Source organism: Prionailurus bengalensis, chromosome D4 (genome assembly GCF_016509475.1).
Source record: "Prionailurus bengalensis isolate Pbe53 chromosome D4, Fcat_Pben_1.1_paternal_pri, whole genome shotgun sequence".
Taxonomy (NCBI): Eukaryota; Metazoa; Chordata; class Mammalia; order Carnivora; family Felidae; genus Prionailurus; species Prionailurus bengalensis.
In genome coordinates, this window is record NC_057359.1 from 58,514,236 (window position 1) to 58,721,948 (window position 207,713).

At 49.9% G+C, this 207,713-nt stretch overlaps 1 protein-coding gene and 1 long non-coding RNA gene across 2 annotated transcripts; one reads left to right on the forward strand and one right to left on the reverse strand.

Moving 5' to 3' along the window:
- Positions 1–10,133: 10,133 nt before the first annotated feature.
- PAX5 (paired box 5) lies at positions 10,134–197,972 on the reverse strand. Its single transcript, XM_043565614.1, has 10 exons — positions 197,804–197,972; positions 184,288–184,453; positions 178,421–178,618; positions 170,742–170,806; positions 167,177–167,305; positions 134,291–134,466; positions 89,357–89,486; positions 50,438–50,539; positions 16,918–17,004; positions 10,134–10,683 (listed from the first exon to the last, which is right to left on the reverse strand). Exons 1-10 carry the CDS (start codon positions 197,847–197,849, stop codon positions 10,607–10,609), a joined length of 1,176 nt encoding a protein of 391 aa, XP_043421549.1. The 5' UTR covers positions 197,850–197,972; the 3' UTR covers positions 10,134–10,606.
- On the forward strand, positions 10,692–22,060 carry LOC122474632. Its single transcript, XR_006294960.1, has 2 exons — positions 10,692–15,051; positions 21,627–22,060. It is a non-coding gene; the product is annotated as an uncharacterized LOC122474632 (long non-coding RNA).
- Positions 197,973–207,713: the final 9,741 nt, after the last annotated feature.

The window sequence follows — 207,713 nt, forward strand, 5'->3', positions numbered from 1 at the left end:
GAAACACCATGTTTCCCACTTGATCTGGGCTGCAGATGTCATCCTGCAGGCAGCCAGCCTAGTGGAAAAACCACAGACCTGGGAGTGGGCAGGTGTGGGTGCAGGATACCTGAACCGTGTCTTTGGAGCACCTGTTCCTCCAGGTGTCCCTGGGGCCAGCACCCAGGCCTGGAGCCTCATATTGTCAGTCAGCCCAGTAGCAGCATAAGTATCCATTTCTTTATACCCTTGACACAACTGGGTATTTTACAACTGGGTATTTTAATTTTTTTAAATGTTTGTTTATTTTTGAGAGAGACAGACAGACAGACAGAATGTGAGTGGGGGAGGAGCAGAGAGAGGGAGACACAGAATCCAAAGCATCCAAAGCAGGCTCCAGGCTCTGAGCTGTCAGCACAGAGCCTGATGCGGGGCTCGAACTCGTCAACTGCGAGATCATGACCTGAGCCGAAGTCAGACGCCCAACCTACTGAGCCACCCAGGCACCCCAACAGAACTGGGTATTTTAAAAGAGATCTTTGTGAAGTTGAGTCATGTTGCTTTTAATCCCAGATTGCACATTTACTTATATTTAATATGTCTGCATTTGTGAGTGATCTATGTAAGCCTTTATCCATTTCTCCTTTGGGGATAGTAGTAGTTTTCATATCATTGCATACAAAATTTTCATTTATTAAGGGCATTGCACCTCTTCATGTTACTTAGGTTTATTTTTCCAAGTTATTTGTCCTTTTTTTGTTCATTTTTTGTGCATTTAAAGTTAAAAAAATTAAGTAGCCAAAATTCTATTTTTTCCATCTTTTTAAGCTTCCAAAGTCACATTTCATAAGGAAGTTTGAGATATATTCATCTATAAACCCTACTAGATTTATTTTAAATATTTAAAACGTAACTGGTTAGGGACCCCTGGCTGGCTCAGTCAGTAGGGTATGTGACTCTTGATCTCAGAGTCGTGAGTTTCAAGTCTATTTAAAGAAAAAAAAAAAAAAAGTAACCCTTCAATCCACCAGGGGCTTATTTGAGTGGAAGATGTGAGGTAAAGATCTTCCTAGGGCTTCAGTAGGTTCCTTGATAGTTCATTTCTGCATTCTACCTTTGTCTCAGTCTGCTCCAAGTCCTATAACAAAAATACCACAGATTATGTGGCTTAAACAACAAACACTTATTTCTTGCAGTGTGGGAGGCTGGGGATCCAAGATCAAGGCATCAGCAGATTTGGTATCTGGTGAGGGCCTCTTTCCTATGTCCATAAATGGTGGGAGGGATGAGGGAACTCTCCAGAGTCTCTTTAAAAGAGCACTAATCCCATTCATGAGGGCTCCACCCTCATGACCTAATGACCTCCAAAAGTTCTCTTCTAATACCATCATACTGGGGATTAAGTTTCAATATAGGAATTTTGCCTGGACACAAACGTTCAGTCTGCAGCAACCCTCCTCCTGAGTTGGTAGTGAGCCTGGCTCAAAGAAGCTTCCACCTAGAGTTTAACCTTTGGATGTAAAAATCTGGCTTCCTTACAAGTGAGGAAAGAGGTTGGCAAACTCACACTGGTCATTTAGAAAAAAATTTTGCACAGCACATGTATTCCTCACATCTTCAAAATAAATGCTATGAGATTTATACCCATTGTGCAGAAGAAAAAAACCAAGGCTCCTAGAAGTGAGGAGACTGCTCATACCAGCAAACTGACTCCCAAGATCTAGAGCTGAGACCCAGCCCAGGCACTTAGGAGCCTTTATCCTTCTGCCTTTTTCACAGCCCTGATGCAGCCTGATCCCTCCACGGATCACCTCTTTACCCAGCATCTAGCATGGTGGGAGCTTGGGGAACGAATGGGCCTAAGGCTTAAGTCTCACATGGCAGATCAGCCATCCCCCTCTCCTCCTCTTTGTGATGGTCACTGAGGCTGCTGAAGGCTGCCTGAGCGTACTCAAGGTTGGCATTTCCACCCTCCTAACTGGAGGCCTCGCCGTGGCCTCCTTTCTGCCGTCATGTGGGGACTGCACGTACCCGGGTTACTGCATATACTGGTGTCCCATAGCTGAGGCGGGCAGGCTTGAGGCCCCTCTGTCCCAGGGGAGCCAGGAACGAGGGCCATGGCATCAGAGACAGAGGGGCCTGCTCTGAAAGGGTCCAAGTTTCAGTTCCAAAATGCTGCCACTTGTCTTTGAAGCTCGAGCCCCTATGCCTCGAGCGCTGGGAAGAAAGGAGCTGGACCAGTGCTCCGCTGCACCAGCATCCTTCTCTCTCCCTCAGGAATCACCTTCGTCACCATCCATTGCCAAAATGAATGGAAGCTGCACAGCCGGCTTTATTAAATATGAATGAGTCACAGCCCACGGCCCCCACGCGGTCACTCACCCACTCCATCTCTGGCAATTACCGCGTTGCACACACTGTGCCAAGGGGCGCCGCGGTCCCTGCCTGCCCTTGCAGACTGACACCGCCCAGCAGGGGCAGGGCTCAGGTCTGCAGCTGCCCCTGATGGAAAGCCACTGCTGGGCTCCTATGCAGTCCAAATGCTCCGCTGTGAAGCTATAGGGACAGGGCACCTTCCGCAGAAGGATCGTGGACGCTTGGGCTCTGAGGTCTGGCTGGGGATAGCCTGTGACTTTGGAGCCCAAGGTCTCCTGGCATGACGGACTCCTAAGCTCTGTCTGCATGTCAAGGGTGTGTGGGTAACAGATATTTTAGATTTCAGGCAGTTTTAAGATCCAGCCTGGATCAAGGTTAAGAGCATGTGTGCAAGGGCACACGGTCACTGAGCACACATGCAGTGTGTGTTCACGTTTCCCGCATAGGAGCCCAGTAGATTGTTGAGTTTCATGTCACTGGGGTCCTTGTTAACCCCGTCCGCTGCTGTGTCCTCAGTGTTTGTTGAATGAATAAATGAGGCAGATGTTACCGACCATTTTGGAGCTACTGAAGTTGAGTTACGGAACTCACCAAGGTTCCACGGCTGTGGAATATCAGAGCTAGGTGTCAAATCCGGGGTTGGGCTCCACCCTGCCAAGTGGCTGGCGGCTTGCCTGGGAACCCCTGCCCTGCCCAGGCCACGGTCCGATGCCCCAACACAGCACTCTAGTTGCATAGATTTCTTTGACCCTGGTTTCATCAGGAGAGCCAGTAAAGTTCCCCACAGCCCCATGTGGCTTCATCAAAGGTTAAAAACAAATGCAAGTTGTACAAAGTTGTAAAAACAAATGAGATACAATTCTTTTCCTGAACTTAAAAAATTACTTTTATTTTAGGAACCAATAAAATTATGGCAAATATTTACAAATAATTATCTCACATAAAGGTTACATAAAATCAATCCTTCACAAGTAACAGTCACTCATGAAAAGACACACAGATATTGAAACTACGCCAATCTTATTGCAAGTTTCTCCAACTAATCTAAAAGAAAAGTGTTGCAGTCAACCATTTAACTTAGAATGAAACCACAAATTCCAAGTTTGACAAGAAAAAAAAAGGTAAAAAATGAAACCAAAATCCCACCCCTGTTTTCTCCCAAGTCCCACCCCAAGCCCCTGCCCTCCTCCCAACAAAAGAAAAATATGTCCAACATCTTTGGCAAATCGGCACTGCTGTAATTACATTCAAATATTATTACACACAAAAGCAACACACGTCACTAAGAAAAAAAAACCACCAATATTTCAAGTCAGGTATTTCTACTAGAAAAAAAGAATACAAAACATACACATTTTTAAGAAGCATTTTTTTTTCAATCTGTTGGAGACAGATCATCTCCTACTTTCAAAGGCAATTCAATTGTGGTTTTTTGTTTTTTTGTACTTTTTTTGTATTTTTTTTTTTTTTTTACAAGTAAGCGTCTATGCAGGCATCACAAACTTTGGCGGATATAGTAGATATGTATTTCTTTGATGCTGGAAGGTCAGTCCCTAAGACAAAGTCAACTGTCTCAAAGAATGAAAAGCTAAATCCATGTGTCTTCCTGGCAAAGAGTTCCATTTGCAATGTAATCTGCATTTATTTCTATAAATAGTCAATGTCCAAAGGCCACTAGAGGGTGAAGAACCGGGGCAGTGTCTTCCAGCAAGAGTCAGGGCAACACCCAAGTCAGATTTCCACCCTCCGCCCAGACTTAGAGGCCCAGCAGCTGGGGCCAAGGAGGGGGCCCTCAGTGCCCACAATACCCCACTCTGAGCTGGTGGCTTGGGGCCAAGGGATGGGCTGCTGCTAGGTCTGCTCACCATCTCTGACCAAAGGCGAGGAGAGCAGGCAAGAATTGGCATGAGGAGACTCAGCACGATCTCTGAGTTTCAAGTATGTCTGAGGTACAGGGGTGCGCGTGTGTATGTGCATGTACACGCTCACATGCACACATATGGAGGGGAAGGCCTGATCCGGAGGCTTTGAGCTTTGCAGGGCATTTCAAAAAGACTCAGGACTTATTTATTTTTAGCTTTATAGCAATTAATTGGCTATTGATTGGTTGGAATGTTCAACTCTCCATTTCCTCAAATACAATAAAATAGTTTCATTAAAATGTATTCATGCTTGAAAATAGGGAGCCATTAAATGGTTTCCTTTCTGTTCCACTCCAAGGGAAATGCACCGTTTGTAAATCAAAAATCCATCATCCAAAATCACTTGTTCTTAATGGTGCTTTTAGAGAAGAGAGACATGGTCGTAAGTATGGTGCTTTGGGGGATAAGGGTGGCCTGGTGGTCATAGTTGCAGGACTGGGTGGGCCCGCAGTTGGGACGGGTGAGGCTCAGCTTGGCCTCCTCCATCCAGGCCTCAGAGTCAGGGAAGGGGGCACAGAACTCCCGGTCTCGCCCTTCCCCTATTTCACACTTCCTTCTGCACGCCATGCTCAGAGCTGTCTAAAGCTGAAAGGTGGGATTCCTGCCCACAGGCCAAATACACTACCTGAGACTGACCCCATTTTAGAATTCATTAAGATTTCCTCAATAAATATATAAACAGCTGCATTTTCTCCTTATGCCACTCAGGGGTCTAAGATGTGGGAAGAGGAATATCTAGACTTACTGCACGGTGGTTACATTTGCCCCTAACTCAGAGATGGGCTAAATGGGACCCCTGGGAACACGTGGACTCAAACTCTAGATTGGCAGGGACATGATCCTGACGTCTCCTTTGATCCTGGGGTGGGGGTGGTCCAGGAACGGGACCCCAGTGTTGAGAAATTACAGTGAATGAAAGAAAGTCTGGTGCCTGCCTGCTCCTGGCAGCAGCCCATGTCAGAGACACTGCAGACCCCTCCTCAGGAGAGCGGGCAGGCTAGGGACTTGCTTCCAGTCCTCCCCACAGCCCCTCGGGACCTGGCCGCCACTCTGGAGGTGCAGCCATGAGCTGACAGTGGGGAAGTGCAGATCAACACCATGGCTCCACCATGAATATGCAAGAGGGAATCCTGAGGTAAGGGGACATCAGGGGACAAGGGGCTGAAGGGGCTGCTGGGAGGTGGGGCAGACTGCAGGCTAGGAGTCATGGCCTGACTGTCCAATTTTCCAATAATGTGTTTTGTTACCTTTTAAGAAATGCACTTGCCTTGGACCTCTCTGAGGCCAAAAGAAAGGAATAAATTCTCCAGGAGCACCGATGTGCGTGCCTGGAAACCATCAGAGACAGGCTCCTAGATGGGTGACAAGGCCAAGGCTGCAGAGCCAGGTTCTTAGTGGGGCCACCGAGGAGCTGGTCTAGCTGAGTGCTATGGGATCCACCCACACCAGCCTGGGCCTGGCCTCTCCAGGGACCTGGATTTTCTCTACCCTCGGGGCAGCTGTGTCTCAGACATATCTTGTTTCTAGGTATTTGTCAGGAGTGCTTGGTTTGTTTTTAAGATTTGCTCCCCATAGCTTGGAGCTAAATTCTAGCTGAAATGTCATCCAGAAGGGGGTAGCTGGTGTCAGAGGCTGCAAAAGGCAGGGCAAATTGCTCTGGGATGTGACTTCTCATAAAGGGATTTCACCCCTCAGTACCCTGTGGCCACATCTGGGGCTCTTCCCTGCACAGAGGAAACGCCCCAGCAGCACTGACCTCCTCTCAAAACCAACAATCCCTCCACCCCCCACCACCTCCAACTGTTCTACCGCACCCACCTTCAAAGCCCAAACGGCCTGCAAGAACCCAGGTAAGGAGGGAGGTGGAAAGGACTGGGGTGCCTGTTCCTGACAGCGACTGGCCAATCTGAACCGCATCTTCCATCTCTCTGGGCTCCCATCTCCCCCGAAATCTTCAATGAAGAGCAAGGAGGTGGAGAACAGGGGCGCCTGGGGGCTCAGTTGGTTAAGTGTCCACCTTTGGCTCAGGTCATGATCTCACCGTTTGTGGGTTTGAGGCTCTGCATCGGGCTCTCTGCTGTCAGCACAGAGCCTGCTTCAGATCCTCTGTCCCCCTCTCTCTCTGCCCCTCCCTTGCTCACTGTCTCTCTCTCTCAAAACAAATACACTTAAAAAAAAAAAGGAGGTGAAGAAGAAAGGGAGCACTGGACAAAAATTGAGGGCCACAGGGGCACCTGGGTGGTTTGGTCGATTAAGTGTCTGACTCTTGGTTTTGGCTCAGGTCATGATCTTGTGGTTCATGAGTTCGAGCCCCACACTGGGCTCTGTGCTGACAGTCACAAAGCTAGTTGCCAGTGAGTGGGTCAAATTTCGCCCATATTTTTTGGCCAGAAGAGCATTTTAAAAGCTTTCACACTTGAATGCCATTGAATGGGGTAAGCAACCGGGTTGTCTTAGGTCCCACCACCCCATGCTGCCTCATGCCCTGCCTGAGTGGCAAGATTACTCCACCTGCCTGACCTGGAAAGTAGCAGTTTGGGGCCCTTGAGATTGTGATCTGTGTTTCCCAGGCCTGTGAGTACCCTAATGGGCCTGCTAGGGGACTCCTACATATTGTCACAGCCAGGCCTAGAGTCTGAACCACAGCGGGATAGGTAAAGAAAAGAGTGAGGGACATCTCATAACATCTCACGACAGACATCTCATGCCACTGGAAACTTAGACCCCAGGGGTCAGATCTGGGCCCATGTCCAGGCCCTGCCAGGGCTGATGGTACAGTCCTGGACAAGATCCGATCCCACCGGAGTCTTGGGACACAGCAGGGAAGGAGTCAGACGAAACCTCAGAAGCACTGATGTGAGTGAATCTGGGCAAAGACTTTGTAGGTCTTGGTGTTAATGGAAATCAAGTCAGACCAGCAAAACTACCAGCCTGCAGGGCCTTTGGTCAGGCCAGCCTCTGGGTCCCTGTTCTTTCTTTCCTCATTGTGGGCCTAGGGGGTTTCTAAGGGATTGAAGGGTGTGTCTAAGTCATAGGCTCCCATGACAGGAGCGCAATTCTGTGGAGGGTGAACGGGGCCCGGAGATCTGAGAATTCACTTCAGCTCTTACCGTGCAAGCCCCAAATCTCAGTTTTTCCCATTTGTAAAATGGGCATTGTGATCTTTGCCCCAGAGAATGGTCAAGGATGGCAAAGCACCATACGAATGTCAGTTATGAAAAGGCTAACCCTAACTATGGCGCCTTGGGAAAGGGATGTTGGATTTGATATGTCATCAAATTTTCAAGGCTGCAGCTAGACTAATGGTATGAAACTTTTTCATAAAATTCACAAGGTCCTTTTCCAAAAGTCAGAGCTGGAACATAGGGCTGAAGGTCCCTAGGCCTCCAGCCACGATGCTGGTGAAAGCCCCGACCTTGTGTTTTTCATTCAGAATTCTCTGGCATTTACTCAACGGCTTGTGTCCTTCAGAACCGTTCTCTCTGAGCTCCCGGGCAGCTCAACCAGCGCGGGAACTCTGAGCTGGGGAGAGCAGGTACATGTGTGAGAACATGTGTGTGCGTCCATGTGCTCTTGTGCTTCTGCCTGGCAGCCCAGGAATCAAGTGCTTGTCTAATAAATACCAATGCGATCTGAAGACCAGCAGAGCTTCAGAGAGGAAAGGCATGGAGGGAGCTCATCACAGGGCAAGGAGAAAGAACAGTATGGGGCCAGATGGGCTTTAGTGTGCGCTTCAGGCTGTTGGTTCAGGGAAGGCTGACCTCCCAACAGCCTGAGACTGCAAGGAGCGACAAGGATCCAAAGATGAGGATGCAAGAGGTCAAAGGCCTGACCCCATTACTTCCTGAAGAAGGGAGGGAGGAAGGGAAGGAGGAAAGGAGAGGCCAGCTAACATACCTTCTCCTACCTTGTCTGGCAGGTAGAGGCTGGAGCTCGTTCATCCTGTTTTCAGAGGTGGGCTCTGCCCCAGCTGCCTCCCTTCTTGGCCCAGAAGGTTCCAAGGTGGTGGGTGTGCCTGCAGTGAGCTCACTGGCTCTACTTCTGCCCTGGGTGCTGGGCTCCCTCAGCAGTGCTAACAGCCCAGGACACTCCATCTGTGGCAGTGGACCCAGAGCAACCTCCCACTGCCCTCACTCTCAACTGCCCTCCCCAAGGATGGGAGGATCACCTTGTTCCTGGGGTCAGGGGGCTGAATGCCAGCTCCACCTCTGCCAGTCACTGCTTGGGGACTCCACCTTGTTGAGCCTCAGTTTCCTCTTCTGTCCTACCACCTTGTAGGATGTTGGGGAGAAAACACTTGGTGGTGGCCAGAGGAGGTCTGTTCTATCTCCCTGCATGGTCCCGGGCTTCCCCAAATGGGGCCTCAGTTTCTCCTAAGGGAAGTTGGACTAGGTCTTCCCCAAGGCTGATTCCCACGCCTCTGGGTGTTCTTATTTCCTATTTGGTCCAAATATTAGCAGGACTCGGGTGCCCACCCTGTATGGTTGCTCAGAAATGGAAGACACGCCCCAGATGACTGTGTTACAGCCCCAGCATCCTGGGAAAGAGGAAGGCAAGGAGAGAGCTGTAGGATGATCCTGCAGGTGACCCTGCTATACCAAGGCAGCTGAGGCTCAGAGAGGTGAACGTCTTGTCTGAGGTCCCACAGCAAGGAAAAGGTACGGCCAGGACAAGACCTCTCAGGCCCAATAACGTCAAGTTCAGGCTCTCTCCACCCCAGCTCTTTGCCAATTTGGTGATGTGCCAACATTGGGGACACTGTCACATGAGATGGCAACGTCCATTGTTCTCACTGTAATTCAGCCCAGATTCGGGTAGTGCCTCACCTTGCTGTTCTGAGTTGGCAAAAGAAACTATTCAAGAAATTGAGGCCCTGGGAGAAGAGATGGTGGCCCCTGGTACCCCTATTTCAAAACCACTCCCAGTTCAGACACCAGTTCCTCACTGCCTGTCCTAATCTTCCCAGAAGGCCTTCCTCTGTCCCCTGCATCCTCCCAGGTGGGTTTTTCTGATCTCACCAGCCCAGTGAGTTCTCCAAGCTCCCCTCTCCAGGCTCCTGGGGCCACTGGCCATGGCTCTGACCATCACAACCCCTTGCATCAATAGGTACATACCCACTGTGCAAGGTTAGGCATCTGCTCCCACCCCAGCACCTCTATTCCCAGCTGCATACTAGGCTCCACGAGGGTGGGGAGGGGTTGATCAGGAAGTTCTGGCTGACTTCTGTAGGTGTTTGTGGTCCTCAGTGCAGGAAAGTCCTTTTTGTTAATCATTGTCTACATGGCAGGGACAGGCTTGCCCAGAACCCACTCTCTGGCATCCTGGAGGGTGGGAGAAATGTCCACGGTGGGTGTCCGGTGTGATATGAACCTGGGAATTCCTCAGAAAACACGTCCCAGTTCAGTTCAGTGGTTCCAGAGGCTTGGGGTTCCCGCCTAGGACTATGGTCTCCTGGGTCCTGTCCAGCCCTAGCATTCAAAGTCCGCAATGCAGTCAGCACCTTGGACAGCATCTTACTTTAGAGTAGTAGCTGAAGACTCTCCCAGACAGTTCTCTTTGAGTCCTTTGATATGGAAAAGAGCTGCTCACACTGCATTGGGCCCAGGGAAATGAAGTCAGGAAGCCAGGGCATCTCTCCAGAGTGTGTTTCTCCTGAGGAGGGTTCTCAGGGGGGAAGCTTGAAGCATAACTAGCCCAATGAGACTCCTAGTCCAGACGTTAAAGAAGTAGCAATGAGCAAGAGGCTGGGCCCTGAGGTGGGCATCCTTAGTCTCAAGGAAAACTCCAAGCCCACCCTTGGGGGGCAGCCAGAACAGAGGGGATACTCTGCACACAGGTCTAAGATTTCCTGTGACACATCGGGAGTAGTGGATGCATAATAGGTGGGCTGTCTGCTCAGCTGGACCCTCAGGCCCACAAAAAAGCAAGAAGGTATTTACATGGGTGCTGTTGAAGCGACAAAAGCAAGCTCTCCTTCCCAGGCCTGGGGCAGGAAGACAGGTGGATGGTCAGACAGCTGGGGACTGGCAGGCTAGGCTGGGGCTACAGTTGTCTGAAGAATAGTCCGTTGGTTTGCAGAGACCCAGCTGCTGTTGGGAGAAGCTCACTGATTGCCTCTTAGAAATGGACGCATGTCTACAAGTCCAACAGCCTTACCATGGAACCCCAGAGTCCCTGGCAGGAAAAGGTTGGGAGGGAGTTTCAGGTGAGTGGGGGGTTGCTGGGGGATGGTCTCGTTGGGCCCCTCTGGCCATCTTCAGAGGGGCTGAGAGGCTATCGCCCTCAGTGATATGTGTTATAAGTGCTTGGCGCCTGCCTGGCTCCGAGGGTCAGTGACGGTCATAGGCAGTGGCGGCTGCAGGTGGGGCAGCCCCTCGGGCAGCGGCGCTGTAATAGTATGGGGAGCCTGCGAGAGACAGAAGAGAGCACAGAGTTCGAGGGTGACCTTGTGCCCCATACCTGGGGTCCCCTTTCCACCAGTGTCCCCCACCCCTGCCCCTTCCTCCCGCCCAGCCAGTCCAGGCCAGTCTGTCCCAGTCTGTTCCCCAAATTGCAAACCTGATCAGGGTTGCTTCCTGCTCACAAGATTTCAAGGCCTCCTCACCGCCTAGAGCTGGAGTGGGCAGACTGGGGCCCTCAGGTCAAATCCTCCCTGCCGCCTATTTCAGTAAACAATGTTTTACTGGAACTCAGCCTTGCCCATTTGTTCCCTGTGCTGTCTGCGGATGCTCTCATGCAACTACAGAAGAGCTGAATATTGCAACTGAGACCACACAGGCTGCAAAGCCTTAAACTATTTACCATCCAGCCCTTGACAGAACGAGTTTGCCAACTTTTGACCTAGAGGATGGAAAGTCATCACTTCTCAGTTTGCCCTGTGGATACGTCGGGACCTAGCTCCGCCGACCTCTCTGGATTTACCTCCTACAACCACTGCTTCCCACTCCACACTGCTCACACATCACACTCCGGTGAAATCAGGCTCTGCAGGCGTCTCACACAGACCCTAATGCTAATAGTAACTACCACTGGATGAGCATTTCTTCTGCCCCACACCGCAGTGTCCTTCACATGTGTTGTCTCACTTCAACCTACAGGGCAGGTGAGTCGGCCCATTTTATCATACTCTCTGCCCTTGTGCCTTTCCCCACCCTCTGCTTCCCGAATCCCCTTGCCCTGAGCTCACACTCTGCCGCAGCCTGGACCATGTGCTCTTATCACCTCTTCAGTTACTTCTTCCTCTGCCCGTGGATAGACAGCCCCACAAAGGCAGAGGCTGGACGCTGCTCTTCTTGGCATCTTTCTTTAGTCCCCAGTGTGTAACCTGGCATGTGACATGTGCTCACAGCCAGGTTTGTTGAGTCAGTGAACAACAGCACTGAGTAAACGAACAACAGTGAAGACCCCTGCCCGGTCATTCATTTATTTTCTGGCTCTACTGCAGCAAGGGGCAATGCTGCACAAATATCACACACAGACCAATGTTCAGAGTCAGGAGGGGGATTTGAGCTCCGAGAGAAGAGCTCTGGGGAATTCAAGATTATTCTGGCAGGGTCAGGCTTCCTGGAGGATGTGGGTTGGACTGGGTTTGGAGGACAGGAAGATATGGACATGGGAAGACTGAGGTATGTGAGTACGTGGGAGAAGGGCCAGGTGCTGCCCGTGACCTCCAGACAGAGCCAGTGTGAGGGCCAAGCTGGATTCCTCCCACTGTCTCTAGGCTTCATTCTGTGACTACATGCCTTAGACGAGGCCTCCAGGAGGCTTATTCTGTGCCCTGACTCCTCCCCAGGGATGAAAGAGTCTGAGGGGAGTCCAGCAGATTCTCAGAACCACAAAGTCTAGGCTATTGCCTCCTTCTACAGATGAGGAAACTAAGCTCAACAAACCAAAACCATGTGCCCAAAGTCACAGGACCTCTCAGTGCCACCGCCTGGCCTGGATTCAGGACACTTTCCACCACAGTGCAATTCATGGCCTACACAATGCTGGAGGCTGTGTTTATCCAAGTGGACAGCAGTAGGGGTCCTCGTTGCCATCGTAGATCAATACATCTCTTGGGGTGGGAATAGTGAGCTTCTTAATTCCCCAAGGGAACCGGCCCATATTTATTCTGAAATCTCAGCCAAATCCAAACCAATCTTGGCAATTCTCCCGGATACCATAACTGAGCACCAAGGCCTGGAGGTGGCTAGTCAGGCTCTATCACTCTTGGCTGAGTGACCTTGAACAAGTGGCTTCACTCCCTTGAGCGTCATTTTTGTCATCTGTAAAAGGGGGTCACAATGGAGCTATATGAGGGCACCATGAGAAAAGGCTGTGAGAGTGCCTTGGAAATAGGCACTTTTCTAAGCCCTTTATAGCCATTAACTCTTTCCATTTCCAAAACCATTCCATCAGGGAGGAACTAGTATTGTCCCCATGTAGTAGATGAGGGAACTGAGGCGCAGAGAAAATAAGCAGATTCCCCAAGATCACACAGCTAGTCTGTAATCAAGAGGGCAAGCCGGGGCGGGGAGGCACTCTAGCATGTGCCACAGTGGCCCTCCAAACCCAGTCCCAACTAGCAGATACACTACTTCCTCCCTTTGCCTCCCTGGGAGGCAATATGGCTCAGGCAGCAGTGACAACAGAGGAGGAGCAGGCAGTGCCTTGCTATGCTGTTCCAGAGGCAAAGACGCCAATCCCAGCCTACGTATTCCCAGAGATGCGTTTTCTGATGCCTCCTCTGTGACCTTCTTAGTTGGAGCCCTGACTCAGAGACACCTGTCAGCCGGCCTCCTCTGCTCTCTCTTCTGGGATGGGGACAGCATTAAGACAGTCACCCACAGAGCATCTGCAGTGCTAGCCCTGCCTGCTGCCTGAGCCCAAGCGAGAGGAACGTGTGTGTGTGCCTATGGTGGGGGCATCCCTGCACGCCTGGGCATGGCACGGGAGCAGGAAAACCACAGGAGCTGTCCTCGCAAATGGGCCTCGAGGGACAGGAAATGGAAGTAAGGCTTCTTGGGCGATCCTGGCTCAGCCCTCTGAGCTCCCCACTGGCCACCTCTCACCCTCGGCTCTGACTCACTCCCTTCTCGATGCCTAATCTCTTGGCCAGCCTGTCCTGCAAAATCAAAACTGCTTGCATTTACCATAAGAAATAAAAACAGCACCTTACAAAGCACTCTGTCTTTCTGGTGCCCATTAGACCTCCTTCTAGAATAAACTTGTCCTTTTCTTCTGTCATTTTTCCTCTCTAATTCTCATTATCATCAATTTACTTCTTGGCACAATCATTCCAGGCTCCTGCTCACTGTCTCATCCCCTTAGAGTGGCCACAGGCACACCCCATTCTAATCCTAATTGACCACCGCTTTCTTCCCCACGGCCTGCCTCTGTGCCTTCCCAGGCTGATCACCGTGCCCTGGCTGGGCCTTGTGTGGACAACCTACAGGCAGTTCCTGCAGAGGAGGCTCAGTGGGGAAGGAAGTTCACCTGAGCAGTCAGTGTGCAGCTTCATTAGGCAGCACTGTCCCTCCACTTTGGTGGTGTTTCTGTGAAGGGGGCTTCAACCAGGCTGGCCAAGGTTGGACAGTGTGGGCAAGGGTGTGAGTGCGCGTGCGTTTGCGTGTGTGTGTGTGTGTGTGTGTGTGTGTAGGGTCTCACCTGTTTCCACAGCTCCCATGGATCTAGCAGGAGCACCATGGAACCGCGGAACAAGTTTCCACACCCCTGGTGCCCTCCCCAGAAAGAGTCTAGCTCCCTGGCACAGTGGGATTCTTTCAGCTTAAAGCCCTGAAGACGCTCTGGGTAAAGGGAAATCTGGGAGATGTGAGTGGGCCTGGAGCTTATTTGCAAGACTATGGTAGAGGGAACCTGGCATCTCCCCCATCTTCAGGAAAGTGGGATCCCTGCTCATTCAGGGCTGTGGGCCTCAAGAGAGCATCATATCAGCTCCTTGCTTGCATGAAGCTGCCACTGGCAATCACCCTCACTTTACACCTGAGGCAGCTGAGGCCCAGACTGGTTGATGACCTGACCGTGATTCCCCAGGTCATAGAGCTGGATGGTGCAGGGGCCACCTCTCACGTCTGTAACTGTCCAACATTGTTTAAGCTTTTCCTGTATCTGCAGGGTCTCCTGTGGTATGAAGCCCGCCTCTTTGAGCTAGAAGTCAGAACTCATTCTCCCAGCTTCGTGTGCTGCTAGGGCACAGGTATATCACCTAGGCTTTGCCATTTAGACTCCCTTGCAAATGGTTTTGACTGGAAAGGGAGCAGCCCGAGGAGGCGAGTGGGCTGAGGGACTCGATCTGCTCGGATCGCCCAGCAGCCTGGCTAGTGCAGCAGCATAGAGCACAGGGCCAACTGGCAGCACCAGGAGGCTAGAGCGGCCCTGGGAGTGTGGCTGCGTGTTGTTCCTGGCTGTGTGTCCCGACCTGTGTCTCTTTGGTCCTCCTGGAGATTCTGGAAGCTCACGATATCCCTCAACAAATTGGTTTTCTGCTTAAACTAGCCAGAGTGGATTCTGTTGTTTGCAACTGAAATTCTGACAGGTGAATACAATAACATGGCTTTCAAAAATTGACCAGAGCTATTCTCATCACATACATAGTCTGTATTTAGGACCCGCAAAGCTTCCTATGGAGGAATGAGGCTGAAGTACCGTTGGGACATAACTGGTCAGGGGATGAGAGCGCCACATCACACACTGGTTACGAAAATAGGCTCTGGGCTCCGCATAACCTGAGTCTGAGACCTCATTCTGCAACCTGCATGCTGTGTGACCTCAGGTAAACTAATTAACCTTTCTGAGTCTCACTGTCTTCATATGTATGTGATGAGATAGTAGTATGTGCTCCCTTGGGCTGCTGAAATGATAAAATAATGTAACCCACATGAAGAGTTTTTGCCTGGTGTCCACACAATTAGCAGGTACTCACTTAGATGGACAGGATTTTGTTTCTTCTTCCTTCTCTCCATACTGGTTCTGGTCCCTCTCAAGGCACTAAGCACCTCCCAACACAGACACACTTGCCTGAGGCTCCCTCACCTCCAGCCTGGGAGTGACCTGACACAGAGTCTACATCCTTTCCATACCAGAAACACAGCCCGTGCCTGATAACTGGGGATGTGAACTGGATTTCACTTGAGCTTGAGCAGCTAAGGCCTCAGATGGGGTCTAGTCCCACCCTCCCCTTGCCATCCTCTTGGGCTCCAGACCCATCCCTCTGCCTCTACCCCTGCTAGAATCCTGGTTCAGGGAGACCATGGTTAGCCCTTGCCTCCTCAGCCTGAGGCTGAGACCCAGGTCTCTCAGGGGGTTTGTTTAAGGAAAAGCATTAGATAAGTGGAGACATGGCTCCATACTTAGAATTAATTTTTACCAAAACCCAAAAAGAAGTCTGAGACATAGTCCACAGATGAGCCCCTCTGGGAGGCCATAAAAAAGACCCTGGTCTTCTATGAGTGACATCGCCAGACATAGGGATCTGGAGTACTAACCGGCATTGTTCTTTATTGTACCCACAAGTTTTGCATAATATGCCAAAATGCTTTGGGCAGCCTGAGGCCCAAGTACATGAAAGGGTGGTCTATGTGTCTATGTCACGTGTCTGTCCTAATCACCTAATCACGATCGTGACTTCAAGGCCTCCTTCAAAGACCCATGACCTGGCAATTTGAGTCTGAAGGTACCAGGCCTTTGCTTTCTTGATGAAGTCTGTTTTCCAGTCCTAAAATAATTTAGGATCCAGGAATTAATAGGTTCTGACTTAAGCAGGCCTTAGTAAGCTGGACGGACAGACCTGGATGGTCTCTGAGGCTCTTCCTGACCTGTGTAGAATTCCTCAGCTGACTGCTGGGGCAGGATTAGTGTTGTCACTTGCAGGCTCATTGGCTAGCGCTGCCCCCACGTGGTGAGTGACATCTGTCAGCCCTGGGCCCTGGTTTCATGCTCCAGAAACTTGAGCTCCCATCATCACTCACCAGCTGGTTTCATGTAAGTTAATTTCAACAAAACAAAAGGCTCTCCTTGGCTTTTTGAGGGCTGAGTTACCCCTGCTTGATCTTTGGAGTGGCCAGATATCCTTGATGATGTACACAGATCAGGCTGGCCCCAGCAATGGATAATCTGGGCTCCAACTGAGCTCAGAATGGCATGACTTGGAAGGCCTTCAGCCACAGGGCAATCAGTTTCCAAATGGAGCTGGCTCTGCTGATGTCCATGGCAGACATCACTAATCAATCACTAAGCCTCAGAGTCCTTATCAAGATGAGTAGCCACTGCCAATCAATCCAAGTCGGCCTCCTCACTGCCTCTTACTTAGAAATTTCTCACTGGAATATTCAATGATTCTTAAGAAATATGTTACTCTTGGGCAGGCAATTTTTCTACATTCATTTCATTTCTTCAATGCCCTTTTTTCTGTTTCCCTTCTCTGCCATTTTCCCTTATCCACCAAAACCTCTGGGGGAGGGATAAGGGTACATGGTGGGCTGCAGTGTGTTTACTGTCTGAAGCTCCCATCACAACCCCCAGACTACCCACCCCCAATCAGTGACCAAAACTCAGGCTGTCAAGGACCCTGGCCCAAAGAGGAGTCCTAATGGGGCAGCTGATGACCCAGAGGCCCCATAGGGCCTCTACCAGTACTCACCGAGCAGCCCCGGGTTGGGGAACCTCCAGGAGTCGTTGTATGAGGGATACTGAGGGTGGCTGTAGGGGCTCCCGGAAAACTCACTCCCTGGATGTGGTGGGTGGGGAGAGAAACAGGAACCAAATGTCAAATCAGGTTTGGAAAATGCCAATGGCATGTGCCTCTTACGTAAACGGCAGGTATTTTTTGTAACCAATAAAGGCAAGTCTGGTCCACATCCTGACTCAGTGGACAACTATCATTGGTATTGTATTTCCCCCTATAACATTTTTCTCAGCAGTGGGAGTACATACTGTCCTCTAACATGTGTACCGTGAAACTACTATGAGCCAGGTGTTCCCTGGGGTTATTGGACCATTTTACAGGTGAAAGGGTCTCTCACAAATGACTTTGACCCAAGTTCAAAGCTCCAGGCTGCCTGGTTCTCAGCCCTGACTGAGGCACTCCAGTGCCCCAGTGTGGATTCGATTTCACTTCCCATGTGTTTCCCGAGTGGCTCTGAACTGAGAAGCCAAAGGTGACCTCAACTGTAGTCTGGCCCTCTGTGTGGTAAACCTAGAGGTGGCTGCTCCTTGGGCCTTGGTCTAATGGGGAGGATGAGACACAAACTCAGACCCAAAGCCAGGAGAAGGCAGATGGCACTTGACTGAGATGAAGGGACAAGCCAGAGGGCTGGGGAGCACAGAAGGGGGAGTGGGTGGGGGCCTTGCAGGCACTGGAAAGGTGTGCTCAGGCAGGAACTACAAGCTGGGCCGGGGGGCAGGGGGGTGGGCAGCGCTGGGGAAAAGGGCATAGCAGGCCTGGAGGACGGCTCACTCTCACCCAGCTGCTCATGGGGCAGGGGTTCTTGCATCCAGCCCTTCCCTGTGCTCTTTCTTCAGCCCCACAAGAGCCTGTTTACCACCAGCCAGTCATAGGAAAGGAGTTCAAAATCCCTGCCCTCAAACCTTGCTGTCCTGGCTCTGTAGCAGGAGGGCCCTGCATGTCTTGTCCCTGTGGCTGGGACTCCAGAGGGCCTGGTTTGGGCCTGATGCATAGCAGAGACCTCAATGCCTGGCCCAGGCTGTTGGTAGCTGGCCATTGACTGGCTTTTTAAGCCACTGGTTACAGAGTTGTGCACCCCTCCCTGGCAGTGGTGATGGGAGTTATACAGCCCCGTGAGACCACCCTGGGCCCAAACATGCTTCCATGGAGTCTTCTCAAGGACGCCAAAGGGCCAAAGGGCAGGGGCCTCCAGAAGGACCAACCAGAAGTCAGGACCTGGAGCACTGCTCTTTCCCCAGCAGCCAGGCCCAGATGTAGGGTCCCTGGGGGCTCCACCAGGTTGGGCAGGAACAATAAAGGAGGCCTGAGGGGCCAGCCGCTCCCACCCCTTGGGCCCAGCTAGCCTCCTCCCCATTTCTACAGGCAACCACAGGCAGAGCGTGCGACACACACACACACACACACACACACACACACACACACGCATGTGCTCCTCCTCAGGCCTCTCTGGGGGCCACTCCCAGCCTGACAGGCTGAGCCTTCCAATTCTCTGTTTTTTATGCCTCAGTGGTCAGCGTGTCAGGTTCCGGCGTAGGGAGGGAGAGCATGGTGACAGTGCTGGGCCGCAGCAGCCCAGCCTCCGCATATCCATCAGTGCCTCCTCCTCCTCCTAGGGGGCAGGGTGGGGGATCAGAGAGACCGAGCAGCCTGGAGAAGGGGGACAGCCACCCTCCCCTCAGGGCTCCGGGCTGCCCCATCAGAGGCACTTCCTGACAGCGTTGCGCCTGGGCCCAGGGCATCTGCTGGCAAAGGCTGTCTCTGCTTCTCCATCCAGCAGCATCATGCCTGCCGGCCAGCTCAGCTCCAAGGCCACCTCTTCCGGGAAGCCTCCTGGATCTCCAGCCCCCGGGAGTGCAGGTCTTGGGTTCATTCGGCCAGAGTTTACTGTGTCTGTGTTATCTGCCCTGCACCCCCCACCACCTCCACCCTGTCCCCAAATTGGCTCTCTGATACCTCTTTCTCTGGGAAGCTGCCTCTTCAGATGCACTCAGTTTCCCACAGCACTTACATGGGAGTTTCCTGTGATGCCGAAGTGTCTGCCCTGCAGGTCTGGGTGTGGTTCCTCTCTACACCTGTGTGCTGCCTCCCCCCGTACCCCGCCCCCTGCGTGACGCCCCAGCCACCGAAGACAGTCCGTGTTCCATGAATCACTGCTAACTCGCCTGCCTCTACCTGTAACACAATAGTCTTGCACATATGTCTGCACGACTCTCTCCCTCACTGCCTTCTAGGCTTTTTCAATTTTATCTCCAGACCACTGAATTTATTTTTTTTTAATTTTTTTTTAATGTTTGTTTATTTTTGATAGAGAGAGAAAGAGAAACAGAGCACAAGCGGGGGAGGAGCAGAGAGAGAGGGAGACACAGAATCTGAAACAGGCTCCAGGCTCTGAGCTGTCAGCACAGAAGCCGACGTGGGGCTCGAACTCACAAACAGTGAGATCATGACCTGAGCCGAAGCCGGACGCTCAACCGACTGAGCCACCCAGGCGCACCCAGACCGCCGAATTTAAAATGGTAACTCCTCCCACCTGATCCCTCTTTCCTGCTTTATTTTTTTTTCCCCCATAGAACTGATCACAATCCAACATATCTTGTTTTTTGTGCTTATCTTTTTAATTCTGCCTCCTCCAGTACGAGGTAAGCTCCATGGGGGCAGGAGTTTTGTCTGTCAAATTCATGTCTCCATCCCAATGTCTAGTACAGGGCCTGGCATCTAGCAGGCATTGAAAACTATTTTTTTTTAATGTTTATTTATTTTTGAGAGAAAGAGAGAGAGTGCAAGCAGGGGAGGGGCAGAAAGAGAGGGAGACACAGAATCCGAAGCCGGCTCCAGACTCTGAGCTGTCAGCACGGAGGCCGATGCCGGGCTTGAACCCACGAACTGTGAGATCATGACCTGAGCTGAAGTTGGACACTCAACCGACTGAGCCACCCAGGCACCCCTAAAATTTTTTTTAATGTTTACTTATATTATTTCTGAGAGAGAGAGAGACAGAACGTGAGTGGGGGAGGGACAGAGAGGGAGGCACAGAATCTGAAGCAGGCTCCAGGCTCCGAGCTGTCAGCACACAGCCCAACGCGGGGCTCGAACCCACAAACCGTGAGATCATGACCTAAGCTGAAGTTAGACACTTAACCGACTGAGCCACCCAGGTGCCCCTGAAAACTATTTGTTGAATGGCTGAATAGGTACTCCCTGGTCAACTAGGGACACAGATGGTGGCTCCCGTCTGTTATTAGTACTGACGGCCAGGATTCAGGCCAGTTTATCTGATCCACTGTCAGGTTCCACTCACCACACTATCCTGCTCCTCAGCAGAAGATGTGAACCCCGAGGGATCCCCTGCCGGTCTGTTGAGTAGGGGCACGGTGGGCATCCTCGGCAAGCCCTGCTCTGTGAGATGCCCTGGGAGAGTGAGCATTCTGGGGGAGGGGAGCTTGACCATCTTGGGGCATGAGGCTGACCTGTGGGCGTGGTCAGCCTCCCCCACTCATGCTCTGTCTCTGGGATGCTCCGAGGTGCCACTCAGAAAGCTAGTGTAGGGAGCCCTCGGCCCATGAGATGTGGGGAGGCCGGGTCCTCAACCACCCAGGAAGCTGCCCGTCTATAAACCTGGCCTCGCCTGGCCCCAAAGACGGCTGGGAAGCAGCACACTGCCTAGGTTCAAGCCCGCGTGCTACCACTGAACCCTCAAGTCAGTTTGGCACAGAGGCTGGGAGCAAGGGCTCTAGAGCCAAACTGCCTGGGTTTAAATCCCGAGTCAGCCCCTTCTGAACTCTGTGATCTTCAGCAGAGTTAAGATCATTCAGCCTCTTCATGCCTCAGTGTCCTCCCCAGTAAAGTAGGGGCAACTAACAGATGCCCCTGATCTGGTCATTGTAAAGACTGAATGAGTGCTACACAGAGTGCCTCGTGCACAGTAAATGCTCAGCAATGATGACCATGATCTGAGACCGGCCGCCAGAGCCTCCCTGGCAACCAAAATCTCATTTAACCCTCCTGACGATCCTGTGAAGCTCACAGGTGGGTGCAAATGTCTGCATTTTACATGTGAGGAGACGGAGCCTCAGGAAGGCGGGGGGCGGGGGCAGGCTCCCAAACTGGCGTCCTGCCTTCCAGCCCAGGACCCTCTGCCTACGTGACCTGCCCTCCCATTTTGGCCTCTGTCTCTCTTGTTTTCGAGGCCCTTGTCAGCTGAGTTTCATTTTCACTTCTCAGGAGCCATGTTGCAGAGAAGGAGGCCTTGTCCGTAGGGCTCACTGAGTCCCACCTGCTGCTGTCTTCTCCGGGTCTGGAGGCTCCAACCTCCTGCTTCATCTCCCTGCTTAAATTCACCACCGACACGACACCCCGGGAGCATTCACCTTCTTTCCTTTCAAACTTCACAACAGCATAGAAGAGGGAATCTTGCCCAACCAGGAGAAGGTCTGGGGAAAGCACGGGGGGTACTTTCTGGCATGCAGCGGGGAGCATGTGAGCCAGGATAGATAGGATGTTGAGATGCAGAGGGGAGGCAGGGCATCCCAGGCACAAGCAGAGGTCTGGGGTGGGTCTGGTCAGAGTGTGAACCTCTGCACGGCCAGGTCATCCTGAGGCCCCGGCGGAGGCAAGTCGCAGAGCAGAGCTGGTGGGGCAACAACGCTGTGCTTTTCTCCCATTAGAGCCGGTACCCGGGGAAGACCAGGCAGTGCCAGAATCTGGAGGACAGCGGGAGAAGGGGAGCCTGCGGTCAGGGAGACCAGCCAGGTGACGGCAGCCACAGTCCAAGCAAGCGGGAACAACCACATGGCTACAATAACCATAGGTACAAAATGATGCTCCTTGGGGCAGAAAACGGAAGTCCCCAGTTCTGGCTCATCCTTAGGACCCTCAGCTACCCTCCGGCTAGCTGGCCACAGACACAGATCACACAATAAGCACCTGCTCAGATGGTAGCTACCCTTGCAGTGAGCGTAGCTATCATGTATAAACATGTTGAATCACTAAGTTGTGCACCTGAAACAAATGTAACGTTGTGTGTCAGCTACACTCAAACACAAAAATGAATTGAAAAAAATAATAAAAACCTTCTCTTATGACTGCACAGCACAAAGGACAGCATGGGCCCCTTGTCTCATTCCACTAACTTACCCATGCTTTTGGCACTTCTCAAAAATACCACCCCCTTCAACTGGGAAACCTTTACTTTTTATGCATTAATAGAAAAGTCCCTATGAGGCGGAATGGGTGCCAGCTCATCTCATGTCCAGGTGGCCGTCATTCAGTGGCCAGTGACACCTCCATCTGGAAGACACACGGCACATGGGCCCTCCTCCGAGACAGCTCCTGGCCTGTCTGGAGGTGGTCACAGATAAGCCCCCAGGAACTCTCACCAACCAAACACATCATCATCTTCTCCATCTCGGACCTCCTGGGAGGGAGCAGTCCCAAGGGGAAACCAGGATGGCGTGAGAGCAGAGTTGGAGTCAGCACTGCAGGTTGGGCCCCTGATGCTTTGTGGGAGCAGAAAGTAGGCAGGGGTGAGGGAAGACGGGCCCACAGGTGGGTGTGGATATTCCTGTGGGAGGGCCAGGCTCTGTACTCAGCCCTTCCCTTACTGGCTGCGTGGCCTTGAGTAAGTGATCGGACCTCTCTGGGCAGAGTCTCCTCATCTTGAATATGGGCCTAAGAAAAGCACCTGTATCATAGGAATGGTGAGAGGGAAACAAGATAATGTTACTGGGAGAACGGAACTTCCCTCTACCCATACCTGGGAGTCTGAGGAAGCTGGGGAGAGAGGGAGGAGGAAGAGTCTCTTCTAAAAACTGAGAAGGCCCTGAAAGGAATTTTACAACATTCACTTGAATATGCAAAAGAAAGCCCATACTAGTTTAGGAGTGGAGTTTAGAGACCCAAATGCTGTGCATGAGAAAGGACCTGTATCATGGGAGGTTCTACTATTGAGAGGGATAAAGGGAATAGAGGATGTGTATATCCCATCACGTGTATGTGGAGGGTAGAAGGGTGAAGAACATTTAAGTGGGGGTCTAGATTCCCATTTTAAATCATCCGTATTGGGGGCTGGAACCCTTCCCCTCCCGCAGCCACTATCTCAAATACATTTAAGCCCGCCGCATATCCCAGTGCCTTTCACGACTAGGTTGGTGATTTCTCCGTACGTGGAAATCAAAGGAGGTGGCTGAGTCCTGTGGTTTGGTGGCCAGAGGGGTTGACACGAAGGACGTGGTCCAAAAGCAACATAGATCACAGAGCCCAAGAATTCTGTGATGTCAGGAGGCCTGAGCCATCGTGTGCAACAGTGAGCCGCCCCTGGAAATGTGGCAGAAGTCTAGGGGAGGACAGGACCTTTCCACGAGGCAGGGAATAAGGGTTCGAGTCAAGCTTACTTGGTCTCCAGGTGCCAGAGACACCAGCTGGCTGTTGTTGGCATTCTGCACTGGGTAAGGCAGTGGTGGGGCCCGAGGGGGCAACTGCCTGGGCAAATGCAGGGAGGTGGGACCAGGCAGATGGGACATGGTGGGACTCTGGGGCACCTGAAGCAGATTCCCCCCTCCTCGGCACTGTCAGCAGGACCAACGACAGAGGGCTGGCCCCTTTCAGGCTCCCACCCAGGGCCACACCCAAGGGTATGCTCCACCTTCATCTCTGCCCAGAGCTGTCTACCCTGGAGAAGACAACAAAAAAATGGCCTTTAGAGTCAGACAGACCCACGGTCCAGGCCAGACTCTGCCACCCACAGGCTGGGTGGCCTTGGGCACATGAATTTCTCTCCTGCGCTTCAGCTTTCTCATCTATAAAATGGAGGGAAAGAAAATCTCTATTTCTGAAGCTTGTGGAGATCGGCTGACTTAATGGTGACAGATCTTTGCACACCCTCCTGTGGGGAGGATCCGGTGCCTCCTCATCACTGATGGTAGAGAAAACAAATTCGGTTGTCCCTGCTCCCACCCCAAACCCTCTGACCACAGCCCCAACTGCTGAAAGAGGCCCCTGACACACATCAAAAGTCCTTCCAAAGCAGAATAAAGGTGAGGAATATATGTTCTTCCCTCAAAGACTCAGAAAGAAAGCAGAGGCTTGAGACATTTAGGATAAATGGTGGGCATCCCCCCAAACAATGCTGTCTTCCAAGTACAGAAGAACTAGCGATAAAAATCAATGAGGTAACTAGTAGCGAACATGTGTTTTCCCGGAGAGTCCAGAGCCAGGAACATTGTCAGCATCAGAGATGTTTTGTTTCTCCTTCGCTAAAAAGCTCAGAGACGGCAAGAAAGTCGAAGTTTCCTAAAATTCTCAGAAGTGACAGGTAACCGGCTCAGTGTAGCTCTTAATTAACCCAAAACGACACCTGCCAGATGATGGGGATTTGCAGAGCTCGCCGGGGGCCGACCCCATCTGCAGATGGTGGGCTCCCACCTCTGCTCGAGACCTTGGCTGGCTGTAATTAACATACGGAAAGTCTTTCAAAGTGACTTCGCGGCCAAGTTCTATTTCTGAAGGATTGAAACCGGGCTTTGAGAGAAAATCTTTGCAGAGGAGGAGGAGGAAGGAAAGACTTGAAAAGGACCGTGAGATTTCTCCAGCTCCTCCCCATGGTTTTGTAGAACCGCATGATGTGCCGTGGCTTGAGGGGCTTGAGGGTCAGTGGGTACTCGGTGCGTTGCTATCTATAGTCAGAGAGATGATAACTGCAGCATCCCACACGGGCACAAACTCTCAAATATATATATATACTCTATAATTGTATATACATTGTATTACTATCCTAGGTATTACATGTGTAACATACATGTGTATACACATAACATATATATATATACACACATATATACATGAATATAGACATGTACATACATACACATGTGTATACATGGATGTGCATGTTGTGCACACACACTGAAGTCTGGGGCTCTGTCAAAGCCTCCCTGAGTGATTTTGACCAAGCCGCTTCTCACCAAGCCTCAGTTTTCTCACCTGTAAAGAAAGTGTGTGCCGCAGAGATTTAAATAACTGACCCCAAAGGGTGTTCAGCACTAACACTTTCCCCTTTCCTACTCTCACTGCACCCACCCCCAGATGGGCCCCCTTGAAGGCCAAGGCTTCTCAACCTCCCTCTCTCCAGAGCAAGACCTTCGTGGACTCCCAACAGGGAAAGGAAAACCCGAGCCAACTCAGTAAAGGTCAGCCCTGTCAGCCCAGACAGCCTGGTACACAGAGCATCGATCCATTCCTGGGAAAAACCTCTTCTCCCACCAGCTCAAGCCAGCCACGAAGGCCTTCAGAAAAACAGAGAAGAGAAAAACCGAGAGAGAGGGCAAGCGTGAGAGAGTGAATGCTGAATGTGTCTCACTTCTGTTTCTCAAGAGAGCCGTGGGCTTTGCAATCAGACAGAGACTGGGCTGGAGACCAGGGCCGAGCCCTGGCTCTCTGCCACTGACTGGCCTTGAGGCAGCCGAGTGACCATTCTGAACCTCAGCTTGGTCCTCTGTTGTGCCGTTAGCTCGACTCCTGCTGTCTACCGCAAGAACCTGAATGCAAGGGCCCTTCGGGGAACTCAAGGGAAACAACCCCACTGTCGCATTACAGCACCTCCACCGTGGGCTACAGGGTGCACAGCAGACCCCACCAGCTGGCCGTCATCAGAGGCAGGAACTGGGGCCTTCTGGCCACGTGGGGCCAGTCAAAATATACTGATGGTCAGCCCAGTGTTTGAAAGGGGCAAGTGTGTCATCAGTCACAAGCAATTTACAACCACTGTCTTGTCCCCCAAGGCTGACTTCCCATCTTCCTGTAACCTGTCTGGGCCCCTGTAGACATTTTAATTTGAGACACTTGGCTATGCTATGGCACGTTTGGAGCAGTTCTGGGTCAGTTTTAATCTGCTCACCCGCTGTGGTATTATTCCAGAATTCCGTCTCCATGCCCTCATCTAAGCAAACAACGGGCAAGACAATGTTCAGTGTGCAAACTGCTCTTGCAGCCTCTCTAGGGCACAACACCTGATTTGTGTGCGTGGGTGGGGGGAGGCAAGGGAGTTCCCAGTCTCTGGGGCGCCTCACCCGGGAGTGCCCACAGGCAGCACAGTTGTGATGACAAAGCCGCAAGACGATGACCAGAAGCTCCATGGTGCCATTCAAGACCCTGTAGGGTCTGGTCCCAGTGAGCTTCTGAGCCACACCTCCCATTCCCCGCTTGCCCCAAAGACCAATCGCCAGTCCCCTGATGCTCCACGGGGCCCATCGCCATCCACTCATGCTGTGCCTTTCATCTGAAATACCACCTTCCTCTTCCTCTTCGTGTCTAATCTCCCAACTTGTCAAGACCCAGCTCAAATACTGCTTTCTCCAGGAAGCCTTTCTGGAGTGATCGTGCCAGCTGAGAGCATTCCCCCACTTTCCTCTGAATCCTCAGCCCCATGGTCCAGAGCACTTCCTGCCCAGACTTGGAGTAGTTGTGACCCTGTCTCCATTCGTCTGTTGGTGAGTCCAGCTCCTCCTCGAGGGCGTGAACCCAGACGATCACCAAGTGATCATCAGGACTAGCAGATCCTGGCAACCTTCCCTGCCCCCAGCACAGGGCCCCACCCACAGCATAAATGCACCGCTCCTTCCTTAGGCCAGCTCCTGTGGGTGTCAGACCTAACCGGGTCATGGAATCATGCTAGAAAAGCAGTAGTAAAACTCTGGTTCTTGATCTTTGGTAGAAGCATGAGACAGACAGAGGAAGGCAGCAAAACACACAAGGAAAGGGAAGTGGGCTACGTTTGTTGCAGGGGCCAGGGTGCAGGTCCCGTGGGGGAAAGGAGCCCCGGACGGGTGCTCTCCTGAGGGGCTGGGCTCCCACCAGGCCTGGCCAGGCCTCTCTGACACACAACAATGGCACTGAGTTTGGCTCCCTGCAGGAGGGTCTAAGAGAAGTGTGGTTCTTGCTATCATTTTGCTTTGGTGTTTTTAAAAGGCAAGAGCAAAACCCACTGGTAGTTAAGAGCTCAGAAAAGAGCAAGAACAAACTGCATTCCTTGGGGCTGCAGCTGGGCTGGATAACTAGGAAGGTTTTTTTCCTTACCACTCCCTTGGCCATCGGAAGATGCTCAGTCTGGAAACCTGAAGGCTTTCTTCGAGTGACCTTGCCAGAAGCCCCCATTCCATGACCTAAACTTCGAGGCTCCAGATTCCACAGAATTCAGCTGGCGTTAACACTGAATTGTATCCACTCCCCCACCCCAAATCCAGTTCACATATCTGTGATGGATGTCTAAAAAACTCATTACGATTTTGGTAAATCTATTCAACTCAGCACTGACAGTGGCCCTACTCCATTCAGAGCTCTGTGCTTAGCCCCCGGGAGGGTCTCATACTCCAGTTCTCAGGAACTCCTTGCAGCTAAGGGGTTCTTAGACCCTGAACTAGAAATTTGGGTACAAGAAAAGGGCAACGTGAGTTTAAAATCGGAGAGGAAGTTAGAATTTATTCTAGCTGGGGTATTCAGGAGGGCTTCCTGTAGGAAGTGGCTGAGAAGTGGGCCTCAGTGAACATTCATGCTTCATCATTTAGTAGGTTACCAAAACCTGTCTCTATGTACCTCCTGCCAGCCCTGGCTGCATTCAAAAGAGTCAAAGTGTGAGGCCTGCATCACCAGGGAAGGGAACCTGGGGGTGAGGTCAGTCTCCCAAACAGGAGGCCAGTTTAGCAGGACGCAGCGTGTCCTGGCATGGGACAAGCCACAGAGGCCCAACGAGGCAACTGCTAATGTAGCACACTGCCCAATAAACCCCAGATACTTTTGGGGCGCCTGGGTGCCTCAGGCAGTTAGTCCAACTTCAGCTCAGGTCGTGATCTCATGATTCATGCGTTCAAGCCCTGCATCAGGCTCCACACCGACCATGACAGCCTGCTTGGGATTCTCTCTCTCTCTCTTCCTCTCTCTCTGCCTCTCCCAGGCTCATGCACTTGCTCACTCTCTCTCTCAAAATAAATAAATAAACTTAAAAAAAAAAAAAAACCCAGAAACTCTTTAACTGCTTGGAAACACATCGCGATTTTAGGGTTTTTTTTTAAATTTTTTTTTTTTACGTTTATTTATTTTTGAGAGACAGAGAGAGACAGAGCACAAGTGGGAGAGGGGCGGAGAGAGAAGGAGACACAGAATCGGAAGCAGGCTCCAGGCTCTGAGCTGTCAGCACAGAGTCCAACACGGGGCTCAAACTCACGAACTGTGAGATCATGACCTGAGCCGAAGTTAGATGCTCAACTGAGTGAGCCCCTTTTATTTTTTTTTGTAATTAATTGTAAACAGCGGGCCTGATGTTCTGCACAGGCCCTGACAGCAGCAATGGCTGCCACACCGTGTTGGTAACAGAGGGGATGGGAAGACCGTGGGCTTGCAGCCAGCCAGTCCCTGTCAAAGCCCCTCGGCCACTTAGCTGAGTGGCTTGGAGAGGTCACTTTACCTCTCTGAACCTGACTTCCTCATTTGCTACATGGTATTACAACACTAAATAATACTGGTGCATGTCAAAGTCCTGTGGGAATCAAAAGCATTCTACAGATGTGAGGGGCTATTTAATGCTTAACTCAGTCTTCGGCACACAGCACATGCTCTGTGTGATTGTTGGAAAAATGGATGCACTCACGCTTATTTTCTTAATAAAAATTGTATTTCTAGGTAGATTCCTCATATTTCAACAAGTGCCCCAAATACTTGATTGCAGAGAAAGTCTTAATCTAGGAGTTAGGCCCCTGATCTCATTCTGTCTCTACCACAGTGTGACCCTGAACATGGCTCTTTCAGGTTCACCTAGCCTCAGTTTCCCCAAATGGACAATGGCGGGGTGGGAAGTAGACAAGACTGGGTTCCAATCTAAATACTTTTTCTTCCCAGAGTCCTTTGCTTGCTCAAATGATGAGTTTAACGCCGTGCCCTTTTAAAGTGTTCTATGAGGCCTTTTTGGGGGCAAATGGACAATTTCCACCAGGCTGTCTATAAAGCTGAAACGAGTCCCCAGCCCTTATTATCAGCTCCCAGACTCAAAAAATGGCTCAGGCCTCCTCCAGCTCAGAGGCCATCTAGCCTCTGGGCACATTCCCAGGGCCTTCAGGGACTCTACCTCTCAGCCCAACGTCAGCCCAAAGCTGACTTACTCTTCTGTGGTGTAGACCTTGGCCTGTCCCTCAGAGCAGCCAGGGGTCCTCCCCGGAAGAAATCACCTCCCCCTGGCTGGGCCCAGCTCCATGCAGAGGCCCGCGCATCCTGCCGCTGACTAATGAGAGGGAGGTGATGGTGTCATACCTTGCTGGGAAGTCACAGTGCTAGTCCCGACCTGAGCCGCCTGCCATCAAATTTTAATGCTGCTGCTGACATATTTATGGAAAGCCTCACCAAGTGTTTGCGAGGAGACCAGACAAGATTTACCTTCACAATTACTACCACGATGCGCAGGCTTTGCTGTGCCCTGGGAACTCAGTAGCACAGAGGCCCTGAGCACCACTGCGCCCGGAGGAATACACTCAATTCCACACACCTTTCCTACCCCCAGCACGCAGGGCCTGGGGCCTGGGGAGGCAGAGATGAATCAGACACGGTCCCTGCCCACCAAGAGCCCACAGTCTGCAGGAGGGGGAAACACACACATAAATTACATGGGTCCTGGGTGGTTGGGGACCAGTGCAGGGGTACAGGTAGAGACGCAGAGAGGCAGGCTAGGCTGAAGAGGGGGAAGGGAGTTACTTTGCTGTCAGAGGCAGGGTTAGGATTGAAGCCAGAGACCAGGGCTCTGAGGGGCCATTCAGCTGCTTCACCTCTCCTGGTGGCTTCCCAGGCTCTCTCTATCCCTCCCTCACTGCTGGCATCCAGACTCAGCAGCCCCATCCTTTGGTATCCGTGCCCCCCACTGCATCCTTGGGTGTCCTCTCCTGTGCCCAGAAGCGGGATGCAGCCTCCCAGCTCCTCACCCCTCCTCATTGTGTCAACCCCCCCACCTCTGTCTTTCAGTTGTATTGCTTCCCCAGAGCGGAGCTGCCCCGGGTGCAGGGATGATGTGCAGTGACCCAGGCCAGTGGTTCCCGAACCTGGCTGCCTGTTAGAATCATCTGGGGAGTTTTGAAAACCCCAGGTGACCAGGACATACCTCATCCCAGTTGAATCGGCCTCTCTGCGGTGGGGCCAGATATCAGGATTTACCCAAACTTCAGAGGTGACTGCAACATGCAGTGAGCAGGAGCACCAGTGGATAGCAACTTGAATGTAGCCACGTCAGCATCACTGGGGAGCTTGTTCAAATGCAGCATCCTGGGCCCTACTCTGGGCTTACTGGACCAGAATCTACTCTGGGAGATGATCCCCAGCTGGCCTTGTGCAGTCAAGTTCGAGAAGCACTGCCCCCCATGAAGGAGTCGCCCAACGGCCCCAGGGGCACACAGGTGTCTAGTCCCCAGGTCCTAAGGAGGCCAACCTCTAATTACACTACGAAGGGCTTGGCTGGTGTGGCTGAACTCCAAGCAGGTCATTGGGCAGCCATCACCACTACTCAGTGAGCTGATAAGGCACAGGTTCTGCGGGGGGAGCTGAGTCAGGACTGCCCCTCAGGCCAGTCTCACAACTCTAAGGACCAGGAGGGAGTCTCTTCTCTACCCCAAACTCAGTTCAGGCCTCAGTTTCCCCAGGAGTGTACTGAGTGGATCAGCCCTGAAGTTGGCTGTGCTGATGGAGATCTCTTCTTTCTTAAATTCAACCGACATGTTCATCTGTGTCCTCTATGACCAGCCCACAGACCTGGCTGAGAGGCGTCTTCTGGGGGGAACAAGCTAGGGGGGCAGGAGAAGAGGGGAGAGATCTTTGGGGGCTAAGGAAGGAAGAGTCGAGAAGCCTCCTAAGGGAGCAAATGCAGGGCTAGGTGGGGGAGCACCACAGATGTGCTGGGACATCCCGTCTGTGTTGACCTTGACGCAAGGCACACAGCAGCTCGTCCACTTATCCACTGACTTATTCCTCAGCTATTGACTGAGTACGTACTAAATACCTGGCACTGTTCCAGACACCGAGGATACAGCCATGAACAACACAGATAAAAGACCCTGCCCTCACAGAGCTCCCATTCTAGTACTACAAACAGACAATAAACAAAACAAATAAGTAAAACTACAGCATACAGCATGTGTTATGGGGAAAACATAAAGTGGTAAAATTTTAGATAGACCGGGTAGGGATGGCTTCACCAGAAAGGTGACTTTTGAATAACAAGCTGAAGGAAGTGAGAATTAGCTATGTGGATATCAGAGGGAAGAGCAAGTGCAAAGGCCCTGAGGCAGGAGCGCAGGCAGTGTGTTGGAAGGGCAGTGAGGAGGTCTGCATGGCGGGAGAGGAGAAGCGAAGGGGAGGAGGTAGAAGATGAGGTGAAGGAGGGAAGTGGGGAGGGAGAGATGATATAAGGATTTTGGCTTCTACTCTAAGACTCAGACTGTAATGGCTTACTCTGGCTGCCATGTTGGGAATGGACTAAAGGGGCAACATTGGCGGTGGGGAGGCCAGTAAGGAGGCTACTGCAAAGGTACTGAAAGACTGCCCTATCCACAGAGTGGTCCCTTCTGGCCACTTGGGGAAGAAGTGCCACGAGGCCAAGAAGGGCCAGGCTGTGTGGTCACGCAAGCAGATGGTCAGCTGGCCAAAGCCAAGGACACTCGGTGAATAAGACCAGATGTGGGCTGTTGGTGGAAGGAAAAGTACCTGGCTCTGTATGACCTCGGGCCAGCCCCTTCCACTCAGTCTCTAACAAAAGCGATAACCAACGGTACCCACAACCAAGGGGTTGTGACAAGGATTCCAGGAGAGTATGCACGTACCAGCCGTGGGTAAACTGAGAAAGGCTGTGGCGGCAGGAGGCATTCCTGCTGGGTCCTGCCACATACCAGGAACGCAGCAGAGCATCGCACCCCAATTCTCCACTAGGGGGAGCCTGGGCAATTCTTCCTAGAGCAGAAATGCAGTTTGCAGGCATCCATCCGTTCTCATTCAGGGAACTTAGGATGTCTCCAGGACGGCCTCTGGGGTGGGAGTGAGTGTGCCCCTGAACTGTCCTCATAGTGCCTGAGACCCTGTGGTTGGAAGGACTGGTTCTCTTCAAGAGCCCAATAGCAGCTATTGAGAGATTGGTGCATAACAGCCCTAAAGTTCCATCAGGCTCATGCCATGGGCCCCCAATAAACAAACCAAAGACTGGATGGAAAGAAAAATCCACATGGAAATGAAAGTCACAGCTGGCTGAAGGTGTTTGGTCTGAGGTACACAGGTTGGATGACCTGGCACATATTTGCATACTTTAGCTCATCCTGGCACATATTTGCATATTTGGGGGTTTTTTCTTAGTCCGCGTGTTATTAAATGTGGCTTCTAAACCTTTACTGAGCGTCTGCTCTGTCCCAGGCTCTGTGCTGAGCAGTGGGTGGTGCTGGGATGCGGCAGGGACTCAAGCTCAGGAGCCTGCTTCTGCCCCCCAGACAGCCAGGAGCCAGCTGGGGTTTTGGATTTCTCAGCATCTCTCTTACCTCTGTGTTTGTTTACCTGAAAGCTCAAAAGGCCCAGTGAGATTCCCTTAAAACAGACAAAGGGGCAGGCAGCCACGTAAGGATGAGTAGGTTGTTCACTGCATAAGAGCTACCAGCTGATGGACTGAAATCCGTCCCGCTGTCCACTCACCAAACCCTGCCATTTGGCATGGGGCTGCATCTGGCTGATGGCGAGCAAGGAGCAAGCTCTTGAGAAACAGCATGAGGGAACTTCAAGATAAGCCTTGTGGCTCCCCCTCTTTCTCCTGCAGTAGCTTCTTCATTCTGCTGTCACAGATCAGGAGGGGAACATAAGAATGGATACTGGGGATCCCAAAGACAGTCACACCCGGGCCCACCTGGTTCTCTTCCTTCACACGTTTATTTAGTACTGAGGATGTGCCAAACCCCGTAACAGCGTGATTCACCTGCAAGGTGGTGTCCTGGTGCTTTTCTCAGAAGTAGACCCGGCTCTCAGCGCCCTGCGCTTTCTCCTGTTAAAAGGGCTCTGGAGCAAGCAAGACTGGACTGTCCTGGCCCTGCCACTTGGGCAGGTTCCTCCGTATGAGCGGAGGCCTCAGCCTCCTCCTCTGTGAAAGAGGGTAAGATCAACACCCGCCCCGTGGGGTTCTTGTGAAGGGCAAGCAGGCTGGGAAGTGACCAGCACACGGAGGTTCTCACTACACGTCAGCTACTAATTACTAGACAGCAGGGCCTTCTCCCTCTCTCTTACCCTCACGACGCCCTGAGAGGAACACCATAAAGGTGTCCCCACTATAAAGATGCAGAGACTGAGGTCCAGAGAGGGGAAGGTGACTTGCCCCAAAGGCTGGTAAACCTGGAGGCAGGACTGAGGCCCAAGGGTGTGGAGTCCAGTCTAGGACACCCTGCCCAAAGCACACACCGTCTTAGCCACCCCCCCTCCCCCGCCCCAGTTCTTCAATATGGCTGAAGGAAGTCCATGCAGAATTTGCACAAAGCTGTTCCAGGTGTGGGGGAGGGGCAGTCCTACGTTAAGTCAGACCGGGAAGACAAAGAAGGGAGAGCAAGGCAGGATTTGAATTGGCTCCTTGTGGATGTGCACGTGGGGGAAGGGGCCCAGAGTCCCCACTCTCAGAACCCGTCAGCAGGGAGGGTCCCTGCGTCCCAACGGGGCCCTGAGTCAGGGGGCCACAGCTCCACCCTCCCTCTCTCCCATTGCCCCAGTCAAGCCCAGGCTGGTGGACCTGAGCGTTGGCCAGCCTCCCCCACCAGCCCACCTGCCTACTTGCCTCCTTCGGCCGGCAGGCACGGTGGCAGGCCCTGCCTGCTCCCTGGGGAGCCCGCCGCCAGGCCTGATGGCGCTGATGGAGGGAGGGAGGCCGCCAAGCTGTCAGTCTGGAGGTGCCCCTCGGAGCCCCTCCCGGCTGGAGCGAGGAGGGTGGGCCGGCGCTGGAGCCAGGCTGTCAGGGCCTTCACGGAGACGAGGCCGGAGAGGCGCTGCCTGACAGCTCGCCCACCGAATTAGGACCATTTGCATGCTAATTTCCAGCACTCTAACGGGCTGGCAGGCTGGCTGGGGTGTGTAGAGTGTGCAGAGAGAGGCGCCACGGCCTCCCTGCCCGCGATGGAACAATGCTTGACTGATCTAGCTGCGTTAACGAGCAAATTATGGTAATTTTGTTATTACAAATGCATAGAAATTTCCAAAGCGGGCAGCCATTCAGGGCAGCTCCCTGCTCCTCCCCACTCCTAAATACTGAGTCCCCTGTTTGTACACACGGGTCTGGCACCCACTTCAGGGTGAAGACTTCCAGGGACCAGGCTTCCCTCGGAGCCCTCCTGGGGAGGCCCAGGGTCAGCTGGCCACAGGCCAGAGCATCCCTTCCTGTCAGCAGGCGAGCCCTCGGCTCCTGCATCCCCCAAACCTCACCTTCCTATCCCCCCTCCCCCCCTCCCCAGGGTCCCTGCTTGGTCTCTGGGCCTAGTGATCCCACAAACTGCCACAATCAAGCTGGTTTCTTTCCATTCTGAGTAGGTAACATGGGTGATGTGCCCCACAAATGCTCCAAGGACTTGAGAAATTCAATTATTTCTGTGCCCACTCTGTGAACTGGGCTCAGCACCCAGGAAGAGCTGAGGGATTGTCTGATGAAGAAAGGAAGGCAGGAAGGAAGGAGGAAAAGGAGGGAGAAAAGGAAGATCAGAACTTACCCCACAGTTGAGGACCATTAAGAGACCCCACCCGCTCAGCTCGCTGGTGGTGTAATTAATCAAAGACCTCACCGGAGGAGTTTATTTGCCAACTGGCAACCCCTCTTGGCATTTATAATCGTCCACTGTCAAAAAAAAAAATCACAATTTGTCCCAGTTTTTCTGGTGATCTTCTTTTTGATTAAAAGTATGTTTTTGGAAGCATGCTCTGGAACCTATCCAGACAGAAACTGTTTCCAAGAAAGTGAGCTCTCTGCTCCAGCAGCGAAGCATGGGCAACTCCAGGTGCAGAGCTGGGCACAAAGCATGGGCTCGACGGTGGGACCCTGTCCAGCAGTCCACTCATGGGGGGGGGGGTGTGGAACAGCAGCCTCGCTCCCCGGCCTCTGCACGAGACCCACCTATTGTATAACAGGGATTTCAGGTTTGGGCCGATGCTATTGAAAGGTCAAGAAGCTGTCTCAAATCCATTTTGGAAGTCAGTGGGGAATAAAGCATCAATTACAGAGGAGCACGACACTGAGGAAGGTCTGCTCCAGGTGGCCAAGGAAGCCTGAGCCAGCCAGGACTCACAGGAGAGCGTCGGAGGTAGAGACCTAAATGCGAGCAGAGACTTTATAACCTCAGCTGGGGTCATGGCCAGATTTTTCTATTTGTCTGATTTTCTAATTGGGTCACAACTTCCAGAGGGAAACTGAACCCAGGAAAAGAAAACAATCATTTCTTTTTTGTCTAGCTGCTTGACTCCGGAGGAAAAGCAGAGAGCGGGAGGAGCCGGGTCCTGGCCTACAGGTCCCAGGCAGAAGAAGCTCTGATGGGGACAGGGACGGGGACGGGGACGGTCCGGATCCCAGGAGATGCTCTTGCAGCTGGCCAGGTCCCAGGCCGGGGAAAGAGGTGGGCTCAGGAAGAACACGACAAGGCGGGAGTAGGTAAGAGTCCTGCTTTGAGTTGTTCTAGAAGCCAGGTCATCCCGGGCCACCTCAGGAATACCAGGCTGCCTGAGGTCAAGAGACGAAATGCTTTCTTTTCATTGCTTCAGGGAAGCGCTGAAAGGTGGGGAGGGCATTAGTATTTCCCCAGTGGGAACCACTGGGCAGGCTGCTACCACGGCAAGGGCCAGCCTGGCTCTTCCTCTGATTTGCTGTGTGACCCTGAGCAAGTGCTTTTCCTTGACCTCGTCTGCACCCTGGCAGGCTGATTTCTAAGGGTGAGTCCAGCCCTGTCCGCTCATGACAGAGGGAGTTGTAGCTACAGAATGTGCTACGGTCCTCTGTGAGAACTGTACGTGCTAGAACAGACCCCTGCCCACACCACAGAAACACTCCCCGATCTAGACCTGTGCTAACTGCCTTCAGTGCTTTCCCTACATGCAGATGCCACCAAAGCCAAGGGCAGGGCCCCCACTGAGTCATTGTCTTTGCTGCTGCCCCCAGTAACCTGCTCCACACCCCACCACAAGATCCTAGGTAATGGCGGATGATACCTAGCTGGTCTCCAGGTTCTGTTCCCTTGCAGCCATTGTCCCAAGTGTCTCTGGCTTCTTCCTGGGGAGTTCTGTTTCCAGAAATCCCCTACCCAAAGCACTCTCAGAAAGTCTGCACATAGACAAAGCCCTGATGGAAAGTTCCAGGGGCTGTGGGGATTTGCTTCAGTCCAAGACTCCTGGGGACAGACATGGTACCTCCCCTTACCCAGATCTGCTCATGTGCACCCTTCTCTAAAAGCGATTTCTAACAGTGTTTCTGAGAGTCAAACACCAAATTGCAAAGTCCCCTTGTCATCTGGACTGGACCACGTGCTAGCTGTGTGACCGTATGCAAACCACTTTTCCTAAGCCTCAGTTTTCATCTCTGTGAAATGGGGCTACGAACCGTGCCCTCCTAACACTATGGTACGGATCCTTTGAGATGATGCACGAAAGAGGCTTGTAAATTGTAAAGATCCGTCCAGATGGTGATTCGTATTCTTCGCATTGTTGTGAACAAGACCTCAAAATGGCCACAACTGTCATGCATCCTGCTCTGGCAGGACAATGCCCAAGGCATTTGTGACCTGGGATTGCTCTTTAGACAAAAGGACATGATAACACAGTTGTCATTTTAGAATTTCCCTTCCTCCCTCTTTCATCTCTCTTGCTCTCTTTTCCGCTCCTTCCCTCTTTCTTTCTCTTTTTTTTCCAACCCTGGATCTAAGTCTCCCTGATCTGGGTCCTTTATGTGTGCCGTTGCACATAGACTCCTTATAAAGAAAATTCATTTGTTCAGGGTCACCGCGTGGTTTTTCATTAAAAACAAATTACCCGCATTCAGGGAGGACATCTGGGCTTCACGGGTCCCATTAATGACTATATTTCCAGCCTCCCTGGCCCGGTTGGGCTCCCCTTGCCTGTCACCCCGCGTTCCTGGCCCCGGGAGGACAATGAGAGTGACAGTCAAGTGAAAGGGAAAACATGAGGGATGAGGGCGAGAGGCGAGTCCCCTGAGAGGGGAAGGAGGGAAAAGTGAAAAAAATAAATAACTCAAACAGAGGGTAACAAGGGCCATTGTCTCGGCGTCTTCCAGCGAGAAGCCAGAGCAAATATTGGAAGAAAGAGTGGGGGCATGGAAGTCAAGCTGAAGCCCTGTTTAATTACACATATTTGGGCCCTAAGCCCCTGACTCTGGGTCGGACACGGTAGGGAGGGGCATGTGCCCAATTCAAATGAATTCCACCCATATCCATCGAGCGCCTACTGTGTTCAGGGACCACGTAGGTGGAGGATTCCAAGAGGAGCAACCAGGATATGAGAGCACTCAGTCACCACAGCTCTGACGAGGTAGACCATGGGCAGTGCCCTGGGGTATGCTCAAGGGAGAGATGAGGCCCAGGGGGGTGTGTGTGGGGAGGTGGTAGCAGGCTTCCTATAAGACAGAGCGTTAGATTTGGGGTCTAGGAGGACGGGTCAAACATGCACAGGGGAAGGTGGGGAGTAGAGGGAATGTACTGGAATCTGAAGTGTGGTTCCCTGGTGTCCCAGCTGGGAAGAGCCTCATCTGGACCATAAAAAGGTCTCTGGGTCAGGAAGGCCATCCACAGCCCTGACGGACCACCAGGAAAACCACGACTGTCTCCAGGGCCCAGAGCCCATTCCTTCTCACTCTCCATGGGCACCAGGAGCTGGGTGAACTTGAGACATGAATGCCAGTTTCCAGGCCCAGCCTCTCCCCTGTTGGCTGTGCACTCCTGGCAAGGCATGCTACCTCTCTGAACTCAGCTAGCATGCCTCTGAAGTGGGCCTAAACACTCCAACCTCACAAGGTGCTTTCAAACTGCAACTAGGGATAACAGATAGGGCTCCTTTTGTACCACCGCGCAGGCTGGCGGGAAGGCTTGCTGGTGGAAATTACATTATGGACGTAAGCAATTCGGCCTCATTAAGAAGTCTTTTGGAGGGCAGAAGCCAAGGCCTACTGGCTCTCCCTGAGCCCGAAGGCTCAGAGCACTGTCCAGAAGTTCTGGAGAGAACTTCTCTCTTCCGGAGAGAAGTCCCAGATGGAGTGACTCACAGACTTGGAGAGGGTGGTCAAGCTAGCTAAGGGCTGACAGCTGATGAGGTCTTGTAGCTGTGGGCTGCAGATTCCAGCAAATCAAAGGGAGGAAAACACAGATAACTCCCAACAGATTCAGTCTGGTTTGGGGGAAGGACTCTAGTATGTGTAGAGGCAGAGCATACCTTTTGTCCTTACCGTCCCCCACCTGCGACCCATTCATTTTCTCCCTCCTCACTCCACATTCCATTGGCTAACATACGCTTCATCCCCAGTGACAAGCCAAGCCAGAGACTCATCTCTTCCTAGATCCCTCTCCTGACCCAGGGTTAGCTACACCTCTAGCCTCTTTGGTTCTTTGATGCGGACAGTATTTCACAGTTTTAGCCAAACTCTGCAAAACCAGCTTCAGACATGCCCTCCCCACTCCAACCCTCCTACAGAAAAATTCTGGAGCCCTCCATGCCTGACATCCCCAGTCTAGGCTGTACCCCCCTTCTCTGTGCTCCCAGAGTCCCTGAGTTTACCTGTTACCACATTCGTCCCCCTAGACCCTTACTGACTTGCCCATCTGTGCTGTAGACTAAGAGCTTTTCATGGACAACGGTCATGGCTTTCACCTTTATATCCCTAGGCTCACGCTTGGGATGTGCAGATAGTCAATAAATGTTGGAAGGGAGGCAGAGAGGGATGGGGGAGGAAAGAAAGAAGGATGCATGGATGGATAGATGGATGGATGGATGGATGGATAGATGGCTGCTGGCACCAGCTCAACCTGATCAGCTCAAGGCCCCACCATTATTTTTTATGTTCAATATGGCTCAACAGGAAACCAGGGTGTCTCACGCCTCTTCTTCCCGACCACGTACCTTCCTATGGAAGCATGTCTCCAACCCACCTTACGGCACTTCACACATAAAGGTACCACAATGATGATAATTTCCAGTAAAAATAAGAAAGGCTTACTTTTATAATTCCGCCTTGGAAATTATTTGGCCACAGTCATTTATCTAATCTATGGGTGGCTACGATTTCTCAGCAATCAAGACACGGAGTAGGGAATTCTTGCAAAGTGAGAAAATCTAACTTAAAAATTATTTTCAAATGTCATGAAATTTTTATGAGCACTAAATGTAATAGTTAATGAAGTTAACATAATGTTATAAGTTGTAGAAACTAAATTTAACATTTATTAATGCCAGTTTCCCAGCTTCATTTTTGAGTTTCGGAGGCAAAAACAGTTTGGGTCAAGTCTCATATTATTGTACATTCCCGAAAAACTCTTAGGCTTTTAGGGGCGCCTGGGTGGCGCAGTCGGTTAAGCGTCCGACTTCAGCCAGGTCACGATCTCGCGGTCCGTAAGTTCGAGCCCCGTGTCGGGCTCTGTGCTGACAGCTCAGAGCCTGGAGCCTGTTTCCGATTCTGTGTCTCCCTCTCTCTCTGCCCCTCCCCCGTTCATGCTCTGTCTCTCTCTGTCCCAAAAATAAATAAACGTTGAAAAAAAATTAAAAAAAAAAAAAAAACTCTTAGGCTTTTAGTCCGGGACCTCTCAGGGACCCTGCCATCCCCTATTACTGTCCCGTGGAAGTCCCGGCTAGGATGTCAATCTCCTTCAGGAGTTTAAGTCTGATTGGGGCTAAGGTACACTCACAGATAATGTCATAAAAACTAAAAGGAAAGTTAGCTGGAAGAAGTGGGCTGGGCCCTGAGCTTCAAATGGCTAGACAGCTAGGGGGCTTGTCTGAGCCCTGGCCACCGTGGGGCGCTGGCTCCTGCATGGGGAGCCCTTCCAAGAGGCCTCTCCCTTGCCCACCCAGCTGAGCCAGGCCCAAAGCACCTTTTCCTCATTTGCCCCTAACCAGGACTCAACCATTTAACCAGAGAGAACTGTCACCCAGCCCTCTCGGCAGACCTTCGGGCAAGAAGTGATACTGGGAGGCAGTGGAACAGAGTGGCTTAAAATCCCAGGGGCTCGAGGCAGGCTGCGCTGCCACTTCCTGTGGGCCAGGTGCTCAGGATGACCCCCTGTCGCTGCTCTCCAAGGGCCTGTGCCTACGTGAGCGGCAGCCCTTGTCCAATCCTGAGGGTGTATCTCCTAGAATCTGACTCAGCCACCAGGATTTAGGAGGATGAAGTCCCCAGGCCCAGCGAGGCCGCCCATTCTCCTCAGGACACCCACACTCTAGGGCTGTGCACCTGCACTGTTTCTGCACCAGCCTGGGAACCCAATCTCTTAGGGCAGGAAATGCCACCCACTGCTCAGATGCCCTCCAAACACTCCATTTCTTCTAAAGCCAATCCTGATCGTATTCCCCGATTTCCTAAAAAGGCATCATAATCCAGTTTTTTGTTTGCTTGTTTGTTTAAAAAAACACATGAGGCACATGAGGGGGAAACTGGAAGTCAGGAGCCCAGACATATGGTGTCCTGTACTCATGACTGCCTCTCAATAACTGCCATCAGAAGGAGCAGAGTGGGGGTAAAGGTAACAAGTGCACGAGACAGAGTAGCCGCAGGAGGTGAGATGTCCCCAGCTCTTGCTCCAAGCTCCCAGTGCTGGACATTTCCTAGGCAGCCAGTGAGCTCCTGGCTCTGGGCAGGGCCCTCCTCCCTAGCTAGGATTCGACTTCTCACCTGTTCCTGTCATGGGCTATGTGAGAAAGGCCCGTGATGTGTTCCCTCCGCCTCCTCCCATGATCTCCAAAAGGACACTCTGTTGAGATGGAACGAGGGGCACCTGGGTGGCTCAGTCAGGCATCGGACTTTGGCTCAGGTCATGATCTCGCAGTATGTGAGTTCAAGCCCTGCGTCGGGCTGTGTCCTGACAGCTTAGAGCCTGGAGCCTGCTTCAGATTCTGTGTCTCCTTCTCTCTCTCTCTCCTGCCCCTCCCCCACCTGCACTCTGTCTCTGTCTCTGTCTCTCTCTCAAAACTAAATAAACATTAAAAAAGTTTTTTTTTTTAAAGATGGAACAAATCACGGTGGCCTTTGCTGCTTCTAAAATTTGCCCTAAAATTCTAGACTCTAAAGTCTGTAAGAACCCATCCCAGGTGTGGAGGCCCTGAAGGCTAGTCTTTGTGTTAGGGGAGGACCTTCCCTGTGGAGACAAGGATTCCCTGTGGGTGAATAGGATTGGCACATCCTGAGGCCCCCTTCCTTCAGCTCTACCCCTTGGAAGTCATTATCAAATGACACATGATAGCCCAGGGCCACCGCCTTGTCACATCACAGACCCAGTCCTGAGGGGGACTCGGAAGCATTTGCTGCCCACTTAGAACAGAGGTGGCGGTGCTCAGCCAGGCTTCCAGTCCAGCTGGGAGGTGATACCTGCAGGTAGGGATGTCACAGACTTAGAAGCCCTTGAATGGCCGACCAGAAAGGCCCTTAGAGAACATCTTATCTAATCTCCCCACCCACCGCCTCCCGTTTTAAGAGAGAGCCAAGGAAGCCCCAAGGCCATGTCCCAAGGTCACACCGTGAGTACTTGGAAGCTGGAATCAGAACCCAGATCTCTGAAATTCCAAAAAGACCTTCATGCTTCTGGCATGTTTTCCATCTGAGTCTTTGATTTTGCAATTCTTCTTTCCCCAATACAACAAAGACATCATTAGGCTCACATTGGGTCTCCCCCAATCCCAGCATCACTTCAACGCAGGGTTCCCAGGAGCTAGCTGGATAGACTGTCCAGATCAGACCACTCCAGACCCCTCAATGCTCCGTTCTGTGAGGGCACAGCCGCCTCACCCTGACTCCTATCCAGATCGGCCTGAGCAGAGCCTGCCATCTGTCAAGGCTGCTGGCTGCACTATGTCATGCACTCCAGGTTTCCAGGGGGTTGACGTTTGGGTGCTGGGAGAGGCCCTTCTTCATTCAGCTCGGCCTGTCCTTCCTGCTTGTCCCTGCCAGCACCCCAAAGTCTTGGTCACACCCAGCTCCTGCATGGATGCCCATGCTTTCTGGTCCGGCAGGTATCACGCACTCGTCCCCCACCCTACAACACCCTTTCAATTTCTCAGACTGCAAAATTACCTTTCAAGGTCCAGCCCAAGTGGCCTCCTCTGGGAAGCCTTCCCTGATTTCCCCCACCTGGCCCCATGGCCCCAGCAAATTCAGCAGCACCCTCCTTTGCATTTCCTCAGCACATTCCTACATTTTAGCTCCTGACACAGCATGCAGGGATGACTTTTTATATCTGTCTCCCCAACTAGTCTGTGAACTCCCCGAAGGCAGGGACTGTGTCTGCAACACCACACCTAGCCTAGACTGGCACTTCCAGGAAACGTTTGAAGAATGAACAAATGACTAGCCGGCTGTTGTTTCACACTGGTTGTGCCTGGTATTCCCCGCCCACCCTCCACCCCTCACCCTCCACCCCCCGTCAGTTCCTGGTGTGGTAGAGTGACTAGAGGCCACTAGAGGGCAGTAAAGAGTCAGGAAGGAGCAACAGGTGGGCGATGGGGAGCCCAAGGTGAGCTTTGAAAGGTGTGGAGGGAGCTTCAAAAGTACCCAGGCCACAGGACCACCAGAAGCCCGAGTGAGGGAGAAGTAAGAGCTAAGGCCCAAGGCCATTCATTCTCTGAGAAAACACTCTCCAAGCCTGATACTTAGGCCTGGAAGGCACTTGGGGGGCACTGGTCCAACCCCCCACCTTGATGCTCCAGTCCTTCCACCAGATCCTTGCTGGCTTCTGCTAGCCCCTTCTCTCCCAAACCTGCCCATGTGCCTATCTTCAGTTCTAATTCTGGGGAAAGGTCTTCATACAAGGCTGAAAAGGGATCCCTCTGGCTCCCATTCATGGTCCCAGCCATGACTTACAGAATTGTGCAGTGTATTCTACCCGTGGCCCACGTGCCAAATGAGGCCCAGAAAGTGGAAATGTCATGTCAGATCACACAGCGAGTTCCTGGCTGACTCTGGCCACCATCCAGGCTTTTGCCTCCCTGCCTGGTGCTGGGCCCTGCCTCCCCCAAACCTTGGCTTCCAGAGAGCAGGCCTGCCTAGCAGTGGAGGCTCAAAGTCAGGGAGGGGCTTGCTACAGATAGGGAAAAGAAGCCCTCCTCCCCTACTCTCCTGCCCCGTATGGCTGGTGTTTCGGTAACATTACCACCATCATTTCAAATGATTCTCGAAAACAGCAGGCAAGGCAGACTCAGGTCATGGGGCTTGTGCGTAGTGACATAGATAGTGGTGAAGCCACCCTCCTTCCATGGTAGTCCTCACTTTTCTTGGGGAACTCTCTCTCTGTCTCTCTCTGGGCCAGATCTTGGCCCTGGTATTCCTGACCTGCTTTGACACCCGCAGAGGACCCTGCCTGGATATCTGCTTGGCCTCTAAAAGTCGAAAACTTGAATCCTAATCTCGCTGGTCACCAGCATCCTCCTCCTCAACCAGCTCTCCTTCCTGCCAACTTTATTTACTCATTTACCGGGGTAGCTGTGCCATGCTCCACACACGTGAACCCACTCCAGCCACTGGGCTCAACCCTGCCCCACCCCCAATGCCCCCGCCCTCCTGCTCAGATGGCCAAGGATACACTTGTCACAGCCCAGCCTAAGGGCTCCCTTCAACAGGACACCTTTCTCAACTGAACCACCCCCAGGTGTCTTTCTGTTTTCTCCAAGCTGGCAGCATTCAGGGTCTGCCCCCACCCCTGCTTGACAACACTCTTGTCTGTGACTGGATTCTCTTTTGTTCTCCAACTGATCCATGGGCTCCATTGGGCCATGAACTCTGCTGGAGAGCCCTCAATCTGATGTCAGCCCGAGTCAGGCCAACTTTAGGCATGCTAGCTAGGTGTCTCCTCTCACTGCCACACCCAGCTCAGCCCCCTGTATAAACAACAAGCATCATCATCATCATCATCAACACTTGCATGGCACGTGATATGTACCAGGCAAAAATCCAATAACAGTGTTTACATGCATTACATCATTTAATGCTCACTCTTATTCCCATCACCCCATTTTACAGATGAGGAGGAAACCAGGGCACCAAGAAGTTATGTAACTTGCCCCAAGTCACACAGCTAGTGAGAAACAGGATGGTGATTCAAAACTAGGCAACCTGGGGGTGCCTGGGTGGCTCTAAGCCTCCGACTTGGGCTCAGGTCATGATCTCACGGTTCGTGAGTTCGAGCCCCGCATCGGGCTCTGTGCTTCACAGCTCAGAGCCTGGAGCCTGCTTCAGATTCTGTGTCTCCCTCTCTCTCTGCCTATCTCCTGCTCGCTCTCGCTCTCTCTCTCTCTCACAAATAAATAAACATTAAAAAAATTAAAAAAACAAACAAACAAACAATGGGCAGTCTGGCTCCAGAGTCCATGCTGTTAACCACACAGCCTCCCTGCTTCACCACGTGGCTGCCCCAGCATCTTTGGCTACAAATGCTCTGGCAGTGGGTTGAGCTCTCACTGGCAGCGCAGCCCAAAGCCCCCCCTTTGTATTTCAACTACTATTCCCTGAGTGCTACCATGGGTCAGGCACTCTGCCAGGAACTGGGACACAGCAGTGAACAAAATGACATAGCTTTGGGTACCACACACCCCCTGCAAACTGCACAGACCTGAGGGGAAAGCAGATGAGGAAGGAGTAAACCACTAATTAAATTCCTTCAACTGTGCTTAGTATGACGAATGAAAAGAACACGATGCTTTGTGACAGGAGTGATGGGGTTCCTGGTTTAGATGGTGTGGTAGGCAGAATGATGCCCCCCTCCCCCCCACCAAAGAGGTCTGCATCCTAATCCCTGGAACCTGGGAACATGGAAGGTTAGATAGCAAAGGAGGATGGCTAAATAGCTGGCTGAAGATCAGGGGAGTGCCCTGGATTATCCAGGTGGGTCCAATAAAATCCCACGAGTCCTTAGAAGTGGAAGAGGGAGGCTGGAGAGAGAAGCAGGAAGATGGCGTCACCATGAAGGTTCGGCTCAGCGTCGCCAGCTTTGAAGATGGGGCACTGTGGCCACGAGGCAAAGAGTGCAGGTAGCATCTGCACTCTGGAAAAGGCAAGGAAACGATTCTCCCCCAGAGCATCCTGGAGGAACACAGCCCTGCAGATGCCTTGACTTTCGCCCGTTGAGACCCACTTTGGACTTCTGACCTCCAGAACTGTAAGATGGTGAATGTATACATCATATTCTTTGTGGTACTCATTACACTAGAAACAGGAAAGTCATGTGCATTTGTTACGGGGAAGGCCCCTCCGAGGAGGTGAAATGCCCGGTCCAGTGACAGCGGCAGAGAGGGTTGAGAGGAAGCTGCACCTGCACCTCATCCCCTCGCCCCAGTCCACCAGGCACTATGCCTGCCCACCTCTCACTGTTGTGCTAGACCTCTGCACTGGCCTCAGGTTCCCGTTCCATCCACCCTCCCCTCCTTCCTCATGAAAATAAAAGGCATCAGCGAATTGGGCGATTTCACTGAAAAGCACCTAAGAAACACTGTACACCTATCCATGGCAAGGAGAGTGCCCAGGACGGGAGGAACCTGCCAGGCGCCTTCTAACACCTCCAATCGGCTTCTTGTCTATTGCAGCCCAAGGAAGGCAAACAGGACGTGGTCAGGATTTCTGGGCACTCTGGCCTATGGCTCCAAAATGGGGCCATACGTGGGGGCCATCCCTTACCGGTTCCTCTAAAAGCCCATTCCCTTGCTGCTGAGACTCACCGGAACCAAAGGGCAGCGAACACCCTTCTTTCTCACCTGGCCTAGAAAATTTAAGGGTTTCAAATGCCATGTCGATCGATATCTGTTAGGTTGTATAAATATCTCCAGGCAGGAATCAACTAGTTATACCCATCAGGACACTGTGGAATCTTTGGTGCAAAACTTTTGGCATTTGCTAGGACTTGATGAACAATAAAACTGAACTGTTTCCGTTCTAAGCTGATATGTGCCCTCTTTGCTTTATTCAACGTGGGGGATCAACAAAGGGCGGTACAGATTTTGCAGACCTGCAGAAACGGAATCTCCAAATACCAGGGAATATCAAGAAGCCCCGTTTTGCAGACATGGGGGTACCCCGAAGCCAGAAATGTCAGACGACACTCGGATGGCAGAAGCAGGATTGAAACAGAGTCCAAGCCCACAAGCTGGAATTTACAGAAAAATGCAATGCTGACTTTCTTCAGGGCCACGAGGTCAATTGCCCAAATGTACTCTGGAGGCAGTCCCTCCTCACTGTGTCCTAAAAGCAAACCTTCCACATGAAAGTCTTCCCTTAAAAAGAAGAGGTGGCAGCCAAATTTCCTAAAACCTAGAATGGAAAAAACAATTCAGAAGATTTCTGGGCTCCCTCTGGATTCACTGCTAGGCGAGGCAGGAGGACAGTTCCATAGAGTGAAACAGCCCGTTGCCATGTTACAGCCTCAGACAAAAGCAGGATAAACAATCTCCTATTTTTTTTTTTAATATTTATTTTGGGAGAGGAGGATTGGAGACAGTCCCAAGCAGGCTCTGAGCTGTCACAGCAGAGCCCAATGAGGGGCTCAAACTCACGAACCATGCGAGCATAAAGAGTCAGACGCTTAACCAATTGAGCCACTCAGTCACCTCTTCTCTCTCTCTCAATCTCTCTCCAAATGTTAAAAAAAAAAAATCTTCTAAAGCCTTGCTCAGTTTGGAGAAACAAACAGTACCGACACGCCCCTGGGGGCCTATGACATGGCACCAACTTCAGCACTGCCACAATCAAATGAATGCCTCCCAGATTCAGAAGTCCAAGAGATTACGAATTTGAAATCTGGACAAATACAAAGTTGAAATCCTCAGACAGGTTGTGGTGTATTCATGCCCTAATCCCTGGAACCTGTGAATGTTACTTACATGGACAAAAAGGAGGAGTGGGGGGTTCCCTTTGTAAATATGATTAAGGACTTTAAAATGGGAAGAGTACCCTGGGTTACCCAGTTAGGCCCTAAATGCAGTCACGCGTGTCCTTTCAAGGGAGAGGGAGATGTGAAGGTGGAGTGAGGTGGCCACAGGCCAAGGAGCACCAGGGCTCCAAGGAGCACCACATGAATGGATCCTTCCGTAAAGCCTCCAGAGGGAGCACAGCCCTGAGCTCCAAGACTGTGGGACCATCCATTTCTATTATTTTAAGCCAAGGTTTGCTGACTTGTCACAGGAACTGATACACGGTTTAGTATTAATTTTCTCTGCCTCCCTCCCTCAGCCACCACACACAAAAGGGCCTATTATGTGCCAGGGACTGTGAGGGGTACAGAAGACAAGAGGGCCTGGCCTTTATGAGCCCACCATCCAGTAGCATAGCTGACAAGGCCACAAATGTGCTGGGCTATGAGGCATAACTAAGCCAAGCATCCAGCATTATCCCCCAGGGGACGGCCACGCTGGAAGGTTTCATGGGGCAGGTGATGTTTCCACTTGGCTCTGAAGAGTAAAGCTGGATCCCGACAGGTGGAGGCAGGAAGTAGTCTAAACCAAGGTCAAAGAGTGACACTGACTAATAAGTATGTGAGGCATGCTAGGAACCAGTGGGAGGTCAAGGAGAGGACAGGCTGGGAGACTTGACCAGAAAGGCAGGTTGAGGACAGATTGTGTGATGCCTGAATGGCAGGCCCAAGGCCTACTCTCCTGTAAGGTGAGCTCTCTTTGTGCCAGCCCTGAGGGCAGTTCAGCAAACACCATGCATGTGAGCCAGCACCCATGAAGCCACTCAAAAAACGGATTTGGTGGGGTGCATGGGTGGCTCAGTCAGTTAAGCATCCAACTCTTGATTTTGGCTCAGGTCATGATCTCACAGTCGTAAGATTGAGCCTTACATTGGGCTCTATGCTGAGCATGGGACCTGCCTGGGATTCTCTCCCTCTCTCTCTCTCTCTGCTTCTACCCTGCTCCCACGTGTGTTCACCCCCTGCCTCTCTCTCTGTCTCTCAAAAAAAAAAAAAAAAAAAGGTTTGGCAATCATGTTGGAAACAGAGTTCCAAAGGCGTGCCATAGTTTGGACATTGAGGAAAAAGAACTAAGGATCGTGCCCACTGAGCGTGGAGTCCCAGCCCTGACACTGGGTCTGAAAATGAGTGAGTGCTGGGGGGTGTACGAGAAGAAAAAGCATAAGGAGAAGAAAGGGAGAGAGGAGGAGGCAGACCTGGGGCTTCCTGCCAGAATGTTTGTGTTCCTCCCTCCACATTGTGTACCCTCCCTCTGTGCCAGGAAACCACGCCAGCAGGCCAAGCCTCTGATGGTACCTGTCCAGCTGCTGCCAGCAGGTTTGGTTAGACTGTGCCTTTGCTCAGGCCTGTGACTCCTGCTGCTGCTCTTAATAGGTGAGGAACCACCATCGGTTCCCACTGGGGTCTCTGCCAGGTCCGTGCCCGTTTGGATCTTGAGCCTAGTAATTAGGTCTAGAGGAATCACAGGGGCCAGGGGGCAGCTCTGTTTGGATAGACTCAAGAAAGCTCATCTGCTTCTCTGAACTTGGCCTCTTTGAGGTCTGCAGTGGGGAGCCAGCGAGGCCGGCCGGGAGGCTTCAGCCTTACCTGCCAACGTGTCCTCAGGAGAGGGCCTGGGGCGGCTGCCTCCCCGTCTGCCATCAGTGAGAAGCTTGTGTTGAGGGAACCAGACCACACAGAGGAGCACGGGACAGAGGAACGAGTGCTGAACCGGGGGGCAAAGACCCAGACCCAAGCCCTCCCACCTGTAAGCTGTGCGGCCCTGGGCAGTTCCCTAACCGCTCTGAGTCTCCGCTTCCCCTTTTGGAAAATGGGGATTCGAGTCCTACCCAGCCCGCTTCACAGGGTTGGAACAATAAAGGGTTCCTGGGAAAGCATTTTGCCTTTTATAAAGTGCCACGTTAAGTATGAGGGGTCGTTAGCAGAGAGGACTTGGGCTCCATCTCCTGAGAGTGGGGCTGAGCAAGAGTTTGGGTCCCACCGCCTCTGTCTGCCTCATGCACAGCACTTCCCTATGCTCTGAGGGGCTGTGGGCCCCTCCTCACAGCAGAAAGACAGAGGCTTCTCGCAGGTGTGAACCTGGCAGGCCTCCCTGGCACTGGCAAGGCCCGGGGCAAGGGCCCACACAAAGGCCATTTCCCATATGTCTCATATTTAAAAGTCATAAATCAAGCTAACAAACCGTTAAATGAAATATGCTCTGTCCTCCTACCTTGTTAAATACACCTCTGTAGCAACCTGGAAGGCCAAGAGTGAATTCAGAACTCTGGGATTCCTTGGTATCCGTGCCAGGACCTGGCTGAGTGGAGAAGCCTGGCCAGGCGCTGATCTGCCCTGCCTCCCTTCCCACCCCTAGCCTCGCTCATCATCCTACGGGGCTTCGCACGCAGATGTGAACATTCGATCTCACATTCAACTTCTGTCCACATCCCCCACCAGTCCTCGGGCCCAGGGTGCACATGCCCACGACATGGGCTGGGGAAGAGGCTGGGAGAGGCATGGGGCTATTTGGGCCGGACCACTAGGGTGGGCTAGAAGGAGGGGCTCAGGCACCAGGTAAATGACTCAGAAAAAGAGACTTAAAAGAAGCGTCACAACATCCAACCCTGTCCTGATTTTTCCCCTGATTTTTTAAAACATTTTTCAAAAAACGATACTTTGGGTTTCTCTACTATGCTCATGCCCTTTAGTACACAGCCAGCCAGCACTGTGATGATGTGCTGTCCTTCCCCATACCTTTCTACAAGAGAAGGAGACGCGGTGGTCTCCTTTCCAATGTCTTTAAAGAAACTGACACATTGCTGGCCCGAGGGGATAAGGTTTCAGTGGCCACAGGGTATTCAGCTTAGAATCAAGTGACAAACCCATCAGCCAACATCCTGTCTGTGCTGAGCACATGGTCCTCAACCCCAAGGAGTCAGGCTGCTGGGAGCGCCTGGGGATGGGGTCTCCTGGTGTTTGAGTCATTTAAATTGGGTGGGGGAGGATGGAGGAGGATCCCTACTGAGCACTGACTGGGCAACCTTTGGCCAGGTCCTGCACCCTTCTGTTCAGGCTATCTGTGTGGCCAACAAGGGACTGTGTGAGTGACAGTCAAGGCTCCCCTTGCTTCTCCTGAGTTCACCGCTGGCCCCACCGAAGGCCCAGTTGCAGAGAAAGAGGCTGAGAGCGCAGACCTCTGCCTGATTTATTCAGGTCCACTTCTCAGAAGCGCAGAGGTCACCCAGGCTGTTTGGGGGGATGCCCCCCCACCGAAACCCCATCCGCTGCCTGCTGCGGAGACGCCGACAGTGCAAACTCACCAGGCACCATCCCTGTCAGCGTCGGTGCTGAGTAGCTGCCTTGTCCGGCGGGGGGGACGTGCGGAGGGTACCCGGGGAGGGTCGTGCTCGCCAAGTCACGGCCTGAGGAATCAAAGCAACAAATCACGGGGTGAGTGTCTCCGTGGCCAGCCGCTCATGTCCACAGCTCCTGGGACATCTGCACATTTGTCACGTCTGGGCGCTGAACGCCAGCGTGCGGCACCCCCCCCCCATCACTCATGCATGCACACACACACATGCACACACGCACACACGCACACACGCACACCCCTCCAGCCACCCTGGCTCCAATCAGCGGGAACCCGGGCCAGCTCTGCTGCTTCCCTGGGAAAATGGAGCTCAGGCCAGCTCATTTTGCAAGAGCTAGAGTAGCACTTGGACTTCTCCCCCTACACACCTTTGCTTCTGCTGTGCCTCAGCACGAAGCACCCTCTCCTCCAACCGCGGGCAACCCAACACCGCCCACCTTCAAAGCCCAGCTCAAACACCTCCCTCCTCCTCCTGCTCCTCCTCAGACCCCTGACTGAATTCCTCCTTCGGCCTCCAGCTAGTCAGTCACTTAACAAAGGTGCAGGAAATGTACTTCCTCACACCAGACACTGTTCCGGGCCCGGGACGTGGAGATTCAGGCCTCGGCTGTTGCAGGCAGACCCTCTGTGCTCCTCTCTCTTTGCAGGCTACCAGCTCCCAGGTAGCAGGGCATTCATGCACCACAGAGGTTGGAGCCTGGTGGGCCCTGAGTAAATGCAGAATGAATGGTGTGCAAATGTGCTGGATTTCACGCGATGCAGAAGAAACCGCAGGCAGCAGAACTCGGCGAGGGAGGTGCCACTGAGGTGCGCCTGCCACTTAGGGAAAAAGAGCCACAGCCCTTTCAGGCATTGCCAGTTACGTGAACGTGACAAGGTGTTCATGGGTAAGGCAGTACCCTGGATCTTGGGCGATCAGACTGTTCTGTGGTTATATGTGTTGGGCCCTGAGGACAAAACCCCAACCCTAGTGGGTTTAGTTGGGCCCTGAGGACAAAACCCCAACCCTAGTAGGTTGCTCCTGGAAAGAAGGAGATGCACTGGCCTTAGCCATCCCGGGAAGCAGGTGGGAAACGAGGTAGCCTTGGGACAAGGGAGGGAAAATGGACCCTTGACCTCCTCTGAATGTGGACACTGAAGACTGGGTGGGGGCTCCTGACCATGAAGAGCCAGACCAGGTACCAGGACCCTCCCCTGGGGCCCAGCAGGGTGGTGCAGGCTCTACCACAAGTAGATGGCTCTGAGTTCAGCCCCATTAGCAGGTGGCCCAAGGGGAGGGACCAAAGAATCACTCCAAACACTCCCCAAAGAAGCCAAGCCAGCACATGGTATGAGCCGTGAATGTTCCCCAGATAAACCAACAGCCTTTCTAGTGCCAGTCATTCAAAGACTGTCCGGCCAGCAGCCAGAGGCTGCCTCATTTCACAGGGTTCTGCTTACCTTCCAGAACCTTATGGAACACCAGGCATGTGGCTGCCCCTTTCCTCTGCTTGCCACCACCCTGGCTTTGGACTGGGCATCCTAGCTTGTGGCAAGCACTGCTCATGTCTCGTTGTATGAGGCATTGTAAGGGGAGCAACTGAACTGCACACATGACTCCCCACAAAAGCTGACATTAAACAGAAAACTGGGTGGGGCGCCTGGGTGGCGCAGTCGGTTAAGCGTCCAACTTCAGCCAGGTCACGATCTCGCGGTCCGGAGTTCGAGCCCTGCGTCGGGCTCTGGGCTGATGGCTCGGAGCCTGGAGCCTGTTTCCGATTCTGTGTCTCCCTCTCTCTCTGCCCCTCCCCCGTTCATGCTCTGTCTCTCTCTGTCCCAAAAATAAATAAACGTTGAAAAAAAAAATTAAAAAAAAAAAAAAAAGAAAACTGGAATTGGCAGAACTGACCGTTTGCAAAGTGATTTAAGGAGGTCCCCCCACCTACCCTCTTATACCTTCCCATCTCATCTTCCTCAAACCCATCACCCACAGCCCTCTATGGCAGCTCCTCTCTCTAGAGTGTAAGCTCCAGAGTCAAGTCGCTAAGGTCTTTGTGCGCTAAGGTCGGATGGCATAGGCCTGCAAAAATCTACTGTCTCATTAATCAAAAGAGGTTAGAAAGAAATATATGTTAAGTGAATGAAGGAAGAGGTCCTGTTGGAGCAGCAGAGCTCTCTGGAGCCTAGAAAAGTCCCTCCATTTGTGGTCAAGAATCAGTGAAGGGAGGGCCCTTGAAGCTCTTCTTGACCAACCCCTGTTGCCATTCTGCAGATGGAAAAGCTGAGACCCACGGTGGGTGGGGAGCAAATGGCTCAGGTTCCACAGGGAGCAGATGGCAGAGCAGGGACCTCAGCCCACATTTCCTAACATCAACCCAGGACCCTCCTCTACTTTAGGCAACATCGTGGTGGGGGTGGGAAGAGCACTCACACCCAACACAGAGCCCTCTCCACACTGTCACGGAGCCTTGGTGACCCGAGGGCTGCTGCAAAGGAAGAGGAGCGACCGTAAGTGTCAGACTAGTTGGTACAAGATCAAAATGCCAGGGGACAGACCGTGAGACATGTAGAGAAAGCAGCCATGGCTGGGCTGTTCCGATGGGTGTGGAGCTCTGGTCCCCAGCACCACCCCCAGGCTCATGCTCCCTGCCCCCGATGATGTCAACAAACCATAAACATTTACGTTGAAATTATGAATGCCAGTCTCTGGGGGCACCTGGGTGGTTCAGTCGGTTAAGCGTCCGACTTTGACTCAGGTCATGATCTTGCAATCGGTGGGTTCGAGCCCCACATCAGGCTCTGTGCTGACAGCTCAGAGCCTGGAGCCTACTTCGGATTCTGTGTGTGTCTCTCTCTCTGCCCCTCCCCCACTTGTGCTCTCTCTCAATAGTAAATAAACATTAAAAAAAAAATACATACATACATACATACCAGTCCCTGTTCTCAGTCTCTGAAATCATTAGCTCATTTAACCCTCAGCAACCCTAAAAGGTAAGGTGCTGATACTTCTCCCATTTCACTGGATAATGAGACAGAGAAAGGGCAAGTACTTTGTTCAAGGTTGCACAGTAAGGACAAGGATTTGAAGCCAAGTGGCCCAATGTCAGAGGTCACACGTTTAGCCACTCCACTTCACTGCCATGCACATACACCTGCTATGCTTCTGACCACGAGTCCAGAGGCTCCAGGTATCTCTCAGCTGGGACACCCAGGCTGAGCCTTGCCTTCGGCACACTGTCACCATTGCTTATTGGCTCTATCATGCAAAAGAAAATTCAGCTACACAGATTTTGTGGATATATGTGTAGGGATAGGAGCCAAGACCACATCAGAGGGAGGCCAAATCTGCCTCTTGAAAGACAGTGGGCGCTGGGGCGCCTGTGTGGCTCAGTCAGTTAAGCGTCTGACTTCGGCTCAGGTCATGATCTCACGGTTCATGAGTTCAAGTCCCACATCAGGTTCTCTGCTGTCAGCACAGAGCCCACTTTGGACCTTCTGTCCCCCCTCTCTCTCTGCACCTCTCCGGCTCGTGCTCCTTCTCTCAAAAATAAATAAACATAAAAAAAAAAAAAAGAGGGCATTATCCTGACAGGAGGCCTCCTGTGCAGGTAGTGCATGGGGGCCAAGCCTCATGAGGTCCACATCCCACCTGGTTGCCTGAGATTTGGGAAAGAGGGTCCTGGGCTGAGGATGGACTTGCCCAAGGACACTCAGCTGATTTCAGAAAAGGCTGGGACTAGATCGCAGCTCTCCTGCCTCCTGCGATTAGGTTCTTTCTTGAACAGAGGCTGTGCCTTTAGTCAGAACCCCAACAGTTTCTTCCACTCTTACACATGCTTTAAAACCTTGATCCCTAAAGCAGAAAATGCAGTGCCTCACCAAAGCACTTAACTCAAGAAGCCAGATAAAAAAGTAATAAAATGAACTGAAGGAAAGAAGGAGGAAGGAATCGATAAAGAAAAAGCAGAAAATAATGAATCAGGAAAGTGAAAAAAGCAGACACAACAATAAATGCAACCAAGAATTGTTATTTGAAAAGACCAATAAGATAGACAAACCCAGGGCAAGATCCAAAAAGGAAGACACAAACATCGAGATAAGGAATGAGAAGATACAACCATAGACGTGGAAGAGATGATATTTAAAAATATTTTTTAAATGCAAAAGATGCTCTACATTAATAAATGTGGAAATCTCAACAAAAAGTATATTTTTCTAGGAAAACATGAATTACCAAAATTAACTCAAGAAGTAGAAAACATGAACACCCCAACTGCCTTGGCAGAAACAGAAAAAGTTGTGTTTTTTAAAATTATTTTTTAATATAAGATGACTTATTCACTTAGCTTTCAGGCAAGTTTCTTGTTTGTTTTGTTTTGGGGAAGTTCTTTGAAACCTTCAAAGGACACATACTTTTGTTATTAAACTGTTCCAGGATATATAAAACCAAAGGAAATCTTCCCAATTCATTTTCCCAGCTAGCATAATCCTGCTATGAAAACTTAACAAAGGTGTACAAAAATGAAAAGTAAAGGGTAATGTCACAATTTATTAATATACATGCAAAAAATCTACTGTCTCGATAATCAAATAAGGTTAGAAAGAATAATATACCATGAACAAATAAGGTTTATTCCAGGTATGCAAGGATGATTCAGTATTAAAGCATTGGTTGGGAAATCATAGTAACACATCAAGAGTTGAAAAACATATGATTATATCAAAGCTGATGGAAAGCTTTTCTTATGTGGAAAAGGCATTGGCTAATAAATTCAATACTAATTCCTTCCAATACCTCTCGGTAAGTATACTTCTTTGATCTGGTATTGATCTTAAATCTTGAGTCAACATCATACTTAATTGGTGAAATACTTGAAACATTCTTTATTAAAATAAAAAAAACATGTCAAGGAAACCTGTTATCACTGAAAACTGTTCTGAAAGTTTTAGCCAGTACAAGAAGACAAGATAGAGACACAACGATAAGCACTGGGAGTAGGGGAAACACCAAAATTTCAGTAGCTGGGTATACCGTGAGCCTGGAAAGTCAGCTCATCTGAACCAGTGAAAAGGTTTGGCAAGGCAGCTGGGTAATGGATGTCTAGAATCAGACACTTAACCGACTGAGCCACCCAGGCGCCCCAGCGCCCTCTGTCTTTCAAGAGGCAGATTTGGCCTCTCTCTGATGTGGTCCTGGCTCCTATCCCTACACATATATCATCTTGAATGAATGGTAATCTCACACCAAAATGTAGGGAAAACATAATATGAAACTATTTTAGACCAGGTAAATTTAGTTTTATGAAAAACAGAAAAGAAACCCTTTGAAGTTCTTCCTACTAGAGGCACTGAGTGCTTCTTTGCCCTTTCAGTTTGGACTCAGTCACGTGCCTCGCCTTGGCCAATGACATGTTAGTAGACACTCAGCAAGCAGAAGCTTATATGCTTGTGTGGCTGCGTGTGCACCTGTGCACTTCTGCCATCGCCATGAGAATAGGCTCGGGCTAGCCTACCACAAATAGGAAGGGAACGTGTGGGCAGACCTGGACCCAGTCTACCACTGGAGCCAAGCCCAGCCTTGATCAGCCAACCCCCAGCCAACCTCCAGGTACATGAGCAAGAAGAAACGACTGTTGTTTTAAGCCCTGAACATTGGGGTGGAGTTTGCTAACCAGCAGTATTGTGGCAATACTTGATTGATACAAGACTTCGTAAATGTTAACTGTTCTTGTTTTCATCATTATTCTCTGCTTGAGAATACTCTGCCTGGGACTTTCTAAGGACATCTGTCTAAATCTGAGCAGAGGATGGACACCATCTGGTGAGAACCCACAGAGTAAATTTAACCCTCACATTTGCTTTGATGCCCAAGAGGACTCTCCTGGCACTGAGCTGGGCATGTCACCACAAGACCAGTCAACACAAGACAGCTAAGAGGCTACTGCTCTTTAGCTCTAATTCAAGCCTCTAGACTCAATGGAATACCAGAATTAATGCTTCTGAATTCAATATAAAACTTCAAAACACAGTTATATCATTTTTTTTGCCAAGGAAGAAATGGCTTCTATCATTTGCAATAGCACTGAATATTATTGATAGCATATAATATATTTGCAAATAATTGATCTGGGTTCTTAACATAACTGTTCCTATTAATGGCACATAAATACATCCTGGACAATTCATGTGTTGCTTCCTCTTCCCAGACAGAATAATCAAGACTTGGCCTTGTTCACTATCACCAAGGAGTCCATATGGATCTTTCATCAAGACAAAGGATGCTCTCTGAATTAATTTAAAATAACTCGTCTTTTTCAACCCTGAGGGAAGGAACCTACCCCTGTTATATGAACGAGGAAACTGAGGCTCAAAGATGAGTCTGACTGACCTACAGTCACAGAGTAAGGGGTAGAACAGCTCATGACACATGACTTCTAGTTAAATGCTATTTCTGAAGGATTACTCAGAATGTACCCCCTCAAGGAGACAAGCCTTCCTGGAGGTTAAAACAGTCTACAAAGTCTTCATAATTAAAAGTGTGATACCAGCACATGAATAGACAGAAAACCAATGGAACAGAACAGAAAGTCTAGAAACAGACCCAACTATTATATATGGAAATCTAACATATGACAAAGGCAAGGTCTCAAATCACTTGGAAAAATATGGGCTTTTTATTAAGTGGCATTAGGATGACTGGAGAGCCATTAAAAAAGAAAAAGATAAAATAGACTCTTCATACTATATACCAGAATAGACTCCATATGATTCTGAGATCTAAATGCAAAAACTAAAACTATGCAAATACTAAAAGAAAATATCGGTGAATTCCCCTCCTGTTTGTAGGGAAAGGCTTTCTAACCATGACTCAAAACCAGATGCACACACCAGCTACAAAAATTAACTCAAAATGGGTCAAAGACCAAAATGTAAGAGCTAAACCCATAGCACTCACAGAAGAAAACAGAGGCATACATCCTTATGGCCGTGGATTAGGCAATCGTTTCTTAGATATGACAAAGACAACAAAATAAAAATGAGCTCCACTGAACTTTATAAAAATTACAAACTTATGCGCTTCAAAGGACATCATCAAGAAAGTAAAAAGACCCAGAGAATGGGAGAAGAATATTCGCAAGTCCTATATCTGATAAAGGACTTGTTTCTAGAAAATACAAAGCATTCTTACAGCTCAATAATAAAGACAACCCAATTTAAAAATGGGCAAAGGATCTGAATAAAATAAGATATACAAATGGCCAGTAAATACACGAAGAGACATTCAACATCATTAGCTATCAACGAAATGCATACCAAAACCACAACGAGACACCACTTCATACTCACTAGGATGGCCATAATCAAAAAGGTTATGACAAGCATTGACCAAAGATGTGGAAAATTTGAACCATTATACACCTCTGGTGAGAATGTAAAACTGTGCAACCATTTGGAAAAGCCTGGCAGTTCCTCAAAACGTTAAATGTAGAGTTACCATGTGACCCAGCAATTCCACTCCTAGGTATATACCCACGAGATATAAAAAACTGTGTCTCTACAAAAATGTGTACATGAATGTGCAAAGCTGTATTATTCATAATAGCCAAAAAGTGGAATCGATAGCTACTATGCCTGTGTATCAAGAACCTGTAAGAATTAAAGGGAAAAAGCCAAAAATCCCATGGAAAATTGGGCAAAATTCAAGAACAGAAAACTCACCAGAATATATATATACCCGTATGTGCATTTACCCTTCCAACATGGAATCCTACTTCTAAGGATCTACTTTACACATACACACACCTTCAGCAATGCACAAATGCATATGCACAGGTTAGTCACTGCAACATTATCTGTAATTACAAAATACCAGAAACTATATCTAAAGGCCCGGACATAGAGAAATGAGTGAATAAACTGTGGTGCATATACACGATGGAGTACTGTGCAACTGTACAAAAGATGAGGTGGACCTGTGCCAGGCACAGCTGAAGCCCAGGAGTGAAACGCTGGCCTCCCCAGGTCAAAGTCCTTATGGAAGTTCAAGTTCAGGTTCTAAATGGCCAATGGAAAGCCTTGGAGGGACAATGGTAGGAAGAGAGAAGAGTAGATTACTAATCCTGGACGTGCATGAGTTTGGAATGCTCAAAATACAAAGAAGTGAAGGGAAGGTGTGAATTCTCAGGATGCATCTGCATCTGGGGGGAGGGTGAGACTAAGGCAGGCCTGGCCGACACTGTGGAGGAAGTGACCTCCAGAGGGCAGACCCATCCCCAGGGAGGAGATGCTCAAGCCAGCACTGAGGGTGTCTGGCTCGGGCTCGAATGGGCCATAAAGCCATCTGCCTTTCACACAGTCCCCCCAGGTGCCTCCAGAGCTGCATCTAGACTCCTGATTGGCAGCAGAGGGGGGCGGGGGAGGAAGGGGGTTGGAATTTGGAGTCACACAGGCCTAGGTTCAAATCTTAGCACCACCGGGGCACCTGGGTGGCTCGGTCGGTTAAGAATTCGACTTTGGCTCAGGTCATGATCTCATGGTTTGTGGGTTCGAGCCCCGCATCAGGCTCTGTGCTCTGGCTCAGAGCCTGGAGCCTGCTTCGGATTCTGTGTGTGTCTCTCTCTCCCTGCCCCTTCCCTGCTCGCTCGCTCTCTCTCTCTCTCTCAGAAATGAATCAACATTAAAAAAATGAATTTAAAAAAAATCTTAGCACCACCAATTACTAGCTGTGTGAACTTTGGCAAGTAATAATACAATCATTCGAACCTCGGTCTTCCTTTTATAATTAGAGAAAGAGAGTATCTATTGGGAGTGAAACAGTGGTCCTTGCTGTGAAAGCGTTAAACATGTCTGCAAATACTTTGCCACCCTTCTCATGGGACAGTGGGGTCTACATCCCCTTGCCTTGAATCTGGGCCACCTTGGTGACTGGTCAACCAAGAGAACAACAGCTTCCCTAGAGGTTCCTAGGAGTCAGGCCCTGGGCACCTGTATGTGCCTTATGTCAGTCAGCACTCACAACGATCCCAGAGGTGGGTGCTGTTATTATCCTCATTTTATAGATGAGGAAACAAAGCCTCCAAACAGTTGATGGGCCCTAAGTTCCCACAGCTGATAGTCATGAAAGCTAACATTTTTGTAGCACTTACTATAAACCAGGCCCTGTTCTAACACTAGGTGGTGTTCTAAACACTGTTCACTGTGCTTTTTAGATATCGACTCCTTTAATCCTCAAAAATTCTGTAAGATAAATTCTATTATTATGCCCATTTTATGGATGTGGAAATTAAAACAGAGAGATTAGTTACCTGTCCAAGGTCCCACAGCCAGTAAGAAATGGAGCCATATCCACGCCTAGGCATTCTGGCACCAGATTCCCTCACATTTGCTCCAAAATACGGGGCACTTGTGCTTTCCCTGCCTCCAGACTGGAGGTCCCCGAAAGCAAGAGCTGCTTGAGTCCCTCCTTCCGCTATCCTGGCCCAGCACATAACAGGTGCTCAGAAAATGTCTGGCAAGACGAAGTTAGTCAAATGACATTGGTTTCACCATCTGAAAGAAACTTTGGATATCTCACCAACAGCTCAGAAAGCCTTTCATCATGAACTCCACAGAATAACCAGGCCTAATGTATCTTTTCTTTTTTTTTTTTTTTTTGCTTGGATACAACTTTTTTTTTTTTATACAGCCCATTTCTAGGTAGGCTCTATGTACACTAATGGGGGGAAATGTGAATCCAATTAACTTCAAATTTAGCTCGTAATGAACTTATCTCATTTTGCTACCAGCTCGGTTCTCATCGTGTGGCAGTAATTAACCACTGGGGGTTGTCACTCCCAGACACATGACACGGAGATCCTCCCAGCCCCTTGCTTCAAACCCTTCCAGAATTCATTACCCTGACAGTATGAAAACCCTTCACTTTGAATACCACAGGGCACCAACCAAACTCCCCCTCTATCTACCTGACTGTGTGAGTGAGAGAAGGAAAGCCACTGAGAAGCGTGAATTATTGGGGACAAGATGGCACGTGAGAGCAGGATGCTGATAATGACTCGATGGCCAGAGAGGGTCCACCAGCCTTGACAGCCCTGGGCCAGGGGTCCTGCCAGAGGAGAGGGATCTCCACACACAAGCTATGAGGAATATGGTGGAGCTGGTCAAGAAAGGCAAAGTCCCAAACTGGCCGTGCCATTCACTGGGGACTCTGAACGCCCAGGAAACCTGCACACTCCAGACAGGGGCAACGGTAACTTGATGTGTGACCACAGGTCAGCTCCACCTCCTCTTGGGGCTCTGGCTAATTTTCAACAGAAGTTGAAACTCTAGTATTCTCTTCATCTGGAAATCTCCTGCCTTTGTGGATGTTGACATCAATCAAAATACACACCGAGGGCCAAAGAAAACCTGCCCAAGGGTCATGTTTAGCTCTCAGACTGCCACGTTTCAATGCTTACCCAACCTCCAGCCCTCGAGTCCTGTCTGAACCCCCCACCATCACCATTCCCACCAGCATCACCGGCTGCCAGGCCTTTCAAGGACTTAAGCCCTTCCTGGGTGTCCAGGTAACTGCCAAAGAGGTAACCATCTTGCAGCGTTGAACAGGCCAGAGCACAGAGTAAAAGCATTGCAAAAGTGATTTCTGGGAAACTGGGACATGAGCCCATGGGCTGCCTAAACCCCATGCCATCTGCCTTATTTCTCTGGTGACAGTCCCGACCTCCCAGCCATGCCGGCTTCAAAGACCCCCACCCCCCTGCTCCCTCATGTCCAGTCAGGCCCCAAGCCCCTCCTGACTCTCTATCCCCTCAGTCCCCTCTCCTCCGTGGCCCCAACCTGCCCTGTTCTTCCCTTTTCCCTGTTTCCTGGCAACCTCCCCCCAGGCCTCCCGCCTCAGCCCTGCTCCGGACTGCCTGTCAAGGCTCCTCTGCCAGCGCCCCACGTCCAGCCACAGAGCCACTTAGCTCACTCTGAAGGACACTTGGAATCACCGAGGAACTCAGGCAGTGAGGGCTCCGAAGCCAACGCTTCTGATTCTGTCTCAGTACAAACCATTAAACCAAATCTTGCAGACACTTCTACTTCTCCAACATTTTCCCAGAATACCCTTCCTCAGAGTCACAGAACCGTAAGAAACCTTTTTGTGTATTAAGAAACGTTATTTAAAACTCTAAAAAATGGTCATAAAGATGGGAAGTAGAGCCTTTCAATGTCACGGGCACTTTTTAACAGGCACACCCAAGGATCGAACCTCTAAGAGAATATGCCCGTGTTTGACAATTCTTTACTATTTGAACAGAGCTCAGACACGGGAAGCTACATGTGTATGTTTATGTGTAGATTTCTATCGAGTAGAAAAGATAAACCTAAAGGTTTGGGGGTTTTTTGTCCTGTAGGACATTAACCAATTTTGTGTCTAATCTAGCAATTTTATTCCAGCATTTTTTTTAAAATGCTGCTCTTGATAGAAGATATAAACCCCTGATCCTCAAATGCTCTTGAAACCACTTTTTACAGGTTCCCTTGTTAATTTACGAGCTGAATAAAACCTTCACATAGTCATTCTGTATTTGTACATGAGGCATCGTCTTAACTTTTTAAAGGAAAAAGTCAACTGCGCCGGAGTGACATGAGCTGAAGATCTTCAAACAACATCAAAGCAGATGACAGTACACAACTGCCACCTAAGGGGAGGGGGAGGGATCAGCCCAACACTGCGGATGCGGGGTACGGGAGGGGGTGCGTCCCGCTCCACACACCCCTGCGTATGAACACGCGGCGCGTTCGCCACCGGGCCTGCTTGCTCCAGCTGGCGTTTGAAATATGTGACAGTTTGAACAGGGCTGCTCTGAGGTCTCCCTTTGTTTGGACCTGCCATGAGTACGGGGTGCGCTGAGCCGGGGAGCGCAGAAGGGGGGTGTTTCACCTGGAGGGGAAAGGCCGTCCAAGGGCTGTAACAGCCCAACCCGGCCAGCAGGAATGGACATGCTGCACATCACAGAGGAGCCACGTACAGTCATTCTGGCCTCTCCGAGTAACAGGCTCATTAGCCATTGGATTAGGTGCTGTTATTTACTTAAATTTTTTTTAACGTTTATTTATTTTTGAGAGAGAGACAGACAGACAGAGCGCGAGCAGGGGAGGGGCAGAGAGAGAGGGAGACGGAGAATCTGAAGCAGGCTCCAGGCTCCGGGCTGTGAGCACGGAGCCGGACGCGGGGCTCAAACTCCCGGACTGCGAGATCATGACCTGAGCTGAAGTTGGCCGATTAACCCCCTGAGCCGCCCAGGCACCCCAGGTGGTGTTATTTACTAACCCTACATTTCTTTTCCCAAAAATTGCTTGATCCCTACTTTTCACTATTCCCGACTGGCCTTCCTCTAACCGCCCTGGCTGGAGATCTAATCTGGCTTTGTAGAGCAGGGAAGACAAGTTGGAGAATTCACTAGCCAGGGCGCTGCTTACTTTGCAGTCTCAATCCTCCCCATTCCTTCGTTTGAACCAACCCCATCTCCTTCCTGGAATCCCCATGAATTTCCAGACTCCACCACTGTGTTTCAGTTTTGAGAGGGTGTTTGCATAGTATCTGCCTGGGCATTTTAGAGCAGGCATTGGGGCTCGATCAATATTGCCATGTCGTTTACGACACGATCGGCCCCAAACTAGCAACTGTTGATCCAACGTGATAATCCTATGAAGGTGGGGTTCTAATGAGGCAAGGCTGCAAAACGGCTCTGCCGTGCTCATGGCTCTCGGCCCCCCTGCCAGGTTAGGCACGGCTCCAGGGACAAACGGAGGCCAGTATTTACAGCAGGAGGATGGTGAGGGCAACTGCAGGCCAGCTCCTGTCTTCATTTATTCATTTGTCCACGCATTCATTCGTGCGTTATCTGATACCTCCTAAGTTCTAAGCAGGTTCCTGAGTGCTCCAGAGGACCCTGGAGAGCACGATAATAGTAATAATAATATCCATAAAACAACTGTACTTTATCATTTATCCAGCTCTTACCATGTGTCAGGCACCATTCTAAGTGCTTGTATGCATTATCTCATTTAAGCATTACAGACACCCTGGGAGATAGAAACCTTTAAAATCCCCAACTGGCAAGTAAGACACCTAGCTGGAAAGGGGTAGGGCTGGATGTAAACTGAGGCCGTCTGATGCTAGAGTCTTGGACCTCTCCCACCCCCTCCCCACACTATTCTGCTTTAAGAGGTGAACTGCAAAATACAAAACACACCTCTCCTTTGACCAGCAATTCTGCTTCTGGAACTTTGCCGCTGGAAATGCACAGAAAGGTACACCAAGATTTACATGTAGTGGAAGGAAAAGAGATGGGGCGGGGAGTTGGGGAGGGGGGACTACCATAATGGCTGGGTTCGATAAATTATGATGTTTCCCTATGGTGGAATGTTACAGAGTTTTGAAAAAGGAGGTAGATCTGAATGTGTGGAAAGAGCTCCAAGACACATGACTGTGTGAATAAAACAAAGTACAGAAGAAATCTGTGTAAAGGATGATTCCACATGCGCTAGTAGAAAACAGATAAAAGTTATATGCTGATAGATGCATAAAAATGCTACTGAAGGGGCGCCTGGGTGGCGCAGTCGGTTAAGCGTCCGACTTCAGCCAGGTCACGATCTCACGGTCTGTGAGTTCGAGCCCCGCGTCGGGCTCTGGGCTGATGGCTCAGAGCCTGGAGCCTGTTTCCGATTCTGTGTCTCCCGCTCTCTCTGCCCCTCCCCCGTTCATGCTCTGTCTCTCTCTGTCCCAAAAATAAATAAACGTTAAAAAAAAAAAAAAATCATTAAAAAAAAAAAAATGCTACTGAAGTATACACAAGACACTTAACTTTGGGGTGAGGGGCTATGGATGCGAGGACTGAGGTTGGAGGAAGGAGATTTAGTTTTCATTTTATATTTTTTTGTGTGGTTTGAATATTTAACCATGTGCACATATGACTTTTTATTTGAAATTAACTTTTTGACTTAAAATTAACTTCTTCTTAGGAACCAGACACCGTCTGTGCCCCAGGGGCCCACTCACAGTCTCAGAGGAGAGATCATAATGAACCCAAGATGCACAAAGTACACAGATCCTCCCTGTCCTGTGCTCCCACCTCAGCAGGTCTCAGCCTAGAGCTGTCTCGGAAGGAATTTCTTCCCTTTGAGGACAGCATCATGATGGCAGGAGCACCTTGGCCAAGTCACATATTCACAGCTCATGGTCCCACCGGGCTCCCCTAAGCCAGCATCCAGCCCTCACATAAACAGTAAACACCGTGATGTCCCGCCATGCTGAAATGTGCCATCAGGCAATCTCAGCCCCGACAATCTGGCTGTGAGTAGCCAAGGTGGACACAAAGCCTGTCCCTAGAGTCCGTCTGGGCACCAGCTCTAGGGGGTCCAACCATTTGCACACAGTTCCAAAGAGCTCAGTGGCTTGGTTTCCCAGCCCCCAGCAGAATGAAAAGGGGGAGAGAGACTTCTAGAGCCAGGAAAACTGACATTAGAAGTGACAGGTGACAGGTGAACCAGCAAGGGTAGAGACAGGAAAACAATATAATTAGACACAGGCAGTCCAAACCTCAGCAGTCTGGGGTGCTCGGAGGAAGGACACGCGGCCTGCTCACAGATCTCCAGAGGCTTCGCCACCCCCTTGGGCGAGGTTCAGTAGTGCCAGTACTCAGAGATGAACCTGGGTGCTGTCACTGGGAAGGGTTAGCCTATGTCGCTCCAGCATGATCATGTGCATCTCTTAGCCAGGAAACTGGTATGACAAGTGTTTGGAGAGTTGGCCTGGGACCTATATAATCATATGGAGCAGATGGAGAAAAGCCCGATTGTCCAATTCAGTCTGGGATGTGTCCCCGGAGAACCCTTGTACAGTGCAGGGCAACAGAAAAGACCGCCAGGAGATTAGCTTGTTGATGGAGACCCACCAGGCCTCCAGGCCTGGTTACGGTACGTACGTGCCTACCCAAGCTTGATAGAAAATACTGAAAATGTACCTTTGCCTCATAATGTTTCAGAGTCATGGAGTCCCACGGCGGGGCTAACATGTGGAGGTGTCCCAGTCCTCCCCTGCCACACGCATTCCCGATTCAGGGCTAACGGTAATCTCATCACGGTTTCCCACCGCCAGGTTGCTAATGCAGAACACAGTTCCCAATTCTCATGGTAGGGAAAGTCTGTCTTCCTGAGAGTTGGATTCTACATAAACTAGATGACTGTTAAATGGCAAATAGATCGAAGGAGGTCAGGAAATACACGGAAATCATCGAGTCTCCCTGAGGTGACCTTCCAGACTGGGGGACATTACATCTCTGTAAAGGGGGCAGCGTGGAATAGTCGTTAGGGACAGGGGGCACAAGCCGGCAGTATTGATGCAGACCCTGGCTCCCTGCTTGCCGGCTGTGTGATCTTAGAGTTGCTAGCCTCTCTGTGTCTCCATTTTCTCATCCGTAAACAAACATCTGCCTCATAGAGTTGCTGAGCAGATTAAATTAACAAATGTATGTAAAGCCCCTCAATAATGCCACTCTCGTTCCACGGCTCACCCGAGAGTGCAACCAAGTCAGTCTCTGAAAGTGCGCTCTGCTCACATCAAGCGGCTGTCACGTATGCCATGGCTCCCCACTGCTGACACAGCCACGAGCCATCAGCTAAGAGCACAGGGTCCCGAGCTCTGCCTCTTGCCAGCTGTGTGACCTTGGGCAGATGCCCCAAGCTCCCTCTTCACATGTTGAAGGAAGGTGGAACAGCACCCCAACGGTTCCCCTCTGGTGGGGTGACTGTGCTCATCCAGCAAGCCCGATGCCTGGCCTCAAGCCCCTCACTGCCCACTCCCCACGCCATGTATACACTGCGCCTTCCTGTAGCCACCTTTCTTTGTGCCGCACTCCTGCCCACTGCTGCACCCACGTAAACCACCAGAGACCGAAACGTGAAAGGTGACGGGTAAAGAAGGAAATAGTACTTCACACGAAGGAGGAAAGCCTCAGAAGCGCTCACCCACCCACCGCTGTGTGTGCCCCCGGAATCACTGAACATGCATGATGTGGACAGATGGTAGAAGCTAACTCAGTTGAGCTCTATTTCCCAGACACTCTTCCAAGTGCTTTGTGCACATTATCTCATTTAATCATCAAACAATCCTACAAAGTAGAAAGCATCATTATTGTTGGTGTTGTTGCGAGGCTGAGCCTAGCGATTAAAAGCACAGACTCCAGGAACATGCTTCCTGGATCCAAATCCCGCTCTGTTCCTCACTGGTTGTTGTGTAACATTGGGCAAGATACACCTCTGTCTTCTCATCTGTACAATGGGGCTAATGATAACACCATCTCTTGAGACTGCTTGAAAGGACTAGAAGAGTCAGGACAAAAAGTGCTCCCAAATATCAGCTAAGTCTGTTATTACCTCCAGTACTCAGAGGAGGCAACCGAGGCTCAGAGAGGTGAATAAACTTGCCCAAGGTTGCACAGGTAGAAACTGGACCAGGTCGAGGTGGTGGGGGCAGGGTTAGAATCCCAGGCAGCCTGTGCCCTTAATCGCCAAGTTCCACATCAAGAATGGGTTTGAAATGAAGTCAAGCATGGTTGAGAGGGACCTACTGGATCTTCCTAAGGGTAAGGTCAGGGCTGAAGGATCAAGTTGAAAGCTCACTGAGGCACAGCCAGTGCCTTCAGGCAGGTCCTCTCCTCTCTCTGAACATTTTCATCTGTGAACCTGAGTCCCAATCCCAGACCAGCTACCTAGGAGATCAAACAATGTCGGAGATGTGAGGAATGCCTGTTACCAGGTTCTCTGTTTCACGTCTGGCTGACAGCCTGTTTATTTCAAGAAACGGTCAATGGGTGAATGTCTAAGCCAGAAAAGCCTCAGATAGGCTTCTGATCTCTTCTAAGGGACTGAAGCCCATCACAACTCCTAAACCAGTGCCTCAGCCGATCCACTTCTGGTCCAGAGGGTAACAGGATGGTGGATGTCACAGGGATCCAGGCCTGGAACTGAGAAAGCCCAACCAGACAAGCCTCCCGCCCCAGCAATTGTTTCCCCCAAACTAAACAGTGAGGCCACACATTAGAGGCAGGCTGGGCAGGTGCACTGCTTGTCAGGGAAAACCAAACCCACCCCGCAGAGGCACCTCCCAGGGTGCATGGCAAATTAATGTGCTGCAGAGAACACGCATTAAATTGCGCGGCTGGCGCTGCAGGCTGCAGAGACTGCAGCCCAGCCCTCCCTGGCCCTCCCTTCCCAGAGAGGCTGAATCAGGTGCCAGGGCTTCCGAGAGGCTCCACACAGCTCCGGCTCTTGCTCGCAAGCCATTGCCGGTTCTGGGATCATCCCTGCCCTGCCTCCTTCAGGGGCCACTGGGAGTCCTAAAGGGGATCGCAGAAGTGAGAGTGCTTCACATAACACGGAGAGGAAAGGGGCACTACTGAGTGGGATGCATTATGTGGGGACAAGTGCAGGAGTCAGTCAGGCCTGGGGTTCATTTGCTAGTCATTTGCCCTCTCAGTGCCCACAGCTGGGGAAACTGAAGCTATCCGAGTCCTGCCCAAGACCCCATAGATAGCAAAGAGCAGACCTGAGATTCCATTCCAGCAGCTGGACTATAGGCTTCCTGGAGGAGAAGGCACTGGAGCTGGGTCTCAGTGGGTACGGTTCCTCCAGTGGGGTTGGGATTGGGACTCAGGCTGAGTCGTGGTGAGTTAGGCAGTACCGGTATTGCCGTTGCACCTGTGGATGAACCTCGAGGAGCCGTGTGCTCGAGGCTGGGTCTGAGCTTCCTCAGGCGCAGGCAGAGGTTGGGGTGAGGTGGGCGGGCAGCCGGGGTGTAATATCAGAGGCCTGGGGTCCCCGAGGCGGGAACTGAGAACCAGGCTGAGCAAAGGACACACCCGTTCTGTGAGCTGATTTCACACTGGCTCAAGACCACTCTGGCGGTGGAGAGCACCAGAGCCCAAAGGACGCTACGGGTCAGCCAGTGCGGGGGTTCCAGCTGTGCTCCTCTGGTCCTCCTGGGGGATCTTCAGGGCCTCTGGGGCTCCCATTAATCAGTGAACCCTGCTTCCAACTGGTTCACATATAGGGCTTCCCATGAAGGTTTTATCTGAACAAAAGCCTTCTTGATAAAAATTTTAAAACTTAACAATTGTTGGGAAATCACAAATGGCCTACTCTGCAGGTGAGTGAAGAGGCCCCCTCAAGGGCCAGGCCTTGCCCAAAGAGCCACGCACAGCCAGGCCTGGGCCCTAGAACCACCATGGTCCCTGATCCAAATTTCGTTTTCTCATTCTGTATTCATTTCCCGCCTCTTCCCTCTCTCAGAACACCCCTCAAGCTCCAGAAACTGATTCTCAATTTTTTCCCTTCCAGTAGTCTAGGGCATGAATGTTCCTAATGAAGTAAACAGAACGCTCTCCTTGGTGAACGTGTCTAAAGACACGGGCATCTTCTTGAGCTCCACAGATGAGGCTGGGGTCAGCAGTGACACTGGAGCCCAGGACAGGGCTGAACTCTCCTGGGGGGAGCAGGTGCAGAGAGTGGACTGGGGCCCAAGGGGTGTGTGTGTGTGTGTGTGTGTGTGTGTGTTAGAGACAGAGAAAGAGATTTTGTCACATCTTTATATTTATTGACCTTTGTGGTCAGGAGCATGCAGGGGGAACACACACAGGAATCAGATTTCACAGGATATTCCACTGACTTCCTCCCTCTGGGCCACCAACAAATGATCATACCTGGCTGAGCCTCGCTTTCCAAATCTGCAAAATGGAATCATAACCCTTGCCCTGCCTCCGTGGGTTCCTGGGCTTTAGAGGAAGGAGAAAAGGAGGGAATGAGAAGAGGAGGAAGAGGAGGAAGAGGAAGGCAGAACCTTCTGGTGCAAAACAAAAAAAGAAAAAAAAAAGGAAACATTTGCAAGTGTAACCCAGCGTGCCATCAGCTTGAGTTTTAAAGTCGGACGGGTCAGTGCTAAGTCAGACGGGTCAGTGCTAAGTCAGACGGGTCAGTGCTTGCCACCTTGGCCGGGTCACCCAGGAGATGGAGCCTGGACTCATGGCCTCTCTCCCCACCCCAGTCCCAGTCCCCAGGTCAAGCTCCTTCAGGCTCCAGCCTTCCCCACCAAAATGAACCTCACCGGGGCAGGAGGACTCTGAGAATTAAAACACACAATCAAACAGCTTCTTGACGGGAAATGCTTTGGAAATTTTCGGCTCCATTTACTTCTCAATCTAATTTTGTCCTCGGATGCACATTATGCTCGAGATGGGATCTCATGTGGTTTGCCTGGCGCTCCGCACACCAGCAGGAGGCAGCCGGCGTCTCGATTGCTGCTCTCGTCTCTCGCCGCCCGTGAGCGGCATAATGAGGGCACCCAGCAGGCTCCAGAGTGGCCCTGGGCGAGAAGGCCCCGCCTGGACACCCCGGCACCCACGGCACCCACAGGCCCAGCCCCTCCCACCAACACTCCAGGGGGAAGGTTGGGGGGGCACAACAACCAAGTCGCAGCCCCTCTGTATCCACAGCCAACTCTGGCCACAGTTCAGACTCCCATGGCCACCGCACCCACAACTGTCTCCCTGCCTGGCCCCAGCCTCCCCCAACATGCCAGACCCTCTGCTCCCACCCTAAGGCTCCCCCATGGCCTCTGGATCAAATCCAAACTCCTTGCTACCCTCTGTTCCTACTGGAGTGGTGTAGCCTCCACCCCACCCCACCCCCACCCCTACTCAGGCCCCAAACAGCTTGTTTCTCCCCATCTCACCTCCACCCTTTGCAAATGTTGCCGCCCCACCCTGGCAGCATCTAGTAAAGTCCACCAAAGTCACCTCCTGCAGAAAACCTTCCCCGATGCCCCGCCCTGCCCACCCAAGGTCACACACTCCCTCCTTACTGCTCTCAAGAGCCCCTGGGCCCAGCTCCACATCACAGCACTGGTCAGACGGCCTAGGGCGGCTGTTTCCACACCTACTGAACCCTTCCCAGACAAGGGCCGTGTCCTATTCACGTTTCCCCGTGGTGCCAGCACAAAGCTCAGCACAGAGCTGAGGCCAAACGTATGTATACTGGTCCGTTCATTTGTTCATTTGCTCAGAAAACATTTTCCAAGCCACTCTTCTGGGCCCAACACGTCAGGTGCTAGGGATTTTGTGCCTTGTTTCTTAGGAACAGGAAGCTTTCTCTTCAAGCCTCAGAAGTGATACTTTTGATCCTCTTCCCCGAAGAGAAGCCACCATCCCAAACTCAGAAGCTACCCAAGTTCTAACCAAAGGAAATGCCTCCCAGCCACCCCAGGGTTGGGGCTGGGCCTCAGAGCCCTTGGGTCTTCCCTTTCCCTATTCCTTCCTCCCAGGCCAGCCACTTGCCAAAGGTCATTCAAGTCCAGAAAAAACAGCCCAACCCCACAGCCTCCCAGTCCAGCTGCCTCTCCTCACCAGGGCTTTCCTGGCACCCAGTACAATAATTTCTCCCTTTATGTCAGCGGTTTCTGGCCTGTCTGCAGATGGCCTTGAGTTTGAACTTAATGCCACCTCAAATCCTGTGGGAAGAGATGGACACATGTCAATAAATGACTCCAAGAACAAGGCCCTCCTAACTGCCATTGTCCCCCAATTCTTCAAGGTTTTTGGCCACCTGATACCACTGAACACCCCTCTTTTGAGAATTTTCTACCTGAAGAATTTAGTCTCAGGTACCTGGGTGGCTCAGTTGGTTAAGTGCCCAACTCTTGATTTCGGCTCTGGTCATGATCTCACCGTTTGTGAGATGGAGCCCGGGGAGACAGAGCCCCACACGGAGTGTGGAGCCGTTCGTTTATTCATTTTTGAGAGAGAGATCATGAGCGGAGCAGAGAGATAAGGAGGCAGAGGATCTGAAGTGGCCTCTGCACTGACAGCAGAGACCCAGATGCAAGGCTCGAACTCATGAACTGTGAGATCGTGACCCGAGCGGAAGTCGGATGCTCGAGGGACTGAGCCACGCAGGTGCCCTGAGCAATCCAGGTGCCCTGAGCATGGAGCCCGCTGAGGATTCTCTCTTTCCTTCTCCCTCTGCCCCTCTCCCGCTCCTGCTCTCTCTCTCTCTCTCTTAAAAAACAAATAAAAAGGTTTAGTCTCCTCAAGGCAGAAGCCAGAAGCCTGATCTCCCAGCCTTCTTTGCAGAGAGGGCACAGGCACCTTACTGGCTCTACCAAGTAGACACATGGTATGGGTTGTTAACTCAGAAGCTGGTGACACAAAGAAGCAGGAGCCCATGCGGTCCATCTGCTGAGGCCGAGGTTCCGGTGGTGACATCCAGTGTCCAGTGACAGCAGTGTGAGCCGAGTGCTCTGTGTCCACAGGCCAAGGTGCGGCATCTCGTCAGGCACAGTCCTGATGTGTGGGCTCCTGGCTGTGAGGCCTCTAAGCCTCTTAAGTGTCCTAATATCCTTTGGAAAATCCCTCTTCTGCTTAAGCAGCCAGAGAGAATTCTGTTGGTCTCAACTAAGAGCTGTGACTGCTACAGTCTCCAAGATGGAGGGCTTTGGTGGCCCGCTTTGTCCTTCATAAATCACCTCTTCCCAGGCTTCTCCATGGCTTCCTCTCTCCAGACATCAGTGTTTCCCCAGAGACTCTTCCTAGATCTCCACTCCTCTCTACGCTTCCTGTCTGCACATCTTCACTGGGTGACTCATCTCCTCCACGGGCATGATTTCCAAATCCTCATCCCCGGCACTGACCCCTCCCCCACTTCCCTCTGGGCGTTCCTGCCTGGGTGTCCCTGGGATACCACAAGGTCCACGTACCCAACCCAGCTCCTTTCCCCATTGTCTTTGCCTCAGCTGGTGCCTCCGTTATCCACACAGCCCCCCAGACTCCAACCAGGGAAGCCAACCTTGACTTCTGCAGCTCACCTGTCCCCGACATTTGACTACTGCCAATTCTACTCCTCAAAATGTTTTCTCCATTCTCAGCGCTGCTGCCTGGGTCCAGGTCCTCATCCTTCCTCTCCCGGACTTTTACAACCACCTTCAACGGGTTGGGCTTTCTTGCTCAGACTCGTCCTCATTTTGTCCGCCCTCTGTCAAGACCCCAGAGAGATTTCTTTGAAGATGCCACTCCCGACTTACAGCCCTCCGAGGCCCCCTGGCATCTGGAGGTTATGACCCCAGGTCACTGGTAGCCTCCCTGGTCCCACCCCTGCCCCGCGGCCAGCGGCACGTCTCACCACCTCCTGGAGCAGTTGCACTTCTGATGTCGTTTTTGCGTTTATCACGTTCTCTCTGCCTGGTATGCTTTTCCTTCCTGCCCTCGCAGCCTGGCTAATCCCTGCTTGTTCCAATCAACTCAAGTTTCACCTCCTATGGGAAGCCTTCCTTGGCCACCTCCCCGCACAACCTCAGGGAGGCAGAGGCAGCCATCCTCTTGCTCCTGCAACACCTACCACATTCTTCTCCTATTGTAGTTTTACCTTTAAAAAACATTTATTGAGCACTTACATGCATTATCTCACTTAATTCTCATAACAGCCCTACGAGGAAAGTGTTGTTCTCATTTTTACGTGAGGAAATTGAAGCTCAGAAAATAGAAGGGACCGGGATGCCTGGGTGGCTCAGTTGGTTAAGCGTCCAACTTTGGCTCAGGTCGCGATTTGTGGGTTCGAGCCCCGCGTTGAGCTCTGTGCTGACAGCTCGGAGCCTGGAGCCTGCTTCAGACTCTGTGTCTCCTCGTCTCTCTGCCCCTCCCCGATTCATGCTCTGTCTCTCTCTGTCTCTCAATAATAAATACACATTAAAAAAATTTTTTTTATTAAAAAAAAAAAGAAAATAGAAGGGACCGTCCCGAGATCAGCAGCTGGACAGGGGTGAGTCCAGGGCTCTCTGACTCTCTGCTCGGAGTGCCTAGCGGCCGTGTCCTGTTGCTTCACCCAGGGAGTTGCCCTCTGCATCTGCAACCTGGCCAAGCCACTTTGCCTTACTGAGCCTCAGTTTCGTCTTCTGTAACATGGGGATCAAGCCTCTCCCTTCCACCCTCCCAAGGATAGGAGTAAGACCTGAAAAATAGCAGATGTAAAATCACTCGGTAAACTATAAAGGGTGATACACCCTTTGCAGTAATGCAGGAAGGTATTAGCATACTTTTAGAATTTGCCCACCTTAGAATCAAAGCCCTGCCATCTCCTCCTTCCTTTAGGGTGGAGAGGACTCCCACTTTCCTCTCCGGCCCAGGTTGCCCCTGGGATATTTAAAGGCATCATCCAGCTGTTCCCATCCCCCCTCCCAAAACACAATTGTGACAGTCAAGCAAAGAAAGGCAAGGGGAAAAATCCATAAAGGCTCGGCAAAGCGGCGGCCGGTGGAATTCTCCAGCTCCTGACCACCAGTTAGTGACGTCAGGATTTATAACTGTATTAAATGGTGTGACAGGCAGCCTTGATATATCAGTTCCCCCTTCTTCCCAAATCACAGACAATAAAAGCTTTGGCAGTGAAAGTCATTCATCATCATAAAGACCTGAGACATCCCAGTCATCAATTTCACTCACATCCTTAATACACTGGAGAGAGTGCAGGAGTTGAGCACCTCGAAAGGGGTGGTGGGGGGAGGAAAAAAACATGAAGGAAGATTGAACAGGAATAATTACAAAGGTCAAAGAAGGGATTCCTCCGGGGTGGGGGGGGGGGGGCATGGGCTGGGCCAGTCCCTACCAGAGGTGTGCTCGGCCCACGGAGAAGCTGGGCAGTTGCTGGGCAAGTTCTAGGCAGTCTAGACCAGCATAGATCAGGCTTAGTGAGCCTGGGGAAGGGCCCAGCTAAAATGGGCTGCAGGACCCGAGGGGGACAGGGAGCCAGACCCTGGGCTCTGTGGCTCCAGGCTGGATTCTATGGGAATCTTTTACTCCATCAGTCTCATTAGTACAAAAGAGATTTAGAGATAATAATAAAACCACAGGTGTTTTTTTTTTTTTTTGTAACCTACCCCCTTATTGGCACAGATGGCTATTTGTGCCAGCTATGGTCTTCTTTTTGGCAACACCTTTTGACCAACTATACAGATTGACACTGCTGGTTATAAAAGATACTGTAATCCTATCAGGCCAACCGGGAAAGAGACACGTCAGACATGACCCCCACATGTGGCCCCGATCCACCCATTGATCTTGTTTGTGGTCTGTTCTCCAGATGAGGCTCTGCCTGACTCAGAGCTCTGCTAGCCACCAGCACCAGGTTGGTGAGAAGTGGTGTGGCACAGTGGTCAAATGTGTGGCTGCTGGAACGTGACGACGTGCATTTGAAACCTGGCTTCACCACTTAGGAGCTGTGCAACACTAAGCAAACTTCTGTGCCCAGTTTTTGCAGTAGTAAAATGAGGGTAATACTTCTTTCATGGGGTAGTTACGCAGACTAGACAAGTTAACGTACGTCAAGTGCTCAGAATGATTTCTGGTGCCTGGTGAGTGGGAGACAAGTATCATCACCCCTGCTGGTGACTCTGGCCTCCCCAGAGATGAGCTCTGGGGAAAAGGCCCTTACCCTCACGTGACCCCACCCTACACACCCACTCCCCAGAAGAGACTATCTGACCACCCTTCCCTTGAGGTGTGCTTGTGACACCTTCGCAGACCTGAGTTAAAAGACACTGACAAAAGGAAGCAGTGCGTTCGGAAAGGTAAACATATCTCTGGATGGGCAAGTTGGACAGACAACAGGTGCCTGTTAAGGATCCATGCCCAAACCAGCCTTACCAAACATGTATAGAAGACCTAGGGTGGGAGTAGAACTTCTACAGCCTCTTAGTTAATGAAAATAAGAACTAATTGAGATAAATTAGAGACAGATTTTTTCTGGGCTGTGAACACTGCGGGGGGGGGGGATCAGGGGGGAAGGTGGCAGACGAGAAGTTTATACATTTGAAGAAAAATAATAATCGCGATAATACATTACATTCAAATGTGCCTTATGCCTATCAAAGTGATTCTAGTGTGTGAATAATAATAATCTAGGGGGTTGATAACCTTGGTAATAACCTAGGAGAGTGGAGTTTGGGGCAATTAGTAACAATCAATCACGTAGACAACTCATTTGTTCATCCATCCGTCCATCCATTCAACAAATACTTCCTGAGTACCTACTATGTTCAAGTTCCATGCTAGGCTGTTCCGGGGAAGGCAGATATCATTCAGAACCTCAAAGTCTAAGGAGAAAGTTAGGCTGGTAACAAAGAGTGATAAATCAAGGCACAACATTATAACAGGTGGGCTGGTCCCCAGAGGCCAGGTGAGGTGGACATCACTCTGACTGTGGGGTAAACGAGAGGACTTCTTGGAGAAGGTGGCACCTGGGGACTACTCCCTGCAGACACTCCCTGAAGGCGTACAGGCCAAGACTGCCAGCAGGCCTGCTAACTCCTCGGTTCCTCAGTAGGTGTCACGAAAGCCTTTTACAGGCAAAGCCCTGCATCAACTCACATTTTCCTTCTTGACGGGAGACAGGACCTGAGCACCTGGCGCAGTCAAGGTGGCACGGGCTCCATGAAGTCCTAAGAAAGGGCACAGATCCTTACAGCTTATAGTTCGTGTGCACTTCACCACAGTGCTGCAAGAAGGGATGAGCCCAGATTATAATTCCCATCGGCAGATGTGAAAACTGAGACTCAGACAGGTGAAGGATGTTCCCAAAGTCACCAAGGAGCATGGCAGAGCTGGGATGAAGATCTGTGACCCTGACTCCAAGCCAACCCAGTGCTCATCCTTCACAGCACATTACTACTACCTCTGAGCAAATGACAAGCATTCTAAGCCAGAGGAACCAGCAGAAGCAAAAGGCTTCGAGTGAGACCAGGCATGGCTGAGTTGGACGGTAGTAAATAGATAAGCCTGGATAAAGGGTTCCATTGGACAGCTTCACAGATGAAGTAGACAGATGGCAGTGACCAGGCAGGCTGAGAAACAAGGAGAGGAAAGGGAAACAATTGCATTCTGGAAGGACGAAGGCTAAGTCTGGCACGGAGGAGAAGCACTAGGTAGAAAAGGAGTCAAGGGATATGGATTCCAGAGCTGTCTCACTTTGGAGACCCTGAGTTCTCAGTCCCCAGTGTTCCTATCTGCTCACCCAGGAAGTTGCACTAGATGATCTCCAAGGGCCCATCCAGGACCAAAATTCCAGTCTCTTGGCCCTGGGCACCTGGGGAAGGCACGATTGTCACAACAGTGGGTCAGATGGAGGAGACAGAGTGAGGACCAGCAGTGCTTACAGACATGGTGGGGACAGGTCAGACAGAAACAGAGCAAAAGAGGTACCTGATTCCCTCCCAGATGATGGGTCAGGCCAGGTATGAAGGGACGTGGAGTCTTCAAGGAGACCTTTATAGTGAGCTCAGGGGAGGTAAGGGTAGGTATGATGGACATCTCCCCCTCCACCAAATATGCCTACATCCTAATCTCTAGAACCTGTAACTATGTTACCTTACGAAGCAAAAGAAACTTCGCAGGGGTGATTAAATCAAGGGTTTTGAGACGTGGAGGAGATCCTGGATTTTCCAGGTGGGCTCAATGTAATCACCAAGGGTCTCTATACAGAGAGGTAGAAAGGTCGGAGTCACAGCGAGAAGAGGTGACAGCAGGAGCAGAGGTCAAAGGGGAAAAAAGATGCTACCCTGCTGGTTTTGAAAATGGGGTAAGGGGCCATGAGCCAAGGAATGCAGGCAACCTCTAGAAAAAGCTGGAAAAGGTTAAAAAAGAAAAAAGAAAAAAAAAAAAGATTCTCCCCTAGAGCCTCCAGAAGGTAATGCAGTTCCTTGATGCTAAGACTCTTGCCCCCCCAGAATGGTAAGAAAATAAATTTATGTTGGTTTAAGCCCCAAGCTTGTGGTAGTTACAGCAGCAAGTAAAAACTAACAGAGGAGACCAATGGAATATCCAGAAGAGGGAGCCATCAGGCCTGCTCAATGCGGGACACATGCCACCCTTAGTAAGGTCTTCCACCATCCTCTTGTCATGGCGGACCCCTGGGCTCTCTGGCTTCGGCTCCTTTCCTGAGCTCCAAAATTTTATTTTATCTTATTTTTAATCAAAAATTAGGGGCGCCTGGGTGGCTCAGTTAAGTGTTCGACTTCAGCTCAGGTCATGATCTTGCGGTTCATGGGTTTGAGCCCCATATCGGGCACTGTGCTGACAGAGCCTGGAGCCTGCTTCAGATTCTGTGTCTCCCTCTCTCTCTCTCTCTCTGCCCCTTTCTCTCTCTCTCTCAAAAATAAGTAAACATTAATTTTTTTTTTAATTTAAAATCAATACTTACACAGCATTTATTGTGCTCCAAGCCAGGGTTTTTGTGTGTGTGCCTTTGAAATATCAACTCATTTTATCCATATAATGAGTTTCTATCCCCATTTTATAGATGAGGAAACTGAGGCACACACAGACGCAAACAATTGAGCACCTGAGGTCACCACTTCATAAGTGGCAGAGCTGGGATCCAAAGATAGGCAGTCTGGCTTCAGAGTCTATATGAGAGATTGTGCAGTGTGATCAGCTTCTGCAGACCCCAGTGGCTGCTAGTTTAACTGTGCTGCCGTTAAATGTGAGAGAGCTCTGCTTGGATACCTCTGATGACGTGGAGCTTACTACCTACAGGAACCATACCGTACAGAAGTAAGGAGAAAACCAGCTTTGTTACTTACTGGTGTGTGAATTCAGGCAGTTTCTTTAGCTGTTAGTTGGGACAAAAATAGTACCTGTGTTCCACAGAATAAGGGATGAAATGAACCAAAGCACATAACAAATGCTCAATAAACATTAGCTATCATTGTTATTATCTCCTGAGGCAGCCTATTCCAGTTTCAGAGAGCTCTAACTATTAAAAGTTCTTCTTTGCACTCAACTAAAGCTTGCTTCCCTGTGGCTTTCCCTGATGTACTCCCAGCAACCACGCCTCTCCCCCTACAGCCCTGAGCACAGGGGAGGTAGCAGCCAGGCCCCAGGTCGGCTGTCGTAAGCCAACAGCCTGGGGGACAAGGTACCCTGCCTGCCCTCCTCCCTGGACGCTATCCTTCTCTGTCTGAAGCCCCAGTATTGAATACTGAGAGGGATTCCCCCTCCCTAGCCCTGAGAATATGGATTCTCTAGCTTGTATTGCTTGAGAAAAGTTAAGAACATTAGAGAGGATAGAAGTTCTGTCCCTATCGACATGTTGGGTATCCATAAAACGTGAAATACAATTTTCAAAAATTGAACAACAGTATGAGGAGTAAAAACCCATTTGTAGGAAATAAGCTACATATATATAATTTATATATATATATATATTTATATACATATATACATATATATATAAATATATATAAATTTATATAATTTATATATATATATAGAAAAGCTTCTGGAAGAACATATACCAAACCATCAACTCTGATGGCATCAGCAGAAGAGGTTAGGAATGGGGTGAGGGGATATGGTCATATGAAGCTATACACACTTTCACGCCATTTGGCTTTATTGTACCATGGGCACGTGTTGTGTTGTGACTAAAAAGGAATTAGGAAAGGGGGATTGCAAGAGAACAAGCCAAGCTTCAGAACAGAAAACAGAAGCCTGGAGTGCTTGGCTCTCCCAGAACAGCCTAGACATGGCCTTCTCCACAAAATGTCCCCAAAGCCCACAGTCAGGGACAGGCCATCATTCCCTCTTCAGTGCCCTCACATAGCATGGCTTCTCCCATGGGATCTCCCTTGTTTTTCTTGTTGGTTTTGTTTTGCTTTGTACGTGCAACCGCCTTTGCCTCCCCCATCAGACTGTAAGCATGTTGAGGGCAGGGACTCTATAACCCTCATGACTCAGGCTAGGCTACAGTCTGACAGGAAGGAGGAGTTGGTTTTGGTGAAGAGATAAGTGAGTGAGTGAATAATGAATGGCAGTAACCTGCAAATTGCCAGGCACTACAGTCTGGTATGCTTTCTCCTGCAGATAATGGCAAGGCGGTGGAGATCTCTGACCAGGAGAACAAGCTAATGAAATCGCTATTTTAGGAAGATGGATCACAGCAGGGTGGGCTGGGAAGCCGGAGGCCCAGAGACCTGCTCGAAGGCTATTTGGAAAGGTCGGCTTCGAAGCTGCTCGCAAGTGTAAAAATCTATGAGTGCATTACCAGGACGGCCATCCAGCTTTGTTTATTTTTATCCTACGAAATACAAGGTCAGAAACAACCAGAGTCCTTTCTGCTGAAATTATTTTTTTTAATTGACACTGCACTTTCCACAAATATTAATTCATTTATTCAACAAATAGTTCTTAGGAACACTATGCTAACCTGAAAGCAAATCATATTTTCCTTTGATGTGCATTTTAATTACAGAGATGCTTGAATTTCATTTTGGCTTTAAAATGATCAGAGCTTCAGCTTCTCTGAACCTCTGAGTATCCTTTTAAACACAAACATTCCAAAATTCCAGGTTTCTATAGAATCTACAACTCTAAGTCTATTTAGCAATCCCATACCAAATACTTTAAACCCCAATCGTATTCGCCTTGAATCTTTCTGGAATGCAAATAGCCTTGTATCTACGGGGAAGGTTCCAGTCTCAGATGCTGAGTTTTCTCTCTGGGTCGCGCTCCCCTGAAACACAACATCTCGTTTGGAGAGAGTGTGACATCACTGCACTGGGATGAAATTCCATGTTGTTGCACATTCTCGGGACCTTTGCACTCAGTCCTCCAGGCCTTCCCCACTGCATGGGTTACACGCTGAGCTGATATTTGGGGAAAGCCATTCCAGGCGGGCAGAACAGCCTGACCTAAGACCTGGAGTCGGAAACAGGCAAGGCCAGTTGGACACCTGTGGCCAGCCCTTTCTGACTTGACAGAAGGGTTTTCTGTCGGACAGAAGTAGGAGCAAGAGGAGACAAGGAAGGATGGGGCTGGAGCAAAGTCAAGAACTCGTAAATTCACAGGGGCTACAAACATGGTAAATTAGTGAGCTGTCCGGGAATCTGGGGCAAACAGAAGACTCACGTGTAGGCGGAGCCACTTCTCCGCTATACTGAGTGTAGTAGTATGGGGATGTGGACCGAAAGTGGACAAGTTTTTCAATTAAAAAAATTTTTTTGAACGTTTACTTATTTTTGAAAGATAGAGACGGAGCACAAGCAGGGAAGGGACAGAGAGAGAGGAAGCCACAGAATCTGAAGCAGGCTCCAGGCTCTGAGCTGTCAGCACAGAGCCCGACACGGGACTCGAACTCATGGACCGCGAGATCATGACTTGAGCTGAAGTCAGACGTTTAACCAAGTGAGCCACCCAGGTGCCTCAAGTTTTTCAACTTTTTAAAGAAAGGTTAGACATTTTAATCTTTATGTTAAATCTCCTGATTTTAAGGTGCTTTTAACAATTTTTTTTCAAAGTTTATTTTTGAGAGAGAGAGAAAGAGACAGAGACAGAGTGTGAGTGGTGGAGGGGCAGAGAGAGGGAGACACAGAATCCGAAGCAGGCTCCAGGCTCTGACCTGTCAGCACAGAGCCTGACTCAGGGCTTGAACCCATGGACCATAAGATCATGACCTGAGCCTAAGTGGGACACTTAACCGACTGAGCCAGCCAGGCACCCCAAGGCACTTTTAATTTAACGTTTTGATAGTCATATATTGACAACATTTGAAAAATTAAAAACGTAAATGGTATTCAGTAAAAAAGTCCTCTTCCCACATCCAGTTCACGGCTTCTGCCTAAACACGGTTATTAAGTTCCTGAGTATCCTTCCAGGGTTTCTTTATGCACGTGTGCACAAATACAAATGCATTCCCATTGTCCCTCTGTTCTTTACACAAAAGGTAGCATTCTGTACACAGCAGTCTTGCTTTTCTCATGAATAATGTATCTCAAAGCTCCTTCCCTATCAGGACATAGAGAGCTTCCTCATTCTTTCCTATAGCTGCACACGTTCCATTGTACGGATAAGCTACTCTTTACTTAAACAGTTCCCTACTGATGGACATTTGGGTTGTTCTCCTCCAATCTTTAAAATGTTAGTCTAAGTTGGTTTTTTTTTTAAGTTCAAAAGACACTATGCGGACCAAACAATCTTTGGGCTTCACAGTGGGTACATAGAACGCCAGTTGAGGGAGGTGCTGGGCAGTGGCTGGGTCTACGAGTTCATACCATGGATGTCCATCTGGACTTTGGAGACACTTCGGGCCTGGGTTGCTAACGGGAATGGAAATCACTTTCAGTGGAGAACAGCTGCAGGTACGTACTGTTTGAAGATTCTTTGCCTTTGAGGTAGCGAAATCATCATCACCAGAGGTGACCAATCCCTGATGTAGAACAGATCCTCGGGGGGCGGGGGTTGAAGGGATGGACTACTCAACCTCTGAAGTTCATTTCCACTGACTGCAAGAGTCCCCAAAGCCTGATTATGGGCTGAACCCAACTAACAGCAGAGAAAGAACCAAGAAATGGCCTCCTCCTTTCCACATCTCATTCACTCGTTCATTTTACAGCTAAAAGGCATTTACCGAGGCTGTATCTTGTTAGGAATACCTTGCCCCCAAACCTTCCCAAAGCCTCTCATCACTGGGATCTCAGATCAAATGCTCCACCCCCTGCCCCACTCACCAACCATCTCTTCAACCAGCTAGTTTCTTTAAAGCACATGCCATTACGAAATGAAACTGCACATTTTTCCCCCCTCTGTTTGCTGTGAATTGTCCAGCTTTTCCCAGCAAGCAAGCCCAGTGAGGGCAGGGACTGTCCACCAAGATCACCATCGTTCTCCCAGCTGGGCACAGAGTGAGTCCAGTGAACAGTAACTATTCACGTTACACTCTTTTCCTGCGCACACAACTTTGGCATCCCAGCATCTTCCACGGGATTCCGAGGAAAGCTCCATGGCTGAGCCTTTTGTTGTAAGATGTTATGCTGTACTGTAGCTTTAATTATATTTTTTGAAGCACCTTTGGCAAACTGGATACATAAGGAATTTCTCATATTTTAGTTTTTGTTATTTATTATGATTTCACTCTGAAGGAAGAGATACTTAGTTGAGCCTAGTTGAGCCTCAAAGGCTCATAAAAAACAGATCTAAGAAGTGTTCCCCATGGAAAGATGAACAAATGGCCATTCAGAGTGGCTTGGTGCTGGCCAGACATCTTGGTACAAGAGCTCCGAAACATACTAATAACTACCATCTGTTGAGCGTTTACTCATGCCAAGCACTGTGCTAAGGTTCCGCATGGACCATTCGTGTTATCCTCACAGGAAGCCTACAGTGAGTTCTGTTTGGGCCTCATTTATAGATGGAGAACTTGGGCATGGAGGCAGGTAACCTGCCCAAGGTCAACCAGCTAGAACACGGTGACACTGGGCTTCAAGCTAAGCAGTCTGGCTTTCCTGCTGACATTCTCAATTACATGCTAGAAGAGGCGCCCTCTGGAACTTTAAACTGGGATTTTGTTTGTTTGTTGTGTTTTGTTTTTTGTCCATCCCATCACATAACGGCAGCAGGCCACAAAGGTCAGGGCCCTGGGCGAGCCCTAGTTCCAGCTCTAACTCACTGGATGTGGCCCTGAGCAGGGCATCTCCCCTCTCTGGACCTAGGTCTCCCGAGCTGAGCTGTCGGGTGAGCAGCTGGACGGCACAACACTCCCACCCTGCCCATCTGCGGTCGCGATATTTGTCCTGAGAGAGGCTGGGAAGTGCCAACACTGGATCCTGGACCCGCCAGATTACCTTCTCCCTCACCTCCCCACACACACTCAGATGCCCCCGTGGTGGCTCTCAAACTCTCTCCCCCCACTGCCTCATTATATCCTTGCAACAGCCAAAAGAGGCATGCAGGGCAGGAACTGCCATCCCCTTTTCATTGATTGGAAAACTGAGGCTCAAGAGGACAATCTATTTGCCGAAGGACAGGACAATTAAGGGGGGAAAGTCCAGGCTTATGCCCATTCCTCTGACTCTTAATCTAGTGCTCTTTCCTCCAACCCTCAGCTGTTGCTCAGATGAAAAAGGCAGAAGAGGGTGGACTTTCTTGGGCTTCCAGGCTTGGGATATTGAGGCTCCAAACATTGAACCTGGGGGCACAGCAAATCAGAGCCGGTGGTCCTGGGGACTTGGTGGCATTCTGTCTGTCCTTGTAGGCGCCTATCTGCTGCCCCACTAGTGGTGTCTTTTACTTAGAGGGGACAGTGCCCAGGGGGAGCCTCATACCCCGACAGGTATCCACCACGCCAGTGTTGCCCAAACTTATTTGATGAGAAGCCTCCCTCAGTCTCCTCCCTCCATTCTAACTGCTGATGCAAAAAGATAGTCCTCAGGGGAAGAGGCCAGCAAGGACACAGGCTGGCCCCATTCCTTTGTTCTTTCAGGCAAGGGTCAGGGGGGCACAGTGGAGGGCAAGACTGCCAGGCCCTTTACCAGTAGGGGGGTGAGCAGGGGGCCTGGCACCCCAGCCGCTGTCCTCCCTGGCAGGTAGGCACAGTGGCTGCCCCATGGGCAGGCCTGTGGCCCAAGGACACACCTGCCGAGAATTAGTCCCAATCAGGATGGCCCCAAACTGCTGATGATGCAGGAGCAAGCTGGCCATGTCACTGGTTTGCAAATGGTGAGCCGCTTCTGAACCGCGGCCCGGGCTGGTAGAGCAGGAGTTTAAGTTAATATTTAATGTGGCATATAAACGATGGAGAGAAATCGACTCATTCTCTAATGAGACCTTCCCTGCACAGCATGGAGTGTAAGGGCCGAGATGGAGCAGGACGGAGGCCACCTCCTCCCCCGGCCCCGCACTCCAGGCTGGCACTGCCCAGCTAGAGTCCTGGGCTGGCTCACAGCCCAACTGAGCGCCAACTACGCTCTGGGCTTTGTGGGGAGGGGACAAGGTAAGGCGTGGGGCCGGAAGACTCAAGGTCTCCCTGAAGAGTTCAGAACTGTGTCAACACATCCATGAACACAAGGGAATAAAATTACTGCCATCCTAACAGCTCCTGGAGGCATTCCTTCAAGGTGTTCTAACACTTCTCAGTAGGGTCAGCAACTGCCCCCTAGAGGGTGCTCTGAAAACTTGTGGGGGCTTTTCTATAATTGAGAGGCATCCCTGCCTTGCAGAGGAAGAGTTCCCACAGCGACGTTTCCTTTCATCTTGCATTCTGTCATGTCCTGCCAAACAGGACAGGTGAAAAATCTGTTTATAATTATTTGAGTCTAGCACTGAACTTCATTTACATATAAATGTGAACTTGCAATCTCCATGGTCGTAATATACACTGAATTTTCTAGGAATGCAACTACTGTGTAAACCGAGAAAAGCTCATATCTTATTTTACTTGGAATTTTGCCAAGAGTTCCTCACCCAATTCATAAAATCAGGCTCGCAGTATGAGTAAATAGGAGTCCCTAAGTCTGCGTTCAGGGCCGTGGCATTCATAGTGATTCTGTGCATGGGGCAAGCCCCGAACTACTTCATTATTTCTTGCAGTTCAAACACGCAGGGTATTTGCTTATCAAAGTACATAGCATTTCATTATAAACAATTTCGCTTTCATTCTTCCTATATCTCATGATTAAGGCTTTATTTTGATTTAACTTGAAGTCAGATGTGATCTTAATTTCCGGAGAGTAAAGGGGCATTGTTAATATTTGCTATCCCAGGGCGCCCGGGTGGCACAGTCAGTTGAGTACCCGACTCTTGATATTGGCTCAGGTCATGATCCCCAAGGTTGTGGGATTGAGCCCTGCGTCAGGTACTGTGGAACCCGCTGGGGATTCTCTTTCTCTCTCCCTCTGCCTCTCTCCTCAGCTCATGCGTGCATACTCTCTCTCTCTCTCAAATAAATAAAATGAAAAAAAAAATACTTGCTATCCCAAGGGGATGCTAGGTGGGACTGGGAAGAGAACCCCAACAACACAATGCCCCATAAAGCAGGAGAAGAGCTGGAGATCTTCTAAAGAATCCTCATTACACAAGCCTCTGACCTGCCTGTGTGTGCCTCTGCCCCTGTGTGTATGTCCTTTGTATTTTTTCACACCAATGGGATCATACTTAACATAGTATTATACAAATTGCTTATTTATTTAAAAATTTATCTTGGAGGGGCGCCTGGGCGGCTCAGTCGGTTAAGCGGCCGACTTCGGCTCAGGTCATGATCTCACGGTCCATGAGTTCGAGCCCCACGTCGGGCTCTGTGCTCACAGCTCGGAGCCTGGAGCCTGCTTCAGATTCTGTCTCCCACTCTCTCTGACCCTCCCCCTTTCATACTCTGTCTCACCCTGTCTCAAAAATAAATAAAACATTTAAAAAAAATTTTAAAAATTTATCTTGGACCTTTATTCATTTTAGCACAGACAGCTCTACTTAATTATTTTTAATTGGTTTAATTGGTTTGCATAGTATTTTGTGTTATGAAGGAGCCATGATTTATTTAACCAGCTCCTATTGACAGACACTGCCTTGTGGCCATTTGTTTGCTGTTATAAATAATTCCATAATTATTATACAGATAAAGGTATCACTGTACATTCATGAATATATCTGTGACTTGATTATGAAAGTTCTGGGTTAGAGGGTAGGTAGGTGCACTTACATTTTTGATAGATATTGCCAAATTTCCTTCCAAAACAGGTTACACTGATTTGTAACAGTGGATGAAAATATTTGTTTCTCATACCTTCTCCAACACTTGCCCTCCAGAAACATTTCAATCTTCGGTAAGCTAATTGACTTTTTAAAGTGTCTCATGACTTTTAATTTGCAGTTTTAAAACTATGAGTCAGGTATGTACCTTTTCATGTGCTGTTGGACATCTGTATTTTTTCCAATGAATTTATCCAGTCTTGACCTGTTTTTCCTACTGATTTTTTTCTTATTCATTTCTAAAAGCCCTTTACGTATTAAGAAAATTAGCTTTTGTCATCGGTGTTCCACTTTTTTCCCCTAATTTTGTTGTCTTTTGAATGTTTTTACATACAGACAAAAGACTTACATTTTTAACAGTCATTTAGACCAGTTTTCTTTGTCTTTTATATTTGGAACAGATTTTAAAAGGCCTTCCCTGCTCTAAGATTCTAGAAAAGTATCCCTCATTTTTTTCTAGTTTATTATGGTTTCATTTTTTACATTGAAAGTGTAGATCAACTAGGAATTTATTTTGATATAAAAAGTGAGGTATGTATCCAACAAGCCTAGTTGTCCCAACATCATTAACTGAACGATTTATCTTTTTCTCTACCTATTTGAGATATTACATTTATAAATACCCATACCTATTTGGATCTATTTAAGGACTCTCTAGGCCATTATATGTGTCCATAACTTCAGTTTCATTACTAATAGTTTTAGGGGTGTTTGGCTGGCTTAGTCGGGAAAGCAAATGATTCATGATCTTGGGGTCGTGAGTTCAAGCCCCACACTGGGTGTAGAGATTACTTAGATAAATAAGTAAGTAAATAAATAAACTTAAAAAAACAAAAAATAGTTTTAAGTGCTGCTGCTTTATCATAATGTTTTTAAATAGGCTACAACTTTTGCTCATTTCCCTATTTCAGAATTTTTTAGCTATGCTTCAATGCTTATTTTTGCAGTATTTGGTATCATTTTGACATATTCCCCCCCAAAAATTCTGTTGCTATTTTGATTGGGATTCCTTTGAATTAGTAGATTACTTAGAAGAAACTGACAACTTTATGATATTGAGTCTTCCTCCCCAAGAACAAGTTATATCTCTCCATTTATTCTTTTATGTCCCTTGGTGGAGTTTAAAGTGAATTTTTCCTCAGCATTGGTTTTTTTGGTACTATTGTTAAAGGACTCTTCTATTATTTTTCTAGCTAGCTATTGTTTACTCACAAAAAAAGCTAATGATTATATTTATAATTAGAATACTTCCAATATTTCAACATCAAGCATACCGTTATGCGAAATCAAGCAAAATAAAGACATGGGTAAACTTTTTAAAAATAAACTAAATTTTACAGAATTTTAATAAAGTAAAATAGCTCAGAATTGCACATGATCACGATGTGGTCCTAGATACAGTAAGAGCTCTTCATTTAATGTAACCCTGACTTTCCCCTACAGCCTTCATCTGCCACTGCGTATCTTTCTTTCATAGCCCTATGTGGTCCTCCAGAGAAATATCCCTTCAGCAATGAACACCCAGGAAAACACACCTTTCTGGAAGGGCATGCAAAAGAGCTCACTATCTCTACTTTCTGTAGAACAAGGCAGAAAATATTTCTTCCAAAGTAGCCATCCACTACCTGAGTGCTTTTAAAATTCTACAGCAGGTAATTTCATGTGTTTTTAGGAAAGATGAAAGTGAAAAGCAACACAAGTAGAAACAATGGGTCAGAGACTAGAATTATCTCCAAAATTAATTGTTTTGTTTTTTTTTTTTAAAGATCAAGCATGATTCTGACTTGGGTCTGGAGTACAAACAAGTCTTTGGTCAAAGGTTTACCTGAAAACCCAATCCGCACCCAGACCCACTGCCTGGGTCAACTGAAACCTTCTGTGACATCAGGGGAGAGGACCTCATGGGACATCTGTGCTGTTAGTAAAGCCCCACTCTAACGGAGGCTCCCCACCCTCTATCCCTGTCCCAGTGCTGACACCTCCCCACCTGTGCTGGTTCAGCTGCCCCCAGAAGCTTGCCAAGATCTGCAAACAGGGCCTCCACTGCTTCTGTCTGAGCCCCACGAGCCTCAGTGCCAACCTATCAGCACAGGTCTCAGAGCTGGGTTCTCTCTGTCTCGGAACCTATGTGACGTCAAGCCCTCTCCCCTAAAACTCAAACCTGAGCACAATCCCCAGCTTCCCCGACACAACCATAGCCCGCCTGCACTTCTAAGAAGCCCTTGTCTCTGTTACTTCTTACCGTGTCCTGCCTACCAGCCTACAGGGACATCCTGCTACCCCCCACTGGACCCCAAGGCTCTGGCCCAAGTGCTCCCCTTGAGCCTCCTATTATCTGTCTGTATAGTATCTGAGACTGCTTCCTGCCTGCCAGCTCCGACAAACTTCCAGGGTCTGTCCCCTCATGTTATCCCACTGCTGCTGGAGCAGGAAGAGGTGTCTGCCTGACTCAGCCCTTGTGGTCCAGCCTTTTCTGCAGCAGCAAACCCAACAATGTGACCGGCCACCACGAGAAGGCTCTGAGAGGAATAACAGCAACATGTATTGGGTGCTTGCCGTGTGCTAAATAAGAGTCTAAACACTTTATATGTATTAATGAATTAATCCTCACAATAACACCATTCCCACTGTAGAGATTTTTTTAAAAACATAGCCCAGAATCCTTATACGTTTACCCAAGATTACACAGTTAGTCAATGGCAAGTTCAAATCCAGCAATGTGCCTCCAGGATCCAAACTCAATCTTTACACTGACGGCTAAAGAGGCTGGCCCTGGGCCTTCCAGAAAGGCAGCTACTTTGCATATGCCAAGCACCTTCAGCCTAAACCTCTTACCCTTCCTGACTCAGTCTCTGCCTGGAAACCCGAAATACCAATGCCAATCTGCCAGGAGTCTGCTCCTTCTCAAGTCCTACTAAGCAGGGTTGCCCTTCTCGTGAGAGGGATAAATCCCAGACCTCTGAACCTCCTGGCTGTAACCACAGGAGATCCCGAAGTCACCACGGCCCTTCTTGTCATGGGCCTTTCTTGCCACCTGTCCCAGCCCACAGCCCATTTGACACTCTCTCTCCGCTGGCTTTATCAGAGCAAATACAGCCATGATTCATCACAGCCGCAGCTCTGGGCCCCGGCAGTATCCTGCCTGACCAATTCCAGGGCCCCAGAACCTTACTAAAACAAAAATGGCCCGTCAAGTCCAGAAGCACCAAGCCACTCTTCCCCCCGCCCATGCAGGCACTCTCAGTCTCCCTCTGTCAGTCTCTCTCTCTCTCCCCCACCCCAGGTGCCCTCACCTGTCACAATGGGGTAGGACTGTGGCCCGGGCACGCTGCTCCCAATGTCGGTGGGAGTGGGGCTGGTCAGGTTGGCCTTCATGTCATCCAGCCCTCCAGCCAGCGAGGCCATAGCTGAGTACTCAGTGGTCTGAAAAAGGAAACAAAACAGAAATGTCTCAGCATCAAGACTCCAAAGCACCCCAGCCAAACGCCACCGCCACATTCTGGGCTTCAGCCACCTCGCTGGGCTAGCCCAGGCCAGTGCCAGGGCCCACGGGGGGCTCGCAAACCCCCCAGTGTTGAGAAGGCAGATTCAGCTCAATAGAGCAAGACAGGTATCCAGAGTCGACAGTTCTCCCCGGGTGAAGAGGGAGGTGGGCAGGAGTCAGGTGCAGCTCCACAAGAATTCAAACCTAGCTTCTTGTGGCCTGCAGGTTCCATTTGCCCAGCCCCAGTGGCCACCGACAATGTCTTGAATACAGGGAGGTAGATATCAGTAACTAAAAGCAAGGCGGAAATAACAGTCTTGTTGCCAAGAGGATAGAAAGAAAAGTTTCTGATTTCAATGCTCTTAAACCACAGATGCAGAATCACAGACACAAGGTTAAAAGGACTTTGAGACCTCATCCGTGCCAAACTCTCAATTCACAGATGACTAAACTGAGGCCCAAGGCAAAGAGGGCTTTGTTCATGGCCAGTGGGGCAGAATCCCAGTCCAGGGAGTAGTCCACCAGAAACTCTCACTCAAAATCCAATACATCAAACCAAATGAACCACAGTTTGGTAAGTGTGTTGAATTCCGGCAGCATGTAAACTATGTGCTGCAAGTTGTGAGGTGCACACATCTGATTTACCAAGTCCACAGCAGCCATGGGCACTTGGCCCAGGGTCATGCTCCTTCCTTTAAGCCATTTCATGAAATCAGAGCTTGTGATGAGTCATTTCCTTGACATCCTAGCCACTGTCAAATGGCCTCCAGAAGATGCCAACCTGGGCCTTCCCACTCAGAGACAGACCAAATTATAAGTGTGAGTTCCAGGTCTCTTCCTTCCACGCAACCCCCAGGCCTAGTTTCGGGTACAGAAAATATCTGCAAACGCCCAAGCCAAAGAATTTGGTTGTGTATGCCAAACTCTTGGCATGAGCAATTCCCTCCAGGACGCTGGCATCGCAATGGAGGGCACATCCTTGTCTGTCCAGGGTTACATCCTTGGCAGACAGGGACAGGGAAGGAAGCCGCCTTCTGAAAGGAGACACAGGCACCTTGAGGAGGATGCTGAGGACTGAGCCACAGGGAAGGGAACCAGGGGAGCCACTGAGCAAGTGGCAGGCAGAGGGGACTCAGACTCGGATACATTCCTGGTGCTTCTCTCTGCATCTGAACTAGAAAGTACTTCCTGGGCAGCTCAGCCTGGGGTGGTGGGCAACAGTGAGTCCACGAGGGTGCAGGCCCAAGCACCCTGCCGTGAGTTTCACCGAGGACAGCTCTGTCCAGAGCTCTGGGACTCTCAATCATCTCCAGCAGAGGCTAATTCGGAAACATGCAGAGAAGAGCACAGGCTTCTACAGGAGAAGGACATGATAGGGACACGCCTCCCCGACTATATCACTATAAAGCTGTAGTAATTAAGACAGGGTAGGATTGGCACAGGGACAGATAAATAGATCAATGAAACAGAAGCGAGTCCAGAAACTGATCTGTGCATAGATGGAACCTTGATATATGAGAGAGGTGATGTACAAATCAGCAGGGAAGGATGGACTCTAATAAACAGTGCGGGGGTAACTGGTTATCCATTCAGAAACAAGGGGGAAAAAAGAAATTGGATCTTTACTTTATACCAGACACAAAAATCAATTCCAGGTGGATTGGAGACCTAAATGGGAAAGGCAAAGGCATCTAACGTGGTCAGCTCTAGGTCCAGTCAAACATCCTTGGGAACAAACCTGCCCTTCAAGAGGAAACAAGTGGTTCTGGGATGCTCACCACAGGGTGGGTCCTAGTCATCCTGCCACCCTGATCCAATGCCTCCTCCTCCAGGAAGCCCTTCCTAACTACCATTTCTTAGGAGGCAGGAGCCCTGCCTTTGCCCCACTGGCCTCACCATGAGGTGTCAGGGCAGTAAGAACCATAATCTTCACAATCACGTCGAAGGCTCACATTTATTGATCAATTGCTCTGTGTCAGGAGCTTTACCTGAATCTTCCATTTAATCCTCACAGTAACTCCACGGAATAGATTCTATGTTATCCCCATTTTACAGATGACGAACTGAGACTTGTTATAGAAAGGAAGTAGATTGCCTAAAGTCACACGGCTTCTAGGTGCCAGAGCCAGGATTCCAAACTGGGTCGATCCGACTCCAAAGTCTTGACGGTTACGCTAATGATTCCCATACCGTAAATCCTGTCCTATAAACAGATGTGAAATCAATTTGCTAGTGCCAACGTTAAAAAAAAAAAAAAAAACACGAAATGAGAATGGACTAGAACAGAAAAATACCCAAGGTTCCCACACACAGAAAGAAGAAGCCCTGTTTTATAAATCTTTGTTTCACATAGAAGTGGAGATGAAAAGCTCTTTCTTGCTTTAGGTCAGGACCAGCAAAGTCTTCATTCTATGCAGCAAGGAGCTGTTGGGAAAAGGTCACTGTCTAGACTTCATTCTCCGTAGAAGGAGACTTGGTCATGGCATTAGCCATTAGGCATTTGCTGAAAAAGGACCTTGGAAGTAAAGCTCACTGGACAGCTCCTTCAGCGTATCGCCATGAGCAAAGACAGGAGGTCAAAACACTTCTGTAAGGCTCTCTTCTGAGATGGTGTCTTCTAGGGTTCCCGGGACCCTGGGGTAGGGGACAGGGCCCCTTCCTCTCTGTGTTACCAAGGGCGCTGGTGGAGGCCTGAGCATAATGAATGTTCAGTATTTATTGAGCCTTTCTTGTGCACAAGATGCATGTGAAGCCCAGACATGCTCTTTGACTTTCATCCACAAACCCCAAGGGAAAAGATATGTGGCCCCAGAAGCTTTATCGAAGGGGAGCAGGAACACAGAGACATTAATTGACCATGGAGCAGGAAGCGGCCAGGAAAGTGTTCTTGCCCAGGCTTTATTCAGCCTGGGTCTGAGCTGTCCCGAACCCTCAAGGCCGATAAGAGCTGAAGAAAGGTTCCGAGGGAAGAGGACAGGAGTGGTCTGAAACAGGGCACATGACAATAGCTGAAGGAAGTGAAACTAGAAGAGGCAAAGACGGAAAGGTAGTGCAGCTGGGATCCGCCTGCGAAGGGTTTGCACAGTGAACACATGGATGAACAAATGAATGAGTGACCTTTAGGCAGTCCAGGCAGCAATCTCAATGAAGAGTCAGCATCCCTGCGCCCCTCCCCACCCCACTGCCAGACCTACCCTTCCTAGATGCCAGGCTAGGGCAGCTGGGTCTGCAAGGGAGAGCCTTTATTTCCCCCAAGGAAGCAGAGCCCAACCTGAGTTTCAGAAAATTGCAAGAGGGTGGCCAATAGGGATATTTCTTCATTTCTTTGATGTCCCATTGGAAGGGTCTTTTTGCTATTTGATTTTGTTTTAGTCCATAAATTCATTGTCAGAGTTTGCCCGGTCACTGGGCGCCAGGGTGGCTCAGTCGGTTGAGCGTCTGACCCTTGGTTTTGGCTCAGGTCATGATCTCACAGTTCATGAGCTCGAGCCCCACGTCGGGCTCTGCTCTGACATCGCAGAGCCTGCTTGGGATTCTCTCTCTCCCTCTCTTTCTGCCCACCCCACCCCCCGGCTTGTTCTCTCTCTCAAAAATAAATAAACTAAAAAGCATTTTACAAAAAGTTTGCCCAGTCGCTTTGACAGTTGAGTTTGGATCACCTTTCCAAGACACCAAATCTTTAACTTGTGTTACACATGTGCTAGGAGGTCTCAAAATCCAGTCTCCCAACCACCACTGGCTGCCAGAAGGTAAAGTGAATGTCCCTAAAGAGTGGGGATTCTGGGGACAGGGGACTTAGAAACCGGCCCTCAGCAGCCCTTTGCCAACTGTCCCTCCTACCGCCACCACCTTGCAGGTCTTGCCCCCTGCCTAGTCTCTCCTCTTTGGTGGGATTCACAGTGCTCACCCTGCTCCTGTACGAGCCAGGGGATGCTGCCATTTAGGTTGGTGTGGACTTTTTCCCTAAGTCCTCGTCACTGCCTGTCCCTTTGAGCTGGTATGATTTTGAAAGGAAGCTGCACTCTCTCCAGTCTCCTGCTTCTTTGTTACAGTGGCTGCTCTACAGCCTGCCTCTGCCCGGAGGACTTGTCTCAGTCACTTACAGAACTCCTACACTGTCCACAAGACCCAGCTCAAATGTCACCTCCTCAGTGAGGCCATTCCTGGGCCCCACATGCTACAATGAAATCATGACTCCCTTGTCTATGCTTCCACACTTGATGGCATTTTCCACAAACCTCCATGATCACTTTTCGCCATGTTTAATGGCTGTTTGTCTATCTCTTTCTAGGTTGCCTTGAGAGCATGGAACATCCCTAGAGCCCCTGAAGTGCTTTTTGAATGAATGAGTGAATATATGATCCAGTAGCATGACATCAACCACAACACTCCAAAATTAACTGAGAAGTGTTTCAACAAGAACTCCAAGTGATATGTCAACCTTCCCCTGCCCCCCTCCCACCTCTCCCCTCATCAAGTCAGGTGACCAGAAAACAATGCCCTTGTCCACCCTTAAACGCTCTGGGGAAGTGCTTTCACTCATCTGTGATAACATATCACATATTCAACATTTGTTAGAGGAAATAGAAGCACCATACAAAAAAAAAAAAATTGTTAACCTCCGAAGACACTGCCACTGAATATTCAAAGTCCTTGCCAATCCCTCCTGCAATTCAGTACCCCAGAAGCCAGTTTTTTCTCCTGATAAATGGTTAACCTGCCTGTGGCTGAACAACAGGAACACTGGAAACCACTATATATCCCTTTTTGCATTGGCTGCCAGGAAGCTCAGTCTATTTCAGTGTTAAACCACCACAACCACATCATTGCTTGCACCTGGTGTTATGATCTTCCCTTTTTCACTACATAATTTCTGAACTTTCTTTTCAGCCTTAACTTACCAATTTAGATACATGTAATTGTTTATTTTTCAGGACACCTCAAGTCCTTTGTGAAAATGGAGGCTGGGAGTGGTAGAAAGAATGACAGAAAAAGAAAAAAAGGAAGATCAGGAGAGAAAAAGAGAAGAGAGAAGGCATTCTTGGTGCCTCTGGGAACAGTGACAATTTACTTCTATTTCTCATAGTTATTTGGGAAGCCAAGGGCTGAAGATGACTGAACAAGGGCAGTCACATGCGCGGAAGTGTGCTGGTGCGCCTACATTGGCAACATAGCTCTGCTCTCCTCCCCACCACTGACAGTCACAAGGCAACAGCTGCGTCCCACATTTCCAACTTCTCTGAGCTCTTAGGGTTCTTTCTTAGAGTATTATTTTGGGCTTCTGCTCCCTTCCCACCAGGGCCCCCTGGTGCCATCCTTGACTATGACCCAGAAAGATAAATGAACCGAAGTCGGCAATTCACAGACTGTCCACTCCAAGGCAACCAACTGGGATAAAACTCTCTGCCTGCTGCCACAGATTCTTGGGAGGGCTCAAGGTCAAGCCCGCCAGGGATGCACACCCTCCTCACAGCGGACACTGTGCTCCAGATGATGGAAAGTCTTACACACTCCCGTGTCTGAGCCAGACGGATACTCAGGGTCATCTTCCCCAACCTGGAAAAACTGAGGTTCGGGGAGGGGAGTGGACTTCCTCAGCTCATGTTTATCTGTATCACTCATAGCCTTTGACCCTGTGGTAGAAAGAACAGTGAACTAGGAGCAATAACACAGGGCTCTCCCCCCAGCGCTGCCTCTTTCTCACCTGTGTGACCTGAGGCAGGCCAGGCCAGCTCTCGGAGCCTCCTTGTCCTCATTAATAAAAGGAGATTTCAGTCGAACCCCTTGCTGCCTGCCTGCCAGGGCGAGCACGAGGATCTGAAGGATAAGGACAGGGACGGCACTTTGGAAACTAAGCACCACAAGGGATAAGGAATCCTAAAGGGGACTCCAGGAGGCACGTGCTCCCGGAACGTGGGTGCTGGGCGTCATTCGGGTCCCTAGGAAATTACCTGGAAAAGGACTGCCTGGGGCTGCACCAAGTATTGTCTCATCAGCACGGGGCACCACTGCCATAGCATGGAGGAGAGAAGAAACACAGACACGTGAGAAGGAGGGCAGCACGAAGAAGGGCAGGGCATGGGGACAAGGCTGCAGGGCTGGCTACCTCTGGTGGCTACCTCGGCCAGAGAGGCTTCCCCGTCACCTGCTGAGCTCCTCCAGGCTCGCTGCCGAGCTTCAGATGGCCTCGGCAGCTGGGCCAGTGCCAGGCCAACTGCTCCCAGCCTGTGGGACCACACACCTGCCCACCTACACACCTTCCCAGAGGAGGGCACAAGCTGGAGTGGGGGGGGTGTGTCCTCAGGGCCTGGCCCGATGACCTGAGATTGAGGAGGCAGAGGGGTCTGGATGCCTAAGGCAGCTGGGGTGGAGCCCGGCCCTGGGGGCAGGTGTCTCCCTTCCCGGGCCTCTGCCTCCCCAGCTGCCTGAGGATGTGCACGTGATCTCCACTCCCCCTGCCACCGCCGCCGATGCTCTTTGCCTCTATAACCGGCCACATGACAAGGTGTGGGTGCCCTGTTCAACAGATGAATTCCAAGGCAAGAAAAGAGTGATGGAGGGAATCCTATAGGTTAGAGAAGACTTGACATGTATCAGTAGGTCGCAGTGTGGACCCTGATTCCAACAAATAAACTGTAAAAAATACAGCTGTGAAAGAATTATTATGACATATTATGAAACTATTGTAAATGCAAACACAAACTGTGTATTTGAAATATTTGAGGACATTACAGATTTGCTAACTTTTTAGATGTGATCATGGAGCCATGGTTATTATGCTTGTTAAGGCCTCATCTTTTATTATTTATTTTCATTTTTTTTTTTTGATGTTTATTTTTGAGAGAGAGAGAAAGAGACAGAGCATGAGCAGGGGAGGGGCAGAGAGAGAGGGAGACACAGAATCTGAAGCAGGCTCCAGGCTCCGAGCTGTCAGCACAGAGCCAAACACGGGGCTCGTACTCACGAGCCATGAGATCATGACCTGAGCCAAAGTCGGACGCTTCACCGACTGAGCCACCCAGGCACCCCAGGCCTCATCTTTTAAAGTCATTCTAAAACATTTGCAGATAAAGTGAAACGATGTCTGGAGTTTGCTTCGAAATAAAACTAAGAGAGTTCACTGCAGTTACCCTGTGGTCTATGTACGCAATGGATAAATGTGGTCTCTCTATGCAGCGGAGTACTGTTCAGCAGTAAAAAGGAACGAGGCTCTGAGGCATGCGACGATACAGGTGAGCCTCAGAAGCATGCTACATGAAAGACGCCAGATGCTAAGTGGGACGTCCAGAACTGACAGAGCTACAGCCACAGAAAGCAGAGCAGGGGTCAGCTAGAGCTGGCGCGAGAACAGGGGTTGATTATGAATGCACACAAGGGATCTCCTTGGAGTGACAGGGTTGTTCTAAAACCGGGCTGTTGGTGTTGGTGACACAGCTCCATAAATTACTAAAAATCGCTGACTTGTATACTTCAACTGAGTGAATCTTATGATATAAAAATTCAAATTCAATAAAGCTGTTACAAAATAAAGCAGAGTGTGGGGAGAAGTGGGGATACCTATGGAACAGGTCTAGCCATGAGTCGAGAATCGTTGAATCCAGGGGCAGGATGCTTATAGGTTAATTAGACTATTTTGTCTACTTTTGAAATTCTCCATAATTAAAGTCAAAAACCCGAAATAGCACGTATTTGAGTCATGACCCCACTTGCCAGCACCCATCAGCTGTCCAACAAACACCTGCAGAATAATGAGAGCACCCCAGAGGATGAGGAAACGGCCAGGAATTTGCTCTCTTGAAGTCTGTTCCTTCTCCATCTTCAGGGACTCCAAGGTTCCAAACACAGGAAGCATAAGGCTTCCGGTGTGCCTGGCCCTTTCCAGCCTGCAAAGTCCCTGCAGGCCCATTACGTCCTTGGGAATCCTGGGGTGCAGGCAGACACAGGGATGGGGCTCAGAGAGGGGAGCCCAGGTGTGCCAGCTCCAAGCTCAGTGCTGGCCCGTTACCCCAGAAGCGGAGTTGGGATTAGAGAAGACTTTACTACCAGCCCTGAGGAGAAAGCTCACACACTTGCAGGGGGACATCCTCCTCTCTACAGTGCCCCACCTACAGGCTGAACTCCACTCCTCCAGCTAGGGAGAGAGCTCTGAGTCTGCAAGCATGGAGGAGGAAGGTTCCACACTTTTAAACCTGGGCACACAAAAACTGCACCTGCACAACATATGTTAAGGAATAGTTCTGTCTTGATTATAGTGGATCAGACCAACTGGCAGGGAGCCTGGACACCGGACACTGCCTTGGACTCCCGTTCGACCTGAGGCAGACCCCGCCCTAGCCCTACTCTAGGTCTCAGTGACTCCAGCTGTCAAATGAGGGAGATGGACCAGAACTGTCAGGGCCGCTCTGCCTTTGAGGCCTCCCCCAGGGTCTGTGCTCCACGCAGGTGTGGTCCTCACCGTGTGCATTGGGTTTCACCTTGATGTGGCTGAGGTCAGGCTTAGCCCACATTCTATGGGTCAGTGAAGGCGTCGCCCATTCTACCCAGGTCCCTGAATCCAGACGCCTGGCAGTCATCAGGGGAAGAATATGGCCTAGGAAGCCCACCAGCCCTGGATCCAGGAAGATGGGCCAAGTTCGTGCTATGTGGAACTAGGCCAGGCACGTTCTCGGTCCCTTTTCTCATGTGTTACATGAGGATATATGACCTTCCTCACAAGGTTGTGAGAAGGCACAAGGTAGGTGATAAGAGTGTCAAGGCCTTGAGGGCAGTCCTTTTTATCCTCATTTTTTGATTCCTCGGGGCCAGACGTGTAAACAAACGCTTGAAAAATGCCGAAGAGGGCAATAGGAGGAATCCCGTGTTGGGGGTACTGTTCTGTATCTTAAGTCTCTCAACACCACTATCCCGATGTGATATTGTACTATAGCTTTCCAAGATGTTACCACGGGGAAAGACTGGAAAAGGGTATACAGAATCCTTCTGTGTTATTTCTTATAAGTGCACGTGGACCTACAATAATCTCAAAATCAAAGTTTAATTTAAAAAAGAGTAAAAAATAAAAAACAAGGTTTTAGCATTCCATCCCCACTAAACCTAATAAAGATGAATTCAACTTCTGGGGCACCTGGGTGGTTCAGTAGGTTAAGCATCCGACTCTTGATTTCGGCTCAGGTCATGATCTCATGGTTCGTGGGTTTGAGCCCTGTGTCCGGCTCTGGGCTGACAGCACAGAGTTTGCTTGGGATTCTCCCTCCTGGTCTCTCTGCCCCTCCCCCACTCTCACGTGCACTCTCTCTCAAAATAAGCAAAGTTAAAAAAAATAAAGATGAATTAAACTTTTAAAAAATGTTTGCTATAAGCGAACATAAATGATGCTTTCAAGAGTACTCCATAACCTACACTGGTACAGTTAGTATTGACTGAGGGAAAGAACTGCCAAGGATTCTGAATGACCTGCCCCTTCCAGGAAGCTTTCCCCGATTTCCCCTCTTGTGTGTTCCTAGAACACCAAAGTGGTCATACCTCTGTCACCACCCTTATCACTTTGCATCATACACCTAATTGTTTAGGGCCCTCATGCCCCAACTAGAGTGTGAACTTCATGAGGATAGAACTATGTCTCCCTCATCTTAGTGACAACAGCTCCTGGCCCAGTGCCCAGCTCTGAACAGATGTGACATAAATGCCCGTGGAACCAAATGAACTGGGACAGGTACCCTGGCCCGGCTCTGCCGATAGTACCAGAGGTGCTTCCCAGGGTCACCGAGAGGATAAGTGATCTCAGGGTGCTTTTATTTATCAGAAAGTACTAGGGCATGGGTGAGACATGCCCTCTATTCATTTGGCTCTCCAGCTCTGTGCCCGTGCTTGCGCCACAATGGATTGCAGTGAAATCAAGGGGCTTCCAAGAAGAGACCTGCGAAATGTAACTGACTCATCTCTCCTTACTCTGTTTGCAGCCTGCCGGCACACCCCCCACGACCCACTCCCAGTGATGTGGAGTAGCAGGGAAAGCCCCAGGGAGGGGGTTGAAATGAGATACTGTAGTTTCTGTCCGAGAGAAACTTTCCCAGCAATGACTAACCGGGAGGTCCCCTATTTCCTCCCTGACCACTTAGAGAATTTTATGGGCCCCAGATCTCACGGCCCAAAGGAGCTCGGGAATTACGACAAAGGCTGATCTTTTATCTGATGCTTGAAACCCACTAGTGACGGAGAACTCACTGCTTCCTGAGGCAACCACTCCAAGGCCGCCCAGCTCAGCCTTGAGGAAGTGTTAAAACTGTCCCTTTAGGCCTCCGTACACTGGTCTTGGGGCTCCAGTCCCAACAAATGTCCTCTCGGGCCACGGGTGGCAGCGTCCCTCCCTCCTGGGTCCGATGCAGGGCTCACAGTCGTCCACTCCTCCTTCTGGACATGTTCTCTCTGCCTGGGGCATAAGAAGCTTCCTTCTGCTCTTCTGATGACCTCATCACCTGGCTGACTCACGCTGTTCTCAGTCAACTCAGGGCTCACTACAAGTTCATTAGAAATGGAAAGCGATTGTGTATATGATTTTTTTTAAGTGTTCCTTTTCTCCCGCCTCTAACCACTGTGCTATTTGCAACCAGAATGCTCTATGCTTATAAACTCTCTCTGGCTTCACGCTGCCTCCAGCTAATATTGAGCCGAACCATACCAGCCCCAATCCAAATTCCAACGGACCTTTCCAGCTTCGACTCCAATCCACCCGACTTCCAAAACAGCGTCCTCTACTCCAACCACACTGCACACACTAATCCCTCAAAGTCCAGGTCACTGCACCCAATACCTTTGCTCACAGGGTCTTCCCATCCCCACCCCAGTCTAAATCCTTGTCCTCTAAGGTCAAGATCAAATGGCATCTGCTTCTGATGCTTTCCTTAGGTTTTTGGTTGAAATAGATCATTTCCTTCTCTGAATTCCCAAGGCATTTTCCCTGTACTTCCTTTAGGACAATCATTCCATGCTACTTTATCCTAGTAATTTGGGACCCCATCTGCTTCCCCACTGAGATGCCTATAGGCAGCATTCTGGCCTGGTTTGAAGCTGGATCCCACCAGTAGCCAGAGGGAGTGCCCTCTCTGTCACTCAGATAGGACCTATCCTGAATGAAACTGAGCAAGAGAGGGAGAGAAGGGGCAAACGAATCTACGGCTCACCCTGAACCTTAAGAGTTCTGCCAGAAGAGGGGGAAGAGAAGGCCCTGGGCTCAGAGCATTCCAGCTCTTGCCTTCCCAAATGCAAGAAAAGAAATGACAAGGCTTGGAGCACTAAGCTCCACTTCTGGAATATGAGAGCCAGGATCCAGGGGTCAAGGCCTCCTAAGTAATAAGAAGATGTAGTGTAGGGGGAAGGGAGGAATGAAGGAAGGAAGGAAGGAAGGAAGGAAGGAAGGAAGGAAAGAAGAGAAGGAGGGAGGGAGGGAGGGAGGGAGAGAGGGGAATCATTCAGGGGAGGAAGGAAGAGGACACCTTGACCTGGGAGCCCCAGGTCCTGCTGAGGCTCTGCCTGTCTGTGTGATGAGCAGCTCCAGATCCTGACATGAAGAAGAGAGAGAGTTCCTAAATCAGAGCTCCATCTTTAGGCAGCCAAATCTCATGGACTTCTCCCAGGTGGTCCATGGCGGGGGGGGGGGGGGGGGGGTAGGGGGCAGAGCTCAATGTCCCACTCTGCTACAGGGCTAGGAAGGGAGCAGGGCAGAGAGACCCATTACCCCCCAAAGAAATGCAGGTCTATTGGCTAGCGAGGGCCCTGAACGGGGGCATGCAAAGGGAGCCCTCCCCCCATCCTAAAGTACCTGGTATGAGAGTGGAGGGGGCACCTCGAGATGCTCATAGTGCACTTTCTTTCAGACTGACTTCCCAGCTGCAGGAGGAGAGAGGTTATCTTGGGGCCATAAAGAAAGGAGATTTCCCTCTGGACTGCAAGATCAATAGGGTGGGGGCAGGGAGGTAGGCCTGGATGCCCCTGCCCACCACCACCACCTCTGTCCTGCTGCTGCTGAGTGGTGACACACGTGCATGCGCACACACACACACACACACACACACACACACTCCCCAGGCCAGAGGCCACCTCTCCACCCCATCTGCTCCCTATCAGACAGAACTTTCTAAAGGGTGATATTCTGCAAAGGCAAACACAGGCAGTCTTGGGAGGGAGTGCCCTCTCTGTCACCAAGGTTTGCAAGGGCCAAACAGAAACCATGCAAGAGAAGCACCAGGAAAAAAAAGAAAAAAAGGCTGAGAAGACCAAGACCCCTTGGTTTGCAAGTCTGAAGCCTATACCGGCTCTCACCTAAACCCTTACATGCTTTTCATAACAGTCAGAATAACAGGACTTCCCCAGATGCTTGCTACACATCAGGTGTGATTCTAGGTGTTAAAACACATTCATTTATTTCATCCTTACAACAACTCTGTGGATATTATTATCCCCTCTTCCGCAGATGATGAAAGTGAGGCACACCCAATCACCCCCTAGCAGTGAGACCCCAAGTCCAAGATCTTAAAGTTCTATGTACCACCTCTCTGCCAACTGTCATCAACCCCATCCTGGGACAGATGAGAGAACACAGGGCAGGGGAGTCGAGTGAGCTGGGTGGGGGAGGGGGGATGTCAGACTAGGTTCTGTCCATGACTCCGAGTGCCTCATGAGGAGGTGCTGGGGCCCAGGGAGTGAGATGCCAACTCTTAGACCAGAGATGGTTTCACACGCTCCAGTCCTTTCAGACACCTACCTGGTCTTGACATTCCCCCTCCCTGAGTACCCTTTCCCTTCCTCTCAGCCGATCCTTGTCTATCCACCCCTTGAAACCCTGGCTCAAGAATGACCTCCCGCAGGAAACGTTTCCAGATGGGTTCAGCCACAGACGCCATTAACTTTATTCTTTCTTTTCCCCACTTAGACTCGGAGGACAGCCTACACGATAAACTCAGAGGACAGCCATGCTCAGATTTATATGTCAGAATTAGCAATTAATCTTAACATCAATGGGAAACAATAGAGAAACAAACAGAAACGTGACATTGCCAATACTGTTAAGGAAAAATCAAGCATCTGACTGCTTGGCCCAGGCACTGTGTTCTTTACGGAAGGTAATCTGGCTTTTAGAGAGATCAGAAACTGAAGGCAGGAGACATTAGGCTTAGGTTTTAGCTATTATGTCTGAAGCCAAATTTTAGCTCATGTAGATGATAGAAAAAAAACTAACACAGTGACAACAGTGATTCTATTTATTTGCCTTTTTATCAAGGTTAACTTAGAGCTTTGCTTTTAATTATTGAAAATAGGTTCGCATTTTGCAGTTGTGTGTTAATTTCACAAATCTTGCATTTTGTACCTGGAAACAAAGCATAATAATCATTCTTCTGCGTTAATACCTATAATTTACTTAAATAAGCAAGCCCTTGGCCTTGAGACTGGACGTGTAAACAAACACACTTCTGAGAGCTTGGTTGGAGTTTGATTTTTAACAATTCCTTTTTCTCTCTGTTACACAGATATACATTAAATTTAGCCTCCTGGTCTTATTTCCTTCGCCTCTCTCCCACAAATCAAACCTCAAATAATATAAAACTGCTGGCTAGGAACAGGCTTCACACAAACAAAAGCTTTCAAGGCACCTCTCCCCGTCCAACCATCTCTACCTCCTCTGCCTGCTCCAACAAAACAGCCTCTCTCTGCCCAACTGCCCTGGAAAACCCTGAAATACCTCATTTTCATTTCTGGGAGAGGAAGAGGTTTGATCCCCAAATAAAAGAAAACTTCAGCAATAATAGTAAGCTGGGAAAACCCGGGCAGACTTCTCCTCGCAATCCGTGTCAAGCTCACAAAGAGAAAAAATCGTACCATCCGACATGGTTGGGAGAGTTTAATCCAAAGCAGTGCTAATTAATATCCCCGGCTTTCCAGAAGCCAGTGCCACATACAGCTGCGAGGGCAACAAGGCTGTTCTTCCCTTCAATTTTATGGGAAGAACATTTTCATTACAAAGCCTCCTCCCAGACCCTCCTCCCTCAGCCAGATTAGCCTCGAGAAGGGAGCGGATGATCCATATATCAGAACTCTTTCTCTCCCCATTAATTTTATTATTTATATCCCATTTTAGAAGTTTATTGGTGCAAATCCTGGTGCACCTGGCCAGAGCCCTTCTGACAGACAGTGGTACCTTCACACGTCTCCTACTCAGGAGCAGTTGATGCACTGGTCACCAGGATGCGCCAACTTTTTGAAATTTGCCCAGGAGAGAGAGCGGACTCCAGTGGCATTTCCTGCCTCCCCACTGCAATACACACGCCATTTCTTAAAACGAACGTTGAAGGGTCTAAACTCACTCATTTGTGAAATACGTGTGGACTTGATGGCTTAGCATGAGCTATGGGTGATCCCCAGAGTCCCCTCAAAACCCTGAGGGATGCCCTACGTGCCCCCACCCAAATCAAGCATCCCCAGCTGACCCAGTGGAGCTCACCCATTTTTAACCCAGACTGCCAGACCATGGGCAGGCCTGACGAGGCCACGTGTCTCACCATTTTATTCTGAAACCCCACGTGTTCAGGGCTGTCTCTTTCCAGCCTCCTAAAGGGACCCCAAATCCAATCTAAATGTCTTGAATTTACCTGTTTGTCTTTTATACATATAAATAGCTGCATTTCCATTCTCTCTTTGTTTCTCATTTTCATTTGGTTCTAATATCTGCATGTAAATGTCGGAAAATAGCATCTGTAATTGGAGATTATGAAGTATGGCCAGCTCCTGACAGGCTGCTAAGGAAGATGGATTATCCTCATTTTTCTGTAAATTTTGTCAATTTTGGAATTCATAAGCTATCAACACTGATCAAAATGGGACTTCACAGCTGTGTCAAAAAAAAAAAAAAAGAAAGAGCAAGAGCGAGAGAGAGCTCTCGAAGGCAGGCGGTTGTGCGCAGGGGCTGGGCGGCAGGCGGCCGGTGGCGTTGGCGCAGCAGATTGGATGCCCGGTGGTGTCGCCAGCGGCCACTTTCCTCCCCTGCACCCTCCCCTCCACGCTGGCGGCTCCCTCAGCAGAGGGAACCCCGGCACTCGGGGGTGTGGGCCTGCTTAGTCCCCTGGCTAAATCAAATAGCTAAATCACACAACTGGAAGGCCGCAAATCCTCCAAGGCACCCACTCAAACCTGGGGCTTGATTTATTGCTGGGCGCTGCCTTTCGTATTTATCCAGAGGGGTCCGCAGGCTCCCTCTGCGTGGGCCTCGGAGATGTACTCCTTCCTGACCATCACGGCACACTTGAGGCAATTGTGTTGGTGTCTCTGTCTCAATTTTCCCATTACTGGGAGTAAGTACTGTTGGGACTCTGTAATAGCCCGACTGCAGCCCATATCAATAACAGATGAGGTTTAATCGTCCAACACAGAAATTATTTAGGCGCAGTAAGGACATTCAATGTCATTTGCATAATGGCATTTCTATCGCACGCACCTAACCCGTCTTGCATAAACAAGGCCTTGGGACCATAAATAATAATAAATCATGACGTCTGCACGCCTCTTGCGGTAATAGGAGCCACTCTTTGTGGAAATTATTTCAGCAGGAAATGGGCACTGTAATTTTAAAGACATGTGGCGCTGTGAGGCGCGGTAAATCACACGGGCACGTGATCCCCAGGAGCAGCCAGGGGACCGTACAGAGCCTGCAGCGACATCCCCGGGGCAACTGGAGGAGGAAGGCCTGTCTTGAGTGGGAAACATTTGGGGCCTCTAGAACAAACACCAGGATGTGCTGCTGTCCCAGTAAATGGCAAGAAGGCAGGGTGCTCTGAGCTGGCCCTGGTAGATTTGGCTTTGGGCCTGCAGAAGCATGTAGGCCTCAGGGCAGAAGCCGTCTTCTTCCAGGAGAATAGAAGCTCCCTGAGGGCAGCCATTCTTCATTCTTGTCCTTTCTGCTTTACCTAGACTACCACCTGGCACCCAGCAGGTGCTCAGGAAATATCCTAAAGAAGTGCAAAGAGGGGCACGTGGGGGGTGGGGTTTCAGTAGGTTAAGGGTCTGACTTTGGCTCAAGTCATCATCTCACGGCTCATGAGTTCAAGCCCCGCATCAGGCTCTCTGCTGTCAGCACAGAGCCTGCTTCAGATCCTCTGTCTCCCTCTCTCTCTGCCTCTCTCAAAATAAATAAATGAATAAACTTTAAAAAAAGAAGAAGAAGAAGTGTAAGGAGAGGAGAAGATAGTACCTGGGCTCAGGTGGTGAGCAGATACGGAAAGCCCTGAAAACAGGGTAAGGGGAGATAGATGGAGGTACTTGCCCAGGGGAAATTAAGGCAGGAACTGCACAGAAGCACTGGTCCCACTGATCTGATGAGTGTGACAGTGAAAATGCCCAGTAAACTCTAAGCTGTGCTATCAGGCAGCTGTGGGCTGAGGAGGGCATAGGGCCAGAGCAGCGAAGCCTACAGACTCTGGCGGGGGATGGGGGGGGGGGGGCAGACACAACTGACTTAGGACCCCAGTTCCACCACCCCAAACCACCGGCCTCACCCGCAGCCCAGCTTCCTCACCTGCGGAACCAGCCCAAGAGCAGTATGTAGCTCACAGAGTTGTTCTGAGGGTTACATGTGACTGAGGTCACGTGTACACAGCTCCTAGCACCCGATCAAGCTTTGCTATCATCATTTCTGGTACCACTGCTATTTTTCAGGAAGCGACAACAGAACTAAGTTGCGGAACAACTCTGCCTCTTACTAGCTGTGCGACTTGGGGTTTGGGACAAGCTACCCCTTCCCACCCCCCACCCGGGCTCCTGGCCTCAGCTTCCTCTAGTCTGTCCAAGGAGAGCTTGATAGGACGGTCCCGCCCACCCCCTGGAGAGGCCAGAAGACTCAAATGGGTCGCCAGCCATGAAGCTGGCTATTAGTGTGAAGTGCTATCTGCATGGGAGGGGCGAACGTTAACAAAAAAAGGAGAGTTCCCAAGGTCTGCCCGTGGTCATCGCCAGCCACCCCCACTGGTAACAGTGGTTGCCTCCCAGGAGGGGAACTGGGGGAGGGGGGGAAAGAGTGGGGGAAGGACTTTCTTTTCACTGCTAGCACCCTGAAAAGCTCACCTTTCCAGAAAAGTTCGGACAGGATACACACCAAAGCAACCACAGCGTGGCCTCTGGGAGGGGAGAGAAGGGACTGACATGGAGTTGTTAGCTCAAGCCTTCTCTGTACTGTGTTAATTTCACTAGACAAGAAGGACCGCTTGTGTCCTGGGTTTGTTTTTTGTTTTTTTAAATGTTTACTTATTTTTGAGAGAGAGAGACAGACAGACAGACAGAGTGCCAGTGGGGAAGGAGCTGAGAGGGAGACACAGAATCAAAGGCAGGCTCCAGGCTCGAGCTGTCATCACAGAGCCTGACGCGGGGCTTGAACTCACAAACCGTGAGATCATGACCTGAGCTGAAGTCGGACACTTAACCGACTGAGCCACCCAGGTGCCCTGTGTCCTGGGGTCTTTAAAGCTGGTGAAGTTTCATACCGCTATGCCTTGGCACATGATATTCCCTCTACCTGAATACCAAGAGCTATGGAAATGCTGCAAAAAAGAGCCAATGCGGTGATTTAACAATAACTGCATTTCTCTCCCAGAGGAACTTAGAGAAACAGCAATCATTTCTCCACTGAGTCTGCCTTTCCAGCTCAGAGGCCTGGGCTATGGGCTGCACTGTGCGGGGAATGATGTAAATCACGGTCACCCACAGCCTCTGGGTAGGGTAGTGGCTCTGGCGTCTGCAACGCCACCTTCAGCTTACACATCTACCTTACGCTCACCAGTGTGAAAACTGCTCAAAAGCCAAATAAAGTCTGGAGTTTAGCTATTAGTAGAAACCAATGTTGGTTTCTTTGTTTTGGCAAATGAACCATGGTTATATAAGGTGTTAATGACAGGGGAAATGGGGTAAAAAGTTATGGGAACTCTCTGTACTACCTTTACAAATTTCCTAAATTTAAAAATTATTCCAAAATAAAAGTATGTGTAAAAAAAAAAACAAAAAGGCCAGACCTTACTCATAATAAGAGAAATTAAATTAAAGCCATAATGTCTCCTTTTTCATTTATAAGATTAGCAATAAGGGGCACCTGGGTGGCTCAGTTGGTTAAGCGTCCTGCTTTGGCTAAGGGCATGGTCTCACAGTTCATGGGTTCGAGCCCCATATCGGGCTCTGTGCTGACAGTGTGGTGCAGGCTTCAGATCCTCTATCTCCCTCTCTTTCTGCCTCATCCACGCTCACCTGTGCTCTCTCTCAAAAATAAATAAACATTTTAAAAAACAGATTAGCAATGATTCAAGATGCTGATGCTACACTATGTAGGCAGACTGGGGAAACAGGTCTCACTTCAGGGGATGAACCTCTTTGGGGAATAGAGGCTGTATTTTTCAAAATTCACAGCACATACACACACACACACACTGATCTGGCCTTTCCACTTCTGGGAGTTTATCCTGCAGACATAGTCCCCACCTATGCAAAAATAAATGTGGAGAGGATGCTCAAGGCAGACTTTTTGGAAAATGAAAAAGATTGAAAGTGACCAACAGGTGACTTGTTATATAAATTATGATATTCCATACAGTGGAATACTATGTAGCTGTTAAAAAGAATGGGGCAGCACTCGATTGATAGGGAACAATCTCTAAGAAATAAAATCGAATCGAACAGTGCATATAGAATTCTACCAATTATGTTCAAAAGGAAGGAGTTATAGGGGCGTCTGGGTGGCTCAGCCGGTTAATTGTCTGACTTCAGCTCAGGTCCTGACCTTGGGGTTCATGGGTTCCAGCCCAGCGTCAGGCTCTGTGCTGATGGCTCAGAGCCTGAAGCCTGCTTCAGATTCTGTGTCTCCCTCTCTCTCTCCCCTTCCTCCTCTCACACTCTGTCTCTCTCTCTTTCTCAAGAATAAACATTAAAAAAAAATTTTTTTAAAGGAAGGAGTTATATATATTGTAATACACTTATTTATATACATATATCTTACCCTCGTTCAAGTACTCTATGTAAATCTCTAAAGAACACAGAAGAAACTGTAACAGTGGTTGCCTCCCAGGAGGGGAGCTGGGTGGGGGGAGAAAAGAGTGGGGAGAGGACTTGCTTTTCACTGTCTACATTTGGTATTGTCTGAAATTTTCACCATTTTCATGTACCACTTATTAAAATTTTTTGAATAGAAAACCAATGTTAGGTAAGTGGCAATGAGCACAGGCCGCCTGGACCTTAACAAGGCCATGGCTGTGCCTGTGGGTGCCTTAGGGCCTCGTCTGTCTTGAGGGGCACCCTGCACACCTCTGTGTCACCCAGCGTGTCTGCCACCAGTCTCCCTGGCATTGTGCTCAGCAGCTGGCAGCTCTATCCATGAATTCATGTGCCCACCGTGTATCTAGAATCCTGGTTCACCCTTCCGCTCAGGGAAAGGCCTGAGGCTCTCCTAAGTCAGACGCACAGCTCTAGACAGTGTCTAAGCTGGAAGGGATTTGGGGTGTCCCCGCTCACCAATTTTCAGGAAGTTGAGGCCTGATGAGAGGAAGAGCTTTGCTCCGGTAGGTGGGCCCAAATCAGAGCGCAGGTCTCCGGAAAAGTGACATTTGCAGTTGGGAGTGGGAAAGAGGCGGGTTCCATCTCTCTGGCTCTCCATTGCTTCCCTGGCAAAATGGGAGTAGGAGCTTCCGTCTGCCCTTCACATCCCAGAAGTGTTAACAGGGATCAGGTAGGGTCCCAGATATGAGAGCAATCAGAGAACTTCTGAGCAGAGAAAGCCCCACCGGGGTGCTGGGTAGGCCTTGAGGAAACTCCAGGATGGACACATTCGATACATTTACAGCTCCTATTTGTTGCACATGCTGTGCTTAGCCGCTCATGCACCTTTTATGCTGAGCTTTGATCCAACTCAATCAGGGAGGTGCTGTCATTATTATTCTTCCTTTCTGTAAGTGCAGAAATTGAGGCACGGAGAAATGGAGTGAGTCTCCCATGGTCACACAATAAAACTGTAAATGAGATCACGCAGCTGCAGTCGCTGATGCTGGGGCAGAGCTTTAGGCAGAGAAGCTGCTAGCAAAAGCTGGCTTCTCCCCCAGAGTGCATGGGCACAGTAGCACGGGTTGCCATGAGAAGTCCCGGCCAACAGGCAGGGCCTAGTGGCTGGACAGCTACCTTCAGCACCGCGAACTCTACCCCAGGGAAGTGGGGATTCCTGCAAGTGTCCTGGCCTCTCCTGAAGGAGAACACCCACTGACCTTTCTCTCCCAGCCTCCTCCTCTGCAGCCAGCCCTCGGTTCCCCCCACGCAGGGCCTTCCCTGTCCTTAGGCTTCCCCTCCTCCACCACACGTGCCATCTCAGCCAAACCCATCTATTCTTCTCCATTTCAGTCCCACCATTCCCCACCTCAACTGGTTCGCACTCTTCCCCCCGCCGCCCCTGACATGAGCAGGATCATCTTGCCTTGTGGATCTCTGGTCTGTCTGGAGGATGACTGAATATACCACCCCAGGGACACTGCCCTGAGGTAGACACAGCCTGAGGGTAAGCTCTGGTAGACAGGGGGAGTCTGAGGTCCCCAGACCTTTCCCAGTGTCTGGCTGGCTCCCAGCATCCAATCCATGTCCCGTCCTCTTCTATCCCTCATTTCAAATGGTTACGCCTGGCCTCCAGAACATGAGCCCGGAGTTTTACCATGCAACATTTCTTTCAAAAATCAGAACTTCATGGTGAGATAAAGCTGATGCTCCTTGCTTACTTCAGCTCTACTGAAGACATCGCTGAGGATTTGTGGATTAGTTTGACGTTCACACACACACACACGCACACACACACACAGAAGCCACATCTCTGCAAGCTATTTAATACCCGAAGAGAAGGCCTAAGGATCTCTGTGTGGGGATTCAGGGTAAAATAATACTGCGAGAGAATTTTCATAATGAAATCAGAGAGGATACATGAAAGACTTTGAGAAGAGTTAAAGAGTCCCCAAACAACTGCTCCTATTAGCAACTGTTATTTTAACTTTATTCAATCACTCATTCTTTCATACCTCATCACTTTGCAGAAAAGATTTAAGGCAGCTCACAATGATGCACAAAATACAAGGAGGCGAAGAGGGCAGAAAGGGAAGCAAGAGGAGAGCACAGAATGGGACCAGTAGTAGTCAGCTGGAGCCAACAGTGAAGCATACGACATGCTTGGCCCGGGCTCTGCACCGCCCAGAGATCGTCGCTTAAACCTCACACAATCTTATAAAGCAAGAACTCACTCCTCCCATTTTGTAGGTAAACAAACTAAGGCTTAGCAAGTCCAGGCAACCTGCTCAAGACCACACAGTTGGTAGGTGATGGGGTTGGGACTGAACCCAGACAGTCTGGCTCTACAGCCCACGCTCCAACCCAAGACTGAGGCTACAGGCATTTGAACTTGCGACAAGAGGGGTCACATCTGGGCCTCCTCGCTGCCATCCAACTGGAGAGAGCTGATGTGATACTTCACAGAGTCCATGAGACATAAACTGTCCATTGCTCACAGGTTCTCTTACTGACTCTTAGACCAAGCAGGGATCTCCCTGGGCCCTCCCTAAAAACCAAGCTGAGAAATTGTGAATGCCCTCCAGACCCGGGGGACAGTTGCCAGAAGTTGTTTCTTAGGATATGCCTTGTGCAGATTCAGGCATCACCCCAAAGAGTAGTGCAGTAACTCTAAGGGAACCATGCGTGTGGTTTAGTTACCCAGTTGAATGGCTTGAGCTGGGAATTATTCAAATAAATGGAAGACTCAAAGATTATACGTTCTCCAAGCAATCCTCCCTAAATATTGCTTCTCTGAGCCAAACTAATAACAACGGGAAGCACTCTGATTCCTAACAAGTGGCAGGACGGAAGCTATTCTGCCCACAGCTAAATACAGACCCAGCTGGGAGCAACACTGAACTTGCTTATGAAAACTGAAGGGCTGGGCGGGGGCCTGGGGCCAGAGCCTTGCAGAAGTGAACAGAGCAAAGATGCAGTGGCAGGGACAGGAAATCTCCTTAGAAAACTGTTTTGGATCCGCTCCAACACACAGATATCTAGATGGTGGAGACCCCAGAGTTTTCCTCCAGTTAGCGCTAACACGGGTTAGGTCCCAGAAGACACTGGGGACAGGTGTAGCCACACTTCCATCTCTGTCATTAAAAAAAAGACAATAAAACTGCCTTTGGACAACTAGCTATGATCAATGCTGCCTCCTGTACCTTCCAAGATGAAATCTATGCCAAGATAACCAAATCAAGTAGCTGGTTAAAAGGGATTGCTATTTGTAAATCTGTTCAAATATGGGAAACAGGCTTGTATTTTAGAAGACTTGGCCCACAGCCATTCATTCTGCCAAATGGGATCAACGGATCTGATTTTTGGGCCACTCCTTGAATGAGACAGAAGACCCTGTCTTCAAATCTCAGCACGACCACTCATTAGCTGCATGGTCCTGGGGAAGTTACTCAGCCATTTTGTTCCTCAGTTTCCTCATCTGTAAATTAAGATAATAGAACCCCCTGCCTCACAGGGCTGTACAAGGGCTGAAAGGAGTTAATACATGGTTAATGAGTTAAAACCAGTGCTTAGCACAACATGAGTGCTCCCTTATTATAAAGCAGTGTGGTCGTGGACTGGAGAATATCCAACTTTGAGTTGTCTACACCAACACACACATACAATATGCACACCATCCAAAAAAATTTTTTTTGAAGAAGAGTGCACAGGAAACTGTGCTGCCCCATCACAAGGCCCACAAGGTGCCCCTGCCCACTTTCCCTGAACTTCAGGAACCCTACAATGACCAGCAGTGCTGCTCTGAGCATTCCTGAATGTGTCTATGGGAGCACAGATGGCCAGCTTGTGTTTTTAAATCAAGTAGGTGTTATGGGAACCAGTCCAAGATCTGGAGAAATCCAAACAGTTAACCTCAATTTGTAGAGCTAGGAAAAGAAACTTCCCCAGAATCAGCCAGAACCTGGGTCCATATTCATCAGGTTAAAACCTCTAGAGATTAGGACCCCAAATCTGCCCTAGCATGGGATCTCATTGCCAGTTTTAGGTCCTCCCATAGACTGTCTAGTCTTAATTAAGCTTCTCCGAGGCAGTGCAGGTTGTCATTCAAGGTTGTGCGTAAACATGTCTGAGTTCTTTTGCCCCGCAGCACAGATTTGGATTTCTGACTCTAGGGAATGGAAGAGAAAACTGGGTGCTATAGTGATGGGTCACAGGTTCACCAGGGCCCTTTGTGGTTAAAGTCTGGTTTAGGATATTAGGATTTCACTGGTGAGCTATGAGGCATCCCCAGGAGACACTTGAGGCAACTTATTTACCAGTAGGCAGGTCCCCAACGAAATCTGAAAGCCCCATGGCCCTCTTTCTACTTCCTAGCTCCTAACCTCCCAAACCACAAAGACTAAGTGATGAGGTAACCATGCCCAGAGTCAAAACAGGAGGGAAATGGCTACCCAAATATCTATCCTAGACAGGATCAGAAGTCTGGAAAAAGCTTATTACCAAGAGAACCTACAGTGCTGTCCCCCAAAGCGCAGAGAGCAAAGGATTTCTCTACTTTTACTCCAGGTTATAATTTACCACCTGGATCTGTTCATAAGGAATTTTTTGAGGACAATCTGTACAAATGGATACACCTATTCCCGAAAGAATGTCCCAGAGGGAAGCAGTGCCCCCTTTCTAGCAGCTCCCAATGCAGCCTCCATCGCCCACCACCAGCCCTCACACTGGGGCACCCCAAAGTGAGGAGCCCTGAAGTTGCAAATAGGATACAAATCACACCGTAACCAAACCTACCACGTGTGTCTCACCAGGCAACAGTACCGTAAACATGTGAGACTTCACTGTGTATCGAGTATCATCCTCTCGGTTTCCTCATCTTGTAAAGGAGGAAAATAAACACCAGCCAGAGGGGTTTGTTATGAAGATTAAATGAGAGAATTCAAAGTATTTAACTGATGCTTGCCTAGATATTATGTTATTATATGCTATACTATATTACATTTCATTATATCATATTGTGTGTGTTCCTCTGTGTGTGCGTGCGTGCATGTGTGTGTGTGTGTGTGTGTGTGTGTGTGTGTGTGTGTGTTTAAACAGGCTTTCCGGAGTCATGACACCCACCCACTCACACTCCAGCCACCTGCAACCACTCCCCCTTCCCTAAACTCCATAAGCACAGGTCTCCGGCTTTGGGTCTTTCTCTTCTCCACCTGGCACCCTCTTACACTCCTCACCACCCATGTCCTGGGCAGGCCTCCAGACTGCTCTGTGGGGGCAGCAGCCTCATCTGTATCATTCGGCCATTCTCTGGGGGTGTAATTAATAAAGATAAATAGCATGGGCCAAGAGCTGTCCAAGACTATGCACGAGCCTCCCATTCTGTCCTCACACCAACTCCGCAGAGGGCACGCTAGCATCTCTGTCTTCCTCTTTTGGATGGGGAAACCGAGGCTCAGCATGGTTGGGCAACTTGATCAGACCGCACAGCCAGTAGGCGCAGACAACTCCAGAACCAAGCAAACTCCAGAGACCTCAGAATGAACCACCTTACCATGCGGCCAACACAGGTGACCAGCACAGTGCCACCTGAGTTCCCAGATAGGCTGAGCATGAAGGCGGGTGGCAAGTATCCCTGGAAGTGTGGTCACAGGCACTCCCAGGCCCAGTCCTTCCTCCCAGGAGGGACATTCACAAGCTCGGAAGTTTCAGAGTCTGGATTTGAATACCCCCTTCTCTCTTCAAGACAAATCTAGGAGACCGGAGAATTCTGTCCTCTGTTGCACCAAGTGGGAAATATTAATTTGCTTGTTTATAGGGGAAAATTCTTATAATACAACCCAGAATTAATAATTTATTACAAAGATTTCTTAGCTCCTCAGGCAGAAGTTCTAAAAGTGATACAAATTGTTATTTTGATTACTTTAATGGGATTTTCCCCTCAAAGCCTGAGCTCATTTGCTGGTGTAATTTGGAGTCGGGCAAACAGTAAAAGCAGAGCCTGGGGAGGAGAAGTTGCCAGCACCTCCACAGTGCACTGCAGACCACAGCACCTCTGGTGCATCTCTCAACCCTCCCACCCGACAAGTTGGAACTCTGCCTCTCTCTGCAGCAAAAGCCCTCCTGCCTCCTCTCAAACTCGCATCCTGTTCAGCCAGCCCGGATCCCTTTGCCATCATAACCCCATCTCTGCCCTGAGGCTCCTCTGCTGTGGCAAAATGTCCCTTGATGATAATGATAAAAGTAACATTAATAGAAATCACATTTATGGAGTGTCTGTTATGGGCTGGACCCTCTGCTAAGTTCTTTTCATGTCCATTTCATTTACTTTGCATAACCCAAGTGACGCAAGAGCTGTTACTATACCATTTTATGTATAAGAAAACTGAGGTTAAAGCAGTGGTAAAGCCAAACTGGTTTAAAGTAATAACTCTGCACACAAAGGAAGAAAAGCTAGTGCTTGTTTTGGGAGTGATGGTGACCTGTGTGCTCAAACTCAGGCATAAAGAGAGAATCACACAGTCTCTGGAGGTAAGCCTACAACCACTTATTATCATAATGTCCCAAGAGGTTCAAAACTAACATAAAAGGGTGCAAAGTCCCAGACAGCTCCTTGGGAAGCCTGTGCTCTCTGCCACAGCACTGTACTTCCTCCAGCAGTCCTCCACATATTGGTCCCTGAGGTCCTCTCCAGTGGGGAGCATGCCTCCCTCCTCTCCCCACCACTTTCTGCACAAGGCAGAGGGGTCTGCGTGCTCGCTGTGCCCAGGCACCAACTCCATCCAGGCCACAGCTCCACCACAACACCCTGCCCCTACTTCTCGGAACCCCTTGCCGTCTGCCCCAGCCAGTCCCTCCAAAATGTTAAGGAACTGCCTACCTCCCTCCTGACAGGTGTCCCCTTCCTGGGGACCTCCACTGACATCTTTGTCTTTCAACCTCACTGAGCACACTTTGACTCCGTTGATCTAAAGCTCCATTCGCCTGCCCCAGCCCCATGGGTGGCCACAGGTCATTTAGACCTGTCATTTAGATCCTGTCCACCTCCCAGATCTCAAATCTCTAAGCGTCTTCGGAACATACTCTCATCCTCATGAGCCAGCTCCTTCCAGGAACCCCCAAAACTTACAACAGGTGCATATAGTGATCTGCCCTCTTGGTGGCCCAAAATGATAATAACATGGCCAATTCCCTGACCTCAACCCTAGATTTGTCTATATTCTCTTAAAAGCACTGACACTGAACTGGAGGATGTGATCATCTTCAATAAATCCACACTGTTTTGTTTCATAGCCAAGTTATCAGGAAAGAATCAACAAACCATCTTTTCTCCCAAATGGGAGAGAGGAAAAGCAACCACATCTGTCACAGAATGCTGATGCTCAGAGCTGCAAGGGTCATCTCTTCCAAGCCTCCATCTGATGCTTGAAAACCTTCCTCAGCCTTTCCCCCAAGTGTTTGCACTGCCCATGCCAGGTACTCCCAGCGACAGGAAACCCACAGCCCAACCCACATTTGGGCAGTTCTCTCTGTCTGGAAGGTTTCCTTTGACTGAGTTGAAAGCTGTCTCAGGGCATCTGCATGGCTCAGTCGATTCAGTGTCTGACCTCAGCTCAGGTCATTATCTCACAGCTCGTGAGTTTGAGCCCCACATTGGGTTCTTTGCGGAAAGCTCGGAGCCTGGAGCCTGCTTCGGATTCTGTGTCTCCCTCTCTCTCTGCTCCTCTCCCACTCATGCTCTGTCTCTCTCTGTCTCTCAAAAATAAAAATAAACATTAAAAAAATTTAGAAAACTGTCTGTAATTTCTACCTAGGGTCTGGGTCTACCTACTGGACCCACAACTAAGTCTGCTCCCTCTCCACAGGAGCCCTTCTGAGATCAGACTACACTCTTGCGTATCCATTGCATTTTCTCTTCTCCAGGCCGACCAGTTCCAATTCCTCAAGCGCCTCACAAGACAGGTTCCCCACAAGAAGGTGGGAAAACAGGGGAGTGAGTGTGGGGGTAGGATAAATGGTGCTTCAAGGTATAGGCCCTGGACTCTGACCGCCTGGCTTTAAGATGCGGCTGCAGATGTTCCCACCTATGCATGGGTCTTTGGACAAGCTGTCCTCTCTCTTCTTGGTTTTCTCATCTGTAAAATGGGAATGATTTTACACCACCTACTTCATAGAGCACGGAGAGGGTGGGTAAGGGGCTACACAAAGGGTTCTGCACAGTCCCTGGCACATGGTGAGGGCTTAATAAATGTTAGCTCTTAGGTCTAGTCCCTTCCCCAACCCGGTCACCCGCTCTGGTCATGTTCCAGTTACATGCCATCCTTCTTAAGGCGGGGCCCTCACCTGGAGCCCCACACCACAGGCGTGTCCTGACCGAAATAAAGGAGAGCCATCCAGAGCCCGCTTTCACGCTGGCAGACACATAACTGAATCCACAGACAACTAAAACCTCTGGATCTTTCTCCCCAGAGCAGCTCTGTATCTTCAGCTCCTCTTGCCTCAGTTTTCTGAAATATTACTTACATAACTATGAAATTATTATTATTTATGAAACCACTGATCCCTTCCTATACCGAGGCCTATCCACTCACTGCTAGAGCTATAACTATTCACTGACTGCTAGTTTTAGAAAATACAAGTCTAGAAATTCTTCTTGCATTTGTTAACACTGGCTCTCTAAGCAGACACAGATTAAGCAAGGTGTAGGAAGACAGCCACCGCTTTCTTTAGTGTGATTCTGTGTTGTTTGAATCTTTTGCAACATGTATGTGCTTCCACCCTGCCTTATTGGTATTTGGTACTCTTTTTGTAACTTCTTTCTTTTTTAATGTTTATTGATTATTGAGAGAGAGAGAGAGAGAGAGAGAGAGAGAGAGAGAGAGAGAGAGAGAGAGAAAGAGAGAGAGAGAGCCAGAGCATGAGCAGGGGAGGGGCAGAGAGAGAAGGAAACAGAATCCGAAGCAGGCTCCAGGCTCTGAGCTGTCAGCACAAAGCCCAATGCGGGGCTCGAACTCACGAATAGTGAGATCATGACCTGAGCAGAAATCAGACACTTAACCGACGAAGCCATCCAGGAGCCTCTCTTTTTGTAACTTTTTGACTTAAATGTTTAGCTTATTAGTTTTATCTTCTTTTTAAAATAAATTGCATTTAAAGCTATGCATTGCCCTCTAAGTACCACGTTAGATTCACTGCACAAGTTTTGATATGCAGTGCTGTTGCTGGGGGTTGGGTTTTGGGGGTTGTTCAGTTATATTTCATAATTTCCATTAGGATTTCTTTTTTGACCCATGGAGTTTTTTTAGAAAGTTGGTTTTTTTTTTTTAATTTTCAAACATACAGAAGATGAGAGATCATAATCTGCTTCGGACTATGAATTCTCAATTTTAGCACACTCTGATCAAAGAACGTGGTCTATGATGTGAATTTCTGGCATTGCTGAGATTTGCTTCCACAAATAGCACACAGTCAATCTCTGTAAGTGTTCCTTACATGTATGTTTGAAAAGCATGTGTAGTCTCTAATTGTTGGCCTTTTATGTGTCTATTTGGTTAAACATATAATTATGTTGTACAGAGCTTACAAATATCCCTGCCAGTTTTTTGTCAGCTTGACCTATCCATTAATAAGAGGGATATGTCGGGGTACCTGGGTAGCTCAGTTGGTTAAGCATCTGACTCTTGATTTCAGCTCAGGTCATGATCTCACGGTTCATGGGATTGAACCTGCATCAGTCTCTGCACTGACAGCGTGGAGCCTGCTTGGGATTCTCTCTTCCTCACTCTCCTCCCCTCTTCTGCTCACACACGCACTCCTGCACTCTCTCTCTCTCTATCTCTCTCAAAATGAATAAATAAACATTGAAAAAAATTCACTTCTAAAAAATAATAAATGAAAAATAAGAGGGATATATTAAAGTTCCTAAAATGTATTATCAGATTTTTAAAGTTGGTTCATTGACATGTTTTTTGCTTTAAAAGTTTTGAGACTCTGTTGTTAAGCACATACAGTTTCAGGATTGCTGTATCTTCCTATGAATGGTTCTTGACCCTCTTTGTCTTTGCAGATACTTTGGACCTTAAAGTTCATTTCATCTGAGAGTGATAATACTCTATCACATTTGATTTGGTTTGTATTTGCCTGGTCTATATTTTCCTATCTCCTTACTTGCAACCTTTGAGTACCATTTTATTTTAGGTTAATGCCTATAAACAGCATATTTCTGGGTTTTGGCTATTTTTCATATCTTCTGTATTATGTGACAAATTCAATCTACTTATATTTATTGAGACTACTCAAATAATTGTATTTATTTCTACTATCTATCACCTAATTTTGTATTTTTAATTTACCATGCTTTTTTCTTGCTCCTTTCTTCTCTCCTGTCTTCTATTGGATTCACTGAGTATTCTATACCTTCTCTTTTTTGCCTCATCTGGTTCAGAAGTCCATTACTATGCTTTTAGTGATTACCTTAATTTGTTCATCCGCATCCTTGACATAACCAAATCTAAAGCTTATCTATGTATCTATCCTCCTCCTGAGTAATACAAGGATCTTAGAATTTTTAATTCCCATCAGCCCATTCCTAATGTTACATATTATTATCGTATTTTTTTCTATTGGTTTTTAAACCCACCAAAACTAGTCATGATTTTTACCATCCAGTTATTTAGATTATCCCTTATTTAGAGATGCCTGGATGGTTTAGTCAGTTAAGTGTTGGACTTTGGCTTGGGTCATGATCTCACAGTTCTTGAGTTCAAGTCCCACATTGGGCTCTGTGCTGATAGCATGGAGTCCATTTTGGATTCTCTGTCCCCCTCTCTCTCTGCCCCTCCCCCTGCTCACACGTACTCTCTCTTTCTCTCTCTCTCTCTCGAAAATAAGCAAACATTAAAAAAATGTTTTTAAAGATTATCCCTTGTTTATCAAGGTGTTTGGTGGCCATTGCTCCTTAGATCCCATCCCTTCCTTCTGGGTTTCATGTTCTCATAGTTAACACATAGTTTGGTCCTGTGTGTTTTTTTAATCCACTATGACAATCTTTGTCTTTTAATGGGTATATTTATTTATTTATTTAAGTTTATTTATTTATTTTGAGAGAGAGAGAGAGCATGTGTGAGCAGGGGAGGGGGAGAGAGAGAATCCCGAGCAGGCTCCACACTGTCAGCAAGGAGCCTTATGCAGGGCTCTGAGCCAAAATCAAGAGTTGGACTCTCAACCGACTGAGCCACCCAGGCGCCCATTAATGGGAATATTTAGATGATTCACGTCTAAAGCAAGCGATGTTCTTGTTGGATTAACATCTACTAAGTTTGTAACTATTTTTTATTTATTGAACTTGTTCTTTATTTCATTCCCCTCCCTTTTTCTTCTTTCTCTGGGTTTAATTAAATATAGTATATGATTCCAGTTTATCTGCTTCACACTACTGAAATGTACACTTATATATGTTTAAGAGGATAATTTTTACATTATGTGTTTTTCCCACAATTAAGAAAAAAATTTTAAGTTTAAAAAAAGAGGTTTAGTGGTTGTCCTCGAGTGTTCAATATACATTTAAAAAGTTCACCTTAGGGGCGCCTGGGTGGTGCAGTCGGTTAAGCGTCCGACTTCAGCCAGGTCACGATCTCGCGGTCCGTGAGTTTGAGCCCCGCGTCAGGCTCTGGGCTGATGGCTCAGAGCCTGGAGCCTGTTTCTGATTCTGTGTCTCCCTCTCTCTCTGCCCCTCCCCCGTTCATGCTGTGTCTCTCTCTGTCCCAAAAATAAATAAACGTTGAAAAAAAAAATACTTCATTTAAAAAAAAAAAAGTTCACCTTAATTAACACTGTATCTCTTCAGGTGTAGTACAGGTACCTTCTAACAGAGTAGAGTATTCCCAATTCCCCCTTCCTGCCCCTTGTGACACTGCTGTCATTCATTTCACTTATCCATATGTCACAATCACCCCCATACATTGTTACTATTATTACTTCAAACCGTTACCTTTCCAATCAACTAAGACTTAAAAAAAATCAAGTAGTTTATTTTATTTTATTTTATTCCTTTTCCCCTGTCCTTCTGGAAGTAAGGTAGCTTTTCCCTCTGGCTTTCCTCAAGATTTTCTTTGTGTCTTTAGTCTTCTGATGTTTGAGTATGATACGTGTTGGTGTAGATATCAAAATGTCTTGATATTCTCCAAGATTTCTGCATCTGTGGTTTGGTATCTGTCATTAACTTTGGAAAGTTCTCAGCTGTTACTACTTCAAATATTTCTTCTTCATTCTCTCTCTCCTTCTGGTGCTCCAATTATGCATGTGTTACTCCTCTTAAAATTATTCCACACCCCTTGGATGTTCTGTTTTGGTCATTTTGTTGATGTTTTTATGTTCTCTTTTTTCCTCTCTGCATTTTGGCTTGGGAAGTCTCTATTGACACCTCTTCAAGCTCACTGATTCTTCACTTGGCTGTCCAATTTGCTGAGCAGTCCATCAAAGGCATTCTTCATTTCTGTTATTGTGCTTTTTCTTGTTAGCATTTCCCTTCAATTCTTAGAGTTTCCATATCTCTGCTTCATTACCCATCTGTCCTTTTGTGCCGTCTGCTTTTTCCATTAGAGCCCTTAACATATCATAGTTATTTAAATTTTTTAAATTTATTTGTTTTGAGAGAGAGAGAGAGAGAGAGAGAGAGAGAAGGGGAGGGGCAGCCAGAAGGGGAAAGAGAGAATTTCAAGCAGGCTCTGTGCCGTCAGCACAGAGTGGGGCTCAAACTCACCAACCTCACGTGAGATCATGACCTGAGCTGAAATCAAGAGTAGGAAGCTTAATCAACTGAGCCACCCGGGCACCCGGTAACATGGTTGTTTTAAATTCCCTATATAAGAATTCTAAAATCTGTGTCACATCTGAGTGTGTTTCTCATGCTTACTTTGTCTCTCAGACTGTGTTTTTTCTTGCCTAACTTTTTGCCAAAAGCTGGGCATGAGAATTGGGTAGCAGAAACTGAGGTAAACAGGTCTTTAGTAGAGGCTTTATGTTAATCTGGAAGATACCAGCTGCAACTCTGTATGCTCCTATCTCTGCAGGTTTCAATAGCTGTTTGCCCTTCCACCTCAGATCTCTGATGGGTCAAGAAAAGGTGTTGATTTCAGCTTGCTCAGCTCTACTTGTTGTTGTAAATATGGGAGCAATGACTTCCTAGATCTTCATATGCCAGAGCTAAAACTGGAGGTCTCTCCTATCCTTCTTCCTGGAGTACCTCATTATCAGATCAGTAAGAGTGTCTGAGTGGTAAGCCCTCTTTGTATTTGTCTGAAAATGTCTTTATTTGCCTTCACTGTTAAATGATCATTTATCTGAGTACAGATCAATTGTTACTATCTCATAACACTTAACGATATTTTCTACTATTTTCTGGCTCCTGAAAAAAAAAGTGTTGTCAATCTAAAAGTTATATTTTCTCTCTAGTTGCCTTTATAACTTTCTTTGTCTCTGACATTCTTCAGTTTCACTACCCCTTTGCCAAGATGTACATTTATTTTTATTTAACTTGCTGGGATTTAATTATGCTTCTTCAATCTAACGCCCCATGTCTTACAACAGTTCTATTCTATACATTCTTTAGTCAATATTTCTTCAAATATTGCCTCACCTCTATTTTTCCTATTTATTCCTCCAGAGCAACTACTAGATATAGTTTGGACCTTCTCGTGAAACTCTGCTTTATGTAACCCTCTCTTTAAGGCTTCCCAACTCGTTAGACTTCTAGCCTGCATGCCCAGCAATTTCCTCAGCTGTTTCCCAAATCACTAATTTTCTACTCAGCTGTGTCTTATCTGGTATTTAATCCATGAATTGAAAATTTAATTTTGGTAACTAATAAAATTTTTATTTCTAGAACATGCATTTGGCTCTTTTTCTAATCTGCGTTTTCCTATTCCATGGTGTTTTCTCCTTTTGTAGTATTTCCGGTCCTTTTTTCATCTCTGTAGTCATTTCACAGTCTGTTTCAGATTGTCTGTTATTTTAAGTTCTTGGAGCATTAATTCTTCTGGGTATGTCTCCCATACTCCCCCTCATTTCCTGGTGTGGTTTGCAATTTTTTTAAATCGTAAGCTCATCTTCAGTAGTTATCATTCACTCTGTAGGCAAGTTGTACAGACTGGACTGCAGAAGGATCCAGGTGAGAGTTTGTCAGGTGCTTCTGCTAGGCATCTCAAGGATTTCACTGATAGGAGCCTGCTTTTTCTATTAATTTCTCTACTTGAGTTTCTTGGGAATAATATAAAGTGGATACCACACTTGTATGTGGCACAGCCTTGGGATTATAACTTCTCATGGGAAACCTTTGCTGTGCTTGGAGTCCTGTATGGAATCAGGGTTTCCACTGTTTTCATCAGTCTGGAGGTGAAATGGGCCCACTGCTCACTTCATGGAAAGTGCCATCCTTCCAGGTTTCAAGTTTTTTACAGACAGTTCACTTCCAACTCCCCTATCACGTAGGTCTCAGGCCAAATCTTCTGTCTCAGCACCAGCATCAACAACCCCAGACCCTGTTCACTATGAACTATGTCCAGGACCAGTAAGTACCCTGAGACACTGGGATATTAGCTCATGCACTTCAAGTTCTGGCTCTGAGCCCCTTCCTAATTTCCAGCCCCCAAGGACTTCCCTCTCTTTAATGCAACATCAGATATATGTCAAAAATATTTCATTCTTATATTTGATCCAGTGTTTCTATTGTTTAAGAAGAAAGAGGTGCCTATAATAGCTGAGATCTTGTTATCAGAATCAGAAATCTGTGTTCTTTTTTTTATAATTTACAAAACAACAAAGTGTGTGTCTGTGTGTGTGTGTGCTTGAGAGCTTTGTAAACAGCCAAATTCCTTAAGCCAAACTTCCAGTGCACTCTCAAAACAAACAAGCTATGAGTAGAATATTCTGTTTGTTTTCTTTTTTGCCTTTTTCTAAAATTACAAATATTGCTTAGCCTTGTGTAGGGGGAAATATCTCTACCCCCAATGTCAATTTTCACACAGCACCTTTGGTTGCGTCTATCGCTGTTACTTTATGCCACACGGCACAGCACAGGTGGTCAATGTCACTGACATGGCGTAGCCATAAAAATTTCTTGGATGAATGAATGAATAAATGAATGAAAGAACATCCCAGCAAGGCACAGGCAGCTCTTTGACAATTTGCTTGTAATCTTTAAACCCCACGATACACAGAATTTGACTGTCATCTAAAAGAGTGGAACAGACGGGAAGAAAAACTGTAAACAAGTCAAAATAAAAATAAGAGATGGGTTTCCAATTTGTTTTATATCTCACAGAAATGTTAGAGCTGGAATGAATCCCAAGGATGACGTGGTCTAATCCCCCACCCCAAATGCAGAAACCATAACCCAGAGGGAAGTGACGAGCCCAAGAGGCATCACGAAAGCCCAGGGGCCTGTCCCACACTTTTTCACTATGGCAACTTCCTCAGTGTTCCCTCAGACATTCCTCAATCTCGCCAAACAGACCCAATGACTTTTCTTGGGAAGCCACCCTTCTGCTTGACCCACAGGAACACAAAGAATACTCAGAACATTCCGTTGTTTAGGAAATATTTTAACAGCTGTTCAGGAAGAAATGGGCATCCCTAGGCAAGACTCTAAGGGAGTAGAGCAAGTGAAAAAGGTTGAGGCCTCAGAATCCATGTAGTTTCACCCCTGGGTCACTTTGAGATGACAACAGCAGAAGGCTAAGGGAGAATATGGCTGGTCTAGAGGCACCAAGAACCTCTAGGGATCTGGGAGCAAGAATTCCAGCACAGTCCTTGTTATTAACTCATTCCAAAGGCAAGATGACATCTAAGTTAAATCTTGCTTGCATCTCAGTGTTCAGAAAGGGGTTTTAGAGACGCCTGGGTGGCTCAGTCGGTTAAGCGTCTGACTCTTGGTTTCTGGCAGGTCACGATCTTGCGGCTCATGAGTTCGAACCCTGCATTGAGCTCTGTGCTGACAGTGCGGAGCCTGCTTGGGATTCTCGCTCGCTCTCTCTCTCTCTCTCTCTCTCTCTCCGTCCCTTCCCTGCTCATTCTCTCTGTGTCTCTCTCTCTTTCTCTTTCTCTCTCAAAATAAATAAATAAACTTTAAAAAAGAAAGGGTTTTCTGCCCTCAGGGAAGAACTGGGAAGAACTGGGAAGACAAGTGCCCTTCTCCTTGCTGCTACCATCCTCTCCACTCTTATGGCTCCTTCCATGGTAAGAGTCACTCCTCTGACCCGTCAAAGCCCAGGACATTTACTGGGCCACCTCCACCATGCCTTGAGGTCAGAAGTCTTCCTCTGGCATCAGGCTTCTATGTACAACTAGGTCAGAAGGTGCCTGCTTCCCATGGGAAGGCCTAGCCATGCCCTCTTACTTCCATCCTGTCCACCTGCAACTGCGTGGGTAAGCCCTCTGCTTCTTTCATCTCTAAAATGTATGATTCTTCCCTCCTTTAACATCCCCAAGTTCCTGCACAGCAAGCCCAAGTGCAAAGTCAATGCAAAGAAGTCAAATGCAAAACTACTAAACTCTCTTTCTCGTCAAGAGCTGAGTTGATGATGAGGTACACTCTTATAGCCCAAACCTTCTGCTTAGGACGTTTGCCCTGAGGTACCCTTGGGTGGCGGGAAGTCACAAAGCCCCAAGAGAGTGGCACATCTTCCAAGCATCAAATTGGAAAATCGAGGAATGGTGCCCCAGAATGTCTGGGATTTTTCTTAGTTTAACTTAGGCTACTGGAAAAGCTGCATTCTCAAGCCCTATGGTCACAGAGGCCAGGCCCATGCAGAAATGCACTGATTAGCGTGTGGCCGTCACATTCATCCGTAAGACAGAGCCCTTTGAAACCTTCTGCGGCACCTCTGTGGGTGTGGTTGAGGATTGTGCCCAGGGCCTCCACAGGGCCCCCACTGGAAACCCATGCGGCCATTCCCTTCCACCCTGTCAGAAAAAAACATGGCTTCCTTTGGGGGAATTGTCCTATTTTCCCCAGGTGGATAATGAGAAGCACACAAAAGACTGCTTCCCACTTTGCTTTGACCATCAGAAAGCTCACAATCAAATCTGAGCTCAACTCTAGTAACCTGGGGACCTGGCTGCAGAGTTGGGGGGTCTGGGGTTAGGTGGGAGGAGGTAAAGGAGCGGAAAAGAAAGGGGAGAAGCAATGCATCACAGGGCCACACAGTTCCCGGTCAGCACCCCAAGACTGGAGAGAAGGCCAACCCCAGACAGGGCTGACAACTATCTCCAGGGGACCAGCGACTTGGTCTGCACCTGGCAAATAAGCCTCCTGGTCTCCCAACCCTCCAAGTTTCCTCATAGCAGCAGAATAACCTTCTAATCTTTATTGGATTAGATCCTGATAGTCCCCGGTTTACAAATTACAATCTTCTCTTTGCTCTCAAGACAAAACCCAAAGCCATGGCCCTAGTCCACATCTGGCCCCCACCACCTCATTACCTGCACCACAGGCCGCTTTCTGCCTCTCATGCTTACCAGCCCCACAGGTCATCTTTTGGTTACTAGACCACCAAAGCCTTTATATAGGCTGTTCCCTCTGCCTAGAACACTGTTCCCTGTCACACTTCCCCTTCTTGAGCTCAAAGGTGCATCCTCAGAGAGACATTCCCTGATGCCCCTCCCCCCATATAGATGAGGTCCCACTCTTTACTCTTTGGTCTTTCTCTTTAGAGCACCTATCATACTCCATGATACCTGGTAATGACACCATTTTTCCTGGTAGAATAATGTTGTCAAAATTTCTCTCCTTTGCTATAGGCTCAATTCTGGGAACGATGTTTGTCTTTGTTGCTGCTCTGTCCCAACGCTTAGCACAGTTCCTGGCACAGAGGGGGTGCTCAAAAAATATCTGCTGACTGAAGCCAATAAGTCAATCAGGAAGTGTCTGCACATGCAGAGTAAAGGGTGCTGACTCCAGAGGACAGTCTACACCCGCAAAAAGCAGGGAGCAGAGAATGGGGCAATCTTACAAGCTACATCATTTAGGGCATGTGACTTACTCTCTCTCTGCCTCAGTTTCCTTATCTGCCACATGAAGATCCCGCTCTGCTTTGCAGAGCCATTGCGAGCTAGACTCCCCTGCTAGCTGTTGTGGGTTTTAAGTAGCGATCCCTTTATCTTAAGTTATGCATCACTCTCCCAGCCCCTTGCAAGCTGGCACCTGTTGGCAGGACACAGGTCTGTTTAGTCCCCTCCACCCTCCTTCCCTGAGGGGCCTGGCTCTGAGCTCTCGGGCAGAGGATGCCCAGTACCCTGTGTGCGTGGTGAGGCTGGCGGCAGCCACCACTATCCAGACTTCCTCACCAGAAGCCTCCACCCTGCTCTGTGCACGAGAGGAGCTGGCTTCATCACTAGCCTCCCGAGAGCTTGCAGCCTCCGGCCCCTTGCCACTCAGGGCTACGGGTCCCGGGCCCGAGGCTGGCCCACCCCAGTGAGGATTCCCGAGGGGAAACGTCCCTTGAGCGCCCCTTCCACCCGGCAGCTTTAAAGGTCTCCTTTTCTCACCTTCCCACCCACCAAACCCCTCCTGCTCTCCGTGCCTTAGAATTATTCTTTCAGGTCGGAAGAGCCTTGACATTTAGCTAATCAAGTCCTCAGTGGATTCTTAAACTTCTAATACAGCAAATATGAATAAGGATAGATTCTACTTACATGCCTCTGGTGACAGGAGGCTCACTACTTCACAAGGAGGCCCACTCCACTGGTTAGGAAGCTTGGGCTATGAGAAAGTTCTCTTAGCCTGCCTCCTTCCCTGCTCACATCCCCAAGTCTTCCCTTCTTCAGACCAAACAGCCCCAATTTCTCCAGTCATCCCTCCTAGGAAAGAGTTTTCAATCGTCTCTTCTAAATGTTCTCTACTGTATCCGCAAAGGAGGAGTCTGGTTCTGAGCACAGCCTTAGCAGGGGAAGGCTGGGGTAAGCAGAGCAAAACCAGATCAGAGTGGAACAGCACAGTCACTGCCCTCAGACTTCTGTTCATACCTCCAGAAACCACACTGGTGCCTGTGGCGGCCCCACCACTTTCTAACCCATGCTTGGCTCCCAGGATGAATAGAGTGAACCCCCAGGTGTGTTCCCAGGAAACTGGTCACCTGTAAGAATCAGTGGGCAGCCTGACTGTGTTGCAATGGGAGCGACCCGGTGGCCACCAGCCTGGACTCTGGGGCCAGGGATTTGGGCTCCGATCTCGCCCCAGCACTTACTACATACCTTACTACATACCTAATGTATGTACGACATACATTACTGCTAACCTCACTAAGCCATCCTGTCTGCACAAAGGTGATAATAGCGTTGTTGTGACTTTGTAATGACATGGGGCAAGGAAAGTGCTCCTCAGAACACAGCCAGACACATGGCAAGCAATGAATACATCATTGTTACAACCATCACTACAGTAATGATTAGGACTTGATGCTTTCATGAACTTAGACAAGAAGCAACTTAGTGCTGGCTGAACTGGGTCAGTGAAGGTCACTCCTGGTGGGCCCCGACAGGGTAGATTTAGAAACAGACCGAAGGAATAGTCTATGCAGGGCAACAGTGAGCAGGAGCTTGGAGTAAGACAACAACAGTAAGGGACACCTGAGTGGCCCAATCGGTTAAGCATCTGACTCTTGATTTCAGCTCAGGTCATGGTCTCACAGTTTGTGGGATCAAGCCCCTCGTCAGGCTCTGTGCTGAGGGCGCTGAGCCTGCTTGGGATTCTCTCTCGCTCTCTCTCTGCCCCTCCCCTGCTGGCACACGCACCCACCCTCTCTCTCTCTCAATAAACAAATAAACATTTTTTAAAAGAATAACAACATTAAGAAAGTAATAATAATCGCAGTAGTTGCCACTCTGCGTGCTCGGAGCTATCCCTGCTGTTCACGCACTCATATACATGCACACGCATGCACCCCACACACAAGCCCATGGTCCGTGAGCCCTCAAACAGAGAAGGAGCCCAGCCCCCAAGGGGCAATGAGAGGTCAGGCCTGGCCATAGCCAGAGCATCCTGTGGGCAAGCAGAGGTGCATGGCGGGGGGGCGGTGAAGGGCCATGACAGGGATGAAGGGCCCACGTTGGGGTCTCGAGTCGGTAAACCACGAGGGACTCCCAAGTGAGGATGGGCTTCAGAAAGAGAGATTTGACAATAGCAGCACGGACAGGGCAAGAGGCAGGAGTCCCAGGGAAGGTCGCCTCCAGATGAGCAGAGTACTCCAGGCCACGGACACAAGGTTCTTTGGGGCCCACTACCCCCACAGCGAAGTCAGACCTCCTCACCTCCACATGCCAGCCCTCTGGGGTTTGGCTGACCCACTACTTCTCCAGTCCTCTTGTCCAGACTGCCTCTCACCCATCCTCCATTCAACTACCTAGACCGGCCCACAGTTCCCTGCTATCTTACACTGCTTCATGCCCTTGCCCACATTGTCCTTCTGCCCAGAATATCCCCTCCGGCCATCTCTACCATCTCCACAGATCTAGATTCTGCCCATCCCTCAAGACACAGCACTAACGGCACCTCCTCCAGGAAGCCTTCCACCTTCCTCAGCCCAGCACACTGGTCTCCTCAGTCCCTCCTCTCCGTACCTCACCTCCTTCTGATGGGCACAGCCCCACTACAGAGGAAAACGAGCTCCTTGAAGAAAGGAAGCATGTCCAGCACCTCATCTTTTTCCCTACAGTCCCAGCCCTTTTTCTGAGTCAGGTAGGTGTTCAGACCATCTCTGATGATCAAGCTCAATTATGTTCAGAAACTCAGGAATAGGACACCCACAGGAGTAGGCAATGCTCAGCCCAGGGCCACCAGCCTGGAGAGAAACCACCATTCAGGGCGCAAAGCAGCATAAGCAAGTGGGAGGCATTTCTGGTGGCTTTCTCTTTCAGACAAGGGACAGGCCCTCTCCCAGTTTAACCCCCCATGACCTTTGAACTTCCCGGGAGGTCAGCAGCACGTCCCCTTCCCCAGCTGTCTTTCTGTCTCTGGCCCGATGGGAGGGAGGGCCCTGGGCCGGTTCCATTTTGCGCCCGTATTGATCTGTTGGCAGCAATGGGCTGGATAATTAGCCAGGAATTAGGGTTTCTATTACAGCCAGGAGGCTGCTCCAGCTGATTTATCACCTGAATAATTTACTGTGATTGAAAGGAAATTAAAATGAACTCCATTTGACAACTGTGAGCTTTTATGGGCTTTAGTGAAGGCTCAAAAGCCAGATTAATAGCCTGGTGTTGGTTAATAGTCTGCCGAGAGTAAATACGGCAGGCTGAGCTCCGAGGCGGCCTTCCTGCCGAGGCCGAGGCCGGAGGAGGGACCAGCTCCCGCTAGGAGCAGGCAGGCGACAGCGTCACCGGGAGTTTTACTGAAACAGATTCCACTGTTCAAAACGCACTCACCACCAGCACTTGTTTCTTTCCTTTCCTTTTCTTTTTTTTTTATTTTTTCCTCTTCCCCTTCAGGGTGATTTTTACTCACTCCACATGTAGGGAAAACAGAATTGCTTTTTCAATAACCATTTTGAAAAGGAAGTGTTTCATTGCCCCAGAAGTATGTACACATTACACCCAGGGCCAAGGGTTTACTAAGTTTCCATATAAAAGCAGGAAGCCTGCCCTACCCACCCAGGGCAGATCTGGGTGGCAACAGTGGCAAGGTGGGTGTGGGTGTGGCTGGTAGGACCCCAGCCTGGCCTCGACGAGGAATGTTCTTCCCATGAGTGGTTGGGCTGGGTAGGCAATTCAGGAAGATTTGACCACCAGAGCCCACGGGGAGGAAAGACTCTGAGGATTCTGGAACGACAGGCAGACTCCAGCTGCCAACGGCGAGTCTCCAGAACCAGCCAGTTAGAAAACGCTCCTAGAATCTTTTGGGGACAGGGAGGCCCATGCAGCCATCTAGCACAGAATGAGGACAGAAGACCCCAAAGTCAAGTTCCAGCTCTGTGGCCTCAACAAGTCCTGGAAGCTCCCTGGGCTGAAAATGAGGTGAATGGGAAAAAATGTTCCAATCTGTGAAATGGAGCTTACCAATCTTGCCCACACAGTTCAGCAGGCACTTAAATTGTGAGTCCAAGGGGAGAATGGATGTGAAAGGGCTTTGAAAACAGTAGAGTACCCTGCTTAGGTGGGGACGACCACTGCTGTTGGGTTGCTGCTGTGCTATTGTTGTTGTTGGCAAAATCACAATTACGGCCACCACAGATAAGGAACTGAGGTCCAGAGAAAAAGCCACCTGCCCGACAGGGCGGAGCCAGGACTCAAGTCGAAGCCAGATGAAGCTCTTTCTTCCCCATAGGCTACTCGGTGAAACTGACAGCAAGACCCCACCAAGGCCACTAGGCCATGGAGACACAGGTCTGCTCACATATAGAAGACACGCCACCCTTGGCTGCCGGAGCTCCAGGCCCCCTTCTCGGTGCCACCACCGTGCCATGCTGCTCTGGGGCTCACAAGGCAAAGCAGAGAGTGGGCACGAGGGGGTTCATACCCTTGTGTGTCAACCTTGTATGGCAACTTGTACCCTTGACACGCACTCTTTCCCGGTCTGTGGCCCCTTGCTTTGGCTGTCATTTGTCCAGTGACTGGGAACCAGGAGCGAGGGTACGTCATTCATAGTCCAGTGCCTGTGTGTGTGCCTGGCAGCCCTGTGGCCTCACCTTCCATCTCTCCTCATTACGGCACATTACGGGGAGGTGAAGCAGATTAACCAGAAAGCACTGAGTCAGTCATTATCCCGCCACACGCTCGCCCGCAGGCCCCGCCTCAGAGCCCACACAGACACAGGCCCGCGGTCGCGTCCGCGCCATTCTGAAGGACACTGCATAGCAAGACCATTAGGAACAGGGCCCTTGCAGAGTTTGTAACTCGGTCTCCTCCCCACCAGGCCGCATCTCTACAGGGGCCTATCAGGACCTGTCCCTCAATGTTGCCTCCTCTGTAACTCCTCCCCCGGTGCTCCCAAATGAGGCAAACTCCCCATTCATCAGCGCCCGCAGAACCTTCTCCCTTGCCTTGCAGGTTCTGGATCCATGTCACATGGCCCCTGAGAGAGTGCGGGCAGACAGAGTTGACGCTTGACTCATCCCTCTGTCCCCCTGGGTGCGTGGCACTGTGCCAACCTCACAGGCAGCATGCGAGAAATACGTCGGATAAGTGAACATATGAATGTCTAAGCAAGTGAGGAAATACACGGATGGCTTCTGGACTCCTCCCAATTATGATGCCCTGCAGTCTCTGCCCAGATTTCCTGGGCATTCGAAGCTAAAATGATGCAGACTCTGAATTCCATTAAGAATCGAGGGAAGGGGCGCCTGGGTGGCGCAGTCGGTTAAGCGTCCAACTTCAGTCAGGTCACGATCTCGCGGTCCGTGAGTTCGAGCCCCGTGTGGGGCTCTGTGCTGACGGCTCAGAGCCTGGAGCCTGTTTCCGATTCTGTGTCTCCCTCTCTCTCTGCCCCTCCCCCGTTCATGCTCTGTCTCTCTCTGTCCCAAAAATAAATAAACGTTGAAAAAAAATTAAAAAAAAAAAAAAAAAGAATCGAGGGAAATCCAGTCTCTAACACTGAATGCCTGCCTGAAGTAAACAGGAACTTAGTACAAGTGCTAGAGGCTTCATGAAGTAGAGACCAGGTTGAGTGTAGAGGCCTGGGCCCTCACTCTTCTCCACTCACTTGCTGGGTGACCCTGGACAAACCCTGTCCCCTCTCGGGGCCTCTAAAAAATGAGGGAGTTGAAAGCTTGCCTCTGTACCCTCTGCTAGTCTCTCAAATCATGTGATCTTGTCGATGGTTAGAAGATACATTTTCTCCCCAGTTCTGGAGGGAAAGGTAGGCTTCATCCAAGGAAGGCTCCTTTTCTTTCTCCTCCTGTGTCAGACGGAATGTGGCTTTGGCCACCTCTCAGAAGGGCTCTGAGCAGGGAGAGAGGCTGTTTGTGATGGAAACAGACTCTTTACCTGAAAGCTCAAGGTCTAAAGTGTGTGGGATCAGCTCTGTCCAGCCCACAGGACCACCTCATTCCCAGGGGACACTTTACGTGTAGAAGACAGACCAAAATCTTGACCACAGCGTACGAGACCTGGCCCATCTCCCCAACACTCCCACGCCCCCACGCCCTGAAGCCCAGGCACAGTGGCTCTCTTGGCCCTCTTTCCATTCCTCACCTTGCCGTGCCCCCTCTTACCTCAAGGCCCCTGCCCTTGTTGTTGCCTCTGCCAGGCACATTCCCCCCCACCCATGTCCCTTCTCCTGTCCTGCCCTACCCCTCAGGGCTCAGCATAAAAGCATTTCCCCCCAGAAGCCATGGTGGCCTCCAGGCTGGCTCAGCTTGTGCTTTATTCTTTCAGAGAACCTCAGCACCTAGCACATCTGTAATCCATGACCTTTGGGGTTATTCTTACTTATGGGATTCTTCCACATATCTATAGGTTCCCTGAGGGCAGGTCCAAGCCTGTCTTGTTCACTCACAGTACCTAGTGCCTGGCTCCATGCTTTGCACACAGGTGATACTCCTTGGTGTTTGTTGAGTGAATACATGACTTGCCGTGTGGCCTTCAGACAAGTCTCTGCCTCTCTGGGCCTCGGTTTCTCCATATGAAAACAAAGTGGCTAGATGGTCTGTGAGAGCCCTCACAAGAACTGCTCAGACAGCTAGACTGTCATAGGATGGTGGCCCTGGAGGCTTTGCTCACTCCTCCCTACTCAACATCCCCTCTGGTCCCTTTCCCCTCCGTGGGAGCTTGTGCACACAGCCTGTAGGTTTTGACTGGCTCTATGGGAAAACTTCAGAAGCCCCATCTAATTAGCATGTAAAGGAAGCTCAGCGAGGCCAGTCCTCAGCACCAGGATCAGCTAGCGAGGTCTCTGACTTGCCCACCAGATGGGAGCTCTCGGCAGGCGGGGACCATATCTGAGCCGCCTATGCCTGCCAGGTAACCAGCCCAGACTGGGCATCAGGAAATAGTCTCTCGAGTTGCATCTGGTACTTAGGGACCTTATCCAGGCCCCAGAAGCCTCTCACTGGGCAGATCTTTCTGGTCCCATAGCTAAGACAGTGACTGCTTGTCTGTCCACGGTCAGCAAGGGGTCATCCTTCTACTTCTCTCCCTGTCTTGCAAATGACCCGGCTGGGAGTGTGTCCAGTGAGACACTTCCCCCTCTCCAGACTCTTGGATTCGGTCTCTAAAAGCATGCCAGGGCGAGCTGACGCGTGGGCTGACGGTGGGGTACACGCTGGCACCACTATAACGTGCTTTGTGACCGTATTTCCATCTTCATCCTGACTGGCAGGATGGTGACCCAAGACCACCTCCAGTGGCCCAGAAGGTCGTGACACCAGCTCTGTGCCGAGAGCCTGGGGAAAGGACGCCATTCAGCAAAAGCAGAGCAGCCAGACAAGTCATGTGACCATGCCCCACCCCACCCCCACCCCCCCACCCCACAGGCTGGCCAGGGAGACAGAGGCACCAGGGCAAGAAGTTGCCAGAACCCCAGACAAGTCCTCCTGACCTTAGGGGACGCTGCAACCGTCCAAGTCTGGCCGAGAACAACGAGAAGCCTGCCTCTGAGTAGAACCCGGCATTCCCGCCCACACCCCGCCAAACGCCTTCGGGAGGGCCCCCCCAGGTCTGCGTCTGGCTGGGGGTACGGCAGGCAGGGAGCCGTGGGGCGTACCTGCTCGGGCTTGATGGGCTCTGTGGTGGTGAAGATGTCCGAGTAGTGCTGCCTCTCAAACACGCGGTCCAGCACCTCCAGCTGCTGCTGCGTGAACAGTTCTCCCCGCATCTGCTTCCGGAGGAAGTCTCTGCCTGGCAGTGAGTGGCCGTTCGGCACTGGAGACTCCTGAATACCTTTGATGAGCATGAGAGAGGAAAGGGGGGGGAGGGGGAGGTTACACAAGTTGCTAAAGAAAGTCACGTCAGCTGGTGAGAGAAGACAGCCTGAGAGACCCACAAGCCCAGCTCCTTCCCTGACGAGAGAGGAAACAGACAGGGACTCAGACAAGGGGGCCCTCAGTCAAGGTTACCCTGCTGGTTAGTGCAGAGCCAGTCTCCCGTAGCCACCTGCCAGGCACCATGTGAAGCCTTTTCTACATGCATCATCTCACCTAAAACTCACAACGACCCCAAGGTAGGTAACATTATTTTCCCCATTTTGCAGATGAGAAAATTGAGACCCGAGGAATTAAAGTCATTCACCTGAAGATGAGAGCTCAGGTTGACTGGAAGGCTTAAGTACCAGGTGCCACTTCCTCTTCTATAATGAAGATTCCCCCACCCCGTGGAGGTACGGTTTTGTCCCAGAGCCGAAGCCCTTAACCCAGAACATCTGCCACTACATCACATGACCAGTCACTAAAGCACCGTGCCAGGACGGCTGTGGGGAAGGACACCACTTTCGTACAATTCTGGTGGGAGCCCACCGGTCACACACCCACGATACACAACTTGACAAAATCCATCAAAGTCACAAACGCACATATCCTTTGATGACACAGTTGCGCCTCTGGAAATGTTTTTTTACCACTAGACTCACATGTACGGGAAGTGATATGCGTGCAAGGTTCTAGTTGCAAAAGACTGGAAACAACACATGGATTTATTTGCAGGAGCTGGTTAAATGAGTTACGACGTGCTCACACGGTGAGCCGCTGCAAAAGAGAACAAGGACTCCCACCGTGAACTGATACAGAAAGATCTTCCGGATACACCGTCCTATGAAAAATAAACCAGGTACAGCACAGCATGTATAACGTATAACCTTTTGTGTAAAAAATAAGAGGAAGAAAATAAGACTTCCCACGCATTTTGTGTATGCATATACAAAAGGAACTCTGGAGGGCACCATGAGAAACATTTAGAGCACTTACCCATTCCTTTCCGGGAGGTGGGAACTAAGTGGATAGAGGTGAAGGGGGGGATGCTTTTTTTGTTTTATGTTTTGTGTTACTGCAGAACTTTAAAGGTACCACTTGCTCAAAAACACGAATTACCAAGGGTTAAATTCTTTATGTGTTCTATATTGTTAGCTCTCCACACTGTCACCATCTCTGGTGACGATGCTTACATTTCAAAGAAAATATTATGAATTACCAATAAAAAAGAAAACGGGAAGAAATATTTTTTGTGAGCCTTGAGCTTGAACCACTCAAAGTGAAAGACACAGCAAGGAGGGCAAAAGTTTCAAGCAAGGAAATGGCCTCGAGCGCCGTGCATCCCCCAGGGCCCTGTAGGACCCGGTTGCTCATGCAGGGCTGACCAGAGGTGAGGCGTCAGGCCCAGAGGTGAGGCATCTGCCTTTGCCACTGGGGAGCCCAAGGGAAACCAGCGCTTGTCAGATCTCTCACTGGCCTTCACACAGGCCTTGCCTGATTCTCTCCTACATCCCCCTCTGCCAGGACATGCTGCCGCAGACTTCATCCATCATGTCAGAGCCCCACTCGTGTGAGGAAGGAGGCCCAACCAAGGAGCTTGAAGCAGTGGGAAGCTGTGTCACTGAGATGAGCCAAAAGCTGGTGTCTCCCTAACTGTCCTATCTGGGGGCAAATGCAATGCAGGGTCTGACACTTGAGCGAAGTCACCAGTTTTGGGTGTTCACATGAATGCTGGCTTTCCAGTGTCCTCCATGGAGGCTGACAGCTCAGAGCACCTTCCTCTACGGGAAGGGCCTTCAGAGGCAACTCATAAAGCCCCTTGAGAAAACAGATCCCAGCTCCATTTGGATCCAAGAGGATACCACAGGCTAGGCTACAGCCTGAATGACCACATACTCCAGCACATGGACCACGATGAAAGCTGGGCTCTCTGGCTGATGTTCCCCAGCCTAGAGTTGGGGCGCCTCCACTGGCAACCTGGGACATTAGTCCTCCACAAGACTGGTCCCTGCCTGTTCCTGTCCATAGGACATCATCCTCAGAGTCCCTTTTTCCATCATGGCCCATCCCCATGGGGGCTATTCCTACAAGGACAGCAAGACTAGCAGAATGTGGGAGCTCACAGCCCTGTCTGTGCTCTCCCATTGGTTGGCATCTGCCAAATAACCCTATTATCAAAGGATCAAAGATACATGTACATGTGCACACACACACACACACACACACACACGCACACACTCACGAGGACAGCTCATCATGCTCCTCCTCAGCTATTGCTCTAGCCTGTCATCCTGGCCCCAGTCATTCCTGCTCAAGTATGATCTTGCCCGGGATCCCCAGTGCTCCCATCAAGTTTCTCCCTGTCAGAGGAACCACATCTGATCGTAAGAGACGTCTCTCTGCCCACCAACTTCACTGATACTCCCCAGCCCCAGCCTGCCAGCCAGGCCCCAAACTCCTCATGAAGGCTCCTTCCTGATAATTCCCACCCAGGTCTTGCTCTGCCCCCAGTTGGACAGTGTCCACCTCTCCACCCCCCCCCCCCCACCAATTCAGTCTGCTCCACTAGATGTGCCAGCCAGACTGTCCTCCCACAGATGTCCTCAGGCTCGATCCCTCCCCCGTGGGATTCATAGGCTGGGTTCTTTGCACAGCCCATAGTTCTGGAAGGGCAGAACTTCACCCCCACTAAGGGAGCTGAGGGTGGCTCTGCTGAGGACCCCTGTGGGCAAGGTCACCACCTGGTCACTGAGTAGGTCCCGGCACAGAGTAAAGGCTCAGGGCACAGGGCCAACTCAGGTATATGCACTGGGGGTCCTTGGAGTCCTATCTCCCTGAGGACAGCTCAGGTACTCCAGGCACAGACAGCCTGGCGGGGCCCTGGCCATCTAGGAAGACTCACTACATCCCACTCTGGCTTTCCGAAAGTCAACCATAGCACCCATGGGCCAAGCCTGGGAGAGGGTCCTGGCTGTCCTGGTGACCCAGACACTCCTCGTGGAAGACGGCAAGCTGGAAAGACCACCTCTCCAGGCATGTGCCCTGACCTATGACCCTGTTGCTGCCCTTGCCCCTCCAGCACCCCTGCTTTCTCCATTAGGAAGGGAGGCGAGGTAGGTCTACCCTGTCACCTAGTGCAGATGCCTAATGTCTGTCATTTCCTTAGGAGGCTGGGGACACTTCTACACGTATAATCACCCATTTAACAAGTATTGATGAAGTATTTACTCTGCACCAAGTGATGTTTAGAAAAAACAACAGAGGATCCAATGATGACTAAGACAGGCCCCTCTTTCCAAACAAGAAAGGGCAGCCACTGTAGCCAAGTACTCCCACAGACATACGGCTACAAACTGTGATTACCGCCAAGTAGAAAAAGGGTCCAGAAATATATGCATAGGACTATGGATAATGAATGGGGAAGGGGTGTGACCGCATGGGGAGGAGCCAGAGAAGTCTTCTAAGGGGAAGTCATGCTTGAAGTGAGAGTAGAGGACAAGGGTCAGCAGTGCAAAGAGGGTGGGGGTGGGGAGGGCATGCCAGGCAGAGGAGACCGCCTACAAAGGCTTAGACATGAGGAATCGAAAGGCCGGGGGAGAGATGGTGAGGGGAAGAGACCCCAGGGGACCATGGAGAGGCAGGCTGGGGATGGCCTAGCAGCCCCGGACCCCACAGAAGGCCACGGGGAAGATCTGAGTCCTGCTGGGGGAGCAGTGCAGGGACCACAGGAGGGGCTGGGGAACAATCACCCTCCACACTTCTCAGTCCCAGGACCTGAAATGCTAGTTCCTTTAGATCAGGCTGTTCTTTCGAAGCCCTGCTCCCAAGACTCATCTTTTGGAAAGACTCGGGGCTGGCCACATGAAATTTGCATTTGTGGGCATCTGAATGTGATGCTTGGAGTCAGGCTGTCACCCACAGGTCACCCACCATGCTCCTATGGAAGGTAAACCGTTCCTCGTTGACATGTGTACCCTGTTACTAGGACAGACACAGCCTGTGAGCAGGCGTGCCACCTCCTCCAGGATGCCCTCCTTCCTGCCCCAGCTGCTTCATCTCCCACTCTCTGGGCTCTGACCACTTTCTCCCTTTTCTCAGGTGTCAAGCCCCCTGGGCTCTTTACTCTGACACTGCGCTATTAGCCGCCTCAAGGGGAAGCCCCAGTTAATTCATCTCTGTCTGCTCCATGGGGAGTATTTATGGGATAAATGAACAAGTCAGGAATACCTGTGACAACCATTCTCATTCCGCAGGTCCGGTCTGCAAATGTCAGCATCCCTCTCTATCTGACCTCATTCATTCGATCATTCATTCTTCTCTTAACCAACCTCAGTGAGCAGGTGCCGTGCTAATGCCGGCATACAACGATGGGCAAAAGCCGCCCTGGCCCTGCCCTCATGGACTTATGTTCAGTGGAGGAGGGAAATGTTAATTGAAAAATAATCAGACCAGAAAAGGCGCACGTGTCAACCAAGATAAATACTCTGACAAAAAGATGCATAATTCTCCGGCCAGGGACACAGCTGACCTGCCTCTGGGAGCCACACATAGTGGGTACACAGTGAGTATGAGCCAAACAAACCAATTGTATGCTAAGAGACAGCTATAAAAATGAATATCCGAAAATCATCCCTGGCACAAGGGCAGGTCTGAACCTCCAAGCCTCCAGTGGAAGTTTCCATAGCATTTCTCATCTGTGCTGCAAAGATGCTGTCTGACTTCGTTGGGGAATGTGGTCTTGGAGACAAGCTACAGAAATGCTCGGACCGATTTTATTCCAGGGAGAAAAATCTGAACTTGCAATGTGAATGGTATGCTTAAATATATGGATAGACATGGGCAAAGTACAAAGGTATACAGGGGGCATGGTATCTTTAAATCTTTTTTTCTACTCCAAATCAAATAATATGTAATAGACCCAGTGCTGGGCTTAGTCAACCATGGCTCGTAGAATTAACATTCTGGAAGCTAGCTTCAGGGGAGCAAGGGGCAGGAAGCCCCGTCTCGGGGAGCAGAGAAATGCTGGCTTTAAATTTCAGGTTAAACCAATGTTATTCACAACCCGGCTTTGAAGCTAAAAGCTTTACACAATCGGGTCTGGTCACGAAAAGGGGGAGGAAGCAAAATAGCCTCAGATTCCCATCTGTCAAGAGAAAGCTGTCTCTTGTGTGTCTTAAAAGATCATAAACCCATTGCGTTTTCTTCAGAGCACAGAAGACTCGGAGGTTTTGCATTTTTCTTGAAGGGTTCTGGTTTGTTTCTTTAAAAATCATCATGTACTTTATGTCTGCAGATGCTCACTGGGAGGAAAAAAAAAAATAAAAACAAACAGGAATCTCCATAATCCCTTCTGGTATCGTGGCCTTTGGGATGTAACAGTAGCCAAAGGCCTAGGAGCCCCAGGAAAGGAAGCTGGAGCCCGTGGGTCAGTTTTCAGCCTTTCTTGGGTCCTCTTTCTCTACAAACCCAGCCAAAGTCAGAGCCCTTAGTGAACCTCCTCTGTCCTCGCCGCTGCCCCTCTGCATAGCAGGGCAGTGGCAGGGCCCAGTGGGAAAAGGGTTGAGAGCCAGCAGACCTGGGTTCTAGCCCCAGCTCTGCCCTTACTTGCTGTGTGAGCCCAGGCAAGTTTCTCGCCCTCCCTGGGTCTCAGGGGCCCCATCAACAAACTAAAGAGGCTGAGTCAGTCATTTCTAACCATTTTCTCCTCCAAAATCCACCCAGATTTTGTCTACTAAATAGTATTAAATAACCATTAACTTATTTTCCCATTTTGGTTGTTCGGTACAGTCTTTTCAGGGTATCCCCGTGCAGTATCCATTCCACCCCTAAACAACTGCCCACGCCTAGCCAGGGGATCCCATTCTCTTTGCCAATACTTGGTTTAGGAACAGACATGTGAAGAGCAAGGGGCTGCTGGGAGCTTCTGGGAGCAAGTCAGAGAGAGGAAGAAATCTCTTCTTCACTAGGATACACTTACCCTTAATCTTTTTGAATTTGTGAGAATAAGTCCCAGATCCCATTACTGCTGTATGCACTACAATGCCCCCTACCCTTACCCCAGGGCCCAAAGTCCTCTCCCCATCTGGCCTGCAGGGTTCCGTGGTAGTGACACCCAGCCAGTCTGCTGCCTCTGACCCACGCTGATATTCTGACACCCACCACGCTCCCAGGCCTGCCTCCCCCAGTGAAGATGGGGCAGAGCTGGGTCTTGGCGGATCAGGCTCAGAGAGGTTGAGTAACAGGTCGCTCAGCTGGGATGTGTACCTAGGCCTCTTCTCTGCTGTGTTCTTTCCACTTCCCTTTACCCTTCAGGTCAGCCACTAAAACTAATGCCCTCCATTTCCTCATCTGCAAACTGGCACAAAGGTCTGCAGGACAATCCCTGGGGCTTTGGTAAGGATTAATGAGATAATCTCCAGGAACGTGCTTAGCACGGTGCCTGGTGCAAAGTTAATGTCCAAAGAGTGTTAGTCACTGTCACCATCACTTTCACCAGGGAAACCCTTCCGAGGCTTCCTCAAGACAAAGTCCAAGACTTCAGGGCCTTCATGATCTGCCCCTGCAGTCACAGGCACCCCTCAGTCACTCCACAATGTCATCCCAGCAGGGTATGCCTCATTCCTCAAGTGTCCCTTCACGGCACTCCCCGATGCCACCATTCGCTCCGTTCCCTCCGCCGGCTGGCCTTCACTCCTGCCCATCAAGGCTCAGCCTAAAAACCACCTCCTCTCTGAAGCCTGCCTCCAGATCCAAAGGCTGAACTACCTGCCCTTTCTTCTGGGTCTCCTCAGCAAGCTGCACAAGCCACCACTCTGGCCTGGATTTTACTCCTTACAACACATCCTGTGAGGCCGGTCCCCATTTCACAGCTGGCAAAGATATGAAGTATCTTGTTCAAGGCCACAGCAAATGCGTGCATACCTATTAACATGTCTTAGAGTGAAGCCAGGACTGTGGTAGACGTGGCTCACACACCAGGGAAGCCTGGGCACCCCAAACTCAGGCCCAGATGCAAATCCTCACTCTGTATCTTACAAGCCTATGATATTTGAGAAACTTCAATCTCTTGAATCCTCGATTTTGCCGTCTGTAAAATAGGACAATAAAGAGACCTGGGGTTGACAAAAGAATGGGATGAGGGTACGTGTAAAATGCTTAGCATAGTACCTGGTACACAGTAAGTGCTGAAAAAACACAAGCCATTTCTAGGATTATTCTTTCTTTCCTTCCCTGCTAAGAGTATGAGCTCTCTGAGGACAGAGGCCACGTCTGACTCACCTCAAGCACAGGAGATGCTAATCAAGGTTTGTTGATTGAATGCATAACCTAGGAAGACTTGAGGGGATGCAGGCCTGAATGACTTGGGGAACTCGGCAGCAGGACAGTCTCTGGCGTCATCAGAGAACTCGGGAGAAAACCTTCGGGAGTGACCTCCATGACGTCAGTGATCCGGAGAAGGAAAGAGTGAAACAACTAAGGCCTTATGTTCTAAACTACTTCTAAGAAAGACCTGAGGCAGTTCGTAAACTTTTAAATTTTAAACTCAGCTGAGCGCTAAGCTCCCAGCAACAACAACACAACGCCATTAATTCTTCTACTCTGCATGGGGGTGTCTGGATGCTGAGGGTGACCCAGAGATGACTAACAACAGGGAGGGGGTCCTGCAGGAGGGGCCATCCGAGCCAGACCCCAGATAAAGAGAGGAGACAAAATGAGAAGATGAGGGGGATGGGATTCCTGGCACAGACAAGAAGATTCAGCTGAGGACATTTCTAGAGCATCTACTACGAGCCAGGCCCTGTGCTGGGGACCAGGATGGCAGGGCTGGAAAGATCCCATGGCAGCGCCAAACCAAAATCGATGTTCTGGGTGATTGTATAGATACCATCTTAAAGTGGGGCCGCAGACTGAGAAAAATCAAAGTGGCGTGGAGGAAAATTCCATTGGAACTACCATTATTCAGCCATTAGTTTCACTCAATCTTTCTTCTCAGAGAAGGAAAACGCAAAATTGTAAAATTGCCAAATACGTTCGGGTTCGACCAGAGTGAATCTGATTGTGCCGTGTGTTACCCAATGTATCATAGGCTGTCAGTGAGCGGAAGGCCCCGAGGGACCGACAATTCCACACTCCAGGATGGCAAAGGGATTTGTCCAGGGCCAGAAGGCAAGTCCAAAGTGAGCTGAACCTGGGAACACAAGACTCCTGATTCCTGTTCCAAGCCTCATGGACCCATTCATTCCTGAGCAACATGCACCAAACTCCTGCTGGCGGTCTGGCCGTGAGTGTGGCACCTGAATTAGAGAGGGGTTTAAGTCACCCCCCTGCCCTTGAGTGGACGAGGTAGAGGAGTGAATAATTCCAATGTAGTAAGTGCTGGGAGCCGAAGAAGTGGAGACAGCCCCGGGAGCCAAATGGTGGTTGGCAGTCCTTATACAGAGCTTGCTCCGTGCCAGGCACTATTCTAAGCACCTTACCCACTTAGTCCCCATAACAACCAAATAATGTTAAGTCTGCTATTTCCCCCTCCCATTTTACAGGTGAGGAAACTGAGGTGCGGGGAGGTTAAGTAACTTGCCCATGGCCACACAGCTAAGAGATGGAAGAGTTGGGATCCAAACCCAAGCAGTCTAACTCCAGAGTCTGCTCCTAAGCCTATACTAAACCACTCCACTTAATCCAGACTGGGGCAAGGGTGATCCAAAAAGCCACGTGGGAAAAATGGAGCCCAAGACTTAAGAAAGAATAGGAAGGAGTTAGCTAAAGAAAGGGGTGGAGAGAGGAAGGAAGTGCATTCCAACTAGAGGGAACAGCATATGCAAAGGCCCAGAAGCACGAGAAAACACGGTGTTTGGGAAATGGCTATAATTCAGTAGGACTGGAATGCAGGAATTGGGGGAGGGGGAAGAGGGCAAAGTGTGCAAGGCTCTCTCCTCTCTGTCTAGCTGCTCAGCGCTGCTATCCATTATCCAGACCCTAATATATCCTGTGATGTACAAACAGCACAAATACACAATTGAAGCTCTCATGGTGTTGGTACGAAGAGATGGGATTTCTTTGTGCTTAATTAAATCAAGATGACCTCAACGAATAGGCAGGAAGGAATACCCAGTGCACTGCCACAGGATAAGTCTGTTTTCTCTAATCCATACTGTCCAAGTCCATTACCTTGCACAGTAGTACCTAATTCCTCCACCTTGCAGAAATAGGCACACTAATTAGGGAAGATGTTAACCACCACGGTGAAAATATTCCAAAGCAAATGAAATATTACTAGCAGCAAAAGGGTGATTTGTTTCTATGAGTTGTGCTTTTAGATGAGATTAAAGAATGCTAAAGGCTTCATTTTAATTATAGCTGGAAGGACTCCTTGTGCATGCGTCCCCTTTTTTGGCTTTCACACACACAGCAGTCTGTCCCTCATCCCCGCGGCACAGAAATAAATAAATAAAAGGGTTTAAAAATCATATTTACACTGATATCTTTGCATTACCCCCACTTGAGTTTTTAAATTACTGTCTTTATTTTTTTCCAAGGACAATATAACTAAAAAGAAGGTTCATATTTTGAAGTGTATCTATCTGATCATCGCACAAATGTTTTCAAGAGAAATCACTATATTTCTCCAAGATGGGTATGGGTTTTGTCATAGATCAAAGTGAGAGGGAGGAAAAAAAGATAAATCATCAGAGATCCAAAAATACTTTTCATTTGGAGAAGATATCAGGCCATTTCGATGGGGCTGATGGAGTCCCTGTTCTGTCTCCATTACCCGAGGCAGGCAGCCCCAGCCAGGAGCCAACTACTGAGATTATATTCCCCATAAGATGGTCCCCGATATATATATATATATATGATCTTCAACCTCTATTGATTGACCAATTTCACAAGCAAAGACTGGTGAAATGAAGCTGAAATGAACATCATGCTTTAACTCATTGAACCTATCAGGCCTGAGTTAATCTCACTGTCCACTGTCTCTGATAGAATTCAATTGATCAATCATGTTTCGGTGATAGTACCATTTCACTGGCTTATTGCTTCTTCATTTCAGAGCTTGACCTGTTAGATATACTCGGACTGGCTCGACTCCTCTTGGATACACAGAGATCAGCCTCTGTCTGCCAATGTGTGTCATCTCCTGTCCCAGTTGAAAAGAACTCAAGAGGCTTTTGTGCGGATCTGTGGTGTGTTTTTCCACCAAACACATGCACGTCGATGGGGGACTCAGGATGGCATGGAACTGAGCAAACTCTAAGCACAAACTCTAAGAGGGCTCTGCATTCTGCATGGAAGCACCGTCAACTGCACTCAGAAGGGGCATGTGCTTATGTTATACTGGAAAGTGTGTGTGCCCACACCGGGTAAGGCACATCCAAAAATGGTAACCACAACACAGCAACAGTAACAGCTGCCACTCAAGCATATGTTCTCGCCGACCTTTCACATTCCTCAGTTTATCTGCCTCTCACAAGAGCCGGAAGAGTTGAGCAAGTGATTATCATTCCCATTTTACAGATGAGAAAATGGGCTCACAGAGGGGGAAGGTGGTTTGCCCGAGGTCACACAGCAGCGTTATCAGGACAGGTGAGACTAAGAGGCCTAGGGACTCAGCTCCTGAGTGCCTCTGCCAACCTCCAGGCAATTTCAGGATTGCCAAGACATTCTGCACACCACTGTCTTCGACTACTTGGATGAAAGAAACATCTTCAAATCACACGTCCGAGAATTTTAGAGCTTAGGGTGGATCCTAAGATTGTCTGCAGCTTCACGTACAGCTTCGAAACTGAGGCCCAGAGGGCAGTAAACAGTTGTCCAAAGTCACTAAGACACTCAGCAGCCCAACCGGAACTCAAACTTGGATCCCAGGGGCTCAGCTCAGGACTCCGCACTTTCTCCGGACACCTCTCTGATTTGTGCCAAGCCAATGGGCTCCTACCAACAGAGAGAACCTCATTCTCCACTGTCAACATGGCCCAGTGTACTGTTATGTTTCCTTCACGGCATTTAATTTAAATTTCCCAACTGCAAGCCAAGATTCTGTGCTTTGGGAAATCAGGGGACAGGGGCTCTGCCCGGCTGTCTGCCTGGGGGAGGTGGTTCTTGGAGCCACAAGGCTGAGCCCAGCATGCGGGTCTCTGGAGGAGGCCAGGGCAATGACAGTTTGCAAATAAGCCTTGCATCTGCTCAGAGCTGGCAGAGTCGGCAAACACACTAATGGACTTTTCCTCTACCCGCGGGGAGCTGGGGAGAAGCTATAAATAAAGTAGGCGCCTCTGGGGGGAGCCATTGCTGAGGCCTGAGAGAGGGCTGAGACTAGGGGCTCGCTGACGGTGGGGGAAAGGGCTTTTGGGCCTCTCCCTGCAGCACACTGCCTCTCTTACCCACCAGATGACAGTCCACCTTCCAGTAACCCCAAGCCCCACATCCCAGATCCCCCCAGTCTGTTTTCCAAATAGTTGGGCCCTTGTGTGATCATATTAATATACTTAAAATTCATGCCTGGCACAGAAGGGCTATGGGGTGGAGGGGTTCATATGGTCTGATCTGGCCACAGTGTACAGACCTCATCAGAGGGAAATGTGACAGAGGCTCCAGGGCCAGACGATGGTCCCAGCCCAGGAGAGAGCTGACGACAGGAATGACTACCCAGTTCAGAGCCAGGCTCAGGAGACAATCAAGAGCGAAAATCTGCCGAATTTAGCGACTCACTGGTGGCCGGGGGCAAAACACACCTCTGAAGTTCCCCGTTAGACGTACTGGGCTGCCCCATCTCACTCCCAGCAAAATCCACAGTGGATCATGGCCTACAAGGCCCTTCAGCATCTGGGTGCCCTGCCCTGCAGCCCGGCCTTCCCGTCTCCCCTCCTCCCACTCTCCTCCACTCTGGTAAGCTCTAGCCACACTGGCTTCCTTGCTGTCCCTCAGTTATGCCAAGCACACCCCTGCCTCGGATCTTCACATCCGCCGTTCCCTCTCTCTAGAAAGTTCCTCCCCAGGTGTTGGCTCACTCCTCCCTCCTCAAATGTCATTTCATCATTATGACCACCCTCCAGAAACCAGCATGTACTCCCCACCCCCTCCCCGCCTCACTCTCTATCCCCTTACCCAGCTTCATTATCCACCAGAGCACTTAGCAACATGCTGCTTATTTTCCTTATTTACTTATTCTCTTTCTCTTATTAGAAGATGTCACTCATGAGGGCAGAGGTTTTCGTCTATCCTGTTCATCGCTGTGTCCCCAGTACCTAGAGCACTTAGCAGGCACAATATGAACACTTGTGAAATGAATGGATAAAAGTGGACATTTCACTGAAAGTGACAAAATAAACAAGTACAAAGAAGACAGCCGCTCCTTGATGACCTGTTGGTAAAGGGTGGTCACTGGTCCACTCAGGGCATCCGATGCTGCCTTCCGTGCCTGGCCTGGGGCCTGGGAGACAGAACCCCCTGAGGGAAGTCAAAGGGGGCCACCATGCCGTGTCCACCATGGAGGCCACAGTGCCCAACACTGAGTCAGGAGCCATTAAAAAGATGAATGACTCCCTAGGAGAGAGGCCCAGGCTTGGAAGTGTTTAAATGACACAGATGGTAATGTGCAGGCACCAGCTCGGGCTACGCCACTTGCCAGCTGTGTGACCTTCTCAGTTCATCTGTGCAATGGGCTCAATAAATTGTGCCGAGTCCAAGCACTAGGTCAGAGCGAGCAAGCGGCTAGATCCCAAATGAGATCGCAATGTTTGCACAGCAAGCATCTCATGTCAGCTGATGAGGACAGGGAGTGAGGACAGAAGGAAGCCATGTGCTTAATTAAAAGGACAAGATGCGTACAGAGAGGGATACCGGGCTAGGCTGCATCTCTTGGCTCAAGCATCCAACCATCTTTTCTGGTGCTCTGAGTCCAAGCTTAGCCCCATAAGGGAACCCAATCTCAGCTCTCAAGGGAGCCATTCTCTGGCAGGGAGACAAAGCCTAGAGATGCAGCTATGACACCAGCCTGGGAAAGTGCCCTAAGAGAACCCCAAACGGCAGACGGTGGGGGCCAAGAGACAGAAGTCATCTGGTACTAAATGGGGGGTCAGGGAAGGCTTCCTGGAAGGAGGAGGTGGCATCTGAGCCAAGATTTGGGCTTGGGAGGATGAGGAAGGGGGCAGAGGATATCCCGGTAGAGATAAGATGTGAGGAGGCTGTGCTCACTGACTGAGGGCTCCTGGGAGCTTGGCACCCATGGAGTAGGGGCTTATGTTTCACAGCCCGGATAGAAATCAGCTCATGTTTCTGTCTCCCTAATGCCAGGTCTTGCACACAATAGGTGCACAATATATGCAGATAGTGTTTTTTACCAGAGTCACAGAACTTCCCAAAGGAAGGGAGCCCAGAGACAAACTGTTTGTTCCAGTGGATCTCAACAAAGATGATCAGATCAGAGGAAATTTGGGTAATCTGTGCGTTTTTGTTACCAGGGAGGAATTACGGCATTTAGTGGGCAGAGTCAGGGGGGGTACCCAGCCCCGTTCAGCACAGTGAAGAGTTGCCCTGAGCCCACATGTCTTTGGAATGACCCATCATACATTCAGGTTGGTGAAAACTTTTTTTTTTAAGGTTTTATTTTTAAGTAGTCTTTACACCCAGTGCGGGGCTCAAACTCACAGCCCTAGGATCAAGAGCTGCCTGCTTCACTTACTGAGCCAGCCACGTGCCCCCAAAACTCTCTTTATAAATATCTGGGCCATGAACCTGTTTTACTTATAGACACAAACTTGCGTTTTAATTTACACTGACTTTTCCGGGAATGCAACCATCACATAAATTGAGAAAAGGTTATGCTTTGTTTTGGTTGGAATTGTATCCAGACATGTTCATAGTTTCAGAAAATCAGTTTACTGACGGCAACACCACCAGAAGTATTTGCATTGCCAAAAAACACAGCTGCCCACATTTGTAGCCGCTGCATTCGTGGTGATTCTCTGCATAAGTGCAAAGCAACTGACTACTTTATTATGTCTTCTGGCGTAGTCATGCCTGAGCATTTACATAATGAAATACACCGTTTTATTATGATTTTATTTTTCTTTCCCCCTTTTGTCACAATTGGGGCATTGAATTGATTTTTTAAAATTATGTGGGTAGGTAGCTTATATTGTTTCTAAATTTCATTTTCAGAGAGCAAAGGAAGCACTACAAAACATTTGTTTTGTTTGTTTAAGGTTTTTTTTAATGTTCATTTATTTTTGCGAGAAAGAGAGAGAGAGAGTGTGTGCCGGGGTGGGATAGAGAGAGATGGAGACAGACAGGCTCCAAGCTTTCAGCACAGAGCCCGATGTGGGGCTTGAACCCACAAACCACAAGATCATGACCTGAGCCGAAGTTGGACACCCAACCAACGGAGTCACCCAGGAGCCCCCCAAATACTTGTCTTAAAGAGGGGATGCCAAGTTGACAGGTATTCACTGCACATGCTTTCCAAGGCCCCTCCAGTTCTGCCTGTTAGGACTCTCCCATGGCAGGGACTATCTTCCTAATCTGTCTTCCTGAAAAAGGGACGTATCTAGGGAAAGAAAGAGTTCTCCAGACACCTTTCGAGAGACAGGAAGACGAGTGCCACAATTAACTCTCAAATAAATGTACTTCCTCAACATGAACAGTGAGAGCTTGCTCCTAAAAGCCAACACCTGGAATCCCCCCATCCTTTTTAGAAACCCATTTCCCAAACACAATAATCCAGCTAGAACAGAGCCAAGAGGAGACTAGGGTCCCACAGAAGCTTCTCCTTCCTGCCTGGGTCTCTAACAAAGGAAAGAGCAAAAGGCCAGGGGAAGAAAAGACACCTTGAGAAATCAGTGCTCCTGCTGTCCTGCAAACATGCAAAATGGGCCTGGAGTTGAGAGCACTGGGGAGGTGGGACAAAGCCGGGGTGAGGGTGAGGTGAAAGAGTAGGGGAGTGGGGGAGGAGGCCCATGTGCTCCCCCTGCCACAGGCAGAGCAGGTAAGTGCACAGGCTCTGAAACAAGACTGCCTGGGTCTGAATCCCAGCCCTGCAACGTGCTAGCCTTGTGACCCTGGGCTGGTTATTTCATCTCTCATTTTTTCCATCTGCAAAAGGAAAACAGTAATAGCACCTGCACTTCTCAAGACTGCTGAGAGCACAGTGCCTGCCACATAGTGAGTGCTTCCGTCTCACTGCCAGCCTCATAAGGCTGAGAGAAAAAGAACATTTGCTCCTCCACTGGTCACACTGCAAGACCAGGGGGCTGCGGGCTGGGGACAGAGACCTGTGTCCTGGCTCCGTCTCCCCTGGGGACCACACTCATCCTCAGCTGGCCCTCACAGATGATCAGTGGCAACTCCCCCATTTTACAGATGGGGATACTAGGGCACAGAGGGGAGGAACGTGGACATCGCTCATATGGCAAACTAGTGCTGGATTCCCAAGCCAGACTCCTTCCACAGCATCGGGCTCCTTCTTAAACACTCTAAGCACCAGTCTGTACATCTGTGAATAAGAGTGATTGTCACAGGGTGGCACTAGGGATCACTGAATGCAATGACAGAGGGAAAAGCCCTCAGCAAGCCTTCATCAAGCTTAGCTGACTCGGAATTCTGGCCATTATGCAGCACACAGTAGGTTCCTGGTGTACTGATCACATGTACTGCATTATCCTCTCTCGTTGACCAGTAAGCTCCCCAAGGGCAGTGACCTGTTAGTACCAGGGTACCTAACACATGGTTGGCTCTCCCTACACATTTGTTGAGTGAATTAACAATAGCATGCCTGAAAAAAGAACTGGAAAAGGAAAAAAAAAAAAAAAAAGGAGAGAATGAACTCTGGTCTCTCTAACCAGGGGGAAAGAAAGAGATTACAAGAAAGAGAGAGGTCCTGTCTCTTATCCACTCCTTCTGCATCTGTGCTCTGTGCCAGGCTCCACGCTGGGTGCTGAGGAGGAATGGAAGGTGGCCCCTGTCCTTAGAATTCATGGTCTGAAGAGGGAGATAGTAAGAAGGCTGCAGAGGCTCAGGGGAAGCCACCCGGCTGAGTCTTCTCTGTAAGAGCAAGGAGGGCTTCCTGTGGGAGGTGCCATGCCGCAAAGCCCGGGGATGCAGACTGGGGATAGAGGTGGAGAGAAAGCCATCTCTCCAGGGCGGAGGTTATAGAGGCAATGCCCACACGTATGTTGGGCAGAAATCCGGCCCTGAATTTGTCAAGCCACCGCACTGGAATGAAGCAGGGATGCCTTTCTGCTTTTTTTCTACTTTCCACTCGTGCAAGAGACAAAAAGTTGATGTCAAAGCCTCACTCCGTCAGACCAGAAGCCCCTAGGCCCCAGGGGCCGAGGGAAGAAGGGGCCGCGGGGACACCCAGGAAGGCTGGCCGGTAGGACAAGCAAGCATCTTGCCATCCCAGTTCTGCACTGTGGTCCAAGGGGAGAGCGGTGTGCATCATCCACCTCGGTCCCAGGCGGCCCGGCATCATCCACCTCGGTCCCAGGCGGCCCGGCCTCTCCTCCCCAGGCTCGGGGGTACGCAGCGTCCCCGGGTTCCTGACACTCGCTGGGCCGGGTCCCCGCCGCCGGCGCCCCTCGCCTCCGCTCGCATCATCTGCTCCGCTGCCCAGCTCGCGGCTGCCGCCGCGCCCGCGCTCCCCGGGGCCCGGAAAGCTGGCATCCGTTGTTACCATAACAAACTCAATTGTTCTCAGCAGGGCCCCGGCAAATAAAGTCATTCATTACGGGCCTCTCCCGGCCGCCGTGGGCTGCGCGGCAATCAGCGGGCCGCTCGCCGCCCCCTCGCGGGCCGAGACACGCGCCAGCGCCGTTACCTGCCGGGGCCGCCACGCTGTGCCCCGCGGCCCAGCCGAGGCCGCCGGCGGGGGAGCGCCCGGCCGCCGGGTAGTTTTATCGCCGAACGTCAATTGACTTATACTGATTGGCTTCCTGCCGCCAAATGTCAATTAAATTGCAAATGCTTGGCGGAGCCGGACGGCGGGCCGCCTCCTTCCCGAGGGCGCCGCGCGCTCCCTTCTTTTTGCGCCACGGCCTGAATCTGCGGTTGAATTTATTTCTCTTTCCACACCGCGGAGGAAAATCCCGATGCCCTCCCGGGAGAAGTGTACCCTCCGTTCCGGGCCGAGGGGGACCGGACCAGGAGGGCGGTCTGGCCTCTCTGTCGCAAGGCGGCACGACGGAATCTCTGGAAATTCCTCAAAGCTCCTGGCGCAGGAATCCTGGTGCGACCTTGAATAAACCCCTTCCCGCTCCGCTCAGGCCTGGCTCTCTTCCACCTGCCTCGGGGGCTCGAAGGAGACCGCAGCCGGGGTCCCGCGTCTGGCTGTGCGGAGGGCGCAAGGTCCGGCGGCGGAATCACTAACATTCACCTGGCGCCGACCCTGGGTCGAGTCGTGTATGGGCACCGTCTAATGTTGTCAACAACCCTTTGAAGCAGATATTATTATGATCCTTTTTTTACAGGGACGAGAATGGAGGCGCAGGTTAGGGAAGTTGTCTAAGCTCTCCCGGCCAAGGAGCCGCCGCTCGAAGATTTGGCAGCCAGATTTTGGAAGCATGTAGCATAATTATTGTGCGCTGTGCTCACGGGGAAGGGCTGTGGAAAAATGAGAAAGGGAAAGGAACAGGGCGCTGACCTAGACCTGGGCACCTGCCACTGCCAAGAACTGTGCCAGGTGTTTTGCACTCTTTACGGAATTCTCACAGTGATTGTATGACCTAGGTACTACAGACCCCACTTTACAGATGGGAAAACTGACCTCTGGAGGAGTTAAGGAATTGTTCAGTCTGGGAACAGGCTCATGAACTGAATTATAGGAACCGTCTCATACCTACATAGAGCTTTACAGTTTACAAAGTACTTTCTCACGCATTGCTTCTCACCGAGTCTGCACAAGACCTTGAGGAAGGCATTCTGTTCTCTTTTGCCAAGAAGAAAACTGAGGCCCAAAAGGGCTTGCCCAATGTCACCAGCACTCAAAGCAGCACTTAAACCCTGTCCCTCCAAGTCCAGTGCTCCAAGCCCTACCTCAAAGAGGCCTTGAGGTGAGGGCCACCCAAGTGTGGGCTCTGTTCTTGCCCCCTCTCCCATCCTGCAGGGAACTAAGGGGGGACAAAAGGCATAACTGGAGTCAAGCTGGAAAACGCTTAAGGTCATGGCAAGAGCAGGAAAGGGGGCTCTCAGGAAAGAAGGCATTTTCTGTAGGGACCATACATGAGGCCCCCAAAGAGATTTTGTTATTGTTCCTCCATTGTCTCCCATAAACGCCCTCCCCACCTTTGCAGCTTGTCTACTCCTTAAGGCTATGTCTTGGGAGAGAGGTTTGCAGGTTCTTAACTGATAAAACGTGCCAGCATTTAAAAGATACAAACCTGACCAATCATCCTTTTCAGAAAAGAGATGTTAGCAGAACAAAAGTACCATTCAAGAGTGCTGGATGGCGTTGTGTCTCAGACAGAAAGGAAACGGAAGAGAGAGAAGATGAGGAGCAAGGAGGGGGGCAGTGGAGGGGGGGGAGGAGGGAAAAGGAAGGATCCGGAGTTGGAGGTTTGTCTGGGCTCAACTGAGGACCCAGAGGGGAGGGACCTGATCGAGATCACACAGCAAGACAGTGGCTGAACTGGGGTCAGGAACCCAGGCCTCTCCACCCCATGTCAGTCTCATCCTGCCTCTGCAAGCTGTCCTCATCCACAACTCGAATTATTAGCCTTTTGGAATACAGAGCTAAAGTTCTGCCAGTGTAAATTCTGGTGGGTATGTCTTCCTTTTTCTTTGGACCCCTTGCCTGAATGGTCCTATCATTAGTCCTAGCAATATAAATAAAATAATTATTTAAAAAAAAAAAAAGAATGGGAACACAAAAAAGCTGGGAATTTAGAAAATTGTCGACAAGGTCATCAAGGAATCTAAATTCAGGGTAACAACTCTTTGCTTCGATGATAGAAATAATAATAGCTATTTTGAAACTTGCCACATGCCAGTGCCTGGTGAAATATCACAAGTAACATTTTTTAATTGCCAGGAAAAGCCAAAATTATTATCCCCTTTGACAGGCGAGGAAACTGAAACTCAGAGAAGACCCCTGTCAAAGCTCGCAGAGCTGATACCCGGAAGGGCTGGGTCCAAACTCTAGTCCACCCGCTGCACTACCCAACTGTGGTTTAAAGCCTATGTGTGATCAGCCAATTATTGCGCTTGAAACTGACCAACTTGAAGGTGTGACAAGAAAGTGTGCACAGCGGTGCTGGGGGAAACCTCAGAAGTGGGGCACCTAATTAATAAAACAGGCTCTGAGCCAAGGTCGCCCCCTGTGCTCAGACTGGCAGGAGGATGGGATGGCAGAAATGGACGGGGCGGGGGGGGGGGGAGATGGAATTGAGAGCTGGGGGAGTTCCCACTGATGCCATCCTTTGCGACACCATATGAGAGGAAGATCAGGATGGCGACCACCCAGGTGCCAGTCCCAGCACTGCCACTGTTGAATGTTGGGGCTATGTGACCTTGGGCAACTTCCCCAATCTCTTTGAATCTCTATAAAACAGGGATGATAGGAGTACCTACCTGGTGTTGTGGTGGTGAGTATTAAATGCATTAATAAAATACATACAGTAAACAGTAAGTGCTACCCATTGGGGCTGTGCCGTGTTGTAGTTGCGATTTGGGGCCACACACTGGAACATATGCTCAGGTGCGGCAGGCAGGATAGGGGCTGAAGGCACCAGCATGCACGTATGTGTGTGCATGTGCATATGTACACGCGTATACGTGTATTTAGACCAAGGGAGAGAGAGCTCCCTTCCTTTCTGGAATGGTTGCCATGAGACCCTTTCTATGGGGCCAGACAGCAGCGGCTAGAGGACAGAGGCTTTGGGGTCAGGCAAGAATGGGTGGATGTTTGATGTGCAAGGCTCTGGGTTCTACACAGCCGCCAGCATCCACCGACCAGATGGGCTCCAGGCTTCTATGTCATCCAGAGTCCCTATTCAGTACATATTTGCTACCATGAACCGGTCCCTGTGCTGGGTACTAGGGCAACAGTGATGAGCACTGCAGACACAGTCTCACAGGGCAGACAATGACCAATGTGGTATTTTTATCAACAGGCAGGTTCTGTGTGCTGAGGGTGGGGCCAGGGGAGCCAGCAAGAGTGAGCACCAAGGAAGCCCTCGCTTAGGAAGTGATATTCATGCTGGATCCTAAAGATTTGGGATGTCACCTGGGTAAATGGTTGGCAAGAAGGGACAATTTCCCAGGCAGTGAGAACAGCACCATAATAAGAGGCATCCTTTATTGAGCATGTATCACACACAGAGGCACTTTACACGCATTATCTTATATGATCCACATAACAGCCCAATCATAGGCATAATTTGTGCCCTCATTCTATATATGGGGAAACTCAGGCTGAGGCTCAGGTCAAATAACTTGCCCAAAGTCACATGCGTAGGCATTGGTGGAGTCAGCATCAGAGCCCCCACTGCCTGATCCTACAACCCATGCACAGAAAGCTTAGGCTGCAAGCAGGAAAGAACAAGACATGGAAAGAGGTTTGGTGTGGCTGGAATAAGCATGAAAAAAGGAGGGTGGAGAGAGATGAGGCTCCTGAGATGGGCAGGAGCCTGATCACGGAGGGCCTTGCAGCCTTGTTAAGTCTGCTGGGCTTCTGAGAACAACAGGCAGAGCTGAAGAGCAAAAGCCCTTTAGGTGAGTCACTGATCAGAACTATTTCAGAAGTGCATCTGGGGCTGCTCTGTGGAAAGTGGACTGTTTGGAGAAGTCAGAGACATTGGAGGTAGGGACCCACTAGGAAGCTATAAGCAATAGTTCAAATGAGAGAGTGCTTGGACTGAGGCAGTAGCAGTGGAGATGGAGAGAAATGAGGAGATTCAAGAAATACAGTGACCTTGAGCAGCACCTGCCATAAGGCCTTTATTGGTGGTCACAGGCAGAGGCACAAACTTTCTACACTGTAAGGATTTGCCTCTGACCAACTTCAATTCCAGGGGAAATAATAAATAGCGATCCTCTTTGTCCTACAGGCACAAAAAAGATTGCAAAGTCTTTTCAAGGCTGCTACTTTATCCAAAAAGTCTGAGGGAGATGTTACTATAATCCCCGCAGATGGGAAGTGACCTGCCCAAGGTAATACAGCTGAATGATCCTGATTTTTTTTTTCAACGTTTTTATTTATTTTTTGGGACAGAGAGAGACAGAGCATGAACGGGGGAGGGACAGAGAGAGAGGGAGACACAGAATCGGAAACAGGCTCCAGGCTCTGAGCCATCAGCCCAGAGCCCGACGCAGGGCTCAAACTCACGGACCGCGAGATCGTGACCTGAGCTGAAGTCTGACGCGGACCGCGAGATCGTGACCTGAGCTGAAGTCGGACGCTTAACCGACTGCGCCACCCAGGCGCCCCTGAATGATCCTGAATTTAACTCCAACTCCCTCCCGTGTTCCCTCAGGCATACCACAGAATGTCAGAGCCCAAAAGACCACTAAAACTGCCTGTTCAAATCTCCACATTTTGACATGCAGAAAACAAGACTCAGAAAGAAATGACTTGGCCTGGGTGGCTCAGTCAGTTAAAGTGTCTGAATCTTGATCTCAGCTCAGGTCTTGATCTCAGGGTCATGAGTTCAAGCCCTGCACTGGGCACCATGCTGGGTGTGGAACAAAGAAAGAAGAGGAGAGAGAAAGAAAGGGGGGGGGGGGCAGGTGGGGGAGGGGTTAGTAAGCAAGGAAGGAAGGAAGGAAGGAAGAAAAAAAAGAGAGAAATGACTTGCCCAAGGCCACACAACCAGTAAAGGCTTAGAATAGAACCAAAGACTTGACTCTCAGAAAGGTTTATATCTAGACATCTGCACCATGGAGGTGAGGAAAAGACCAGACTGATCTCCAACAAGGATGGTCCAGCCTCTGCCTGCCCTGACTAAACGCTTTGAAAGAAGTCTCTAGGAAATAGTCAGCCTACCTGGCCACCGCCACCCCCCATTGAATTACAAACTCCCACATGGCCATTACACACTGCCCTGTTACCCCTCTTGTCCCCAACCCTGGACGGCAACTAAGCTGTCTTGGGTCAATGGTGCCACCTGGTGGCTAGTACAGGGAAGTGCCTGACCTTCTTGTCGCTTTTCATCCTCCTCCTTGAGTTTCTCTAGGGGCCATGGTTTTGTTTCCCCTCACACATAGCTCAGTTCATTACACTACAAGCAATCTCTCTCTCATATGCATCTTCTCTAACACCTTTAAGCCCTGGTCTCTCAGTTCTTCTCAGATTACCTTAGGACACCTCCCTCTCCTCCATTTTAGTCCATTAGTCCAAGGAAAGACTAGTACAAGTAATAAGCTTGTACAATGAAGAGGAAAACTGGACATTCCAAAGTGAAACTGTACACACACACACACACACACACACATGCACATAGATGCACACACACCGGTGCCCAACCACTGGCATTCCAGAAACATCTAGAAGCGCCTACGGAATCAGAACAGAAATCTCCCGTCTCAATTGCCTTTCAGACCTACTTTTCCTCAAATAGCAGGAGTTCAGATAAATACCAAACCTACTACTTTATTTCATTTTTTTTCATTCCTATTCAATATTATTACCTGGGTTTTTTTTTTTCCCCCACCAAAACTATGCCCAGCGTGAGATCTCAGGGATCTGCCAGCTAGTGCAGAGCTGACCTGGGTTGGGGAGACGTGGTTGGGTCTCAGAATGCCCGCTCTCCAGTCTCATAGGGAGCACTGGGTGGCTGCTTTTTGCCCTGAAGAAAGCCTGCTGGAGGGAGGTCAGACCTCAAGCCCTACAGACATTCTGCTGGCAATGAAAGAAACCTCAGTAGCTGCGCCTTTCTGTGGGAGCTCACACCTGGGAGAGGAGCAAGCCCTGCATACCCAATGTGCTACAGGAGGATTTCCAAAGCCCAGCATGTCTTGTTACTCCCCCCCACCCCAGCTCAAAGACCTTCCATGGCTCCCCCTGCCTTCAGGAGCTAAAAATAAGGGAAACTGATGGTACCTTTCCTTTCAATAAAAACTATTTAACTGCTTTCCCTCTCTGTATAAGCGATAAGTAAGCAAGCTCAGAGTCCCCAGTAGCCTGAAGCAGAGATTCTCAAAGTATAGTCCAGGGACCCCTTGAGGGACCCCAAGACCTTTTCAGGGGGTCCTGTAAGGCCAAAACTATTTTCATAATAAATCCAAGATTTTATTGGCCTCATTGACTCTCACCCCCTCACAAGTACGCAGTGGAGTTTTCCAAACGCACTAGGACGTGTGGTATCACAGCAGCTTGGATACGGAAACAGATCTGAGAATCCAGCTGTCTTCTATTAAGCCAGACACTAAAGAGATTTGCAAAATCATAAAGCAATGCCACTCTGACTAAATTTTTTGGTATGGAAAATATGATTCTTATTTCAAACACATTACTTAATGTTACTTGTTTATTACTATTTTCTTTAATTTTTTAATGTTTATTTTTGAGAGAGAGAGACAGAGACAGAGCACGAGCAGGGGAGGGGCAGAGAGAGAGGGAGACACAGAATCCGAAGCAGGCTCCAGAAGCGGGGCTCAAACTCAGAAGCCGTGAGATTATAACCTGAGCTGAAGTTGGATGCTTAACCGACTGAGCCACCCAGGCCCCCTTATTATTTTTTATGAATTAGTAAGCAAGTATTTAAACTTTTATGTTTTAAACTAAAAAGCTTCTTGGGGTCCTTGATAATTTTTAAGAGTTTAAAGGGGTCCCAAGACCAAAAATTGGAGAACCATTGTTCTAAAATCCTGCAACAGTATTTGAGATGGGACTAGGAGAAGCTCAGAATCTTGGTGCCACAAAAAAAACCTTAGGAATCCCTTGATCCCATATCATAGATGAGGAAATAGGCCTAGAGAGAGGAAGGGATTCCCTCCAAGGTCACCAGTAAGTTAGCCACAGAGTCAGGACAGGGGCCCAGAGGTCCTATCCCCCTCCTTCCGGGCTCCTGCACCTGCCTTATAAGCCTCTAGTAGTTTGGAGCCCTGTGAAGCCCCGAGCCTCAGACTGTGGCCAAGGTTTAACCATATTCCAAAGCCAGAGAGAAGGGACTGTGGGATTTTCTGCCCCACAGGGCAGCAGGCACAGATCGGGGAAGAAAGCCAGTGGGAGCCCGTCCACTGTGGAGACTCCATCCCTTAAGCTGTCCCCTCAGCTGACCCCAGAACTCTTGTTCTGGCTGACCTCAGAACCAGCTCCCTGAACTGAGATCCCTCACACTCTGTCACCCTATCCTTTACATTCCCTAGGGTTCTCCAGAACACCAGACCACAGACCATGGGAAGGGGAGCTGGGGGGTGGGAGGGGAAGGTGTGGGCAAAGCAAGCATGAAAACAGGGGCAGGGAGGGGTGGAGGGGGTATTCAGTGGTGCTGGCTCTCACACAGGCTTTCACTCACTGAATCAAAGTGAAACTCAGGGACCCGGGGGCCAGGAGGAACTGAAACTCGACCCCCCACACACACCCAAGGGACAGGCCCTAGGCACTAGGGAAAGGCCCAAGGAGCCCTTCCAACTGGCCACCTGGCCTCAGGTCCTCTGCTTTACCAAGAAAGTCTCTGACACTTCTCAGAGTGTCAATGATGACACAGCCAGAAGGACACGGAGAGTGGCCAGCCAGGCTGGGAGATGGAAACCTGGGTCCCTATCACCACTGCCACTCAGCACACCCTGCACGCCCGGAGGCAAAGCCTGGGACCTCTGTGCCTGTCCCATCTGGTAGGTGTGGACTGAATGACCTCGATTTCACTGCTCTTCTGGGCTACAGGAGGTGTGGCTCCTTGACCTCGCCCTACTGCCGTGCCTTACCCCACTCACCACTGGCCTAAGAACCTGACTGCCTACTTCCCTGACCACACGCACACGTGCACACGCACACACATACACACACACACACACACACACACACACACACACACACAGAGCTCCATTGGGCCAGGTCATGGTGCTGCCCCGCACAGGCTTTATTACATCGACTGGACTCATGCTTGTTCCTCCAAGTCCACTCTAGGACTCCAGAAACTCAAATGCCTTCAGGTAGAGAAAAACGGAGCACGAATAACTGAGAGCAAGTTGAATAGGGAGCAGCCTGAGACCCGCAGGCCCAGCAGCCACAGACGGTCATGGCTACGTGGGAAAGTCTGCCCAGTGTTGCCAGATTGGAGTTTTGGGGTTTTTTTTCCCCCAAGAAAAGCCAAACATCCACACATGAAATCTGATTTTTAAATGTCAGTAACTAATCAAAAATTACTTTAACTCCAAGGCAAGCCAAGTAAAGCATGACTGCCAGGCTGGGAATTGCCACCTGGCTTCTAAGCGATCCCCCTCCCAGCGGGAACCTTGGTTCTGAGCCCTGCACAGATAGACAAAGAAAGAACTCAGAGAAGGGCCCCCTGCATGGGCAGCCTGAGGAGACCTCCAGGGGGCACCTCATGGAGGGCTAGGGGAGGGAGGCCTGCCCTGGTAAAGCCCCAGGAAAGACGGAGACAAAAATGCTAGTCACTCCTTTCCCTCTCTGCAGAGGTTCTCTGGCTTCCAATGCTCCATCCTGGGCCTGGCTGTGAAGGACTCCTGGTCCAACACTGAAAATCCCTGCAGGGAGTGGGCTGGCTCTGGGAACCAGGCCAGGCCAACAGACCAGCCTCAAGGACAGCACTCCTGTGGGAGGGCCCCCTGTGTGGATAATGGCGTGGAGACAGGAAAGCTCAGAGAACGCACAGGGAGCAGAAGCACAGAAGGGACAAGGAAGAGGAACGGGAGGCAAGGCAGGAAGGGCAAGGCTCATTGTCAAGAGTTGAGGTTCGCCCTGGAGATGAGTCAGGGGTCAGAGCCCCTCTGTCCCAGCACAGGCGGATGAGGTTCCTGGTGGCTTTCAACAGTGGGGGCAGCAGCCGGAAAGGAGAATGGGAGAGAAGGGACAGAAGAAACTGAGAGCTGCCACATCAAAAGGCAGCTGGATACCAAGGATGTTCTGAAGAGTCCATTCCCTCCCTCTGGGTTTTCCAGATTTTTACTATGTGACCTGGTTAGACCCTTTCTCTTCTCCAAGTCTGTTTTCCCCTCTGGAAAATGACTAGAATGACATGTCCTAGATGTTCTCCAAGGCCCTTTACTCCAACAGGGGAGCCCTGAGGTCCAAGCTGGTGACCCCACCTCCAGCCCTCCCAGGCCCAGGTGCTCTGCCCTCTGCCCTCCATCTTGGAGCCTCTCTTGTGTACCTAGGGCCACTCTCTGTGGACTGAGACTTGATCCTTTTACTCTTTTCCATCAGGGGGCTGGAAGACCAAGGTCCTGAGGAAAGGAAGCAAAGGAAAGCAAGTGGCCCTTCGTCTTGCTGCTGACACCTGGGGGCACTGTTGTTCAGTCTCGATGCCACAGCAGAGGCCTTACAAACAGGAAGACTGCGGTGGGCAGATCCCTAGTTTCAGCTACCAAACAGAAGGCTAGTGACTGCTTGACTTCAGCCTGTGACTGGCCTCGCACCCTCCAGCCCCACTCTCCTCCGTGGCCATTTATTAAGCACTTACTATGACTGGCCCCTGGGGCTAAACCCTTTGAGGGTATGATTTCATTTCATCCTCACAATAACCCACAAGGCTTGTGCTACGGATATTTTCCAGATGACAAAGTGGAGGGTCAGAGAGATTAAGTCACTCGCCGAAGATTTCACGCCAGGAAGTCCTCATGTTGCTCTGTCCCTGGCCTGTGAGCCTGTGTCCTTGCCTCAACACCGCACCATCTCATCGTGGGCTCTCCAGAGATGAGCGATCTGTGGAATCAAGGGCTGCCGATAACTCTTTTCACACATCCATTCCCTTCTGGCAAATCCAAGAGGGGTCTCTGCACCTTCGTCCCCAGCCTTCCATCCCAAGCCAGGGAGCAGCAGATAGGATGGGAGTGTCCAGCAAGGAAAAGGGTCCTGATAGAGGAAGATCAGGGTCTGCCCGTGGTGGGGGAGGGGGTCGGTCTGTGAGCTTCTGAAAGCCCTTCCCTCCCTGCGTGGGGTCCCATGGAGGTCTGCAGAGCAAGGATGAGCTGGGGCTCCCAACCTGGGAGAGAGAGGAGCAGAGAGTTGGCAAGAGGGAGAGCAAGAGTGAATACAAGAAAAGAAAAAGTGACTGAGCATGTGTGAGAGAAAGAGAGAGGAACGAGAGAGACAGACAGGTGTGTGTGTGTGTGTGTGTGACAGTATGTATGTGACAGTGTGTGTCTGTGTGTGAGAGTGTGTGACAAAGACAGGGAGTGTGTATGTGTGTGAAAGAGTGTGTGAGAGAGAGCAGGTGTGCAACAGCATGTGTATGTGTGAGACCGTGAGTGACAGAGTGTGAGCGTGTGTGCGTGAGAGAGAGAGAGCGTGCACGCTAGACCAGGAGACAGAAGCAGACAGAAAAAGTCTATTAACAGGACACAAACAAAGGCAGATAACACTGGATAAGATGCACCCCCGAATGAAAGACATGAGGAAGAGACAGGCACCCCCAGAAAGGGGTAGACATAGTCATGACAGGAGCCCCTGCTAAATGCCCCCCCAATCCTCTCCTTGAGAGTCATGCTGGACTTGGCATTTCTTGAAAAGGACAGGCCACCTAGGGATTCTGGATGCCTTTCCTGTGCCCTCTTCAGGCAGAGAGAAGCCAGGGGACAGAAGGCCAGAAATTCCACCTGCAGTGTACCTCTACTCCTCACAAAGGAGCTGTGGCTCCCACAGTCCACACTGGTCCTGGACTGGGCAGCCTTCTGAGCTAGTGAAAGGGATTCTCGCTCAGCTGACCTTGGTGTGCTCATCAGAGCTTTTCAAATTCTGGGGGTTGGAGAGGAGGGGGGAGTCAAGGGGACCTTAATGGGGGCCCTGGAGATAGATAGTGGACAGAGACCCCACCAGAGATCCAAGGCCCAGGAAGAAACACAGGGTCTGGGGCTGCCCTTTCACCCATGGCCACTGTTCACAGCCGCTCCTGCCTGGCCCAGTCCAGCCTTCTAGGGGGGGAAGCACCGCATTGGGCTCTGTCCCCCTGGCCCAGTGGGATTCCTGAGGCCTACGCCAGAGACTTCACGAAAGCTCTCAGTACCAGCCACAGAACTCCTGAGCACCTCTGGGCACTGTGCCTTGTGCCAAGGAGCTGACCAGGGAGAGAAACGCATGCGATGTGGCCTCTGCCCAGTCAAGTCCATGTGGACGGCCACCTCAGAGTCAGGTGGCAGAAGGGAAAAACAAGTAGGGAAAACTACTTGCAGACATAGGAGGTCACAGAAGCACCTGCTACCCAGATTGTAACAGGTCTCAAAGTCATGGGATCCAAATCAGAATGCCTTCTTTGGCTCTTCTGCCTCTCCTTTGTCTAGTCCCTGATCACACATCTGATGACAGGGAGCTCATTCCCTTCCCAACCTAATGCTTCCATTCTTGGCCTAGCCTGGCTGTTATCTGAAAGCAGTTCCTTGCACTGAGCTACAATCTGCTTCCTGTAGCTTCCCTCAGCCAGCCCCAGCTCTGCCCTCAGAGGCCCCAGGGCCTTCTCTGCCACCTGAGCCGCACACAGCTCATCTGAGATCAGGACACAGCGGCCACATCCCCAAAGCTGATCTTGGAGGCAAATGTCCCGGGGGAGAGTCCTAGAATTTCTAGACCAAAGGGGCCCCTGGCAATCCACTAGTCTATCAGTGCCCTAACTTTTTTGTTTTTGCTACAGAAGTCTTTATTCAAATAGAGCTTTCTGTGGAAGCCCAAAATACCAAACAGAAACCCTCCTGGTTGAGGAGATTGCCCACTCCCCCTCCTTACTAACTGTGAACCCTCCACAAGCATGTGACTGACCCATTCCACCAAGAAGCACTCTTCTTGAGCAGCTACTATGCGCCAAGCACTTGCATCAAAGCCATATCATCCAATACAGTGGCCACTCAGCACACCATGAGGCTACTGAGCGCTTTGAAATGTGGCGGGTGTAACTGAAGAACTAAAATTTAAATTTCATTTGATTTTAAAAACAGAAGCAGGGGGCGCCTGGGTGGCTCAGTCAGTTGAGCGTCTGACTTCGGTTCAGGTCATGATCTCGCAGTACGTGAGTTGCAGCCCTGCGTCGGGCTCTGTGCTGACAGCTCAGCCTGGAGCCTACTTCGGATTCTGTGTCTCCCTCTCTCTCTGCCCCTCCCCCCCTCATGCTCTGTCTCTGTCTCTGTCAAAAATAAATAAACATTAAAAAAAAAAAAAACCAGAAGCAGTATAAACTATTTTCCCCTTGATAAAGGGCCACTTCCTGGATCCCTTTGGTCAAAATCTGCCCCTCCCTGCCTTGCTCTTCTCCCCCTCTGGTGTCACCGCCCATCACAGCACCATCTTACACACTGACCATTGGAGGGACTTTGGGCTTGTCAGTCTTGACCCCAGCCTGTGAGCTCTAGAGGGCAGGCCCTTTGTGACTAGACTCTGTAACCACCCACCCCTGTCCTGAGGCCTGGGCATGAGAGTGGCAGCAGGAACTGCCCACAGGGCAAAACCCAAGTCCTAGCTGGAGATGACTGCAAAGTAGAATCCACCTTGCAGAGCCTCAGTCACCTCATCTGAGAAATGGGGGTGAGGATTCCTCTTGGCCTCTTCCTCTTGGCCCTTTGTGCCTCTCTTCCTCATAGCCCTTCCCTCAGGCTGTCAAGGGCTCCTGTGAAAAACAGTGCCGTGGTCTTCCGCAAAAGGCCAGCCAGCCCTCCAGTGCGCCCAGCAATGCTGGTTTCTGACTTTTTCATCACGCTCTCGGCAGCATCCAACCTGCTGACCAGTCCCTTCTGCTTGAAACTCTTCCTCACACTGTCCCCAGGCTCTGCCCAGCCCCAGGCTGCTCTACCTCCCAAGCATCTCTTTGGAGGGACTGAGGGTAATGAGAGCTGGGGGGGGGAGGGGATTCCAAGGAACTGGGACCTTCAGGGCCTCTCCAGCTGCTCCCAGCTCCCCAGGCCACACCAGCTGTGTGGCTTTGACAATGTCACAGAACTCTTTGGGGCCTCAGTTTCCTCCCCTATAAGATAGGGGTGACAATTTCTGCCTCTTTAACTCCCCCTGAAGCCAATGCCAGGATCCAGGGAGATAGGGAGGGAGGGAGGGAAGGAGGGTGGGAAAGGGTATCCGGGAGCACTGGGGAGTAGTCCTTTAAGGCAGTTTGCTGATGTGAACAAGGGCACTTCTGCCCACCTCTCTGCTTTAACACACTCCTGGTGCTGCAAGGGGAGAAGGGGCTCTGGTTGCCATTTGGGGCTCCCACTCTTCCCAATCCTGTTGGCTTCCAGGACCATCAAATCATTGTCCCTTAGCCCCCGGAAAACGGACTAGATCACTTCCCAGGTCTTTCTGGAGATCAGTACTTGATCTCGAAGAGTATCCAATCCTACATCTGATCCTTGATGCTCTCATACAGCAGCCCCAGCCCATGGTCACCTAGGCTCTACTTACATACCTCTAGTGACAGGGCACTCACTACCTACCAAGGTAGCTCCCTTTGCCTCAGACCACTCTCATATCTACAAGTTTTTTCTTACACTGAGCTGAAATTCTGAATCTGCTGTAGACTGGCCTTGAAGGCCAGACAACAAAGTCTCATTCCTCTTACCTTCCAGGCCAGCTCTCCAAATATTTGAAGGCAACAGTCCAGTCCTGCTCATTCTTCTCTTTGTTGTATTGAAACAACCCTAGAGGCTCAAGGTGTTCTCCAGGCGCTGTAATATCCAGATCCCTGCCATTCCAGGTGACACCCACCTGGACACATCTCAATCTGTCACTGTCCTTCTTAAAGGTCAATACCCCAACTGGGCCACAGTCCTTGAGAAATGATCTGATGGCACAGAGCAGTCTAGACCAACAACACCTGCATTCTGACCACTCGATAGCTTTTTTAATTTCTAAATGTTTATTTATTTTGAGAGACACAGTGCGTGCGAGCACAAGGCAGGGAGGGACAGAGAGAGGGGGAGAGGGAGAATCCCAAGCAGGCTCCGTGCTATCAGCACAGAGCCCCATGTGGGACTCCATCTCACAAACCTCGAGATCATGACCTGAGCCAAAATCAAGAGTCAGACGCTTAACCGACTAAGCCACCTCAATGCCCCCCACTCGATACCTTTTAAAGCAGCACGAGAAGCTGAAGAGTGGCCGCTGAGCAGAAGCTAAAAGCCAGTATAATGCTCCACAAACACAGTAAAACAGCTGCCCCCCCCTCCCAGTGCTCCACAAACACAGTAAAACAGCCCCCACCCCCTGCCAAATCAGGACCTGTTTGGTGATAAACATCAAACTAGATTTTTTTTTTTTAATTTCTCCAAAAGTCTGTGCCGGGATCCCTCGGCCTGTGAGGGAGTCTCACACAACCTGCCTCTCCACTGTGATCAAACACAGCCGGGCCCCAGCTTGGGCACATCTGCTGTGAGTGCAGGTGACAATGGCAGAAAAGATGACAGCACCAACCCCATAAACCAACAGAGATGGTAGGCCCACTGCCTCCTGCGGTAACACAGCACAATCGCCCACTGAGTTAAAGACTTCTGACATCTGCTCCGAGTGTCTAGAACAGGGGAAAGGGGTGAGGGAAGTTCCAAAGCCATGAATCATCCCCCCCACCCCCCGGCGCCCCCACAGCTCCAAGAGGAGGCCAGAGATCCAGCTTCCGCACTGCCCAGAACACGAAGACCACAGGCCAATCCACAGCTGGGCCGACTCAATTTTCTAGTTACAGATCTTAAGTACTTAGGCATGTGCTCACGAGAACACACATCCCTTACAGGGAGCTGAGAAAGGGAATTGTGCTGAGGAACAGAATAATTGAATCAAGATTTCTGTCACGCAGCTCTCAGGCCCTAGACCATAGGCGTTTTTTTTTTTTTTCTTCCCCCTCTCCTGGAGAAGGTCTTACAGACTCCCAGGGGTTCGTTTCTCCTCTCAAACCCATTAACGTCAGCTGCACTGGCAGCCCATCGGGGAACAGAAACCCAGGTTAAGGTGGGCCTGTGTGCAGGACAGAGATGGCCGGCTCCCGGGACCCAGGCAGCAGGCATACACAGGGGTTCAGAAAAAGCAACTGGGAAGATTGTCATCTTTGTAATCCCCAGGAGGCCACTGCACTCCTTTCTTCCAGGCCCAAGGGCAGAGATGAGATGATTAACTTCCTCAGCCCCCCACCATCGCTGCCTTCGTAGTCGGAAGCCTTCTGGGAGAGCCAGCTGGGAGAACCCACCTGCTGACCCCCTCCGCCCAGGTGTGCGGCTCTCACTGCAGGGCACCCAGCACGCCCTCGGCTCCCAGGCTCCCCAACAAAGGAGACAAAAGGCCTTGCACTGTACCCTGCACACCCTGCCCTTGGGCATCAGATCTCCACACAGGTTTCTTACAGACCACAAAGCTCAGAACACAAGGACTCTGCCAGGCCCTCTTTCCTTCACCCAAGGGGTGAAGATGAGGGCACACTGGTGAGAAATCCGCAATCCCAGCCAGTATCCTGCCTGCCTCTCCCAGGGCACCCAGCCCCTTCCCGTGTCCACCCGCCCTGGGGACTCGGGTGCTCATCAGGCATCTTTGTTTCTACTCCTCCCTGACGGTCCCACAGCAGATCCCGTCCGGTCGGGTCTGCCCGGGACAGGACTGCAGAGGCATCTCTTACCTTCATCTCTCTTGCGCTTGTTGGTGTCTGCGCTGGGAGACGTGATGCCCAGGATACCGCTGATGGAGTACGAGGAGCCGGCCGAGTCCGTGCTCACCGACGACACCTGCGTCACGGAGCCCGTGGACACTGTGCAGAGGGAGAGGGGCTGGTCAGGGCCCGGCGGGAGGGCTGTGGGGGCGGGCGCTTTGCCGGGCAGCCGGCCAAAACAAAAGCACTCACCCTACACTGGGCTGGATGCCACTGTTTGCGGAGCAGCGGGAGCGCGGGATGCAGCGAGTGTTCGCTGAGGACACCTGCCCTATGGCAGCGTCTACACCTGGGCGATGGGGGCAGCCCTCGGGGCATTTGCCCCGGTTTTCTGCTGCTGGGGGGATGCAAGGGGGAGCACGGCAGCTAGGAGGGCTGACGGTGCAGAAAGGCACACAGGACAGCGTGAGAAGAGCAGTAGCTCAAATCCTGTCCAAGAATGCAGGAAGCAGGGGGACGGCGAAGAGAGAGGGGGGAGCTGGGGCCTACCACCAGCCAGCCTAGACCGCTCATTAGGCAGCTTCATTCCCTGCTTACATATCCACCCATCCACACAGACATAAATACCTGCACACTCATACACTTAGCCAACAAAACTCCAAATGGCAAACTGTTCCTTCTCTTTATAGTTCCTCACTGTCTTTTCTCCTTCTAGTTTACCTGGATTTTCACATTCAATATTAATTATGTAATAATGATAGGCTATATAATAGAATATATATTGTGCACATATAATATGTATCGATATGTATAATATCATAATGATAACTGATGTTTTCTGAGAACTTACTCTGTGCCAGGCATCATTGAGGCATTATTTTATTTAATTCTAAGAACAATCTTGTGAGGGAGGTGATGTTGTTATCTCATTGGAAAGGTAAGGGAACCCAGGCTTCAGGAAAGGTAAGCGACTTGCCCAAGGCCACAGAATCCAGAAACTGAAGTCTGACCCTTACAGTAATCTGCCCCTCGTTAAGTAATAATGAAGAACAATAATACGCTTCACATTAATGCCTTGCTTTTCATTTGACGGTTGCAACAATGTCAAGTGCTGTTATTTATACTCCTGGGTCAAAGGAGGAAACTGAAGGCGCCATAAGGTGAAGTGATTCGCTAAATGTCATCTAGCCAATAAGCAGTAGCACCAGCACTTGGCCTCAGGTCTACTGACTTAAAGTCTTGATTTCCCCTGCCCAGAAACGTGGGCTGAGCTCAGTGACTTATTGTGACTAAGGCCAGGTCTCTACATTCCTAAGGATAAGAACAGGGGAGGGGAGGGGAGGGGAGGTTTTGCACAAGTTTCACTTTAACTCCTAACCCCAGAGTCCAGGGGAAAAGAGCAGCCAAGTCGTCAGGGTCCTCTCAAGCTGTACAGCTGAATTTCCATTCCTGGGCTGTGGGAATTCTCTCTTGGTTCATTAAAACCTACAAACCAATCTCTGACACATTTCCTTGGGCTATAACTAGCTGGAGGCAGGTGGAGCCGCCTTTGACTCTAAAGTGTAGGAAATTACTAGAAATGGTGGTGTTGCGTGAGAAGCTGTTTGTTGCTTTCCTTGGAGCATATCCAGCTCTTGCTCCTACAGACCTAGAGGGAACAGTGCCTTTCTTCTCATATCTGAGTTAGATTTTAGATCCTCCTTAGGAGACACAGAAGTAGAAATCGTTAACTTCTCTTTTCCTTCACCAGAAGAAGCTCCTCAAAATAGATTTATGCAAATCTCACAACCTTTTCTGTATTAAGGTGCAAAGAACAGAGGAAGAAAGAAGATCACACGTCATTTGGTACTTTAAAAACCAACAACCACATATAACCAAGGCTCGCCATGTTGCTGACAGAGCCAGTGATAGTTCTGATTATCTTGTGATTGCGCCAGACTCCAAAGACCCAGGTTCCAATTCTGGCTCCGTCACTTATGAGCAATGTGACCTTGGGCTAGTTATTTAATCTCTCTAACTTCCATTTCCTCACTCCTCAATAAGTCTGTAAACGATAAAGGCCTGTACGCATACAAGGTACATTTTTTTTATAAAACTTTCTGAGACAAAGCATTCTGCTGACCTCCAAGTAGAATTATTCCTCTAACCCAATTGCAAGAATATTATCGGGTATTCTTAGTCTCATATTCATTGCTCCGTCATCCGAAATAGTTAAAGCTACAAGGGAAATCTCAGCCACAAACATTTCCCCAGGAGCCCTCCTCAACCCTCTTCACACCAGCTCAACAGAGCTGGTAACAGTTCCCTTCCTTTGGCTCACACAGCATCCTGTATTTCCTTCTTGAGCCTTATCTCAGTGCTTTGCAAACTTCTCTTCGTTACATTCCCCTATTAGACCGAGAAGCCCATGAGAATGGAGATTCTGTCCTGCCTCCTTTATAATAACACTAGTCTCCATGCAAAGCAGGGGCTTAGCAAACACTTTTTGAATGGATTCCTAAATAATTATTTTATGGAAGGGAGGAACTCACTCTTACCTTTATCCACAGAGGCAACCATGGTGGATCAGAAACCTCAGGGAGCACCTAGTTTGTGCACGTCAGTCCACAAATGGGGAAACAGACTCGGAGAAGTAAAGGGACGTACTCACTGGATGAGTTAATGGCAGAGCTGGTACTATAAGCCTGCCTCTGCCCATCCCCCATCACTGCGGGGGGGCGGTTCTTCAGTTAAAGAGGGAGTGACAAAGGTGGGGAAACATTACACAGTCTGAGGCATTATTAAGTGACATTGACCGGGACTGTCAGAGGCTTACTGAACTGAATGGTCAGCACTTTCTTATAGTAGAATAACTTTCCCCCCAGAGGTGTTCCCTTTATCCCAAGTGGAGAAATAATATGTCTTAAATAGACACATGTCATTTTCATCTCACAGTCTTTTCGGGGAAAGGACAGGCAAGCGAAACTTCTGAACTCTTTAGTAGTTGGAAATAGGACCCCCACCCTTATAAGTCGTGCTCACTCAGACTATCTCCCAACGAGTATCAAAAGCCCCACTGACAGTCCTCGACAGTTCATGGAGTACATGAGATTGAACTGAGCGAGAGAGAGAGAGAGAGAGAGAGAGGGAGAGAAAGTTTGGGAAGTTTTGCCACATCTTCACTCAAGACTGCAAGTGCACAAAGAATTGTAGAAGGGCTGGTTGATAGAAGAAAAAAACACATTCAAAACTACTTACTGACTAATGATGCAGAAAATGTTATGAATAAGTATCCCTTTCTTGATTTATTACTTTAATTATCTGACATTCTATAGACCCCCATTAGTGGATTTTTTTTTTTTTGGCTTAGATTTCAATTTTCTGTCTCATGGTGAAAGCTATTTATCATAATAATCAGTAAAATTCAAAACCTTTTAGCAGTATTTATAAAATTCATTTACCAGGTTCAGCCCTTGGAGAATGACAAAGAAGGCGCATTAGTACGTGTGCCGAAGTGTTTTATGCAGAATTATCTGTCCATAAGAATGATTAAAAAGTTCTTTAGAATATTTGGAGCCCATTAGATTTTTAAATTTTTTTAAAAAGTTCTTCTTACCTATGCTGTGACTGGAAGCTGGGACCGGCTGGTTCGGGGGTTGTTGTACTTTAGTCCGGATGATCCTGTGGACAGTTGGGGGAAAAATTAATGGCTATTTACCACCACGGAGAAGAGATCTCAACCAGCCATGCATGGAAAAGGCCTGGCAAGCTGGGGCAGACGAGGAGGGAGGTTATGACCCCCAGATTGGGAGTGTAGGGGGTTAGCAGCGCTATGGACTAGTCCCAATTCAGCCCCTAACTCCCTGGGTGTCTTTGGGTAACTTGTTCCCACCCCTCTCTGGGCTTCAAGTACCTCTTGTGTAGAAAAAGGATGACACATCAATGTTACAAACAGACATCTTTTTCTCTGGAGCAGCTCCAGTTCCATCAGGAACTCCCTGAGGGACACTAATAGGGACTTTCTTCCCTTTCCTGGACCTCTGCCGGCCCCTCGGTGGAATGAAGGGACTGAACCAGGTGACCTCTCTGTTCCCTGGGGGCCCACATGCTCTGGTTTCTCTGCAGGAGAGAGCCACATCCCCACCCATTAAAAATTACCAAGGAAGCAGATGCATGTTGCTCTGAAATTAGAAAGGGTTAAAGTGCTGCCGGGACAGGCCTGGCTTTGCTAAGAGGAAGCCTCCGAAGCTGCCGTGTACAAAGCCACATGGTTAGGCTCCAACAAGGCCAGGAGCCGGGGGTGTGCTGGCCTGTCTTTCCAGAGACCTTGCCCTAGTTCTAATATGATGAACTTGATTGTGACCCTGGGCAAGTCCATTCTGTTGCCGGCCTCAATACAATGAGGAAGTTGGAACAGACCACTCTAATTAAATCCTTTTTTGGGGAAAAAAATCTTCAAACAAAGCCCACTGTATGAAAGGGATAATAGTGGTACTGCTTTTCCTTTGCCCTGGCAGCTCTGATGTTCTTCTGTAGGACCTTGGGCTCTGAGAAGCTTAGCTTATAAATTTCTGTCTAGAAGAGCACACTCATATGGGTCTCCTCCGTGAGACCCCAAGCCCTGTGTGTCATAGCGCAACCAACCAGGGCTGGGCCCAAAGTCCCTGTGGGATCTGCACGAAAGCTCCTTCCCTGAGAAGGGAAGCTTCTCCCTTCTCATTAGGGAGAAGGGTGGGTGGTAACAGAATGTTCAGCTTCTTTGGAGACGTTCTACTCCAGCCTCCAAGGATCACCTTTTAAAAGAACAGTTATTAGGGTTTTTCTTAATTATAAAAGTACTTTGCGCTCATTGTAGACTATTAGGACGAGAAATACAAAGAAGGTATCTAAAATCACATTTCGATGTACCTCCTTCATGCTAACATTCCTACGCATATTAGGAAATACCCATTTCCTTTAACAAAATCAAGATTAAATCGCGTCCATGGTTTTGTATCTGGCTGTCTTCACTCAGTGTTAGGTGAGAGGCTTTTTCACATTCCAGACCGTTATTTCTGGAAGTTCAAGTTTCAAGCTGCACTGAGTCTCCAGCTTGTACAAATGTAGAGGAGTAAGGATACCCTCATTGGGTTGTGCCCTCAGAGATCTCACAGCTCAGTGGCGGGCACCGAGGCCCCTCAGCATGCCCAGCTGAGAGCCTGAACGGACATTTCTGTTCACACCACAGCCCAACCACAGGTCCCCTGGAGTCCAGGCCCCTGGAGCCCCCAGGGCCTTTTGCCTTTTTCTTATGAGTCAGCTTAAGTGTTGATTCAAATGCATTCAGGGTTGGTTTGTTTCCTCCAATATTCAAAATTCTTATTTTAACTAAACAAACATGGAGCATATTGACAAGGACCCGGGAGTGAGATAGTCTTTTGGACCACCTGGAATTAAGTTAGAATCTGACCTAATTTCTGTATTTGTGTGTATGTCACCTTTTCCAAGGATACATGTGTGTTTGTCTACAGAGATATAGCTAATGTGAATATCTGGCTATACAGATATAAATACAGTTTACCTATATTATGGGTTATGTACATATAAATGTATGGTAAAATATATGAGAACTATTTCTCATATTTATTTCCTATAAAGTCTTAGCTTTGCAGAGTATTGCCTGGCCATTAAGTTTGTACCTAGGCAGAGCAAAGGAAATTATGTTTTCCTTATTTTTCTTTTAAAATATTTATATGCCATTTGGTAAAACATTATTAATTGTTACAAATCATTAAGAGGCCACTGCAGCATACTGATTAAAACCACAAGCTCCAGAATCAGACCACTAGAGTCTGAAACCCAGTTTTCCAATTTGCCAGCTGCGTGACCTTGAGTAAATTAACTCCTCTGTGCATCAGTTTCTTCATCTGCAAAATGGGACCAAGAATCATTCCTACATCATAGGGTTATGATGAGAATGAAACTAATCAATTCCTTAGAATAGCAGCTGTTGCACAGTAAGTTTGCTATAAATGTTAGCTGTTATCTTCAGTAGTATCTTCAGAAAGATTAAAGACCAGCTTCAACCTTAAAAGGTTCATATTTTCCACAAATGCCTTAAAAACATATGAGATCCCCTTGGGAACTAGGGAGGGAAAAGTAGCCCTCCCCACACCCTATTTTAAGGCTATAGAGGAGCTGTCCTTTATAGGCGAGACCAGAATTGTAGGGAACCCTCCAAAGCTGTCCCCAGGGATAGAGATTTTGCCCATCTGCTTGCAGCAGCTGCCAAAAAAAAAAAAAAAAAAAAAAGGAACAAAGAGCATTATCTTCCACTGAGAAGAAATGGTAGTGGGAAGGACAAGACTAATTGAATCATAGCAATTCTAAAAAAAAATTTTAAATTAACAAGCAATCGTCAAGACGTGTCACAGTAAGAGTCATACTCCGGACCTCTTCTAAACCAGAGACAGTCTGGCTACCTGGCAGTTAACACTAAAGGGTTTTGCCTTTACTTCGCTGAGCATGAGCATGATCCTGGGTGCCATGTGAGCATCCTAGATGGTCCAGCAGAGAAGGGAATTCAACAATCCACCAATTCCTGCAAATGAGGACACCAAAGCCCAGAGTGCTGAAGTGACTTGCCCAGGGTCACACAGCAGGTCAGCCCAGACTCCCAGCTCCCATGCTCGAGCAATTTCCTTTGCACCACATTCAAAAGAAGTGGCCCCTCTGCTAAATATTTCCTATAGGAGACATAAAGTCTGTTTGGATTCCAAATCCATTTAGAAACTGAGGGACTAAACTTCAAGGGCTTCAGGTATTACAGGCATTTGTAAGGATCCTATTTCAACATCACCCTCACTTCTTTGAAAGGCTAGGTCTTCTCACACACATATTCCTCCATCCCCCCCCCCCCCCATTACACAATTACATTGAAGGAGAAAATCATGGTGCCTTTAAAAAGGAAATAGGAAGACAGGGCTGAAGATATACCCACATCTACTGCACTGGTCAAACTGCCATTGGTGCAGTAAGAATCTTGGGTCATCAGCTGTGCTAAGAATCCCAAACCAAGGGTCCAACTGGGCCATGCTGGGAGGGGGCCCACAGGTGACACCCAGGCCAGCAACTGATGTGGAGAAGAAAGAGGGGAATGGGTAAACACTCTCAGAAGTCTTGCTGCCCAAGTTCAGATTAAGAGTAGACTTTACAAACTGTCATCCCCAGGCCACATCAATTCCTGAGTGAGTTTTGTTTGGCCTGCACAGTCATTTGTCTTATTTGAATTAGTTGCCAATAATTGTAGGGTGGGAGCTTTTACATAAATACACGGATTTGTAGCTTCCCTTGAAAAATCCAAACACCTAGCAATCCTGATCCCACGTTCCCACATGACAACAACCAATTGTTGCTAAGTGGAATCGTCCTCCTAACTGGGAGTGCCACTCACAGTCCCCACCACTTGGCCCCTGATTCAGAGATCCGGGACTGGATTGGAAGGAAGGCTCCATTACCGGCTTCCGTCAGCTCTTGGACAGTCACCTCCCACTGACACTCGGGCTGGATTCTAAGAATCCTTGGTGCAGGTCGTGCAGCACCCCCAGCCCTTTTTTCTCCTTAGGAAACCACATAAACATGATGGCTCGTGTCCCAGCAAATCTCCCACATGCTGAGCAGAACAGGTTCGGTGTCTCTGAATTCCGTGTCAGTCACGGGTTCCCAGGCTGCTCTCCCAGAAGACAGCAGAAAGGCATACACTGGTAGGGGTGGATAGTGGAGACGACACTGCTGCCACCGGAATAGCTACAAATCCAGCCACCATTCCCTCCTTAGCTGTGTGAAGTAGGGGAAGAGAGAGAAGTTGCCCCCGGGGAGGCAAGAGCTGGGAGAGGAATCTGTGGACGCTCTTACATCATGATCGTGACGTTTGCGAGACAGTTACTTGGAAACTGCACCCGTTTGAACGCAGCTTTGCAGAGCAGCTTTGCCTTCATATGGAAAATAAAACTGCATGCAGGGATGGCTCAGGCTTTCGTGGACGGGGCAGGGGGAGGCGGGTGGCGGTGGGAGGGAGGCACCAACAGTGTCCTTGTTCATCTGCATTGCTGGCTTGGTTGGCTAAAGACACAAAGAGCTCTGAGTGAAGTGCCACAGTGTGCCCCCAGAGAAGAGCCCCCAGCAGGGTGCCCAGGAGAGGGCTATGGGCCACAGAGGGAGCTGCAGACAGGCAGCAAAGCACAAAGGCTGCGTGGACATGGTAGGAATGACCGTTTTACTCCTCCTTGCCTCTTTGCTCTCGGATCCTCAGTTCTGTCACGGGTAGAGTCCTACAGGGCAATGGTGGAAAGAGACAGGCCCTCCTCTTACTAACATCAGGGGTCCCGGACTCTACTCCCATCTCTACCTCAAAATCATCATTCCTCTACACCTCTCTTCTGGGCCTCAGTTTCTATACCTGCCAAAGAACAGAGTTAAGCCTCGAGGGCTACAGGAGACGACAGACCTGAAAACACCTCAGAGGCACAGCCACCGCTGTGGACACACAGGAGCCCCTGAGGCTAGCCACGGCCCCAGCAACCAGCAAGCAGCCACCCAGCGCAACTCCAAGCACAAAGCACCAGCTGGTCCACGGCTTCCCTAGACACTCGTGTAAGTCCCGCCTCACGGCCTCCACCGCTCCGTCGGGCCACTGTGCTCTTTTCACTTCGTATCTTCCTTTCAAGTAACTTACGTTTTGACTTAGACTTACTTTATGAGGCAATATGAGTTCTTTACCGGAAATGGGAAGGATAGTTCATAAAGTTCACACTCACTGGCTTGGTGTTCCACTTATATTTTTCTAAAATACATTAAAGCAAATTCATCATAAATAGATGACCATTTTCATCCTTGTATTACAGAAGATATAAGCTGGAGCCCTGCAAATGAGTTATGCTCATCCTGTAAGGCATTTTTTTTTTCACTGAAATTCATTGCCACCATTTAATAATATGGAGATTTGGAGGGCACCTGGGTGGCTCAGTCGGTAGAGCGTCCGACTCTTGATTTCGGGTCAGGTCACGATCTCCTGGTTATGAAACTAAGCCCCGTGTCGGGCTCCGAGCTGACAGCGCAGACTCTGCTTGGGATTCTCTCTCTCTCCCTCACTCTCTGCCCCTCCCCTGCTGGGGGACTCGCATGCTCGCGGGCGCATACACACTCTCCCTCCAAATAAATAAATAAACTTAAAAAAAATCCTGGAGGCATTCGGCTGGAGCTGAGAAGCACCTACCCCTTCAGTAACTCTTGTGCTGTCCGGTTTCCCACAGACCCCACCTTTCCCTATCACCTCACACCTAGCCTTCTTCACTTGTTACGTTACTGCCTGCCAACAGCAGGCATTAGGAGCTTGGGACCCCCACGGGCAACCCAGGGTTATCTTTCAAACCACCAATTACACGTACACCCTACATTGGGAAATCTGCGGGCCCCCAAAGCCTGACCATGGGTTTGGTGGAGGTTCCTCTGATGAGAAGGCTTCCGTTCCCTGATTGCTATAGGCATTATATGCCTTACTCCACACGAGGGCTCTTGGAGACGTGGGAAAAAGTCATGTTGCTCTGTGTGACGGTAATCCTACAACGTGCCAGAAGTAGGGGACTCCCAAAGCACACTGGAGCCCCCATAACCCAGAAGAACAGAAGTTATCCCCCCCCACCCCAAACCCACCACAACCGTTGCTATCTCCTCAGCTAATTCAGGTTGACCAGAATTCTCATGCATGCCTGAATGCCATCCTACGCAAGGAGGCCCTCTAGAACGGAGACTACGAGACAGTGTACCTGGTGCCCCTCTCTGTGCTCTGTACCTCACATGATGTCAGGACCAAGATAAAGACTTGCTGAGAGAAAGGAAACAGGCTCATGGCTTATGAAATAGCAGGTCTCAAAACATCAAGAGATGCACTCACACAGTGATTCTGTGCATTCGAGTCATCACAGAAGGAACAACCCTCAAGCCCAGAAGGGATCTCAGGGACATTCTAGTCTGACCACCTCTTTCTGCCGGGGGGTGAGGGGTCTGCTATGCCCAGACAGGCTCTGCACGGACAAGGGTAGTGTGTGACCTTAGAGAAATGGGAACCATTCAAGTTTTCAGTCGGCTGGTTCTCTTTTCTTTGTGGAGTTTAGAGAACAATCATTTCCGTTCACCTCACAACTTCATCCTTGACTTCTATAGGTTTAACGGATTTGAGACTTTGCCGTTTACAATAGAAAACTTTCTTTTAAAAAAAATTTTTTTAATGTTTATTTATTTTTGAGAGAGAAAGAGAGACAGAGCATGAGCCAGGGAAGGGCAGAGAGAGGGAGACACAGAATCCAAAGCGGGCTCCAGGCTCCAAGCTGTCAGCACAGAGCCCCACACGGGGCTCCAACTCACAGAACATGAGATCATGACCTGAGCCAAAGTCGGGGGCCTGCCCAGCTGAGCCACCCAGGTGCCCCTATAATAGAATACTTTCTTTCAGAAATTTTTTGAAGCTCTGAAAGCTCCATTAGATATATCCTGGATCACACTTCAGAGAAGGTGCCGCTGTGGCTCCCAGGAAGATCCCATGCCTGGTACTCATGGTATTTCTCTGGTTCTTTCTCTCCATGGGTGACATTGAGGGAAACTGGGGAGAGGGCAGCTCCCTAACTCCACAGCATCTTGGTGTCCTGGACGTCACTCTTGGAGATCACTGACCTACATCAGGACCACCAAGGTTCTGAGCTCTTAAAGAGAGGAAGAGCTTTGTCAGGGTGACACTTGGAGTTTGTGGCAGAACTGGGACAAGGAACCAAATCTCTCAACTTCAAGTCCAGGCTCTGTTTTCCACATTCAACGGCTCAACCTCTGCCCAAACTGGAGGCAGGGATTTTCTTCCTTGGAAACTCTGATTTATATCAGCCAGTGCGGAGACCCTGAGCACGGGCTTACAAAGAAGTGACATTTGTCAAGGCCTGATCAGAACAGTTTGCTGCTAAGTGTCCCACACACAGAGGCGGCGGTAAAGGGAGAGTGACAGAAATCACTCTGGGCTAAGAAGACTCTCAAGCAGCCTGGGTACTGACATGGCCTTCCCTCCTTGAGCCTAGGACCCCTGCCTACTTTGGAAAGATAAAAAGGGCAACAGAGAGATCAATCTAGCCCCATTAGCACCCCTCCTGTGTAATAACCCCTAAGGGGCCTAGATGAATGGAGAAACCAGACTTTTAGGAAAGGCACTCACAGAGCCTCCAGGATGCCCCACTCCCCCCGATCCCTAGCCCCCCACAGGCACCAGCCCCTCACCTGTTGATGGAACTGACGCTGGGCACCGTGTCATTGTCACACACCCGTTCCGCCAGCAGCCGGTCCCTGATCTCCCAGGCAAACATGGTGGGATTTTGGCGTTTATACTCAGCAATTTTTTCCACCACTTTGGGCGTGGCGACCTTTGGTTTGGATCCTCCAATTACACCAGGCTTGATGCTCCCCGTCTCATAATACCTAGGACCCAAGCAGAAAGGAGCTTAGCCATGAGGAACCAGCAAAATGGATGTTTGCAACAAAATAGCTACTCTGTCCAGAAAACATCCAGATCTGTGCTGTCCAATTCAGCAGCCCTAGCCTAGCCATATGGGGCTTTGGAACATCTGAAACACTGCTCATTTGAATTGAGGTGTACCGTAAGCATAAAACACACACAAGATTGTCAAAATTTAGTATAGAAACAAAAAGGTAAAATATCTCATTAATAATTTTTATACTGGTTATATGCTAACGTGATCACATTTTTCATATACTGGGTTAAATAAAATATATAAAATCAATTATACCTGTTTATTTTTCCTTCTTTAATATGCTACCAGAAAATTTTAAATTTCAAACGTGGCTCGTGTTATATTTCTATTGGACAGTGCTGGTCCAGATGCTATGCATTAATTAGTTAATTAACTATCACATTTATCTATCATTTTACAGTTTACAGAAAACTTTGAAGTCAGCTTTCCCATTTGATCCCCACCACAGTTCTAAAGCACATACATATTTTGAATGAATAAATGAATGAATAAGTGAATGAACAGGTCCCCATCTACAGGTATAAAACAGAGATCCATGAAGGTTAAAAGGCTTGCCCAGGGTCACACAAGGCCCATTGGCCAAATCAGGACAGTGGCCTGGCCCCCGAGCTAAAATTTCCCCCAGAAAGTTGGCTTGTACCTTTAATTTACCAGTACTCACATCCCCTAGCAGATTCCATCTGCATTCTGTGACACTATCCCTTAAGTGCAACTTTTTTTTGCCCTAAGATTACAACGATAGCCCTAGCCTAAAATGAAAGGAAATGTTGGATTCCAGAGTTAACTGGAAATATGTGTTATATACAAGTCAAAACGCAAGCAATCAAAAAATAAATAAATAAAAACCAACCACAAGTCACCGCAGCTCTTCCAGAGACCTCCCCTGAGGTAAATCGCTGTTTCTAAGGACATTTCCATGCTATCAGCTCTTCCTCGTTAACACAAATAGGATGTCAGGGTTTTACAGTAAAACCGAGACCGGGGAGAAGAGTGCCGTGAAAGATCATTTCAAGGGAAAAAAATTACTTGATTCCTTTTCTGAATCTGAGCCTTCACTGGATGTCTCTCAATATTTACAGAGGAATTCTTGACTTCCGCTTGCAAAAGAGATTATCTTGTAGTTGAGATTTTTTTTTTTAGCTAAGGAGACATTTTAAAACTGACTGGTAATTTTTTTTTTTTTTTTAGGTAAACTCTATGCCCAATGTGGTCTGGAACTCACGACCCCAAGATCTAGAGTCACGTGCTCTACCAACTGAGCCAGCCATGCACCCCAATGACTGGTAAATTTTCAACCTAAAGAGTTTATAATAGGTAAGGCAAAGAGACGATTCTCCCATGGGATGGGTGGGAAGTGTTACCCAAGACCCAATGACTAGTCACATTTAAAGAGATGCTGAGGGGTGCCTGGGTGGCTTAGTCAGTTAAGCATTCGACTTCAACTTGGGTCTTGATCTCTTGGTTCAAGAGTTCAAGCCCCACGTCTGGCTCTGTGCTGACAGTTCAGAGCCTGGAGCCTGCTTCAGATTCTGTGTCTTACTCTCTCTCTGCCCCTCCCCTACTCATGCGCGCTCTCTCTCTCTCTCTCTCTCTCTCTCTCTGTCTCTGAAAAATAAATAAACACTTAAAATAAATAAATAAAGAGATGCTGAAAGTCTCAGCCTGGGGAAATCTAGTTAGGGCCAACCTAATGGACATTCTAGAAACAGATGAAATAATTTGAGAGCAATGATATGGACATGGAAATTCTGTTTTTCATTGAGAAAAGTGAGTCATGTTTAAATTTGGACAATAAGGCAAAATGCAACCTATTCCTCCCTTCTGTAATTACTGAAAAATTATTAGTCACAGTCTTTAAGAAACATCCAAGAAAACACTATTTTGTCAGAAGTTTAGAAAGGCAGCTAAATCAAGGCACACAGCAATCTCTGCAGCTTCCAATTATCCTTCCAATTTTACAATAAAAAGTCATTTGTTACTATCAACACAATAACTCATTATTCAGCACAGGGCTCTAAAATTTACAGAGTTCTGCCTCAAATTATCTGGATCTCCACGTCAATCCTAAGGGGCCAGCGGGGTTTTACGGAGGGGAAACTGATGATTAGAATAAGTGCCTTGCCCAACTCCCTTTTGGAAGCCAGAGGCGGTCCCAGCTTTCAAGTCTGACTCTGGCCTCTTCCCACTAGAGCAAACTTCTGCTTTGATTGTGAAAATTAAAATGATAATGGGGATGATGACAATTGTAGGAAGCTCTACTGTTTACCAGGCATTTCACAGACCTCTTTTCACTCACTCACTCACTCACTCACTCCTCTCTGGGCACCTGTTAGGACAGGCACTGGCTTGGGGCAGCAGTTACAGACGCAAGGACAACCCTGGGCTAAGTACTCCAATTGTAATCACTCGAATGGGACTGCATTGTTCCTGCCGCAGCTGAGAGAGCAGCGGGGGTGGCAGGATCTAGGGCCCTCCACCCAGCCCACCTGAGCAGTGCCAACTATAGCAGGCTGTGGTGTTCACACGAAGAGGTCTCTGTCTGCCTTTTGACTGACACATCAGCCTGGCCCTTGGAAGGCAGTCCTGGCACCCCAGGGGAAACCCCAATTGGCAACTGTATAAAGTGAGGAATCAGACGGAAAAAACTGCTCTTTCATCTCAGCAAAACAGCCATGCCGCCTTTTGGCTTACACACGACAGACAAACGGCAGCCACCAACACAGTGTAGTTCCGTGCAAAGAACATTCGTTTGGGAGTGAGGAGGTGGGCGTGTTAGTCAGTGGCTCTGTGTGACCTTGGCCAAATCACTTAGCGTCTCTGGGCCTCCAAGTGACCCCATTTGTATAATAAGGGGAGGATGTTTACCCTGCCTGCCTCCCAGGACACGGGCAGAAATGCAGAATGGTTAAGAAAAAGCTTTGCAAAACATAAAAAGCACGTGTTGCGGATTAAAATCCTCTGAGTGTTTCTTACTGTGTAACATACCACCCAATTCCAAACGGGCTGAACCTCCCAGGCAGGCTCCAGTGAAAGAAGACAAGAGCCAGGCTTTCTGGGTGGATTTAAATGGGCCTCACATGCCACTAGGCTGTGCCTCTCCAGCCCCTCCTGAGCCTCGAGCTCTGTGGACTGAATGCCCACACTCCTGGCAAATCGCCACCTTCCCAAGATGACGAGGGTCTCTGCCTGCCTTGTCATGCACCCTCTGAAAACCACGGCCACCACACACAACACACTCTCTATAATCTGTCGCTCCGAGCGCACCCACCAAATTCTTCGGTAACCGAAAAAATAAAATAAAATAAGTGGATGGAACAGCCCAGTTCAGAAATTCCCAGTCACACTGTTTTAGGGCTGAACTTGTTTCTTAAGAGGCAGTTCTAATTAGAGTGACATTTTGTCCACTGTGGTTCTTAGTTATGAAAATAATGAGCTATGAAATTCCAATTTATTGTTGACAACTTAAACGGCCAGGCACCAGAGCGGCGCATAACTTCCGAGTGCCACTCTACCTAGTGACAAATCTATTCTGGGCCTCCGGAGGCTGCCGGCTGTGCCTGGGAAGGTCCTTGTCCCCTTTGGTCTCCAGGGGAGATTTGGAGGGCTTCGGGGCACCAGAACATGAGGACCTGGCATCTGGACGTCCCCTCTAAGAAGGGCTCGGCATCTCGTCCTAAGAAGATTTCAGATAGCTAGCAAAATGTCGGCTCAGCAAAGATGTCTCAGCAAACACAAAGGAAGGGCCTTCTTTTTTCTCTCCCTCAATGCAATGAAGAGGCTTCCCAAGAAGATAGCGAAGATCCGCTTGGCTCTCGAAGCCTGACACTGGGATAATCTCAAATATTTCCTTCCTCTCTCTTTTTCTCTTTCCTTCTTTCTTGTCTTCATTTCTCTATTTCTCTCTCTCTCTCTTTTAAATGAACGATTCTCTTTTCTCTTCATCTCCCTCTCCTGTATTTTTCTTCTTTTATCCTCACTTTCGTCCTCCTGCCTCAAAACACCGTCTAACAAGAGCACCGTGCTAATGTCCAGCCTTCCTCCTTGAACTCTGGCTGGGGCTCATTCGCTGCTGAGCGTTAAACAGGAGTGGAGCCCAGAGCCTCCCTGGCTGAGGCGACCCGAGGTAGGTAAGGGATAAGGAATTAACACAAGGATCAAGGTCCCCAAAGGGGACGCCAGACCCCTGGCCTTGAAACCTCTTCCTTTGGCCTCCAGCAAGGCTCCCCAAGGTTAGAAACTGTTATTCCTTCCATCTAAAAGAATTTCTTAAATTCCAGCAGATGAAAGGGAGAGAGCAAGCAAAAAGTCACAATATCACTGACATACTGCAAAATATTTATTTTCTCTTCAGGCATCTGTTCTCAAATCATAATGCAAGCTACAGGACCAAGGTTATTTCCTGACCCAGGGAGAAAAATCCTGAGAGAGCTCTAAACAACTAAACCTGAGAACACCCGTGGCTGCCAGAGCAGACTTCAAACAACTTCACGTGCCCCGAAACAAGCCTGTGGCTTTGGCTTTGCAGTATGGTAAGGTGCCAATGGTCTAAGAATCCTTGAGGCCTTTTCCCAGTCCGAGTACTGACTAGCTGGATAGACCTGGCTCAGGCACTTGGCCTCTGTAGATTTGTTTCCTTCTCAAAACAAGCTTCCCTGGGGGCGCCTGGGGGGCGCAGTCGGTTAAGCGTCCAACTTCAGCCAGGTCACGATCTCGCGGTCTGTGAGTTCGAGCCCCGCGTCAGGCTCTGGGCTGATGGCTCAGAGCCTGGAGCCTGTTTCCGATTCTGTGTCTCCCTCTCTCTCTGCCCCTCCCCCATTCATGCTCTGTCTCTCTCTGTCCCAAAAATAAATAAACGTTGAAAAAAAAAATTTTAAAAAACAAGCTTCCCTGGACCATACTGAAGCTCTCCTGAGAAAACACACAGGAGTGCTCGAAGGCTGGGGTCTACAGCCCTCTGGGAGAATTGGCATTATTCGTATTTTGCTTGCTGCAAATCGACGGGTCAAGTGGCAACTTTCAAATGTCAGATTTGAGAGTTAGCGTTTGAGTTTTTTTCCCTCTCTAATATACGCTTAGGATGCCTGTCACTACAAAGGAAACAAAATGTGTAGAAGGAAAATACTACAGCCCAACATAATAAGGCTGGTGATAACCAAAAACTGAAAATGACAGCTGACTTTTAAAAATGGAATGTGCTTTTTGGAGACATTAAAATGAAACACTGAACTCTAATAACGTGATTTTATAACTTGTGGGTTTTCCACCCAGCCCTGCTCAGGCCCCAGACTCACCTAACATGTGTAGGGGAAATTCCCAAGAACCTCTTATTCTTGGGTGCTTTGGAATAATTCACCAGGCTTTCAAAAAACATGTCATTCCTGATTGAGTCACCTCATTCCACATGTCACTTGAAACAGGGGTTTCCCAGGACTACTTTGAATTGAATGGCTTGAGCTTTGCAAACTCTTAAGTATTATGCATGTGGGTGAAGTGCCACCATGATTTTCAATGACACCCGCACGTTGGACAGCTACTGGGTCATGTTTTAGGTCGTTATTTGAAAAATCAAGGGAAGCCTGCAGCTTCTGCCTTTACCTGCCAAGAATTTTGCTGACACAACCATGGCTGACTCGAAGCTGCCTTGAGATGTCGCAGGGCCTGACACCTTGATGAGCAAGTTCCACTATCCTTTGGCGGACTACATCCGGGAGTGGCCGTCCATTCACAAAAACCCCCCCAAGCTGATTCACTCCTCCATGTCCTGAAACAGATCAAAAACAAAAGCAGAGAGAAAGGGTGGTTAGAACCAGTCACATAAGAGAAGAAGCGTGTTGTAAGCGCCCACAGCCCCTCTGATCAGAAATGGCCACAGGCTGGAGATTTTGAGCCTGGAGTCTGATCGTGCAGGCTTCATGAGCCCCTCAGATTGCTTTTTAAAATTAACCTTTGCCTTTGTCCATCTTCAGCCAGTCGGGCTATTGATAACAAGCATCCCCATCCTTCAATTTTTGTTGTAATTTGCCTTGTAATTTTTTGTTAACAATGGACTATGTGAAAGACCCCAATCTATACTAGAGACCTAACTTATTACATGCATGATGCTGAGGTCTAAGAAAGATCCTGGGGAGAAAATGTTTTAGAATACATCAAATTTAAAGAGATTTTTAAAAATATAACTATTTTCCTTTTAGCAAATATCTGTAAAAGTGAAAAGGACTACTCCAATAAACCTAGATCTCAGGGGGAAAAATGGGTTTTGGGTTTTTTTAATCAGCAATCTGATTCAAAGGCTAAAGATTTTTTTTTTTTAATTTAAAGAGTACTGAAACAAAACCCAACCACTGCCTTGATAAAAATCTTTTCTTTAACAAGATGGGGTGCATCCCTCAGTAAAGGCAAAAAATAAACAAACAAAAAAGGTGAGGTTGACATGCAGACTGTACCCTCTCAGAGCACACAAAAGAAATGGGTCAGAGGATCACATTCCACTCTACCACATCAGGATTTGTTATAAAAGAGTTTCCTTGGAATTGCTGAAGTGTTTTGCAAATGACAAGTAGCTTTAAGTTGGTTTAGGGGAAATAAAGAAGCTGGAGAAGGCTTCCGAGTCCCAGGTTTTACAAGGGCTCTGAGATGGATTTTAAGTAAAAGGAGTCCAGGAAAGTGTCTCCTCCACCCAATAAGCTCCCTTCTCTTACACCAAAGTCCATCTGGAGGGAAACAGGAATCCAAGTAAATGAATAGCAAAACCAGTAAACACAGAGTGATCCAGTATAGCACCACTGTATATAACATCCAGTATGTAACATCATTGACCTTGTGGCTGTTAATCAGCCACTAACTGACATCACTAAGGACACCCAAAAGCCAAAAGCCAAGTCCAAGCATTTATCAATGCTGCTGGCAGCTCAGAGGCCAATGATGGGGAAATCTCTATCTAAACTGGGACTTGCCTGAGACTAGACCGTACCAGGGAAGCTAGGGCATCTCAGATGTCACACATGCACACACACACACACTCTCTCTCTCTCTCTCTCTCTCTCTCTCTCTCTCTCTCTGTCTCCAGCTCTAAAACATAAAATAGCCACCTCATTTCAGCAATCCCCCACCAAGCACTCAATTACTATCTAAGTTCATGAACAACATCTGAAATAAAAGCGGGGGGACACTCATAACATAACCTATTTCCTAAAAACTGCCAAAGCTATTCACTGAAGTTTCCCATGAGGGTCCTAATTGAATATTTCCCAAATTTCCAAGCTCAGACTGATTTCAAGGAAAAACATAATTTTATAGGTAATGACAGTACCTAATTCTAATTCTTAGCTGAATTTCTCTCTCATTTTTGAAACGAGCTTTCATTGGTTTTGATTGTTCTAAAACACCCCAAACATCAGAAAAAGGAAAACCATCCCCAACAGGATTTTACAGTTAGAAAGAAAACTGTGTAGTTCACCCAAAACAGAAAGACTGCGGCCACCCCTGGTTGAGGGCCTTAAGAAGGCTTTGTTCTGGGGTTGGGAGCATCTAATAAAAAAGGATTGTACAGATCTTTAAAGAACAAGCTGGCCTGAAGAAGAAAGTAAATTCAAAATTGGTACAAGCCCATCTAAGAGGACAAGAAGGAAGCCAAAAGCATCCAGCACTTTTGAGATAACCTATAGCCCAGGCATTGTGACCCATTTGCAATCGCTTGTTCCCTATACCACTGGCAATGTAAAATTTCTGCCAAAAACAGAGTGGCAACCTTCAAGAGGACTTAACTTCCAAGAGCAGTCCTGCAGGACATTTGTGAGCTTCGGGGGCCGTTTGCACCAGGGAAAAACCCCCAGGGTCGGGCACTCTAGGTGACAGCAAGGCCCCAAACTCTCTACTTTTGACCACAAAGACAAGGCTACCAATGTTCTTCCAGAGTCCGATCCAATAACCACAGCTGACCTCAGACTCAGGATGACCTTGGAGCCCCCAATCTCCCTCAACTTTCTGGGAAGACTCCCAAACTCACTTAGGTGAGCCCTTTCTGCCTAAGTCACAGTCCTATCCAACAGAGAGCATTTCAAGGGTGGTGGGGAGGTAATTTACCTGCTCAGAGAAGACAGTGTCTCCCATTTACCCTGAGATTAGAAAGAAGTAAAACCAGAGGCCTGAAAGAGGGAGGCAGGATGGGGAAAGAAGAGAGGAAAAGGGAGGGGAAGGTTGCAATGCATAGGAACTAAATGACACAGACAGCAAGGACAGAGAGCCCAGAACGGAAGCCTCAGGTTAGAAAGGCAGAGGAAGAGAAAAAGGAATGGATCAGCTAGTACAGGCAAGGAAAAGAAAGGTGAGTGTGGTGTACATGGGAGGCAAGAAGACCAGAAGAGAAAATGGAGGAAGCCCAGTAAAGGGGTATCTGGAAGACAGGGGACTTCTTTGGAGAAGAATCTTTGTTTTCTGGGACCCCGGCTCCGGCCCTGCATCTCCTCAGAGGACCCAAGTCCCAGCCTCTACTTCCTATGGACCTCAGCTGGGTGAGGGTTCACCTCCTGAGCGGTGCATGTTCTCAGCTACACTTCTCAAGGCCAAGTAGAATTTTCAGAGAGCCTGGCACAGAGACAGATGCAAACAAATCAAGGCAAAGACCAGGAAACAGACACACAGATACTGACCCCACAGGGAAGACTATTCAGGGTTTGGAAGAAGGTGAGGGGAGAAGGGTTGAAGATACCCCGAGGCCTCTGTGGCTCTGGTCTGGAAGGGCTGGCCTCCACAGATGCTCCTTAGGCCCTGATAAGGACATACTACCCACCAGGGACCCTATCCAAATCGTGAAGACCACGACTGGGTAAAGAGTCCTGGGGAGAGGGTCCCTGCTGACTCAGAGGGAAGACTGAACTCCAGAACCCCACAGGGTTATTGAAATTCCTCCTAGTGGCACCAGAGAGGATAAATGAAGGGGCACACAGACATGCAAACAGGGACACAGGGAAAGACGAGGGATGAAATTTCCTTAATGGGTTCTAACCGACAGACAGGCGCTGACACAGATGGACAGTCCGATCACGAGTACAGGTATAGTGAAACCAGACAGAGAGAGTGTCTTGCACACGTGTGTACTCACTCAGGCCACTGCCCTCTCTCTGGAATCTTGAGTCCCTCCCTCTCCCCTTCCATGAATCCAGGATACCCAAGAACCAGCTCCACCTCTGCCCATGTAAACTTCCTGTCAGTCCTTTTGTCTATCTGGCTTCAATTATCATACTCTGTAAAATGGGTGTAGCAGAGGGTTTAGATGACACTTAGGTAGGAGATTGCCCATGAAAGTGCTTTATAACTGGAAACCCTAGCTGGGGGAAGGAGATACCTATGCGGGGATGGTGGGAGGCCATTGTGCTGATGAAAAGGATGAGTCTAGAATAAATAGGGAAAAGGGGCAAGAGAACACAGAAGCCAATTTCCCAGCAGTGCCTTGCCCTCCCCCAATACCACCTCCCCACAGATGATGTCCTGCTCCACTGGGAATGGGGGAGATGGGGGAAGCAGGGGGAGAAGCTGACCCCCCTCAATAGCCAACAAATTGGGGGCCAGGATGGGCCTACAGTGTACAAGCAAATAGCTTTAGGCATCAGAACCAAGGCACTTCCAGAGAAGCCAGCTCTGAAAGCTAGGCTGGCTGGGGCCCAGCCCCCCACCATGCTGCCGGGATGATTGAAAATGGGAGGAGGGAGCACTTCTCGAGGAGGGGGCAGATGAAGGCAGGGACAAGGAGAGACAGAGACACTGGCATTTTCGGTTGGCTAACCAGCACCTGGAAGGAGCTGCCTTCTCCACCCTCATGCATAAGCCAGGAGACCACTGGTTCTGATGCTATCTCCCCAAGGGCCGGCACGACTTCTGGGGCTCCCGGCTCTCCGCAGGAGGCAGCGAGACTCTGTGAATTGTGGCTGGCGAGGAGAGAAGTGCAGGGGTCAACCCTCTCCATTTTGTCCCCCAATCGCCCCTTAGCTGAGCTAAAGGCTTGTCCACCTCTCAGAGTATTGACCCCAACTCATTTGTTCTCTCGCTCGCTCTGCGAGAACAGATCCTCCCCAGAGCATGGCTCAAGTCTGCCCCAGAGAGGGCTGCCAGGGACGCTGGGGTCACCATGGACTGGAAACCGTTTTGGCACAGGCCCCAAATGGTGAAGAATCGTTAGGGGTAGGACCAGCCAGCGCAAGCCGCTTCTGTACGCAAATCTCCTCGCTGCTTTGGTGGATTACCTTGCACTCGGGAAATTGACACAAAGAGAAACTGACCTGCCCGCAACCAGCCCCTGCCGCTTATATCAGCATTTCCCTGCTTACCAGGCCACTCGGCCCTCCAGGGCAGAAACCAACAAATCCGCCTCCGAAGCTTGCCTTCTCTCCAGCCGGGTCTGTGCTGCCTTTGTTAAATAGGGGACTCACGGCTGAGTACGCAGGATCCTGGGCTGTCTGAAGGAAACCTGGCTTGGGTAAGCTCCCAGTCCGGGAGCAACTCCCTGACCTGCTGCCTGTGGGGACCCAAGCAGGCTACCCTGCTAGATGCCGCCAAAGCCTGGCGCCTTGCTCCGGCCCAGCTCTGCAGTGAGCAGAAGGGAAACGCGATTCGTTCCACTTGGAATTTCCTTGAAATCTCCGAATCTAATCCGGCGTTAACTCACCATGAGAGAAGCGCTCATCTCACAGGAAGCTGTGCTAAAGGGTGAACTGGCAGATCCCGAAGGGTCAGGCAGCTGGGTCGCCTCGCCTGTGCCCAGAATGACCCTTCCCGTCTCCTACAGAAGCCACGGTGGGGGGGGGGGGGGTGCCTGTTATGACTAACTGACCTCTGGGGTTTTTTTTAAGGGGTAAAGCCATCATGAGGCAAGTGTCCTGAAGAGAAGGACTTGATAGTGTCTTTAAGGGTCTCTGTATGAATCGGCAGCTTCTAAGCTCGGCTGAGGGAACGCCACTTTGTTGATTTTTCAGATCCCACTCCTCAACTCCAGGGCGCCTTTAGAGCTCTGGACTTGGTGTCCTTGCTTACTTCTCAGCCTTTTCTTCCACACATACAAGTACACAGGTGCTGGTCAGGGCCCCAATTTGCCTCCAAGCCTCAGTCCCTTTCGATGCCCCACGGCTGTAAAAGGCACCACCCCAGGTTGGGGTGTGGGGCACTGTCTGAGACTTAGACTGACCTCTCCTACAACTTCGTGCCCTCCAACTAGCCAGGCCTGGAGCCCTCTTCAGGTCCGAGCCAGGATTCTCCCAACACGCTGGGATGTTGCTGCCGGGAACCCCTGGAGAGGCTGCAACTCGCTGCCTACACTACGCGTTGCTGGAGGCGGGATTCCCGGTACCAGGTGCTCTGGCCGAGCTCTGGGTCGGACAACCAGGCGCGTCGTTCCACATGCCCTGCCTGGGAGCACTGCACTTTGCCAACTTGACTGCGCTGCTACGGAAGTCCTGAGTCTTCCTGGCCCTGGTACCTGCCCCGCGGTCCGGCACACCCAACCCCGTCCCGGCCGGAGAGTGAGAGAAGCGAGCTCGCCGCCTACTTACTATGCATGGATGCAAACGGGTCGTGCTTACAGTGTATTTCCATCGGGGCGCTCCAGACTGCAGGCCGGCCCACGCCGCCGCCTCCCGGCGCCAAGGGGCTGCCCAGCGCGGCTAGGGAGCCGAGCCGCCAGGCCGGGTTCTGTGCGATCTGGGTTCGGAAAACGCTGCTGGAGCTGCCGGGCCTCTCTCAGAGCCTCTCCGCTGGAGATCGCCGAGAGCTGCGCCTAGAGGCGGGAAACGGTGCTAGTGCCGTCCGGCTGGGAGCGGGGCGCCCAAGTCCTGGTGGCTTCCCTGTCGGGCTGGCTCAGGCAGTGGCTGCGGACCCGGGCCGAAGTAGCTGCGGCCAAGCAGCCGGCAGCTTCGGGGGCATAGCGTAGGGGCCCGTCTCCGGGACGGCAAAGAGCCCCCGGCCTCCGGTAGGAGCGGCTTTTGAGGAGGCCTTCGGGACACACGGCCCTTGGCTTCACTCAGGGGGCAGCGAGGCCCGCGGACTGACAGGCTGGTTCCGCGGCCTCGCTGCCTCTGGAGTCTCTCCTCGACCCTTCGGTCTCCCCCGGATCCTTTCTCTGCTTCTCTGAATCTCTGGGGCTTGGAGTTGCAGCCCCAGCCTCTCTCTACTCGGCTCTCCGACGTCTCGGACGAAGTTGCAAAGAACTTCCTCTCTGGCGGCGCTGGGGCCCCGGCGGGTTCGGAGACGCTTCCGTCACTGACGCTGGGGCCGTGACTCCTCAGTCCCCAGGAGCTTGCAGCTCTCACACCCCCGGAGCTTCTGCCTTCAAAGTTCCCCCGGCCCCCGATGCTCCCCCATCGCTGGGACCAGGAATGGGGACAACAGCGACAGTCGCCTCCTCGCCTGAGTATCTGCCTCACGCCCACCAACTCTTCGAGCCCCGCTGCCCTCTCTCAGGGGTCTGGTTCCACTGTTTTCCAGTTGCCTCTTCCGGGACGGCCGCCGCGCCTGCCCCTGGCGTGAAGCGAGGGACCGAGAGAGCGGAAGGTCCTCTCCACCAAGGCCGCTGGGACTGCCGGTGCTGAGATGGAGCCGCTGTCGGCTTTGACTGCCCGCGCTGTCGCCGCCGCCGCCGCCGCCGGCGCTAGCCCTCCGCCTGCTCGGCGCGCACAGTGCGCCACCGCGCCGCCCCGGAGCCGCTTTCAGGACCCGCTGCGTGTGGACAGCGCCGCCCGGGGCTCAGCCTCCCTCCGGGCGGGGGCGAGGCGGGGGCTGACCTGCCAATCACGCTTCATCAAGCCAATCAGAGCTGTGGCAGCCGGCCCTGGCCCGAGACAGCGTCCCATTGGCTAAGCAACCGGCGGGCTCCGCCTGATTAGCGGACACCTGGGCAATAGGAGAGAATGGGGGGCGGGGCCCAGGCGGCGGCGCCACGTTCATTGACAAACGCGCGGGGCGAAGGCCTAGCGGAGCGCGGATGGGGGGAGGGGTAAGGGGATCTACACAGGGCCTGGAGAGTCCCGCCGAAGATCCCGCGGGAGCCTGACCTCCCCGCCGCAGGGCTGGGAACTTGGAATGCCCTAAGAGATTGGGGCGGCCAAAGTGGGGATGGGGAGGTGAACGGTGAGGGTGGACGAATAGTCTCCTGAAAATCTACACACGGATATTAGAGGAAAAATCGGAACGCAGTAAGAGATCCGGTTTTCAATCTAAGCACCACCAGATTCGCAATAGACTCGTAGTGTGAGCACATCTACCCGGTTCTGAGCTCAGTTTCTTCATCTGTAAAATGGGTAGAGTTGCCTTACCTAGTTTTTAATGGAATTCCTTCCAGAGGAAACATTTCACAATTTTAAACATTTCAAGAGCCTACTAAGCCGCTGCCGCCGCCGGCGCCTCGTCCACCTCCCTCCCTCATTTTACCCCCAGGACACCCCAATTCTGAGCTAACAGAAATGCAGAGACGTTGAGAGGAAAGAAATCTCACACCCCTTTAAAGTTAGTAATCAGGGTGCTCCTAGGAGAGGAGACTAATTGAGGCTTTGGACCAGGTTGTCCAAGCACTGAGCCCTGAGCCTCTGTTTCCAGCTTCAGACCAGGAACTGCCAGACGCTTTGGGGGCTAGTGATGCGCAGCTGAAGGATTCTGTTTCCAGGAGTAATACTGCATCTGACGCAAGACTTCTTGGGAACTGAATGAAGCCAGTCGTGTTAGTCCAGTGCTAATGAGGGTCCCTGAAGCAGGCAGGTGGGCAGGCGAGTTCTATCTGCAAGGGCTGCGCCAAGACAGGCGTGCTACACCAGGCTGCTGTAGAGAAAACTCCTCCTTCCCTTTTCCGGGGAATTTCTTGTTGCTTTTAAGACAAAATGCGTGCATTTCTAGCAGACTCTCCTGGTCCAGAAGACAACAAGCAAAGGAATGGACTTTGAAAAGGAAGCATGTGACAGCCATTCTACACCCAGGAGGCACTGGCAAATACACTGAAGATTCTAGCCCCAGCAGCTCATGGAAGTGGTCCCCAAACCCACCATTTGTAATTCACAAGTAATGATCCTCTGATATTAAACATAAAAAGAGGCTCTGAGATAACTTCTCCAGACCTAGGCTTGTAAGGAAGACAGAGCACAGATTGATTGCCCCTGAGAGGAATCCTGGTTCATTCTCTGCCTCAGTCTCCCTCCTCTCTACCTCTGCGCCACTTCCCTACACTGAGTTAGCCTTCGGTCTCACCTTCTGTTACTGTCCCAGACACAGCTGCCCCTAACCGGTAGATAAGTTTCCGGTGCTGACACCATCCCCACCCCCTCCAGGGCACAGCTGCGCAAAACAGCCCCAGGCGGCCTCTTGGGGCCCAGAAGGCTGCGGTGTGCATTGGGGTGGAGTGGCTGCGTTGTCTCTCCTTTGTCTGGGACCGTGCAGGTCCCGATCCTCGCCACCTCCCCACCATCCCTCTCCCACCTGCTCAAACCTGACCCCGTCTTGGAGCAGAAACCCCCATCTCTGCAAAAGCAGAGAGGAGCTACTCATCCTGGTTCCCATGTTCTTTCCACCCGGTGGCGCGAGGTGCATAAAAACTGACTAAAATTTGAAGTGGTGGCTCAGCGTTCCCACCGGAGAGTCGGGAGTGTGGGGACACCCTGAGGGACACCTCCAGCCACACTCGTGGAGTCTGGGCCTAGAACCACAACTTCTAAAGTCTTAGAGCCAAAAGGGCCCTGAGGCGTTGCTTTCCCCATTTTTCAGATGCATAACCTGAGGCCGAGGAGGGACTTGTCCAAGGTCACGTAGAAAGTCTAAGATAGAGGAAAAGCTGTGGGCTGGGAACCTCTCTCAGAAGAGAGCCACTCTTGGGATGGCAGGGAGTTTGGGGGAGAGGTGAGGGTGTGGATGCTGCCAAATCAAAGAACCCAGTTAGGATATGCCGGCACAAACCAGTTTTCTTCCCAATACCTGTGCAGCTTGGACAGAATCTTGGAAGTACTGCTGGAGAGGGATGGAACCACAGATATTAACTGAGCAGGAATAGCTTGGACTCCCTCTTCACACAGAGGCGTGCTGCTTCAGGACAGGCTTTAGCTGGGCTGCCTAATTTGTTGGGCGACAGGTGCCCATGACAGAGGAAGTTTCCCTCCGGGTGGGGGTTATTCACCATCTCCAAGGCAGCCGTCTTCTGGGAACTTCCAACGCCAAGAGGCACCACCAGACCTAACATCCTGGCCACCTAGCCCAGCCTTACAGGCCACCAAACGATGGCCCCGACAAGTTATAGAACTAGTCCAAGATTACACAGCAATTCCATGAAGGAGCGGGGCTTCGGTGCCACAGTCGTGCCTCCGAGGGCTCATGAGCCCACGAGTCTGAGTGAGGCTAGTAGAGAGACAAGCAATGAGAGATGGAAAGGACTAGCAGGGAGTTGGTCTCAACGATGGCACTGAATGAGGTCGGGACTTGCTGTGTCCAACAGTCACGGGGTTACGATCCCCAACGGTACAACTTTGAGCAGGGCCGGCAGGCCCTGTGCTAAGCACTGGAGGCAGGAAACTGGGAAAGGAAACCATCCGGGAAGAAACTCAATTTATGGAAGTGGAATCGCCTTTGAAAGTTCTGCTGTTGAAAACAAAAGCCCATTGAGAATGTATGAGAGGCCAAAATACCTCCAGAGGAGCGTCCACCTCGATATTCAGCCAGCAACCTGCCCTCACTCAGAACATACTCTCCCTTCCTCCTCTTTCTCTCTGCCCAGTCAGCCCCACCCACCACGCAGGAGTTGGGACGCAGGAGTCTGGGCTTGGGACTGCTAAAGGGCTCTAGGGGCTTGAAATCTACTCCTCCAGCCCATCTCTCTTCTCTTGTTTGAGGTGAAGGGAGGCCTACAGGGCTCAGATTAGTTGCTCAGTTTGAGGGAGTCAAAGATGCCGCTGCTATCGCTGTCTTAACTCAGTAGGTCCTCTCTCTCGAACCCTTATTTTATTTTATTTTATTTTATTTTTTATTTTTTAGTAATCTCTATACCCAGCGTGGGGCTCCAACTCATTGACCCTGAGATCAAGACTCCAGAGATCAAGAGACACATGCTCTTCCAACAGAGGCAGCCAGCTCCCTCCCACCCCCACCCCCACCCCCACCTACCCTGGGTCTAATCCTCATTTTTAAAGTATCAAAGAGAGAAAGCAACTGACCTGGGTTACACAGCTAGTGGTGGCAGAGTGAATTCCTGTGTGATTCTTGCACCTGGATCAGGGTCTTTCTGCAGGAATCACTTAAGTATGTGAAAAATAGAATTTAACAAAATTTTTCAAGAACCACGTAAACTGCCTTTGTCAGGGTTTGTTATCACTACCAGTGCACCCTGAAGGCCAGGGGTTCTGGAACTACCTTCCTCTCTCCCAAAGTCTTCAGGCTACAGGCCCCTTCTCTTAGGGCTCAGCTTCCCTATGTGTCTAATGGAGAGAAGACCCCTGAGATGAGGCCTCCCAAAGTTGTGAAAGATGAAGATCCATGGCTAGGGAGTATTATTATCATTCCACCACGTTCATCCCAGAGGTAGGGTGCTAGATGCCAATGCCCAGACAGTGCTCAGCCTCTCCTGGCCTTCCTGGCCATGGACTCCTTAAGCTAGCTTGGCCAAGCATAGTTTTTCTCCAAGGGGGCCTTTGGAGGGTGGGGCTCTATCTCCTCTCCCAGCAAGAATGAGAGGTCTAATGGCAGGGAAGTCACCTGTCAGTCCTACTCCTTGTAGTACTTCTTGTACTACCTACTCCTGTACTTCTTGCTGTATGATGTCAGACAAGTCCCTGCCCCTCTCTGGCCGTCAGTTTTTTTCCTTTTTGGTACCACAATGATCAGAGGCTAGACAGGAGGGTCCTCAAGTGGCTCCCTGCTCAAGGCTGACCTCACCCGATCTTGGAATTAGAGCAAAAAGGGCATATACTCCTTCCCCATTGTACAGATGGGGAAACTGAAGTCAAGAGAGGGAATGGAATACAGTTGGAAGGAAGGAAAAGGAGGTCAAGTGGCCCATAAAAGGCTTCGAAGTTGAGAAATGGGAGAAGCCCACACAAATCCCTTAGAACCAGACCTAGATGCCCGAGCCTGGCCAGCTTCTCAGCTGTCTCCTCTCCCCCCAGTTGGGGTGCAGGCTGGTGCAGACAGGCGGAAGGGCAGTGTCACCTGAGATGTCCACCCTTGCCAGAGGAGGCGGCCCTTACCCCAGCCCAAAGGAGAAGATGGGGCGTGGCTCTCCAGATTTTAAAACTCGGGCCAGACTAGGGCCCCCAGCCCCACCCAGGTCCGCCTCACTGAGGAATGAAATGCTTTATTGATTAAACGATTATTCAGGCGATTGAACTAATCAAAGAGCCCATCGACCGCCCTGAATTACATTCTGGGTAGACAGCTCGTAGGGAGAGGCTGCCTTGCCAGCCACCCAGACCCTCCCTCGGAGCCTCACATGCCTCTGACCCGTTCCCGACATACACACAACACCTAGTCCTCATTCCGACGCAGGCGACTCTCTGAGTCCTACCCTCTTAGGGACCCCAGTGGGGAAGGAGGAAGGGGATGGAGCAGAGGGGGTTTCCGATTCCTTTCCCTTCCTGATGCACCTTAACCTTGGGGAGTCCGCTTTAATTCCCCACCTCTTAGATTTCTGTCCTCATTTCTCCTGTTACAATTTTGGAAACCTATGTATGCCCAGGGAGTTGTCTGGGTTTAGAGTTGAAGTCCACCTCTCTCTCTCTCTCTCTCTCTCTCTCTCTGCTTTTTGACCAGTATTTAAGGCTGAGGTGGAGGTACGGCCTCAAAGATCCACGAGGATAATGGAAGTGGAATTCTTGCCCGAAGGGCCAGGAGTGTGTTTGGGTGGGGGGGTTAGTACACATAGCCTAATGCGTAAAAGAGGCTCCTATACCCAGATTTAACCTCAGGGCAAACTGAGGCCTCCTGCTGCCTGCCACTTCCTCTTAGATATAAACACACTCTGCTACCACTGCCTGGGCCTGTGGGTGGCACACCAAGCTCTGTGCCAGGAAGGCCCGTGTTTATACAGGCACCAGAGTTGGATGCCCAGGCGAGGCATACATGTCCACCCACTGTGCTCTCCTCCACTGGAGCAGCACCCACAAGATAAAACCCATGCACACAGCATGCGCGCAAGAGCACACACACACACACACCATGGTCAAAGGCTTGTCTAGGAAAAAGTGAAGGCAGGCTGGAGGTCCCTAGAAATGTCACAACTAGCCTGTAGGTTGCCTGCTGTCACCCGCCAAGGTTATGCCTGCCACAGGAGACACTTTCATACAAATGGTAGACTCAACAGAGCCCACAGAGTGAAGCAGTGCACCCCACACACCCAGGGACGGCACTCCCTGAAATCACGCCTCCATTCCGGGTTCTCCCAACATTACGTGACCACAGCCTGACCATCTGCAGGCTTAGCACAACAGAACCCCACTGCCCTAGATCCACCTCTGTGCCTCCAGGCAGGCATTCTTGTGTACATTGGCATGTACACGGTGAACAGCTGTTGGCATCCAAAAATGGAGGAGTCAGCGTAACCACCTCATTCTCACTGCCAAAGGCACTTGGGATACAACAGGTAAACACAAGCTCTTAAAGGAGTAGATGTACACTGAGACACTTCTCCAAATTACATACACTCGGCTCACAGACACACATTTTGGATATGCAGAGTACAGTACCCAGAAATATGAACTCATAAACATGACTAACACCCATTAATATAAGGACACGCATACACACAGGCACATAAATTCTTAGGCACACAGACATTTTGAAAATATACATACAGGGACACACAAACTCACTGTCACTCACGCACACTCTGAGCCCCTATGTAAACACACGGACCCAAACGAACTTTCAGACCCCCAAATAGACATACAGAAACAGAGGAAAACACAAACTCACAGATACTTGGACGGATGCAGAAGTGTGTGAACAAATTGGTGAAAAGACATAAAAAACGCGCCGCAGACAGACACGCAGTCAATCCCTGAGAAAATGCGGCTCACTCCCTCCCCCAGGGCCGACGTGCGTGAGGACCAGAGCCGGCTGGGTCCTGGAGTTAGCATGCCTGAAGCCCGGATCGCAGTCCTACCTGTCCTGCCGGTCCGAGGAGTCGGGTAATTTTTCTCTAAATCCATTTTGATTTTCCAGAACTTGATGAAGTGGACAGGGAGAAAAAGTTTCCACTTTTTGTGTGTGCTTCTTTTTCTTTCTTTTTTTCTTCTTTCTTTCTTTTCTTTTCCTTTTTTCCCCTTTCTTTTTCTTTTTTCTTTCTCTTTTCTTTTTTTTTCTTTTTCTTTCTTTCTTTCTTTTTTTTTTTTTTTTTTTCTGGTGCCAGGGGCCGCTCACAGGTCGGAATAATTCAAGCCTTCCGCTCCCCCGCCGAGCTGGGGTAGCTGATCACTGAGCTGAAACTAAACGTTTTAGGTGGAAAAAAAGCGTCCGAAGGCACCGTGAAATGATTAAGGAACTAAAGAGCTTCTCGCCATGTGAGATCATGTCCTGTTCTCGCCAACATCACAAGATGTCCCCAGACACGCCGCGCCCCCAGCGTGCCGCCCCGCACTGCCGGCCCCGAACAGGCAAAGGGTGTCCGCGCTGTGCCACCGGGCCTGCTCAGCTGGCCAGACGGGGCGGGCCGGGCCGAGCCGGGCCGGAGCAGTGCGGGAGGCCGGGAGAGCAGCAGTGCCGCTGCCGCGCCGCCCTGGACTTTTATAGGGGGTTGGGGGGAGGGAAGGAAGGGTTCAAACGGAGCCGGGCGCTAGCCCGCGCGCCCACGAGAAGGTGCGGACCGAAGGCAAGCCGGGAAGCCCTGGCCTCGTGGCCGCACGTTCTACAAACCCCTGCGTCTCGATGTCTCGATGTCGCGGCCCTGTGCGGGTGACTCCTCTAGGTGTGAGCCCCGCCGCGTAGGAGGGTGCAGGCCGGGTTTTTGTTTTTTAAAAAATAACCACCTCGCCAAGCAGGTGTTTTTGAAGGGGGTGCAAAGGCAAGCAGCGTCGCCAGGCGTAGAGGGGGGCGTTCCAGTTTCCTCAGATTCACCCCTAGGGCGGCGCCAGCCCCCAGAAATCCTACCCCCACCCCAATTTGCAGCTCTAATAACATTGCCGGGTCCCTGACTTTAGGGTAGTGCCAGAACCCTAAAGCCCCCAGGTCCCCACTCAGCCTCCTGGTCCCAGAGCTCCCTCCCAAATCATGTCCCATTCTGGCCCGGAGCTTATGGAGGTTATAAGATGGAGATAAAATCCGGGGCTCGGCTTTGGAGCGCCCGAGCTGAGCAGAACCATCTCAGAGGTCCTGGAGATTGGCGGGAGTCCTGGACGCCTTACCCCGGCCCATAAATAGAATCCCTTTGCCCTCTAGCCCGGAGACGTTTGCGGCGGGCCCGGCCCCGAGACCCGGGACTTGATTCCAAGAGGGGAAATCAGCCCGAGAGAGACCGGGCAGTGGTGTGGCACGTCCAGCCCGTTCTCTTCGGCCCAGGCTTAAAACTTCACTCCCCTTCCCCCTCCCCAGTCCCGAGTCCAGCTGCAAGGCTTGGCCACTGGAAGTCTGTGGGGCCCCGCTGTGGGGTGGTCGCAGGGGCAAGGTTCTTCAGGGCGGGGGAGCGCTCTGCAGGAGGACTCTTGGCCCTCCGGACAATGGCAGTTTCGGAAAGTGAATCGCCCTCAGCAAGAGTGTTGTTTGTTTTTTGGAGGGGGTGGTCACGAGGCTGGGCCGCAACCTAGGGGGAAGAGCCCAGAGCTCGAGAAAAGGGGGGGGGGAGGCTGGCGGGAACCGGACATCTCTTATCCACTGAGCCGATTTCGCCACAATCGGAAACGTGGCTGTGGATTCCCCGGCGGCCCCCCCACCAAGTAATCTGCGCAGTCCCCCTGCGCCGCCTCCTTCTTGCACGCTTCGAGTCCGGGTCCCTGCCCCGGCGATTCGATTTTTGGCCCTCTCCGAGAGCTCGACTCTTCCTTCCGCTGTCCAGCCCCAGCTCCTGCTTCCCGCCCTCTCGCCTAGCCCGCGCGGGGTGGCAGAGCCGAGGAGGAGCGGCCTGTCCGCGCCTAGAGATCAAAAGCCCTCCCGGAATTGACATTTCACCCCAGGCTGGGGGCGGGAGTTGTTGGGGTTGTTTTCGATTTAGAGGGTTTGTTTTGTTTTTATTTGTTTCCCGTGAATTTTCTTTTCATTATCTCTGAGAGAGTCTTTTGTTTCGGGTGTTTTGCGTGTAGTTTTTTCGTGGATTTCATTTTAAGAGGGTTTTGCTCTGTGAGTCCTGGCCTTTCTGGTGGCCTTTGTTTTCTGTCTGGTGGGTTTTAATTTTACGTGTTTTGTACTTTGTCCTAGGAGGTTGTCCTTTTGTGTGTCGTTTGGAAGACTGTTGCTTCTGCGCGGTGTTTTGATGTGTTTTGATTTTGTATTACTGGGTGTTCGTCTGTGTGTTTTGTGTTAGGTGAATTTTGTGTTTGTATGTGTTTTGTTTTCTTCGATTTTGATTTTATTTTTTAGGAGCCGAGCGTTTGGATGGGGGGTTGGGGTTATGTTTTCGTCTGTGGGCTTTAGTTTTGGTATTTGTGAGATGCTTTGGTGAGTTTTGCAAGTGTGTTTTGGCTTTGTGGGCTTTTGGATCAGGGAGGAGACACCGGCCCCTACTCTGTTCCAGTCTGCACCCAGGAAGGGCGGAAGAATAGGCCAAGCATCAGAAATGATGGGTTCACGGTGCTCCGCAAAACCTGACCTCGGCGCCGCCGCGTCGTATTCTGCGCGCTCCAGACCAACGCGAAACAAATGTGCGTTCCCGAGGGGGCGCCCGCCTCTAGTCATAACCCTGCGGGTTGTGCGGGGCCAGTGCCAGGCTCAGAATTCACAGAGCCCCCCCTCGCGGGGTACCCATCCCCAGCCGCCGTTCCCTTGCGCACCGTGTCCGCTGTGGGTCGATCTCCCCTCGCGCCTGGCCAGCTTGCTCCGGACCTCCCTGACTCCAGCAGCATTGGACCGAGGGGCGGATCCCCACAGAGGAGCAAGTGGAGAAACTCTTCGGACCACACGGAATTGATGCTTCGGCCCTCGAGATACTTGGCAGATGGCTAGGGACGCGCGGACTCTAGAGGCAGATTCGCGTCGGAATCCCGGAAAAGTCCCCCATATTACTTGCCCGCAGCCCTAGTATCCTAGGAACCCAACTCCGCTCAGCTTTCGGTTTGGAAAGGCTCTCCTGGTTTGCAACCACAGACACATAAATCCACACTCGAGCATACGCATACACAGCGAGAGAGCGAGAGAGCGAGCCAGCGCCTTGGTAGCAGCGGCCTGCATGGCGGTACCGGCGCTGGCATCACTTCAAGGAGAAGCCAAACTGTAGTGGCCGGAAATGTTACCAGGACAGAATAAGGCATTCTTTCTGTCCACGTCGCAGGAATTTCTCCAACCTCCATACACCTGGATTTGTTTAATGCTATACCCGGGAGAAAGGGAGAGGGAAATTTGGAGAGGCAGAGGGACATGCTGGCTAAACCCGCAGGGAAATGCGGGAAGAATCTATAGAGACAGAATTATGTTGAGGGAGAGACAAGACCGTGGGGAAGGGCAGACTGGAGGCCCAGGAAAGGGGCTGGTGTGGACGCTCCTCGGGGCCCCAGCGCTCTGTATTCTGTGAGAGCGAGAAAGCAGAAACCGAGAACAGAGAGTGACAGGAAAAGAAAAGAGTCGCAGAAGGGGTTGGCCTAGGCACGCTGCGAGCTTCCCTCCAGCTAAGACACTGAGGTCTAGGGAGGGGGAGGCCAACGACGGGAGGAGAGGAGCCTAGCTCGGGCTCTTCCACTCCGCCAGGAAACGCCCGATGACCCCAGGGCTTGTGGGCCGGAACTGGGGCCCGGTTCCGGCCCAGCGCCCCCAGAGATCCCCAACCCGGAATCCAGCAAGGGAAGGTTGGACCAGCGCGGTCCGCCGCTGGGCCTCGCTCTGTGCGAGCCTAGGGAGACGCTGCGGAGAACGACTCTGACCCTAGGGCTCTGGGCTGGGGCCTGAGCTGAGGGTGGGTGGGAGCCGACGTCCAGGCCAGAGGGAAGGAGGAGGCCCCGCCCCAAAGCTGGGGGCCGGGATCTGGGAGCGGCAGAGGCCGCAGCTGGACTTGCAGGATTCAGGGTCCTTGCAGCGCGCACGTGGCACCGCACCTTCCGCGGGCGGTGCCCCTAATGCCCAGCCCCGCCCTGCTTCGTTTGCCGACCCTGGATGGTGTTGGGATTGAGGGTGGACACTGAGTCGCGGCGAGTAGGTCCCTCGCGATATAAGCTTGGGGCTTGCCTGGGGGCGGCGCTCGGGTGGTTGGGGCGCCTCTCCACTGGCAACTCCCTGGGTGCAGAGCGCAAAAATCGCGCAACGCAGGCCAGTCGCCGCCGCAAGTTTTCTAGCGGTGTCCGCAGCAGAAAGGGGCTGAGGACGGGTTTGGGTCAAAGCACCCATTTCTGCTGCCAGCGGGGTCCTCTGCGCCCAAAGGGCTTTGAGGTCTGGCTCCTGGTTCTCTAGGGCACCATGTACTAGCGGCTCGCCACCCAGGAATATTCGGGTAGCGCTGGAAAACGCGATGGGGCTGTGTTCGGGGAACCTGGCGCTCGTGGTGGGTTATCGCTATTGTTGTTTTACTTTACTGCTTTTCTTGTTTTAATTAAAGGTGTTATTGAGAGAAGCCTCGGGGAGGGCAGACCTGGGTCGTTTGGCTGGGTTCATTTCAACTCAATCCAGTAATCCAATTCAGTTCCACTATTGGTTTCTAGTGCACAGGTACACATGGCAGACGTCATGTATATGGTGTATACATATGCACAGAGACGAGGTTTGAAGGAAACTCTAGGAGAATTTTGAGATAAAATTTACTCTCTTGGAGTTACACTTGCAATACGTGAATATGGAAAACCGGCAGTCAGTTGTATTTAACATTTGCCAACATTTTCCAGCAATCCACTATTACCTAAGAATTCCAAACGAGGCATTGAAAAGATTTACTGGCACTCTGTTTAACATTGAGAACAAACGTTAAGTCAGTTCATTTCTTATTATATTTCCCCTTAAATTTAACAATGCCATAATTTGTAAATAATAAAATCTTATTTTGCTTAAGAAAGTTAATACATAGGATGTTTTATTTCTATCAGTATACGATGAACTGTTAGCTCTCCCTCCCCTTTTTCTTCTGCTATTTCTCCGTGTAATGTGAGCTTTAAATATTCATGCGCCAGCCTAGACTTACATCCTATTTAATGTTTTAAACCAATAACATTTAAATGTGATATAATTTCATCCTGTGAAGTATTGGAACATAAAGGAGCCTACTTCACAAGCGATTTTGAGTGAGTGCACAGGTTAAACGATCTTTTTAGTTTTTGGACATAGATCAGGCTATTAAACGGAAGTGAAGCACGCCTGTAAGTAGGCCCTTTAATGTTCTCACTTACTTCATTCTCCATTTTTCTGTAATAACTTCCGAGCTATGGCAGAGGATCACAGCAGGATTGGAGCGCTTTCCCTGGAGCCTGTAGAGTGACCTTGCAAATCGCCAAGCGAATACCCCAGACTCATGGCAGGTTGTGGACTGCTTTTTATTTTTTTCCTTTCTTCCTTTTGAGGGGCAGTCAAAGGGGTAGAGAGGGGACTGCAGGATATAAAGTCTGGATTTGAGAACATGCCTGTAATAAAACTGAGCTCTCAAAACCCTTCAGATTTGCTGCTGCTGACCTCTTATTAGCAACTTGACCAGCTATTCTTTGCTGGTAGCTTTCTCCAAGACTTAGCCCAGAGTGAGATGCAAGGGGAGCTGGCTGGATTGGGGTCCAGAGGGCCTTTGAGGTGAGCCCTGCAGCCAGCCCCAGTCTCTAGTGACCAGAGACACTTCCCAAAGTGCTTAACTTCTCCTTTACTTAATCCTGGAGGTGGGGGCCAGACCTTCAGACATTGAATGGCAACTGGCTAAAAAATCGGCTACAAAAAGAAAAATTAAAACTGTCCCCTCATTTACTTTCAATCAGATGAAAGCCATTTGGCATATCAAGATGGTATGAGGAGGTTATGAAACACAGAACAAGAAAGTTGTTTTCCCCCTGAATCATGAAAATATTTCTAATGGGAAATCATGACACTGTATTTTCCTTATAATCACCTAAGTGCCCACCTATCACATAGGGAAACTAGCAATACACTACTACTTGAGAATCCAAAATGGGGCATCGACAAAAATTGGAGGTCTAGAACAAAATATTCTTACTAAATTCATACTAAAAGAACCATACCAAATCACTCATACTAAATAAAAATGCTGCTAAATTTTCAATGAAAGCAATTTTTAGGACAAGCGTTGGTAATGTTTTGGAGAGAGAGATCTTTATAAATTCTCCCAGAAAAACAAGTAAGGACTAACTATTCCGAGTCTTTATTTGCAGTGTAAGTTGATATGTATACATAAAGGTTTGTGGATAGGCAGGCTAAGAGCCCCAGACGGGATTCTTGTTAGGCACAAATTCTTACCCACAAGGTGCGAGTTGGAAATAGTATGGTGAATTGAAAGGGGGACCGATTTTTTTTTTCCGAGTTTGGTACAGCAGTTGGTGTCTCATTTCTCATGCAATTTGCACGTAGACTCGTGTACCCCATGAAGTGACAAAAGAGAATTAGGCGGGGATGAAAACCTGCCGGTGTCTGCAGGCGGTGCCTCAAAGCGCTCCTTTGGATACACGTTCCTGGTGGTGGGGAGTTTGCTGCCTCTAAACCAGGACTGACCTTTTGTCTTTTGACCTCTGATGCATGAAATTAAGTGGCAAAAGAAGATGCGAAGAAAAGGATACAAAAACACGGAAAAACAGCCCTCCCTGACAATAGTGATTGTATCAGATCCTAGAGGAGCTGCCCAGCACAGCCCGAAGCGCTTGTTTTTAAGGCTTCGGGTCTTCCTGGCCACTGGCATTCCTGTTCTCCTTTGTGGGAGATCAGCATTTGTTGGGGGAGGGATTAAGCACTCTTTTTAATTAGGCTCAGAGCTGGGTTTTGTGTGGGCTCCTTTCACCAAAGCCTGCCCCCGTTTAGCGAGTACTTGGTTCCTCCATTTCCTCTGAGGCCCTCGTTGCAGGCTGGATGCCCGGGTTGTGCCATCGGTGGCAGCTTCGGAGACACCGAAAGCTCTGTCCCTAAAGCCCTTTTGGCCACCCAGGGGAAAGCTGCTGCCCAGCAGGCATGGGGGAGGGGGAGCAGCGTGCTTCTGGGGCCAGAAGGGCCACATGCTCCGAGTAGATAGCCCTCCCTTCTTTCTCCGGACCCAGTGGGAGTACCTGATGCCTGAAGTGCTGGGGTGCCCCGTCCCCTTGGCCTAATGGGCCAGCCCCGTGCCCTCCGCTGTCACGGGTGTCAGGGAAGAGGGCAACAACATTTGCAGAGACACCCTCAGTGAGTGCACACAGCAGTCATTTGACCCTTGAAGCCATCCTGGGAAAGAGTACTCAGCCCTGTGTCAAGAGCCAGGGCATAACGTGGCTTGAGCCCTTGTCCAGAAGGGAGACAGATCTCTACTTGGACTGTAAAGAGTGTGAGGATGGGGGTAAGCAAAGAGGGCAGTGGGAAAACAGCAGGGTGATGAAGCCAGACTCTGGAAAGGCGGAGGAGGTTGGAGGAGACCTCTCTTGGGGGAGCAACCTAGAGGATGTTGAGGGTTGAGTAAGACTTCACTGGATAATGACTGGGAGAGCATGATCAACATTCCCATTTTGCAGATGAGACTACTGTGTACCAACATATCAGTAAAATGCTATGAAAAGAGCTGACCAAGGGCTTGCGTGGGGGGACAGGAATGGTAAAGGCTCCTGAGGGAAGGAGTTCAGAGTGGTTTGGGGAATGGAGCAAAGTAAGGAGGAGGATGGATAAGGTGGGCAAACTCCTGCCATACATCCCTTAAGATGGCCAGAGTAATGGCAGCAGGTATTCTCCCCTTACTGGAGGAGTGAATGGACCCCAAGGGTCAAAGGCAGTTCAAAGAAAAGCTACAGGACCAAACGAGACATACACAAGAACGCTTAACTTGTATCAACTTTTCATGGTCTGACCTGGAAAATTTGCAAAGTTCAGAAAAAACGCCAGCCTGGGGACAAACAAAAGAATTTCAGCCTGCAATGTTCCTCATCCATTTTAGTAAATCTTCCAGCTGTGGGACACCCTCCCAGAGATACCACTGGTGGCCACCACTCACTGCTCAGGCCACATAGCCCTGAGTTCTCCCTTTCCTGTTTCCCTGTGCAATGGCAAATGAGTATGTGTGCCCAGTCCTCCCCCATCTTCCTAGGCTATGAGCTCCCGTGGGCAGGGCTCCACCTCTGGGACCTCGGCTCTTCTGGCAGTATGCCATTCTGGTTGTTAATAACAGTAACTTCTCAACTTCAGTGTGAGAAGGATTGCCTGCAGATCCCTGGGCCCCAACTCTGGAGAGCTTGCTTTAGTGATATGGGACAGAGCTTGGAACCCAAATGTTTAATAACTTCCTCGGGGAAATCAGATGCAAGAGGTACCTGAACCGTCCATTGAAAAACACTGACTTAAAAGCTTTTCCAGGGCAAGGACTGAATCCCTATGATTTACTGATTCCTGCCCACCCCCCACTTCACCAGGCCTCCACCTATCCAAACATTGAGAATTTGGAGCTGGTAAGGATCACAGTACTTAGATGCCCAAAGTACCAGCAAGTCTCTTTGCAAACCATCCCCAATGTGTCCCAAAAGAACCAAAGAACTGTCTCCTCCTCCCATTTTTTCATTCTGTTCCATTCAACAAAAAGAGTCCAGTGCTTAGGCTTAGAGAGAGACAAGACTCTCTCGCCCTCCAGTTGCTCACAGTCAGGTGAGAGAAATAAGCCTATAATATAAGGCAGAACCTGATGGAGCTTTTAATTGAATACAGTTAGGAAAATGAAGGAAGAGTCCTTTCCCACTAGGGGGAATCTATGAAAGTTTCTTGAAGGAGGTGGTATTTGATCTAAGCTTGGAAGACTGAGTTGGAGAAGATGGGGAGAAAGGTGTTTGCTACAGGCCAAGGGTTCAGTATGACCAATGGCTTAGAGGTAGACAATGCTTGGCCTGTTTAGGAAGTGGAAGGGCAGGAGCACATAGTGTTCCCTGGTGACCAAACTAGGGAGCTGAGAAAATGGAGTCCCCAAGGAGAAACAGTTAAGAACTGCATTAGAGCAACCTTGAGATTTGGCCCAATCACCTACCACTCCCATGGGAACATATCACCTTCCCTCCGAACATTGCAAGACCCTCTTTCTTGCTGAGCCTCTCTGGTTGAGCAGAGGTTACTACTACCTGCTTCTGTGGGGTTTTGTGTCTGTATTATGCCTAGAGTCACTCCCTGAGTGAGTGTATTGGAGTCCCTCCGGGTCCCACACCTCTGCAAATGCCTTCGTCACACTATCATAGCAATTTGTCCTTGTGCCTTTCTCTCATGAGAGCAGGGACAGTATCTTATCTGTCTCTGGAACCCCAGAACAACACAGGACTTGCACATAAATCGAGAGTCTGATGAATGAATAAACGTGGTGAAGGGATGATCCTCTTTAGACTGAGCCTCTGTAGTCCACAACTCTAACTCCTGCTTTACCACATCCTAGCAGTGTGACCTCGCCTCTCTGCCCCTCAGTTTGCTAACCTGTGTGTTGGGGAGATTAACTGGCACCCACTCAACCCACCTCTCTGGGCTTTTGTGAATATCAAATGACAGAATTGCTAGGCTCTTATCTCATGAGGTACTGTTAAGATGGGTTTACATCCCCCAGTGCCGTTTAAAGAAAATTTTTTTTTTTTTTTTTTTTTTTTTTGGTTGACTCAGTATATTTCTCCTTTGGTAGAGGAGCCAATGGCCCAGCATTTGACAGGAGCTGTGAGTGAGGGTTTGTATAGGAGGAGGCAGACAGTACTCACATGTTTAAAAAAATTGTGCCAGTCTTTTCAAAGTATCCTTTGCCAGCAGGCAAAAAATTCAACTCA

Coding starts and splice junctions, on each gene's coding strand:
- PAX5 (XM_043565614.1), bottom strand. CDS start 197,849: ATGGATTTAGAGAAAAATTACCCGACTCCTCGGACCGGCAGGACAG. Junction 170,807..178,420: donor AGCGTCAGTTCCATCAACAG/GTGAGGGGCTGG, acceptor AACTGTCCACAG/GATCATCCGGACTAAAGTAC. Junction 50,540..89,356: donor GTCCTACCCCATTGTGACAG/GTGAGGGCACCT, acceptor TTGATTCCTCAG/GCCGTGACTTGGCGAGCACG.